This window comes from Amaranthus tricolor, chromosome 11 (assembly GCF_026212465.1).
Source record: "Amaranthus tricolor cultivar Red isolate AtriRed21 chromosome 11, ASM2621246v1, whole genome shotgun sequence".
Taxonomy (NCBI): Eukaryota; Viridiplantae; Streptophyta; class Magnoliopsida; order Caryophyllales; family Amaranthaceae; genus Amaranthus; species Amaranthus tricolor.
This window is the reverse complement of record NC_080057.1, coordinates 23,225,167-23,485,929: the sequence shown is the minus strand read 5'-3', so window position 1 is coordinate 23,485,929 and position 260,763 is coordinate 23,225,167. Positions and strand designations below refer to the sequence as shown.

General features: G+C 31.9%; 27 protein-coding genes, 1 non-coding gene and 1 pseudogene across 32 annotated transcripts; 18 read left to right on the top strand and 11 right to left on the bottom strand.

Moving 5' to 3' along the window:
- Window positions 1–12,726: 12,726 nt before the first annotated feature.
- Window positions 12,727–15,367, top strand: LOC130827284 (probable galacturonosyltransferase-like 7). The gene has a single exon (XM_057692950.1). The coding sequence runs from the start codon at window positions 13,463–13,465 to the stop codon at window positions 14,540–14,542; it is 1,080 nt and encodes a 359-aa protein (XP_057548933.1). The 5' UTR covers window positions 12,727–13,462; the 3' UTR covers window positions 14,543–15,367.
- A 13,838-nt stretch (window positions 15,368–29,205) lies between these two features.
- Window positions 29,206–29,277, bottom strand: TRNAH-GUG (transfer RNA histidin (anticodon GUG)). Its single transcript has one exon. It is a non-coding gene; the product is annotated as a tRNA-His (tRNA).
- Window positions 29,278–30,938: 1,661 nt separating this feature from the next.
- LOC130827163 (coiled-coil domain-containing protein SCD2-like) lies at window positions 30,939–41,475 on the top strand. Its single transcript, XM_057692811.1, has 17 exons — window positions 30,939–31,370; window positions 32,679–33,214; window positions 33,858–33,945; window positions 34,433–34,474; window positions 34,988–35,050; window positions 35,224–35,273; window positions 35,359–35,386; window positions 35,889–35,960; window positions 36,052–36,141; window positions 36,230–36,290; window positions 36,378–36,491; window positions 37,097–37,206; window positions 37,290–37,356; window positions 37,981–38,022; window positions 39,320–39,360; window positions 40,170–40,296; window positions 40,915–41,475. The coding sequence occupies exons 1-17, from the start codon at window positions 31,098–31,100 to the stop codon at window positions 41,025–41,027; spliced, it is 1,917 nt and encodes a 638-aa protein (XP_057548794.1). The 5' UTR covers window positions 30,939–31,097; the 3' UTR covers window positions 41,028–41,475.
- Window positions 41,476–46,550: 5,075 nt separating this feature from the next.
- LOC130827124 (carbamoyl-phosphate synthase small chain, chloroplastic) lies at window positions 46,551–51,320 on the top strand. 2 transcript variants are annotated; one of them, XM_057692746.1, is made up of 12 exons: window positions 46,579–46,806; window positions 47,412–47,498; window positions 47,682–47,808; window positions 48,580–48,712; window positions 48,800–48,888; window positions 48,976–49,036; window positions 49,151–49,218; window positions 49,317–49,442; window positions 49,519–49,628; window positions 49,711–50,058; window positions 50,568–50,733; window positions 50,924–51,320. In XM_057692746.1, exons 3-12 carry the CDS (start codon window positions 47,682–47,684, stop codon window positions 50,971–50,973), a joined length of 1,278 nt encoding a protein of 425 aa, XP_057548729.1. In that variant the 5' UTR covers window positions 46,579–46,806; window positions 47,412–47,498; the 3' UTR covers window positions 50,974–51,320. The 2 variants fall into 2 exon arrangements, with proteins under 2 accessions (XP_057548730.1, XP_057548729.1); XM_057692747.1 differs by lacking the exon at window positions 47,412–47,498 and having other exon boundaries at window positions 46,551–46,806.
- A 1,312-nt stretch (window positions 51,321–52,632) lies between these two features.
- Window positions 52,633–55,001, bottom strand: LOC130827125 (uncharacterized). 3 transcript variants are annotated; one of them, XM_057692748.1, is made up of 5 exons: window positions 54,825–55,001; window positions 54,671–54,692; window positions 54,464–54,569; window positions 53,353–53,460; window positions 52,633–53,232 (listed from the first exon to the last, which is right to left on the bottom strand). In XM_057692748.1, exons 1-5 carry the CDS (start codon window positions 54,883–54,885, stop codon window positions 53,095–53,097), a joined length of 435 nt encoding a protein of 144 aa, XP_057548731.1. In that variant the 5' UTR covers window positions 54,886–55,001; the 3' UTR covers window positions 52,633–53,094. The 3 variants fall into 3 exon arrangements, with proteins under 3 accessions (XP_057548731.1, XP_057548733.1, XP_057548732.1); XM_057692750.1 differs by having other exon boundaries at window positions 52,633–53,209; XM_057692749.1 differs by having other exon boundaries at window positions 52,633–53,066.
- A 1,205-nt stretch (window positions 55,002–56,206) lies between these two features.
- LOC130826677 (COBRA-like protein 7) lies at window positions 56,207–59,735 on the top strand (annotated as a pseudogene).
- Window positions 59,736–60,370: 635 nt separating this feature from the next.
- LOC130827186 (syntaxin-42-like) lies at window positions 60,371–69,542 on the bottom strand. The gene is made up of 8 exons (XM_057692840.1): window positions 69,112–69,542; window positions 66,152–66,425; window positions 63,681–63,770; window positions 63,527–63,601; window positions 62,765–62,842; window positions 62,590–62,655; window positions 62,432–62,512; window positions 60,371–60,896 (listed from the first exon to the last, which is right to left on the bottom strand). The coding sequence occupies exons 1-8, from the start codon at window positions 69,312–69,314 to the stop codon at window positions 60,789–60,791; spliced, it is 975 nt and encodes a 324-aa protein (XP_057548823.1). The 5' UTR covers window positions 69,315–69,542; the 3' UTR covers window positions 60,371–60,788.
- Window positions 69,543–71,821: 2,279 nt separating this feature from the next.
- On the top strand, window positions 71,822–79,951 carry LOC130826676 (kinesin-like protein KIN-14I). Its single transcript, XM_057692244.1, has 19 exons — window positions 71,822–72,428; window positions 72,764–72,930; window positions 73,046–73,189; window positions 73,859–74,095; window positions 74,192–74,263; window positions 74,828–74,896; window positions 74,994–75,110; window positions 75,420–75,551; window positions 75,637–75,718; window positions 75,810–75,905; window positions 76,016–76,189; window positions 76,278–76,384; window positions 76,467–76,647; window positions 76,775–76,934; window positions 77,007–77,260; window positions 77,685–77,848; window positions 77,930–78,079; window positions 78,376–78,866; window positions 79,270–79,951. The coding sequence occupies exons 1-19, from the start codon at window positions 72,311–72,313 to the stop codon at window positions 79,391–79,393; spliced, it is 3,039 nt and encodes a 1,012-aa protein (XP_057548227.1). The 5' UTR covers window positions 71,822–72,310; the 3' UTR covers window positions 79,394–79,951.
- Window positions 79,952–82,859: 2,908 nt separating this feature from the next.
- Window positions 82,860–84,944, top strand: LOC130827567 (pathogenesis-related protein STH-21-like). Its single transcript, XM_057693325.1, has 2 exons — window positions 82,860–83,129; window positions 84,396–84,944. The coding sequence occupies exons 1-2, from the start codon at window positions 82,940–82,942 to the stop codon at window positions 84,689–84,691; spliced, it is 486 nt and encodes a 161-aa protein (XP_057549308.1). The 5' UTR covers window positions 82,860–82,939; the 3' UTR covers window positions 84,692–84,944.
- A 1,605-nt stretch (window positions 84,945–86,549) lies between these two features.
- LOC130827499 (major allergen Pru ar 1-like) lies at window positions 86,550–88,692 on the top strand. Its single transcript, XM_057693230.1, has 2 exons — window positions 86,550–87,267; window positions 87,880–88,692. The coding sequence occupies exons 1-2, from the start codon at window positions 87,078–87,080 to the stop codon at window positions 88,173–88,175; spliced, it is 486 nt and encodes a 161-aa protein (XP_057549213.1). The 5' UTR covers window positions 86,550–87,077; the 3' UTR covers window positions 88,176–88,692.
- Window positions 87,939–93,770, bottom strand: LOC130827498 (putative pentatricopeptide repeat-containing protein At3g25970). 2 transcript variants are annotated; one of them, XM_057693229.1, is made up of 4 exons: window positions 91,356–93,770; window positions 88,972–89,071; window positions 88,723–88,816; window positions 87,939–88,033 (listed from the first exon to the last, which is right to left on the bottom strand). In XM_057693229.1, the coding sequence occupies exon 1, from the start codon at window positions 93,555–93,557 to the stop codon at window positions 91,479–91,481; it is 2,079 nt and encodes a 692-aa protein (XP_057549212.1). In that variant the 5' UTR covers window positions 93,558–93,770; the 3' UTR covers window positions 87,939–88,033; window positions 88,723–88,816; window positions 88,972–89,071; window positions 91,356–91,478. The 2 variants fall into 2 exon arrangements, with proteins under 2 accessions (XP_057549212.1, XP_057549211.1); XM_057693228.1 differs by having other exon boundaries at window positions 87,959–88,098.
- A 1,537-nt stretch (window positions 93,771–95,307) lies between these two features.
- On the top strand, window positions 95,308–113,123 carry LOC130827497 (putative GTP diphosphokinase RSH1, chloroplastic). The gene is made up of 24 exons (XM_057693227.1): window positions 95,308–95,586; window positions 95,703–95,881; window positions 99,059–99,238; window positions 101,306–101,371; window positions 101,457–101,549; window positions 101,631–101,762; window positions 101,844–101,945; window positions 102,046–102,123; window positions 102,197–102,268; window positions 102,677–102,784; window positions 103,975–104,072; window positions 105,220–105,280; window positions 105,389–105,451; window positions 105,543–105,599; window positions 105,769–105,870; window positions 106,163–106,315; window positions 106,435–106,566; window positions 106,666–106,752; window positions 106,826–106,897; window positions 109,606–109,692; window positions 109,771–110,212; window positions 111,855–111,916; window positions 112,015–112,083; window positions 112,561–113,123. The coding sequence occupies exons 1-24, from the start codon at window positions 95,562–95,564 to the stop codon at window positions 112,645–112,647; spliced, it is 2,607 nt and encodes an 868-aa protein (XP_057549210.1). The 5' UTR covers window positions 95,308–95,561; the 3' UTR covers window positions 112,648–113,123.
- Window positions 113,124–119,418: 6,295 nt separating this feature from the next.
- LOC130827495 (uncharacterized) lies at window positions 119,419–131,098 on the top strand. The gene is made up of 14 exons (XM_057693226.1): window positions 119,419–119,734; window positions 120,641–120,802; window positions 120,993–121,058; window positions 121,208–121,351; window positions 121,424–121,537; window positions 123,025–123,126; window positions 123,215–123,400; window positions 125,086–125,175; window positions 125,249–125,383; window positions 126,037–126,159; window positions 127,295–127,380; window positions 127,459–128,071; window positions 128,254–128,331; window positions 128,998–131,098. Exons 1-14 carry the CDS (start codon window positions 119,480–119,482, stop codon window positions 130,015–130,017), a joined length of 3,174 nt encoding a protein of 1,057 aa, XP_057549209.1. The 5' UTR covers window positions 119,419–119,479; the 3' UTR covers window positions 130,018–131,098.
- Window positions 131,019–133,354, bottom strand: LOC130826675 (uncharacterized). The gene is made up of 3 exons (XM_057692242.1): window positions 132,518–133,354; window positions 131,899–132,041; window positions 131,019–131,619 (listed from the first exon to the last, which is right to left on the bottom strand). Exons 1-3 carry the CDS (start codon window positions 133,308–133,310, stop codon window positions 131,269–131,271), a joined length of 1,287 nt encoding a protein of 428 aa, XP_057548225.1. The 5' UTR covers window positions 133,311–133,354; the 3' UTR covers window positions 131,019–131,268.
- Window positions 133,355–136,786: 3,432 nt separating this feature from the next.
- Window positions 136,787–139,094, top strand: LOC130827494 (ethylene-responsive transcription factor ERF113-like). Its single transcript, XM_057693225.1, has 2 exons — window positions 136,787–137,084; window positions 138,147–139,094. The coding sequence occupies exons 1-2, from the start codon at window positions 136,931–136,933 to the stop codon at window positions 138,821–138,823; spliced, it is 831 nt and encodes a 276-aa protein (XP_057549208.1). The 5' UTR covers window positions 136,787–136,930; the 3' UTR covers window positions 138,824–139,094.
- Window positions 139,095–145,464: 6,370 nt separating this feature from the next.
- Window positions 145,465–147,721, top strand: LOC130827493 (60S ribosomal protein L19-1). Its single transcript, XM_057693224.1, has 5 exons — window positions 145,465–145,742; window positions 146,364–146,486; window positions 146,907–147,220; window positions 147,329–147,396; window positions 147,485–147,721. The coding sequence occupies exons 1-5, from the start codon at window positions 145,631–145,633 to the stop codon at window positions 147,507–147,509; spliced, it is 642 nt and encodes a 213-aa protein (XP_057549207.1). The 5' UTR covers window positions 145,465–145,630; the 3' UTR covers window positions 147,510–147,721.
- A 1,764-nt stretch (window positions 147,722–149,485) lies between these two features.
- On the top strand, window positions 149,486–154,022 carry LOC130827492 (exopolygalacturonase-like). Its single transcript, XM_057693223.1, has 5 exons — window positions 149,486–149,908; window positions 150,815–151,117; window positions 152,092–152,387; window positions 153,105–153,324; window positions 153,656–154,022. Exons 1-5 carry the CDS (start codon window positions 149,726–149,728, stop codon window positions 153,899–153,901), a joined length of 1,248 nt encoding a protein of 415 aa, XP_057549206.1. The 5' UTR covers window positions 149,486–149,725; the 3' UTR covers window positions 153,902–154,022.
- Window positions 154,023–156,823: 2,801 nt separating this feature from the next.
- LOC130827491 (exopolygalacturonase clone GBGE184-like) lies at window positions 156,824–162,360 on the bottom strand. Its single transcript, XM_057693222.1, has 5 exons — window positions 162,133–162,360; window positions 160,376–160,684; window positions 158,726–159,015; window positions 158,028–158,247; window positions 156,824–157,160 (listed from the first exon to the last, which is right to left on the bottom strand). Exons 1-5 carry the CDS (start codon window positions 162,328–162,330, stop codon window positions 156,906–156,908), a joined length of 1,272 nt encoding a protein of 423 aa, XP_057549205.1. The 5' UTR covers window positions 162,331–162,360; the 3' UTR covers window positions 156,824–156,905.
- Window positions 162,361–170,884: 8,524 nt separating this feature from the next.
- On the top strand, window positions 170,885–180,680 carry LOC130827490 (sucrose synthase). The gene is made up of 15 exons (XM_057693221.1): window positions 170,885–171,213; window positions 171,468–171,600; window positions 173,673–173,824; window positions 173,904–174,096; window positions 174,172–174,290; window positions 174,725–174,941; window positions 175,042–175,137; window positions 175,279–175,452; window positions 176,475–176,591; window positions 176,712–176,878; window positions 177,314–177,538; window positions 178,082–178,403; window positions 178,870–179,114; window positions 179,192–179,330; window positions 180,323–180,680. Exons 1-15 carry the CDS (start codon window positions 171,119–171,121, stop codon window positions 180,395–180,397), a joined length of 2,469 nt encoding a protein of 822 aa, XP_057549204.1. The 5' UTR covers window positions 170,885–171,118; the 3' UTR covers window positions 180,398–180,680.
- A 2,056-nt stretch (window positions 180,681–182,736) lies between these two features.
- Window positions 182,737–188,785, bottom strand: LOC130827489 (endoglucanase 17). The gene is made up of 8 exons (XM_057693220.1): window positions 188,279–188,785; window positions 186,970–187,176; window positions 186,106–186,306; window positions 185,314–185,406; window positions 185,039–185,200; window positions 184,519–184,630; window positions 184,243–184,406; window positions 182,737–183,548 (listed from the first exon to the last, which is right to left on the bottom strand). The coding sequence occupies exons 1-8, from the start codon at window positions 188,534–188,536 to the stop codon at window positions 183,216–183,218; spliced, it is 1,530 nt and encodes a 509-aa protein (XP_057549203.1). The 5' UTR covers window positions 188,537–188,785; the 3' UTR covers window positions 182,737–183,215.
- Window positions 188,786–197,640: 8,855 nt separating this feature from the next.
- Window positions 197,641–198,336, bottom strand: LOC130827488 (probable pectinesterase/pectinesterase inhibitor 61). Its single transcript, XM_057693219.1, has one exon. The coding sequence runs from the start codon at window positions 198,293–198,295 to the stop codon at window positions 197,699–197,701; it is 597 nt and encodes a 198-aa protein (XP_057549202.1). The 5' UTR covers window positions 198,296–198,336; the 3' UTR covers window positions 197,641–197,698.
- Window positions 198,337–201,349: 3,013 nt separating this feature from the next.
- Window positions 201,350–203,045, bottom strand: LOC130827487 (uncharacterized). The gene is made up of 2 exons (XM_057693218.1): window positions 202,745–203,045; window positions 201,350–201,997 (listed from the first exon to the last, which is right to left on the bottom strand). The coding sequence occupies exons 1-2, from the start codon at window positions 202,937–202,939 to the stop codon at window positions 201,584–201,586; spliced, it is 609 nt and encodes a 202-aa protein (XP_057549201.1). The 5' UTR covers window positions 202,940–203,045; the 3' UTR covers window positions 201,350–201,583.
- A 681-nt stretch (window positions 203,046–203,726) lies between these two features.
- On the bottom strand, window positions 203,727–207,031 carry LOC130827485 (60S ribosomal protein L18-2-like). The gene is made up of 5 exons (XM_057693217.1): window positions 206,907–207,031; window positions 206,737–206,826; window positions 206,532–206,660; window positions 206,261–206,443; window positions 203,727–204,125 (listed from the first exon to the last, which is right to left on the bottom strand). The coding sequence occupies exons 1-5, from the start codon at window positions 206,907–206,909 to the stop codon at window positions 203,967–203,969; spliced, it is 564 nt and encodes a 187-aa protein (XP_057549200.1). The 5' UTR covers window positions 206,910–207,031; the 3' UTR covers window positions 203,727–203,966.
- Window positions 207,032–209,102: 2,071 nt separating this feature from the next.
- Window positions 209,103–212,419, top strand: LOC130827484 (uncharacterized). Its single transcript, XM_057693216.1, has 3 exons — window positions 209,103–209,181; window positions 211,194–211,457; window positions 212,189–212,419. The coding sequence occupies exons 1-3, from the start codon at window positions 209,176–209,178 to the stop codon at window positions 212,225–212,227; spliced, it is 309 nt and encodes a 102-aa protein (XP_057549199.1). The 5' UTR covers window positions 209,103–209,175; the 3' UTR covers window positions 212,228–212,419.
- A 1,381-nt stretch (window positions 212,420–213,800) lies between these two features.
- LOC130827483 (exocyst complex component SEC15B) lies at window positions 213,801–216,668 on the top strand. Its single transcript, XM_057693215.1, has one exon. The coding sequence runs from the start codon at window positions 214,001–214,003 to the stop codon at window positions 216,401–216,403; it is 2,403 nt and encodes an 800-aa protein (XP_057549198.1). The 5' UTR covers window positions 213,801–214,000; the 3' UTR covers window positions 216,404–216,668.
- Window positions 216,669–222,604: 5,936 nt separating this feature from the next.
- On the top strand, window positions 222,605–223,422 carry LOC130827482 (uncharacterized). Its single transcript, XM_057693214.1, has one exon. It carries the CDS (start codon window positions 222,791–222,793, stop codon window positions 223,268–223,270), a length of 480 nt encoding a protein of 159 aa, XP_057549197.1. The 5' UTR covers window positions 222,605–222,790; the 3' UTR covers window positions 223,271–223,422.
- A 380-nt stretch (window positions 223,423–223,802) lies between these two features.
- Window positions 223,803–227,117, top strand: LOC130827480 (uncharacterized). The gene has a single exon (XM_057693212.1). It carries the CDS (start codon window positions 224,605–224,607, stop codon window positions 225,106–225,108), a length of 504 nt encoding a protein of 167 aa, XP_057549195.1. The 5' UTR covers window positions 223,803–224,604; the 3' UTR covers window positions 225,109–227,117.
- A 138-nt stretch (window positions 227,118–227,255) lies between these two features.
- Window positions 227,256–228,271, bottom strand: LOC130827481 (late embryogenis abundant protein 41-like). The gene is made up of 2 exons (XM_057693213.1): window positions 227,978–228,271; window positions 227,256–227,768 (listed from the first exon to the last, which is right to left on the bottom strand). The coding sequence occupies exons 1-2, from the start codon at window positions 228,049–228,051 to the stop codon at window positions 227,558–227,560; spliced, it is 285 nt and encodes a 94-aa protein (XP_057549196.1). The 5' UTR covers window positions 228,052–228,271; the 3' UTR covers window positions 227,256–227,557.
- Window positions 228,272–235,847: 7,576 nt separating this feature from the next.
- On the top strand, window positions 235,848–246,497 carry LOC130827479 (U1 small nuclear ribonucleoprotein A-like). Its single transcript, XM_057693211.1, has 5 exons — window positions 235,848–236,008; window positions 236,076–236,248; window positions 239,838–239,931; window positions 244,388–244,473; window positions 245,963–246,497. Exons 1-5 carry the CDS (start codon window positions 235,921–235,923, stop codon window positions 246,251–246,253), a joined length of 732 nt encoding a protein of 243 aa, XP_057549194.1. The 5' UTR covers window positions 235,848–235,920; the 3' UTR covers window positions 246,254–246,497.
- Window positions 246,498–260,763: the final 14,266 nt, after the last annotated feature.

Sequence of the window (260,763 nt, the reverse complement as noted above, 5' to 3'; positions counted from 1 at the left end):
CCGCATAATTCTGAGAAAGAATAAAACTCATCAAATATGTATATAACTATGTAATATATTCAACACCCATTATCCGTGGATTTATGGCACGACTCCACGGATGTCTTGTAAAAAAGTCCAAACGAATAAATGATTTACAGGGTCTGAATGAGGAAAGGTGATGAACAATTCATAAGTTATTTCCTTGAGAAAGAGAATCAAATGAAAATGATCAATCTTAACCCAAAATGTGAGAATCTCACAAACAATTTTTAGAAAAAAAAAAAAAAACATAATTATGTGTGAACAATTAGTACACAGTACGATAAGAGTTAAAGTTTTTTGGTTGCAACTTGCAATATTTCAAAAGTTATAAAACACAATTAGAATTATTTGTACGAAAATTTTGATTGAGCACAGTAGCATAGGGTACTAATACAGCGGTAATGGAAGGCAGGCTGTGTGGTCAGTACTGTGTACGGATTAGTAGGAGAATATAACTCTTACAATTTAGAAAATGAGTATGGGTAACTCAAATAAGAATAATATAGAACCTACATTCAAACTTACACACCAAATAGAAAGGCAAAATGCTATAAAATATTTTTGTCGCTTATTTTGTCCCAAAAGGTATTAGGCGACAAATTTGTCGGCTAAATCCTTGTCGCATAAATGTTTTTTTGTCGCTTATTATGTCGCTGCTGAGCTATGCAACAAAATAATAAAATTGTCGCCTATTATGTCGCATAGCTTAATCTGAAGTTTTATAAATAATATATATATACAAAATAAGGAATAAAAATTATATTTACTTTAATATATAACAAAATTATAATACAATAAAAATTATTTACATTATTATTATACAATAAAAAATGTATAAATTATAATACAAAATTTAATAAATAAATATATATATATTTAAAATAAATGTAAAAATACAAAGATTAAAAATAACCACCACGACTAGAGCGACTACCACCACCGCGGCTATTATGCGATCCCCGAGAACCACCCGATCCACCTGGGCTACTACCCATATCACCACTCCAACCTTGACGACTACCTACTCCAAGAACCACGACCTGCATTACTGCTTTCCCCATATAATCCATTCCGTAGTTGGCTGTAAGTTTCTTCGAGGGCTTGTAAGCGCGCCCACATTTCTCTTATATCTTCTCAACTAGGGTTGTTCTCGTCGAGTTGAGCTTGCATGAATACGCGAAATTCATGCATATGACGCTGAATCTCGGAGAGAAGCACTTTCATTTCATCTTGAGTAGCGCGCTCCTCTCGAGGGGTGAAACAGTTCTCAAACAGATTAGGATAGTAGTATTCATTGGCGGACCACAAACCATACTACGCGGGAAAAAAAGACGATTTTTTATTTTTATTTACCTACATGATCGCCTCTACATAAAATTTAGAGGGGTGAAACGGTTCTCAAACAAATTAGGATAGTAGTATTCTTATTGCTTCTGCTTCTAATTTGCGGTAGTGCTCCTAAAAGAGAAATGAAAAATAGATTAGATACAAATCAAAAATAAACAACACAAAAAAATAAATTTGAACTTACTTCAATTTTTTTTGTCGTATTTGGTGATTAGGACACGCTAGCCATTCGAGTCGCATACTCCTTTGTTTCGTAACAGCAACCTATAAGGAGTAGGCTCTACGTTGCCAGATTCCTCGGCCTTCAAGAATTAGAAATATTAGTTAATAAACAATTATAAATGTAAAAACTTTAAGTAATTATTAATGAAATATCAACTTACCATATTTTTGCGCAATTGTGCGGCAGAATAAGGGCCACCAGGATAGGTAGGCAAAGCTGGCGCACTGGAGTCCCCTTTGCGCTTGTTACTCTTCCCACGAGAGCTTTTGGCCTTAAACTCCTGCATATCAGAGTAACTCTTCAAGGCGTTCTAGAACTCCGATGGGGTGAAGTCAAGGCAAAAGGGTCCTGTTCCTCTATCTCTAAGCCCTGACTCTCCCTCTCGGCCCGCTCCCTCTCTCATTGGGACGAAAGCTCTCTCTTTGGTTCTAAGTTGGTTCATTGTATCCCGGTACCGAATAGAGTATCGAGCGTTCCATGCTTTGCTTTTTCAGTCAACTTTTCAGTGTGTTGTCTTTTCAATTCAGTACTTGCTATTGTACGGGTGCTTTAGGCGACAAAATATGCGACAATTTTTTTGTCGTATAAGTGTATTTACTGTGCTGATGATGTGTCTTAACCCTATCTGTGTATTTTGTAAGTAAGTGGTATATTATTATTATTATTATTATTATTATTATTATTATTATTATTATTATTATTATTAGTATTATTATTATTATTATTATTCGTGTTGTTACGCATGGTTATTATTATTATTTGAAATAATTGTAAAAGAAAGAAATTATTATTTGAGAGTCATATAGGAATTTGAAATAATAATGAATAAAGAAAAGAACATCATCATCATCATCCAACCCAGTATATCCCGTTTATAGAAAAAACTATGGACAGGGCATGGGGAGGGAAGGACGGCGGCAATTCATACCCATAGAGAAGAGTGCGACCAAAGGAGTCCCTCGGCTCGAGTAAGATTAATAAAAAACGAAAAAACAACAAAATTACTTAGAGTCAAATACAATAAAATGAAACAGTACATTAATTTATACTAATAATAGTTTATATCTTGTTCACCCTCATCAAAAAAATATTCAACATCATCGTTTTGCTCATCACCGGACAATATTAGATCAACATCAGCATCTTCTTCGAGAATTGTTGTCGACGGTTCTGGTTCATCATCGCACTCAATAAAATGTCCAGAAGGATCGCGGAGCGATGTCTCAACATTGTGTTCATAAGAGACTTGAAATTGTATGCGTTGTTCCTCTTGGAATGCGCTATCATCTACGTCATTGGGTATAGCAACACTAACTTGATATTTCTTTGACCTGACTTTGCACACAGCTCGCCAATCTTGTAAATCTCGTCTTAAACTTGGAAATGGCATGTAGTAAACTTGAGTAGCTTGACTAGAAATCACAAATGGGTCATACTTTCCATACGACCGATTGATGTGGATGTCTATTATCTGATAGCGTTCGTGAACATGTGTGCCGCTTCCACGTCCATGACGAGTCGGGTCATACTAGTGGCATTTGAATAAGGTAACTCTCTTGATTGGCATTGCCATTTATTCAAGCTCTATAATTTCTTCAAGCCGACCGTAGAAGTCATCTCCGTCTTGATTGTCATCGGTTGCTTTAACACATACACCGCTATTGTCTGCAGCTTTTCTCGTAGCATGTTTGTTAGTGTGAAACTTATAACAGATTTTATAAGTTTTTGCATATTTCAAAGGTCCTTGTGCCATGTTTTTCAGTATTTGACCGTTCGGAGCATAATCGAGATGAACGACAAAAGCCTGACAAAAAAATTGCGTTAGAGTAAATAATCAACAATGTCACTAGAAAAACAATATAAACTGACGTATTGTTTGAAGAATATTGGAAATTACTCTTCGAGTAAAGCATCAAACAGGTGATGTGGCATGAAAGCAGGCACAGCAGAATGTAGCTGACTTGTGAACCTTCTCAGATAGGGTTCAACCTCAAGACAATTCATTAGAACATACCAATGTGCAATTTCAAGATCATTGGGATCAAACAATTTAGTTTTACCCCTATCATGGAATCTGACAAGGTGAGTGAAAATTGAAAGAACACCTGATCTATCATTATTTTCATCGCCGTCATCGTGCATAGGAAGGTCTCTATATCTACATTGTACCTCTAACTCGAAGTAATGAGATACAAATTGTGAAGCTTCTTCAATAAGATATTGATTACACATTGACACTTCAACATGGACTTTGTTTTCAACATTGAGTTTCAGATGCCGTAAGTACCTACATGTAAATATTAATTAGACAAGACATATCAAATAAATGAAAAAATATTAATATTAATTGGATGATGTGCACATACCTTTCGAATGGGTACATCCACCTATATTGAACGGGTCCAGCTATTCTTGCCTCGTATGGTAAGTGGACGGGTAAATACTCCATGCAATCAAAGAATGATGGAGGGGAAGATCTTCTAAAATTTGCATAGTATAACTGGTATTTAAGACTCTAATTTCATCATGTCTGACGTTTTGCGTGTTTGAGAAGTTATCATTTTGAAAAACAAGCTTAACTCAATTAGAGCCACCCAAACGGGTAAAGGGAGCGGCTCACAAAAAGCAATTGGAACTAAGCGTTGCATGAAATCGTGACAATCGTGGCTTTTCATCCCGAATATGGAATGTTTGGTCATGTCAATGTTCCTAGCCAAGTCGGACACATAACCATCTGGAAACCTTAACGTCTTCAGCCACTCAAGCAGAGCATAAATCCGTCTATCATCCAAAGTATACGATGCCATTGGATTTCGTTCCTCACTGGATGCATCGCACTTGTAATGTCGAGGTCTTGCAAGTCTTTACGTGCACAAATATGATCCTTGGTTCCCTTTTCAACACGCATCACTGTATTAAATATATTATCGAAAAAGTTCTTAATGTGCATCACATCAAGACAGTGTCTGATTATATTAGTTTCTCAGTACGGTGAGTCCTAAAACACACTTCTCTTTTTCCACCCCCCCATTCCACGGACCATAGGTGTCGATATATTCGCTTGCACCATCCTCATATACTTTCTTCATCCCATACATGTTAAGCTCTGCAAGTAACTCAACACCGGTGCGTATATGTGGGGCATGACCCTCCTCTTGAACCCTTGCCATGAAATTAACCCTGTCCCTTCTGAATGGATGATGTTCAGGAAAAAACGTACGATGACTGTCAAACCAACACATCTTCCTACTGTGTCTCAGATAAAAAGCCTTTGAATCAGACATGCATTTTTATCGTGAGTACTCCATCCAGATAACTTTGTAACACCCTCAGAATAGGTCAGACTTTTGAAAACACCTTTAATGAAAAACATGAGCCAAAACCTACTCAAGGGAGTGTTACCGCCACATCTATTTCTAATAAAATAAATGTAAGGCTTAACGACTAAGAAATAATTCAATAACTTTAATCCAACAAAGGGTCTTATAACATAAGAGAAGACTGAAACGCAATCTATGTCCATATAAAATTTAAACAACTTAAGGTAAAATTTAAACTGAAATACGAATCTAACAAAAGCTATATTTCTAAGTGATCCTCACTCCACGATTCTCACGCAATCAATAACCTGCAACATAAGAATGCAAGAAAACAAGGGAAAAACTCCCAAAATCAGAAATTTGAGTAATTCCAACTTCACCCCGTAAAACGATTAAGTTTGAAAAGGGGTTAAGAAAATAAAATATAATCAAAATGGGAAATAATTTAAAAAAAATAATATATATAGCCAAGTTTAAAAGAAAAACAATTTTAAAAAAAAACAATATATAATATCACATAAAAACTTATTAATTTGGTATTTAATAATGACAAACACATAATCAATTTTTAATTTGAGGGAACGAGAACGCCAGTAGGCCGAGGCTTTACCCCTATACCTAATTCATCAAGAGGTCGTCACCCCAAATAATTCAAGGCCAGCATAGTAGTCTCAGGGAACTCTAGTGTGCACACCCCTTCTACTTGGATCACAACAAATAGAAGGAAGACCAAACATCGTATCAAGTATCAGAAATAATAATAATTCCTGTCGGCAGCTATACTAACCAAACAGGACAACCTGTTCATCACCCTTATACTTGGATCACAACAAATATAAGAGCTTCATTTCCCTCGTGTTACACTTTACGTGATTTAATATATTTTAATAATTAGTCGCGTACACACAAACATGTAATCAAACATACATTATACATTTTATTTTATGATCATAGGTTTTCCCAAGAAAAATATATCTCAAGAATATTCAATTGCAATATTAATATCATAATATTTTTCTTCCAAATTCAATCGCATTTAAAATCATTATTAACATAATAATATAACTTTCATCAAAATAATGATATTATAAGTATTTCTCTTTCAAATTAAACCGTATCTAATTTCGTTATCAAAATAATAGTATAAATTTTATCAAAATAGTAATTATAAATTCAAGTTTAACAAAAATAATAGTAAATATAATTTGAGAATATATAAAATATAAAATCATGCATCCTATTTAAACATATTAATTATCACGTAGCACATAATACTAACAAGATAGTCCTAATTAGATGGACATTGAGAATTACCTTGTCACGCGATCCTAGACAACGTACGCTCTTAATAATCTTTGTCTACGAATTCGCTGTCTTTAATATCAAAATCTTGCCTTTTCTTGATTAAATTTTAAGCAATTGGAAGATGGAGGAAGTAGTTTGTAGGAGAAAAATGAAGTGTGAGTAATAATGTGAATGAAATTAAGGGTAATTGGTTTAATTTATAATAGTTATGTGACGTTGGTTATAAGATTTAGAGGGAGAAGTGGGAAGTTATTTGTTAATGGAGAGTTTTTTTTTTTTTCTGAATTTTTTTTTCCTGAAATTTATTTATTTATTTTATTATTATTATTATTATTATTATTATTATTATTATTATTATTATTTAAAAAAAACGGTTGTTACGACATTTAATATGCCGGAAAGTCACTAATTGACATCAATGCCGCTCTAAGACAAAATTTTTGACTCGTGTACATATCATAGGTCAAGATGCCGTTTTTCCAAAACATCTTAAGCTCCTTAATCAACGGTTGCAGGTAAATACCGATGTTCTGCTTAGAATTATTAGGCCCTGGCGCAATGACTGTCAAGAACATGTATGGTGTATTCATGCACATCCACGGAGGGAGATTTTAAGGTGTCAGAATCACTGGCCACGATGAATACTGCCTTCCTGAGCTTCCAAAAGGGTTGAATCCGTCTGTACACAAACCAAGCCTAACATTTCTAATCTCAGCAACAAATTATAGATGTGTGGCGTTAAAATGTTGTCAAGCCTCTGAGTCTGATAGGTGACACATTTCCCCCTCTTCGATGTGGTGCTCAGCGTGCCATCTCATTTCATCGGCCGTAACTCTAGACGCATACAATCGTTGTAAGCATGGACCTATCAGAAGATATATAAATTTTTTCCTTGGAATTCGTCTATTTCAAACATCGTCTCTGACCCACCTTGTTGTTGAACACATACGACAACGTCTTGCATTAGCAATACGACCCCAGTAGATCATACATCCATTAATGCAACAATCAATCCTCTCTGATGGCAACCCAAGCCCTGCTATTTGCTTCTTTGTGTCTTAAAAACTAGATGTCATCGAGTTCGGTTGAGGTAAAGCCTCCCGCATCAAAGTGCAGATATCGTCATACATCCTCTCTGAAAAATTATGTTCTGTATAATCGACATCTGAGAGTAATTTTCGCATCCATCATACAGTGGATTGTTTGCGGCACTTAACATTTTGAAAAAAAATTTTGCCTCCGGATTCGGCTCTTCGGGTATTACATCATCAGGTGACTGTTCCTCCACGTAACCATAGTCATTTTGCGGAAAGAAGTTTCGGTACGTGTTCGGAAATCTACTCGCAGCAGCATTATTAAACATACGAACATAATTATTTTCCTCCGAATTCGGGTCATCGGGTATTACATCATCAGACGATTGTTCCCAAACAAACGCATTATTGCCGCTGCTACCTTCACCGGCGGCAATATCGTAATGATACCTCAAATCGTAATAATCTTCCACAAATCCTTTCCTTAACAAATGATCCCTCACATCATTTGGTTTTTTAAAGACAACATTTTTGCATTTTGCACAAGGACATCTAATTTTAGATGAACAAGTTTTTGAAACTGCAAATTTTATAAATTCTTCTAATCCTCTAATAAACTCTATATTAAATGACCCGTCATCAAATTCTCTTTCGTACATCAAATTTCTATTGTACAAATAATAACTACTATCATCCGTCATTTCGTAAACCTATATTAAATTTTTAAACACAATCAAATATAAATAAACTACTTGTTATAATAAACAAACATAACACATATTAAAACCCAAATTGTAACATAAAATAATCATACATGAATAAAACAAAAATTAAAATTAATCTAATAACATTTACATTTTATAATAATCATAAAAATATTATATATATATATATATATATATATATATATATATATATATATATGTATATATATATATATATGTATATATATATATATATACATATATATATATATATATATATATATATATATATATATATACATATATATATATATATATATATACATATATATATATATATACATATATATATATATATATACATATATATATATATATATATATATATATATATATATATATATATATATACATATATATATATATATATATATATATATATATATATATATATATATATATATATATTTATCTATATATATATATATATATATATATATATACATATATATATATACATATATATATATATATACATATATATATATATATATATATATATATATATATATATATATATATATATATACATATATATATATATTTATATACATATATATATATATATAATATAATATAAAAACATTACATATAATAATTACACACGAATAAAACTAATAATAAACATACAAATATTACATAATATACATAACATATACATATAATAACCACAAAAAATTAATTTTAATACATACATTTATATAATAATAATCATACATGTATAAATTAAATAAATAAAACAACAAAAACATTAGAAATATACCTTTTCACGTAATCAGCTTTTTTCCGTTCACAAGTAAATACTTCTACTACACTTTTAGAAAATATGTTGTGTTTGACTACGAACGACTAACACATTTATCTGTATATATAAGCAAACGACAATCCTTAAGCGACAAAATAGGCAACATTATTCTGTTTTTGAAATTAGATTGTTATTTTTTCTCGCCAATGTTCGTATGCGACAAAATTTGATCAGGCGACAAACTATGCGACACTGGATTTTTGTCGCAGGCCTGCGATAAAGAGTTTTGTCGCCTATTTTGTCGTATAACTTCTCACCTCAGATTTTCAACTTGTCACCAAATGGATATGTTTTTGTATTGTTACTTCTAAAATTAATTGGTAATAGTATTATACTTTTAGTATAATAGTTACTCTTCAAATTTATGAAGTTGAATATATTCTTTTTTTTCCTCTGATTTAGAACAAGTCACGTATAAGTAATAATAAGCCCTATAACAATAACATCGACACCGGACTAGTCCTAAAATGCCAAAAATGAAAGCTGTAACGTGTATTCATTGGTTTGTTCATTATCATTTTTATTATAGTTTTTATTTTTAAAAAAATTAAAAAAATTATCATGATTATTATACCCAATGTATCTCGCTTATAGGAAAATTATGATCAGAGTTTGGAAGGAAAGGAAGACAACAACTCATACCCATAAAGGAGAATGCGATCAACGAGTCTTTTGATTCAACAAAAATCTTCAAAATGAGTGAAAAATCTACAACTACCCGAAAAACCTGCAACTTACAGACACAATATATAACCATTAAGGCATTAACAAAAAAAATAAAAATAAAAGACATAAACATAAATAAAAATAACAATAAAAATAAGAAGATAGAAATATGAAAACAAGTAAAAGAGCTATATGTAAAAGGCGAGGAACAATGACAGCGGATCAGAGTCAAATCTCTAAGACGTGAATAAGTAAATAATGCTCTCTCTTATTCACCACAATTGTCTCATTTGCTTTATACACTCTATCCAATGCACTTATTCAATTCTTAATATCTCTTGACTATATTTTAATTTATAGATTAATAATACAATACAAATTAAGAATAAGAGATGAATAGTGCCCAAAAAATAAATGGGACACTTGTAGAAAATAAAAAGGAGTATTATACAACTTTAAATATATAAAATAAGCTAAAATAATTTAATAAGTTATTTTGCCAAATATGGAGGGTCCACCCACAGAGTCTATAATTATGTAGAGTACTAGAAATACATGACCGTACACATAGAAAGTTAATGGTGGCAATGTTAGTGAGCTCCACGGGCTCACCATCATCAACTCAATGCATGGCTTCAGGAATCTCGACTGGCCAAACTTATTCAATCTGTCTACGTCTTCCTGATCATATTTAAGCTTTTAATTTGCATTCACTATTTTGGGTCCATTTTCAGTATTGACTCATTTACTCATTGAATACATCCATTAGATTTTTACCTCAAAACTTTTCCATTTTCATTCATTTTCCTACTACACTAGTGAGACTAATTAAGATAATGTTTCAGGTTTCAAGATATGTCATATCCTCTAATACACCTTCTCAAACATCTTTTGCGTTAGAAATGTAGATGTAGCACATATTTTCTTCATATCTGGCGCTAAATATTCGATTTTAAAGAAGGGCAATTGAGATTCGAATCTGCCACTTATCAAGTTGACTTCTAATACCATGTCAAAGAACCAACTTAACTAAAAGTTTAAGTTAATGGTTGGGGTTGCAAAATGTTCTATGTACTCTAACAAATAGGTTAAAATAGTAGGTATTTAGAAATATGAACAAGTATAAAGAGTAAAAGAGGTAAATTAATATATAAAAATAAATTGAGATAAATTTATTAGGACGATTTAAAATAATAGTGGTGTAAATTGAGTAGAATATAAGATTATATTTTGATTTTAATGTTTAATTTTTGATTTTTAACTTTTTAATTATTTCGGTATACTCCAACAATTTATAAGTGTCCTTTAAATTACTTGAAAAGTTAACTTTTAAAGGAAAAAAAAAATTATCATAAGCAAACAACTATTATAGCTTCATTTGTATCATACATTTGACTAAATTGAGAATTCAAGAAAGCCTTGGTATTCATTTTGTTGAGATAAACATAAACATACCCTTGAGGAACAAAGATCATTCACCACTATGCCTAAGAAGTAGCTTAATGGTTGTAGATCCTTCATGTGAAATTTGAGATCATCATAAACATATCGGACACATTTGCCAATGCACTAGCTAATTTTATTATTAATATACAAATTTTTGTAAGAGACACTCTCTTTGAGAAATCTTTAATTGGACCGGCCCGTTATATATTTTAAGTAGACAATATAAATAATAATGTAAGTAGATATTTAAGATATTGAAGACATTAAGGATACAGAAAGTAAGCATGAACAATAACGTAAGTAGGCATTAAGAACACGGTAAGTAGACATTAATCTTTAATGGGTTGGGCTTGAGATACGCCTCTCAAAAAGACGGTCTCTCAAGAGACTAACTGTTATTAATATCTTTTGCACATAATTAAAAAGTATAATAAGTTGATATTAATAATCTTTGTATTAAGACGAATCAAACAAAATTTCATGACTATGTTATAACTTTGTTGTGTAGATGGCGGAAGCAATTATCCGAAAAAATAAAGATTCAACAAGCAAGAAAGAAATGTTACCAAGAATTTATATGTTTCACTACCAATGTAATGTGATAGCTGCGTCCATGGATATTGAGAAACAAAATTTCACTATAAAAACAGAAGATTACAAGATGAAATAAAGGCAAATTTCTTTGGTTGGCTCATTTTCTCTCTCTTGTGTTTCTATGTACCTTAAACCTAATTTGAGAGGCATTTATATACTATATCTCCCTAGAAAAAAAAAATAGATTACAAAGAATCGAAAGACTGGCCTAGAAAACGATTACCATCCACGCACGCACATAAAGTCGATTCGCCGTTCTCCAAAGACCAAGAAGCGTCGACTCGTTTGCTTCTAGAAACTGATGCCAAGAATAGCACACAAATTCGATTCCACTTTTTCCCAAATCCCAAAAAAGACGACTAGACTTTGTCTTCTAAAAAATCCTCCTCAGTCCAGAACCTCACGTCGACTCGTCTTCCACTCTAATCCACGAAATGTTGTCTCAATGTTGGTCCATGGAACACACCCCCTTTGGTTCATTTTCTTCCATTGTCTAAGACTCTTGTTCGAGTCACCCAAACATAATACTTGTAGATTAAAAATATAATACAACTTAAAAGTAATTAATGAATAATCTCATAAATCAAATGAAAACTTATCTGAATTAGATGTTGTAACTTTTACGTTGCTTCCAACAACAATCATACCACCAACATAAACTTGTACAAAAATAATAGCTTGAGTAAGCATTTTTACAAACAATATGTAAGCATCTTTAGATTAAGCTAAGCAAAATACTCCTAGTTATTTTTAATCCAATACCCAAAATCCTAGTTATTTTGCAAAAGGTAAATGATTGAAGCCTAGTTTCCTCCCCTTTGATTTAACATGTATAAGACTTGCTTTCTTGGTTTAACAAAATAGAGAGATGGGGGGTTTAGAAGTAAACCATAGATAATTTTTGTTACGAATATAATTTCTTCTAAAGTAAAAAAAATTGAATAGACAATACATATTTTGCTTCTTTTTCTCTTCCTTTTTTTCTCTTCTGAACTAACAAAGTACACACTCTCTTCTTACACGACTTTTCCTTGTCATCTCTATATTTTTTTTTCCTGATTTAATATCTAAACATAATTATAAAATACTACCGATTATAATATTTTTTTTCATAATATACCGAATATTAGTAGCAATCTCAACCAAAAATATAAATCTCCAATGTGCTCGTTCTAGATGTGCATTTCTATGGTGGAGGAAGACATTTCTTTAGCCTACCTGGATTTTCCAATTTTTTATTTTCCATTTTTTAATTTTTCATTTTCCAATTTATACTTTCACCTCTTTCTCTCTCTTATTTTTTCTTCCCACAAATCTTTCCTTACTTCACACACAGTCTCTCTCTCTCTCTCCCTCTCTTTCATCTCCACAGCTTCACCTCCACCCTCACCCTCACCCTCTTTGCTAACTTGTAAAAAATTCCATCTGCCCTCTTTTTTTTTTCTCCATAAATTCCAAAAAAAAAAAAAAAAATCACAAGATATTTTTCTAAAAATTAAAAAAAAATAAAATTGGGTTGGTGGGGGACTTCAGAGCACCACCACCTCCATAGCCATGGATTCTCTCTCTTCCACTTTCTCTCTCCTCTCATTCCATTTCTGAATTTACTCACAAGGATGAGAGAGAATTCTTACCTTACCAAACATTCATATTTTCCCCCAAATCGGTGAATAAATTAGAGAATAAATGGGTTTTTCAATTTGATTTGATTCTCGTATTGGCAGGTATTTCATCATCTCTTCGTTGCAATTTGGTACTGTAATTGTAATTTTTTTTTTTATTTTTGATAATAAATTTCTCCAATTCTGGCTCACATTCGAGGAGGAAGAACCCTAGATTTTTTTTGCTCAAATTCCCCCAAATTTGCCGATTTCTTTGATTCCAATTCGAATTTTAAACCTAGAATCAAAAATAAATTCATAATCCTTAAAAAAATGCAGTGGCTTCTTCGATTTTCCGGCTTCTTCTCTGCCGCATTAATCATGATTATTCTTTCTCCTTCCCTTCAATCCTTCCCACCTGCTGAAGCAATTCGATCGTCATCTCTTGCATCTTTTTCAGATCACAGATTCTCTTTCAGAAGGTCTCCTGTGTTCCGCAACACACACGATTATTGCCCTTCTGTAATCACTCGTTCTCGCCCTATTGTTTGTGACCCTTCATTGGTTCACGTCGCCATAACTCTTGATGTTGATTACCTTCGAGGTTCAATCGCTGCCGTTCATTCTGTTCTTCAACATTCTCTTTGTCCAGAAAATATTTTCTTCCATTTTCTCACCTCTGTTGAAACTCAGAATCTTGAAACTCTCGTGAAATCCACGTTTCCTCATCTGAAATTCAAGCTATATCCGTTTGATGATCGAATTGTTCGTCCCTTAATTTCTACATCTGTTCGTCAAGCCCTTGAACAACCCTTGAATTACGCACGAAATTACCTCGCTTCACTTCTTGAACCTTGTATTCGAAGGGTAATCTACTTAGACTCGGATCTAATCCTCGTCGATGACATTGCTAAACTCTGGAACACAAGTTTAGGATCCAAAACAATCGGAGCTCCGGAATACTGCCATGCCAATTTCACAAAATACTTCACCCCAGCATTCTGGTCAGAAAAACGTTTTTCCGGGACATTCAGAAACAGAAAACCATGCTACTTCAACACAGGGGTAATGGTGATTGATCTAGTAAAATGGAGAGCTCAAGGATACACAAAAAGAATCGAAAGATGGATGGAAATACAGAGAAAAGAAAGGATCTATGAATTGGGTTCATTGCCGCCATTTTTACTAGTATTTGCAGGCCATGTAGCTCCAATCGAACATAGATGGAATCAACATGGATTAGGAGGAGATAATGTTCGAGGAAGTTGCAGAGATTTACATCCAGGACCAGTTTCATTACTTCATTGGAGTGGTTCAGGGAAGCCATGGGTAAGACTTGATTCTAGAAATGCTTGTCCTTTGGATTCCCTTTGGGCTCCTTATGACTTGTACGTGCACTATACGCGCCGGTAAACTTCCATTGAATCAATCTTTTTCTTAATGGGTTCTTTTAATTTTTCATTTTTTTAATTACTTCCTCCTCCCCTTGTGATTTTTAATATATGTTATTTAATTTTAATGGGGATTTATCAATTTTTTTGGGTTTGAATGGATGAATGTGGGTATTAACTTTTGATATCAAATTATTATATGGGTGGATGGAAGATGATCAAGATGATGATGATGTTGATAATGGATTATATCTCCTAGAGTTTATGAATTTGCAGTGTGTATTTCTTGTATTGTTTGTTGCTAATTACTACTCTTACTCCCATTGTTACTATTGTTAATTGTTATTACCCTCAACAAATAAAAAAAAAAAATTGAAAATTTTTATTATCATTTCTGTCATTTTGTTATGTTGTATACTTGTAAGTTGTACATCTTGTATAGTGTATAGTGAATTGTTGTGTGTTCTTTTTTTGGTTCTACACCTATATTACGTTAGATTGATTAAATAAAATAATATAATAAGAAAGTGTAGCCGTTGATATGTGATGTAGAATTATCAACGGTAATATAATTGACTTTTTATGGTCTTGTGTTGTTTATTTATAGAAATTAGTTAATACTCTAATCTACCGTCATGCTCGTATTTAGAGTTAATATTAGGTGATTTAATATCTTGCTAAGCACGGGTTATTTAATATTTTATCATATTTAACATATTTTTACGTAAATAAATTAAAAATATCAAAAACAGATGAATAAAAAAAATAATATTCATACGCAATTTGAAATATACGTTTGTGTACCATAATATACATTACGACGGAAAATAAAGTTAAACGATATATAAACCTAGTGAAATGGATACATTTATAACAACTTTTATTAACTATAAATATTGAACCACTTTTTTGTATAGGATATTGTATGTTAAAGTATAAATATTATCATAATCGTCACATATTAAAATCTTTAGTTTTTGCTTACTTTTGACCCATGAAACAACTATATATGATTGATCATTCATTAAAACATATTGGTAAAAATTTAAAATTTGTTAGGTAATAATCAAATGATCGAATTCTAATTTTATATCTTGTTCATTATTTTCCTATCAGGAAAATAAAATTTTAGATTTTAGTATTAGGAAACAATATCACAATTATTATTGTCAATTCTTCTCAAGTTTAATTATTTCTCTGTAGATTTCATCCATCTCTTAACACGATTTACTTCCCCTCAATTTGGATAAAAAAATTAAGATTTGCTAAATTAGAAAAAAAGAGATTTAGGTTTGATCAATCAAAATAATAATTAAAATTTAAATTTATAAATAAATCATTCACATGCATAGAAAAAATATGTTATCAAAAATCAATAAATAAAATGTTTAAGAAAATAAAAGATAAAAATAGACTAATGCAGGAGATATGGCCCATTCATCGAGATTGATTATATGCTTTGCTTCTCTTTTTGGTTCGAATTAGCTAAATCCCAAAAATCTATGGAGAGAGACAATTAAAAATAAAAAGTCTAATTTTTTAGATATGAGAATAGAAGAAAGATAAGGAATTTTTATGAGAAAAAGATAGAAGTAAATAGTAATCTTCCATCACAAGTTGCAATGATCTTAAAAAATGTGATAATTAGTTTAATGAGACATAGAAAGTCAGTAATGCTGCAGTAATTAATTCCTCGATTGTATGGATTATTATAGTAGATAATCTAGATATTAAAGGCTATTTGAGGTTATAGCGTATTCAGTACTCTAGTTTTTAGGCGGGAATTAAATTCATCAGAATATGACGCGTGTCCTTAGGCGGTCTCTATTTTAGCATTAGATATAGATTTATATGAAAAATATAAGTCAAATTGAAAAATTAAGGTTATTGTAGTAGAAAATTAAGACAATATTATTGTTGTCAAAAGTAAAAAGTAACTATAAAATAATGTGATTATGTCTTAATCTTTTATCTCTTCTTTGAAATTTATTTTTGTTTACATTTATTTCTATATTTTGACTTCTAAATTAGATTTTTTAAAAAAATTTCAAGCCAAAAGTAAAGGTTATTGTACATTTTCAGTAGCTTTTGGATTTTAAGCCGTATGTAATAATTAAATGACTTGTACATTTATTTTTCATTGGCCTTTTAACTTTTGGCTCAATTTTTTAATAAACAATCAACTATTAATTTTGTCTAATACTTTCACAATAAATAGATTTACAATTTGGCTTATATGGCTAATTAAAAGTTAACTCATGTGGTAAATCAAACTAATTATATTAATTAGCTGATCATACCGGTCAACATTCAATATGTAATTGTTAACCAACCCTATATATTTTGCTCATAGAGCTTTTGAGTTGTATCAAACTATTTCAAATATGAAATGTGTAGTTTTTTAATATGACAACCTTTTTATTGTGTTGTACAGATAGATACAATAACTTGCTAGTAAACCTTTCTCATTATTAGGTTTTTATACATGTATCGAATTATTTCAAATATAAAATGTGTAGTTTTTTTGAGATAGGGTAAGTTGACAGATAAAAAGTACAATGAATAGATAAGAGTCTTATCAATCATACCTATAGAGTATCAATTAATAGTTCATACTATGTGTTATTGAGAAAGTTAAAAGAGATTAGTCTTAGTTATTAATTCATTATTCCGTTTAAAAACAAAGTGTTGAATAGGAGAAGATAACAGAAAATTAATAATCGTATCCTCTCTTTGGTCTAGAGAGATATGACCAATAATATCTCAAGTAGTAAAAGTTCCGCACAGAGAAAAATGTAAGTGATATGCACAGAAGATAATATGAGTGATATCGTTGTGTCAAGAGCAAAACTATCTGTAAATAAGAGCATTAGCCAAAATTAATATATAATTTAGCATTGAAACATTTGAATAAATACGTGCAAATAACAGTTAAAGAGCAAGTACATGACAATAGTACATGTGATTTATCATCTATATCAGGAATTGATGGAATAGCATAGTAGTTTTGACTAGATTCTTCTTGCTATTAATAGTGAAGATGCTACACCTGAATTTCTTTCAATTCAATTGCAGGTTTTCATATTTAATTACACCTATTTTAGGTAATTATATTAACAAAGAATATATAATATGGATATTTGTTTGAAAACCTTTCTCTGCAGCGGAGAGACTTTTCGACCGCACTTTTCTCTATGGTATAAGCTGTCGTCATTCTTTCTTTTCCAAACCCTAATAATAGTTTTTATGAGCGAGATACACTGGGTATGTTGATGATGACGACTTGTTTTGGGTTTTCCCTTTGATGTTTGAGTGGTATGGATTTCCGAGATTACGTAGAGGTGTTCAAAACAGACTCGAATATTTGATATTCATTTCCCTTTTAAAAAAATACTAATACTTTAATAGAGCAAGTTGTTGATATAAAAGAAGCAAGGTTTTAATCTAGTGCTTTGAGTTGTCAGTCATGTTATTGATTTTTTCTTGTGTTCCCCTTTTCCCTAAAAGTTCCCTTGGCTTTATGTAGTTATTTACTCTTACTAATAATAAATCTTAAAAAGGCAGAAAGAGGTTGGGTTGATGCATGAAATAAATTGCCTTAGGTTACGCAAATCTAAATCTATTGTAACAGATGTACTATCAATTTTTACGACAAGCTTGAGTTGAATGTATGTCATATTCACATACTAAGTATATATAGTCAAATATTAAAAAAAAATTAAAGAAAATAGAGTTTTATAAAAATAAGAAAAATATATTAATAGGATATAAAGATCAATTAAATGCGTAAATAAAGATTAAAGAAAGGGTACAAATCATGAATAAAAATAAAAATGTAACAAAAATATTATTTGATGAACAAAATGAAAAAATACAGCAAAACTCGTAAAACGGAGAAAGTATTAGATTAATATATGGGCATGTTCTATAAAAATCAATTCTTTTGTAAAAATGAAAATCAAGCAATATTATCACATTAAATTTGAAAGCACATATTGGATGTGTAAGAGAGTATGCCTGTCTTTTTAATTCATAGTTTTTAAATTATTTTAGATACTACAAATGAATATATGTACCGCATAGACTAATTATATACTCCCAATTTAAAAGTTACAGTTATTTACCAAAATGTCAAAAATATATGTACTCCAAAAATTGAATATGTATCCTTATTTTTTATTTTCACCACTTTAAGTAATAATTTTCATATATATATATATATATATATATATATATATATATATATATATATATATGCTTTCTTTGTTTAATTATTCTTGTAATTGATATTGACTTGACGTAATATGTAACTATTTTTATTATTTTTTAATTTTGTTTTGTATTGATGTAACTATTAGATTTGAGTATATTAAGACATAGGTAATATAAGTTTAGCATTACAAATTTCTAATGACAAAAATTATTGACAAACTTTACCGACTACCTGTTATGTTTACCAGTTGGCATGGTGATAGAGAAAGCGGAACCATTGATTACTTATTATCCAATCTTATCTTCTATTTCATAAAAGTGAAAGATCATCTCCATTCTCCTCTACTCTACATTTGGCTTTAGAGTTTAGATGACACATCTAAGCCAACCGTTCATTATCTTTCTATTACCACTTTGCCAAATCTCCTAACTTTTTTACTTAATTACAAAATACTCTTTCTATGTTATAATATTTGTTATATAATTTTAGTTTGTTTTACTATGCTTGCTATATTATTATAGGTTTGTTTGGTATATGGCTATTAGTTGAAGCTATTTGTTGAAAGCAGTTTAAATCAACTGTGAAAGAGATGTTTAAAAAGTATTTGTTGTTTACTGGCTATTTATAGGAGAAAAATAGGCCAAAAGCTAAAAGTTAAAAGTCAACGAAAAAACTACCATGAATAGCTTTTTGGTTTTAACTAAAAAGTTAGCTTAAAAGCTATTTATCAAAAATCTTTTTTAGTATTTAACCAACTACAAAGTCAAAAATAAAAAATCAACCAAAAATGCTAATAAAAAAATGATTGCCAAACACTCCTTTTAAAGGTGAATGTCATAAAGTAATTTATTTTATGCTATTTATCCCTAGTTTATTTTTTACAATATACTTCATCCATTCCAATTTAATTACGTTTGCTTTTCTACGCAATCCCATGCATTAATTTAATTCATTATATCTCTAATTAAGTATAATAAAAAAATATAAAAATTTGATATTAATAATTTTTGCAATGAGATGAATCAAACAAGATCTCACTTGACTATGTTTTAACCTATAGATTAAAAACTAATCACAAATTAAAAGTGATGAATAAATAGTATTATTTTTCTTAATGTTGCAATTAATTTAAAACGAAAAAAGTATCTCATAAACTCTTACATTTTTATTGGACAACAATAATATTTTTCTTTCAATCAATTATTGTCTTAAAATATATGTCAAGCCGAAATGATATACTTCCCTGTTCTGTATTTCTTGCTATAATTACATGGGCACACATATTAAGAAAAATGATTGATCTACAATGTAGCTGATTGTTTACTTTATAAAATATAGTATTTTATTATTGTTAATTGAAAAAGAAAAAGGAAAAATAGGTTGTTGGGAATAGATAACGATTAAATAATAGTAGGTAGAACTTTAAATGATTGTTTTATTATTGAAAACGGAAATATAGCAAGTAATATAAAATTGCCAAAAATAAAAAATATAGCGGGTATTATGAAACATAAATATTAATAGACATAATACTGTTGGTAAAATTCTGATACGAAAGAGCTAGAGACATATTACTAGACTACTAGTACTATCAACTTATCCAACGTGATCTCAACTCAAACAACAGCGGACTAGAACTAGAGAGGAATAATTATATTATTATTACTATTTTAAAACTTTTTTCTGCTTAATACTTTTATTATTTTTGCCTATTAGCTAACTTTACTCACAAAAAAAATTTACGCTCTGTTTTCTTTATCCCCTTGACTTTTTACACGTTTCAAATAAAACAAATTTTAAACTTTTTTTTGAAATTTTAAACGTTTTAAATAAAATAAATTTTAAACTTTAATATTTTTAAATACGTATTATAAAAACTTTTAAGAAATTATTTGATAAAAATTTTTACATTAAGATAAATCTAATAAAATTTCATATGAATATATTTTATCTTCAATATATCGTCTAAAATCTTTATTGAAATTTTTTCTCCTTAAACGAAAAAATTTATAATAGACAAAAAAACTAAGAGAATATTATAAATTTAATGTTTGAGATGTCTTATTCTCTTATACTTATATTAAATCCTTCTACAAATGTAATATTGTCACAGTACAGTGAAGGAATAAATGATTCATAGTTTATTTTCTTTCTAGCAAATTTTGCAACAATTACATAATTATTTTGTAATTAATTACTAGAAATATTTATAAAGACTTAAGGGGACCGATACCTTGACCACGTGGCTACTTGCTTGCATGTAACATTATTCGCTTTTCGCCTTTACGCCTTTGCTCACATCATAAGCCATTCTTGGCTCAATCATTGTAATTTTTTAACCATACATATCAAGTCATACAGGCTGTCTTATGTCAAATCGTATTATGTTAAATAATATCATGAATAATGTGTGTTTAATGTAAAATCGTATTATGCTAAGTAATATCCTGAACAATAGCTTGTTGTGCGTGAATTGTTTGAAATATTTTAGATGTGAAAAAAATTTATCACCGTTGAAATATTGAATTGTAGACTTGCATATAATATTTGGTGAGTAATCCTCCTAATACTATATAGTTTTGAAAAGAGTGAAACTCATCATGTGTTGTATGCAAGTCAACCTTATGACCCGTGGGTTTGTGGGCCTGAGCTCACGGGTGCCTTGTGATTGTGTCTAAACTAGTGAGCCCACGAGGTGATTATATAAAACAAATTGTCACAGCTTAACAGCTTGGCGGCCCATTATGAGGTTTAACCAATAAAATTATTTCGTTCCTCGTCACCCATATATTGATCTTATCATACCTCATGTAAAATCGTATTGTGTTAAGTTGCGCCTATCCGCCCAACCCATTGTTCTATCATGAAATTTATAGTAGTTTGTTTTACTAAAATAATTAAATTTTACTAAAATAATTAAATTTTCTACCATATGAAAAGTTATAGAAAAAAAAACTATATTAAGTTCACTTTCTTTTTTGATTTTGGCTTATACGGTTATACCTATGAATATGAGCTGGTTTTAGTGTTTTATTTTGAAATGATTGACTCGGCAACCGACATCTTCTAGTCCAAATTTCACAGTTTTTTTTTTTTTTTTTTTTTTTTTTTTTTTTTTCATTTGTTTTGGTTGATTTTGACAACTTTGTTGTCTTCGATATTCCAATCAGTTCTCAATTAGTGCCTTTGTCATATAGGATTACAAGTAGAGCTTTTTATTGGTGGGCTTGGACGGGTAGTGAACTGCGTTAATGCTTTAAAAATTTACTTATTGGATTCAAATATTTAAAAGTATGCCCGCATCTGTGGGTATATTTGTTTATCACTACCCGTCTATTTTCTTAGCGGGCGGGATCCGTGGGTAAGCGGGTATTTCTTATATAAAAATTAAAATACAATACAAATTATAACATTAAGTCTTAATAAAAATTAAAATAATACAATACATTGTCCAAAAAATACTCTAAATACAAAAAATCTCAAAATACTCAAATTACATAAATATAAAAGTAGGGGATTGAAAAATGGAAATTAGATGGCGGGAATTGAAAGATGTAGAGAATATATGAGAATTGAAAAATAGGAATTATTGGAAAATTGGAGTATTAAAGTAAGTTGTATATTATGTATAATGTAGAGCTAACATAAAAAATAATATAATCAATATTTAATAATTAATATATTAAACTAAGCAGGCGGGCGGATATACTTGCGGGTATTACCCGTCCAAATTTTATTTTTTTTCAAATATGTTGTCGGTACTCGCCCGTTTTTCAAGTCAGGTGGGTCGAGCCTGGCGGGTAGCCCGCCCATGAACAGCTCTAATTACAAGTAACACCTCATACAGTCATACTCATTTGTTTTGGTTTATCATCATACCTAGTGCATTCTACTCATAAGAATTATAATTAGGGTCTGAAGAGGGAAGAGAGACGACAACTCATATCCATAAAGGAGAGACTCATTTGTTTTGGTTGATTTTTGTAATTTTGGTATGTATAAGTCTATATATAAATAATTGGACGAATATATTAAACTGTGAAAAAAATATTTGGGTGCAAGTATATAAAACGAAGAAATTAAGTATGTTATTATGTACTACTATTTGCAAATTAATATAACACTTCCTCCAATTCAAAACAAATATTACATTTGGAATTTATAAAAGGTGTCTATATCTACAAATTAAGAGTGAACCAGAATAGAAAGGCTACCACATGTGTAAATCAAGGAGAAGACCATCACACAAAGGTGTCCACATGCAAGTACAAATTAAGGAGATAATCACAATAACAAAAAGGTATTTATATGTGTCTAAAATCATTAATTAAAATAAAAATAAAATGATTAGAGTGAACTCACCTAAAAAATGAGACATTTGGCTTCAATCGGAAGAAGAATTTGTTATACTCTCCAGGTAATACTTGTTATTAATCTAGATATAAGTTCTTTCTATAATATTTGATCTCAAAAGTTCGATCTTTTAGGACATGCTATTTAAATTTATAATCTTTTATCGTGTTGAATTTTCTCATATTATTTTAAAAAATCAAGTCAAACTTAAATTATGTTAATATTGATTTATACTGAAAATAGTATATATTTTTTACTCTATCATTAATAGTATCTTTTGAGATCTTATAACCCCTAGATCGTCAATAACTTAATATTGAAGATGTAGTCATTTTTATTCTTAATTCAACCATAAGATCGTCAATAGACAAGCACTCAAATGCGAAGTAAGTTACAAGTAGGCAAAAATGCAAGAAAAATGGATACACATTTCAATTCACCGAAAATGGGACATTTGCTTTTAACCAATATCCAATGCACTTATTCAATATTTAATATCTCTTATTATACATAACAAAATATTATGAAAACTGAATATTAATAATCTTTGCATTGAGATGAATCAAACAATATTTCACTTGACTATGTTTTAATTTATAAATTAAAATAAAATATAAATTAAAAATAATACTCCCTCCTATTCACCTTAAGAGTCCCATTTGACTTTTCACGAATTTTAAGGAGAGTCAGAAGTGGGACCCTAAGGGTAGGAAAGAGAGTGGTATTATGAGTTTTTAATGTAAGGGAGGAAAATTAGTATGGGTAATGGAGCGTATAATTGAAAATAGGATAAAGCTACTAAGGGCATAAAAGTCAAAAACCCATACCAAAAATAGAAATGGGACAATTAAGGTGACTTGATCATAAAAGAAAATGGGACATGTAAGCTGAATAAGAGGGAGTAAGTGAATAGTGTTAAAAAGTAAATGGGAAATTTTCATATTTGAGGGAGTATATCACAAATGAAAATGTACCCCTCAAAAGGGGCCAATATATGTAGTCTTGGAACAATATGAAGTGGAAGGGACCTTTACAACTAAAATACAATTGGCATGCCTTCTTACATTTTCAATGAATAAATAAGGTCCTAGTGTCCTACACCCCAAAGGCCCCAACATGAAATTTGTTCTCTAGAGAATAAGATCAATAGCATATCCAACCTTAAGTGCTCCTAGTTTTGCGGCCAAACTTACTACTAGACAATATGTAATAACTCTCTATTATATTGTTGCTTTCATATGTTGTAAACTTCTTATTTTTCCTCTTTTTTAATTACTAGGTTCCTCATTGTTAAAATAGCAAGGCAAAGAAACAAGTAGAGAAGACAAATTTATTTATTTATTTTGTTTAATAACTTGCAAATTCTTTGTGATATTTTTAGGTGATTGCTTAGAAGATTCAATGAGTATTATGATTCATGTGCACAAATGGTGGTGGCGGCTATTATTTTTTCAATTTTCATCACAAGTTAAAGACAAATTACCTCAAGTGAATAAAAACACGACAAATTATGGGTATAGAAAATATATTTTACAAAATTATAATATTTAAACGATCGAAGTTTTTTCATTAAGATTAACAGTGGGTAGCGGTATAAAAAAAGACATACATACAAGTATGCTTGCTCGCCCATTAATGTCTAATAAAAGTATAATTTGAAAATTTAAGATGTTGAAAAATCTCAAACAAAAAATTTTCTATGGTTAATCGTCTTGCTATTTTTATCTTTTATTTTCATTTGCAGGTCTTTTTTGAGTTCTCTTTGACCGCAACCTCCTTATCCCCTACGATAAGAGTATGATATATTGTTCTTCATCCCTTTTCAGGCCATGATAATAGTTTTTACAACTATAAGCAGAATATATTAGATGTAAGAGATAATAACGATAAATCAAAGCATATTTATTTAAAATTGGTGATTAATTTTTTTTAGTAATAATCGTCTAAACCCGCCCATGAACAGATATTAGGCATGATAAGTTGGAATAACAAGCGGCATACTTTTTGCCGGAACTTACCTCCATTCATACTTTTCGTTTGGTTTAGCGGTGAACATTGGCTTGGCCTCATGGGGTGAGAATATTGTCAACTATTTTTTCATTTTAATGCATTGGACAAAAAAGATAGTGACACTTTACCAAAATTACATAAAATTCATACAAGTTACATACTTCGTTTTATAATATTTTCTATAATTTCCTTGTTTAATAATTTTTTATTACTTAAATATATTTTTTTGGTTTAAAAATCATTTTCATGTACTTAATTATCCCCATCCAACCTTCTTTTACCTACTTTAAATGGATCCTAAACACTTGCTCTTAATGGCTTTACTAATGTGGACAATGTCAAAATATCATCATCTACTATGTACACCAGCTAGTTTCTTGAGATACCGTTTTTTTAAGACGTATTTGAAGTCCAGTCTATTAAAAATTAATGCCTACTTATTGTATTTTTAATACCTATTTACATTAGCCTTAATGCGTACTTATTGTATCCTTAATTAATGCCTACTTTCAATATCTTAAATGTCTACTTACATCATTCTTAATGACTACTTACAATATTTTAAAAACTATATATAATGAGCCGGCCCAATTAGAGACGATCTCTTTCTACTTACAATATTTCTAAATATATATATAATGGGCCGGCCCAATTAGAGACGATCTTTTTCTACTTACAATATTTTAAAAAACATATAATGAACCGGCCCAATTAGAGACGGTCTCTCACATGAATTTGTGTTATGTACACCCTCCGTTATTATACTTGCTATATTTGACTCTTTAAGCATTAAATGCGTTATATTGATAATTTATATATTGCATTATGTATAACTAAAAATTATAAAAAATTAATATTATAAAAGTATGAAAATAGACGAGATTAAATAAGATTTTATTTTTACTATTTTTTTATGCATTAGCCATAATATAAAATAAACTTAAATGATAAATAGTAGAACGATATTTGAGAACATAGAAATTACTATATAAAGTTATGTGCAAGAAGAGTAGGATACCAGAATAAAAGCTCAGCAAACAAACTCTTAGTCTTATACATAAAAGTAACGTTAAAACAATATATAATTCTGTCACACTCATTTTACTATATACTACCTCCTATTCAGCTGAATTGTCCCATTTTTTTTTGGCACTATTCACTTATCACTCTTAATTTGTATTTTACTCTTAATCTATAAGTTAAAATATAGTCATATGGGATCTTGTTTGATTTGTCTCAATACAAGGATTATTAATATCAACTTTTTATAATTTTTAATTAAGCATAATTTGAGATATTAAGAGTTAAAATGTTGCTTCGGCAAGTGTGAAAAGTCAAATGGGACAGTTCAGCTGAATAGGAGGGAGTATTTGTTTTACCGAAAGCAATGCAAGTTCCAAAATTCAAGTCTTATATGGCAACATTTTGCCTCAAGTAAGTTGAGTGATCATCCATTCCATTGTATTGCATGGGACCTTAAATTAAACAGTCTCAAATATTTATTTATACTTTCGCTCATAAGTGTAATTATTTGCGCTTTGTGTTGTTTTTTATATATCTTTTTTTATTATATAGATTTATGTTGAGAATATGTATTTTTATGTTTTGGTGATAATAAATACTTCTATAATAATTGGACCATTATATGATTCTTAGTATAGATTGACTTCGTGGAATAATCAAGTAATGAACCAAGGAAAAAGAGGAAGGAATTAGCCCAAAAGTGTATTGAAGAAAAGAAGATGAGAATAAAAAGCACAAAAGCTCTGTCATTTATGAAATGGTACATAGATCATTTCAATAAAGATAGCTTCACCATAAGACCATCTCATTTAAAAATTTATGAAAATACAAAGGAATCAAAATTCTACAATTATCATCATTAGCGTTCCAAATGTGTCACATTCATAAAATTTACGTTTAATAGCTCAAGCTCTAGAAAGAAATGCAAGACGACAACTTATACCCATAAAGAAAAATGCAGTCAAAGAATCTCTCAACTCCTGGTGGACGTCCAAATAATAAGATTCCTACGAGAAATATTAAAGAGAAACTGAAAAAAAAGAAAAAAAAAGAAAAAGAAAAACCGAATTCACCTAGCATTACACACGGGAAAAAAAACATAAGAAATTAATTTTTATTTTCTAATTCTTCTCTTAGATAGTTTAAATTAGTATTAAAACTTAGTTTTTAGTTAGTTATGAGAAAGAAATAAGGACACTCACTTTTATTATTTTTTACGGTCATTTTAGTATTTTGCTTTTAATTTTTTTCCTAAAAATTACTTAGTTATCGACGATTATGAGTTTTTAAGACATCAACTTTATTGTAGTTTTGAATTTTGATCATCAATTCGATTAATCATTCAAGTAAGTTGTCTTTAATTATTTTTGCCTTTATTTATTCATTTTTTCATGTTTCTCGAGTTATGTGCAAACATGTCCCTCATTAGTCATTCCGTACGCCTTCAAACTCCATCATGTGTTTTGGTTTTTAATGACCTATCTTGCTAGTATAAGTATATACCCTATGGCCTATATCTACCCTATCTTCATATTCTATAAGAAATACTCTCTTATTCATACAGAATAAGACATTTGAGTTTTGTACAAAAACAAGAAGGAATAGGAGACTATTTAGAAGTAGGTGGAAAACTCTTTTTTTTCATAAAAAGCATTGATATTTATGTGTTATTGTGTAGTTGTAGTAAGGGTAAAAGGGTAAAAAAAATAACAAAAATAAAAATGAGACATTTTCAGTGAATTGGCCCAATAAAAAATTCACTTAATATCCAGCTAATAAGCCTTAGTTTTGTAGGGTTCTTTTCCTTGCCTTATCAAAAATCCAGCTAATTTTGTTATTCTAAGGCTCTAATCTTTACCAAAAGTTTTCTCTTGGTTTGCTTAAAACTTTCAATTATAGGTTTCATCACTCTACTAGCCATTTTTTTAATCTAAATTTTTTATATGAATTTATTTAAGACAGTTTATTTTTGTATTTAAAATATTTAAAATTAACATTAAAATTGTTAAAATACTTATTTTTTTTAATCTAAACTTTTTATATGAACTCTCATCATCCGTTGCACTTATCTCAAAAATTTTCATTAATCTCAAGCAAGGAATAAGTGGACATGTGACTTAGTATTGATTCACCCTCATCATTAGATTCCCATTAGTTTTTTTATAATATTGGTGGATTATTTATAATTTGTATTTTTATACTTCATAATTTAAAGCAATTGTTAGATAATTTTTTTTATGAAAATTTTATTAACACTAATATTTTATAATTTGTAATAAAACATAAATTTAGATATTTACTTCCTCCATTTTTTTATTCACTATATAAGCGTTTTGCAGAAAAATTAAGAAATTAATATTTTATATTAAAAGATGATAATAATTTTAAAAGATAGTGTAAAATAAACGAGGTATAGATAAAGAAAAAAGTTAGGGTAAAATAGACATTTATAAAGTCATATTTTTGCAAAAACTAGTGATGAAAATGTAACAAGTAGAACGGAGGAAGTATGGTTGCATATATATTGACAAACATGCAAAATTAAATAGGACAATAATAATGAATACGAGGGGTATTTTGTTATTGAGATTTTGATCAAAATCTAGAAAGGAATAGAAAAAGACAAATAATAAGTTATGAGAAGAGATAAAAAGGTTCCGGCTTTCCCAGACAATATATAAAAAAATTGATTAATTAGTTTTATAGAATATCAAAAAATTATTGTTTTAAAGGATAGTGGGTTTAATTTGTTGCTCTTGGAGATTAAGACTTATCATACTTGGCATTTGCATTGATTTAAGTAATTTTTTTTTTATTAAAATTTGATAAAAAGCACAATTTAAGTGCTAATACTCGTTAGCTACCTCATACAATAAAGCCTTGCAATGAATCCCAAAAAAAAAAAAACAACAACATTGACCTGAATTTGTAAAGAGTAAGATTAATCTACTCGAGGGATTATATGTGTTTTGATTGTAAGTTACGGTCAAAAAAAATAAATTTTTATGAACATAATTTAGAGAGGGAAGGAAAATGACAAGTCGATAACTTATATCCATAAAAGAAAATAAGTCCAAAAAACTGAATGTGGCTGCTGGGATTCGAGCCCAGGTCACCACGGCCACAACGTGGAATTCTCACCACTAAACTACAGCCACTATTATGTTCCATTGCTTTTAATAAGTTGACTATATATCAGTTTTAATGAGAATTGGGCATAGGGGGAGCGAGGGTGGTTAGGGTAGGCCATGACCCAGGTGTTTATTGGGACGGGTCACTTTTATATGCGTCATTAAATATGGGTCGGTTGATAACGGGTCCAATCATTATTAGATTTTGATGTAAAGGGTTGGATTAGTTCATTATACTATTGGGCTTCGTTTCCGTAAAAGTATTTTTCATGTTCTTTTTAAATTTTTTATGCTTTTGACATTATTATATACTCCTAAATTTTAATATATGGGCGAGTTGATCTAATGGGTTACAAAATCGCACTAAAAGATTATCAGATACTCTCCTGTGAGACGGCCTTAGCCATGTAACTAGCTCAGGTCCAATAATTTTTAAAAAATATTCTGACATATTATTTTTAAGACTTAAAAGGACAATTTTAAGACTTAAAAATTCAATTTTAAGACTTAAAAGGTCAATTTCAAAGTTTTTAATTTCAACTTTAATATTTGAGTCATTCTACTTTTAAAATTTAAATGAGAATTTTAAGTCTTGCAATTGGTCTTTTAAGTCTTAAAATTGATTTTTTAAGTATTGAATTTGACCTTTTAAGTCTTAAGACAGTCAAATTTCATGACTTAAAATGTCAATTTTAAATCCTTAAAATTGATCTTTAAATTCTTGAAATTGACAATTTAATTTGTGAAACTGATAAAAAAAAAAACAATTGGGCCAGCCCAATAAGACGTGTTTCACAAGTGACAAGTTTCACCCAATTTTTTGTGAAAGATAATTAAATAAACCTTTTAAAATGGGTAAGGATGGGTCAACTCCAAACGGGCCTTTGACCCACCTCGTTTCATTTAAGATTTCATCTTGCTTTGCCTTGACCTGTCCTGTTAATATTTTGACCCGACCTGACTCATGTACATTTGGTGTTAAAATGATTATTTATATTTTAAAGTGATCAACTAGAGAAATAAGCTGATTATATGGATTTATCTCATGGTGAAACGATCTCATACAAAACGAATTATAATTTGAAAAACATATACTACTCCTGGCATCCTATGGAAATAAATATAATTTGCTTTTTGATATGTCTTGCTCTATTAAATATGATCCATCTATTATTTTCAAAATAATTGATATTTTTCATCAAATTCTTATGCACATATTAAAAATATTTTGTACAAGTATTTTGTTATTTCACCTAAACATAACTAGATGCATAACCGCATAAAGTAATGCATAATTTTAACTGAAAAAAATGACAGTTAGACCTTGTTTAGTCCACCTCTAAAAAAAATAAATAATGGACAAAAATTAATTTTATTTTAATCAATAAAAAACAGTTTTAATCAATATAACTTAGCTATAATTTAAAAATTAAAAATCAGTTACAATCGATAAAATTAATTATCACTATTAAAAATCAGTTATAATCTTTCAATTAGTAAAAGTCAGTTAAATTATTAAAAATAGGATGAATTAAACAGAATAATCCATACTAATCTTAATCTTAAAAAAATAAAAAACTTGTATTCCGCATACAAGTATGCAACTTTCTATTTTTGTTACACGTACCAAAATAATCCTATATACTGCTGAAGCTACGTACTCTAATTACTCTAATATCCTATGTCAGATCAAATGTAATGCATACCAACTGTTTGCTTAAATATCTCAAATGGATCCAATATTATTTCATTGTATTCTAATGGTTGATGAATGAATGGTTTGATAATTTTTGTTGTTTTTCGTGAGTTCCTTTGGTTGGGTGTTGCAGATTTTGTTTTGCTCAGATATGGATCGGTTCAGATCAAGATTTGATAAGCAACAAATTGTTGAAAGCCCAACAGGATCACCAATGGGTGTATCACCGGTGCACCGGCATGCTCGTTCTTCGTCCTCTGGACTTTCTAATATGAAGAAGCCGGCGACTAAGGCCGCCGCTCAAAGGCTAGCACAAGTCATGGCTTCCGCTGGCGATGATGAAGATGATCTTCTTGTTGATTATCAACCTGTTGGTGCCCTTGGTGGCCTTGGAAGACCTGCAAGAGCAACCCCATCTCCTAGGGTAAGTAATTGATGGGTTTTATTTTTATAGGTTTCTTATGAAGATATAATAAGTTGGATAGAAGTTGTTTTTATTATATGCATAGTTTTGTAAGTATTTGTATTTTTTAAATGGTTTGAGCATTGATATTACTGTTTCATTCTATTACCCTGAGGGGTCGTTTGTAGTTGTTATTAAATGGTTGAAATGGTAGTGAAAATTTTATATAATTTTGGTGTTAAAATCTTTTAGTACTTTTAATGATCATGCTTGTTGTACTTTGATGATCTCATTTTCTTCATAAAATGCATTTTAATTCATTACTATTTTAAAGGGTGGTATTAGCTAATAATAAAAAGTTACAAACAAAAAACTTTTTTTATTATCAACTTTTCATTATCCATGAAAATGACATAGTAAATTCATGAAAATTTACAGTTTGAAATCATTTTAATTATCTCTATTTAATACCAACAATCAAACTGGCCGTATAGCCATTTAGTGATTCCTTACATGCTCCCAATAGGACCGGGTTTGGAGGGATCCTTGTACGTTACCTTATCCTTGTAAAAACTAATGCTTTTCTCCACTTAACCTATGATGGAATATTATCATCTCTAATGATTCATTTCACTATTATAGTTGATCTAAAACTATAAAACTATAAGTCTTTTGCTTTGTCAAGAATGAACATATAAGTAACATAATCATTGTAGACATAATTGGTAGAGTTGTTTGTAGAATCTACATATATCTTTCTTCAAGTGAATATTTGACTCTTAGTTTCCATAAAGAAATTAACGGCCTGTTTGGTAGGTGGTATTAAATTGTGGTAATGAGAATTAAAATTAGTGTAATTTTAGTTGAAAAATCTCTTGGCTACCTTGATATCCATGCTTGTACAACTTCAATTATCTCATTTTCTTCATTAACTTTATTTCAATACAACACCATTAGGAGAGATGGTATTAGTGGTAATGGAAATTTGTAAACAAAAAAACTTTTTTGTGATCAAAGTTTCATTACAATGGGAATGATATGGAATTTTTGATGAAATTTTACACTATAAATTATTCCCATTACCACTATTTAATACCACTTACCAAACAGACCGTAAAAGTACTAGAATATAGGAAACATGGGTGTTGGGATGTGTAAATTAAGATTCAGTTTAGCTGTTCTTGTTAGCATGTATTTATCCAAAAGTTTTCTTCATTTTATGTTCTTTCTTGAGTTATCAAATGTATTAATGGCCATCGTGATGTGATATTCTTTGATATACCAGTCAATGTACATGTATCTGCATACTAATATTGTGTTACTCAATAGCCAGTACGTCCATCTGCAACAGATCAACCCAAATCATTGCGAAATCCGATGAGTGCTCAACCATCTTTCTCCGTCAAGACGAATGAACAACCGATACTAAAACCATCTTCTGGTGGTAGACTATCTCAGCCTTCCATCAACACTCCAGAGCCAAGTCCGTCATCAACTCATTTAGCATCAAGTGTGAGATCACCAAGGTTTTTCCATAACTTGATAGATTTGGAGGAGGATGAAAGTGCATTGAGTGGAAGGTCATCTCTATCAGTCAAAACAAATGTAGAACATTCTGGTCGAACAAGCTCTACTTTTCGAACATCTTCGTCTGCATCTAATATAGAACAACTATCAGTTCATTCTGCGTCAGCAGAGCGATCCTCTATGTCTTTGAACACTGAAGATCTGAACCCATCTACTCGTTCTACGCCAGCAGGTAAACCAGTGATCAAAACAGTACCTTTAGTGCCCCCTGCTGTTACACTATCTCTGAAGCAACAAACTCCATCAAGTCCTGCAGCTGGAAGTATCAGTAATAGAAGGTAACACAGACCATGACATAGCAATGCTTTATTGTGGTGAGATGTTTAGTGTTATGTATACATATGGGATGGAAGGGGAAATAGCATAGAGCTTAGGTTATCCTGTATGTTACTCTCGCTGACTATACCCATCACTCGCGGTGCACATATTGAAATATCCAGTTTTACATGATGTTTCCTTAGAGGATCCCGTTCTCAATGAAAGTCTATCCAGTGCTGTTCCTGACAATTTTTGAGCCCTAGGCAGAAAATAAAAAAGGCCCTTGTATAAGTAAAGTTTTGGTTATTTTTTCCAACCAAATTCTTATTTGATGATGCAATTCCAACGCAAATCAGTTATGAATAGTATTTATCTAAAGATATTATGTTTATACAAATTTCTATGTAGTTTAGTGGTCATGTGCTTAACTAAGAAACTAACGCTACAAGTTTGATTCATGCCAAAAGCTACTTATGCACAAACTAATTTTATTAATAAGGATTAACTCAATTTGGGCCCCTTCATGAGCTGGATCCTAAGTGGTTGCATCTCAAAACTATCCACAGGAACGACCCTCAGTCTATCAGCTTGTTGCTTAAATGTTGATAAGCTTTGTATTACTATTATTTCTACTATCCCTTATCAATGTTTGTTGTTTGATAGGATGAAAGTAGAATTTGGAAGTAGTATGATATCAAGACAGCCCAAAGAACACAATGAGCAGCTTTCCTCGTCAGCCTTACAAGACGAGGTAAACATTTGGTTTTTAGGCAATACTTTGAGTTGTTCGATTCTTGCTTGAATTTATGTAATAAAGGTGGTCTATGTAGAGAACTAGTATGTGATAGTTAATAAAGTTGCTTGATGAAAATGCTTGTATACTCTGAATATCTCTCTTTTTCCCCTCTTAAATTTCCATTACACTATTAGAGACGATGCTGAGTTTTAATGAAAAGGATGAAAATCACATTTTTAGGACAATGTTAGACCATTACCATGGATGTGTTTGTGACATTTTTCTTGCAAAGTTCGATTTCCCAAACGACTTGTCTTTGAACATAACATTCTTCTTTCTTAGTGTTTTGACATATATTGACATACTACCTCGAAACTCTGAGAATTAACCCGATTTTTAGTCTTTAATCCCCATTGTCATAATTTGTGTCCCTTTTCACTTTGCTCTTTTCTGTTATAGTTTCGCTCATATCTAATTCATTAAATTACGATTTTTTGTGCAGCTTGATATGCTACATGAGGAACATGACAATCTTCTTGATAAGGTGCAATAAGTTGCTGAATCCTCTTGCGTTTTTGGGTGATGCTTTGGTGCAGTTTGAATTTTGATTTGATATTGAATCTTTTTTGAAGTTCTAAGTCAATTTCTAAGCATTCAACATGAGCTAGACAACATTTATGTGGAGTAAAATGTAGATACTTATGATTTTTGTCCAATTAATCTTGAAAATTTTCGGTTAGAGATTGGAAGTGTTTTTGCCAACGAATCAACTCAACTAAAAGCTTAAGTTGATGGTTGAGGCCCCATGATATGTTATATATTCTAACAAGCCCCCTCACATGGAGCCCTTTGGGCTAAAAGTATAGATATAGTACAAACTGTCCTCATACCTGCCTTGAAAGTTTCTTAGTTAGATAGTATTTTTAGTCCCCAACTCAAATTGTGGCTGAAGCTTAAATTGTTTTTTTTTTTTGCATAAACATATGAAGAGCCTAAGAGTTGGGCTTCTTGAGAAGGCATCCTTTCTTACTTTCTCTTTTCATGTATGTCTCCTCAGCTCCGACTAGCAGAAGAACGGTTGCATGAATCTGAAGCAAGAGCTAAGCAACTTGAAAAACAGGTATACTCTAATGTTGGAAAGGCTATCAAAGTGTAGATGGTATTCTTAGGATATGTTCTTTTGTTTTGTGCTCATAACAGTTTGCTATCTTAGTCTTATTGTCAAATGTCAATCATACAACTTCAAATCGTTTTATCTTCTAACAGTCATGGGCTTATATTTTTATTTTTTAGGTTGCTAATCTTGGAGAAGGTGTGTCTATGGAAGCTCGACTTTTAAGCAGGCGAGTATCTTTTCTGTGCACTTCTGTGTATATGTTCCTGATGATTTATATGCACTTAACGACCGATTTCTTTTTCCTTTGTCAGAAAAGAGGCAGCTTTGCAGCAAAGGGAGGTACGTTATGCACTTATGCTAACTGTACCAGTGTTACATAATTTGCTAGTTAATTAGCTTTTTGAATTTGCGATTCACTCAAAATGGCTCATAAATAGCCCAAGATCTATCTTAATTCGCTTTTTGTGAATCGCGATTCGTGAGAAGATTAGCGAATTATGTGACGTTGAACTGTACTATTATAGAAGTATCAAGTTTTTGGCTGCTTATAAACCGAGTAAAATTTCATGATAAGTGTTTTCCGGTTTGAGCATATTTGTTTTTATTCTGTATTAGCCCATTAAATTCCATATAGTGATGTTATTATCTCTTCGTAATTGAAACGTATGCATGTAGATTGTAGACCGTGTACATTTATGATACAACTTACAACTTACATCAAACTTGATGTGTTTGGAATGTCGTCTCATCAAGATAGGCTTGATTAGCCGAGCATATAAAAACTTGATTCAATTTTATTTTCTGAAATCATTTTTACATTGGTTTATATATTTATCTGCAGAATGCTTTGAGAGCTGCTTCACAAAAATTTGGCAAGACAGGAGATATAACAGCACTTATGCTGAAAGCAGAGGTTTCCATCTTTGTGCTTATTTTCAGTGGCTGATTTCATTATCATGCATTTTGATATATAAGTGACACTGCCCATTCGTGATTGTAATTAGAGCGCTAAGGATGAACTCCTGGTGTCTGAATCAGAATTAAGGAATCTTCGGTCTACAGTTCAACGACTAAAGTTAACTCAGGAGGAGATGGTCCAATGTCAACTCAATTTTTTTGTTAATGTTCTATAACTTTACTTCTTTTTCGGTTTCTACTAATTCGGTTCACAATTCTGTACAGGAAGAGGTGGTTCTCAAGAGATGCTGGCTCGCTCGGTATTGGGGTTTATGCGTTGAGTATGGTAATTGAATGACTTGTTTTAAGTAAAAGAACATGTTAATACTGAAAGCTGATACTTGGGTTTTCTGTTTTACTATTCTTGTTAAAGGTATTTACTCAGATATTGCTGGAGCTAAACTTGATTATTGGTCATCTCTTGCCCCACTACCTTTCGAAATTGTTGTTGCTGCTGGGCAAAAGGCTAAGGAAGACAGGCTCTCAGGTGATTGATCATTACTTCAATTGGATTGCTTCCGATAGCGTCTAAATACAACTGTATTGTAAACGTTTTTGAACTTACTATGACTGAAATATAAGTCGAGCCATCTATATTGACCGCCATTGATATTTCACGATCGTTATCGACTCACCCTGACTAGGGTTGCATTTTTACTCTGTGGCTGAAATATAAGTTGCACCATCTGCGTTGACTGCCAAAGATGTTTCATGCTCGTTATTGACTCATCCGACTAGAATTCAATTTTACTCTATGGCTGAAACATAAGTCGCGCCTCTGCATTGACTGCAAAAGATGTTTCATTATTGTTACCATGACTAGAACCGCATTTTTGCTCTATGGCTGAAGTATTAGCCGCGTCTATGTTACTTGGACTCGGATACTGGTACGTGTTTAAGTGCCGGATATGTACAAATATTCTATTTTACGCTAAAAATGAAGTGTCTAAGTGCCATGCTAATGTCCGAGTATGAAGGATCGGACACAAGTACGTGAAGCAAAATGAAGAGTCCGAGTAACATTGAGCCGTGCCATCTGCATTGACCGCAAGATAGAAAGAAAACTGATCAGTAGTGCCTACTTATGTGCAGCTAATTATGATGACGAAAGTGAACAGACTAGCAGTGAACTTTCGGTAGAGGGCAGTGCAGAGAGCATGCTTATCGTAGAGAGAGGTCTGAGAGAACTAGCAGCGCTTAAGGTACTTTGCAATTTATGTTACGCCATGAGTACATCTCTTAGACTTATGCTGGTGATAAATCGGATTCTCTTATTGTTTTGAAGGTAGAAGACGCCATAAGGGTCGCTATGGTTCAACAAAGGAGGAATATGCAGAAACCTGCTTTAACAGGTTTGCATAATGTTGCTGTTTCTTAGCTTAGCTTCTCATACATTCAGTAAGCCTGTTACTAGTTTGCTTGGTTTGGGATCCACTCAACTTGGTTTGTCTTGTTGTTCCTTTTTTGTAGATTTAGTCCTGCGCCCTTTGTTACTCAGACTCTTCATTTTGGTTCACATACCCGTGTCTGATCCTTGATGCTCGGACATTGATATGACACTTAGAACCTTCATTTTAGGCGTAATTGAATATTTAGACTTATTTGACACTTGGACACATACCAGTATCCGACATCAGTACCCAAGTCCAAGTAACATGGCTTGCACCTATGCAATATGGGCAATCTTCATGATACAATCCAAAAAATGCATCATGCACACATGCTTTTTCATGAAACAATCTCAAAGTCTGTTAATGAAACAATCTTCATTAGGATGAATCTTGTGTTAAATTGTATTTGGATCCAAGTGACCCTATATTGTTAGGATTATGGTTTGGTATTATTTCTGCTTGAATTTGTAAATATGTTTCAGATATTCTTGTGAGAAACCGTCTCTGGGTGAGACGACCTCCAAACAATGAGTCTAAATCTCAATCCAAACACAACCTAAAGGCTATTTCAACTTTTTGGTGCAGATGGCTTGAGATCTCCAAGTCAGAAATTTGGTGGATCTTTTGGTGAGTTTTTTCTTTTCAGTAGTTTTCACGAACTGAATTCTCCTATATATATATATTAGACTCCAATATTGGAAAACATATTTCCATTGAAGACAAATTTGGACAAATATTGTGAAGGTAGGAAGGACAAATTTTTAGTTCACATATCATCTTTGCAGTATTATGATTCTGTGAATAATTTCAGGGGCGAATTTAGATCAAAATTAAATAATGTTTGATAATATTTGTAAAAACTATGCTTTATTAAGGTTCGAACTTGAGTCAATACTACCACATAGCAAAGCTTCTACCAACTTTACTAGCACATGTGTTAAGGAAATTTAGGTATGTAGTTTTATACATAAATTTAATGTTGTCATCCGCCCCTGAATAACTTGGTGAAAGAGAATAGCTCGGATCCAAAAATGGTAGAATTATGGTTAGAAGATGAGTGAAAACAGAGAATAAACATGAGAAAAACAAACAATCAACACAATGTGATTTTGAGGTATGTATGGATACCTCCCCCTCAAAAGATAATTACTTTCATTAATCTATTCAACAATACATAAATGACTAAGCAAACACACTTGAAAGCAAGCTCTCAAGATAGTAATTCCATTTAATAATGGATATCACTCATAAACTAACACAATAAAGAAGAAAACTCTTGTAGTTTCTAACCCTAGCTTTCTCTCTTGTGTAGCCTCACTCTCTTATCTTCTAATGATGTTTTAAGCCCTCATATACCCTTGACGCCCAAGGAAATTTTGGAACAAAACACAACACGCGTCAAAATCTGCCCCTGTACTCCGCTCGACCGAGCCATGACCACTTGACCGGTCGAGCGGGTCTTTAGTACCCTCTACTTGTTGCTGCTGTTTCATCTCTCAATCGAGCACACCTTCATTTGAGTCTTGCCTCGTTCAAGGCACAATCCAAGGCTCCTTTGGTGCATCACACTCATGTTCTTCGTTGCACCATCACCATGACCCATCGAAGAGCCTCTTGTGTTGCTCACAACTCCTTCACATTTGATAGCACTTGCTCTAACACTTGGTATTTAATTTATAACATGGTATTTGACATAATTAATTAAGTCTTTAAACAGGAGAAAATGAGACTTCAAATTTACTGAGTCTAAAAAGCCTTGTTGATACTATATTGTATATTAATTATAGAAAATAAAACTAGGAATTAGTAGCATTATTGATAACTGTAAATTTAACATGTTCCCTTAAAAGAGTTAATTGTTTATTGGAACCTTTGCTCTTTGTAAAATTAACACTAGGTTGTTTATTCAATTTTTTATTGATAGAATTGAGCAAAGAGGAGTCTGAAGAAGTGCAATTTAAGCAGGTAGCATATTACTTTTATTAACATTTTCTTGAAAATATACTCATTTTCTTGATAGATATGAATTTAATACGTTCCCCTAAAAGAGTTGTTTTGTTTTACTTAAATGTTTTCAAATCATAATAGACTTAAGTAAATTGACTCCCTAAATCATGTGCACTTCTTATATATGTAAAGTTGCAGATGACATTTGTAATCAATGGTCAATCAGAAATAAACCTTTTGTTTATACAAAGATGCATGAACTCGACCATCCTTCCAAATTCGCCTTCTAATGGCATTGGGATAACAAAATAATTATTCTTTCAGTTATACTCTCTTTGTCTCTTTAAATTTGCACCCTAAGACTCAAAAAACTCTCATATATTTTAGATTTAAGGTGCAAACTCAAAGAAACATAGAGAGTAAATATGTCAATAATTTGTCATGAAGGGCTGGAAAGGGGTATTATAGGAATTAAGTAATAAATAATACTTAGTGATTAGTTAAGTAGGGGAATAGAATATAGAGATAATTAGTATAAATACAGGAGAAGGGGAAGTGAATTAGTCATTTTTCATTGGGTAATAGTTTTAAGGGGAGTTTAATATTCATTAGGAGAGAATAAGCCTCTCGAATGCTTGTATACTATCCATTGTAATTGTTCTGTGGTCACATTTACTTTCATCATACATTTACATTTTACATTTCATTTGATACATTCATATACATTTTTTGTTCTGTCTTAGTAATTTCATCTTACAGCCAAACTAGTCCATGACATAATCCCTCTACTTCAATTCTTTCCTTATGCAATGATTTTGTGTATTTAGGCTTGGCTGATGTATTTCTGGAGAAGAGCTTGCAACCATGCTGTGGAATCAGATATTGCAGAGGAGCGCTTGCACTTTTGGATTGACCATAGTGCACAAGCAAGTACCTCACATGATGCTGTTGATGGTAACTAATATCTCCATTTGACACATTGAAAAAATCTTATCTATGGATAATATGCATCAATGAATTTCATCATTTGATCTAACATATCTTGAACAAACCTCAAAAGAGAACTAAAAATCAAATTAAATTGGTGCATTCAACTTTTAGTCCGCTAGTAAGATAATTTCTTCCGCTTGTAAAGGTGTTTTAGTTTTTAGTAATTGGAATTACTTGTTATCACGTTCTTTATACATAGTATATTCCGCTCATAAAACCTAATTTTACATAAGAGTATCCAACTCTTTTTGTCTAGAGTGAGCAAATTGTCAAGGAATCAACTCAACCAAAAATTTAAGCTGGTAGTTGAGGCCCCATGATATATGAGAGTCTATTGGGTTAGAAGTGTGATGCAACACTTTAAATGAGGATAGTTGAATTCGAACCCGTGATCTCTGATACCATGTCAAAAAACAAACTCAACCAAAAGCTTAAACTGATAGTTAAGGCCTCAGGATATGTTATATACTCAAACTTCACCGTGAAATGTCATATTTGGTAAATCTAATATGTGTATTATCATGTTTGGGTGTTAGATGTATAGCTTATAATTTATAAGATTGTAATTCCCTGGTTTTGCAGTTGAAAGAGGGCTATTGGAGCTTAGGAAGTTAGGATTGGAAAACCAGTTGTGGGAAGAAAGCAGAAAATGGACGGAACAAGACTCCCATTCAAGAAAGCAAATGGACTTTTGACTTATAATACTTTCTTTCAATATTACATCAACTTATACACATTGTTCCGCGCCAACAATGATGAGTACCCAACTCATATGTGAAGAGCAAAATTCAAAACAAAGTAGAGTCGTTTATAGGCGGGTTATCACTTAGCTCGATTATCGAGTGGGCTAAAAATTAATTTTGAAAAAAAATTAATATTTTGAATGGTAATACCCGCCATTAAGTTAAATGGGTGGATAACAATACAAAAATAATAGATAAAATTCGATTTTTTTTTTATTTTTAAAATTATATAGGAAAATACAATACTCCAAGAGGTCAAATTCTAAGTCTATAGTCTATTTACTTGATAGTTGAGTAGTGTGGACATTTTGACTTTAAAGTTTCAATTTTACTGCCTTATGCCTCATGCATCGTCAAGTGCATTGTCTTTTGAGATTATTTTGGTATTTGTAGTTTTTTAGACTGCGTTGTATTATTTTTAAAATTGTATTTTAGATTTTTTGTATTTTTTGTCATGTTCATTTATCCATGGGCGAATATCACACTTATGTTATTTAAACACTCATTTTCGTACTTAAAATACTCGGTTTAGATTATTTAATGTTTAACATGTAATTTTGGATGTTCAAATCAGTTTTTTGAATATTAAATCTTTTTGTTTTGAATTTGAATTCCTTATATATGCGTTTGGAAACAAATATTTCATTTTAAATTGTAAATTTCAAATATGGAATCATAATGAAGAATTTGAGATGACAAGGTTTAGAAAATCATTCTCAAATCCTCATCTTTAACCGCTTTTATAACAATGGTGGATTTCACTCAAATCCAAATTTAAATTTTTGTTATTTGCCAAACACTAAATTTGATTCAAATTTATATTTGTAAATGAAATCATCATTTCCAAACATAACATATATGAATTTGTCTTAAAGTGAGACAATCTCATACAAGAGTTGTTCTATTCTTTTACTAGTATATGTCCCGTGTAATGCACAAATATGTTAGTTTATTAAGTTATGTAAAAAAGTTTATTGAATATAATTGTTTATTTTTAAAAACAAACTATTATATTGATCATAACCATATATTACTAACTAAAATGATTATAAGTAAAATAATTCTATTTCACTAATTAAAATAATATTTACTAATAAAAATAATTTTTACTAATGATAAATTTTCTTTCCTAAATGGATCGATTAATCTGATATATATTAAATTTAAGGTTTACTAAACAAAGGCTAAATTATTTGCAAAAATTATATCAAACTTCCTTCTATGAAATGATTATACGGTATACTCATATACAAACATTTTATTGATGGCATGCTCAAAATATATACTTCTATAATTTTCTTTATCATAATTATCATTGTAAAATTATTCTAAATAAGATTTTAGTTATTATTTTGTAAATATTGAAGTTAGCTGGATAATTAACTTGAAAATTTTTTTAACATTAGATAATTTAAGAGTTTTTAGTTATAAGGTTATTTCTAGTTAACAACTATTTTATATTCTAATTATTTTTGTATCGTAAATAAGGTATAATTAATAGTTTAGTCATTTAATTTACTAAAATCAAAGTTACCCAAAATATTTTTTTTCTAAAAAAAGTGTATTTCAAAAATTATAGGTTTTAGAATTGACTTTCTTCTTACTATAATTATTCATTAAGAAATAAAGTTTGATTAAAGCTCAAAGTTTCTATGTTTAATTACTTAAAATTTAGGAGGGAAAAAATGATGTATAAAAGTGACATGTGTCATGTTTTTTTTATTGTTTGAGTTGAATGTATGATATAAAACTAGATAATGCCCGTGCAATGCACGATTTTATTAAATTTTATGACATATTTGTATAAATAAAAAATTAAAAATTTACTGTTTTATGTTTTAGCCTTCTCAAAATATCATATACTCATTTAATAAATAACATTATAAAGATTTTATAATTAATTGAAAAAAAAATAAAATGAGTATTTTAATACATTAAATAATGTGACTTAAAAAATAAAAATTCAATCACTATAGATAATATTATAGTCATAATTAGAAAGTAGTAAAGTCAAAGATATAAACATTACTTATAATAACAATGACATCATCATTAAGTTTTAGAGGGAAGATTTTTATTGAGAAGGTAACACGTAAGCAATTTTAGGATGTGATGACATCAGCAGTGTTTTGTTTTAGTAATAGTTATAGAATATTGTTGGAGTTTTGGTGTGACTTTGAGTGCACCAATGGAGTATGATGATGTGTGATGGTGTATGGGTGTGTGGGTATGTGTATGATGATGTCGAGAGGTGTTTAGGAGCTGCTCGACTGGTATACACTTCTGCTCGATCGAGTGAACAAGCTTATACGGGAATGTTTAGGACCCCATTTTGCTCGACCAGTCGAGCGAGGCCTAGCAACACACTCTGTTTCTTGCGTGTTAACCTTATACGGAATGTTTTATTTTGGGCCTTCTCACAATCATCTGTAAATGACTTCTAGTATAAATAGGAATCCCTATACTCACTCCATGTGTGATTAAAAACCCTAGCTAAACATAAACCCTCTCTTTCTCTTTTCTTCTTCTCCAAGTGTATTACTCCATTGTAAGAGTTCTTGAGAACTCCATTGATTCTTCACATAATACAATCAAGCTAACCACCACCGAGGACGTAGCCCATATTGGGGTGAACCTCGTAAATCTTGTGTCTTTGTTTATTGCTTTCTTTCTTATTGTTCTTCATTGCTAGTTATTGAAGTGTTTGTTTGTTTGTTTGCATAGAACACCCCTACCAAAAGTCTTGGGTGTTTTGAGGGATAAAATTAGAATTTTAGGCCCTAGTGTGCACATTATATCAAATATAGATTTGATACAGTAGGGTTTAAAATGACTTACTAGCAAGAAAATTACACTGAACACTTTTATGCACATTCTTTTAATTGTTTTGCCTCATCACTTTTCTTATTAAACTATGGACCTTGAACCGCAACATATTGATGGTGTTGGTCATGGTTCAGTGTTTTGTTCTCACCCACACTCGGCTAACTCTTGTAATGTTTGTTTGGGAGTCTATGTTGGAAATATTTTACATGTGAGAAAGATTTTACATCGTAAAAATTGTGCATAGTAGACTTGTATATAATACTTGATGGGTAATCCTCCTAATACCATATGAGTTTAGGAAAAGAGTAAAACTCTATCATGTGTTGTATGCAAGTCAACGTTCATTACGTGGATTTGTGGGCCCAAGCCCACGAATTTCACGTAGATACATCTACACAAGTAGGCCCATAGGGTAATCATGTGACGAATTATCATAGCCTAACAATCTTTAGATTCTTCAGTTCACAAACCTCACTTACAATGTTAAAGTCTGTAGAGAGATGCACAAGAACTAGAGATGTTGGCAGTGTTAGGAGGAAGTGAGACCGGAAAATTAACCCTAATTGATGCGAACGTGTGCATGTTTTGTAGCAAATATCTGATTTTATTTTGAATCTACAAATTATTTAGCAATTATAACTACTCCATTGTTTTATCAATATTGATTTCATTTAGATTTGTTTGGTTGTAGAATTTTGTATCGAACTTTCTTTTGGCTCCAAGCAAAGTGGGCTTTGGGAGATCTCCCTTGAATGTAGGAATAAAACGTTTTTGTATTTGAAGGCATCACAATGGCAAGTAATAATTGGCTAGGTTTGCATTTAAAGGATAAGCAATTAAAGGTTGCCAATTGCCATCTCCAACAAAGATGGTTTGGTATGTTCATTGTTCTCTAGAGTAAACATTAATTCAATTGAAGTCGGAATCAGCCTTTTGAAACTTAAATTATAATGCCTAATTTCCGTGACATTTAAAGTAGCCTTTTGAAACTTGAATCATAATGCCTAGTTTCCGTGAGATTTAAAGTAAATTCGAATCTTATTTATATCATGTTATAATTTGAAATTAGGTCCATCCTCATACTTCAATTGAAGATTTGGATGAGCTTTTGTTATTTCTCTGTTTTGAATTTATAATTTGTGGATAAGAACTTTTATTTTACTTCTCTTAAATATTTCCCTATAAATATTTCTAGTCATTTACAATTAATCCAGCAGCTACTACTTCACATCCTCTATTAATTGTGCCAGCAATTAAAGGCACTTGTAGTAGTGTCCAAAGCTCATCCAACTCTTTAATTAAAGTATGAGGATGGACCTAATTTAAAATTATAACATGATATATATAAGATTCGAGTCTGCTTTAAATCTCACGGAAATTAGTCATTATGATTCAAGTTTCAAAAGGCTGATTCCGACTTCAATTGAATTATAGTCTCAAAATGTTTTGAGGATATCCACTTTATTCTTGAAAGTGTGTTTTTTGAACTCTAATTTTCTAAATTTTCATCTTTAAGGCTCCATTCCCTCCTATTTTAGGGTTAAAAATGGAAAAATGAAGTAAGAAGGAAGAAGATGATGGCAAAAATATATGAAGGAAGAGGAAAAGGTTGCAAACGGTTATTTGATCTATTGTAGCCAGTCAGTTTCTGATCGGGGGTGCTGTGAGCAACAAAGGTCAAAAGGTTGGATTATTTATGAATAATGAATAGTATGGGTTATTCACAGCAAAATGTCAAAAGATGGGATTATTCTCAACAATTTTTATTAACTTAACAATTAGATCTTGAGTTCATTTCTCGCTACCCTTCGCTAGCCCTATCTTCTCGAGATCGACCCTGTACCGAAAAAATAATTTAGGTCATAGAATTATACCTTATTTTAATTATTACTATTACTTTCATATTGCTTTAATATATAAAATTATATCTTACAAAATTAAAAGAATATTTATTAAAAAAATTATCTTCGTGTTCGAGCGTAAGGTCAAGGCTTTTTCGCTATAAGGAAAAAAAATTACCACGACTTTTGTTCGCTATTACTAAGAGCAAACAAAAAAGCGAACAAATGAAAGTCAATGCATATTCTTTGGAAGGACAAAAAAAATAGTAAAGCAATTGTTTGTTCCCATTCATGACATTGAATTTTTGTTGTCCTTCCAAATGTTATAACATTGTTTTCTTTTGTTCGTTGTTAGTAACAACGAATAAAGGATTTTGACTTTTTTGATCAGTTTTTTTGTTCGTCATTAGTAACAATGAATTAATATTTGATCTTAGCTTTGACATAAAAACACTTATTTTTATAATTAAAAATTCTCAGGACTTATTCAAAATTTTTTATAAAATATAAGCTTATTTTTTTCAATTTTATAGAACCAAAGAAAAGACAAAAATGAATTGGCCATAAAAATTAGGACGAGAGAAAAAAACCAAGCAGCTAGTCTCTTGAGAGACAGTTTATTTGAAAGTCCAACTCATTAAAGATTAATGTCTATTTAAAAATATCTAATTACATTATTTTTAATGCCTACTTATAATATTTTTAAAAACATGTAATAAATCAACCCATTTAAAAATAATTTCTTAAAATGACCGTCTTTTACAAGATCTAACAATAAGCAAGGCGGATAAACCTAAATCCAAAAACTGAAGTTTTTTTTTCTTTACCCTCTTTTTTTTTTTTTTTTTTTCCTGCCAATTATCATCCTCTAGCAATAAACAGGTGCGGATAAAACCCTAAAAGCTAAACCCTAAAACTTACCCAGCCAGCAGCCACCTCAGCCGCCCCCTGCCACCTGGCCCCAGCCACTTCCGTCGCCTGTCGCCTCCCTCTTGGCCCCAGCCACTGCCGCGACTATCCGTCTGTCTTCTGAAATCAGTTTTTTTTTTTTTTTTTGTTTTAAGGTATTTTTTACTCAATAAAATGTTCTTTAATCTTTAATCTTAATCTTAATTTTTATGTTCTAATTTTTAATCTTAATCTTGATGTTTTAATATTTTAATCTTAATCTTCATTTTTATATTCTTGAATTTTATTATAATGTTATTTTTTGACATTTTATGTTTATCTTCTTTGAATAATTGAATATTTGTTAATGTTAATGTGTTTGTTAATGTTAGTGTGTTTATTTAATATTTATCATTAAATTTAGACATTTTGAAATCTCCAATTTTAGATATGATTTATCCCAAAATATTAGTGTTTCTTGATTTGAGAAATTCAATTTTATAGGATGTTTTTATTGATTTATTGCTTATTCATCTTTAATTTTATTATCTTTTGATTTATTTTTGAGTGTAGAATGTTGATTGAATATAAATTTTAATTGTATTTAATTTATCTTTTTTGATCTTTATCATTGATTTCTTATATTAGGCACATGAATGTAGTTTGAGAGTTTATCAATAGACAAAGTACTGCTGCACTTTCCTTTTTTTTTTTCTTTTTTTTTTCTTACTTTCCATTGTTCTTTCATAATCTGTAAATGGAACTTTTTTTTGATCTTTAGCTTCTTGTGGTAACATTGACAAAAAGTTAGTGGCAATCAATTCTAGAAGTTTTTTCTTAGCTACAGCCTTTGAGCTGAATCTCTTTGGTTAGTTCTTTGTTTCCGTTTGTATATTATAATGTTAGTATATTGTTGTCTTGTTTTTTTTTAAAACGAGTTCAGGAAGATGGTAGAGCTCTTGAAATGTGGATTGATTTTGCTATGGCTAAATATGTGTTTTTTGTTTTTGTTGGTTCCCATGGGACTCTGAAACCCTGGATCCTCCTAAAGATGGCAATGGCATGTAGAGCAATTAATTTGGTTGTGGCTATGTCGATTCCAGTATCTAATAAACCACAACACAGCTTATTCAGCGTCAAATGTTCTGTATCTCTCTCAGAGAATGCTTCTGTTCCAGGTTTGTGTAGTATTATTGTAAATTAAGTTCTAATTAGAACAAGTTGTATTGTTTTTTTAATAATTGTTTGATGAATTAATTTGAAGAGAGATTAGAACTGATGTATTAGGTTAATGGAAGTGGTTGTGGTTGATGTTTATCCCTTTTGTATATGGAAAAGTGATTTTTGTGGAATGGACGTCGTTGCTTGATTTGTTCTCGAATCAATTTCAGATCATTTTTTTGTGTGGAAGTGGAATGGAGGTTAGCTGTTAATTCATGGAGTGATTAGCAATATGTGGAGAAATGGAGGGTGGTAGAATGGAATAGAAGTGGTGGATATGGTGGAAGTGAATAAGAACTCATTATTATTTTGTGGAAGTGAAAAACTTGACTTATTTTTGTATCTCTATACAAGACTGCTATATGTGACCGACTAAATAACTTTATTAGTAAAATAGGTTCAGTTGTAGGTGGTACGTATGACAAATGACAAATGATTATTGCTTGTATTGAAACTTTTAAAGGAAGGGGAAGGGTACACAATAACTATCATGTCCACCAATGAAACCCATGAATGATTATACTTGTGGACACATGGATATCCTCACTCATATAGTTGTTTGTATTTTCTTTCTAGGTGGTAAATTGATTGCTGTCTCCATAATGTGTATTACTTAATTATGCCTAGTTTTCAGCTCAAATCATTTTTCCTTTAGTACTGAGATTTCCACTGCCCCTCCTCCTTTCTATATATGGTTAAACTATATCTGCAACTACATTAAAATGTAGGGTTGGGAGGGAGGCCATGGAAGGTATCAGATGCTAGACTTGTGCTCGAGGATGGTTCCATTTGGAAGGCTAAATCATTTGGTGCTTCTGGAACACAAGTTGGTGAAGTGGTTTTCAATACTTCACTGACAGGGTGAGCGGAAAATCAACTGTTGTCTGGCCATCAATGCTCCCACCTTCAGCTTAACTAACAGTCTTAAACCACTGTTTTATGTTTCAGATATCAGGAAATTTTAACTGACCCGAGTTATGCTGGGCAATTTGTATTGATGACAAATCCTCATATAGGGAATACTGGTGTCAATTTTGGTGAGTACATTTTAACTTTTCTGCTGCCAATTTAATTCTAATATGTATCAAGGATGTGTAACCAAAGTGGAGACAAATTCATTTCAGAGGATGAAGAGTCAACACAATGCTTTCTTGGTGGTCTAGTAATCAAAAGTTTAAGCATTAGGTTGGTTCGCTTCCATTTACTATCTTGTGAAGATTGAAGATGCTATTTTTCTCAAGATAATACTTTTTCTGAAATTTGACATTTTGAGTGGTCATATATTACTTGTTCTTGCAGCACATCGAACTGGAGATGTGCTGAGACACTTGGAGATTATTTAGCCAAAAGGAACATTATGGGTATATGTAAGTCATTAGCTAAAACCATGGAAGCTTAGATTCTGCAATTTGTTTTCATTTGCCACATATGACTTTTGTGTCTAACTTTTTGGTTTGTGGATTAGATGATGTTGACACTCGTGCTATCACTCGTAGATTGAGAGAAGATGGGAGCCTTATTGGTGTATTGAGCACAGAATCAAAATCAGACCAAGAACTTTTGGAAATGGCTCGTTCTTGGGACATTGTTGGTAATCTTCTGTTCCTATTCTGAACAGAAAAGGCTTTCTAAAAACTGCTAGCTTTAATTCCAGCTACATTTGGCAGGTGTCGATTTAATAAGTGGTGTTTCTTGTCAAGCTCCTTATGAGTGGGTTAACAAAACCAATGATGAATGGGAATTCAATACAGATGGGAAACCTGCAGAAAGTCTTAGGGTACATAAGTTGTATTGACTCTGTTAACTAGTTTGGATGACCTTTTTATTGTTACTGATTTTGGCTGTGTATAAAAATGAAGGTGATTGCCTATGATTTTGGCATCAAACATAACATTCTGAGGCGCCTGGCCTCATATGGATGCAAGATTACTGTCGTTCCTTCAACATGGCCAGCATCAGAGACACTGAAAATGCAACCAGATGGCGTTCTTTTCAGTAATGGTCCAGGTGATCCTTCGGCAGTACCATATGCTGTTGATACAGTGAAGGAGTTGATTGGACAGGTTCCCATTTTCGGAATCTGCATGGGCCATCAGTTGTTAGGCCAGGGATTGGGTGGTAAAACTTTCAAAATGAAGTTTGGTCATCATGGAGGAAATCACCCTGTTCATAATATGAGAAATGGACAAGTTGAAATTAGTGCACAGGTATTGATCTCCAAGTGATTCGTTGTTGTCATATTGTTTCATATATGTTTATCTCCTTTGTCTGGTTGTTTCCTTCACCTTTTCCCTTGCATAACCTCCCCGCAGTCTACTTATTCACTTTGTTATTCGGACCACAGACTGCTGTCTGCAAAAGGCCTTTATACCAAAAAATGCTGCCAACACTTTGTTTCATACATTAGTGATGTTGAATAGCCTTGCCAGCTGCATAATGCAGAACATGAAAAACTTCATAGTAGCATATTAGAGTTACGATTCTTTTCAAGATTCACTTTCTGTTCATATTTTTGTAGATATTTTTGGGGTATATGAACTGTTATTGCCTATTTATGAAGATTTTGCGTTTATATTATCATATTAGACAATAATTCAATGTATGCAGTAGGTCTGAGAATTTATTTGACAGTAATTCTAGATATATCTGGGGTACATGAAGTTGTTTTTGTCTCTGTTGAGCATTTTAACAGCTTACTTTTTTTATTGCGTGACAGAATCATAACTACGCAGTAGACCCTGCCTCACTTCCCGAGGGAGTTGAAGTGACGCACGTCAATCTTAATGACGGGAGCTGTGCAGGTCTTGCCTTTCCATCGAAGAATCTCATGTCTCTCCAGTATCATCCAGAGGCATCTCCAGGACCCCATGACTCAGACCTTGGTATTTGCATCCTCCTGAAATCGGAGTTTATATTTTACTTCAAATTTGGTGAAAATATATTGTTCACTCACCTGAATGTACCCTTTCATCATCATATTTACTCTTTTATGCATCAAATTTTATTTCAAGTGCTGTTGTGTCAACTGGTGCTTTTGTTCTACTGGATTGTAATTTGCTCCTTTTGTTGCAGTTTTTGGAGAATTCGTTGATATGATGAGGAGAGTAAAAGCAAATGCGTGACGCTCGATGATTGCAAATGATGGAGATTGTTAGAATCAACTTATTTTGTAATTAGATTATGTTCCATCCAAAGAAAATCCTTTAGCAATGTTAGTAGGTATGATAGTTCATTTTGTGTTATTTTTTTATGTGGCAAGCCTTCATCCGTGTAACCTGGGAACCTATTATCCCCGACTCTAAACACTAGACTTGCATGCTTCATAATCCGGCTGTGCCTGTTATAGCTCTCTCATTTTCCACAAGGCCCAAGATGGCTAGAAAGTTAAGCTTGTTGGCTTTCTGTGAAGTAAGTTGTTTGAATTCTTCATAAATGTATGATATTATCTACGGGTACTTTTTTTACATCATTTTCATGCAATGTAGCTTGGCAATTTTTGGCTATTATGAAATCAAGTCTCAAGAGTATTAGGCTATTATCTTTACATATTTTGTAATTACGTCACTTGATTTCGATTTTTCATATATAAAAATTGTTGCTATGGAGTAGCCAAATAAGACATAATCGATCTCATATGACAACTGATTTTATTACCACGGAGTCAAATTGAATAATTGCTCCCTTCGGCTCATTTTCCTTCTAGTGTGTGACATGAAGTTTGCCCAATTATTTTTTCTCTATTATGTGCAAGTTATTTTTTTACTAATTTAAATCACTTTCTTTAATTTTTATCTCATCCGTACACAGAATAGTACTTGACACGATTCTAAATGTTTTTGTCAACGTCTTCAGAAAATTTATGCGAGTTTGTTGTTAACCATAGCAATTGCATCTTTATTTTGCCAAGAAAAGGATGATCGTAAAAATGTAATGATTTGATAAAAAAAACTTAATCTTGTTTATAATAGTTATGTGACTCAATGCTTTAATAATTTGGATAAGTAAAGGTAATTAGATATATGTCCTGTGTAATGGACGGATGTGTAAATGTGTAGTTACATATAAATAAAATACAATAGATATAAACTAATGATAACAATTTAAAAGTGAAGATATTACAAAATTTACAATTATTTAAATCAATCGGAAACAATTAGAACATATTACTTTAAATATTTAGCTACATATATATAGAAGTTAATGGATGGTCAATGTTTTGATTTTTTTTAAAAAAAATATTTCGAGTAAATAGGAAACTAAATTACGTAAATATATTTATTACAACAAAATTATTAGATTATCATACCTTCTTTAAATACATGCTATTGCAATTTATATCATTTTGCTATGTAATAAAAAGCAAATTTATATTTTATTGAATTAACTCCATATAAACATAGCTAATTAGACATTTGATTTTTTTTTATTTTAATTGGTAGAAAATGACATGGTGTAAAAATAACTTACCAAATAATCAAAATTAGCAAATCACATAAATCTATGTGGTAAAACTCTCAATGTGTGGCATTTGAAAATTTTCAATTTTTTAATAGATAAATAATTGCATTTTTGATGTAATCGGAAAATTATAAGGCCTTATTGGATATTCATGCCCCTTGGTTTGTCAAATGTTCAAATAACATCAATAGTTGTTTGTCCAATCTCAAAAACTACATCTTATCACAAATTCCCGATTTCAACATTTCATTACTTCAATCATATCATTTAACGAATCTCATGTAGGCGGGATTTAGAGAGATCAGATTTATGAAACTTTATCATTGTCAATTGTTGATACCAAATCGTTTATAACTTCATAAAAATGAAAGGTACACATAATTTAAAAGCTATTTCACTATTAACATTCGCAATCAAAGAACTATAAATGTTACTAGCAAGGATATAAATTACGATAATGATTCATCTTCATGCATAAAACCGAAATATTCGAAACTAGACAAGACTTCTGAAATTCTTATCAGCTATCTAATGCTCAAGGTTCAGCAAGATTACTATCTAATGCTTAAGGTTTATAGCAAGATCACCTGAATTAGCTTAAGAAGCAGCTACTCCAGTCTCAAATCACTGATAGAAGAATAAAAAAGCAGTGCAGTCACAGCTTTGAGAGCAACATAGCAATCTCTTCATCAGGAAGCTTGACTTCTATACATACTCCTAAACATGAAGCAAGTCTCGCCGCCAACTGGTGCTTACACTAACAACACAATCACAAACTGTTATTTCTAGGACTCGTACACATCCAAGTGGCTCCCAACTAATCGGGGTTTTGGGGGGTCAGGGATATGCGCAACCTCACCCTTGTTAGAGATGACAAAAAGAGGTTGTTTTCCATTTATCCTGGTTTTAAACATCATCAGCAACTTCACACAAATAAAACGTGCACGTGATTTAATGATCTATTTTAGTATAGTTCACTGCACTTCAAAACCGAAGAACTGAAATATAAAATAAACATGAATAAGTTTACAACTTCAACTTACACAAAGTTGTTCCCCTCTGTTCACAATGTCATAAAAAAATGAGTAGCACCCACAGTAATTCTCTGCAAAGCATAAATATTCTTCTTTCTTCCGAGATTCTCCAACAACCTAATTCAACAAAGAAAAAAGAGTACTATTTAGCAATGATTTTTCACGTTGATTCATCTAACCAGTGCTACCAGTTGGTTTTATTAGATCAAGTGTTTATTATCATTCCTAAATTAAGGCAGATACCCACCAAGAGCACAGATGGGGCACAACGGAGATGCAGGCTCGGTTCCTTTCTTTACAAGATTCCGATAAAGGAGATCCTATACTATCTTATAGGAAATATTCAAACGCAAATAGTAAATACCATCTTTATGATCACCTAGTGTTAAATTAGACTGGACTTATTGAGAATGCCAGCATATTATCGGGAAAACTCAAAGTGCATACACTTCATAAGCCACATAGATACCATCACAAAATCATATGACAATAAGAGGAAAGACTCTAATGACTTATAAAGTGTGTACATCTTTAATTCATATATGTGGGATGGAACCATCCCAACACCTAGTCTGATAAGTGCCGGCAACTTGCTGCTTCGACGAGAAACTTTTCATTGTTCGTGAAGAAGGATTCTACCCGCTCCAGACCTACTACCCTAACCATTGAAGTTTTCGCTTCAACCTTATGACAAGGCTCGATTCTCACACCTAGATCAATGATCAACTTCCTCCTTCCTTTGTAGGGATTTCTAGCCTACCCCGAATTAAAAAAAAATAATATAAAAAATGATTTGCTAATTATAGTCTCAAAAATTTGGCACTTTTTTAAATCCATCAAAGTATCAAAGTCTATTGCTTTAGGCCAAATCACAGTCATAATTTTAGATTAAATAGTCGGAATTCCGAAATTTGGCCGAACAACGTAGACTTGAATACTTTGTAATTCACAGAAAATAAACACCAATTCACAAAAAGTTATAAACGACTATAATTCACATATTATTCTAAAATAATTTAGAGTAGATTATACAACCTTACAACTTCACCGCAACGAAAACAAATTAACATTGTAAAATCAAGAAATTGACAAAAAAAATAAAAAGAATTAAGAGAAGAACCTGAAAAATGGTTCGACCACTGGGTACTCCATAGAGTCTCTTAACACCACGTTGATCCACAATCCTTGTAGCTCGCTCAAAGTTTCTCCCAAACAAAAAGTGCAATCTGGACTTACATAGCAAAGATAAATTAACATTACCAAGCTAAGCTTGATACAATTGAAAATCAATGTGAGATCAAATCGAAGATATGAGGAATATACTAACACTCCCAGTTGATCATCAGTCACTGTCTTAAATCAACTTCTTCCATTGTCAATTTTCTCGAGTTGATTGTCAAATACATTATGAAGTTGAGAAAACAAAATGAAAGAAGCAGATGAAATGGATTTGAAATTAGGGCAATTGTACGTAGAAAAACCTGAACGAGTTGACTCAATTCCTTTCCAAATTGCTTCCGCCACCATTGTACTTGCTCTCATTTTCGTGGATCGATTTTCTTCCTCTGAGCAGAAAATTGCCTGGATTCAACGGGCGGGGTTTTTGATTCCCTTGGAACTATAAATAGGGTGAGTGACAGAATGGAAAAGAAAATCGAACCGGAACAAGTGATAGTTTGCCAAAGACCGAAACAAACAAGCAATTTTTTTAAAAAAAGAAAAAAATAGCTTCAACTAAATTAATTCTAAAAATATGCATCTCATGGTCGAGTCTAATGTCAGATATGTTCGCAATTACTAACAGCAAATAAAAAAATTGGTCAAAAACGATAAATTGTTTGTGCGCAATTAATAACTGCGAACAAAAAAGAGATAATTTCATAACTTTAGAAAATACAAAAAATTGAAAATTATGTTTGTTCGCAGTTAACAAGAACAAACAATTTTTTTTTGTTTTTTGTCCCTTCTAAACATATAACATTATCTCCCTTTTGTTCGCAGTTATTAACTGCGAACAAACAATTTTGATTTTTTTTTACCAACTTTTTGTTTGTTGTTAATAACTGTGAACATACCTGATCTTAGATTCGGGTATGGAGACACTTATTTTTGGAATTAAGATTACCTAAAGCTCATTTTTTTTATTTTTTTTGTTAAAATACTTATTTGTTTCAAATTTTTGATGTTTGCTTCAATTAATATAAGACTCGATTTTCAACACCGGTAAATTGTTACTCCCTCCAACCCAAGAAAATACGTCAGCATTTTATATACGGAAAATTTTGCAACCATATCTTCATAGAAACAAAAATTGTTTTCTTATCGATCCTTAATATTAAACATTATAATTTATTTGCAAGATCTTCAAAATAAAACCCATGTAATCTAATAAATACTTTTTATATATAAACAATTGTAATTCAAAACCCAAAAGATAGCTATCAATCTTGAAATCTTTTGAGCATAAATTCACCAATCATCAAATGTATATTAGTGTAAAATTATATACTTAGTCAAAAGACTAATTCAACACAATAGACCAATTCTTAATCCTTACATCACTATATCCCTTTCATTTATGCAAGTATGCAACTCTTATAAATTCTAATATTTTTTTCTTACAAGCAATATGTCTTCATCTACACTAATTAATCATTCTAATTATATTAAACTCTCTCAAACTTATGTGTTCATCTACACTAATTAATCATTCTAACTATACTTAAACTCTCTCAAACTTCCATTCCAACTCAAACATGGAGATCAAACTCTCCATAAGCTATGGTTTAGGACTCAACCTGTTTAAAGCCCATATAGTTAAAGGTTGGATTCAGACTTCCAATAAACCCCTAACTTGCTATACATGTCTAGTCATAACTTTATTTCTCTTGTTCTCTTCTTTTCCAATATCAATATCCCAAAATCAAACCCAACTCCAACCCAACATCTGTCCACATGCAATAATATATTTTTACAATACACGTACACACGAGGCCAACAACTTCCTCCGAACCTAATCGACTCAAACCCAAAGCATCAACCATACAAGTTCCAATCCACAATTTACATTCAAAATAATGGTTTAAAAGAGTTAAACTCATGGAGAGTTTTTGTAGGGTTTCAAAATGGAGAACTATTAGTGTCAACTTCTAATGCTATACTATTAGATGGTTCTCCTTTGCCTGCTAATGTTTCTAATGGCACTATTTTTACTGGATATCCTGTGGCTAATTTAAAGACTGCTATCGAGACAGCCGGCGATTTAACTCGAATGAGTGTTTAAGTTCAATTGGTGGGTACTGAGTTTGGTATTCCACCGGAAAATGTTTCTTTGCCCACTAATATTACCCTTGTTAATGATGGGTTTATATGCCCTAATCCCACCATGCAAGGTAACCTTTGTTTATTTTTCTCAATTTTTTTTGTGTTGTATAATTCGACGGTAGGCTGGTGAATCCCTATAGGCCGAGGAGAAAGAGTTAAAGAATTAAATCAAACTTTTATTACATGGGTGAGAGAGAATCACTAAAACGTATACTATTTTGTACCTTGTGAATTGTGATTAGCATCAAAGAAACAAATAGTGTTTTTGAAGAAAAAGTAAATACTTGTTAACAAAAGAAAAGATAAATTGAATTGTGTAAATGAAATTAAAAAAGGAGTAAAAATGTGTGGATAAAATTTTAAAAAAGTGGTAGACTCATTTTCAACACCCAACAATGAAAAATGACGCAAATAGATAGGGATGAGGGAGTAATACTCCCAAGACCTTAAAGTAAGGATGTATTACAATCAGTGGTAGACACAAAATTTTAATTACGTGAGTCCTCCAAATAAATTATAATGATTAAATAAGAATAAAATTGAAGGAACTATAACATTTTAAACCTAATATATTTAACATTTTTTCTAATTTTTCTTGAGAAATTTGATACAAATCATAATGTACAACGAAATTTGTACACTCCTATGCCTCTATATTGATCCGACCATGGCACCATGCATATAATTAATACTTAGTTTAATTATGGTAGTACTAATAATTAAAAAGATAAATTTTTAATCCAAAATTCAAAGATACTTGGGGGTGTATGGTAATGATTTTAATTTTTGGGGGTGTTTGGTAGTTGTCTTTTACATTGGCTTTTTTGTTGGCTTTTGATTTTGGTTTGTTGGTTGATCAAATTGACAAAAAAATATTTAATAAAGAACTTTTAAGTCCGCTGAAAAGATGACTTTTAAGCTAAAATAAAAAAACTACTCCTTATTTGTTAACTTTTGGCTTATTGATAATTTACCTAAAAAATACTCCCATCCCCAATTATACTTTTGCATCTCATCACTCATCACTATGCTTTTCTTATCAATTATATGAATCATCAATCATCAATTTTTAATTATCAATTATCAACTATCAATGGCATTAGGCATACATTTTTAATAAACAGGCAAAACAACCAACAACCAATACCTAAATTTACCAAATATCTTCATAAGCAGGTGGCTTTTTCAGCTAGCTTAAAAGCATACAAACACGACCAACATTTTTCAGCTGGTCAAACAACTAACTAAAAGGCCAATAACCAACAACTAACAACCAATTGCCAAACGCCTTTGCATGTTTTATTTTAAGCTATCAATGTAACAAAACTGATTAATTACCATAAAATTATGGTAATTTTTGGCCCTTAATATGAAAATTTGATCCCGTCTCACTTAGATCTTGATTTCGCCTGTATTATCGGTTGTTCTTATTCAGGGTCTGCCCTATAAGAAGGCAAGAGGGGTCTGTATCCCGAACTCATCCAAAAAATTAAAAAAACAACGCTTTAATATTTAATAATTAGGTTCTTATAAATATATATTTAGTATTTAAGGACCCATAATTTATATTTTACCATCTTTCAAATCTCAGAATCAGCCAAGTAATTAAAAAAACAATTTTTGATGGTTTAATTGCAGGGAAAACTAGTATGTTTACATGTTGTAGACAAGATCCTAATGCTAGATCAAGATTGAAAACAACATAGCAATACCAACCTATGCAAAATGGTGATTTAAGCATAGTGTACGACATAATATCAGCATATGATACAAATTATTGGGCACAAGTTACAATTATCAACCAAAATCAAATAGGGCGTTTAGACAATTGGAAACTTAGTTGGCATTGGCTTAGAAATGAGTTTATTTATACTATGAAAGGTGCTACACCTCACAAAATAGACACTTCCAAATGCATATTTGGTGATCAAGCCAAGTTCTATCAAAGCCTTGATCTCTCCAAAGCCTTAAGTTGCGAACCCGAGCAAACTATCATAGACATGCCATCGAATTTGGCTAATGATCCAACCTTAGGTTCGGTCCCTTATTGTTGTAGAAACGGTACAATTTTGCCTTCGATTATGGACCCGAGTAAGTCAATTTCCATTTTTCAGATGCAGGTTTATAAGATGCCTCCTGACCTGAATGTGACGATATTTAATCCTCCGCAAAGATGGGTAATCAACGGTACATTCAATCAGAACTATCAATGCAGAAATCCAATTAGAGTTAGTCCGAGCCACTTGCCAAGCACAAACGGCCTCCCAGTTGAATCAGAGGCCATTGCTAGTTGGCAAGTGGTGTGTAACAAGACCAAAACTAGCCAAAAGCCTCCAAAATGTTGTGTATCATTTTCTTCATTTTTTAACGACTCAGTTGCTCCTTGCAAGACTTGTGCCTGCGGGTGCCCTAACCCTGGACAAACACGAGCTTGCAATGCAACCGCGGATGCTATCCCTTTACCATCTTACGCACTTTTGATCCCTTATGAGAATCGGACTAGTATCACCACCAAATATGCTACATTGAAACATATACCCATAACCAACAACCTATTACCTTGTGGTGATAATTGCGGAGTCTCCATAAATTGGCATTTGTTATCAGATTATCGGAGTGGATGGACATCTAGGATCACTCTTTTCAATTGGGGAGACACCAATTTCTCCGATTGGTTTGTAGCCGCGGAGCTAGACAAGGCAGGAACAGGGCTCGAATGAGTATATACCTTCAATGGGAGTTCTTTGCAAGGGGATAGTAGCACAATTTTTATGCAAGGTTTTCCTGGTGGAAACAATTATCTTCCAGGACAAGCAAATGGGTCTAACCCTGAAAAGGATCCTAAACAGCCAGGTACATTGCAATCGGTGATATTGTTTGAGAAGATGAAAACACCAGGGATCAATGTGGCTCGCGGGGATGGTTTTCCGACCAAGATTATCTTCAATGGTGAAGAGTGTTCTCTTCCTACAGATTTGCCCATAAGCCCAGCTACTATGATCAATTTAGCTACTACTAGTATGCAAAGTTTGCCTCTAGTGGTACTATTTGTTTTCATATTGATGTGAGTTTTTTTAGTACGGGGACGGGTTGAAGAGGAGATCGAGAATCGAACTTAGGACCTTATCTAAAGGAAGTGATTTATGCTTCAAATGTATTAAGATCTAATCTTCTTGAGTAGATTTTTGGTGTATATTATTAGAGATTATTTTTACGTTATGTTTTTATCAATATTTTTGATATTTTATTCAATTTGTGAAGAATAAAAAGACAGGGGAAGAACTTGTATATAATTAAAATTTGGATTGATTGGGTTGAAGTGTCAATGACAATTGATGAAATTTTGTGATCTATCATGTCCGTCACAACTTTAGTGTTTACTGCTTGAATAATACTTTTTAATCTTGTAGAAACTGAAAAATACAAGGCATTTGAAGTATACTAATTAAGTAGGTTTTTTTTAAAAAAATACTAATTAAGTAGGTTAATACAACTAACTCAAACAAAATTAATTAATTTTGTGATCTAGCTTGCCCATGCATTGTAACTTTTGACTAGGTCAAGCTACACCTACAACGCTCGACCGAGTGCCTTCACTTGGCTGCGTATATTATTTTATTATTATTATTATTATTATGGATATAAAAAACTTATCTTAATACTCTAAATTATCCAACAAATACAACATGAATTTACTCGAATAGACCCTCAAACTGAATTTTATAAAAAAAAAAGATTCATGAGAAGTTAAATATTAAAGTGAACAAAAAATTTGCACTTGTATAGTACACTCAGAGTCACAGTTTCTGACATAAAAACAATGACTCTTCAAATAAAGCAATTTACTCCCAGTAACTCATGTCAGATCAATATTCAATATCATAAACAATGGGGAGTTGGTTCCCAGTTTGATATAGTACAAAATTTTCACAACTAGAGCAATTAATCACGGATAACAAACGATAATGAGGGGAGCACCGGGACACAGAAAATAAGCATTTGTTCACGTGGCTCAAGTCCCGAATTCCAGAAGTACTTGCAACATATATATTTCTCGATTTCATTCGACCTGAATATCAGTTTGGTCGCCATATTATAAGTGTGGGAAAAGTGCATATTTGCTAGAATAGTATCTCCTTGAGGATGAGAAGCACCAACATAACAAAGCACATCACGATGAGAATTGTTGCACACCGTACCATGCCTCCTTGCCTTTGCGATCTCTCAGCCTGGAATGTGAAAATGAAGATGGGACTATTAAGTATTAACAATAGATTTGGTAGGAAATAGGAAATAGAAACAACGCCGAAACTTTGATCTCTACATTAATGGCATCGTCAACATGAAACAAAACAAAACAATGAGGGAAATCATTTATAATAAAGATTTTACTTTATTATGGTCCATCAAGTACTCCGTTTGTCCCTTTGAATTTGCTGAATCATAAAATCAAGTGGGCGTGTTTTTGAATGTGTTGTACCATTAACAGAGGAAGTACTAATCTACAACTAAAAAAAATTGATTTCAATTAGAATCTATATACATTCTTCTCCATTCATTTCAATCTATTTTCATATGCTCTTGCAAATCCCTAATTTTCGTGTCAATCTTCGCCTTTGTTACCCATGCTCATCTTTTTTAACCTACCTCTTCCTCTTCTAATATCCTCAACATTCCAACTCTTCACTCTTCTAACTGCTAAGGTTTAGATAACAAATGTGAGCCGTAAAGACAGCTACAAAGATGAAAAAGCACATAGTGGAGATATGTGGGTAGTCCAAAGTTCAGGAAGCTTTTTCATGCTATGTGATTCCTCAGAATATAAAATGCTCCAATAGAATTCGCTGTCATGTGTACTTAATTTAGAATTGTCACCCTTCTTAGAACAGTAAAGGCAAGTGATCTCAGTTTTTTAATACAGCACTGCTTAAGGTGAAAGGGACCATGTAAACCCCTAGAAACAAAAGGCACTGTGAACTCAGTCTTAGGACTCCTAAAGCTATGATAGACTCCTATGATACTTGATCCATCACTCCAAAGACAACCTTAACATTGGTATGCACGTTTTCACGCACATGAACTTTGCAGCTGAGATACTTCTCTAGAGGTGATATGCAGATTGTTTAAGATATCCAAAATCTTCAAAGAACCTCTATTCAAAAAACAAAAGTTGCAGAGTAATATGGTTCTAAACTGTGCATTAGGATCTTTTCCTATCCCATAATGGGTTACATGCTTGTCTTCGGGTCTTTCCAATACTTTTCTCAGGTTCCTAATTCTTCAGTATGGGGCACATCTAAGCGAGATTTTCTCCTTTTTCTCCTTTTTCCTGTCACCGTATTTGGATAACTTCCACTCGCCAGTCCTTTTCTTTTTCCTCCAGGAGATGGACTGCATACAGAATTGGTGATGCCCTGCACTTTCACTCACATCAACACTGAAACAAGTTCTCTCTTGATGTATAAAGACAAATCGGTGATAGGAAGAACAATCCATGAAGACAGAATCCACTATCTAGAGAACATCAGCAATCAAAAGAAGAGGCTCCTCAATTATTTTTTGTTCCCACTACATAATTCTATTGAAACTGAGAAAACATGACTAATATGAAACTTCTTCTGCAACATGAAACAAAACCCAGAAGAGAGAACACAGTCACACTCAGGGAATAACATGACAAAAAGACAATGGTTTCTAAAAATGCACAAAGCTTAAAAAAATTGTGAGAAAGGAGAAGATGAAAAGGTGAGACGAAAGTGAATACTTTCTGAAGCTGTTTAAAGCCCTCTTCAACTGATGCAGCAACGTTCTGGATGTTGTAGTCTATCCGATCAACTATGGTGCCCTGCAAGCAATGCCAACTTCAATCACCACACCACAAATGGGTTTATGTGAACCAATACATATGAGAAAGGAAGTAACCTGGTCAATCACAAGAACTGATAGATCTTTCATGATCTGAGCAAGTTCATTCACAGACTGCACAACCTATGTAGCAAACAAGGGTTATCAGCAAATACAGCCAGCAGATATCAGACATATTAAGCAAATGCATAGTTTGATGCTTGATCTTATAACAGAGGGGGTAAGTAGTAACCTGGTTAATCTCTCTCTCTCTTTCTGCTGTTAAATGTTCACTTTTCTTGAACTCAGCCACTTGATAATTGTCAAAACCCTGTACAAGAAGAGCTTGTGTCAGCCAAGACAGACAAACATAGTACAAAAACTACTACAAGAACACTTGAACATTTAATCCATAAAGAATTACTCGGGCCCAAAACTACAGTTAATCACGGGCAGATCTATCACAACATGTCGTTGTTCCATGCAATAGCAAGAATAGATTGCTTCAACAACGCATTATCCCAATGCCACTAAGGGGCTCACACCTTGGCAGGATTAGATGCTTGTAATACATAAAACCTTTTGGTGTAGAATGGGAAAAACAAGTTCATGCAATTAGTTTATAGCCAGCTTGATAATAGGTTGCATTGCTTTGAACTTAATTTGATTTCGCAGGCCCGCAATACTCATGTTTTGTAAAAATTGCTTGCATAACGTGAACAAAAAATAATCCAAATAAATCACAACTTATACGCCACATTGTATAAAATTTCTAAATACACATCAAAAATACATGTTAAATATCTGTTGAAGTGTGACAGATTAGCAAAGCTAGAAGAGCTGAACACCTACACTTGCTTCATTCCTATCACAATAGCTTTTGTATTATCACATAAAACAGGTATTCAAGGTTTGGTCATAAATAATTATACAAGTTCTTACAAAAAAATTACACAAACAATCACAGAGAAATATAGATGCTGTAATTCCAATATCAAGAAACAGAGAATGGTACCACGTCGCTATATTCGTTCTCAACTTTTGACATGCTTCCATTTAAATTCATTTCCACGTCAATGTCATCAGACCCCTGTACCAAGAATGAAGAAGCAAACATCTCAAATTTCTGCAGTCAAGTCAGAAATGGAACACTTAAAAACACACATTACCTCCTTCTGTTGCCTAAGCCGTTTTAGATATGTTGACTGTTTCTTACGAAGTTCTACAGAAAGGTTCTGAAGATCTGTAGCAAGGGAACGCTGTCACAAAGATATTCAGAAGTAAATCATTTCATCTGACATCTGATTTTTTTTAGAGATATAGAGAAACCTTTAACAAAAAGAACGAAATATACAATATTAAGAGAACCAGTTATGCTAAAAGAAAATTACTGGGAAATTAAAAGCATGTCAATGTTGTCTTAGTATCACTTAAACTAAACCCAGAAACATTATCCATAGTAAAATACCACTCATTCTGAAAATCTGCTCAAGGAAATTCAGTCATGAACTCATTACGCTCAACCCAAAGCAACCAAGGTTCAGTCATGCAAGAAGGCAGCATTCTGCATTCCCCAATGTTTGCCTCCCCTAAAGGCTCTGAGAATTATTAATTTTTAATAATGAACCTGCCAATGGTTCCTTCAATGAGCATGTACAGCTGATTGCAATTATGCAAACAGCCTAATCCATAACAGAGACACCAGCCCAAATTCAAGAAAACATGATTCTCAAGCTTCTCACTGAAAGATATTGGACACATAATCTTCGCATATAAGAACTAGTTGGGTGTTCGTTCCCGCAGAGTATCAATAGTTGAGCCTAACTAAAAGAACAATCCACTCAAACGCCTTAACTAAGTGATCTAGGCTTTCCAAATACAAACGAAAGAGTTAAAACAGAGTAACAAATCACATGGGCATCAGGAGTTAGTAAACAGAGCTATATGAAACAACAGAAGAAATTCCCACCAAGATCAGACCTAGTGATATAGAAAGAAACACCTCCTGGGTCCTAGCACCCCGAATAATATTCTGAGCTCAACTAGAGCACTGAATCTTGTGGCTTTAGCAAAACACCGAACGTGAAGCATTCCATGAAATGCTTAGACCCTCACCAATTGACGAATTAGAGATAAGAGTATGCTACAAACAAAAGTTGTCAAAGAGACAAAGGAATAAAATGGAAAAAAGAAAAAATCTCACTTGCCATAAAATCCTCCCAATTCCCAATCACATGAGATATATTTAACAATAAAAGTGACAGTCGAAAATATAAATAAGACACCTCAGCATAAATTTTGAGATAAATTGTTAAGGACATGTACAGGAAGCATGTAAATGTTTACCAGCAAGGAAATCCACTATTCTGAAGTCCAAACCTACTTCAGATGACTAAGTAGGAAACAGAATCACTCTCAGAAAGAATCACCATTACCATTTATCATTTCACTCTAACTTTTCACCTAAATCATATCTCAATAAGGTGACCATTTAACTACCACCTGGGATCATTTATTCTTATAGCTATTTTGAAGTTTAACACAGTTTTGGAAGTAATCTTCCATTTCAGTTGAAAAATGTAGTCACATAATTGAGACAGTACAAACGAACAAGGGGTAGTAAGTGGTAATTCATCACCAAGGAAAAACTTGCACAAGGTTCCATTACTATTAATGGGTGCCTCCATGAAAACTTACCGGCACACAGACATCTCAGGAAAGTCAGTCTTAATTTCATTATCTGCATGGTCTCTTTTTCCAAGGTTCTTTTTCTAAGGATATCAATATTGATAGACTTATTCCTCAACAAAATGTGTTGATTCACCTCCGGAAAGGTGAACTGTGATTAGGCCATAAGCAATGTGACCTGAGCTTCTTTCACTTATGTTTCAGAAAATGGGGGCACACAATTGTTTACGTCGCCATCACTGTTCACCAATAGAAGGCCACCAATGATTGATATTTGAGCAAGTAGAGTTGCTATGAAAGTTTTAGGACTCCTCACGAGAATGGGAAAAATTTAGTATGGCAACAAAGCTAAAGACTGCAACAGGAAGAGTAATGATTACTCATGGAAGCTTAATCATCCTGTAAAGGGGAAGAACAGCACGCACCAACATCCAAGTATAGAGCACCACTGTCTTAACTGTTCACTCAACAGAGTTCAAACCAAGTGGGTAACATGTTCATTGGCCATCCTATTATGTCTATTCCTGAAGTCAAAGCATACTACCATCCACATTGAAGGCAAGGTGGAACTTTGGGCGACCAGTAACATCATAATTCAAGATGCTATCTAGTTAGAGCAAAACTTGGAGATGAGTTGGAAAACAATTATACATAGGGGGGAAGAGTTAGAGAAGGCATCAAATTCTGTGTGTTTTTTATATAGTTTCTAACTCATTGAAGAGAACAAGCTTTTCAAAACCTTGAAACTATCTTTAAATTTTTTTTGCATTTTTATATTTAATCAATTTTATCATCCTCTTCCTTAGGTTATCAATAGCTGCCATCATATTTGATTGCACCAACTAAGATGGAATGAAATACCACAAACATATAACTTCAAATTTCAAAAGAAGAAACCAAATAAAATGGCATATCTTGCAATGGAGTATGTATACTGTTATCAAAAGCCCACCTGTACATTTTTACGAACACCAGAATCCTCTGAAGGACCACGTAGTGACAGATCTTTCAACCTTTTCTCTGATCTCCTCAATATATCAGTAATCTCTAGGGTAAGACCCTCAATCCGACGCTGATCATCTCTCCCATCCCCAAAGGATGGCATTAAAGCCTTTGAATGAGCCTTCACCAGCTCTGCCATTTTGATTCGAGCACGCTGTATATTTGCTGTTATTTCTTCTGCAATGTCCACCCATGCTGGTGGTAGGCCATCTGTCAATGCATCCCTGCAAAGAAGATATTTGACAATCAAATTGTTATTCGTGTATGTAGGCATATTTTTTTTTACCCAAGCTCATTACGTAAACCTACAAATGCCGCTTGAACTATAACACCGCACCATAGCCTAAGCCCATGAACACAGTCTTTAGAATTTCAAAAATTCTGATATATGAAATACTTATTAGGAACTTGATTCCAAAATTCATATAAACTTGATCCAGGTATTCAAGTAAACTAAAAAAATCAATACATAGAAAGAATTGTCACATTGTCCTTTTTCTTAGCTTATTTAGATACATCAAACATTTACATAGAGACTTTAAGACTGTTACCGCTTATCAGCACTAAAACGATAGCTAATTTGACCAAAAAAAGAAAACTTAAAACCCACCTTTAGGTGGTCTGATTTTAAAATTCAACCTTCATTTGTTTCTTTAAAATCTCACTCTAATACCCCTTCTTTTTTCAAAGGTCTAAATGACCGTTAATTTGTTCAACAAGTTACCAAAAATATATTGTTCAATCAAATGAAACCCAATCATTCTCACCGTCTTTAGCACTCATCCACCACCACCATTGTCACGTCTAACCATTCAAAAGCACCCCATGGTTGACCGGATAGCATAAGTCAAAGCACAACAAATACTAAAGCATGATACTGCATATCTTTCCACCAACAGAAAACAAGTACAACCATAAAAAAACCTTGTGTTCCTCGCTAAGTGTTCATAATTGCATATGCTCTCATTCTCCCCCTTTTCACCTCATCCTCATCATCCCATTCCCTAATTTGATCCTCCCCAAGGACCCCAAACATCCAATTTGCTTAAGAATCATATTCTAATATCATCTTGCTAATGAACTGGAAAGCATATCAAGAAAAACCTGATAGGACATGAACTAAGTCTCAACTCAGTTCAAATAAAGATAGTTGATTTGCAAATTGAAACCAATACACAAGAATAGTAAACTGCAAATAGCTTTAGTGTTTCATGGACATTGTGTATCTTAACAACAACTTGCATATCAATATATTGACTTGGACTTTTCCTACAACATACACTCTCAAATTCGAAATAATCAACCAATGCGCTAGCAAATCGGCATCTTCTCAACTTGAATACATTCTAAACATCAAAAAACTACCCTGTTGCAAATCAAAGTCTACCAATATTTCAAAATTGGGAGAAAATTTTATTCATGGCTTGTTTTATCCAAAGACATCAACAACATCATACAAGGGCAGCTTTTGTGCGGATTATATCAAGCCATCACTCAATCTTATTTGCAATTGTTGGCGCCACACCCTCATGTAACAAGCACTCATTTAATCCACCTTTCAAAGATCATTTGTAGTCAAGCATTGTTTCTTTCAAATCTGAATTTTAATGTTTAGTTTCTAGTTTGTGTTTTATTTTATGATTATTAGGGTCGGTCCATTTATGTTTTAGTGTTTTAATTAAAATAAAACAAAACAAAAAAATAGGTCATGTATTTTAAGTATTTTAAAATCGTAAGCAAGTATGGAATAAGCTACTATGGAAGTACAAGCCAGGAAGAAATCAAAGACGGAAATCAAGTCAAAGCACGGAAGTTATTGAAGTCAAAAAATCAAAGACGGATATCAAGTCAAAGCACGAAAGTTAATTTCAGCAAAAAAACGATGCCAATCTAGGCGTGTGGAAGATCATCTCTGTGAAGTCATTTTAGTCCAAGTAGCTAGGTAGTTATTTCCATGTACTGAAATCAAAAAGAATCAGAAAGTAGGTAGTTGTTAGGAGTTATTTTCAGAAATATTAGGTAGTTATTTTTTGGATTTTAAGTGGTTAATTTCTGAATTATTAGGTGGTGAAGAGTCGGTTTTGTAATAAGCAATAATGGGACGGAGGCTACGTGAGAAGTTACTCACAAAATGGACGGTTACCAAGAGTGATAACCGGCCACATTGTATAACTCCCACACGTCACTCCAGCTGGTTATGCACGGTTGTGGGAGTCGGTTTTCGAGTTAGTTTCTTTCGTTTTGTTGTCTTTTTATATATAACTTAGCATGTAATGTAATTTTTAGAAGAGTTGATTAATGATAAAGAAAACCCGAAACGTTTGTTTCAAATCCCCGTTGTTTGTATGATTCTTCGATTAGAGTCTTATTTGCAAAAGTTCTTATGTTTGGTGTATTTGGCGCATGCACCTGTGCCTTTAAGAGCGTCGTTACTTGCTACGTGGATTCATATTGAGTTTCGATTTTAGCCATCACTATCATTTACTTGGTGTTTCGAAAATCAACAAAAAGAAAACACAAAAAAAATTCAGTCAATTTCATTCGCCCTTCACCACTTTTCATTCCCTTCATCGTTCTTTCTTTCGATCCGAGATTAAAGCTTGTAAGAACCCCAAGGATTAGGCGATCTTACAACATACCCCAACGAGAAAAAATCCATTATAAAACACTCATCAACAAACAATGCAAATCACAAATTCAAAAAAAACACACTTAGACAAATTCTCATCAACCCTTACCCAAACTTCAAACGAAATTCTCTCACTTGCAAAAACAAGTCGATTCGTTGATACAAAATTAAAATAAACCTCAGCATTAATAGCCACAAACATTTAAAATTAGCAAAAATGATCATCAGCATTTAAGAGTAACAGCAGCTAACAACAAAATTAACAAAAAGGGAAATCTAACCTGGATGTAGAGGGATCGTTGGTGCTGAGAGGAGTATAGGAAGAAGAAGATGCGTTAGAATTAAGGAGTGAAGTCATTTCAATGACGGGACCGCCAACTCCACCTCTGTGTCCACCAGTCATTAACGATGAATCTGGAGTTCGAACTGCTTTGATTGCATCTCTATGCTTTCGGAACAGTATTGTACGATTTCTAGTCGCCATTTCAATCAAATACAATTAGATTGAGAAATTTTGAGAATTTTCGTAAGTGAGAAAATGAAAAAATTGATTCAGAAATTTGGGAATTTAGGGTTGAAAGATCAAAAGGAAAGAGAAACGAATTCAATGATGCTGAATTGGAGAAGATGATCGACTCCTTCCCGGTGTTGGAGAAAATAGATTTTTGAAATAAAGGCTTTTTTAATTCACTAATTCTTTATTTGGGTGACACCATTTTAATTGAATCAGTCGAAACCATTATAACAAACTATCTCTTTGTATAAATATGAATTTAGATTTTATTGTTTTTTCACAAATTATGTGAAAGAAGGTTTCGTCGGGAGATGCATAAGATATATGAGCTAAATAGCCTAAATAATACAATTTAAAGAGAAAATAAAAATATGGGTTTCTTATTTTAAGGTCGTCTCCTTGAGAAATGATCTCTCACAATAATAGTTGTTTTTAAAATATTTTATTTTATTAATGTGGTGCTTGTATGAGTCTATTTCACGGTGAGACAGTCTTATACAAGTAATAAATAATTCGACCTCTCACAAAAATAACTTTTTTTAATGTTTTATTTTATTAATGTGGTGCTTGTATGAGTCACATTGAGACGGTCTTATACAAGAATAATAATTATTCCTTTTGATTAAGATAATCGAATTAAAAATTAAATATTGTCTTAGTTAGAAAGCAACCTCTGAAGAACTAAGCTTTATTGTAGGGTGAAGATTCTCATTTATTAAATCAAATTTAGAAATGCATTTGCTTTTCCACGAATTTCACATAAAACTGTCTTATGATGTCTATTGAGCTGACTTAATATGTATTTATTTATAACCTTAAAATGATCACTTACAATTTTAAAGTAGTCACTTTTAATAGTCTAAAAATACTACATCATTTACAGTGTTAAAATGATCACGTAGAGAAATATGCTAATTATATACTCTACGGTCTCATACGAGATGAATTTACATGAGACCAATTTTTATGCCAATGCGTGAAAATGTTATGTAATATGTATGGTGTTCAAACAGGCCTGACAGTTAAATATTCACCCGACCTTATTATCAAACCTAATTTGACCTGACAGTTAAATATTCACCCGACCTTATTATCAAACCTAATTTGACCTGACTTAAAAATGAATTTACAATTATGTAAAAATCAATTTGAACAGAAGATTTGAATTTAAACCGAACCGAAATACCTGACCTGAAATCGATCCAATTACTGAAATGAACACATACAATATGCCATAGTTTGCACTTAGTCGTACATGGCTAGCTGGTAAGTGTAATGAATGACTAAGCTAGATATTTGAGGGGTGCCGAATGAAGGAACATTAGTGTGATTGATACTTAATCTAGGTTTCACTCTTGGTATATTAAAATCTTTAGACTAAGAATCGCCTAGAACCGACTGTGATTCCCGTAAGGCCAAATCGACCCGAATTGGGCCTTGGCCTTGTCTAACCTATGTATACTATAAATACTAATCATTGTAATAAGTGTAGATAAAACACAACTTTTGAGTCCAATGCGAAAAATCAAATCGCACATGTGCGTCATGATGATGCCACTAATGACACTTATGTCAACTTAGCAAGCACACTCCATAAGCTAAAGTTTAGTAAACCGTCTTTTTGCTTGGACACTAAATAATAATAATCACATTGTAGCTTGAAACTATTAAGAGCGGTTCTATCATTAATGTAAAGAATTGCTAAGAACCTCAATAATTTTATGTCTGAATAAAAATTATCAAGGTATTTACCAGTTCTATTATATAGAACCGTTGAGAAACTCATTGATTTTCAACAGAATGCAAAAATATCAACTAGAGACTCAAGTCTCTACGTAAACATATGAAGATATGAACCATACTCAACGGTTTTTTGGGGCAATTATCTTAAGAAAATTTTCTCAAATATAAAATAATTGAATAGCGAGCAATTTAGAGGTAAGATTCTAAACCAAATTTGTTGTAAAGTCTAAATTTGTATGCTCATTAGAGCTGTTTAGAATTGACCAAATTAACCAAAAATGAGTATGATCCAAACCGATTCAAAATTTTCATATATAAAAATAAAAATTAGATCTTCAGGATATTTACCTATACCCAAAAATCAAAATTAATCCAACCCGAGAAATTATATCCGAAACTCGCTCAAACACCTCTAATATTCACTATACCATAAAATTTCATACAATTTTCTACAACTAGTTACTCCACAAATTTTGCTACATTTTTCATTCTGATCCATTTTAATTTTTATTCACATATTTAATTAGCTTTTTTCATATCTTCTACACATTTCTTCTACTTTCCCATCATCACTTTTTCTTTTTTTTTTAAAAAAAATTATTTTCCCATGGTGTGCGTTCAACTCACGTAATGTACCTTGTGACTTGTGAGTGTGACTTCCCATCATACACATTACACACTGCATGCAGTTAAAATGCCGTTAGTTTCCCAAAATTCAAAAAAAAGAAAATTCCACAATTGACCTTTACAGTTTACAGTTTACACCTCGCTCTCATACTCATCCCCTACAACTAAAAAGCAGCTTTCATGTAAATAATGAGCAATTTTAAAAGCCTTTAATGGTGAAAGAAGAACAACTTAGATTGTAGTAGTCTCAACGCAAAAGATAATCATCTATCTACATCATCTAACTGCTAAAGATTTCGACATTTTCTTTTAAAGCCTTTTATTCTCAATCATTCAATCAGATACCTCTTGTACAGCAAGATATATTACACACAATTTATATTTTTTCTGAGATTTTTTGGAGTATAATTAGGAGTTAGGTTGTCCCAATTACTTACCAGTTTTGTCTCGTTTTTGGGTTGGATTTGTTAAGATTTGATTTGATTTTGATTCTTTCATTTTTTTCCGGGCAATAAACTTCATATTGTTAGTGGGCATATAATTTCTTTTCGGATTTTATTGTTTCTGGAAAGTGAATTTTTGTGGGGTGGTTTTGAATGGCTGCGACTGAAGCTGTGTCGTTTAGTGTAGCGTCTGTTGTGGAGGATGTTCTTCAACAACATGGAAATCGCCAAAGAGGGCTCGATTTAGAATCCAGAAGAGCTGAGGAAGCTGGTATTCTATTCTTTTTACAAATTTTTTTCTATGTATGTAGCTCATTTTTCATATTTGATTTGAATTTAGGTTTTGGCTGATCTTTTTTAATGATTTTGGTTTTTAATTGATGGGTGAATTTGGGTTATAGACGATTTTTAATTTTCGTGTGACTAATTATGAACGTTTATCATAAATTGCAATAATATTGGAGTAAATTGATCAAGTACCCAGCAGATGAAATCATACTGTTCTTGTTTTTCTGGGTTTGATTTTTATGTTTGTACTATCTAGATGCCGTGTAGAAACTCTACTGGTGATACTAAATGGGGTTTGGATGATGAATTTTGTTTTAGCTGTAAGAAGATATGAAGCAAGCAGTTGGCTAAGAAAAATGGTGGGAATTGTGGCTGCCAAAGATCTTCCAGCTGAGCCGTTGGAAGAAGAGTTTAGACTTGGATTGAGGAGTGGTTTAATCCTTTGTAATGTGCTTAATAAGGTTGAAGCTGGATCTGTGCCAAAGGTAGCTGTTTTTGCTCGTGTTCGAGCTATTTTTATCAACTTATCCTCTTGTGGGTGAATGTGATTGCTCTTGATCTTGATCTTGTCTGAGCTAAATGGTGCAATTTCATTTTCAGGTGGTTGAGAGCCCTGCCGATTCGGCTGTTCTTCCTGATGGAGCAGCTTTATCAGTTTACCAGTACTTCGAAAATGTGAGGAACTTTCTTGTTGCAGCAGAAGGAATGGGACTTCCTACCTTTGAGGCATCTGATCTTGAGCAAGTATGATTTTCCAATGTTTTTGTCTGTTCTAGATTATTTTTTAGTGGGATGCCATTGCCAGTAAGCTCTAGCCCCTAGCAAATACCAATGAAGTCTCTAGTGGATGGTGCCATGGAGTAGGGGCGGGGCAAAATTAGCAAATATTTTTAAGACCATGTCAAAGCGTAAAAATGCGGTAACGATCATGATTGCGGTAACGATTATGCGTAACAAGAATGATGTGCTTATCGTAACGCCTAAATATCATCCGAAACCATAATATATCCCTTAATACGGTCCAAAACGCGTTTTTTTACACCTTTACAACGCGAGAAATATCAGTACGTTTATTTAGAAAGCCTTTACAACGCGGTTGCTGCGATGTGACCTTGTTTTTACATTATGGACCATATGGACTTTAATATTTGAGGCACCTATTGTTTTATATCAAAACTCTCTACCGCCTTGCTCTATCATACTATTACGTATCATTTAATATTTAAGGCCTCATACTTACGGAGGCCCTATGTGATTGGGCACTAGACTTGAGATCAAGTTTTCGGTCTCCACTAATAGTAGAATTTTTTTAAACTCTTCTGCTTAGAAAGAAAGATATGACGCTGGTAATAATAGATAGCGAGTATCTGGGATGTCTGCTGTTATACTTAATGTATAATTTTGCATTTGTAGGGAGGGAGTTTCGCAAGAGTTGTAAATTCAGTCTTAGCTCTCAAATCTTACCATGAATGGAAGCAGAGCGGGGGAACTGGAGTATGGAAATTTGGTGGAAATGTAAAACCTACTACATCTGTGAAACAATATGTCCGCACAAAATATGAACCTTTCACTAATTCCCTAATCAAGAACGCATCAGTGACCGAGAAATCCTTGAATGCTCTTCCTCAAGATATTGACACCAACAAAATGGTTAGTGTGATTTTATCATTGCAACCTTTTGCATCTCTTTTTGTGGATGTTAATCTTGCCCAATGCAGTAAGTTAAACTATTCCACCATTTTGCAGCCATGCTCCCGGCCATTGAGTGCCCTTGTAAAAGCTATTCTATCAGATAAGAAACCAGAAGAAGTTCCACAGGTTAGTTTCTTGCCGAAATCATGAATTACTTATTGAGACTTATCCGTTATATTTACTAGCAGCAGATACAAGACGAAAACAGAAGTCTATAGCATTCAAAGTGTGTCTCGGGTATTTGGTTTGATGGAATATATTTTTTACGAAAATAGCTTTTCTCGAAAACAATTTTTCAATGTAAAATACAAATGATAATTTTTTCTTTTGTTTCGGTTCATGGAAAATTATTATGCTAAGGGAGAAATGAAGAGTGAGGAATGAGAGAGTGTTGGAAAATTGGTTTCCTTCCAATTTTTGACAATTAGACAAAAATCTCTTTTCCACCTTAAGTTTTCCATTTAAAATCCTTTTGTCAAAATAAAGGATGAAAGGAGGGGAGGATTTTCCGAAAAATTATTTGCCTCCGAACCATAACACCCCCTTATTTATACATGGTTGCGGCATAATCGATTAAATTGGGAAGTTTTATTCGTTCTTTCAGTCATGTCTCTTAAAGATAGGTATCAAATATCTTCTAGTAATCTACTCATAGGGTGGTTCCTTAATTAGCGCATTTGTTCAATGCAGTTAGTGGAGTCGCTTCTTAGCAAGGTTGTCGAGGAGTTTGAGCAACACATTGGCTCCCAAAATAACATGGTATGTACTTATAGTTTGTGATGGAACAGTGAACAATACTTATAGTTTCCATATTGTTTAGCTTAATGATTAATCTTCAATAAGAGTATTACTCTAGGCTAATGAACCAAGGCAAGCAAAAGAAATATCTGCATCACATGGAACAAACTCTTTTGCAAAGATGTCTTCTGCTAATTCTAAGGCAAGTGAACATATCTCCTTAATAACTTTATATGTGTAATTCTAAAGCAACACCAACTTTAAGTGAGAAAGGGCTCGGACTTGACCTTGAGACAATTACGGCTTCATGTAGGAGAGGTTTTGAGCATGTTCAACATGTTCGACCGTACAGGTCCCCAATTTTTTTGGGTGTCTCAATATTAAATTACGTAGTATATATTAAGCGTTTAAAGATACAAAGTTGTTAGAAAAATATCATCATTTTTGAAATTGCACAGGGCTTTAAAAAATTGTCAATTTTTGCTTTTCCATGTATCACTAATTTAATTTCCCCGTTATGACATTTTTAAACATCACACTGAAGGTAGAAGATAGAACGTACTCGTTGAGCAAGATGCCAAAAAGCATTTGTGACGACCAAATTAGTCCTGAACAGCTAAAATGTCAAATGATGAAGCAACACGAGATCTTTGATCGGCAAGGAAGAGATCTCCAGGTTAGAAGCTAGTGAAGTAACTCTAGGTAGCATGAAACTCTATTCAATTCTGAAGGGTGCTTATGGGTGCTAGATGACTTTGTAGGAGCTGAAGCATACTCTACGTACAGCTAAAGCTGGCATGCAGTTTATACAAACAAAATTTCTAGAGGATCTCCAAAATCTGGGTACGAATTTACGAAATATCATAGTAGTTATGTTTGTCACTGCCTCATTGACATTTGTGATTCACAAGATCTGATGAGGTTGTTTTGTCAGGTTCACACGTTTATGGCCTAGCGCAAGCTGCCAGTGGATATCACAAGGTTCTTGAAGAAAATCGCGAGTTGTACAATGAAGTACAAGATCTTAAGGGTAAATTAAATGCTTTGAATCCCCTATGTGCTTATTTCTATAGTCTTGATGGTGTAATCATAAAAGACAATATTAAGCCATCTTTCTTGTTGTCTTCCCATTCCTATTAGGGAGTATTAGGGTTTATTGTCGAGTGAGGCCCTTCTTAAGTGGGCATTCAAGCTATTTAAGTACTGTTGAGCATTTTGAGGAAGGAAATATTACCATTAGGGCACCATCTAAGCATGGAAAAGGTCTCAAATCCTTCAGCTTTAACAAAGTTTTTGGTCCAACAGCAACACAGGGTTAGTCATCATAAAATACTTCATTTACGCACAATTTTATGTGCTGCGAGGGAGGTTTTAAACCCAGTTCTTTCAATATGTGCTACAGCTGAAGTCTTTACGGATATGGAGCCACTAATTCGTTCAGTTCTTGATGGTTACAATGTTTGTATCTTTGCATATGGCCAGACCGGTTCCGGGAAAACTTACACCATGGTATCTACCGTTTTCTCTACCTTTATGTTCATTCAAAGTTCTTGATGGTTTAAACTTTTATACCTCCTTTTTTCGTGTTCAGTCGGGACCAAAAGACCTCACAGAGCAGAGTCAAGGTGTAAACTACAGGTCTTTGGGTGACTTGTTTTATCTCGCGGAGCAGAGGAAAGATACTTTTTGCTACGATGTTGCAGTCCAGATGATAGAGATCTACAACGAGCAAGTCAGGGATCTTCTTGTCAGTGATGGACTCAATAAGAGATATCCTTTCTTGAATGTGGGTCATTCTTTAATTCATAATATTCTTTTCGATAATTTTTTTGATTTCCTTCGTTTACTAGAATGGCTTCAATATTCTGTTTGCAGCTTTTTCTTGACACATTTTTACATTAGAAATCCGTAATAGTTCTCAGAATGGACTCAATGTCCCAGATGCAAGCCTTGTACCAGTATCATCAACATCGGATGTCATTCATCTGATGAATGTTGGACATCGCAACAGGGTGGTGGGTGCCACAGCTCTAAATGACCGTAGTAGTCGTTCTCACAGGTATGTGTACAGCTCAATATGTGTTGGTTTCTCTTTTTAGTAGCTATGAACTCGTACATCATTGATTCGCAGTTGTTTGACTGTTCATGTTCAAGGGCGAGACTTGACAACTGGTAACGTACTGCGGGGTTGTATGCATCTGGTAGACTTGGCAGGTAGTGAACGGGTTGACAAATCCGAAGTGACAGGAGATAGGTTAAAAGAGGCACAACACATAAATAAATCTCTCTCAGCTTTAGGAGATGTGATTGCTTCACTTGCACATAAGAACTCACACGTCCCATACAGGAATAGCAAATTAACGCAATTGCTTCAAGATTCACTAGGTCAAGTCACCGAATCTATTATTCAACCTTAACGGTCCATTTGGTAGGTGGTATTAAATGATGGTAATGAGAATGAAAACTAGTGTAATTTTGGTTGAAAAATTCTTGGCTACCTTAATGGCTATGCCTGTCTAACTTCAATCATTTCATTTTCTTCATAAAGTTCATTCCAATGCATTACTATAGGAAAATGTGGTATTAGGTGGTAATGAAAATTTGTAAACAAAAGCTTTTTTGCGACTAGAGTTTCATCATCATGGGAATGACATAGAATTTTTGATGAAATTTTACACTATAAATCATTCCCATTACCATCATTTAGTACCACTTACCAAAGGGGTCATAAGAGCCTATTCCTCTTCACTTATCTTTCAAGTTCTATGACTCGAGTATTTTATGACTGACAAGATGTACGTCATTGCAGGAGGGCAGGCTAAGACCCTAATGTTTGTTCACATAAGTCCAGAACCTGAAGTTACCGGAGAAACTTTAAGTACACTTAAATTTGCAGAGAGGGTTGCCACTGTTGAACTTGGGTCTGCGCGTGTAAACAAAGACAGTAACGATGTAAAAGAGCTCAAAGAACAGGTTGAATAGCTTTCGGTACTTGCTTCCTCAGTGCCTTCATTTTTACACATCTCATGTTTTATGCTTGCACATTTGTTTCAGATAGCCAATCTTAAGGCAGTTTTGTTGAGGAAGGATGCCGAATCTGTTCGTTCACACCAATCAGGATCCAGCAGCCCTGAAAGAAACAGAGGGAAAGCTGATGGCCCTTCTCTCCTTTGTTCGAACCAAGGAGATATCGCGAACATAGAGGTAAAAAATCTTCACTTTGCAATTTGTACGTCTGTTTTCCTATTATTTTAGCGTAAATTGAAAATTATTGCACCCTGAAGTCAGAAAAAATGATAATTCGGAAGGGCTTAGATTTATTTGCGCGATTTTTACACAAATACTGGAATTGTGGGATTTCAGATGGATTGTTTCTTTATGAGTGACTTTCCAAATTATTTGTAGGCTTTGATTCTACTGTTGAAGACAATTTGACAAAAGTTTTGATCTTTGCTTCATCTCAAGACATTTATTGATATATCAAATCTATTGTTTTTTAGATCTTAAACAAGTCTAAACCAAGACAAAAAAGACAGAGTTTTGATCTCGATAAAATGTTGAAGAATACTCCTTCGTGGCCCCATGTAAATAGTGTGGGGCTTAATCACATATGTGATGAGAAGGATCTAGATTCTGGTGAATGGATAGATAAGATCATGGTCAACAAGCAAGATTCAGTTCCAAAAACAGGGGACAATTTAAGTTGGGAAACATCAGAAAATGGACATATGACTGATGCTTTCCACCCGAAAAATTTCCCAGACGGCTCCCAACTGTACTCCAATCAATCATACAATATGTTCAGCGAAAGTAATCGATTCGAAGTGACTGATGTAGTTGACTTGGATGAGCTTGATGCTGCCACCAGTGACTCATCTGAGCCAGATTTGCTATGGCGATTCGATAATAGTAAACTTCCAACACTCTCCAATGGAAGTATGTTAAAGTCCAAGAAACTTGATGGCAAGCGTATAAGGATTCCAGAATTGAGGTAAGAAACAACCAGCCTTTGTCTTTGTGATCGATTCATGTTTTTCCATATAAATAAACTTCATTGATTAATTTAGCTTCTACCACTAGACCAACTCAACCGAAAACTTAAACTGTTAGTTGTAATTATATGTTATATATTATATCACTTCACCCTCGGCCCTTCCACAGAAGAGTCGGTTGTGCTAGAAATGTGTCTGGAGCACATGTTGTCCTCATATATGGCGCTAAATAATGAGGGGTGGATAAGATTCAAACTCATAACCTTTCCATTGTGTTGGCTCCAATTCCATGTCATACACAAAGTTAATTGAAAGCTTAAACTTTTGATTAAATTAGTTCCTTCACAGCTTCAAGACCATCGCAATTTCATGCATGCTAAAATAACTTACGTGCAATGACAGCAAGTCCATGATTCCTACACTATGTTCAACCCCATCAAGAAAGCTACCAAATGGAAAACAAAAGAATGGACAGCATCAGTTACATTCAGCAGAAGCTAAACGAAGAGCGGGAAGTAGAACGTGAATAGTCGACAAGGTCATTGTTTTCTGAAAGGTCCCCAATTTTTTTTTTTGGCGGAATGTTTGGTGGTTGTTCTGTATTTGAGGGTGAGCAGTAGAGAGAAATATGAGTGACATACGATATGATTTTTTAGTTCTTTTGTAATTTGAGCGACCTATACAGTTGAGCAATAATTCCAGTTGCTTGAATTTGTATACAAACTAAGAAAGCTATAAAGAAAAAAGCTCCACTTGTGCTCACATGTGTATGCAGTTTGCACTTTCAGAATTCAGAATTAGATGTACTTCTATGATGCTGTTAACAAGTTTCCTGTGCTAATTTATGTGGAATGAGGCATGAAGCTTTTGAAAGTGTGTGACCATAGAGTAAAAATGCGGTAAGGGGAGTGATGCGGTTATTGTAACGCCTAAATTTCGGTCGGAATCATATGGATATCCCTTGATACGGCTCAAAATGTGGTTCTTTTACACCTTAAAACGCGGGAAATATCGGTTCGTTGTTATTGAAAACCTTTACAATTCAGCAGACACGATGTAATGCAGCCTTGTTTTTACACTATGAGTGTGACGAAAGTTTAGACGATGAACCATGCTCTTGAATAAGTTCACATATTGCGACTATCATAGTCAATGGATTCAAATTTCAAAGAAGTGAGGAGTTTGCTGGTTGTGTTAGAGTCGGATCATTTGTTTGTTTATAAGAATTTGTTGGAAAAAGAATTTGGTGTCCCTAAGGCTTACTCGAGTCCTGATCCTATGCACTAGATGAGGTCGACCATGAGCTACTATCAACTCCGAGCACATGACAAGGAACAAGATTACGTACCTATTTCAAGGTACTAGTCCTATGAGCATCTTTTGTGTCTACTTTCTAGCACGACCCCTATACATGGTGAACTCCTCTCATGTGGGTCACACCCAACGTGAGATATAGATAGATGGTGAACTCCTCTCATGTGGGTCACGCCCAACGTGAGATATAGATAGATGAGTTTGACTGATTTTGTGAGAATTTATATATGAGGATTAAAATTTCCAAAATATGAAAAAGGTGGCTATAATATGAAAAAAATGATTAGAAATCAGAAGTGAAAAAAAAAATCGTCAATAAGAATTAGCTTTTTACTCATTATTAATAAACATGCTCTTGCATAGAGGATTTTCTTAGGAACATACAAAACAGTTCTTCGGGTTCTAATAGAACAAAAATTCATCTAGTTATCTATGTAACAAAAGAGTCACTTGTGCTCATTTCTTATCTCTACTTGGATATATAGCATAATATGATTTAATTCAAAAAATTAAATTTGATGTATTAATTTCAATTACTTATTGTGATTCATCCAATATAACTCTTTAAATTTATTTTTAGTATTTTTCCTTAACAATAATTATTAGATATAAAACATTGTTTTAAAAATGTAGTTTATAATCAAAGAATTAAATATAAAACTAGTTAAGTATATACATTGGATACCTAGTCATATGTCCACACTAAAAGTACCTACCACTATAAATATTATAGTAAGTATTTTATTTCAAAGGAACCTACTTATATTTTCCCAAAAGGATGAGCAATTATGGTGGGTTATCTTAGTGGTTAAAAGTTTTTTCTGTTAATTATTGATGTATGATTTTCATTTATAGTAAGGATTAATTTCCTTTCTTCGTTATCGATTGAGATTCTCTAACCTACCCAATTTCCGAATAAAAAAATAAATTCTTTGATTATTAAAATTAAATATCGGTTGAGTGGAAATTCTTTTTGATAAATTAATTTAGCTTCACTATCTCTTTTGAGTCGAACTATTTTGACTTGTCCACCATTTCACACTTTTGTTAATCACCTACCCTTGCCTCATTCACCGTCTTTTCAATGCCAATTGCCAAGCTTTTATACAAAGTTTATCACCAACTTAGTTTTTTTTTCTTTTTAGGATTAGGTGTAAGATTATGGTTATTAGTACCTCTCACACTTGTAAACATGACGAGTTTTCTTAGTAGATTATTGTTAGTTGTCGGTTTTTTTAGTTGGCTTTTTTAATTAGATAAAAATATTGACTGTTTTTATTGACTTTTAAGCTAGTTGGTTAAATTAATTGTTTAAGAAGATTTTTGGTGAATTATATATTAATTATTGTCTGTTTATCAGAGAAAAAGTGGATTAACAAGTCAAAAGCCACCGAAAAATGCTAAGAAAGTTAGCCTTTTTGTTTTGACTTTTAGCTGACTAAAAAATTCAAAAGTCAATCAAAAATTTCAACCCAAAAACCATTTACCAAACACCATAATATCAAACTAATATATTAAATTCCTAATTAGACAAAAAGTAATATACACTTTTAATAGACAAATATTGATCAACTTGAGTCGTGTTTTTGGACTAGTTAGGGATATATAAAGGCATAATTTCTGAAAATAAATAGAGAATATCATTAATAAGAAAAAGGCTAATCAAGAAATCAATCAAGAACATGATTACATGAACATGAACACAAAACTATGAAGAAATAAAAGAGACAATTAAGAAATACTTTTAAGACGGAAAAGTCGATTAAATAATAAATTTGGATTAAACTTAAATTGAATAATTATAATTATAAATACTAATGGAAGAGATTAATTTTTTTAACCGAGTAGATTAAAAGGACAGAACTAGGAAAAGAAATTAACTACCAACTAATTTAGGCTTTTTATAGAGGATGGAGATGGATAGTTAAGGATACTAATTAAATTAAACTACTCTCCTTTCTTGAAGACGTGAATGCTAAGAAAAGACCTAATCAGACCTATCGATGAATCGCCAAGCCATGGTCGACAAGTCGACAACTCTTCGACAAATGAGTGGACGTAGGGACCGACGACTTGTCTATGGAAACGAGTTGTCGTTGGTTCTTCCTTGAATTTCTAATAAGTTTAGTGAATTTAAAGCGGTCATGATTTCTTGCTCAAGTGTTGAATTTGAATATATAAGATTGTCATTTCTAATACTCTCACTTCGATGACTACGTGCACGAGTGGAGAGCATTACACAAACCATCAACACAACTACATTACATTTTCATTTACATCATTTAATACTGACAATCAAATGAGACAACATTAATAAATTTGAGAGTATATTTTAACAATTATTCTCTTGAGAGACCGACTTTTTAAGAGACGTATCACAAGCCCAGCCCATCAAAGATTAATGCTTATTTATTGTATTCTTAATGCCTACTTACATTATCCTTAATGCTTACTTACCGTATTCTTAATGTCTACTTATAATATTTTAAAAATTACATAATAGATCAGCCCAATTAAAAATGATCACTAAAAAAAATTTGTGATATTTTAATGGTGAATTTGACACGAGTGATGAAGCAATTCAACAAGGGATGGTCCACCATAGACCTAATAAAAATAAAGATCGACTTGAAAAGGGACAACATGCTTTATTCCTTACTATAAATACCAACACAAATAACCTTTCTTAGCATATCTACCTCTACTTGTCTCATAATACAAATAAATCTTCACAAGAAGCCAATCTTATTCCTAAACCATGGGTGTAATTACATGCACATTGGCTGATATTACTAGCCCAGTTGCCCCTGGACGATTGTTCCAAGCTCTTGCCATAGACAACCACAACTTCATGCCTAAGGCTACACCCGACTACGTTAAATCGGTCGAGTTTGTTGAAGGTGATTCCACCACTGTTGGTTGCATTAAAAAGATGAACTTTCCTGATGGTTAGTTTTTCTTTCAACTCCTACTCATTATTTTACGGTCTGTTTTGTTGTTAGTACATAATTCTTTCTGATAATGTTAATCGGGTTTCAGTGTTAATCTTTCTAAAGAAAAATTGCTTAAAATTAGAGATCAGTTATAATAAACTTTATGACTAAGTGATTTTTTTCAATAGCTATTTCCACAATTTAATAATAACTAAAGTAGTGGGTACTGGGTACGTAACTTTATAGTAATTATGTTTCAAATTAGCCAGCCTACCACTACAACAGTACAATCTCAAGCATTTATCGCCTACTAAGAAATCCGAACCACTACTTGCTCTTATTAATTAAAAGGTAATTAAAAATTAAATAAATAAATATTATATATATATATATATATATATATATATATATATATATATATATATATATATATGGTCAAGTTCTAGTGAGAACCAAGCTTATATAAGAACCATGAGAATCAATCTATATGATAAAAAAAACTGTTACTTTTTACAGAAAATGTGTTACTTTTGGGGAAAAAAATATTACTGTCATAAAAATTTTCAAAAATCAAATTATACAATGTAACACGTTTTTTCCGAAAAATAACATTTTTTTATGTAAAAAGTAACACCTTTTTGTGAATTTTGTTCGGATTTTTTTTTGAAAATAACACTTTTTTGTCGAAAAGTGTCATCTTTTTTTAACAAAAAAGGTAACACCTTTGTAATAGAAAAGTAAAATTTTTTTGTCAGATAGATTAATTTTCATGGTTCTCATGTAAAGATGATTCTCACTGAAACTTCTTCATATATATATATATATATATATATATATATATATATATATATATATATATATATATATTCAAATTGCAAAATTTTTTTAAAGTATAGTGGCAATTTTATAAATAATTAGACATTTACTAAATGTGTAAATACATGCTTAAAAGGTATTACATAATTGAGTGGCTTTTCTGTAAATAACTCAATCTTTTACCTTCACAAAATATATACACACTTTAAGACAATATGTATATCTTTTGCCAGATCGATAATATATATAACTAGTCTAGTTTTCAATTTTCACCATTTTAGTTGTTTTTACCTTATTTTTGTCCTTATGTGTGTATATATATCTCATTATAACTACCAATAATCTCAAACTTTAGATTAAAGTTTTAAACTTATTATAGTGATAGGAGCTTAGAAAGCCAACAACTATAAAATTACCCGAGTCGATCATATGCTAATATTGTCTCATATAAAAAATTATGAACAGCTGCACCATTCAAGTACGTGAAGAATAGAGTGGATGAGATAGATGAAGCAAATTACTTCCTGAAATATACAACCATAGAAGGAGACATGTTCCCAGACACAGTAGAATGTGCAGTGTATGACAACAAATTTGAGGCATCTGCTGATGGGAGTCGCTGCACAATGGTGGCACATTATCACATGAAAGGAGATAATGTACTGAGTGAAGCTGATCTTGAAAATGCCAAACAAGGAATTCAAAAAATGTTTAAGTCTGCTGAGGATTATCTGATTGCTAATCCTCAACTTTATGCTTAAACTTTTGTTTAAGTATTACTACTTTTTTGTGACGAAAGTTAAGAGATTGTCTGCTGTTTGTGAGCTTTTTTTTTTTTGAGAAAATAATAATGTGCGAGTAGTTCTTACTGAGATGTGTAAGATTAAGATATGTTAAGTTATTTATGATCAACCTTTTTTCGAGTTTCTTTTATGATTTGTTTTGTTGAGTATAAATGTATTATCATACTCCTCCTTTGATGGAGAATCCTTTATAAATGATTAATATATTTGAAAATATGTGATAAATGAGTAGCATATATATATTAGTATTTCTATATATATGTTTTTTCACATAATTTGAATGATGTTAAAATTTGAATAAAAGAAGTATTTCTTCTAAAAATATTTCGAAACTAAGCATTGGAAAAACATATTTCTCAAAATAAGCACATTCAGCCAAGCCGATTCCTAATATATGGAGTTTGTTTGCTGTTAATAACAGCGGAATATTACTAAAACCGAGTTAAAAAAGTCAGCCAAGCAATCGCTTGCTCTATAACAGAGGGCAATTGGGTTGACTTTTTTGACTGTTGTTGACTTTTACATGTGTAACGGTCAGCTATTACTTACAACAGGCAATTGTGTTGCCATATAAAACCTTAATTAAATTTTTCGCTCACATATAATACGTTGTTAGTAATAGCGGGCTATTACTTAAAGTGAGTTAAAAAGTCAACCCAGATTTCGTCCGGTATTAGTAACAACGAACAGCCTTCTAACCTAGGTTTGGAGATTTACGTGCTTATTTTGGGAATTAAGTTTCCCCATACTTATTTTGGGATTTTTAATGCATTTTTGCATATTTTGTTCAAATTTTCGTCAATTGACATCATTGGCTGGACATACATTTACTCCTGTTCTCCTTCTCAATGAATTTGCATGGTTAAGTGGCACGAAGATTAAGAAGTTGGTATAATGGGGTAAAATAGTAGGGTATTCAGAAATAAAAGAAAATATAGAATAAAGTAATAGAGTCATATTCAAAAATAAAAATGAGTCAAATTCATTAGAACGGAGAAAAGTGGAAAATTGGGAAAATTCATCGAGACCAAAAAGTATTATCAATTGAGACCAATAAGTATGGTCTGTCCACTACCTTCATCTCCCTGGACTCTAACCTGTGCAGTGTAGTGGGGTTGATAGTTTAAGTATGACTATGACTTAAATAACCCTGATCACAACCTCGAAAATCAATTTTCGGATCTCCAAATAACCCATCAACAAGAATCATAATGTTGATCAAATAACTACTCTTCCTGCTCAATTCAATGACCACCTTACTATAACTAGCTTGCTTTTCATGATGCTCTAAATAAGAAATATGAATTATTATGTACAAAATCTCTTTATTAAACTGATGGAAAACTGTGAAATGATAATGCTAAAGAATTTAGCATTAAACTGGTATAAATTGGTGTAATATTTCTGAGCTAAAATGGCTTATCTAAAGTTATTCCCAAATCCCAACAGCTAGAAATGCATTAACACACCCTTTCATAAACACCCCAATAATCATAATATGAAACACTCTAATTAAAACCAGAATAAACATAGGGATTATGAGCCATCAAATCCACCTAATGATGAAGGATATTAGGACGAGTAATTAGCAATCAAAACATGTTGAAAGCGCCAACGGACAGAAGTTCCCAAAAACTTTATTATGTCCATTTTCTTTCTGTTATGATGTTTCAATGACGGGGCACCGGAGAACCAATAAGGAAAATAAAAAGTTAAAACTTCAAAGATTTAATACAATGGCGAGGAAGATCAAAGAAACCAGGGAAGTTTGAGCGGAAAATGATACAAAAATTTAGATTAAAGAGGTCGAGATGGTAGAAAACCGACATGAATAGAGAAAGAGAATACATATGGACGACTATTGAAACCGATATAATACTGTATTTTATGTCTCTCTACAAAGTAGTGGGATGAACGAAAATAAAAAATATCATATAATACGAAAAGGAAGGAGCATTAAAAAGAATAGTCAAAGACTCTTCTTAAGGATGAGAAACGTGCAACATATTTGTTTTAGAGTATAGCTGCCCAAAAAGAAAAGTATTGGCACAATTTTCCTTCGCTCCACTTCACCTACCCTTTCAACATAGACCATATAGAATTTCATGCTCACTTGTTCAGCAAGGGCTGCTCTAAACTCTAAAGACTTGCCATACCAAAAAGGAATACTCCCACATTGAAGAGGCAACTTCTTTGTTCCTACGTTCGACCAATATTTCACATTAAATACCCACCCGAATTCTCATTCTTTGCATATTCCCTTCTTTCATCATCCTCATATAGTTATTGTCGCATTTGCTAGCTCGTCTCAGTCGATATTCCTAAAGAAAATTCATTAACCATTATGGGGGTAAGCACATACACATTGGCCGATTTCACCAGCCCCGTTGGTGCAGCTCGGTTGTTCCATGCTCTGTCCATTGACAGCCATAACTTCTTGCCCAAGGTTGTCCCTCATTTTGTTAAATCTGTTGAGTTTGTTGAAGGTGATTCCACTGTTGTTGGATGTGTCAAAATCATCAACTTCCCTGATGGTTAGTTACTTCTCCCTTTGCTTTTAAAAAGCTAGATTTAACATTGTGGCCTTGTGGGTACACGTGTCAAAACGTTTGAGCGGTGAATTTAGGGTCGAGTAAATTTTGATTGGGACATTTTCGGGATGGGTCAGTTTTTGATTGTGTTGTGATTTGGGTGGAACCAACAAATCATGGATTTTAAAAACTTTTACTTGTCATTAATTTTTTTTTCCAAAAATTATAGATGTTATGATATTTCCTTTGCGTAGAAAACATATTAGCATAAAATAAAGACCAATATATCAATTTAAAAGCTACAACAAAGAAATGTCAACCAAGGTACAAAAATTGACTAAAATATAGTGACAACCGACTAAAAATGATGATGTGAAACTGAAAAAGTCGACAAATTAATAAAACGTCTCAAAACAATATGGTTTGGGTTATAGTCGGGTTTGACCTGATTTTTTCGGGTTACAAGTTAAATTTCTGAGCTACTACTAATTTTCGATCAGATTTTGGGTCAATTTTGGGTCGAGTTAAAATTTTAGAGGTCTCATACTTGGTACACATTTGTACACAGATTTAGATATTTTGAGTTTTTTCTAAAGATGGATTCTAATTTTGCAGAGGCTCCATACAATTATGTGAAAAACAGAGTAGATAAGATTGATTCAAGTAAATTTTACCTCAAGTATACCAGCATTGAAGGAGATATCTTTCCTGATACATTGGAGAGTGCTGTGTTTGAGAACATATACGATTCGTCTGGCACCGGAACTCACTACAAGTTGGTGGCACACTATCACATGAAGGGAGATAACTCGATGGATGAAGATGAAATTACAACTGCCAAACAAGGAATACAGCTCATGTTCAAAGCTGTTGAAGAGTATCTCATTGCTAACCCCCAACTCTATGCTTGAGCTACTTTCACTCCATGAAAATCCATCCGAGTTAATATTGATTATTTATTCAAGTCTTTTATGCAACCAAAAATGATTCTATTATTTCCTATGTAGTGTGTATTTTTTTCATTTTATTGGTGAATTGGAAAAAACAATAATGTGTGAGAATCACATAGTTGTCTTGTATTAAATGAAATGTAAGATTTATGTTTGCCTTGATATACGAGCCGCGTTATTTTTGAAGCACATGGCCTAAGATTTATAGTTCTTTGGTTTTAGATTATGATGGACTACAGTAAAATGACTCATTAAATCATGTGCACTATATATTTATGTGAAGTTGCACATGATGTAATCACGAACAAGGATAAGGTTGCATACATTCGACCCCAAACCCCGCCCTAGATGGAGTCAGTCAATGACATTGAAATAATGATTAATGAAAAAGAAAGGTTATTCTTAAAGCACATATTGAATTCAGATCATCAAACAAAAATTCAAAGAAGTTTTATCTGGAATGGGAACAGAATAGTAGACTAATTAGAAAAGAGATAATGGTACTTACTATCAGTCTTCAGCTTAGGATTGTCACAGGCAGGATGAACCTAGAACACTTTCCTGCACCATTTCTTTCTTTGTCCGGATCCAGAATCAATAACCTGGTATTCAGAAAATGAAACACTCTTAAAAGAGCACAATACAGAGCATCCTTGAATCCTTGATATTGGACTAAATGTCAAATAACTATTAATATATTCCATATGGGTAAAGGAAGCACCATTAATAACAGACTTCTGCTTATACATCATCTTACCAGTATCAGTGATCGTGGCGACCCTTGAACATATAGTAGCAAACTTCAATGATGGCATTTATGTCCAGTTTTATCTCAATAGTGGAAATCTTATCTTGTGCTTCACAACAATGCGAGAACGAGTCAATATTGATGAGTATAACGAAAGCACCAAAACGCAATTGGACACTAGCTAATGCAACTCCAATTAAGCATCGCTTTATTCATTACAGCTAAAGATCAGCAGGTACAAAAAATGTTGATTGCAAGAACATGTATTACATACTTCTATGATATTAACATCAATGTGCATTGAAATTGGGATACAATATGTTATGAGAACGAGATCAGAAAATAATGCAAATTGAAATCGGAAAGGGCGAGACAATGGTGCAAACATAACAACCAAGCATGATAGTGGATGGAACAGTTTAACGGGCAGACCTAAGTCACATCACATGTACAAACTGAAAAATAGAACTTTTGTAAAGGAACCAACTCAATCAAAAACTCTAATGATGTAACCCAAGATATGTAATATACTCTATCACGCCCCCTCATACGAGAGCCTTTTGAGATAGAAACGTAGATGCATCACATGTTCTCCTCTAACATGGCGCTTGATATACCAATTGAAGGGGTGGATGAGCTTGTAACCCATGAACTTCTATCACGTTGGCTTTGATGCCATGTCAAGATATTTAATCAAAAGCTTAAGTTAATGGTTGTGCCCCAGGATATGTTATATCAACTTCTAATTGAACAATAAAATTTAAGGGGAAGTAAAACTACCTTTGCAACCATATTTTTTTGTTATTTTGGCTATTAGTAGAATGACAGAGACATACTACTTACATGGAACTCGCACCAACTTGGGTATTAGAGAAATCAATCATAAGTGTCTAACTTCAAAATATTAAATCAATAACCAATTCTAGACTGCACTATACAAGTAATAAAAATATTAAGAGTTTTGCTAACAAAATCACACCAAAACAAGTATGACTTGAAACTCGGAAAGGCATTCTCTGGAGTATTGCTTGGTATGGTGCAAAATCTCGAACGTGGTCTTTGGACTCTTGGTTGCGGTAATTGTCGCGAAACGATTTCCACAGACTTTTTATACACTTACAATCGCAGTAAACTAAAAAACCTATACAAAGTGATCATTAATGCAGCCGATATTCTGCAGTATGCTCATGACCTTGGTCTAGCTTGCTACTAACCTTGGTTGTGTAGGTCCAAAAACATCAAACCAAGTCCTTAGACTCCTCAAAAATCATCCTAAACCATTGCCTGAAAAACCCAGCTAACCCAAAATACCCTTATGTAAAACTGTTACACATTTGGACTTGTCTTCTACATTATAATTGCCTACCAAATACTCATCAAACCTTAAAAAGCATCAAGTAATTTTTTCTTTTTACCAGATGTCTAAAATCTAGAATTAGGTGTTGTATGTCATACTAATTAGTTAAACACAACCTGTAGGTTACATATATGCCTACTGCCCTTAAGTGGTGACAGTCACAAAATCAGTATCGCAGATGGTTTTATCATGACCTATATTTCAGTCACAATAACATCAAAACTTTTACATTACCGTAGCACTGTGGTGATGCGACCAATATTTCGCACTATAATGTACACAAAGTGAGACCATCTACTTTTCATAAAATTAACCCAGTAGTGTACTATACTCAGTTCCCACATATTAATTCATTGGTTGTGTACAAATCACAGAGGAGGACTCCATCTAGCTCCAATGAAAGAGGCATGCGGCCCACGGATGCCAAATAGAGCTATCACTAGAGAGAGAACCATGCACTTGCCATACATATGTTAACTTGCTTGTATATCAAAGCAAAAATCTATTTAACTTGTATTATTCACTGAAAATATGCATGACATCAACTATATAGGATATAAGAATAGGCATATATTAGCAAGTAAAAAATTGAAAATACCAAAGTACACCCATGATCATGCCTACACAAAACATATAACTATTAATCTATTATACAAAACCATAATCACAATCACTCATTAAATTTGCAAGCATAGTACGATTTTGACTCTTGAGTAGACAATTTTTGTTTACAAAACATGTGTTTTCATGAAAATGTGTACTGCAAGAAGAGAAACAAATTATTGTGACACTACTAGTATGCAAATCTAATCAAGACTAGTTAGTATACATAATTCAAGTAACAGATGCATAATTCTAGACATATTATCCGAGATATATGATCTAACTTTTATTTGAAGTTGTTAATGGTGTTTTTTATCAATGGTTAATCAAAAACATTCACATTGTTTTACAAAGGTTAGGCTAACCCACCGAACCCTGTAGGCTGTGGGAGTCACTTTATAGTGTTCGGGTAATGGAATATGATCAAACTTACTTTATTATATGCCCATCTTCCACACAATCCACTGCACGTATATCACATTTTAAATTTTAGACTTGGCAAATGTAAGTGAGCCGCAGGCAATCATTCACAGAATTCATCAGCAAGAGACCGCTGCTAGACGAAAACCTCAGGAATAGAGGCAAGTTTTAGCATCCCGATTTCCTCCATAAGTTTTTCCAAAGTATCATAAATCTCCAAAGAATTAGGGTGAGAACTACTCTCGGCATTAAAAGCATGAGATTCGTTGTTTATCTCGATCCAACTCCAGCCTGGGACCTTCTTTACCCCTCTCTCCCTCATCAACCTTGTCAGCTGAGCTTTCTCTTCCCACCTCTTAAGGCGCCCATAAATATCAGACATGATGACATAAGTACAATGCTCTTCAGGAGCACTTTCAAGCAGATGACTTGTTACCTCATATGCATATTCAACATCCCCACACATTTTACATGCAGCTAGGATAGTTTTCCAGACCATTGCATCTGGCTCGAATGGCATCGATTTTACCAAGGCCTTCACCTCATCTAACATCCCTGCTCTGCCAAACAAATCAATGGCACAACAATAATGTTCCATTCTTAGTGGAATCCCATACGTAGACTCCATTGTTTCAATAATATGTCGACCTTCTTCCACCCATCCCATGTGACTACAAGCTGTCAAGACAGCAACGAAGGTTACATGGTCGAGTTTCACCCTACTTTTTGTCATTTGATAAAAAAGATCAAGGGCAAGTTTGCCTTGTCCATGTTGAGCATACCCAAATATGATAAAGTTCCAAGTAATTGGGCTGTCTTTGGGGGTATCTTCAAAGGACCTTCTAGCATCATCAAGTAACCCACATTTAGAATACATGAATATTAATGCACCAGCCACATGCTCATTTGATTCTAATCCAGTTCTAAGAACTAGAACATGAACTTGTCGACCTAAATGTAGGGAAGCTAAAACAGCACATGATCTCAGGACTGAAGAAAAAGAATAGTGGTCAATCCCAACATCATGTGACCGCATCTTCCCGAAGAACTTTATGGCATTTTCACTCAGGCCATACTGTGAGAACCCAGTCAAAACAGAATTCCAAGAGACAGAATCTTTATGGTCTATTGATTCAAACAACCTCATTGCATCGGCCATAGCTTTTCCACTCGACTTGAGATACATAGCTATCAGAGTGTTGGCTATGGCAGTGAAACTATCTAGCCCCTTCTTTATAACCAAGCAATGGAAACAATTTCCATAAGCTTGTGTTCCACTATCAAAACAAGCACTAATGATACTTGTATACGTATAAATATCAGGTTCGAAACCAAATTCTTGCATATCATAGAAGACTTTAATCGCAAGCCTTTCCTTTTTATGTACAATATAAGCCCCCAACATAGAATTCCATGATACTAAATCATGAAAATCAAAACCACCATGGAACAACTTCTCAGCGTGTTCCAACGAACCGCACTCTGAATATGCGGTAAGAAGAGCATTGCATACAATATTATTGTAACTCAACCCATGTTTGATAATCTTCGAATGAAGCTGAATAGTTAACCGGTAATAGCCAGGGTCGTTAAGCAAAGTCAATAAAGGGGCAATTGTCCCATCATGAATCTGTATACCCTCTTTTTCCATACAATCAAAAAGCTCAAATGCAGTTTGAAAATCACGTTTTTCCACAAACCCAGCAATCATAGCATTCCATGTTACAGAACTGCGAAATGGCATCATGTTAAACACAACATATGCATCCCCAACTCTCCTAGATTTGACATACATATCTAAAAGTGAACTTGCAGTATATACATCGGATTGGTACCCGAGTTTAATGACCATAGAATGCAATTGCTCCCCACAAATAAGCTTACCATTAGAAGCAGCCCCTTTGAGAAGACTAGCAAAAGTGTACTCATCAACCCGAAACCTAAGCCATCTCATTTCATTGAAGATATTCCAAGAACGATTGAAGCATACAGAATTTATATACCCAGCAATAATGGTGTTCCAAGAAACTGTATCTCTTTGAAACATTTCATCGAACAGTTGGTGTGCGATTCCCACATGACCGCATTTGGCGTAGCCATTAATGATGTTGTTTGCAATGTACGTAATTTGTATGTCTCCCAACTTAATTGATCGGCAATGAGTTAAAGAAACTTCATTGATGTAGCTTTTCACGACTGATTTCAAAGTCCTCATTCAGCTTGTAAATGGTTGTAGTTGTACGTAACTTAGAAATGTATTAATGTCAAATGCAAGGTTTTTTTATTTGTTCAATCTCAGATTTTTATCAAACAAAAAATATAACAAAAAAGTGGTGGCATTCAAACCTTTGCCACAATGGTGTAAGAGATCGTCCACAACAACTAATTTATTCCATAACCTTAATAAAATAGAAGTATTAAGTAACAATATTTAGGGGAAAATTCTCAAAATAAGACAAATATAATTATCATTTTAAAATTGTAAGCGAGTACTTTAATATATTATGTGATCACTTTAATTAGAATTGACCATTTTAACTAAAATGACCATTTTAAGATTATAATTAATTATTTTAAGATTAATTGGCCAGTTCAATAATAATGGTCTTACTGTGAGACTGTTTCATTTGAGAATTTGTGTTAGACAAAAATTATGATTTCTGAGTTATGAACACTCATAGAAATTGCAATAAAAATACTTACACAAAAATTAAGGATAAATGAGATCATTTATATTGTGTGGATAAATTGAAAGAGAATGAAAACGTGTAGATGAAAATTAAAGAAAATGATGGAGACATGTTCATTAAAAAAAGTTGTGACAAAGTGAAAGCGAAAAAGTACGATAATTTCAAAGGCACAAATAGATTATAATCTAAATGATAGTTTAGAAATCTCTTTTACATTTATTTCATTCTCCAAGACTCATACGTAATAATCTTTCATTCTATAGATTTTGTCATATTTTTAATTTTTAACATTAATTTCACTTATACGCATTTTATTATTTTTGGTACTATCTACACATCACTATGTTTAAGTTTTTCAAAATTTCCACTCTAAGGTAACTTTTAAAATTTTCTCAAAGTGTATTTCTTTTATTATAATTAAACTTATATTTTAAATATCACAATCACTCTAAAAATTATTCTATAAATCAATATTATTTAAGTTTAATACTCCTATATATTTTGAGGTGCTTATGTGAGAACCCCTCTTTCGGGGAGACGAGTTCTTTTGAGCTCATATTCTAATAACTTATAGTATTAAATATTAATTAAACTATTTAACTAATGTATGAAATGTGTCTCACAGTGAAACCGTCTCAAACAAAAGTTTGTGATACTTTTATTTATTATTTTGCTAACATGATATTCATATGAAGTATTTATTAACCAAATGCGTCCCACGGTGAAATCGTCTCACACAAAAATTTATAATATATTTATAGGAGTATTTTTTATTTTGCTAACATGATATTCATATGAAGTATTCATTAACCATTTTTTAAGTTTGATATATTCCATAAAGTTTGGAAAATTTGAATAAAATAAGATGTTTTAACAACTTAATTCTAAAAATAAGCTTTGTGAAAACTTAATTTCCAAAATAAGCGTCCGTACATACAAGCTTAGCCTCGGGATCATTCGCTGTTACTAACAGCGACTTAAAAAAAATTATTTTTTTTTAAGTTGCTGTTAGTAACAACGACTTAATGCGTTTTAAGTTTTCAGTTCTCAGTTACTTCCTTATTCCAGCCGATGAGATTAAGGAGTTACCAATTAACCTTAAGGTCGCTGTTATCCCATTTTTTTTCAATGTTTCGCTGTTAGTAACAGCGAATGTTCCTGAAACTAGGCTTGAATGTACGGACGCTTATTTTGAAAAATAAGTTTTTACGAAATTTATTTTTAAATTTAAGTTATTAAATAATCTTATTTTATTCGAATTTTCTAAAGTTTGCTCCACAATATTGTCATTCGTGTGGCCTTGACCACGCTCTCCAAGTCTAGTTTGTTTAGTCCACTTTCTCCTTTTCCATTATCGCCTTAATTTGGTTTTTCTCCTTCTCTCTCTATCTTCAACCAAACACTTACCTTATCAATTCAAAATATACCAAACAATCTCACCACACTAACACTCCTTCCAATTCTCCATTTTCCGCCATCATCATCCTCCTTCGATGCCTTCTTCACTTTCCGATGCTTCGCGGTAAACAATGGCGTCTGCTCCATCTTTGTCAGGTTTTCATTCTCTTTCTATTCTTCATTTCCTTTGCTTATCTTTTGTGTAATTCTTGTACGAATTTCAGTTCAATTTTGTGTTTTTTTTTGCTGATTGAATTGTGATTTTCTTGCAGTTTCAGTGGAATGTGTTAGTGTATGTAAGCTAAAGATATCGAGAGGAGAAGGGAGGTATGATTGTAGTGTTTTTTCTTGTGCTTGGAAAGCTCCGCGGACTCTTACTGGTTCGTTAGCTAGTACTACTCAGAGTTCTTCGTCTTGTTATTCTTTTAGAAGATTCAACCGGCGCGTATATGTGAGTCGATTTTCCTATCTTCATTGCCAGTTTATTGCGTTGATTGGGAATATTTTGGATCTTTTAATTTAATGCTATTGTTTTTGTGCTCGCTTGTTGTTGAAGCTAACTTAAATGACTTTGAATTTAAAACCTAACTCGGTAGTTTTGCATAAGAGTGAAATTAGGAATGTTGATCATTATGTTTAAGTGAAATTGGGGTGCTATATCGAGTAATCATATAAATATTGGTAGTTTTTAGCGATGAAAAGTCATCTTCATGCGGAATACCTACTTAATTGGGAAATTTGGATTTTTTTTTTTCATTTAATGCAATTGTCTTGTGTTTCCTTGTCATGTGAATATTTTGGATTCAATTGTTTTGTTTGGTAAAAGGAGTGGATATTAGGGGCTCAAGTACATGATCATTTTAAATTGTATATTTCTCTACAGGTAATAGTTGCCAGTTTTCATTTGAATGGTAGATTGGTAAGAAAATAAGTGTATATACCAAAATAATCGGGTGTGAAGCGAATGGGAAGGATTTGCAATACGACTTTTAGTTGTGTTGATTCCACCGATTTTTCTCAAATGCAAATGATTTGATATTGTCATTAATCCGAAATTATTGATCTTTATCTAACACAATAGTAGGATATGATTTTTTTAAATTGTTTTTCTGTATATTCTCATAATTTAAGGGAACATTATGTGTTTGCGTGCCCAATTCATTGACATTGGATACTCGATGTAAATGTTAAGTGAATTGCATGTATACTGTATAAAGTAAGTGGAGACATGGAGTAATGACTAATGAGCTCATAAAACCACTAGATTTGGCTCGAGAAAGGTCCTATAGTTTTTCTCTTTGTTAAAGTGTGTATTAGTTGTGGTGTAAAAATGTGATTTTGGTCACAATTGTGGTAATGATCACAATGATGCAATAATGGGGTGATGAGGTTATTGTATGCTAAATATAGGCCAAGTCCATGAAATATTCCTTGAACCAACTTTATTTGTGGACTATACAATGTGATATGGTAGGATGTATTCTTTTTTTTTTTTCACTATGGTTTTAACACATTGGATTTCTAAATTTTGGTGAAAATGACTGTGATTTCCTTAGTTGGAGGGGTTTTCTTCTCATTAATAAGTTGCAAGTCTTAAAAGAGAAGGTGAAAGTGTGTGAACAAGAGATTTTGGGCTATGTTATTCAGATTTTCATCTTACCTCAAATACCTCTCTCAAATTCTGAACATTTAGACACTTCATTTTTGACCTAAAATATGGAACTTTTTTCTTAATTTAGCTGTGTGTGATACAAAGACACATACATTTGTCATTATATGTTTATTGAATTAGAGTCACATATCTTTGAGGTGGTTTTAGGTTTGGAATTCAATTAGCAATATTAGTTGGAATAACATTTGGTCTTTCGGTTTTTATGAGAGTTTGTTGCTTTTGTTGGTGCTAAGTTGATAGCTCGCCCTTCGTTGACCTGATGCCTTGGTCCTCATGCAACTGCTTTTTGGGATCCAATAGAAGTTCAAGAGTGGAAGTTGTTCTTTCCTTCGAGGGAGAATAGGGTGACTTGTTTTTTTAGTTTCCCTCTTCAGTTTTTGAAGTTTAGATCTCTGTCAGCTGTGGTGAATAAGATCAAGTGGCTAATGTGGGATTTTAATTTTTTTTTGTCTTCCTGTTTATTTTAAAGGGATGACTTAACTTATTAAGGTGTAAGTTGAAAGTATGGAATAGGGAAGTGTGTGGGGACTTGGTTGAAAAAAAGAAAAATCTACAGGGAAAAATTAATGAAGTGAATTGTAAAGAGAGAGAGAACTATGTGTCACAGGAGGAGATTGCGGAGAAGGAAGAATGGAAAAATGAATTGGATCACTTGAACCTACTAAGGCAACAAAAAATGAAATTGAGATAGGCAAAGGATGGTGACGCAAACTCTCTGCTTTTCTTTAAGGTTGTGATGACAGGAGGAAGAAAAACTTCATTGGCGAATTGGAGGGCGAAGATGGTCAGATTTTGAGGGACGATGAATATATTGGGAGTGAGATTTCAAGATTCTATAAGGATCTATTCACACTAGACCGTAATGAGAGACCTTTTGTAGAGGGACTGCATTGGTGCCCTATTGATCATGACCAATTTAATTGACTAGAATGGTCTTTTGAGTTAGATCAATTTTATAAAGCTGTTTTTGAAATGGAAGGATTGGCTATGCAAAATAAAGGGTCAGCCATCACATATTCTTTGTGCCTTGTAACTTTCTCTGAACCTTACCGGAGTGCAAACTTGTATCTATTTTCAGGGACTATTATTTTTTACGACTTAGTTAATGTCAATTTTTTAGGATTGGCTATACAAAATAAAGGTAATTTGATGTTTATTAGCTAGATTGTTTTGATATAGGTTCCAAACAACCATATTCATAGAACCACTAAATTGCCCTTAATGTAATTCTAACATCGGAATTTTTCATTCAGTTGGGCCTCCAGATTTAGGTGGATAGAATAGTAACTTACGTGGGTGTTGCATGTGCTTAGTATGAGCTGTTCATGGGGTTTCTCTTTCGTATCTTAATGGTGGGGAATGTAACAGCTGCAAAAACCTGGCACATGACATGAGAGTTTTTGAAGTGCTAAAAAGTAAGATTTCTTTTTGAGAAGATGATTGTAGTACACAGAAGAAATCATTTTTGGAGAAAATTGTTTGGCCTAGGAAATCTTGTGAAGATTATTTGAAATGGAACTCAAGCCAGTGTTAGAGTGCGTAATTATCTAGCAAATGCAAAAGGAAGAGCTTGTGTTAAATCAGTTTTTTTTTCTCTTTTTATTGCATCTTTATGTTTTTTATTTTTATTTCCTTGGTCCAAAAAAATTCTTGCTGTCTCTAATTCTTGGCCTCTCTTAAATGGATATATTCCATCTTATTGAATATTTTTATAAGATAAATAAATGATATTTATACTCTTCCTATCAGTAAGTGTTATGTAAGAAAATGTAGAAAATATTGGAAAAGTTAATCATAAACCAATGTTGTATATTGTATAGGGATATAAGATACGTTTTACTTGATATTTAAAATAGTATGTTTGTCTTTGATCTTTAGGTGAAAGCAGCATTTTGTTGCCCAGTTTTTATACTTCATTTTCCTTATTTTTCTCATTGTGATTTTATGTTTGTACAGAGATGTGGGGCCTCTGATATTAGAGGCAATCACTGGCCGGAGAATTCATGCTTTACAGATGCTGGATGGTTCTTCAGGGAAATTAGACAACACCCAGATTCTGAAAGATGGAAGTTGCACTGTATTTCATCTTCCAATTCCAATTTATTTGATCACGTTTCTGCTGAAAGTTTGTGGGAGGTAGGCATGGAACATTAAAGTCATGAATAAGCGCTAAACAACTCCTGGCTTTAGTGAATTTTAATATGATTATGTACTTATCAATTTTGTGTATACATGTGTGTATGTATCAATTCGGGGCACAACAGCATAGTGTAAAAAAAATGTTGGTAACAGTCGCGATTGGAGTAACGGAATAGTGATGTGATAACGGGAGTGATGTGATTATCGCAATGCCTAAATATCGGTAGAAACAATAAGATATCCCTTAATACGGCCCAAAATGCGGTTGTTTTACACCTTTACAACATGGGAAATATTGGTTCATTGTTTTCAAAGACCTTTACAACACGAACAATGCAATGCTGCCCTTAGTTTTTGGGGAAACAGTTAAAGAGTAGTGAGTGGTGTGGCATGGTAATTCACTTACCCGTCTCCTGTACCCAATATGCCCTTGTACGGAGGATAGATGCTTCACTTAAATTCACCATATTCCAATTTTCCGATTTTCTAGTTCAGTAGCCAAGTTGATGCCACCTAGGTAGCGAGTGTGATTTTATTATATTGTAATCAAAATGATTATCTTTGGATTAAAACCGAGATAATATCTATGTTGACTTTATTTACTATATGAAATCGAGCTGAAAAGTGAAGGGAAACTTTGACGCTTTAGTTAGTTGAACACTTAAAATAGCTGATATTCTATTGCAATGGATGTTTGAACATAATGAGAAACTTTGACGCTTTAGTTAGAAAAACCAGGTTTGACTAATAAAAAACAGAGATGAATTCTTATAAAGAGTATCTGAAAATGTTATCCCCTAGATAAATTTTGCATACTTGTACCTGATTTTGGCTTGTTCTCTTGGGCTAAAAACTGTTGAACATAAGTGAACTAATTGAGTCGAGTTGAATTGAAATGTTGTAAATCAAATTGAGTAGTTAGTAAAATATGACAGTTAAAATTACTGATTGAATTCAACTTAATAGATTTAAAACAACTAACTGGATTGAACAAAACTCAATTGAACTGAAAATAAGTTTTAAGGAACATGGCCTTAGGCTTGATGCCACTAAAAGGACTTTGTTAAGCATCTAGAAACATTTTGCTTTTCATGTTATTGGATGAAACTAGAGATGTTCAGACAAACATTAGAATTAAAAGGTTGAATTTGTGGAGACAAACATTAGTCAAAAGATTGAATTTAAGTTGGAGAAAGAAAAGCATATGAAATGTTGATTTGGCATGGATGATCACAACAAAGATATTGTTAAGTTAGGTATTTCCGAGTGAGTGTTTTCTAGTACCCTAGATTACATATATTGATCAAGATATAAGAATAGGATTCATTGTGGTCGACTCAAATGGACAAACCCTAAAGGGTAGAATTAAAATGAAAACTTTATACTAAAGACAAAATACGAGAAACAATTTACGTTGATTTTGTCAAGTGCATAGAAGATTGAAAAATGCACTAGCTAGTAATGTAAAAGGTTAGACTTTGATGAGGTTGGGAGAGGAAGAGGTAAATTGAAAATGTTTTGGGTAAGATGAGCGAATAATGGATCGAAGAATTAGGATTTGCACTTGTAGGAGTGGGACATATGATAATAAATAGGAATTAAAGGAGGTGGAGGATATATATGGATGGTTTTTGGAAATAATTTTATTAGCTGCAAACTAGTATTAGATAGGGACGAATATAGTACCAATGATCTCTCACATTGATTTATTTTGGTTATTGTAGCTTGCCCCATATGTATTATGTCTTTGGCATAGTTGTTAATGCAGTGTCTCTGGATGACTGTTATTTGTGCTAACCTGTCAGCCTGTAAAAATATGAATCCTGGTTTACCTTAAAATTTACTTAAAATATTTAGCTTGGTTTACAAACCTTTACCAGGCTAGCCCATAATATATAGTTGAAGGAAAGTGTAGGATCTTCTGCAACTTCTAATTGTAGTCATGCAAAATATTTGATCTATGTTATTTGATATTGTTCAACAATACATTTATGAACCTCCATAATGTAAGATCTCCGTTACTGACCATGCGGCGTTTTTATTGATTTTACTTGCTTCACTCAGGATCTTAAACCTAGCATCTCATACCTACCTCCTGGTGAACTTGAGCTGGTTCAGAAAGCCCTGAAGGTATTACTCGTTAATTATGTTTTCTTCATTGGTGAATTATGTTCTTTTTGTTAGTGGTTTTATGTCAATTAGCTTGTTGGCACAGCTTGCCTTTGATGCTCATGATGGTCAAAAAAGGCGCAGTGGAGAGCCCTTCATAATCCACCCAGTTGAAGTTGCACGTATTTTGGGAGAACTTGTAAGTTATGTAAATTATGTACCTTTTTTTATAAACTATTGGGTGTAATTTATACATTGTGATTTGTGGTCAATATTTTAGGAATTGGATTGGGAGTCCATAGCAGCTGGGCTATTACATGATACTGTCGAGGATACAAATGTTGTAACTTTCGAGCAAATTGAAAAGGAGTTCGGTTCTGCTGTTCGCCACATTGTAGAGGGGGAAACAAAGGTGCTACTTCTAACAGATACAGGTCATTTGCTATCATAGTTCATTGTTATGAATCAGAATTTTGCGTCTTCTTTTCTTCAGGTATCAAAATTGGGGAAACTAAAGTATAAAAATGAGAACAGTTGTGTGCAAGATGTAAAAGCAGATGATTTACGGCAGATGTTTTTGGCAATGACAGAAGAGGTTTTTTTTTTTTTTTTTTATAGTCTTGCCTATAGAACACCCCTCCCCTAATTTTATTTTCACTGGATTTCTCTAGTTTATGGTTAATCTTGTGTTGCAGGTCCGTGTTATCATTGTCAAATTAGCTGATAGATTGCACAATATGCGTACTCTATCGCACATGCCTTCTCATAAGCAGGTAATGTTGTATTTTGTTCAATGCTTTGCTGTCACCTACTTATTTGAAGCTGTTTGCCTTTTTCTGCTTTCAGACAAGTATAGCGCTGGAGACCCAGCAGGTGTTTGCCCCTCTGGCAAAGCTGCTAGGAATGTACAAAATTAAGGTATTTTGTTTACTCTTTACCAAGTCTTCTTTTATGTTACATTCTTCTTGCAAGCGGTATTGTAGTCTTAATTGTATATCTCGTTTTCTCTGCTTCAAGAATTGGAGTAACATACATCCTTCCTTTGTTGGTTGTTTTTGGTTTAATAGCTGAATTTCTGACTTGTTATGACGCAAACTGTGGACTTTTTGATTTCCAAAAAAATTTGGACGTTGGTGCGGGGAAACATCATTTAAAATATATAGATAGTCTAAATTTTACTGGAGTACTATAAATTTGTTTACATAAAATTAGAATATTATGGTTTTATATTCTTGCTAGTTGTAGGTGTTTATCAAATGCTTGAGTTCATTCTTTTTACTTACTATTCAATTGTATGCATCTTGAAAATTAATTTTTGTGTTGCAGTCTGAACTTGAGAACCTATCCTTCATGTACACGAACACCCATGAGTATGAGAAAATTAACAAAAGAGTAGGTGAGCTTTATGAAGATCATGAGAAAGAGCTCAATGAGGTAATGTTTTCAGTGTCCAATTTGTAGACTTAATGGTATTATAAGGGTTTTATATTAGGTAAGGCAAAGTATATATTTTACTTATGTGGGAAAACCAAATGTAATTGCTGGCAATGTAGTGACAATGAGAAATAATCTTTGTTATTTCAATGATAAAGTTGCATACATCCAACCCCTCCATAATAGGCATATTGCAATTACAATGTCTCATCATATGTTTGGGTGGAGTTGTAAATTTATATCTACCAAACCAACTATCTGCATCCTAAGGTGTAAAAAATCGTGTTCTAGTTCTTTAAAGGATATATCGTGTCTCGGCCAAAATTTGGTGACGTGAAAATTGCATCATTCCCATTGCTCATTGTGCAAAAATATAATTTTGGTCACGATTGTTATCATGGTCACAGTGTACGGTAATAGGGGTACGATTGTCATACTGCTAAATTTTGGTCGAGACCATGAAATATCTCTTGTATCGGTCTAAAGCTTAGTTTTTTTCACACTTTTTCGATGTCAGTAGCATGATTTCATAGATTTGAAAGCCTTCACAATTCGGCCAATATAATACGATGCAACCTTGTTTTGCACTATTTCCTTATCGCTTCATTGTGACCCTTATCGCAATTGAGACCAAAACCACATTTTGTACAATGCTCCTATGTGGGATTCAGTTAGTATTGTGGTGATAACATGTTTCCTGCTTCTAAAAAGATCTACTAAAGTTGCTTTACAAGGTGAGAGCACATTAGTGTTTTTCAGCAATGAAATCAAGTAGTCAATAAACTTTACGAATGTGTTTTGTGTAAATTTTTCACTTAGAAATTGAAATAAAGTTGTTTTTGTCAAATATTGTTTCTTTCTTCTCCCCAATAATTTGATACATAAGGTTTTTGACTCACATTTGTGGTTTTAGGGTTAGGATGAGGAGACCTAATGGTGTAAATGCTTTTGATTATTGGTTATATTTAAATAATATTGTGAATGTCTTAAGAGTATGGTTGAATAGAGTAAATTAGGTTAATTTTCTAAGGTGGACTAGTCGAAATCTGGCATGAAAGGAATTAGTGCAACTAATTGAGACAACCCAAACAACAATATGTAGCGACTAAATTGGGACGAAAGGAGTAATATAGATAGCCTTCTATAAATAATTTTGAACATAAATAACCATTGGCTTTTATACCTACCAGGCAAACAAAATTTTGGTCAAAAGGCTTGAGGATGATCAGTTTTTGGAACTTGTGACTGTCAAAACTGAAGTGCATGCTGTACTTAAAGAGCCTTACAGGTCTGGCAGTTCTTGGTCTCTTCCATATTTGTGTGTGAAATTTTTCTGGCCTGCAAAATGTGTCAATTTCCGAATTGGGTTGGCACTATCTATGTGAAACTGTTGTTATGGTACCTGTTACCAAAAGATACTTGCACTTGAATATGGGCATGGACTTGTTCCTGTGTTCATGATTCTGATGTATTAGATTCATATTAATCTTGTAGTTGTGGTAGAATTACGTTGTTGGTTGTAACGTGCAAGTACTAATGGTTAAGTTAAAGTTGCAGAAATAGCATCTGGCTCATGATCACTGTCATTTGCTTGAAGTTTTTCTTGACTATCCTTATCTTTCTGTTGTGCTAGTTTGCATCATGGACTTTTTTTTTAGGAGAGTTTGCATTACAGACTTGATCATTGTTAAATCTTTGTTGTGATTTAAGTCTGGATAATGTCTTTTATATAACTTTTGAAAATAACTATTTAGAGATAAATGGGAGGGTCTGAATATCTGCTAGAGTAGTTAAGTAAAAAAAATTTTGATTGGAGTTATATCTTTTCAATCTCTGACGTAATATGATATTGCGAGTCCGTGACAGCCAGAATACAACTTAACTGAGGAAACACGAACTCAACATAACTTGAGATGGATCGGATACAAGTGCGTTTAAGTTATCTCACTTTGTCAAGTAATGATTGTATCTTACATTTTATGCATTGTATGGTATATAATAAGAATAACACAAAATTGACCACCTGTTTACCCAAATCGACAGGTTAAGAACTGTAGCAGCATCTTAAGGTAATACTATTTAAGGGATTATCTCTCAATCAAAAACAGATACTTAGTGTGTTGTAAATATATAGTAGGGTCTAAATTGTCGTGATACGTTTTTAATTTAGTGACTTCTGGTTAATGAAACCTTTCTCCTCATGATGATGCATCCTCTGACAATTTATATAGAGATTGAGAGGTACTGATGCAACTTGAGTTTTGCTTTTTAATTTGGTGGAGGGATTGAAACTTTATACATATATTGCCAACAATTGTAATTCATGTATATAGTGTACTGTTTGTTCAATGAATACTTATTTTTGGTTGTGCTTGTTGGACTATTCTGATTTGAAAATATTACTTGACAAAAGCTTGCTTTAAACGAATTTGCAGTATCTATAAAGCAGTTACCAAAGCAAATGTTTCTATCAATGAAGTCAACCAAATTGCTCAGGTGCTTTACCTTTCTTTTTCAATTGATAATCTAATACTATTTTGTTTGGACAAGCTACTCTTCACCTTGCGTTTTGATTATACCTCTGTGGTTGGTGGTTGTATTCAGCTTCGTGTAGTAGTAACGCCTAAACCTTGCACTGGAATTGGACCTCTCTGTACTGCTGAGCAGGTGAAAGTATAATTTCGTTTAAATTTTTCTCAAACAGTTCATACTTTTTTGGTAAAATTATTAAGAGATTGTGCTTCTCTGTACCATGCAGATTTGCTATCATGTGCTTGGGCTTGTACATGGCATATGGACTCCAATTCCTAGATCTGTAAGCAATTTGTTTTCTTATATTAGGGTGCAATAATGCCATATCAGTGGAGTTCCTCTCTTGTATTCCTATTTCCCTTCTTATTTTTTCATATATTTAACGTATGACAGCAAGATGTAGTGAATCTTCAAACAAACTATTCTTATGATCTCATTTCTTCTATTAACAGGTGAAGGATTTCATTGCTACACCTAAGCCTAATGGATATCAAAGTTTGCATACAACTGTTATTCCATTCCTTTATGAGAGCATGTTCCGGCTGGAAGTTCAGGTTGCTATCGGAAGTGTTCCTTTCCCTTGAGATCTTTTCTCTTTTGTGCCTCATTCTATTGTGTCCTCTATAGTTATTACAGGGATTTGATTTCTTCACGAGTCTACGCCTTCCATAGAGATCTTCCATTTTTTTTTTGTGTCTTTCCGAGTAATAAGCTATCCACATGTGTATTTTAGAACTAACAGAAAACCTTTGGTTCAAATAGTATTTTTACTTGCTTTTGGCTTGTAACCTGTAGATTCTTTGTGTGCCCTTTTGAGTTTTTTCTCCTGGGAAATTATGATTTCAGATTAGAACAGAGGAGATGGACCTAATAGCTCAAAGAGGGATTGCTGCTCACTATTGTGGGAGAGTGTTTGCTGATGGGTTAAATGGTCAAGTAATACCCAGAAACTCAAGAGGGAAGCCGGCCTGTCTTAATAATAGCAATGCTGCATTGAGGGTAACTTGGTGTTTTTTTTTTAATTAAAAAACTATCTCCTTTTTAAATTTATTATCTTTCCCAATCCACCCTTGCAAAATTTGCTACTTTATAGATGAAGCCCTTTTGTTTTCTTCCAGATTGGCTGGCTCAATGCAATTAGAGAATGGCAAGAAGAATTTGTTGGTAATATGACCTCCAGAGAGTTTGTTGATGTCATCACGAGGGATCTGTTAGGCAGCCGTGTCTTTGTATTTACTCCACGTGGGGAGGTAAAGGGAGATAAATACATATACCAGTCTGTGGATGTGTACAAATCCAAAAGTATGATTGCTCAAGTCTCTATTTAATTGCTTCTTGTTCTGGAACAGATAAAAAATTTGCCAAAGGGAGCTACGGTTGTTGACTATGCATATATGATTCACACAGAGATTGGAAACAAGATGGTGGCTGCGAAGGTATTCTCTATAATGTCAAATCAACTTTCTTGTTTTGTCGAATTTTTTTATTCAGATGGCAACTTTATGTCAGGTGAATGGTAACCTTGTTTCTCCAACACATGTACTCGCCAATGCTGAAGTTGTGGAGATTATAACCTATAATGTAAGCTGATGTTTGTTCTCATTCTTTGTATATTTCACTATATTGATGTTATCTGACTTGTAATTTAGAGTATTGATATCTGATATCTTGCTATACTGTACCTTTATTTCTTCTTTAGACCTGGAAATCCTAAATAGCTGCTGTCAGAAAGGGACACATGTTCTACTGTAATAAATAACCATATTATAAGTTGTGTTTGCCGATTCACCTATAGATTTATTCACCTCCATAGAATTTGTGGGTGATTTATACATTATGTACCCAGGGCAGAATTAAATATTATGCAATTAGCTACCAGCAAGTTTTTGCTGGTTGGTTGCAAGATTTAAAATATTAAGTCTTAAGGCTAAGGATATAAGCAGAATTTTGTATAGCTTAAGCTGCAGTAACATTCATAATTTCACGTCTTTGTCTTATTGTTTTTTCTGCAAATGTACTTGGTGGGATGATAATATTGAGCGCTGCAACCTATGTGATGCTTCATATGTGAATTGAGATAGGGTGAGTGTATATAAGTAGACGGCCAGGCACACCATATCCCAACAAAATTAACTCTTTCATATATTATGTCCTATAAAGAGTCGCTTGCCATGAAAAATCCGTAATAGTTGCCAATCGCCCCATTTTAAAAGTGTTCGAAATTTTTATAAGTGCATGTCATGAAACACCCTATCTAGCGTCATTAATTGAAGAATCACTGTCAAAGGAAAAGAGGACATTTTGGCAATAGCCAAAGAATTCTCTAGAATGAATATTTAGTTTTGTCTTTTAGATTAATAATTAGTTTGTTATTTCTTGCCAAGGAAGACATCCCATTTTATGTATATGTAAGTAAGGGGAAGGGTAGAATAAGATTATGCTTGTGTATAGAAAAGTAGTGTTTATACACTTTGGGAGCTTGAGTATGCTCATAATAGTCACTTGCCATTTTTGACCTGATACCAAAACACTACAATCTTCATCACTATTCATTGTTGTGTTGTTTAAATTTTAGTTGATTTGAATGTTAATAATTTGGATCTAGGTTAGGATTGTATACAAATAGCCAATTGTACTTTGATGGAGAGGGGAAGGGGAAGGGGAAGGGGAATAAAAAAGTTAAAGATTTGGTAAAGAAAGAAGAAAAGGCAAAATATGGGCAAGGAGAGGGAAAAGGACGAAACACTAAAGAAGCTTTCTTTAGAAAGGGGTTTTTAAGGAGAAATTGCCACGCGTGTGCTTTCCACTTGGTTTCTGCTTTCCAATTATAATATTGTTTTGTGATGTTTCATCTTTGGAATTGGGAACTATCACCTCTACAACATTTACAACATTACCCCAACGCCATAAAGTAGCTCCCACCTAGGTGCGGTTTTGGAAGGTCAGATGTACGCTAACGCAACCTTATCCTTGGGGACTAGTATCTTTATTTTTAAAATTTCATTTATTGACTCTTCGTATTTCTTTGGTGGAAAGGAACATTCGCAAATGTACTCTCTGTTGGGTAAGTTTCATAGATTCATATGGTTTCGGGGAGTCTTGATTGTAAGGTTTGGGATTCTTGTTCTTCAGACACCTTCTACTTCTCTTTCTAGAAACACCTACATAAGAAACCATAATTTATTTAGTTTTATTTCATTTGAAAGACTGAAGGTTTTGGTGAGTCCTTTGTGTGGATATCATTTTTTCGGAACTATAAACACTTGTTAAAAAATTGTTGGTGTAATAAAAGTCATCATTGTGATTATGCAAGTGGATTGTGGGATAGACTCTTTCACATCATAGAGGAATCTTAGACTACTCGTCCGCTCCACAATGTATTTGGGATTTTTTGGGCATGAAATTTATGGCTTCGAGCTTGGGTATATCCTTCGTAAGCCTTGGAATGCAAGTTCTTGGCTACGATTTGGTCCATTTGGTTAAAACAAAATCATCATATAGTGACCAATTTTTGCGTGTACAAATTTTGGGGGAGAAAATTATTTTCTTTAGCATATTCATTATAGATAAAAGTTTTTGGATTTTGAATGATGTTTCTTTGGGAAATCTTTTTCAAAGTGAAATGAGGGTTATTTGTAACTAGTTTCATGGATGGGACATCGTTTCCTTAAGTCTACCTTCTTTTTTTAATAATATATATACATTCTCTTTCAAAAACAAAATTTGTTGGTGCAATAGCCAACTAAGCTCTGCACTTGAATGTTTGTAAGTTTGTGTTCCACAGTTGCCAAGTCTGGCATTTATCTTTCCTTCATTGTGAGGTGGCTCATGTAACATTCCCTTGGTTTGAAAAAGGGGGTGTTGGCTGTGTTATTTGACTTGATAGGGCCTTCTAGTGAGAGTTCGATTAGATCTGGGAGGAGAGGGCAATTAAAAGTGCTTCGAGGGTGATTCTTAGGCCAGGGGACTGAATGCGTTGGTTAAAGTGTGTTGGCCTTATCTCTTGTAGCCGTGCTAATAGGGTGGCAGTGCTGTCAGATCATGTACTTTGAGCTTCTTTTTGTATGTGACGTACTGACGTCCAGTGTCATGTTGTTGTGCTTGCTTCTGGATGCCGAGTGTGATTGCATGCATATATTTGTAATGGAAAGATACCTTAACTTCTGGTTTGTTTCTTGATTTTCTGTCCAAGTTCTATCAGCTAAAACCTTTTTTTGTAATAATGGGAATATTAACTGCACAATAATGTCTGAATTCACAATTATTTTTTCTGATATTGCATTGCCCAGGCTCTCTCTAGTAAATCTGCTTTCCAAAAGCACAAGCAGTGGTTACAACATGCTAAAACACGCAGTGCTCGTCATAAGATTATGAAAGTGAGTTTGCACCATATCTTAGCTACATAATTGGTTGGTTTGGCTTATAACTTTGTTAATTTCATATTCTTTGCTTAGTTTTTGAGGGAGCAAGCTGCATTATCTGCTGAAGAAATCACTATGAATTCAATATACGACTTTATTGCTGATTCTGAAAAAGAAGATGTGCAAGAGAAACTTTTGGACTTTTCCACAGTGAGCAGGCCAATGTCAGATATGATTTTTGAGACATTGTCACCTCCTAAAACTCCTAAAGAACTTAAGCTGTCAAATGGTGCTCTTGCTGCTCCAAAGGTCAATGGGAAGCACAATAAGACTGTCCAGCATTCAAATTCGACAAGTAAAGGGAAAATATTGTCACGAAATAATGATATTACTAAGTTGATAATTGCTAACACTGCGAGGCCTAGAGATGTCCTTCCTGGTTTGGAAAGTTGGCAAACCAGCAAAATTGCCGCTTGGCACAGCATTGAAGGGAGCTCTATCCAATGGCTCTGTGTAGTTTGCATTGATCGTCGGGGTAAAGTTTTTGTTCTATTTGCTATTTCCATTTTAGGACTTTTAAATTCTGTATTACTTATTATAATATGACTCATCACAATGTCTCTGCTTTATATTTTTTGAAAATTTTCAAGAAGCTATCTTATATATGAAATTCTGCTCTTAAAATACCTTAAATTTTTTTCAAAATAGAGCCTTTTAAAAAAATGTCTTTCAAAATATTACTAATTTGTAGTTACACTTAAACTTTGACTGTTCATTTTGCTATTGATTTGCTCATAGTAGTCACATGACACTTTTGAATACTTTTTGGAGCTATAATTGGAAGGGTGTATCCAATGAACTCACAAACCAACTATTGAAAAGTCTTGATAGTGGCATCACAAATGACGGGGAGAATGTTGAAGGTCACGTGATTAACACGTGCAAGTCAATGGTGGAATTTGCAATAAAAAATTAATAAGTGTCATTGGGTAGTATAGTGGAAGAGATATATAGTTAAAGATAGTTATTCGGAAAAAAACAAAATTGCAGCGTTTTAACAAAAGTTTTGTATAAATTATAAGGTAGTTCTAGAAACTTTTTCCTTATGGGAAGGAGCAGATTATTCTTGAATGCAAATCAAGGGCAAGGCCTCCTCGGAAGCCTTTAGGATAGACTGATAGTGTTGATATTTTGATGTTGTGATACTCCGACGCTCCTACTCACCCAAGAAAAAGAAACATAGGCTCAAATTACATATAATTATGTGTCATATCCTTTGGTCCCTATTTGTTTCCAACATGACACATACGAGTTGGAGTTACACAGATTTGATTATCATAATTGTCAATTATATTTAAAATTAGCTTAAGTTATTTATTGTGGAGGGTTTTTTGTGTTTAAAGTTCAAACAAAGAAAAAAGCTATACAGCCTCCTCAGAGCTAACTATTTTAGGGTAAATATCCAAAATAATTCTATTTTAAGAAATATATTTAATATAGAAAAACCATTCAATAAATGGTTTTAATTTAAACAATTTTAACCCAATGAGCTAATCCAGAAATCCCAATCGACAATCCTTACCCTGAATTTGAACAGTAGATGTATGGCTTGGCTCAAACACCAATCTTGCTCTTCAATTTACCATCGTGCATTTCCATATACTAAAATTCCACATATTTGGGAATGGGGGAATTTACAGAGTGTTTACTGAAGCTATTTTATGTCAAGGATATTTAATCTGTTCGGAATAAAGCCTCTTCGTGCAATAGTTTTCACGAGGGATTGTGCCTGAACCTACTAAGAGAGCGTGTTGAGTCCTCAGAAAAATTGGGTGGCCTATATAAGGCAACATTACTAAATTGGTTCTGTTGCCTTGTACTCCCATCTTCATGGTGGATTATGAAAAATTATTTTGCCTTCTCAGTTTGGCATACTCATCTCAACGATTTGTCATATTGGATTTTCCTATCAAAAATTATAGAGTGCTCATTTCTGGGCTAGTTCTGTATGAAAAATTTATTACCAGATTCTGAGAATTTGTCAGTAGAGAATGTGGTGACAGTACAACACGAGGGAATGACTAATAGTATCTTTATTGTTTTAACTTGTTAATTTGTACACTGAATCATGTTTCATGCTCTGATTTCTGAAGTTTTCTATACCATGAAATTTTCAGGTATAATGAGTGAAGTGACAACAGTACTGTCTGCTTTAGGCTTCTCAGTTTGTTCCTGTGTGGTGAGCTGAAGCTATCAACAGTCTTTTACTCTTATAGCATGAATTTATTGCAGAAGTGTGATTCTGACTTATCTTCTGTTTAAATATTACCAAATCAGGCCGAACTTGACAGAGGGAAGGGTATGGGAGTCGTGCTATTTCACATTGAAGGGAATTCAGATAATTTGGTATGTTATCATTGCTCATCTTTATACTACTCTATCAGAAATATTAGTCATATACTCCTTTGTTCCGGTAATGAGACATTTTTTATGTGAAATTTGAGAATTTGGTATCAAATGAAGAGAGATCAAAGTATGTGGATGGTATTAAAAGAGAGTTGAATTATATGGAAGATTTAAAAAAAATGGTAGGGTTCATTTCCAAATAAGGAATTGAGGTAAAATGAGTAATATGGCCCAAAATAGAAAAATAGACAAATTAGGAGGGGGGGAAGAGGGAGTACATTATTGTGAGGGTTGTCACATTTTCTGAATGTTAATGGCATGGCAGAATACAGATATAGAATGTGGATAGAACTATTATAATTTTATAAACAATAATTTACTGTAATTTTAATACGACTACTAATTTTGGGGGTGTGTGTTCATTTAAATTGTTTCAAATTTCTGTCTTAATATAAGTATCGAATTTGTGCTTTCCAGATTGATGCTTGTTCCCGGATTGATGCAATATTCGGTGTTCTGGGATGGTCCACTGGTTGCAGTTGGCTGAACGCCATCGAAACCTAGACATCTACTGTTCTTCAACACAACCACTATCTCGTTTTCTAAGCAATTCCTGCCCTGCAGGACTGCGAGTGAAAGATGTCGGGAGATAGGTGCTTTTTGATGATATATTTCGTTAAATCAGAATCCTAAATTCTTTTTGGTAGAACAAAGCGAAGTAGATAGCAAGGGCCATATGTAGCTCGTATACTAAAGTCCGGGCACACTGTATATACTGAGAGTTATAGTTAGGACTAAAGGTGTAAAGGGTTTATACAAAAGCTTCATCCATGGGGAAAGAGGAAAGGAGAAGCTAACATATTCATGAGTTAATGTTACAAAGTTCTTTCAATATGTTTACTTGTACATTTCTTATCTTTTGAATCTATCCATCGTAATGATGTATATCAGTTATGTTGCATTCTTCGTGTATAATCAAGCCAGGATTCGGGATTGATTAACTAGTGGATTCAAGATGTGTTCATTCGGATTATTGGGTCGATTTCGAGTTAGATGTTTCGGATAGTTCAAAACCGAACATTGTATCCATGCTGGTTTTTATATAATGGTTAATTGATTTTTAATGTCAGGTTAAATTAGGTTTAGTTACAAGGTTGGTTAAATATGAATCATCAGATCTGTTTTGAATAACTGTATTGGATTGGAATTTGAGATTTGTGTTGGCTTTGGGAAAATTTGAACAAAATAAGCAAAATTATACAAAAAAAATCTCAAAATAAGCATTGAGAAAACTTATTTCTCAAAATAAGCACTTTTAGTCTAATGTTAAGGTATGGAGTTTGTTTGCTGTTAGTAATAAATGACGACTTTTAGGCTGACTTTTTAATTCAGTTTAAGTAATTGATTGATGCTAGTAACGGCGGGCCATATACGATTAAAAAAAGTTGGTCAAGGTATATGGGAAAACAATTGCCCGCTGTTAATAACAACGGATCATTACACATCCAAAGTTAACGAAAGTAAAAAAAAATCAACTTAATTGCCCACTGTTAGTAAGAGCGGACGAATACTTGGCCGACTTTTTTTGACTTAATTTTAGCAATTGTCCATTAATACTAACAATGAACAAACTCCAAACCTTAACATTGAGCTAAAAGTGCTTATTTTGAAAAATAAGTTTTATTTACTTCAAATTTAAGCACTACCTAAACTTTTTCTTAAAGATGTGATTCATAAACGAGAATTCCACCCGAAGAGTTACTTATTAATTATTTTCAAACACATGCGTTGAGCTGAACTGGATTAGGCCAGATTTGAATCTTTATGAAATATATTTCCTCTTTTCTTTTATGTTTCATTTAATTTGACACGCATGTCAAATTACCAATGCACTTATTGAAAATTTAATAGTATTTCTAATTAATACAATTAAAAATTATAAATAATTAATATTAATATATAATCTTATAAATTAAAAAGAATAATACTCTCTCAAAACCAATTTAGATGTCTTATTTGCTTGGGCACGGTTATTAATGAGGGTGTAGGATCCATTAAAAAGGGTAAGTAGTAAAGGATAAGTAATGAAGGGTAGTTGGGTAAGTAAGGTATATGAGGGTATATTCGTAATTACTTGTATGAACTAAGGATATTTAGATAAAAAAAGATTGACAAAAATAGAAATGGGACAACTAAAAAGACTTTGCCAAATAAAAAAATGGGACAACTAAATTGATTCGGAGGGAGTAATAATTAAAAATGATCGATGAATATGATAAAAAATATGGGACACATAAGTTAAAATGAAGGAGTAAAATGACTAAAATCATTAAACTTTTGGACTAATTTTGCCCTAAAAGTTATTTTAATTTATATTATGGGTTGAATAAACGATTAACTATCATTTGAGATAGTGATTCACTCAAATAAACTGCTATTTGGAATACTAGTTAGCCAGCATAATAAAAAACTGAAAAATATTTTTTTTTTTCCTTCGAAAAAGTTTAAATTTAATTTGATTGATTGAGTGTTAAGTCAGATATATAGTAAGTTTTAAAGAAAAATTAGTATATTTTAGGAAAAGATAAAAGTATTTCTAGAAATTATGGTTATTGGGACACTATTTTAGAAAAGATTATTACTACTCCTATCAATGTTTAGTAGCAAAATAAATTATTTTAGAAAAAGATTACTGTATGTTTAGTAGGAGAATAATTATTTTAAAGAAAATTATTGTATGTTTAGTTGCAGAATAATTATTTTAGAAAAAAGTTATTGTATGTTTAATTAGTAGCAAAATAAATTATTACTTTTTATTACAAGGTAGACTCACAAAATAGAAGGATTACGTGCTAATTAAACTTTAAATTTTTAATTTAGAAAAGCAATACTTGCTTCAATAAATACTGTTTCGGTGATGAAACGAGGAAGTGCAAAAGACACTTAAAATACCTGGAGATAGGTGTAATCGGGTACAACCATCAATATGCTGAAAATGTTTATGATCCTTCCGCTGATGAGACCTCAAATCCTGCAATACAACGTTAGCCTTGTCCGGGGGGTGATTTTCCGGAAAACCCCTCCGACGCTCAAGTCAGATCGGGAGACAGAAAGTAATGAATATATGATAATGAATGAATACAAGATTAACGGATTGTAGGATGAGTTCAGATCAATTGAAGGAGTATTTGGTTCAGAATATAGATTGTAAGTAGGAGGGTAGTGTCATTTTTGTGGAGTAATGGTACGAATATATAAACTTTCTTTCTAATTAAATGATTGAAGGAAGTATTTTTGGTAAAATAAATTGAATGTAGAAGAGTAGAATTGTCTCCCATTTTATGTAGTTTCATGACATATTTATAGCAATTTCTTATAAGGACTCTAAATGTGGTTACTTGATCATGGGATGATCATGAACATAATATTTGTAGATGTGGGAATAATGGGGAGTTATTTTAGGAAGTGACTAAGAGTAGTGATAGTAGTGGACAAAGGGGGTAGTTAGGGTTTGACTAAATGTGTTATTATTGACCCCATAACAAATACAATTCCAGAATAAATAATGTTTAGTAAAAAACCTAATTTTCTATTTATCTATCTATACTAAAGCAATTAATCTCAATAACACTTGTAGTAACTTTGTTTTTTTCCACAAAAAATCATGATGGTAAATAGACAAATATCAAACCAATGAACTTATATTTTCATAATATTAAGCAACATATTCATAATGGTAAATATTAAAAATATTAATGTAGGTTAAAAATATCAATTTAATTTATTTATGAAATAAACTAATAATAATTATAAAAAATTAAAATATTTGTATTACACTTTAACAAATTTTTATACTAGAACTAGGTGATTGCACGTGTTTAGCACGGGTTATTTAATATTTTTATATAAATAAATAAATAAATGAGAAATTCCACATGGTAGCATCTAGTTTTCATGAAACTCTAATGGTAGCACTTTTGTAAGATTTTTCCACATGATAGCATTCAGTTTATTTAGTATCAAATTGCCGTAGCATATTCCGTTAAATTCTTGTTAATTTCTATTTAATTCATCTTTTTGTAAGATTTTTCCACATGGTAACATCCAACTTTTGCTCTCAAATGTTTAATTCACCATTTTAACGTTTTAATTTACCAATTAATTTATCAAAGCCCTTAAATGTTGTAACAATATAATTTTCATTCAAATTATTGGCATTATAAAGTTCAAAAGGTGCATTACAAACACTAATAAATAATTCAAAAAGCCCATTTTATAAGCTCAAAAGATGCATTCCAAGCACTATTACATATCCACTTAATTGTTACAACATTTAAGGGTGTTGATAAATTAATCGGTGAATTAAACGTTAAAATAGTGAATTAAACATTTGAGAGCAAAAACTGGATGCTACCATGTAGAAAAATCTTATAAAATGATGAATTAAACGGAAATTAATAAGAATTTAACGGAAAATACTACGACAATTAGACAGTGCATAAAATAGATACTACCATGTGGAAATATCTTACAAAGTGCTACCACTGGCATTTCATGAAAACTAGATACCAGCATGTGGAATTTCCCTAAAAAAATATCAAAAGACATGAATAAGACAAAAAAATTAATATTGATACGCAATTTGAAATATAAGTTCGTGTACCATAATATACATCACGACAAAAAATAAAGTTAAACGATATATAAACTTAATGAAATGGATACATTTATAAGAACTTTTATCAACTATAAATATTGAACCACTTTTTTGTATAAATCTTTAGTTTTTGCCTACCTTTGACCCATAAAACAACTACATATGATCTATTACGCATTAATACGTATTAGATATCAGCCATCTCTATGCACGACTTATTTCGCCTCAATTTAAATAAAGAAATTAATTTTACCAGCTAAATAAACCATCATTAATAAAAAAATATATACATCAATCAAAACCTCCAATAAATCAAATCCTAGAATATCATATCGATAATTTAAATTTAATTATTTAATTAACAGTTAATAAAATTTAAACTTAGTATAAAACCCGTACAAAAATATCAATTAAACATATTTGGTGTTGTTACTTGAAATTTAGTGTCTAAAATATCCGTCATTCATTGTTAATTAACTTGTATTGGAAAAAATTCACTTTTAAGAAAATGCATTAATTTAAGATTTTTATTAAAATATGTGATATTTAATATTTGTAAAGAATATAACATATGTGATACTTTATGTTTCCTTACATGCATATATTATTATTCGATGTCAATAAAATAATAATATATTTATTATACAATATATGTATAAATTTAATAAAATAATGGTAAAAGTTTTAAAAATTTGCCACAACAATCAATTTCCCAAAAGATTTAATATGAGAAAATTATAATCAACAAAGACACTTCTTTTATATCAATACATCTGCATCCAGTGTCGGTCTTAAAAAGGCGCATGAGGGGCCTGTGCCCCGGGCCCATAAAAAATTAGGAAAATGATGCTTTTAATATTTAATAGTTAGGGGCCTATAGTAGAATTTTTAGTAATTAGGGGCCCATAACAAATCTCAAGGCGAATCCTAGTTACATTCACAAAACTTGTGCTTAAAACACAAAAGCTTGTATTAAGTTTATATATTGTAAAAAAAATTGTTTGAAATATATTGTTTTTTGTAGCTAAATTATTTTGCTGCATATGTCTATGGTATCACCTAGCTTTTGCTCTAAGTTTTATTTTGGGAGATGACTAACCTATATTAATCTAATTAACTTTATTATCAGGTTTCACTTAGACTTTCTGTCTTATTATTATCCACTTATTTGAAAATAAAAAAAATAGAAAAACCATTACAAATGTAATGCAATTATACCAATTTGTAAGAAAATAAAAATATTTGAGATGGTGCAATTAAATAAATAATGACAATGATAGTAACGGTATGAAGACATTTTGAAGTTTCAATAATAAGAAGAAATGCATTCTAATGACAGTGGAAGTAACATTTAGAAAACATAACACAATTAGATCAATTGTATGTCTTTTCTCACTGCAACCAATACTGATATTAGATAAGCCTACCAAATATTCTGTAGAAAATTTCAAAAAATTGAACTCTATATTAAAAGAGCACACTCATAAACCCTAAGATAAATTAGAAAAAAAATATAAGATTTAAAAATATATCAAAAAGACTCCATGTTAATGAAAAAGGGTTCTAAACTTTTTTTAAGACTTATTAAATATCTCACATCTCCCACAAGTAGTAGTGTCTTCCTTCTTTACTTCTTGTAATTAACTTAAACAAATATGCTAAATTAGAAAAAGAAAGAGATTCATGTTTGATCAATCAAAATAATAACAATAAAAAGCAATAAATATCTAAATTTCTAAATTAATCATTCACATGCATAGAAAGAAATATATGATATTAAAAATCAATAAATAAAAAAATTTAAGAAAATAAAAGAGATAAAAATGTACTAATGTAGGAGATATAGCCTATTCATCGAGATTGGTTACATGCTTTATTTCTCTTTTTTATTCGAATTAACTAAACCAAAAAAATCTACAGAGAGAGATATAATTAAGAATTACAAAACTCAATTTTTAGATATCAAAATAGAAGAAAGATAGAAAAACTTTATTAGAAAAAGATATAAATAATCTTCCACTACAAGCAATAATGATCTTCACAAAATGTGAGAATTGATTTAATGAGATAGAGAAAGTCAATAATGCTAGAGTAATTAATGCCTTAAATGTAGGGATTATTAAAGTAGACAAACTAGTATTAAGTGTACTCAGTACTCTAGTTATTAAACGGGAATTAACGTGATGAGAAAAATGACATGTGTCTTTATATGGTCTCTGTTATTAGATTCAAGGCCCATTTTTTGAAAATTATTTGAATATTCGCATTACTCTTTTGTTATTTTCTTAAAGAGAGCAGAGTATGATTTATTGACTATTTTTCTCTCTTAGACTCCAACATGTACGAAATACTAGATTGATGGAAGGAAGTCTTAGTAAAAAACGGTAATTTGTGAAATTAAAAAATCACCCTTATGTAGTAGAATTTGATAGGGTGAGAGTTTTGTGATTTTAATTTATCTTTTTTGATTCTTTTTATCTTAGTATTATTTTTTTATCTTTTTAAAATTATTTACAAATTACGGTAATTAATTAGGAATATGGAATTGGAGATCGATGACATCCAACCTACCAAATCAAAAGAAGTTGTTATACTCTTAACAAAATGGAATGTTTGTAGGTCCCACAAAAGGCGTCTCCCGTCATAAAGCAACTTAACCTATAAAAAGTACGCTCCATAATCATTCTTACCTAACTGTGATTACTACTATTAATCTATTACCATTTCAATTCCCAAAATATGAGATTCTTTCGAGGCAAAGATGCCGTCGACTCATCTCCATCGCCGTCAACTGCCATTCCGATACCATCTTCTTTGCCGGCAATGTCGATCACCGGACCACCGCGTCCGGTAAGGTTTGTATACTGCGATGATCATGGCCAATTCAGGATTGATCCACAAGCTTTGGCTGTTCTTCAACTTGTTAAAGAGCCAATTGGAGTTGTTGCTGTTTGTGGTCGTGCTCGTCAAGGCAAGAGCTTTATCCTTAATCAGGTTCTTCTCTTTCTTTATCTTAGCGCGATTTTAGACTTTTTGGTTGTTCAAGTCTTGGGAAGATTGCAGGGTTTACGATTTTTTTGGGAATGGTTTTGATTTTTGAATTTTGAGAATTTGCTTTTTTGAGTGTTAGGAGGAAATTTGTGTAATGGGATGATGCAATTCCGACATTATGATGGTAACATTAAAATTAACTCTAAGAAAGTCAAAAATTGATAGTTGAATTCTTTCTACCTCCCCTTTTGTGGTAGTTGTTTAGTGAATTTGAGTATCATGTAGTTGATTATAACAGCAGTATTTTCAGTATTTCATATAGTGTCGTGGACTAGATACTTATTTGTTGATCGGCCAATTAAACCACCAATGTCCAATCTGTGAGTTGTGTTCATTATTGTCTATTGAGTCAGTAATTTGTGAATTAAATGGTTGTATTAGTGTTAGGATGAATGCAATCAAAGCATTCTTTTGCATTCTATCCTATTGTTTGATCATGTAAGGAGTAAGGACTAGAATTGTGGAATAGAATCCTTATCTCCTGCATTCTTTCTGTTTTTCGATTTCCTTGTGTAATGCTCTTTTTCAAATCAATTGTTTGATCATGTAAGGAGTAAGGACTTCTTTGAAGTTGTAATTTACTTGTAAGAAGTATACTACAAAGGTGTTTTAAATGGTTTCTCTTTCTCACCTTCAGCAACTATGGGAAGCGAAAAAAAATTTAATTGCTCTTTTTAGGGAACCTTTGTGTTTCTTCCCTCTTTGTAACATGATCTATCTTGCGTACTAACTTTTTTCTTTTGTATATGTATGATGCTGCTTTTTTAATACTACCTGAAATGGTTTGCTCTGCTGCATTGTTCTGCATTTGTATGTTTGCTCATGTACATTTTTATTGAAATTTGTTAGCTTCTTGGGAGGACCAGTGGATTTCAAGTCGAATCAACTCATCGGCCATGTACAAAAGGGCTTTGGTTGTGGAGCTCACCCATGAAGAGGACTGCTCTTGATGGAACAGAATATAATCTTATACTGTTGGATAGTGAAGGAATTGATGCTTATGATCAGACAGTGAGTATTTTCTTTGTTCATAGATGACACACCATTTCAATTTACCTTATTCATTACTTAATGGCTATCCTTGCTTCCTGCTTGCTCCTCAAGTTACAGTGAGACTAGTCATAATGGTTGGTAGTCGATTGGATTATTGTGTTTTGCTAAATGACTTCCTTGCATTTGATTATGCCAAATATATTTACAGGGAACATACAGCACACAAATTTTTTCCTTGGCTGTTCTCTTATCCAGCTTGTTCATCTATAACCAGGTAAAAAATTATCTAAGGTTGCATAGCTTGATCGCATGTATTTGAAATTTTAAAGTATTTTTCTTGCTGATTTACTTAAATGCACACATATAATATCAGTTAGATGCTTGATACCATAGCTAATGAATGACCATTTCTTCTAACCACAGATGGGTGGTATTGATGAGGCTGCATTGGATCGACTTTCACTTGTGACCGAAATGACTAAACATATACGTGTCAGGGCCTCTGGTGGAAGAACCACAGCTTCTGAACTTGGGCAATTTTCACCAATATTTGTTTGGCTTCTTAGGGTAAGCTGTGTAACATCACTTGACATAAGTTTCCGGTTTGTTTGATTAACATGTGCCCATTGTATTATTCAGGATTTTTATCTGGATTTGGTTGAAGATAATCAAAAGATAACGCCCCGTGATTATTTGGAGCTTGCCCTGAGGCCAATTCAAGGCAATGGGGATGATATAGCAACAAAAAACGAGGTATAAATTGTAGCATTCGTTCTTGTTGGTGTTAATATTATTTTAGCAACTGAACATCAGGGATGACATGAGAAAGGCAAGTAGTAGCTCAAACCAATATTGAAAATTGAACCTCTTTTGATACTTTCTTTTACTTGTAAGGAGAGAGGCTTTGTTTTTTACTTTTTGTTCATACTTATTGATTATTGGAGATAATTGAACTTGTAGTTGTGCACTAATGTTTTACTCATGCGGTTCACTTTTTCTTAATATGGCTGTCCCTTATTTTGCCTTGTTTCTATATCAAATACGTATTATATGTATATAAGTTGGTGATTGGAGCTAAACGATGCATATTGTTTGAGTTCTTTTTACAGAGTGATGTGTGTGTGGAGTCCAGGATGGAAGGAATTCCTTATAAATAATTCTTATAAATTAAATTGGTAATGAAGGGTCCAAATTTTAAATTAGTTAAAAAAAAATAGGCCCCGAAATCTTTGCTCCCCCTGGACATTGGTTCCCTTTAGTGCTTCCCTTTTCATACATGGCCATTACCTAGCTCTGGTTCCGTTCTTTGGAAATAACTTTTGTCCTTTTGATCTTGGTAACTTTAGTACTTTGTGTACCCGTCCTTTTGTTTCTCCACATATTTTTGGGAAAGTGGTAGCCATGTTGCTTTCTTAATGACTTTCTTAGTGTTTTGCATGCCCTCTTTTTACTTTGTATCACAATCTGCTACTTTTCTGTGCATAAAATATCGTTCAACATAGATACTTATTAAATAATGCTTAATGGGAAGGTTTGACACTAACTCTTTAAATCTAACATGGAGAGTGAGATAGTTGTGGATTGAATGTTTTGATAATCCATTCTCCACCCTCTTTTCTACTCACCAAAAAAGTAGGTCACTAGGTATATTGTAAGAATGTGGATGCTTTATTTCACTAGTTATCATTTATTTTAAATGGTCTAATTCTATGTTTCCCTATTGGTTCATAATTGACTCAATCCATAGTTCAAAATATCGCCAGTATCACCATATCGTGATTGACTGATCGTATTGTTAAGGTTTTTTTTTTATTACCGTGAAACCATTCGTATTGACCGCGAAAGTTGTTTCTCAACTGCCACAATGACCTTGACTATAAATTCTGCAGTCTTGCGCTATGACCTATGACCCTGTCCAAAGTGGCTTGAACATCAAAAGGAAATATCATGCTAGAGCTTGAAACAAAACCAAAAGTGGTTCCAAACATCATCACTCTGAAACTCAAGTAGATACGTCTAGCTACAATAGGCTAATGGAGATCAAGCAAATGATCCTCTTTGTATGGGTGTGAAGGAGAGTGTCAATGTGAAAATATGGGGGACCTTTGCACTGTTTCTTATTTGTTGTTTGATGACATAGTAAATAATATATGAATAATCATGAATTGATTTTGGTTACCAATGATGCAATTCATACAAGTCTTTTCCAAAGAACTGATTGATTAAGTTTTGGCTTTTAGATTCGTGAATCAATCCGTGCTCTTTTCCCTGCCCGTGAGTGCTTCACACTTGTCCGTCCGTTGAATAGTGAGACTGAACTGCAGCATCTTGACCAGACACCAGTAAGCATCTCTATTCCTCAACGCACCTTTAAGGTCTATTCTTGCTTTTTCTTGCACTTAATTAATCTATTGTGTGCATGAACTGCAGCTGGACAAGTTTAGACCAGAATTTAGATCTGGTCTGGATGCATTGACTAGTTTTGTATTTGAGAGAACTAGGCCCAAGCAACTTGGAGCGATGGTGATGAACGGACCTATGCTTGCTGGTTTAACCCAATCGTATCTTGATGCATTAAATAATGGTGCTGTCCCTACTATAATTTCCTCTTGGCAGGTTAGTCTTGACTCATATCCTCTTTTCTCTGCTTATGTTTGTAGTTCTGGTGCTTGTTAAATCTATGATGTTTGATCACAAATATAGAAAAATGACCCCCAATACAATAAAATAAAATAAAAATTAAGTCATTCTTTAAAGGCTCTAATATATAGACTTATTAAAGCCTTTCATCTTGAATTGCTATATGAAACAGACTAACAATTGCTACTTTCAAGTACTTTAAGTTACAAGTAATGTTGCTTTTTTTGTGGAATGACATACTCCCTCTATCCCCTGAGTTATCAAGATATAACTTTTGAGGTGATCCATATAATACATTCTCTTTTAAGTAAGCTTTTCACTTTGCTTTTTGTCTAAATTGAAGGCCACACTTACCATCTCTGAAAGTAGATGTTAACAATTTATTTTCATGGCCGAAGGGAGTATTATGGATTGAGAAAACTTATCAATGAATCTATGCTATTTTGGTCCTTCATTTTACCTATCAGGTATCCATGTCCTGTCTTTGATGCTTGGACATGGGTGAGACACTTTTAACACTTCATTTAAGGCCAAAACTATGGATTTGTTTCATATAAGGATCCAATTTTACTCTAGGGCAAGTATCGGTGTCGAACAGAAGATCTTACACTTGGGCACGTATTAGGGGCCAAATAGAACTTTAACTGTGTTATGAATTATGATTGATAAACTATGATAATTTTTCAGTAAATAGCAGATGGAGCTAAATACATATATATTTTACATTCTTCTATAAGTGTTTGGAAGGAGTTGATTTGTGAGTGTAGTTCATAGCAGAATTTCTCTAAATCGTGGTCTAAAAGCTTGATATTCACCCTATCATAGTCCTCATTTTGTTTGCTCTTTTGCTTGGTGGGGCACAATGAGAAGTTTTAGAAACAAACCGAAAAGAAATATCCAGGATAGAGGCTTTATTTCTCAAGAGATATAATATGAACAGTAGAACAAGCCCCTTCATTACAGTGAGGTATACGTGATCAGGTCCTATACACTTGGTTTGATTTCTAATATCCATGTACTAATTTAAGTATGTTTAAAGAACACCATGTTATTGCTACCAGTAGCAGCCTTGTAGGAAAATTTGGGAAAGAATAGAGCCTATCTTTTGCGAGGGAGGAATGTCGGCCTGTACAAAAGGTACTGTATCAGAATTGCAATTCATATTTCATAGACTCTTTATAACACATGGAGTAATGACTAATGACTCCTTAGACATTTGGTAAGATCACCAAGACTATCATGTAAAGTAAAACAGAAAGTTAATCCAATGTAAGTAATCATATCAGAAAAGCAATGTTTATTTCTTATAATCACTTCACAAATCTGAAATCACAACGCATGGAGGAATGACTCATTTAATTAAGTCACTGTTGCTAAAGTTAAAATTGAAAAATTACCTGATGCAAGCTTATCTGGATAAAGGTAAATGATTTATATATGTCTTTGTGAAGGGAATAGGCTTCAAGGACTTGAAGCTTCTTTTGCTTTTTGCAAATTGTAAAGATTAAAAGTAGGAATGTTTAAAATGTTTTGCTGCTGAAGCCCGTCTTTGAGTTGCTTGGTTCATATACACTTTTATACTTGTAAATTGTAATCCAAAATTTTAACTGAAAGTTCGTTTTGTACCTTCTGTTTCGTTTAGAATTTATTTTATCTTGTAGAGTGTTGAAGAAACTGAGTGCAGGAGGTCTTATGATAAAGCTGCTGAAGTATATATGTCCTCCTTGGAGAAGTCAAAGGCACCTGAGGAAGTTAGTATCTTTCCTATATGTTACTTTCCTTATATGGTTTTATGTTCGTTTATTCTTATACCATCTTTTTTAGGCAGCACTTAGCGAGGCTCATGAAGAAGCAGTTCTAAATGCCTCGAGAGAATTTAATTCACATGCTGTAGGAGCTGGCTCTGCGAAGCAAAAATATGAGATGCTTTTGCAGAACTTTTTCAGGAAGGAATTGGAGGTGATTAAATTTTGCTTGGAATCCGTAAAAATATTTAATTAGATTTAAATTACTATTAGACTATTATATATGCTCCTTTTGTTCTTTATATTTGTCAACTATACGATAATCACACATTAATAAAAACCAAAGCTTTAGAGTAATTGTACTATTATTATATTGAATAAATGTAAAGTGATAATGGTAGTATTGAAATATGTATAAAAAGGGATTGTTTATGAAAGATCATACAATTAACAATTAAAATAATCATTTTACACAAAAATAATAGAAAACTTAAAAATAATTTAACTATTATAATCAATTAAAAGAAAAATACCCAAATGATATAATATTTTTACTATTATCTATGAAAGGATATTACAAAAGGGTTCCAAAAACAGTAATCAATTCTTCTACATAATGTGTTGAATATAGTCACCTAAGTAATAGATTATCTATGAAAATATTACTTCAATAATATTTTCTTGTTTTAATTCATTACAATAATATATTTCCCGATAATTTGTGAATGATACGTTAATGAAATTATTTTTTTATGCCTAAAATATTAAAGTGTTATTGATTGCTTTTTCATTAGTATATTGTATAGATAGATTGTTCTACGTTCTATTGAATGGTTATATCAGTATCTTTCTAATTTTCTAATGTAGGAGTATAAAAAAAGCGTTTTCATGGAGGCCGATTTACAATGTTCGATTGCAATTCAGAAGATGGAAAAGGAGCTAAGAACGGCGTGTCATGATTCTAATGTGGAACTAGTTCAAGTTATCAAGGTTAGAGAACTTTTGCCTAAACTTCCTTTTCACTGCAAGGCTTACATATTCTAGATGTTATAGCATATGTTGTTCTATAGCATATGTGCGAGTGTGCATGTGTGACAGGCATATGTGCAAAAACATTGAGTTAATCTTTGAAAAAGGAGTGCAGGAATAGAGTGCAAGGTATCCAAAACAAAAGTTAATTACAGATTAATTTAACTACTTTATTTCAAGTCATTTTAATTGTAAAGGGTATATAGTTCCTTGTCGTAGATTAACTCATAGTTTAAGGAGCTTGAGAAAAGCCATGATGAATTCAATTCTAATCACACAGATTAGATAATCTGCATAAATGTGCTCTGCAACTATAGCTTCTTCGGTTTAGTTGTTCTTTCTATCCCGATCATACAAAATTTTTGAGGCCTTTAGACTAACCAAAGGCTTTATAGATAACCTAAATGGTAACTTTCTAACTGGTAATGAAGAAAACTGTGATTCTCAAATTAGATATATAGGTTGGTGACCTATATTTGATCTAAAAATATCCAATCCAAAATTCTATTTTGGATCGGAATTTTGAATAATCATATTGAATTTGAATTGGATTTTCGGATAGCTTTGTTGAACTCTTAATTCCAAACACAAGAGCCATACTTTGAGATACCACTTTCACAAAGCCAAAGATCCCTTCATTCTTTATACTTCGTGTCACTAATTTTCAATTCCGCGAGATGATTTTTTCTCGCATTATTATATGACTCATAGTGTTTGGAGCACTTTTGGTCAACTTTTCAGGAGCAGAGAAAATGAACATTGTATGTCTCATAGTGTCTAGTATAGCTCAATTGGGGAGGAGCAATATGATAATAATCTATTGAAACGTAACTACAGAATAAAAGGGTAAAACTCTATAGGGGTGTCTTTATTGAAATGTAATTCACGCCCAACACGGATGATTTCAGGAATCACTACTGTACACAATTAGTGTTAGTTATTGGGGCAGTTTACTTGAGCTCCCAAGGCTAAACTTTTCTTGAATATCTTTGTTTTATCATTTACAAGTTCCCTGTACTGCATGCATAATGGTCAAATCAGTTAATGGGGCAGTTTATTTGCGCTGAACTACTAAAGCATGCTTTTGTTCTGGCAGCTGCTCGATGAACTTCTCTCTGAGTATGAAGCATCATGTCATGGCCCTGGGAAGGAAAAAAAGAAGGCTAATTTCCTACAGCAAAGGTTTGTTATAAAATTTGGTAGATGATAACTGTACTTTTTTCTCTAGTGGTCATTATTCATCTAAGTGAATTTTTCCAGTTTGGAAGGTCCAATTTATGATGTTGCTAAAAAGCAACTTGATCAGCTTGGCTTGGAGCAAAGTGCCCTTACCTTGAAGTGCCGGTCGCTCGAAGATAAGTTGGCTTTGCTTACCAAGAAGCTAGAAGCTAGTGAGAAGCAAAAATTCGAGTATTTGAAGCGCTCTGAAGATGCTATCAGTGACAAGAGGAATATTGCAGATGATTATATGAACCGAGTTTCTGACTTACAAATTAGATATAGCTCTGCAGAAGAGAGGAGTTCTTGTCTATTAAAAACCCTGGATTCTGTCAAGAAGGAATCTTTGGATTGGAAAAAGAAATATGAAGAGGCTATATTGAAGCAGAAAGCTAAAGAAGACGAAACATATGCAGAATTAGCTATGCTCAAGTCTAGGAGCTGTGCTGCCGAAGCAAGTCTGTCCGCTCTTCGAGAACAGGCTCAGTCTGCAAAAGAAGAAGCGGAGGAGTGGAAACGGAAATATGATATGGCTTTTAAGGAGGCAAAATCAGCTGTGGGGAAGGCAACTATTGTCCAAGAATGTACAAATAAGAGTATTCAGTTAAGAGAAGATCTGCTTCGAGCAGATTTTGCCAAGATGTTGACGCAAAAGGTCTGCTTTATTATTATTTTTTAAAATTCTATTTCTTGGCCTCCTTTCTATATGCTTTGTAATCTGATAACAGTTGCATTTTGTGATGTCTTTCCTCACAAAATCATGAATTTTTTCGCATGAAGATAAATTATAAAGGAGTCTCTTTATTGTTGGTTATCTTTTACTCATTGTACTTGCAGGAAGAGGAGCTCAAAGACAAGGTGGCAAAGATGGACGAGGTTGAGCAGCAGTTGACAACTTTGAAGCTAGGTTTGAAGGTGAGTATCTATGTAATAATTAGTCTCCGAAGCTGGTTACTGAGTGATCTTAGAAAAATCTGTGCAGTGACGTAAGTTGGCATTCGGTAAAAACAAGGTTTAAGAGAGCATAATGACAGATCAATTATAACCCATGACATAAATCCAACTTTGAAGCTTGATTTTTTGTTCTTTTGTGTTTTCATATTAGTATAAAATTAGTGAGTGGAGAAATATTTTTAATTTTCTACCGCATATCAGGGTCTCAAGTTCAAACACTATTGAAGAGAAGTTTAGCTGTTCAGTATATGTCAAAGACCATCTCTACTCTGTTGTCGACTTAGATTTTCCTCAAATGTGAATGATATAGCTCCGTAAATTAGATGTTATGAATGAGTGTGTAATTAGAAGATCTAGGAATCACTTATTTGACTACCCCTTTTTAAAGTTCAACACAGTTTTGCCTAACTCAAAGAAGTAATTCTTCTGATTTTAAAATAGTTAATCACAAGTAGCTTGTGATTAGTAAGGCTCATTTCATTCTGTGGCAACATGTTAATGAAGTTTAAGGAAAGAATGAAGCTCTGTTTGAATCAACCAGAATAAACAGGAGTAGTCATGGCATACAATTATGCATTTTAGCACTATGCAATATATGATCGATTTAAATTCTGCTTTCAATCATAGGATGCTCAGTCAAAGATTGTCAATTATGATTCGGAAGCAGTGGACTTAAAATGCAAGATTAAGGAGCTGGAAGAGAAGTTGGAAGAAGCAAATGTGAGGGCTCAATCGTACGAGAGACAGTCCAAAATACTTGAACAGGAAAAAGTCCATCTGGAGGAGAGGTATCAATCTGAATTCATGATGTTTGATGAGTTACAAGAAAGATTTAGAGCTGCGGAAACAGAATGCAAGAGAGCTGTTGAGATAGCAGATAAAGCACGAGTAGAAGCAGAAAATGCTCTGAAAGAAAAAACTGATATTCAAAAAATATCTATGGAAAGGTGGGCCCAAATTGAGAAGGCAGAGAGACAGATCGAAAATTTAGAGAGGCAGAAGATGGACCTAGCTGATGAACTTAAGAGAATCCAAGTATCTGAGATGGATGCAAAATCTAAAGTAATTTTGTTGGAGGGTAGACTAGAAGAAAGAGAGAAAGAAATCGAATCTCAAATGAAATTAAATAACTCCGAAAGAGCTAGCACAGTTCAAGTCCTTAACGATTTACTTGAGACTGAACGCAATGCTCGAGCGGAAGCTAATTGTAGAGCTGAAGCTCTTTCTGTTCAGCTGCAGGCCACACAGGGTAAGCTTGATCTAGTCCAACAAGAGTTGGCTTCTGTGCGTTTTAATGAATCAGCCTTGGAAGCAAAGCTGAAGGCTAATACTTCCAATGAGAAACGCCCAAGAATAGATGCCCTTCCAATGACGATTGATTCTCCCGAGGATGACAGACTTATCACTCGAGTCAAGAAAAGGCTGAAGAACATTGGCAGCCCTTTTCGGCAAGCAGCACCACCAGAAGATGAGAGTGGCAAAGATAACAGCCAGATTAACTCGGAAGATTATACCAAATTCACCGTTCAGAAACTTAAGCAAGAACTTGTAAAACATAATTTTGGTGCCGAGTTGATGAAACTAGCAAATCCTAGCAGGAAGCAAGTCCTTACCTTATATGAACACTGTGTCCTGCAAAAATGTTGATCTGCATATGGCATTTGGTAGACAAATACTTTAAGCATCTGATTGTTTTGTGTAGACCTTTAAGCAAAAGTGCAGCTGCTCAGATAGAACGGATTCGCACATCGACCAGCATTTGATTGGTATTCAACTATTCGTTGACATGAAGTCCGCTGGCATGCTGGTGAGCTTTTCTGACATGCACATACTCCTTCCATGAATCCTCAACTATCTTTCTGTGAATATGAATTCGATAGCCTCGAAGCATTTTTTGCAACTTTTTGTGTGAATTTGTTCCTAATTGATAATTGCATAGGTCTAATGCTACTTAGAACCTCTCAAACATGATAATGGATTAGTGAGAGTGATAATATTTTGCAAAGTGTATACATGTTCTTGCAAGGGTGAGAATCTTTTTAATTTGTGGTGTGTTTATAACATTGGTTATTTGTATGTGATTTTAGTTAACAGGGTTTGAAAGAATTTGCGCTAATTTGACTAAATTTTTATATAAAATATCAATGTTGCTCTTTGCTGGTGCATAATTCTTTTTATACAGTAAATTTTCTTTTCTAGTTTCGTCGATACTTGTAATTCATTTCTCTAGTTAAAAAGACAATGCGTTTTGGAATCTAGGATATACGCTCATTTCTGCTTTTGGGGACATATTTACAATGCTTCAACTCAAAGTAATGCTCAAGCATATCAAATTTTAATTCACACTCTACGGTCCAGAATTGGAATTCAAAGGGAAAATACAATAGATTGAACCGCTGACATTGTTTAAAAGAATTTGTTATGGTCATGGTCAACACCCGGTGTCCTGCACAAAGTTGGGATTTGAAAAGGAGATTAACAGACAGATTATAGTGACTCACGATTGTGACAGTTTTGACTCAAAATCAATATTATAAACTTTTTTGATTCAGTGTAGGCTAAGGGACCAAAAATACCAAGCAAAATGTACTTGATCACAATCACAACCATTGGGTTGGAAAATTTCCAATCACAATTACAATCCCAAAATAAAATAGTACAATAATACAACACTCAATACAAATATAATTTTTTTTTTTTTGAACAATGTAGGCTAGAGAATATATACCTACGGGTTAGGAGAGATAAAATTAGTTTTTTTGTAAGTGGTGAGAATTGAAATCTTGTCATAAGGGTGAAAGAGACACCCCTGAATCACTTAACTAACCCGACTCTCAACATCATATCATATAAATAAAAAGGCTAGTAAGAATATTAATGAAGGATGAAATGTTATTATTAGTATGAGGAAGGAATGTAAACAAAAGGTCCAACAGAGTAAAGCATGGAGTTATCAGAAAGGCTCCTTGGTTTGGAGGGAATGGCACCAGTGATTCCATTGCCTGTATCAGTAGGTCTATTGCAGTAGTCACCAGGTGCAGCTTCTTCAAGGAAAACCTTACAGTTGGTAAATGTGTAGCCTGGTTTAACTGTGTACTTCCCTAAGTTTATAAGGAAGTAACCGTTTGCGTCTGTTGGCTGTGTTTCTACTGAGAATGGTGTTGTATCATATCCATTCTCGTCTTTCACCTCGCATGTCACCTTTGCGGTTGCCCCGGCAATTACGAGGGAATAATCATAGTCAAGAAATCATCTCAATCAAAAGTTTATGCTGATAAGTGTCACCAGTCACCACAATATAAGTTATAAGGTTCGGGTTGGGTCCACGGGTCTAGGTCCAATCCAAATTCGGCCCGGAGCCGATGGATCTCAAAGAATATGACCCAAACTCCTAAAAAAGAAGCGGGTCATACAAGGTCCTGGACCGACGAACATCTCTAGTTTGGAGTGTTGATAGGGAATAGACAAACATATGCTCGAGGTTAAACATTTCAGTTGAGATGAGAGGTACATAGATCAGATTTGAACATCATTATTATTATCATCATACTCGGTACTCGGTGTATCCCGCTCATAGGAAACTATCATCAAGGTTTGGGAAGGGAAGAAAGGAGGCAACTTATACCAATAAAAGAGAATGCGGCCAAAGAGTCTATCGATTGAAAAAAGATCTACAAAGAAATCCTTAGAAAAAACCACAGATAAAATGAGAGGTACGCAGATCAGATTTGAACGTTGATTTATTTTTAATGTTATTTCTATTTAATGTTATTTCTATGGAATATCTTAATAAAAACTTAAATTGATAAATGAATTTCAATCATCTACACCAAACTATATAACATCCCCTATACCATTTAGTAAGAAAATTTGACACGGAGTAAGGATATAAGAAAACTAAATTTGAAAACTAACTATTTCACTTACATATTAATTAGATTCTGAATGAGTATAGAAGATGTTACATAATTACTAATTAGGAGTAGAGAATTCGAGCTCGGTTCAAATTAGTTCATGTTACAATTGCATAATAATTACAAATTTAAATAATAATAGAATAGCATGAAAATAATAAGTGTAAAAATTAATTCAAACTAGAGGAAGTGAAGTATATTTTATTAATTATGACTAGAATAATAAGTATTACTAAAAGAATTAGAAATTATGGGAATAAAATTACCGTGCATTTTAGTTTTTTGGCCGTTCTTGTTGCAGTATATTAGACCTTGAATCTTGGTAGCACCAGTATTATCATGGCTTTTGTATGAATTGGTGGTTGGAATATACTTCTGATCTTTTGGATTGTATGACTTATCATGGGGTTTGTATGGCTTTAGGCTACGACCAGCCCTATAAGCGTCGTGCTTATCCTCATAAGGTTGGTAGTATGGCTTTCGGCTACGACCAGCCCTATAAGCATCATGCTCGTCATCATAGGGTTGGTAGTATGGCTTTAGGTTACGACCAGCTCTATAAGCATCGTGCTCATCATCATAGCGTTGGTAGTATGGCTTTAGGCTACGACCAGCCCTATAACTTTTGTAATTAGGTTGGTAAGGCCTACGATTAGCCTTATAGCCTTTGTTGTTATGTTGATATGGCTTTAGGCTACGACCAGCCCTATAATAATATTCATGATGTTCGGGTTGGTAGTATGGCTTTAAGCTACGACCAATCCTATAATCATATTCTTCATCATCATCATCATATTCTTCATCATCTGGTTGGTAATAATACAGATTTGGACTATGACGAGTCCTATAATCATATTCGTTGTAGTTGGGTTGGTAATATGGCTTTAGGCTACGACCAACCTTATATTTGTCATTGTTTTGATAAGGTTTAAGGCTATGACCAGCGTGATAATCTGCGGAAGCAATGCCAACAAGTAAAACAACAACAATTAAGGCAAACAATAAAGGGGAAACAACCATTGACATAATTCTATACTAACCAAGGAATTTTGGGGATTTTTTCTTTCTTTTGGTATTTTTGGTTTTACGTCCAATTATATTCTTGGTTTTTATAATAAACTTAAAAGCCTTGTCTTCTAGAAATTGAATTTTATTGATTGATATTTTGAAAAGGTTTGCCGTCTTTAATTGGCGACGTGCGATATATAGTTGAGCTCACGTTTACTACCTTTGCTACATATTGACTTGCTTATGCATTGATCCCACTATGCATATATTGATGTAAACCAATTAACAAAAATAAAATTTAATTCAAAATTATGGACCTTTTCACATCGTCGTGAGGTAAACTGAACTATCATTAAGGGTTCTAAATTTTTTAGGGTTTAAAAATATTTTCCATATATAAGATCGACATTAACTTGAATTAAATTTAGATATAATTTATATTTATTGCTATGTAATATGAGTTATTAGGCTTTTCCATAAATAGTTAAAATATCAAAAATATGAAATAAAATTATTATTATATTATTTATTGCGCCTTAAATTTTTAGAGACCCTTTTTAACTTTCAATTTAGGGCCCAATAAATAAATAAGACGTTCCTCCTTTTCATTATTGGAGAAATCACTATGTGTATATTGATAAATAGCGTCAATAACCATCTTATTATTTTGTTTCTATAACTCAAAACTAAACTAATTACAATAATAAACTAGATTTTTATATGAAGTTATAACTTCTCTAATAATTTCCCTAGAAATTTGTAAAGTTGTTGGACAAAAGTATTACATGCTTCCATAACACAATGGTGATGTATTCATGTGTTAGTTGTAAGTATATGTATTCAAAATAAATTTGACGATTTAATATTTATTTAATTTTATAACTGAATTTGACTATCATCAAACTTTAAAATAAATTTAAAATTATGTAAGAAAATATAGACACAAAACCTAATTTAAACTAAATTGAAATTAACCTAATGATCCGAATGAATATCTTTAGTTGTACAAACTTGTGTACATGCATTAACTATGTGACTTGTTGACTTTGAGACTTTATTAATGAACTGACATCATATACTTTAAAAGATTGTATACTCTTGGTTTTTCTATTATTTACATGATATTCATTTTCTGAGGTCTATACTCTACTGCCTCCTACTTATCGAACTACAACATATTGTATGAGAATTGTGTTTTTCAATATATATATATATATATATATATATATATATATATATATATATATATATATATATATATATAATTCATATAAAAAATCCCACTTCTTTTTTCTTCCTTTTTCCAATTGTTTCTATCTAAATAAAGCATTAGTTTTTTAGGGACAAATACATCAATCAACTATTCTAAATGCAAGCAAGGGGGTTTGGTGAAATACCTTTGCTAATTGGAATTTGTTTTTGCTTTCTACAAATTACCTATGTACATCTACTTTTTGTGCAAGTTGTAGTGATTTTTCATTTTTTATATTTATTTAAAACTTTTTATGTTATGAGAATCGTCTGTTAGTCTCATATAATAAGTAAATGTCACTTTTCAAAAAATATTAATTTAATTTTTAAGTAGTCTTTTTTTCCTGATAAATATCTTTTCTCATAATGAGAAAAAAAAATAGATAGCAATAATATGAGCATACTAAGAATTAATTATTTAAAGTTTACAGCTAATTAAATGATGAAGATTTGTAACGAATGACATAGTCCATTGATTCGGACTACGAATTGACTTAGCCTGATTTGAGTAAACCAGTTAGGTAACGAATTACACTCTCATATTTTATATTATATTTTATGTTATTTTGACCACTTTAAGTACATTTATTTTCAACTCCAATTATAGTTATATAAAAAAAACAAAACCTTTAAAGTCTTATTTTCAACTCCAATTATAGTTATATAAAAAAAACAAAACCTTTAAAGTCAAACAAAATATAAAGAGTTCATAAAAAATTAACTTATTTTAATACAAATAAATGATTGAGCAGTTAAACCATTTAATTTTAGTGTTTGGTAAATTAGTTAGTTGAAACAGTTTATTATTATGAATAAGTTAATTTTGAACAAACTACTCTTAGCAACATATTCAAAATGAACTGGTCAAACCGGCTTATAAAATCAGATGGTCGAATCAATTACACTAATCAGCTCTACAAGTTATTAGGTATTAGCTATTAGTTTTGTCAAACATCTCTAAATTTTTTTTTTAATATAACTTAGCCTAATAGTTAAACACTTTTTTTCACTCTTATATTAAGAATTTGATTCTGATCTCACCACCTAGAAAAAAGATTAATTTTATTTTCCTCTTTGAGAATTAGCCAATTAGGTTACAACTTAGTTGAAAAATATTATTTTTTCAAAAAGTATCATAAATTCAATTCTGACCAAACTTTCTCTTTTTCTCATCTTAATAAATAAATTCCTAATATTTGCCAATTATGGTCTTGACTCTTTGGAGACATGCACCCATACAATTTGTATATGAATCGAACAGGGTCAAATCAATCCTTAATGAAAAAAATTTAAGGAAAAACTTAAAAATCTTTTATCTTTTAACTATATATTAATATCAATAGTTGTGTTAGAGAATTATTGAGTTAATCTAGTAATTAAACATTTTTTTTTACCATCTAAAAAAACTGTGGAAATTTTTTATCATACTTAAAGGTATTCAAAACAGAACCAATAACCTGATATTTATCCAATCTGGTAATCGAATTCAATTTAACTCGTCTTCGAAATGAAGTTAAAATTATATAAAAAAAATCAATATAAACATAAAACCTATTTTTAAACTGATTTAAAATACTTCATTCGAAATCAACTCAATGTCCCGACTGAACACCTGAATCAATAAAAAATTAATGCTTATCCTTGTTGGGATGAAACGTTTCAAAACAAAAGCAAATACAAGACTTGGCCGCCACGACACCATTAAAGATGATGATAAAAATTTAAGTGTAGAGAAGCAGTTGCGTCATACACCGAAACCTCCCTACTAAAAGGCTGTCCCCCACCTTCATCAATCTCGATACTACTCGTCTAGTGAAATATTTTTTTAAAAAAATATAAATATTTCTAATTATACACAAAAATAATAAAAAGTTTAAGAATGAAATACGAATCAAAATCTAAATGGGGCTAAAATTATGAGACAAAGGCACTAACAAATTAGAAGAAAGAAAAAATAAAGAAAAAAATTGTGTAGGGATATTGTCCAACAATAAAAAAATATTTTGAATGAGTAAAACAAATCAAGATAACAACAGTTACTTTTGTGAGAAGAAATAGATGACCTCAAAATAAGAAGTTCATATTCTTATTTTTTACTTTAATTTTAATTTATATTAATTGAGTTATTTAGTCCATATATCTGATGCATCTTTTGAAAAGACAATCTGATAACAATTTATTTAATAAAAAGTAATTTTAAATGAGCAGTACAGAGTAAATAGCAGTATAAATACTCTTCTTATCCTCATTTCATCATCATACTTTTCATTTCACCAAACAAAGTTGACAACTACTCTCTTATTACCTAATCTTACAAAAAAAACACCCAAAAAACCTTAAAGTAATCACAAATATTAGCATCAATATTGAGCCTTAATTAGTGAAGAATGTGTGGAGGTGCAATATTAGCAGATATAATACCTGGCAATAAAGGCAGAACTATCTCTGGTTTTGATTTTTGGCCTGATGCTTTCTTCTCTACTTCTGATAATTCTACCAAACAACCAAACCGTCCTCCCAAATCCCCACTTTCCATTTCAGGTAACTAATCCTTTTCCTCACTCCTTTTTTAGATTTTCCTCTTCAGTTTTCACCATGTGTTAGGTGTCCAATCGCATTGTTACAATAGTTTCTCTGATATCATTGGACTAAAAATAGTTTGCATATTTTATACTTCCCCTACCAAAATTATTTCTCCGCTTTCTTATTTTATATTTTACGGCTAGTAAACGAAAAACACATAGTTATTTAGAATTTTGTTTTATTTGTTCGACGCATATTTTTGTAATATTAAATTTTTATAATTTTTAATTATATATAATTCGAGATTTAATTAATTTAAAAAAGCGTAAAAAAATGTTTGAATGCAAAAGTAAAAAAACGGAGGAAGTAAGTGATTAGAGTCCTTCATTTTATTGTCGTACGGTTTTGGTTCTGAAATGATGTGCACCTTGTGTTCTTCTATGCACTCATTTAAGTGAATACTAATAAATAATACTCCATTCTATTCTTTTAGGTATTTCATTTGATTTTTTATTATTTTTTAGGTGCTCAAATAGAATCATATATGTAAGAGAAAATCGTAAAGTTTTTAAATTTTTATAGGTGTAAAGTGAGGTTAGTAAGCGTAAAGGTTTAAAAAAATTAAGTTTAGTAAGGATAAATTAATAAAGTTAACATATCCCAAATAAAAATAAGACATTTAAAATGACTTAACCTAATAAGAAATGAGATACTTAGAGGGAATAGGAAGGAGTATAATTAATATTCTTAATTATTTCATTTAATAACCCTAACTATAACCCATTATTTTTTAATTTAATTCAAGTTAAATCAAAATGCTTTTTGATCCTTAAAATATTCTAGACTTGTGTGGAGGAATTCATGCATTTGATCCGATTTTGGGTTAACTATTTTAGATAGTTTAAAATTGAGTGTTATGTGAATATTAAATTTTACATAATTGTAAATTTGTTTTTAAGTTTAGTTAAATTAAATTCAATTATAAAGTCGGTAAATATTATATTGGATATATTTTAAACACCGCTGCTCTTATATAACACTTGACTCTATCCTTGTTAATCGGCGGCCTTGATTTTACAGGTAATGGGCAAGAAGAGAAACGCCCGAAAAAACAGAGGAAGACCCAATACAGGGGAATCAGACAACGACCATGGGGTAAATGGGCAGCTGAGATCCGTGACCCGAGAAAAGGCGTTCGGGTCTGGTTAGGCACTTTCAACACTCCTGAACAAGCTGCTCGAGCTTACGACAAAGAAGCTCGTAAAATCCGTGGTAAAAAAGCCAAAGTTAATTTCCCAAACGAAGAACAACAACAACAATCCACTAATTATCAACCAAATTACTCAGCTTCTTCATATCATCATCTTCAACAAACCCAGAATTTCAATTACCCAACAAATTTCAACCAAATTAATCCGTATGGGTCATCATTAAATGATGAAAAATTAAGTGGGTATAACTCAGAATCTGTTTATAGTACCCCAAATTTGATGGGTATTAGTATTACCCAACAGATTAAAGGAGAAAATTGTGAAGAAGAAGAGAAAAAAAGGATTGTTGTTGAAGAAGAAGAGGAAAATGAAGTGCAGAAATTGTCTGAAGAACTTATGGCTTATGAAAATTACATGAAGTTTTATGAAATTCCATATATGGAAGGTCAATCTTGTATTATAGCTCCTCCAATGGCGTCTTCTCAAGAAGGTAATCCAATTATGGAGCTTTGGAACTTTGATGATCTTCCTTCAAGTGCTGCTTGAATGAATATTGGGATTGAGGGTTATTTTGCCTTTGTATAAATTTTGATTATTGTTTTTTTATTTTTTATTGAAATTTTTATTAATGCATTTTATTTTTAGTGAGAAAAATTTAAACTTAATTTTTCTCATGTGTTTTAGCTTTTAATGCATGTATTAAAGTCAGATTAACTACTTTAATTGATGAATGTACTTTGTTCTTGATTTTTTCTTATTTATTTTGTACAGTTTTCAAAGTAAAATTTAAGTTTTAATATTTTTAAATATATATTAAAAAAATTATATTTTCTCTATTTCTTTCAAATGTTTCATTTGCTTATGGATTGTTAATCATCAGTCACTCTTAATTTGTATATTATTATTAATCTAAGTATTAAAATATAGTTAAATGAGATATTATTTGTTTCACCTTAACATAAGCTTTATTAATATCTGGTTTTTAAAATTTTTAATTGTATACAATTATCGCTACTAAGTATTTAATTAGTATATTGATAAATGTGTAAAAAGCAAATCGGACATTTAAAATGAAATAAAGATAGTATAAAATGTATAATGTAGTAAAAATTATACATCAAGATAAATTTAATCTTATATATGTATTAAAAACCTTAATTAAATTGTTCTCTACTTAGGAATATTATAAACGGCGAACAATATAATTGAGGGGATATTAGTTTGTAGTTTTTTTGCAGTTCATGGATGTGAATAGTAAAGTTAGTATTTTTTCTGTCATTTATTTTTAAATTTAAAATAATATTTAGTTTAGTTTCAATTAGATTATTTATAACGCCCCAATCAATGCCACTAAGGAAACTTTGTAAAATTAAAGACACATGGAGGCAATGGATGTTCAAAGATTCCTATTCAATCCAAAAAGTGTATATGGCTACCTTTCAGCTACAACCAAAGACGAACTGGAGTGTATTGGTCTGGAACAGAGTAGCTATCCCACGAGCCTGTTTTTGTTGTTAGCTCATGGCCTTGGAGAAACTGAAAAGCAAGTACATACTCCATTGTATAGGTGTCACTCCAAATGATTTATGCCCTCTGTGTGCCGAAACAAAGGAAAGCAACCAACACATGCATTTTGAATGCCCCTTTAGTCAGAGATGTCTAGATGAAATCGAGAAGTGGAGGGGCGTTAGGTTCAAACATATAGTAAGTATGAACTTTCGGAAGTACAAACTTAAAAAAGTGCAGCAGCAAATTATGAGCGCCATATACACATTCGTTGTTTATGCAATCTGGAAGAGTAGGACATTGCTGTTCGGGAAAATCACGTTCAAATCCCCCATTCTGTCGTACTACTGGTTAAAGAAGAAGTTGATCTGCGTCTCAAGATGCTACAGGTTCAAACCTATAGTTACTGTTATCTTGACTAGTCTTTTGTCTACTAGTTTTGTATAGGCCTTGATGTATAGTTTCTTTATGCCATATTATGGCTTTTTGATATAGCGTTTTATCCGACTTCAATGCACGTGAAGAGTGAGACTGGAAAACCCTTCATAGAAGGTGGGCTTAGTTTCCATACTGATGCAACTAAATAGGATAATGCTACATAGTTTGGGTTGTATAAACCTTTACTCAGGTGAATGGAAATGAAAATTCGCTAGAAAATTAGATTATTTATCACTATTCACTTTCTCTTTTTTAAAAATATTGATTTGGTTTTCAATTAACCATTTCTTCCATTATCTTGCAATTCTAAAAAAAGGTATCATAAAAAATTAATAAAACAATTATACTAAAATTCTACTTCATAGTTCATACACAAGAATCTAACAAATCTTTATATAACTATTTTTTTAAGGTAGTGTCTGGAAATATAGAATTCATTTGAAAATAAGGAATTTTAATTTGGTATTTAAATTTAAGAATTGTAAATGACACCTATATATATGAAATTTGTAAATTTTGATACTTGACTCATTTTATATTATTGTTGGAATTCTATGGAATTGACCCAATTCTAACATTTTTAAATTAAAAATTTGCCAAACATAATATTTAAGCCAATTTAATATTTGAAAATAAATTTTAAATTGCCAAATATACCATTATATATTTTCTTGTAAAGTAAAATAAATTAGTGGAAAAAAAAGGAGCCGTAATAACAAGGTGCGCTCATAGTTTTTGGTTCAAGGCATTTCTAATATGCCTTACAAATCTCAGCCTTATCCGCGCACACAGGTTTAAAGCGTGTGGTTTTCGTCATACACGTTAACCTTCGCGGTTTGTCATTTTTATCTGTCATGTTCTAGAAATCACTAGACGCAAATTATTGGGACTAATACTAAATTATTACCACATCCAAAATATTCGCCTATGGAATTAAATAATACATACTTAAAATATACTTAATGCTCATTGAAAAAAGTATTTAAAATATCTACTTATAATATTTTTAATGTCTAACGAGAAACTTAGTCTACTTACCATATCTTTAATGCCTACTTGTAATATTTTTAATATCTACTTACAATATACTTAATTTCCATCAAGTAAATACTTAAGTACTTACAATATTCTAAATGTCTATTTACAATATTCTTAACACTAATTATTAAATGAGATGGTCTCACAGTGAGACCATTTCTATTGGGCTGACCCAGTACACACATATTATAATTTTAAAATAACCACTTTTTAGTTATAAAGTGATTATTTATAACTTTAAAACGATCACTTACGATCTTAAAGTAATCAATTAAAGAAATGGGCTAATATATGGGCTCACCTCATGGTGAGACAGTCTCATACAAGACGAGTTGTATTCTTAATGCATACCGAAAACTTACTCTTTATTTTCCTTTTAGGGCCAATCCAATCAGCCCAATTAGAGATGGTCTCTCAAATAGACTGTCCCTTATAAGAATTTGTGTTAGAATATTACACTTTTAATTTTTTGATTCTATTCAAAATTGGTTTGAAGATTAATTGAACATTGATGGATTATAATTCGTAAATTTCTTATTTGTAAACATAAAGTTGAAAATAATTTCATACTTTGACAATTTTGAAACTCAAACGTTTTGACTTGTCTTTACAATATTTATCAATTTTTTCAATTTCACATTATTATTTTTATCGAAATTTTCTAATTATGAGGTCAATTAAATCATGTCGCCCATGCTGACAATTTGGGGGTCACTTTTTGTGTGGCTCGTACAAGCAGTTGAGAGTGTCACATGTATGCAATGCCCAAAACTCTTAAATTCTGCTTTTTATTGCAGAAGATTAGGTTAATAAAAGTCAATAAAATAAACATCAAAATCTAGCGTAGCCAAGTGACGCCCCAAGCAGCTCTTGTACTTCCAAGAACCAAAATTTATGGGCATTATTAAAATTCACAATTCTTTTTATTTTGTCGACACTCTGTATATATTTAATTTTCAAGATTGTTTCTGATTACTTTTCAAACCTTCAATTTCTAATATCTCTCTAAAAACTCTTTCCGAATACTCATTGAACTAAAACAAGCTAAAACTAAAAATCGAATTACTGTGGCAAATGAAAATAATTACCAAAATGATAAGTTAAGTATCAATAACAATCGTTAATTTAAAAAAAATGCTTGTGTTGAAATTTGATACATGTTCACTTTTTAGGCTATAACTTTTAATAGAAAAATCACATAATTGCAATGTATGCGGCATTAGAACCTAGATTTCAAGATCTTTCCCATGATATATTATATTCCCGATTCCGATAACTAAGCGAGAAATGACAATCATTTAAAGTTTGTTTGTGCTGATATTTGATACATGTTCAATCTTGTGGGCATAACTTTTTGAAGAATATTGTATTAATGCAAGGTTCGCGTCATTAGAAACTAGACTTCGAGAGCTTTCCATCGACATATATACCCAATTTCGACAATCGAGCGAGAAATGACGATCATTTAAAGTTTGCATAGATTTTAAAAATCTAGTCGCGCGCGACCAGACCGCAGCATGGTCGCGTAAAACGCGCGACCGAACCACGGTATGGTCGCGTAAAACGCGCGACTCCACCGCAGTCCGGTTGCGCGCGACTGATGTTAAAAATCACTGCAAACTTTAAACGGTTGTCATTTCTCGCTCGACTGTCAGAATTGGGCATATAATATGTCGTTGGAAAGCTCTTGAAATCTAGATTCTAGTGCCGCAAACCTTGCATTAATACAATTTTTTATAAGAAGTTATGCCCAAAAGATTGAACATATATCAAATTTCAACACATGCAAATTTTAAACGATCATCAGTTCTCGCTCAGTTATCAGAATTGGGTATATAATATATCATTGGAAAGATCTTGATGTCTAGGATCTGATGCTGCAAACATTGCAATAATGTGATTTTCCTATCAAAAGTTTTGGCCAAAAGAGTAATCATGTATCAAATTTCAACACAAAACGTGTGATTAGATTTATTTTCCGATTAAATTTTTTTTTCTTTTTTTCAAATTAATATTTTTTATTTTAATTTAATTATTATTAAAAAATTTATTTTAATAACTATAATGGTTGATTTTATATTTAAAAATAGATTTAAAGACATTTTAGTAATTTCAATAAAAAAGTAGTGGCGACACAATAAAAAAGGTGACGAACTTTAAGTATCAGGAGATTTTACCACGCAATTTATTTTGGGTCCCAAATGTCTTGGATCACCTTAAAACCTTTTATTTTAAAGATTCAAATATAAAATACACAAAAATATACTTAAAACTTAAAAAACATCATACTTATATATTAAAAAGATTATCTTGTGTTTGGACGTAAAAAGTTGCATGTCCTACATCATACCCTATTAAATACTAATGCAATGTTGTCAGAGCGCTCAGGTTCCCTGACGCATGTGTGGAAGGCATATATACTACTCGTATGTTTGACAAAGTCAAAGCTCATTTTTCGAAGTGCGTATTGTACCAATATGGACTTATGTAGGGCATCCCCCATTGTATGACACAAATACTTCATTAACATTCAAAAAGTGTTTCAAGCTACAACATTCATTTATAACATAAAAACTACTACAAAACTTTTTATTCGTCAATAAATCAAATAGACTACACGATATTACTTTTTTAAATTTACTTTATGATCCTCCCTGTTTTTTCGCTTTTTTACATGGTAAAAAATTTCATCTAAGTGCTTTTGCAAGCCATCTTTGCTTTAAAGCTTTTCATTCTCTTCATCGAATTTCATAATGATATCTTTTTGCCATTTTGTGCTCTCTATATCAATGCACCAAACACAACTACAAGCAATTGCTTCATCACAAATCTACGGACATGCAACATAGCAATAAAACGGATCAAAATTGCTCCATTCCTGTCACAGTCAACATCATAATTACAATCACATTGAAACTCCTCTAATCACATTGAAACTCCTCTTCAACAATATCAATATTCGGCATCTAACCACAAAAATCAATTAATTAAATTAAAAACTATATCAAACCACTAAATCAAAGATCATCAAATAATTACATTAAAATATAAATATTTTATAAACAAATTTTTGAGAAATAAAGGAATCAGAGATATACTTCTATATTTCAATTAAACTTGTAATCACCATTTGTTTTAAGATAATACTTTTGAATATATTGAGACTTTGGGGCGGATCGGTTATTATAGAAATCGGTATGCAGTTCGCAACAACGAACTAAGTAACGACTTGTTAGAGCAGTCACAACGATAAAAAATGTCAAAGAGCTTTTTGTTCGTTGTTAGTAACATCGAATAAAGGACCTTTTACGATCAAGCCTTTGTTCGCTGTTAGTAATAACTAATAACAAATAGAGGTTTGACCATATTTGACTAACAACTTCTTTGGTTCGCTAACAACAAACAAAAGACTCCATGACATTTTTGACTTTTGCAAACGACCATATGTTTGTTCACTGTTAATGACAGCAAACAAAACCAAACCACAAGCTTCGATGTGTAGACACTTATTTTAAATATTCTTATTCGAATTGCTAATTTTGAAATTTTTTTTCCAGCTCGTCTTGTATGAGATCGTCTCATGCATCATGAAACAAATCTATATCATTAGCCCATTATTCTAAGCGATCACTTTAAATTTATAAGTGATTACTTTAAAACATTAAATTAATATTGAACCAATCCAATAAAGATAATTTTATCACCACAATGTCTCAAATGAGAATTTGTGCTTTTTTTTTTATTTTTTTTATTTTTTATAAATGGCCTAATTTTTTTTTTATAAATAGCTTAGATGACTAAATCCGTCCCTCTTAGCCACTGTTTGTTATTGTTTAATGTCTTTACTTATCGCTCTTTACCTCCTTCTTTACTTTTATCTTTACTTTTATTATTTGTATGTATTTTATTTATTGTATATTTTTAGTTATTTGATTACTATTCATGGTTAACATAGGTTGTAAGTTGTAGGTTTCTGGGTAGTTGCAAGATTCTCTTTCTTTGAAGACCCTTTTGAAGCCAAAGGATTATTTGACCGCACTCTTCTCTATGGGTATGAGCTTCCGTTTTTCTTCCCTTTTCCAGACCCTAACCATAGTTTTTTATAAGCGAGATATACTGAGTATAATGATGATGATGAGAAGTTATGTTATATATGTACCCAACGAAATGTTCTAGCTTTGGGCCCAAGGAAAAGATAAAGTACAACATTGACTAAACCCAGCCCAGCCGAATAACCTAACTAAAAATAGCACCTGTACCCCAAACCCTAATTCTGTAAACCTATCGTATAAAAGCTTTTCTTTCAGATTTCTCCTTTTTCTAGCAGCTCCGTCACACACAGAGGGAGAGGAGAAAGAAAACCCGGCAAAAATGGTGAGTTTGAAGCTTCAGAAACGGCTCGCCGCCGATATTCTCAAGTGTGGTCGTGGCAAGGTCTGGCTTGATCCTAATGAAGGCAGTGAGATCTCCATGGCTAACTCTCGTACGTTTTCGCTCTATCAATATTCATAACATTTTACTTTCATTTCAATCTATTTTATGTTCTTGATATTCTCAAGTATTTTGGATTGTAGACGCTTAGATGTAGCTATTTCTTTCATTTTTCTGATTATAATTGGAGTTCAAAATTTTGAGTTTGTAATGCTATGTTTTACTGGAAGAATGGTTGCTTAAGTGAGATCTTTTGATCAATATCGGCGATTTTATTCCGCGATGGAGCTGCAAAGTTTTTGTTGTAATATATTATGTTTGGTCCATTCGGCTAGTTTTTCTGATATTTTGGGTTTATTCTAAAATTCTAATGGTGAAATTAGGATTACGTTCTTTGAAAATGGCAGGTTGCTTGCACTATTCTGTTTAATGGCCTATTTTCGTAGACGATTGTGTTTTATGAGGAATTATAATTGGCCTATCCTTAGTTATTTAGCTCTTCTATTTTCAAGATTGACATTCATTTATGTTGCTCGTTGTTGTGATTCCACTATAAGATTGTGAATAGTTACTTTTGATTTTAATTAGTGAAAAATGATGTTTGTCTTTATTTTTCTTGTTCAACGAAAAGATTTTGGTACAAATTAGCTGATTCTCGGAGAATAATGTACAGGTCAAAACATTAGGAAGCTGGTTAAGGATGGATTCATTATCAGGAAGCCTACCAAGATTCACTCTAGGTCTCGTGCTCGCCGCATGAAAGAGGCCAAGAGGAAGGGTCGTCACTCTGGATATGGTATATTGCTGCTTATTAATATTTATTTGTTAATGCATTTGGAATTTGGTTCAAAACCTGCATTGATTGTTCAATGTTTTATTGTGTGCAATCCTGTTGTAAAATTGATCAGATCATTGGCAGTTTGAATGATAAACTTGTAACTTATTCATCAAGTTGGGTAGATCATAGGCAATTTTGTAATCTATTCATCAAGTTTGGTAGATCATAGACCATGCAAATGACGAGATGCAGTCATTTGACATTCCTTGTAGCTATATTTTCTGTAACTTATTTGCATACTTGATAAATAGCATTGAGTTGCTAGCATTTCTTCCGTTCCCTCTTTGGTTTATCATGTTTAGGGATATATTGTCACGAGATAGCTGATGAGTTGTGACTATGTTATACTACTTAAAAATTCAATTTGATTGCTTATAGGTAAGCGTAAGGGTACTAGAGAGGCAAGGTTGCCGACCAAGGTATTATGGATGAGAAGAATGAGAGTTCTTAGAAGGTTGCTCCGCAAGTACAGGGAGTCGAAGAAAATTGACAAGCACATGTATCACGACATGTACATGAAGGTCAAGGGTAATGTGTTTAAGAACAAGCGAGTACTTATGGAGAGCATCCATAAAACTAAGGCTGAGAAGGCTAGAGACAAGACTTTGTCCGACCAATTTGAGGCCAAGCGCGCCAAGAACAAGGCTAGCAGGGAGAGGAAAATGGCTAGGCGAGAAGAGCGTCTGGCAAAGGTAATTTTGTTGTATGAATTATATCTACTGGTGTAATCTAAAATTTTTGTTCTATATTTGCAATTTCTTGTGACACTTGTTAATTAAACTATTTTCATTGTTGTTCAGGGACCGGGTGGTGAGAGTGCACCCGCACAACCTGTAGCTGCTGCACCTGCCGCTGCACCCAAGCCACAGTAAGTTGATTACGGCTGAGCTTTTTCAATAATCGCACCCATAATCCGTATTCAAGATTGTATGTAATATGGTTCTTGTGATTTACAGAGCCCCCAAGAAAGCAAAGAAGTGAAGGGACAGAGATCAAAACTGACAAGGAAGTTTTAGGGTTAGTCTACGACTTTACGTAGACCTTGTTATTTTGTCAACATAGTACTATTTTTGCAGCTGATATGTTTTGTGGATCTTTTTATCTTGTGACTGAGATAGAGGTACTTGATAAAACCTTAGTACTTGGTAATGTATTACTTTCTTTACATGTTAAAATCGTTTTTATTATAACCATATTCATATGTGCATATATGATATGTCCGGACATGATTCCTTCGAATTGTGAATTTGGTTAATCATGGTTTTGTTTTTTTTTATTCTTTTGGTAGAGAGGATCAATTCTAGTGATTGAAAAGGATATGAAGTGAGCAAGTGAAATGATTAGACTCTGTAGATGAGATGAGGAAATATGATAAATATGCAAGTAGAAATTAACCTAAGAGTAGGCTAAGATGCAAGTTTTAGGAATACAATAAAATGGCTAGATATAAATATAATAAATGATGCATGTAGGAAATTTATCAGATTTATTCGAATGGAGGAAGTAAATTGTGCACGATTACTTTTTTCGAATTGAGATTGGTTGTATTTAAGATTGAGTGGGTCGATTAAAACCTTATCATTTATGAAGCAAGTCTAACTTGGTTGAAGATTAAGTATTTAAGATTGAGTTGGGTTTTGTGTTTGCATTTGTGTTTAAATGACGTTACATATTTTGATATATGACGTGCTTGCCCAGGTTTGGAAACGAATTTGGCTGATAGAGATTATGTTGAATGAGCAGTTGTATATAACTAACACTAAAAAATAAATATATTGACATTATTTACTTTAAAATTGCATACTGATGATGCTATTAACTGCATTTTAGTTATATTTTCCAATCAAATAAAAATACGAAAGCTAAATGTTCTTATTCCATGTTTCCTATAAAATTTCTTATTAGACTACATGAAGTTAAATTTTTTTTTTTTTGAGGGGACATGGAATTATAATTTCTTTCCTCTTTCCTCTCTTGATGAAGAATTCAATGTGTGTCACTTGTCCGTTCAACAAATATGGATGAATGATTATCAAATTGTTTTTCTTAGTTGTATATTAGTAGATCACAAATTCTTACGAGAGTCTTTCTTGAGAGATTATCTCTAATTGGATTAGACTATTATATATTTTTTTAAAATATTATAAGTAGGCATTTAGAATGATGTAAGTAGACATTTAAGTTATTGAAGTAGACATCAAAGATACGGTAAGTAAGTATAAAGGATAATGTAAGTAGACATTAATCTATAATGGGGGTTTGAAATACATTTCTCCGAAAGACGGTCTCTCAAAACGCTAGCTGTATAGCCGATTTCATTTTCGATTAAAATTTGGATATTATTGTTACTTCAAATTAAATTTGAGATTTCATATTGGATTAAAATTTTGATATCATTGTTGCTTCAAACTAAAATTTTGATAAAGGTTGTTCATTCGAGTAAGACCCATACTTATCCGAGCAGAGATCAAAATAATTAGTTGAAGAGTACACTGCCTTACTAGAATAAAAATAAAAACACATGTGAACATTATTTGACCAAATACAAAAATTTGTGTACAAAAATATGGCAACAAGTAACATCATAACATAATTGTTTAATTAAATCAAAATAATTAGTATATGTCAATTTTTATTCAACTTTTTATTCTCCATTGCACTTTAATTCCATCATCATCATCCAACATTGTTCACAACTTAATACTTCTATTAATTTTGACCTTTTATGATATTTAGGATTAAACTACTTGATAATTAGGTTTTTTTTCTCAAATTTACTTTCTTCCCAAAATTCCAATTTCATGTATCCCATTAATTTCAAATCTTGTATAACGCCAAGTGGGATAGCCTAAAAATTATAGGTATTTTTTTTTTTACTAAAATTGTAATACTTTCTTGATTAAGAAAATAGGAAAACTTAATGCCCTTACCTTTTCTAAGGGAATCTATTTAAAGCTTTTATATTGTCAAAATATAGAAATCAAATTTCCTAAAAATCCTCTCAACATTCAAATTCATGGTTGTAATTACAAAGAAAAGGGCATACAAAAATAATCAATATTAACGGAGTAGAAAATCAATATTTATTAGTTGGCTATCTTAATTATACATCTCAAAATTAGTAAATATTTGGCTTCTTATTTCTATTTGTTTTTATCTTTTTGTTATTTGGTGATAAGAAAAAACAAAAAAAAAAAATGGGCTCCAGTAATAATTTAACAAGAAAAAAATTATTTTTTGTTTTTGGGTTGGTTTTCTTTATACATGATCTTCAAACTGCCAAAGGTGCTGAACAACCTATTTTTGATGTCACAAAATTTGATGCCAAGGGAAATGGAAAGCCTGTATACACTGAAGATGGTGAAAATGCCAATTCATTTGTAAAGTTCTCTCTTGTCCTTTCTTCCTTTGTTAATTATTGTTAAGAATCCTCTACATATAGAAAGAAAATGGAAATTATTTTTTTTTTATAGATTGTAAGAATTGAAACTCTTTATTATAAAGGGGAAGGGGATGATTTTTAATTAACCATTAGGCCAATCTATAATTCTTGCGTATTGCTCTTAGTAATGTGTCGATGTTTTCTTTATAATTTGGTCCAAATAAAGGAGTAAATCTTGAGTAATTATGGAAATTAGGTTATGTCATGTTCTTTGTTTGTTTCAATTTCTTTATCATGATTTTAAATTATAAAATTTGGGAAAATTTAATATAATTAAACCTCAATAATCCTCATTTACTTAAATTATACTCAACAATTAATCGATTAACTTAATAGAAAGTCAAATATTAAGATTATATTATAATCGGTTTAAAAGTTATTCAATTGTTCAATAGCTTTGTTAACATTTGCCGGAATAGGATCACATGATCGATTTTCACCTAGTTTTTCCGTTCTTTTAGCCCGTCTTGTAATAAAAAAACTTATTTTTCATGAAATAACCTATATTTGCCAGAATAGGGTCATATAATCGATTTTCACTTAGATTTCCCCTTCGCTCAGCTGACAATGTCATGAATAAAAACTTGTTTTTCATGATAAACTATATTTGCCGGAATAGGGTCATGTGATCGATTTTCACCTAGTTTTCCCTGCTTTCAGCCTGCCTTGTAATAAAAAAAACTTATTTTCATAAAGTAACCAATATTTGTCGGAATAGGGTCATGTGATTGATTTTCAATTAGATTTCTCCTTCGCTCAACCGACAATGTAATTATAAAAAATTATATTTTTCATAAACTAAGCTATATTTATTTGTGAATATTTGATTGATACAAAAATGTAGGCATTTATTCAAGCATGGCAAAAGGCTTGCAATAGCATAGGACCATCAAAGGTAGTAATTCCCACGGGAACATTTGTGGTAGCACAAGTGTTATTTTCTGGGCCATGTCAATCAGAAGTAACTGTTGAACTTGAAGGAAAGATTACAGCTGATCCTGATCCAAGTGTTTTTCCTAATCAAGAATTAATTGTTTTCCAACTTGTTGAGGGTGCCAAATTAACAGGTACTGGCCTTATTGATGTTAACCAGCCCCTACAACCATCTGATCCTAATAAGGATTTTGTCTTTATGGAAGTTATGCCTGTAAGTCACTTCATTTCTTTTTTTTTTTTTTTAAACTTTTTCTTTAAGACTTGCAGTTGATTTTGGCTATCAAATTATGATTCTGTTTGGCAAATGGTTGTTATTTCGAGTTTTTGGCTGAAGCTGTTAGGTGGTTTGACTAGTCAAAAATATTGACTGATAAGTCAAATATTTACGCCGGTTGTAATTAAGTTGGCTGTTATGGAGACGTTTAGTAAATAATATTTGTTGAATGTTGGCTGTTTATGAGAGAAAATATGGGTCAAAAAGTCAAAAATAGATGAAAAACCTACTCATGGCCTATGTTTCTTGGACTCGGGTACTAATGGTGGATATTAGTATATGTTCAAGTATTGGATACGTCTAAATATTCAATTTTACGCCTAAAATGAAGTGTCTAAGTGCTATACCATTGTTCGAACATAAAGAATCAAACACGGGTACATGAAGTAAGATAAAGAGTACGAATAACAGAGCTCAAAAACTCGGTAGCTTTTTGATTTTCGCAAAAGTCCGTTTATCAAGCAATAAATCATTTATCACACACACTACTTTATCTCAACATCATAAATGTCTTCCATCTAAGACTTTGGCTTAGACGAAATCGGATAATCAAATGTATACAACCTTTTTTTCGTATGCAAATGTAATGTTATTTCTGATTGATCTTAATAGCAAATATCATATCTAACTTCATATTATAAATATATAAGTAGTACACGTGATCAAACAAACCAATTTACTGTAATATACAGTGTCACATGAGTTGCTAATCTACTAGCGATTTGCGAATCAAAAAATGTGAATTATGATCGGTTTTGAGCTATTTGTGGGCAAATTTGAGCGAATCGTGAGTTCAAAAACTGAATCAGCTAGCGAATTATGTTACACTCATACATTGTAATTTGAAATCAAATAACTATAAATCTATGACTATATCGAGATTTTGGCTGATTGATGGTGTTTGAGTGCAGAGTATTAAGTTTAGCAATGCTACAAATTGTGTGGTGGATGGGATACATTCATTGAATCCATCAGCATTCCATGTGCTTGTTGAGAATAGCCATAACATATCTATTGTCAACAGCAATTTTGATTCTACAACTATTAAGCCTGATACTCATTCAAATGCAATTTATGTAAGTGGTTCAAGTTTGGTGGCAATCACCAATACCCAAATCAAATCTGGTGATGATTGCATAACAGTTTCTGGTGGTTCAGCTGATGTTTCTATTTCTGGCATTACTTGTGTTGCTGGAAAAGGAATCAGGTATAGTCATTTATTTCCTTTTTTGATACAGGATAGGCCTAGGAAAAGCGAAAATCAAATTCTTGTCTTTTTTGGAAAAGTAATACATGTTAGGTCGTGACAATTCTTTACATAATTATCCCATGGGCCCACTTATGCGGACACACTTATAGGACACCTGCGGGCTCGGGCTCACAAACCCATGGGTAATGAGCGTTTACTTACACACACTTGATGTGATCCACTCTTAATTCCTCAAAAGTGAAGGGTCATTCCTGACCATATGCAACGGCCCAGAGTCACCTAATATCTGAAAATCATAGTTAATGAAAGACACTTAAAAATTTGCAATTTATGATTAGTTTTTTTATCAATTAAAAAGTATATAACACATCCACATTTATGATGATAATTACAATATACAGGGTCCATCTCTGTTATTTTTAACAAACACCTGTATAAGTTCAGAATCGACCTTCATAGAGGGTCCATTTCTTTCAGTTTGTCTAGGCCCATAAAATGCGAGGAATGACACTATAAAATATATGGTATTAGGAAGATTGCTCACAAAAATATGCAGGTCAACAACTCACTAAGTTAGTGACGTGAGATTTTTCTCACATGTAAAGTATTTCTAACAATGCACGCTCCAACTGAAATAAAACCCGATTCTCACAATTATTTCGAGCTTACCATGATGGACTCTAACTACTGAACTTGTTTGATCTTTGAATATAGTGTGGGATCCCAACTAGATGGTTTTCGGCCGGACTATAATGTGAAAGGGGTGATCGTAAAGAATTGTACTTTTAAAGGGGCAGCATATGGTGCAAGAATCAATGCTAGACAAACTGATAAACCTAGTGAAATATCCAACATTGTTTTTGAAGATTTAGTGATGGATCAAACCCTTAATCCAATTTCCATCAAACAAGATTATCTCCCCATACCAGATAAGGTACATCTTCATTTTTGTCATGTATATTATCTCCATAAATTCGTCGAATGTATAAGGGTCGGTTTAGTAATTGACTCTTGATCGAAGTTATTGGTTGGTTTAATCTGCTCTGATAAGTTTATTGTTATGAAAGTGTTTGTTAAACTTAATTGTTAGTCGTTGGTTGTAAAAAGGTAGATAAAAGGTTAAAAGCTAATGAAAAAAATCTACTCTTAACAACTTTTTGATTTTGGCTTAAAGTCAGTTTTTTAGCTAGCTTAAAAGCATTTACAAGTCACTTTTTGTACTGTTTGACCAAAAAAAGTAACCGTTCGTTTTTCAATTGATGCAGCCAAATTACGCAAAGATTACAAATATAAAGTTCAAAAATATAAAGGGTACCACAACAACAAATGCAGTTGTAGCTTTTGCTTGTAGCAAAGTGACTCCTTGTGATGGAGTTGAAGTATCGGATATTAATTTTAGCTTTACAGGAAAACCATCTATCATTGGAAAGTTACCTAATCTTCTTTCAGCTAATTGTGCAAATGCAAAAGTCACATTTAGTGGGGCCCATCAGGGCTTAAACTGTGCTTAAAAATTTATTTTAATCCACTAAATTATGTTATATTATAGCTACTTAATTTTGTTGAGATGTACAAGTGAAAAAAGAAGTTGAGGTAAAAAAAAAAAAAAACACTATTTGGTATTATACATACTCAAGCAAATCTTATGATTAATATATATATATATATATATATATATATATATATATATATATATATATATATATATATATATATATTAAAAATTTTGAGTAGGAATCGACTCTTGTACATGTTCTCTTATAAAAATATTTGTATACAAAAGTGATCTCGAACCTAAATAACACCTAAATCGTTTACTAGTTTTAATTTAATTTATAACCATATTTCAGATTTTATTTAAACATTACATATTTATTATTAATTTAAAATATTTTTGTTTTTTTAAATTTCTATACTTATATTTTTTTCTTTTTATATTGAAGCTTAACTGAAAAGTGTTGGTATAAAAAAGGAATAATGATAAATATATTTTGCTAATAATAAGGAAGGTAAAGGGTTGATTAGACACAAATTCAAGGAAGACATACAATAGGACTAAAGCTCAACACTAAGGTGTTTGGCTAAATATAATACATTCCACAATTTTAGCTTATTTTGATATAAATAAAGAATTGAATGGTTAAATTAGTCAATGCTAATGTTTGGTAAACTTGCTGGTTGAAAAGCTTGAAACAACTTATATTTATGAATAAATTTTTTTGAACAAGCTGTTTATAGCAACTTGTTTAAAATCAGCTGGTCAAACCAGTTAATAGATCAGCCACTGTAATCCACTATCAACTACTAGCTACCAGCTATTTACCAAACACTCCTATATAGCAATCAACAATTACATTAAATTTAATTTATAATCTAATTGTATTATGATTGCATCACTTGATAAGAGAATAGAATTTCGTCGCAATCGGAGCAAATATCACTTTTCTCATATAAGGTCCTAGGTTGCCAAAATAACTTAACAAAATAAAATATAACATAGCTTGCAAGTACAAAAGTCAACATTATCATTGTATACATTTAATTAGTACTCATTGTCTCATTGAAATTACAACATTACACAAATCTAATCAAGAGCTTTTAAGAGTAACTTTTGCAATTCTAATTCTAATGGGATGGAGAGAGTATATAATTATATGATAATTTAAAAGAAAATAACATTTAAAATTTCTTTTTCACAAAGATGCTTACTTTACATTTGGATTAATTTCTAAGTTGAAAATATGATTATTACTCCCTCCTATTCATCTTAAGTGTCCCATTTACTTTATGCACTCTATCCAATGCACTTATTCAATTCGTAATATATTGAGTTATGTATAATTAAAAATTATAAAAAGTTGATATTAATAATCTTTACATCAAAACGAATCAAATAAGATCCCACATGACTATGTTTTAACTTATAGATTAATAATAAAATGTAATTTAAGAGTGATAAATGAATAGTGTCTCAAAAGTAAATGGGACACCTAAGGTGAATAGAAGGGAGTATGATTTATTGGAATCTCAAAAAAAAAAAAAAAGTTGATATAACTGTTGGATATTTAGTGTATCTAAGAACTAATTTGAAAGTATAATAAATAAATTTTGTATGTCAAAATTTTCATTTATGAACAGATATAAACAAAGGTGCGACCATATACATGAGGTGCGATGAACTACTGTTTTGCAATTTCTTACTTAGTATTGCTGAAAAATGTTTATGAATGGTTGTTATCAATATTAGACAGTTAATTGCTAAGGAAAAACACTTTTTTTATGTTGTTATTTAGAGCGTATAATGGTCATCGAAAATTATAATTAATTAAATTAAATAATTAATTTAAATAAATTAATTTGAAAATATCCCAAGGTCGCAAAGTTTCTGTTTTCAGCAAAAAGTAGTGTTCACGGATTGTGAAACAACTCGTGGATCGCGAGAAAGGAAGGAAAAAACTACTGTTTTGTGGGACAGCAGGTCACGGATCGCGACCTAACTAGCAGCCCGCGAGTTTCGCACTGTTTTGTGGATTCTTCTTTGCAAAGGTAGTTTATCCGTTTTGTTAGTTTTAATGTAACTACCAACGGTTAAATATGGTTATATTAATCAGATATATTGGGATGGGTTGATTGAAAGACGACATTAGTTCGTGAGTCGATCTTGTGGTTCATGGAGTAACATTTTGCTTCGTGAAATGGTGTGAGCTATTCTATAAATATAGAAAGCTTGTGTGGTTATTTTCTACATGCAATTTCTGATTTCTTTTCTTCTTTAGCACTTTACATAGAGAACTTGCAATCTTCGATTGTAATTTTTTCTTCCATTTAAGTTTCTCTTACATCATTCTAGATTCCGTGTGCTAGGAATTTAGTGTAATTCTTTAGATCTCAGAACATATTTCCGGTTTATTCCCAAGCACCGTAGTAGGGAGGAAATGATGTTTTAGGAAAGAGCATCTCGCCTAGAATTAATATCAGGTTCGAACAAAACTTCTTGTTACTTGGTTCAGGATTGAAGATCAGTTTTTCGGAGTTCTCGGTGGTGTACATAAGCATAGTTCTTGATTGTCATATGTAATTGTTTTCTACTACAAACTTATAACTTTATTTTATTGTTTATCTTATAAATTAAAGTAACATTTAACAACAATCTAAAACATCGGTTTTCTTTGAATTACTATATGGCAAGTCTCAAGGATTTGACTACCAACTTTGTCAAACTTGACAAGTTTGTAGGCAATGAGTTTAGGAGATGGCAAAAGATTGTAGTTTTGTTAATTTTGAATTATATTTGGTTGAAGTTGTTACGTACTTGCTAATTTTTATATCTAATATAGATGTTGTATGATTATTTAATAATAAATCACGCATTAATAAAAAAAACCTTTACTTTTAATTTTTAAGATTGTGTTGTTTTTTATAAAAACGTAGTATCTCCATTATGGGTATTAATTGTCCATCATTATAATCAAAAGAAAACATAAAAAGGTAATTTTGTACAAAAATTTATATTTACTAACAATTAATTCCATCATGTTTTCCTTTGAAAACAACTTTGGCATTTAAGCAATTAACTACACTACCAATAGCCTTAGTAAGAGGAAGCTTTTTATGAATGGCTGCTTTACCATCAAAAGTAAGGCTAACATCAGCAACCTCAATGTCTGTACAAGGCAACAATGGGCTGCAATCAAAAGTCGCCAATTCTGTTGTAGCTGAGGTTCCTCTTATATTTCTGAAGTGCACATCACTTATCTTCACATGAGATGCCTACAACATCAATTTTTTACATTTTTAAATTAGACAAATATGCGTGATTATCATTATGCTCGGTAAATCCCACTTATATAGTCAGGATCTAGGGTAAATAACCATGCATCATCATCATACCCAGTATATCCCGTTCATAGAAAATTATGTTTTGGGTTTGGGGAGGGAAGAAAGACGGTAACTCATACCCATAGAGGAGAGAGCGATCAAAGAGTCCCTCGGCTCAAGAATAAAAATGCATACATATTGTATATCAATTACGACTGAATTTGTCCAAGTGGCGGATTCATGATTTTAACTGTAGGGATTAGAGGTGTTTATTCGAATTATTAGATGAACATCACTATAACCTTTAAATGAGATGTTTATTTTGCCCATGTTTTTTTTAACCTCATAGTAGTACATTATTAACTTCTATACCTATCTTTTTAAGGGTTATAATGGTCTTTTTAACGTAATGATTTCTATTTCTAATTCTTGTGCAAAGCTCTTGTGTAGCGAGTAAAACACAATGGATGAAGTATTAATTTGTAAATAAATGAAAGTGTTTGGTAAAATAGCTTATTGGACAATAATTACCTTATTGGGCATCAATTTTAGCTTATTTTGACACAAATAAATGGTTGAGTGATCAAATCATCTATATTAGCATTCAATAAATTAGCAGGTAGAAACAACTTGTTATAAATAAGCTGTTTCTAGCAGCAGTTTAAAAGTCAATTGGTCAAATCAGTTTGTAGAATTAACTAGTTAAAACAACCACTTTAATCAGTTATCAGCTATCATTATCTATTTACCGATTTCAAAATCAAATGATCAAACCAAATCATAACAAAAAAAAAAAGGAAGTATGTGAGTAGTTGTTACCTCAGAGCTTGCTTTTTTTCCATATTGTTGATCAATAATGATAGGATTCTTAACATGATCCATTATTATATCTTCAAATGTGATTGCTGAAGCTTTATTAGGCTTATTCCCTGGCCATGACTTTATTCTTGCACCATTTGTTGTTCCACTAAGGGTGCAATTCTTAACTAGCACCCCTACTACTTCTAACTCATCTTTGTACTTCCCAAGGCTCCCCACACTATTAAACACACATACAATAACTTATTGATCAATAAATAAAATTATTCATTTAAGTTTAAAACAACATTATTTATTGAATTAATTAAATAATTTAGGACATTGAGCTTCTTAAATATTCAAATTCTAGGAAATTTTTGGTAGAAATTTAGGATATATTAGTTGATGTGAATACAATTTTCAAAATTCATATAGGATATTTTTTTCGAATGCTTTTTAACCGACTAATTATAAGATCAACAAGATCTCAGTGATGATTTTTTTGAGATACGAAGAAGTCGGTTTCACAAATTAATGATTAAAGTTGATTTTAAGAACAACTAATTAATCATACAATTCAATTCAAAACCCCTTAAAATTGTCGATCTTCAATGATTTTTCAGTATATTCGTATCTCTTGACAATAAAAACACAATCATAACAAATATAAATAAAAAATATAAATACATATTACGAAAGAAAAAAAAGGAAAAAATTACCTGATACCATGTCCGGGGCCACAAGTGACACCAAGAACATTAATATTTTTAGAACCATGACCAATAGAGACACAATCATCTCCGGTGCCAATTATGGTGTTAGCAACGGTAATAAATTCTGAGCTACCGATGTGTATTCCATCAGTATTAGGACTGTTAAATGGAGCTTCTAACTTCACCCCACGTATCGTCACATTTTGGCAGTTGCTTACAAACATATGGAAAAACATTGGATTTATTGATTTCACTCCTTCCACCAAAGTGTTGTTCGTCCTGTGAAATTTTATGGACTATTCAAGCCCATATGGTTTTTATTAAAAACCTTAAAGTATGATAGCAAGGTGGATCAATATATGTACAACTAGTATCATAACTTCAAACAAGGCGTAATAGTCTTATAAGATACTATAACCTTTGTCAGTTACAATATGTAAATTTTACGGAAATTTTTCTTAAAGTAATATCCAAAAAAATCATAAAATTTATGACTTTAGGGTCATTTTAGTTATAATTCTCACTCTGTAGTCTGTGTAGGATATATATTTAATGGGAAAACGCAGCAGACTACTGTCATTATTAACAGTTTATATAAAATTGCTATTTATGTTAGCAGCTGTACTTTTATATACATATACATATATATATATATATATATATATATATATATATATATATATATATATATATATATATATATATATATATTTGGCCCATATTTGGCCCATTGAAAGCAATGGAACCGTTGAAAATGTCATGGGTTCTCATCAATATAATCATTGTACTCAATATTTTTCGTTCATAGAAACTATGGTGTTAGAGATTATGTTTGCTTTAAAAGGGTGAGAATAAAGTTTCTCTATAATGGTTAGATTCATTGACAATATTAACAGTTTTAGGCTTGGACAAAATACCAAAAAGGAACCCACTAATGACTAATCCAATTCTATACGAACATTATCGTAGGTAACAAAAATTTAGTTGCCCTGGGCAACTAGGTTTATTTGAGCATTACTCTGTGTAAATATTATCACTTTATCGATAGGACCTAAATTTCTATTTTTTTTTCGTGTAAAGCAAGAAACATATCGAGTTGTCACCATGTACAAGTTACCTTACATGATTATTATAGTATGTAACATACCCTGGAGCCTTAAACCATCAGCTTAAGCTTTTTGGTTGAATTGGTTTCTTGACATGGTATTAGAAGCCAGCGTGACATGGTATTATAGTATGTAACATACCCGTTTGGTAGATGGTATTAAATAGTGGTCATGACAATGAAAACTAGTGTAATTTTGTTTGGAAAATCTCTTGCTACTTTGATGGTCATGCTTGTCAAACTTTAATCATCTCATTTTCTTCATAAATTCCATTCAAATGCAAAAAAAAACATTTTTGTGATAAGTGTTTCATTACTATGGAAATGACATGAAACTTTTGATTAAATTTTACATTATAAATCATTTTCATTGTCACCATTCGGAACCACTAACCAAAAAGGCAATTAAAGTATGTGCTGCATCCACACTTTTAGCCTAAAGGCCTCTCGCGTAAGGGAGCTTGTTAGAGTATATAACATATTTTAAGGTATCAATCATCAGTTTAAACTTTTGATTGAGTTTGATGGTGGAAAATCAATTAAATTCTTACAGTAGGAAGAGGAGCACAATCATTATTGCCAGAACAATCATTATTCCCCCAATGTTTAGCCCCTTGGCCATCAACAATACCAGTACCAGTAAGTGTAACATCATTCACATTCTCAAACATGATCACAAATGGTTCAGGATAAAGACTTATATCAGTGTTAGCCAATACAGTTCCTTGAATCTCTACTGTAACCTTTGATTTGCATGGCCCACTAAATAGAACTGGACCAATTACAAAATTCCCTTTAGGGATTATTACTCTTGTTACTCCACTACTATCACATGCTGCCCTCCATGCTTGAATAAATCCCTGCAATTCATAGTTTTTGTTAATAAATGTATTTGTTAAGTTGGTTAAAATATTAGGGTGTAATATATATTGTCTTACTCACAGTCAAGGGCGGATCCCGCCCAATTTAATGTTGTCAATAGACAGTATTTAACAAGTTATATATCTAACTATACTAATAAGTGTATTGATTAAGTTGCTTAAAATATTAGTATGTAATATTATCCGAGTATCTAGTCTTACTATCAACAATTTTTTTTTAAAAATACATTATTTGATTTTATTCTGGATTCGCCCCTAGTTACAGCCTTACTAAATATTTTTTTCTAAATAATGCTTAATACATTGATACTAATTAGTTACATAATGTAATTTTATAACAAGGTACTCCCCCTATTGCGAAGAAATACTTTTCTGTTTATTTGAATTTATTTTTCTTTTATAAAAAATGACGTTTTATTTTGTGAGGAGAAACGTTATTTTGAATAGCAAATTCAAAGGGATGAGTAGCTCTAATTATATTTAGATAGGATGAAAACCAAGAAAAATGAATAAAAGTGATAAACATGTTTATTTTATTCCTTGTGTTTCATATAGTCACTACAAATAACTTGTAAGATAGCGATGGCAAAAAGGCGACGACAACACGCTTATCGCCAATGGTGACGAATTGGCGATGAGACATCTATTGCCATTTGCATTCTGGAAGCTGGCGACAGACGGACGACGTATCTCTTCCGTCGCCAAAAATGAATAGCATTCGGGCGACAGCTAAGAGTTATAGCCAATTCGTCGCCATTTTAACAATCAAATCAATTAAATCGCGATTAATAATTGTGCGGTCGCCATTTTGTTATTTATTTATTGTTAATTTTATAATTAGAAGGGATAGTCTTGTTCTCACTTCTATTTTCTAGACTTAGTGGTTTCTCTTAAGTTTAATTTATTGTCCATCATAAATAGTTATGTTCCCTGTTATCTTTTTTTTCGATACTAATAGGAATTCTTGTCTTTTTGTATTTGGTTTTGTTCATTAGCTTTGATTGCATATTTATTGTTTTTATTTGTGACTATTAGATCGTATAATAATTCCAATATTCTATATTCCATATTCTTAAAAAAAAATGTTCAATATTCAGTTTCTCTTGTGTAAAGAAATTTAAATTTGATTTTTAAATTATATATTTAAGACAAAATATATTCATGTGAGATCTTGTTAAATTCGTTTTGATACAAATAATTTTAATATATAATTTTTACAATTTTTTATTATGCATGAGATATCGAGGTTCAAAATTTGCGTTGAAATACGTTAAAAAGTAAAGTGGACAAACAAAAAGAAATGAAAGGAGTACATTATATTCAAAGAGACAAAATCTAAAGTTATCCAAAATTAACTCGATCAATTAAAACGAGTCTAACTCGACTCAACTCAAATTAACCGGAAAGAAAATGTGCAAAAATTGTACCATAGCATTGGCAGATTCCCCTTCTTCGGTATCATCAAAACCATCGCCAACAGCATGGTATTTGGTAACATCATAAACACCCCCAATAGGCAAGGGAGCTACATTTGCAAGGCCAACTTTTTCTTTATTATTTCTGCCTTCAATAATGTATGTTGATGAAGTTATTAGGCATAATACAAGAACAATTATTGTCATCATAACTTTGCAACAATTTGTTCAAGGATTATGGATTTCTAATGGAAGGCAAAAAAATATTTTTCCAAAAACAAAATAAAATCTATGGAAAATTTAAGTGGATGAAATTGTTTTAGATATAATTGGTGTAAATATAGTGTTATATCATTAGTTTTTTCTATTATTATGTTTTGTTTAGCAACCATTAGTTTAAGTTTAACATTTTGATAATCTACACAAAAAGAGAGAATTTAGTCATGTTTTAAATTTTCAGGAAAAATTACCTTAGATAATTCAACATTTTTATGATTTTTTTTACAATAATTCTTCCTATTAATTAACCATGAATAATCTCAACTTTAAGATTATTTTTCTAGAGTAAACTCGAGTACCGGATGATCTGCTATAGCATGTTTTCATATTTAAAAAAATTTTAAAATAAAATGTCAAAAAAAAATGTAAAAAAACGTTAAAATTTTTTCTGATTTCTTTTATTATTCAGAATTTGTTATATGTAAATTTTCAAAATTTTCCTCTAATTATACATTAATTTTGAGTTTACCTCTTTTGCAAATTAACTACAATAGCAGGTCATCTGGTTACCCAATATTACTTTAGGAAAATACCAATAAAGTTGAGATTATTCATAGTTAATCAATAGGTAGAATTATTGTAGAAAAGTAATAAAAAGATTAGATTATTCTTGGTATTTTTTGGTTTCTCTCAATAAAATGATTTAAAATTTTCAAATTAGAAAAAATGCTTGAAATAATAAAAAGTGTAAGTTTGATTATACATGATTAATTTTTTTTTATAAAGGCCATTAATTCGAATTGTACCAAAAATATATTTAAAGATTGAGATATTAAACACTTTTGGAATAGTTCCCAGAGAATGTTGAAATACTGTGACTTGAACACTACTCCGTGGGGCGTGGAGATCTCCGCGGGGCGCGGAGCTTGGTCAGATTGTGCTTCGCGGGGCGCGGAGTTGCTTCTGATCTCACTCTGCGGCTCGCGTAATGGCGGTTTCTTGGCACGTTTTTGGTCGGTTACTCTTAGTATTTGACGGTTTTTTGTATTTTCTTAACCTAATTCCTTTTTATTATGAGGTATACTATATAAAGGTCTTATGTAATTAGAATTAAAAGGAGATGCAACGCAAAACACAAAGTGAGGAAAACTAAGAGAGAAAAGGCTTGGAGAGCCATTGTTTTGGTTTCTCATGTTCATCTTGTAATCTCACTGTTTATAGTGAAAAGTTTATTCTCAGTGCCGGTGGATGTAGCTATCACGTTGATAGTGAACCACGTTAATTTCTCGGTGTGATTTTCTTTATTGTTTTTTTGAATCTTTATTGTTTCATTATTGTTTTTCGATCTTCGCTTCCGCTGTCGCACAACAATTGGCATCAAGAGCTCAGGTTTAATCCTAGGAAGAGTTTTTGAAGGAAACAATGGTAGGAGATTCTACAATAAGGATTGAGAAATTTAATGGGAAGAATAGCTTTGGGCTATGGCAGATTAAGATGAAGGCGTTATTAAAGCAGTTGCAGATTTGGTGTCCGTTGATCCCAAAGAGTGCGGCCTCTACGTCGGGATCTGAAAACGGATGGACTGATGAACAATTAGTAGTGATGGAAGAGAAGGCTCATTCTACCATCTTACTAAGTCTTGATGATCATATCATCACGGAGGTTGCTGATCAGGAGACGGCCGCAGAATTATGGTTAAAATTGGAGTCACTATACATGACAAAATCTTTAACCAACAAATTACTACTGAAACAGCGGTTGTTTAGCCTCAGGATGCAGTCAGGTACGCCATTAAGGGATCATCTAGAAAATCTTAATTCTATTTTACTAGATTTGCGTAATTTAGAAGTTAAGATAGATGATGAGGATGCAGCGTTAATATTGCTTGTTTCTCTACCGAATAGTTATGAGAACTTTGTGGAGTCTTTTGTGGTTGGCAAAGACTCGTTGACCCTAGAAGAAGTGAAGGCAGCACTTTATACTAGGGAGTTGCGTCAAAAGGCGACAGGTGATAATGAGAATTATGGCAGTGGGTTAGTTGTTAGGTCGGGTAGAAATTCTAGAAAGAATAAGGGATCTAACAATAGTAACGGTGCTAGGTCGGATACTTGTAATAGTAGAGATGGGTCTAGCAACACTAAGACCATAATATGTTATCATTGTCAGGAACCAGGACATTTTAAGTCTAAATGTCCAGAATTAAAGAATAAATCTCAGGCCACAGTAGTCAAAAGTAAACAGAATAAGAGCTATGATTCGGAGGAAGATTTAGCATTGATTAGTTGTGTTGAGTCTAGTGATTTGGTTGATAGCTGGATTCTTGATTCTGGTAGTTCGTTCCATACGAGTCCTCGTCGGGATTGGTTTGATACTTATGAGTCTTGTTTTGGGGCTTCAGTTACGATTGCTAACGGTACTCCATGTGAAGTAGTAGGTATTGGTTCCATGAGACTTCGGACTAGTGATGGGAGAAGGGTTACTTTGACTAAGGTGAGGTATGTTCCTGCATTGGAGAAGAACTTGATATCGCTTGGGACCTTAGATGATTTGGGCCTCAAGGGTGAGTTTAGCAATGGGGAAGTGAGTGTCTTTAAGGGTTCGGATTTGATACTTAAGGGTGTCAAGGTGAAATCCCTGTATGTCTTTCAGGGTATTACGCTGCCTAGTTCTGCAGTTATTTTTTCTACTTGTCACCAGGAGATGACGATTTGTGATAGGCATGGTCATATGGGTGAAAGTAGAGGGCTGGAATTGTCCATTGAGAATCGTCTTACATGTGTCAAGGATGCCTACCTTGAAGAAGACAAGCATTGTGTGTTTGGGTTTAAACACGGGTTTGAGCTTAGCATTGAAGCTCATGATCACTTGTATGGTAAGATGGTTAGTTGGCTACATTTGGATAGTTCGTTTTGTGGATTTGTTATGTTCTGTGTTTTAGGTATTTTGTGGCATCATACCTATGGGATAACACCATTGCAGAACGGTGTTACAGGAATAGCAAATTGGACCTTGTTAGGGGGAGTCTTATGTATGCTCTCTGATACTTGGTTGTTGAGTAGATACTGGATTAGTTTGTTCGATCGGGGTTTACACACGGGATTAGAGGTGCCCAGTATGTGTGTGGTGTGGCTCAGTAGGGTATCGTGCTATCTCATATTTGGAGTCTTGTTAGGGCTTTGGTGTGTTGTTGTGTATTTTGCAGCAGCTAGTTATGGTGATAGTGGTACCGAGTTTGAGGTGGAGTATGAGGTTAACTCCTCATCCATCTCTGTTCGACCCCAAATTGATGAGGTTGATGCTACCCCAGGTATCTCTCTGACTGTGATTTCTGGTGCTATCTTTATCTCTGTGGATAGTTTAAAGAAGTCAGTACAGGGAACATTTCGCCGATCTAAATGGTTTCAAGAAAAGCCTATATGTGTTATCGAGAAGTCTAATAGGTTGGCTGTAGGGAGTGTTGTTTTGGTTGCTATAAGTGTGGAAGGTTATGCATTGAACCTTGTGGGATTTGCAAGGTTGGTAGCCATTTTTGTGGAGTCACTTGGACCTCCAACTTATGAGCACATTGTAGAGTATAGTGAGCGGGCGCAGTGGCTTGCTATGACTTTACGTATGAGCAGAGTGTGGGAACTTTTGTATGGACTGGTAGTGTTACTTAGCTCAATTACATCACCTCATTTTGAGACTAAGTCGGTCTACATGTCTAGAGTAATGGTTCGGTGTTTGATGTATGCTGTGATGTGTACTTGTTTTGTGCATGCCAGAAGTGTCATTTGCAGGTTTGTGACTCAACCTGGGTGGGGGCACTGGCAGGTAGAGATTTGTTCTCTCTATGGTTTGCTTGGATCAGCTGTTGTGTTTCTTATGTACGGGAATGATATTAAGTGCTTTGTTACATCGGTTGAAGCTTGGGTTGTGTTCGCTGAGTTTGATTAAGTCTTGATCTCGGTGATGGTTCTTTGTGATCAACCTTGTCTGGCTTTTGTGTACTACGATTGTGTGTTTAGTGATCAGGTACTTGATGTTCGGGAAAAGCACAGTGTGGTCAGATTTCATTCGGAATGCACGTACATGAAGATAGAGGTAAAGAAGGTAGGATGGTCTGACAGTCCTAGTAGATTCTTTACTATGCTGGATTCATTAGCATAGGCCCTTAGGGGCGGTGTGAGGGAGCTCACAGGTGGAGGTGTGCACAACCTCAAGGTGGAGCTTGCCTCGTGTACTCGTGATGCAGGTGGAGCATTATGAGTGAACTTGTGATGCTAGTTGAGCGTTATGAGTTGTTATACTTGGAAACGAGTATGTGATGGGTCTTAGTTGAAGATTTATCGGGATGGGTCTTGGTTGGAGACTTGTCGGAATGTATGGCTTATGCTTGAGCTTTGCATCGGGTTTGGCTTGAGAATAGTTTTGTTTCACTATGGTTTGATGAGGTAGTGGTTGGCTACGTGTTCTCGTCAAGGTGGAGATTGTTGAAATACTGTGACTTGAACACTACTCCGCGGGGCGTGGAGATCTCCGCGGGGCGCGGAGCTTGGTCAGATTGTGCTTCGCGGGGCGCGTAATTCTCTGCGGGGCACGGAGTTGCTTCTGATCTCACTCTGCGGCTCGCGTAATGGCAGTTTCTTGGCAAGTTTTTGGCCGGTTACTCTTAGTATTTGACGGTTTTTTGTATTTTCTTAACCTAATTCCTTTTTATTATGAGGTATACTATATAAAGGCCTCATGTAATTAGAATTAAAAGGAGATGCAACGCAAAACACAAAGTGAGGAAAACTAAGAGAAAAAAAGCTTGGAGAGCCATTGTTTTGGTTTCTCATGTTCATCTTGTAATCTTCTTGTTTATAGTGAAAATTTTATTCTCGGTGCCGGTGGATGTAGCTATCACGTTGATAGTGAACCACGTTAATTTCTCGATGTGATTTTCTTTATTGTTTGCTTGAATCTTTATTGTTTCATTATTGTTTTTCGATCTTCGCTTCCGCTGTCGCACAACAGAGAACGTAAAGTGTCATTTATATCTTTTCTACCCAAAACGCATCTTTTTTTTTATTTGTTAGATCATGGTGAATTTATTTGTTCCTTAACTCTGCTTAACCATTATATTAAGGATTACATAAGAGAACGCTTTTTCCAATAGATCATGGGTGGCTATTCATAGACAAGCCATTTTGACTCGTAAACTTCTCGAATTCTCCATATTTTTTACTATCTAAAAAGTCCTACATTATCTAGAACATTATACAATATTCGAGAGTCATCCTCTCTAAGATGTTCTAAAGAATCCTACATTATACTCAAGTATATGAAAGATTTTACTAGTAGTCCTAGGACCTTCTTAACATTCTCTACTTATTTTGTATATATATGATATTTGTGGAGTGTTCTAATCACTACTAGAACATTTTAGAGATTTCCACAATCTTCTACAATGTATTAGTATATTCTAGAACATTCTATACATTTATATACATTTTTGAAGTATTCTAGTCTCTTCTAGAGTATTTCAGACCAATCTTCCCGATATTTAGGATTTAAAAGGTTCACTTATAACATTGCGCTCTAGTACAAAGACTTTGACTTCATCTAGGCTCGGTTTTGTGCTCATACGAGGCGTGTGCTTGCTTAGCCAACAAATGTTGAATCCAATTTTAATGAGCCTCCTATTATACTAACTTGATCATTGATTAATCTTCTTTCGAATCATAGCTTCATTTGTTGATATCTTTTTTTGTTGGGATTATGTTCATAAGTCCTTTAATTTGTTAATTTGAGCCTCCTATTATACTACCTTCATTTATTGATTCATAGCTTTATCTGTTGACTACAAAATAATTTTTCCTAATAATAACTTTTTTTATTACAGAGTTTTTAATACTGATGTGTGGGTCAATTGTTTCATTTACCTTTATTAAATCAATAATAAAACTCAATATTTATCTTTTAAAAAAGTCTTTTTATTATGCCAAATTTGATCTACGAATAAGGAGCACCAAATATGATTTGATTATAGATTAAACTTGTCACAATCTTGTATTTTCTTTCACTATTCCAACCTCCACTTGCAACATCATCTTTATCCTAATAAAACAATATTCAGTGTGTCTTGAGCACATAGATTACCCTCTAACTTATTAGTTGCACCACTTTTTAGTTTTCTAAGAATAAGATAAGAATATGGGATAAAGAAAAATATATCATATAGGTGAATGAAAATACCATAAAAGTGTGTACATTTAGAAAAAATGTGTTTAGTGGGATGGATTAAAATTATAAATATTATATTTTTCACCTTTAGTTTAGGTTTTTCAGTTAATTTTGTTGGCATATTTAGCACTAGAATTTTTCAGAGTAAGCCACTAATAATTTAAAGTTTTATTTATTTTCTCACAATACTCCCAACCAATTTAGTAAAAATATGCATATTTCGAGTTATTAAAAGAATATACTCTAATATTATAAATTAATTTGAGTCACTAAGTCATAATACTCAATCATCATCACCATCATCATCATCATATCCAATATATCCCGCTGATAAAAATTAGAATAAAATATGGGAAAAAAAAACTATAACCCATACTTTTAAAAGAAAATGCGGTTAAATAGTCTATTAACTTAAAAACAGTCATTAGAAAGAGATTCATGATGCTCTTCAAATGTGTAATTAAGAGGATCCAAGAAAGCTTTAAAGCCAAAACACAACCAATCAAATAGATTCCTAAAATAGCCAGTAGAAGCACAGCGGTGGAGCGGATGGACAAAACTCACAAACAGTGTTTTTTTTATTTTATTTTTTTTTTTTTTTGAAAATAAGAGATTTTACTTTATCCTCAATTTAAAACTCACAAAATGTTACTTTATCCTCAATACTTATAAAATTTATCAAAAAGGTCTAACGCTATATCTAAGAATGATAATTTTATTAGAAATTTAAAATTCAATCTAAGTTAAAGTTGAGAATTTAATAAAGACTTTTAAAATTTTGTCATTTTCATATTTCATTCTCAACATTTCCCTTTATGATATCATAATGAAAATTTACAATTTAAAATGAATTACTTTTTTCCAATTACAAATTAATTACTTTTTAAATTATAAAATAATCACCTTAAATTTATAAAAAATTACCTTAAGACGTAAATTTGTATTAATATATTCCAATAAAAATAAGGAAAATTTGCTCAAAATAATCTCAATTATCACTCATTAGCCAAAAATAATTCCAACTATTACAATTTATTCATAACATACTCAACTCCTTTATTACCGGCCGCAACCGGTTACAATTGTGCTGTTAAAACCCTTTCCTCCATCTATTTAAATCCTTCTTCTTCTTCTTCCCCATTACTCTTCTCTCAATTGATGAACTCTAAACCCCAAAATAATTAAAATAAAAATTAAAAATTATTAAAATTTTATATCCTCAAAATCTTCCCAATTTCTCCAAATCTTAATAATCTTCCCCCAAAACTAATGAATTATGCTTGTTCTTCTAAGTTTTCAAACCCCAAATCTAAGGGTCCACTTTATGGAGAAACCTTGACTTGCTACCATGATCTTCCTGTGTAATTGCAGATTGCCAAACGAGGTACTAGGCCTGGAAAAAAATTCTATATATGGTTGTGCTAATTGGCCCGTTAGTGCGCAAAACTCTGAAAATTTTTCAATTTGATTTTTTTCCAAATATAATTCTTACCTGATTTCTTGTGTAACTATTGAAGGATTTCAACTGTAAGTTTTTAAAGTGGGAAGATGATGTTGAAAAATTGGGAAACGAGATTGACAAGCATGAACACTTAGAGGTTGAAATTGAAGTTTTACCGGATAAAATTCAAAAAATGAAGCAAAGGAAGAAGACTATGAAGCAACATTTTGATTGTGTTCTCATGGTTCATCTTGTTTGTGATTGTATTTCTTCTTAGTTAGGATTGTAGAAGTTTGTTTGATGTAATTGCAATCAATGTACTACAATGCATTATTAATATTGATGTAATTGCCATAAGGCTTGGACCAACATTTCATTTGATTTCAATCAACATTTCATTACTGCAAATATTCCATTAATATTACACGGAAGATCGAAAGATTTGATTTTTAGGGTTACAAATTTAATTTGGGGAGGAAGAAATTTGGGAAGGAATTAGGTATGAAATTTTGGAGGGAATTAATGGAGAAATAGTTGAGCATTGAATTGAAAAGGAAGACTGAATTCAATAGTAAGTAAAAAAAAAAAAAGAAAAATCATATGGGAGAGGGGTATGAAATTCATTTTACCTGTTGTAACCGGTAACATGGGGGAGGGTCACGCAATGAATAAACTATAGTCATAGTTGAGATTATTAAAAAATAATTAATAATTGAGATTATTTTTGACTAATAAGTGATAATTAAGATTATTTTGAACAAATTTTCTTAAAAATATATCCATTCAAACATTTATCGTAAATAAAATATACAAGAGCCTTTTTAAGTGGTAAACTCAAAGACATAGAAACAACAAAAAAAAAAAAAAAAAAAAAAAAATCACAATCATAATCCCAAAATGTCACACGACACTGGACAGTTCCCCAGTAAGTTCATTGTTTTCCCGAAGATACCCTTATTCCGCCACTTGTTCCTCTTACAAACCACCGTCTTTCTCTTTTTCCTTCATTTTCTCTGCAAATTTCCTCCATTTCTCTCTCTCCTCTTCTCCTCCATTGATCACATTTCTCTCTCTAAAAAACTTTACTGTTTTTCCGGATTCTCCACAAAATAATAGTAATCCATTTCATCAATGGCGCCTAAACTTACAAAAAGTCCCAGTATGAGGGAAAGAGTTGAAGATACTCTTTCTGTTCATCGAAACGAACTCGTTTCTCTTCTTTCCAGGTTTCATTCTTCGTACTTTTTTTGTTTTTTTTTTTCTAGGTTTTTGTTTAAAGTCTGGTGCGTGAAGCGCCTCCGTATGGTTAAGATTCTCGGAGAGGTTCGGACATATTGGATTGCACAGGGCAAAAAAATTGAGACTAATACTAATATTAAATTACCTAGTATAAAAACTGTTAATTTTTGAAATTGAATAGGTGCTTCAAAGAATTTGTTAATTTTTGTTTGGACAGTGTAAATTGAGATGATGTATATAGGTATGTGGCACAAGGGAAATGTTTATTACAACCGCATCATCTGATTGATGGACTTGAAAATGTAATCGGTGAAGATAAAGGCAAAAAAATTCTTAGTGATGGTCCTTTTAGTGAAGTTCTTCGCTCTGCCCAGGTTTTTTTCTTTCATTTTTTTGTTTGTTTTAGCTTTGAATCTGCTCATACTCTGTTTTTATGATTTAGGCTAAAAGTTTTGTTTGATTTTGGCAACATAACCTCATTTGACGTAGGGGTATGGCAAGACGGGCGTTCACCAAATGCGTCTCATGGCGAGACCGTTTTAGTAAGATTGTTCTATAAAGAAAATTAAGATTAAAAAATCTCATTTTATATTTTGGGATAATAAAAATACTACCTTTTGAATAATATAGAACAATTCAATTTTATATCCTATATCCATTTAAAATACTTTTTAAGTTTAGATTGCACAACGTATTTGCACCAATAGAAAGACCAGGAAAACCATATTTATGGGTAAAAAAAATAATAAAGTAAAAAGTATTTTAGATAAATAAATTATACTAACGGGTAATTTATAAATTAATGTGAAGGTGAGATTTTTTATTATTAAAAATTTTCCTTTAATAAATAGAAAAGAACAAGTTTTATATGGTGATGTATGCTCTATTCTATGAATTTTGCGTCTGAAATGCCAATTTCTATTAAAAAGTAATCATATAAAATTTGATATACTTAAAGCTTCGTATTTATGAGATTGCCAAACTATTTTTTGCTACTTAATGACATTAGGATTAGGATAATAATATGTTATAATTGTGTATGAAAATCCATATGTTATAATTGTATAATTGTATCTTCCAATTATGAATTACACCATCTGTTTGTATGAAAAGGGAAAATAACTTTTAAATGGTGGATAACCATGAAGTTATGGAGGGTTTTTCATTTTGGCACTAATGTGTAATGAGACAGGTTTGACCTTTTTAACATGGACATAAAACCATGGATCATTAGCAATTGTGGGGTTTAATGGGTTGTGACACTGATGTACGGAAAGTGAGATATAAAAAATGGACAAACTTGGGTTGTTCTAGATTGAGCTAGTGTGGTTTATGGGAATTGGGCCCCACATATTTACTTAAGATTATCCTTTGTAAGAACTAAAGGGATTGCAACTTGCAAGTTGTAGTTCCTAGAAATCATTAACTTGTCTTTGAGCAAATGAATTAGGAAGTGTATGTCAATAAAAATGATGTCTTTGATGTTGCGGAGGAATCATTGTCTTTAGGTCAATTTCAATTTGAGCCAAAAAAAGGTGTGGTTGTGCATGCTAATGGTGTTGAAAGTGATAAGGGATTACATGATATGCTTGTATTTCATGGTTGAATTTAGTAAGCAAACTTTTGTAATATCAACTTGTTCTTGATTCATGACTATTTTAGCAAAACATTTGTTTTTGCTTTTGGGAATTCTTGTAATACAAATAATAATATACTAGTTTATGATCTTAGACTTCATTTTATGACGAACTATAGGGAATAATTGTTTGATTAATGGGTGATTTTGAGCTTCAAGAAAGCTATTTGGCAAATATGTATTGATCTAAAATTCAGGGCCGTCTTGGATGTTTTTGGGGCCTTGAGCGAAAGGATACAATGAGTTCTTAAACTACGAATGTTATGCCTTTTTTATGTGACAAAAACTACTAATTTTATCAATTAGACAAAACACTAATATGCTAACTTATTAACCTAAAAAAATACAATAAATTTAAATTTTCATTACTTAGTTATAAAAACACAATGATTATCGATGAAAAAATCAAATTATATCCATCAACCAATAACCCAAAAACAAATAACTAATCATTAGCAAGGTCACAAATGACCATTAATTATAGAAGATCATTATCATTCGAAGGATTATATTATCATTTATTCATCTACGTAAAAGTATATAATTAAAAATTAAATATATCGAAAAATTTAGGCTCCTCAAAATAACGGGCCCGCAAGCCGTCGCCCATGGTGCTCTTGTTAAAGAGTCAGACTTGCTGAAATTTATAATATACTTCCTTTGTTTCCATGAGTCCATGACAAGTTAAGTTTATACAAGAAGCCTGATAGAAATGGCTAGTGGATTTTGAAAATGGGTCTTTGGTTATTTTTCCATATTCTTACACTTTCCATTTTATTCTTAAATGTAGTTTGTTTTGTTTTGTGGTAGGAAGCTATAGTTGTTCCACCCTTTGTTGCTATAGCAATTCGTCCAAGGCCTGGAGTTTGGGAATATGTTCGCGTTAATGTCTATGAACTTAATGTGGAGCAGTTAACTGTATCTGAATACCTCTGCTTCAAGGAACAACTTGTTAATGGAAAGTAAGCATATATTTTTGTAATTTTATGAATCTGATCTTATTTTCAAGTCTTTATATTTCTCGTGTTTTTATTGGTGCAGGACTGACGATCACTATGTGCTTGAGCTTGATTTTGAGCCTTTTACTGAATCAGTTCCACGTCCCACACGCTCTTCATCGATTGGCAATGGAGTTCAGTTCCTCAACAGACACTTATCATCAATCATGTTTCGCAACAAAGATTGTTTGGAGCCGTTGCTCAATTTCCTTCGAATGCACAAACATAAAGGACTGGTTAGTTACGCTATTACTCTTCAATGATGGAAACATAGAAGATATGCTCTAATTAACTTACCAGTAATCGTGCAGGTCATGATGTTGAATGATCGTATACAATCTATATCCCGTCTTCAGTCTGCCTTGTCAAAGGCTGAGGATCATCTATCCAAGCTCCCACCAGATACTCCATGCTCAGAATTTGAATTTGTGTAATGCTTTTATTTTGGGGAAAATTACCGCGAATAATACAACCTTTCGTTAATTTCCGTACAATAATGTCAACTTTTGATTAACCATGTATATCACCAAGGGTTTTTTCCTAGAATAATACCAAATTTAGTTAATTAGCTAATTTACCAATTCTTTTGCCATATAATCTCCTATAGTTTGATCCTTAACATGTTAAGGATATTCTAGGGAAACACCCCATAAGTTGGTATCATTCATGGTTAATTTAAAAGTTGGTATTATTGTAGTGAAATAACAAAATGTCGTATTATTGTTTGTAATTTTTTCTATATTTTGAATACATGTATTCTCGACCTTTATCTGTTATTGAGTCAATGTTCGCAATGTCCCACATTTTAAAATTTGGTTGTTGATGGGAATATAAAATCTCTTGCTATATGTCATGAATTTGCAGACTACAAGGCATGGGTTTTGAAAGAGGTTGGGGTGATACTGCAGCCAGAGTTCTAGACATGATGCATCTTCTAATGGACATACTTCAGGCTCCTGATCCCTCTACATTAGAGACCTTCCTTGGAAGACTTCCCATGGTGTTTAATGTGGTTATTCTATCCGTACATGGATACTTCGGCCAGGCTCATGTGCTTGGCTTGCCTGATACTGGCGGACAGGTATAAGCCTACTTTCAACATTCAAGAGTTCGTATGTTCTTATGAATATTTGTTTTTGCTCCATAATTCATCTAACATCTATTCTCATTTCCTTTTGTAGATTGTTTATATACTTGATCAAGTGAGAGCTTTGGAACATGAAATGGTTGAACGAATTAAGAAGCAAGGACTGGATGTAACTCCAAGAATTCTTATCGTAAGATTCTGTCTGGGGCGGATAGTACTTTCTATGATAACCTAATTTCTAATGTCCATATTTTTTATGTTTTTGATAGAGGGCACCGGGCCTGGATTGCTGGTTGTAGTTAATATTCTGATGTGCTAGTTTTTCATTTAGGTGAGTCGGTTGATTCCCGATGCTAAAGGAACCACATGCAACCAGCGGTTGGAAAGAGTTAGTGGAACTGAACATGCCAGTATCTTGCGAGTTCCATTCCGATCTGATAAAGGAATCCTTCATAAATGGATATCCAGATTTGATGTGTGGCCATATCTAGAAAGGTTTACAGAGGTAATTGCTTAGGGTCCATGAAAACCTGTTTTTGATACTATTCATGATTGGCATATTGGTATACTGCTTTTGATGTTGGTTACAGAAATGTTATCTTGATACAAAATATGTATAAGGTTTCCTAGATGAACTAAAGCAAATTAACGTGATAAGTTCTGATTTTAGATAATGTTCCAATTCAAGATTAGTTTTTATGGGTTCCTTCTTTAAGCGTGGATATGTTATTTGTCTATCTCAGTTGTGTTTGAGACATGTTGGGTTGGGGTAGTGCCCCAAATATTCAACAGATGAGAAGGTGCTAATGTGTGAATATACATAGAAAATGAAGTAGGTATGGTCGTATGGAAATGACCTTGAAAGTGGGAGGAAGATGGAACGGTGCTAGCTAGTAGTAGGCTTTGACAATGAAGAGCTTATATTTATGGCTAATTGTTTTGGGAGTTCTCTATACTATATTTTCAACTTCGACTTTCCTCCACTAGCATTGAGATGAGCTTTTGAATTGGCTTTATATAGTCGCACTTTGATTGCAGTTTCATTCTTCTTTTAGTCTGGTGGTTCATTCCAGTGTCACGTGATTCGCTAATCTCTCCTCAAATCGCGAATCGAAAAAAGCGAATTATGATCAGTTTTGGGCTACTCTTGGGAAATTTTGAGCGAATCACAAATTCAAAAAGCAGATTAGCTAGCGAATTATGTTACACTGGTTCAATATGTTACTTTTGAGGTGTAAAGGCTGCTTTTGAGTAACTACTCAAAGTTCAAACTGTTCGAATTGGCATTAAATTCAAGTCGGAGATGGAGCATCTTTGAGGCATAGGTTATTCTATGACCTTCCATAATATTAGATTGTTAGACCTTATGCACATCGATATTCATGACTCGCCTAAGTTCACAGGATTATGAGTTGAATAATTTGCAGCATGTCTGATAGCAAGTTTTGAACTTTTTCTTGTATAGACTAATAGAATTCATTTTTATATATGCCAATAGAAGTGAACTGTGTGATTTGCTTTTCTCAGGACGCGGCCAGTGAAATTATTGGCGAGTTGCAAGGTCGTCCGGACCTGATAATTGGAAACTACAGCGATGGAAATATTGTTGCTTCTTTATTATCTCACAAAATGGGAGTCACCCAGGTTAATCCTTTTCCCTTGAGGTCATATTAAGGAGTACATATAATAGTTTCTTTATAGCATCAATAATTTTATCGTCTATATTTTTTCTCCATATTTATTGCTTTATGTAATGTATTTCAGTGCAACATAGCCCACGCATTGGAGAAGACCAAGTACCCTGATTCTGATATATACTGGAAAAACCTCGAGGATAAATACCATTTCTCTTGTCAGTTTTCAGCTGACTTAATGGCAATGAATCACGCTGATTTTATCATTACGAGTACTTACCAAGAGATAGCTGGAACGTAAGTGCAAATGACCTTGCTCCTTATGTCTTCAAATAGTTGGTTTACCTTGCACGTGAAGGAATCTATGCCCGGGCCTAGGCCATGGCCTGGGTCATTTGAACATGAACTCTATTAATAGTGAATTGTGCAACGTATAACACAGAAAACTGGCGGCTAAGTTGGTTCTATATACATGTATAAATTTGTGTTTGGTCCATATTATACTGATTTTTTTTATTCGCCCCTGGTTTGCTCCTCTAACTTCTGTTAAGGGTTAAACTTTTGTGCGTACAAAGTATGAAGTTGATTAGGCTATAATGTATCCTATAATTCCGTCTTTTGTTAGTTTTTTGGTGTTTATGTAGTGCTCTCAAGTTTTACTATATGAATCAGTTTGTTCGATCTATCCAACTTGATAAAGTTCCTGGATGACAACAACTTTCTTTTTCGCAGGAAAAATACTGTTGGCCAATATGAGAACCATACGGCTTTCACTTTGCCAGGGCTTTACCGGGTGGTTCATGGGATTGATGTCTTCGATCCCAAGTTCAATATAGTCTCACCAGGAGCAGACATGACGATCTATTTTCCATTTTCAGAGAAGGAGAAACGGCTCACTGCATTTCACAGCTTCATAGAAGAGCTCTTATTCGATCCTGAACAGAACGATGAACACATGTAATCTCCTACTCTATCAATTTAAAACTAATAGCATGGATCCTATACTTATAAGCATAGGATACTTAAATGAGTAGGATACTATGGAAGTTTATAGTGATCAAATCCGTTTAAATCAGTGTCACGTGATTAGCTAATCTCCTCGCGAATCAAGAATTGAAAAAGTGAATTATGGTGGGTTTTGGGTCATTTAAGCGAATTGCGAATTCAAAAAAAGAATTACCTGGTGAATTATGTAACACAGGTTTACATCTTAGCATAAACGTGCAGGTTTTTATGTAATGTTTCAAAATGTTAATAATTCAAGATATAGAAATTATGGTTAGTTCACTGTCACATGATTCAATAATCTCTTTATGAACCTCATATCAAAAAAAGTGAAGGGCTATTTTAGGGTCATTTGAGCGAATCGCAAATTCTAAAAGCGAAATAACTGACGAATTATGTTACACTGGGTTACCTTAGCCTATGAAATTTACTCTCCTTTTTATATATGATGAATTAAGTGTGTTCTTTCCTTAACTAGCAATTTCATCTCTGCAGTGGCATACTGGACGATCCCTCAAAGCCTATTATATTTTCCATGGCAAGGCTAGACCGTGTGAAGAACATAACTGGACTGGTGGAGTGCTATGGCAAAAATGCTAAACTCCGGGAACAGGCCAACCTTGTTGTGGTTGCGGGTTACAATGATGTAAAAAAGTCGAATGACAGAGAAGAAATTGCTGAAATCGAAAAGATGCATAACCTTATTAACGAGTACAATTTAAAAGGACAATTCCGGTGGATATCTTCTCAAACAAATAGAGTAAGAAATGGTGAACTATACCGCTACATTTGTGACAAACGAGGAATTTTTGTTCAGGTATGCCCTACTTTATCCTAATCACTTACGTCTTACATGTTGAGTTTAGTTAATGCTTTCCTAACGATGAAATGAAATCACCATACTGTAAAGGTCTAATAAAATTTCATCGTGTTTTTTGCATTATGCGTTGCCTTCGTGTTTCAAATTATTTTTCCTCAACATTCAAGTTGTGCCTTTTCTAACTTACTAGCAACTAAAACTCTATCCCCATCACCAAAACTCCAAAACAAATTCTTTGTTAAGACCGTCTCACGGTGAGACGGTCTGTATTGGGCTGCGCAAATTATAATTATTTTTTGAAAAAAAGGATAAACAAAAAAAAAGATTTAAAACGGTTTTAGGATATTAATTTAAATTAGCTAACAAATTTTCTTTTTTTAGTAGGCCGTGTTTTGAGCCCGTCTTGATGAGACGGTCTCATACAAGACAAACTGAAACTCAAGACATATTTTCTTTTTTGCAGCCTGCATTTTACGAAGCCTTTGGGCTTACAGTTGTTGAAGCAATGACTTGTGGTCTCCCTACATTTGCTACATGTCACGGTGGTCCTGCAGAGATTATAGAAGATGGTGTCTCTGGATTTCATATCGATCCATATCATGCTGATCAAGCTACGGAAAAGATGTCTGATTTCTTTGAAAAGTGCAGAGAGGATCCTAGCTACTGGTATAAAATTTCCGAGGGAGGGTTGCAAAGGATTATGGAAAGGTTAGCCGGACCAAATCTTTGCAAATGCATTAGTAACGCTGTGAGTGTGCTTACTTGGTTTGTGTTGTAATTTGCAGGTATACCTGGCAAAAGTATTCCGAAAGGTTAATGACATTGGCGGGGGTGTACGGTTTTTGGAAATATGTCTCTAAACTCGAGAGAAGAGAGACTCGACGTTATCTCGAGATGTTCTACATTCTCATGTTCCGTGATCTGGTTAGTTCTTTCTTTAACGTCCAAACTGTCTTTTTCGTTTTACCCTCTGCTCTCCGAACGCAATTTGTAATAGCCTATCTGCACCTTCTTTTGATCCCAATTCGAAAAATTAGGGGGAGTTTAACCAACTGGGATACTTCAGTTACTATCAATTGATTTTAGAATGGAAACTCACCAAGCTTATATGTGGTCTTATTCTTCTGTAGTCTGGGCCTAATATGTAAGCCCCGCAACAAATTTAACACTCTCCATGCAAGTCATTGCTATTCGCTCTATAACATATAAAGTACTCTTATATATTGTAGCTAACCTCGCGAAGTTTATCTACTACCATGGCTTTTAACTTATATAGAAAACCGTATCTGGATACATGCTTTGGTCGCGGCTTGGATGCTGTTTTGTATTGTGTTAATATGCAACTCAAGGTTTTTTGAGAATGAAGGCAGCTGAACCTATAGCTTGAAGCTGCCTTTAAGGATGGTTTGCTTCTTTGGTATGGGCAATGGGCAATGGGTTTGTTGATGTGTCATGACTCATAGAGGCGTGAAACGTGAAACGTGAAACTAAACCCCTCGAACCGTTCATATATTGTAAAAAAACATGGGTCTTTTTTTCTTTTACTATTATGGTTAAATTATGTTCTTTTTTCATCACAAATTCTCAGATGAGATGCTCCCATCTCTCTATTGGGCTGACTGATGTAAATTTAGTGTGTTAAAGTGATCGGCTACAATTTTAAAGTGATCAATTAGAGAAATGGGCTAATTATACTCGTCTTAAGGTGAGACAATCTCATACAAGATGAGTTGTTTTTTGACACGACATTTGCTTTACAATTAATGTTATGGTTATTTCCTACTTATCATCAATGTACTTGGACGACGTCATGGCCTTATCTTAGCTTTATTAAATCAAAATGTGTTTCATAAGTTTTCGGAACATAAAATTAAAATTAATATTTCTCGTTTTGTTTCTCGCATTTTTTATTTCAGGCGAAGTCGGTACCTCTGGCATCAGATGACGAGGCTACTACGACGGATGCAATTGCCACATTTCGTGGACCATGAACAATGTTGCGTTGTATCGTGTTGTACGTTTAAGATGTGTCTGTTTTCACTAATTAGTGTGTGTATGTGTGCTTGGTTTTCCTGCTTTTGTTTTGTGTAGTGTGAATAAAGTCATAAAGTAGTTGTCTTTAATTGCTTCTTTATGATGTATGAATGCGAATGAGATATGATGCTAACTAATGTAAATAGAAGACCAGGTGTTCTTTTGATGTACCATGTAAATATATAAATAAATTCTCATTTCAAAATGGTCTAACTATGAGACGGTCTTATATTACGCTAAATTAGTCTAATTAAATTAGTTAAAACTTCTTATTTTAAACTTGTTTTTTAAAATTAGAACCAGTTTTTATCAGAATAGAAGTATGACCCAATAAGATGCGCAAAATTCTGAGTTGTTTTTGTGGGAAATCATATCCCGGTGAGATAATTTAAAAAAAAAATTTATGTTCTGATAATAAGTATGAGATTGATAATTTAACAAAATACATATTAATGCAAAATTGTTAATAGTGGAAGGGTCTGACTGTCTGAGTATGGTGAGTGGTGAGCTGTGAATACTAGTTGTATTCGGTAGAAGTATTATGACACAACTTCCCCAAATCGTCAATTGATGCAGCTTTTTTGTGACCTATCATCTAAATCACATGCCTCTTCTTTTTCATGCTAGGATTATACAGATTCGTGACCCACCAACTCATGCGTCAACTTTCTTTTTAAAAAAAAAAACATTTATATAAGTAGGCTAGAGAATAAAAAAGTACTTCTTATTCACTCAATGTGTTTCATTTGATTTTTTATCATTTTTTAAATAGTTAAATAGGACCATATGTGAAAGAAAAAGTCTAGTGCTTTTAAATTTTGATATGGTAAAGTGGGGTTAGTAGGTGTAAAGGTGTGAAAAAGTTAAGTTTAATAAGGGTAAATTGATAAATTTAACATATCCAAAATAGAAATGAGACTTATAGGGTGACTTGATCAAATAGGAAGATAAGACACTTAGCGTAATTAGGAGGGAGTAACTTTTAATCCACGTTATCATGTATTAAAATATAGTCAAATGAGATTTTGTAAAATTCTTCTCTACATAAGGTTTATTAGCATCTAGTTTTTATAATTTTTAATTATACACATTTATCGTTGTTAAGTATTAAATTAGTACATTGATAAACGTGCAACAAGCAAATGAGACATTTGAAATGAAATAAATGAGTATTAATGGAAGAATGAGAGAAATGTGCAGATAAGATTAAAGATACGTTAAATATATAAATGAAAATTAAAAAAAAAATATATCTAAAAATTATTATTAGAGTAAAATCCATAACACCAACTAAAAAGAAAAATGATTAAACGGGTAAGATTAAGGGAGTCTTTTTTACACATAATTCCAATCAAGAGTGAAAAATATGTTTAAAATTGTGTGAATCTTCTCCTCAATCACAAACTTATCTGAGCAAGCAATATCCTAATTAGTCAATATCTGTTCCAAACATGAGATACGCCTAAAGGATAATTGTACAACCTATCAACAACAATGCAACCACAAAACTTTCCAAGGATTGGTGAAATTATCTACTTCTAAAGAACAAGACATGTTAGTAGAAACAATAGTTCCACTTCCACATGTCACATTCTAAGATACTCACTCTGTCTTATGGGTTTTGTTACGTCTTCCAATTTAAATTGTCTCGTGAGATTTTCTACATTTTTATTTTTGTTGATTTTCTATACCTTTTTTTTAATTTTCATTCATACATTTTATTTGTTTTTTATCTCATCACACATTTCACTTGTTTTTCCATAAAATATCTTTTTTTCTCTTTATTTTTCACTTCTCATTTAAGACATACAAACAGTTAATTAGAGTTATGCAAAACTAAATCTGAACTAAAGTAAGGCGTATATAATAATAAATATTAGATTTACAATATATTTACAAATATGTACTCTTATCTTGTACTCAAGAGTTTTAGCAATTGTAGTGAGATTGATTAATAATACTATCATTGGTATGTTGATTTTCTTAACAATATCCATATCTATTGATGAGATTGATGTAATGAGCTAATGATATTCAATTATACTCCTATAGGAGTAAGTATTGAATATTGATAACTCAAAGAGACATTTAGTTATATAGATCAAACATAAAAGTATTACAAATTAAAAAACTATAAGGCATAAGCTAACTAAACTTTCAAAATTATGTATCTTCCCACATAAAATATAATATAAGCATGTAATGTTTTTTTTTCATGCTAAATTGAGATATTAAAATCTCAATATAGATAAATTAGAGGGATAAATTAATAAAGAAAATCATGATGTGATTACAATAGTTTTTTAATAAAATATAAGTTCATTATCCCATAATAATATAGAATTTTACAATAACCAACTCGAAATTTGTGGCACTAAATCAACAATATATTGCCTTACAATCAAGAGATAAAGGTAATCTAAATCAATAAACATTACTCCTCAAAGCTTAAACTATAATAGTAGTACTAAAACAAGAACAATACTAATATTAATTTAAGATTAAATCCTAAAATACCAAAAAAAAAAAAAAAAGAACCACTCTTGTTAATTGTTGCCACCTATTTTTTAGGCATGATCTCCCAAGGGGTTCCAACTTTAAACCTCAATTCCATCCCATTAGTTACACTTGATTAATAATTAAAATATTTCTTCATCCAGATCCTGCTTTCGAGCATAATATAAATTGGTTTGATGAGGATGATAATATAAATTGGTTTGATGAGGATGATATTAAAAAAAAAAAAAAAGCAAACCCAAGTGTTAAAGGGTAGCTTTAGAGTTGGCCAAAGGAGTGAGCCAAGTAAGCAAGGGTACCCACAAGAGGAGCATTGATATAAGTGGACGGTTCAGATTGCTCATAATCAGACCTTTCATCTGGGAACATATCATGTTGGTCGGGCCCACCAACTATTGCACCTACATGTACATTTGGATTTGGTGCTTCCGTGTTCATGAAATCAAACCCTGGTGAACATTCTATTTTTTGTGGGTGTTTTGCAATGGAGGGTAGTGATGCTCCTCTATGATGGATTCTTTGTGGGTATCTTGGCCCGTACCCAACCATGTATGACATCTTTTTTGGGTTCGAACCCAATAAATAATCCACCTAATATTCATCGTTTTCATTAAACAAATTAATCTTTTTTCTAATCACGTTATCATATGTACTACGTACACTTTTCATCTTATAAGTTTGCAACATTTGTTTTCAAAGACACACATATTTCATCTAGGGATAGGGAATGAACTAAAACCCTATTCAGACCCTTTGGACCCTACCTTATTTTAAGGTTTAGGGTTAATTTTTTTGACTTTATTACGACCTTTTGGTAATCGGTATTAAATGGTAGGATTATTAATAAAAATTTAGTGTGATTTTGGTAGGAATTTATGTTGACAAGTTTAATATTTATACTTACTCTCCTTCAATAATCTCATTTTCTTTACAAAATTCATTCCACTGCTTTACTATTTGAAAACATGATATTAGATGGTAATGAAAAGCTGTGAGCAAAAAAATCTTTTTATAATCAAAAGTTTCATTACCATAGGAATGATATGATACATATTTTGAAAATTTACACTCATTCTCATTAAACCTTTTTATAAATAGAGGTTTAAAATTAAATCATGTCTACTCATCTAGACCCTTAAAATTAAGGTTCGGATTCAAACCTAAAGCTAAAATTAGGGTGTGGAATGTGTCAATTTCTAACTTTATCAAAATGTTGCAAAACTCATGAGAACAAAGCGAATAAAAAATAATAATATAATATTAGCAGTGTAAAAAAAAGAGGCACCTGTTTTTTAGCAAGGGAACGAAGGGTCTTAGGAGTGATAATAGTGGCACCACAAGAGACAGTCATATGAGAAGACTTTAGGTATTTGGCATATGTTAAGAGAAGAAATGATGTGGATGTCACATATTGCATATTGCTATCACTCATCCTATATAGAAGTCCTCCTGCATTAATTACAAATATTCATTTTTTATGCCCATTTATTTTTACATTTTATCCCATTTTATTTAATAAACTATAATAAATAAAAAATGAATAAAAAGAGAAGGGTCCCACCTGGAGTGTACTGAGCAGTAAAGGAAGGTGCACCAGGAATAAGTGAACATATGAAATTATCTGAGTGACTTTTGTATTCATGGAGAGCTTGCATTCCTTGAACCAGGAAAGACTATAATAAAGAACGAAGTCAAATAAAATGGACAATGATGGTTGGCTGTGGGGCTGAGCAAATCTTCGCTTTAATAGGCTAAGGTTCGGCTCCTCCTTAAACTCTTTTTTAATTGATTAAAAATTTTACATATTCCCCACATATATTTTTTTTATTTGGTTATAAATCAAATAAAATTTTGTTTGAATTGTTTAATTGCATATTTTCATAATATAAACTTTTTATAATTTTTAATTATACATAATTTAATATATAAATTATTAAAATAACATATTAAATTACGTAAAATGTCAAATATGTAAGAAAGTATAGATTTATTATTAATTTTGTGGATAGATAAAATAATTTATTAGGTGGAAAATAAAAAGAAATTAGTGCCAAAAAAAAGTTGAGAGAGAGAAGTAATACCTTAGAGAGAAGAATTCTAGCACCAGCATGTTTGTTATCCCAACCAAAGGTGAAATCTTCCTCACTTGCACCGAGCACTTGCCCATTTCTTTCAATGTATTTTAAGTACATTGGGTTTCTTGTTGCTCTATGAAGCCATGCTGCCCCCCACAATAGCTCATCCTTATTTTATTAAATTAAATTAAATTAAATTAAATTAAATTAAAATTATTTATCAAAAAAATTCATAAAAAAAATTGCCTCAAAATTGATGTAATTAATTATTAATGTAATACCTGATAACCAGAGAAAGAACAATAGTAGGGACAAACATAGCTCTTGAGTCCATCACTATAAGATCCTCTGTGCTTATCAGCAAATTCAAACACCTTCACTCAAAAAATTCATAAAATATTAAAATAAATATCGTCCCGTTCAAATTAGTTGCAACACTTGGTGGTTTTATACATCAATTACGACTCCCTTGTATTCAACTTGGTGGTTTTATTTTGTTTTTTCACACTTGCCGAAACAACACTTATATCTCTGATTTTGCTTAATTAAAAATTATGAAAAGTTAATAATAATATTTCAATGTATTGAGACGAATCAAACAAGATATCTGATAACTATGTATTAATTTATAGATTAAGAATAACATGCAAACTAAGAGTGATAAATAAACAGTAAATTAGACTACTATAAAGAATAGAAGGGAATATAATTTTCGTTTTTTCTAAAAAAATGCATGCATATTTTTAGAATATTTTTCATCATAAAAATATAAATTAAAGATCAAAATAGTGTCTTAAAATAGTACTATTGATTTTAGATTACAATAATAAACTATATTAAAATAGCTTATTAAATCACATGCACTTTATATATATATATATATATATATATATAAAATCACACGTCACTTTTATATCAAGGGTTAATCAGTAAGAACCTCATTGTTAGTGTTACCATATTGTGTACATACGATCCCAAATCACTCCAAGTGAGAGTGTCCAATGACATAGATAACTAATGTGAAAATAATATATTGAATAACGTGAAAATAAATGGAAAAGTGAAAAAATTACCCTAATAGCACGGTTAATGAGAACCCTAGAATAAGCTTTGTCACTCCTTCTGAAGACCATAGAAGCAGCAGCAAGAGCAGCAGCAGTTTCAGCAGCAACTTCTGTTCCTGGGTTGTTTCTGTCAATCTTAAACACACTTCTTGGTGTATCCATGTCTTCTGGTCTTTCCCAACAACCATGATCTTTTTTTGCATCTCCTACCTTCAAATAACCGATAATTTTTTAAACCTTGTTTGATTTAATAAATTAAATTTAAATTTTTTAACGGTCGAACACCTTACAGATGTCAAGAATCATTACTAGTTTTTACAATTGAAGAAAAAAAAGCTCAAAAAAACAAATTTATTATTTTTGCTTTTTACCAACGGTGATTTTAAGACATATCTTTGTAACCCGATGCAAAATTAATATTCGCACATTCCACCCCTACGCCAAACAAGATCGAAAAGAATGTCGTTCCTGATGCCGTGATAATTCGTCAATAATCACTCTGTGGGCCTATTTGTGTGGACCCACCCACGGAGCACCCATAGGTTTAGGCCTACAAACCTACGATTAATTAATGAGCGTGGACTTATATACATTTAATGATGTTCACTCTTTTCCAAAACCCACCAATTATTATATGTAACTTTACAACTCATTATATTACTGACGTGAAATCTCATATGTGAGTATTTTCAACATTTCTCCGTGAGTCGCTTCATATTCAAGAAGCATCTTCAGCTTTAACATCATATAAGGCCGTGAGGTTGAGATAATTCGTCCCATAATCAGCCGTGGGTCCACTTATATGGATACATCCACTTAAGTGGGATCAGCATTGAGGTAATGATACATTATTGATAGGGTGTTATTTTATACCTGAACATAGATGGTGTCAGGATGAGCAGTAGCTTTAAGGAGATAATCAGTAGCCCAACGAACGGCTTGTTTGGCATGTTGGAGTTCTTGCTTCATAAGCCCACCAAATTCAATCACACTCCATGAAAGCATTGTTGTGGTAAAAGCCATTGGAAATCCAAACTTCACATTATCCCCTGCATCATAATATCCTCCCACTAAATCCACCTGCATTTCATTTTTCATCCCAAAAACCAATTTCATACAATTTCTCCAAAAAGTTGCTAGATTGTGTAAAAATTATACACAAATTATCAAATCAGACTGTCACATGGTAAGATTATTTGCATTGAACTGACTCAGTCTACACTAATTGTCTTAAAGTGATGAATTAAAAAATAGACTAATTATATAACATCGTGTTATAGTGAAACGGTCTCATATAAAACTTGCTGAATTATTTAATAAAACTGAAAAAATTCAAAATAGTAAAATAGCGTGAGTCAATCACTTATATTTATATCATTTTTCTATTTTATACTTTATATAATTTAATAATCCATTAACTATGATTGAAACTAAAGGGTATCCATATCAGCCACGATCCCCTCAACTTTTGAATTTTTCCTACGAGAAATTTTTATAAATTTTAATCCCTCGAATAACTAAATCCGGTCTTTTGATCATTTTCATTAAGAGTGCTAGCTAAGTACTTTCTAAGTTGTTAATTGCTTGCACCTCTGTATTGTGGCACAAGGGTTAAAAAAAGTCACTTTAGGTGCATTTTTATGTATTTTACCCTCATGGTGGGTGAAAAGGTAATTTTATTATCCTAAGCAAAAAATTAAAAAAGTCTTTATATAAGTAAATTTCGGTTATTTTTTCTTTAATTATGTAGTTTAGTAATCAAGCGCTTAACTAAAAAACCTAATGCTTTAAATTCGATCCATGTTAAAAGCTACTTATGCAAATACTAACTTTAAATTATAAGGATTAACTCAATTTTAACCCTTTATAAAAGGATCCTAGACGATTGCACCTCAAAACTACCCTCAAAAACAACCCTGAACATAATGACGTAACAAGTGTAAAACATAATGACGTAACAAGTGTAAATAAAATAGGAATAAATGAGGATTATTGAGTTCTTTTTGACAAAGATGGAAACAATGCTAGCATTGTGAAACAACCAAAAGAAATAATAAGTGCAAGTATTATAATTGATCGACTCAATTAGAGATGTTCTCACGTAGAAATTTGTGAATTGCTTTTAACCAAATAACAAAAAGATTTAATTAACACTATTATAGAAGAAATGTAGTAAACATACATGTAAATCAGAGCCATCAGAAAGTCCAGAATCCTTCCTCCAAGAAATTCTTTGGTTAGGAGGGAGTTTACCAGATCTTTGACCTTCAAAAAAGAGGATAGATTTAGTCAAAGCATCCCTGTAATTGTGGGGTGCTAACCGAGAATGCCCATGAACGCCTTTGTGTGGGTGGCTACGGCGAAATGTGTTACCATTACAGAGGAGAAATAAGGTACAGAAATAGAGGATAACAAAAACAGAGGATCTTGAATCTGCCATTGATTCTTGAGGAGATAAAATGTGAGTTTTTTACTTGGTTTTGTTAGGTAATAACTAACTAACTATTAACTAATAACTGTTCTTTCCCTCTCTGTGTACTGAGAGAGTAGAGCTCAGAAAATGATGAAAGAGGAAAAGAGTGCAGAGGAAATAGAGAAGCTTGCTTCTGTATTTATAATGGCCTGGGAAAGAGGTTTTCTGCCTCTTGTGGTGTTTTCCATTTAGTTATAGTGAAAAAGTATATTTGGGGGTGACCGGGTGAGAGAATTTTACTCTTTGCTGCATTATGATTATTTATAATATTTATCGTTTAAGTTTATTTTAGGCTAATGTATAAGAAAAGTATAATCTAATAGAATCTTATTTAAATCATTTAATCGTATAATTTCATAAAATGAAATTGCTTAATCGTTTAATCATTGAATTGTTTAATCAAAATAACGCATTGAAATACGTTAAAAGTCAAATATATTAAGTGTACTGAAAAGGAGGAAGTATAATATTTTTGTAGTTTGTAATTTGCCCCATTTTTTCACTATGGTTCATATTTTTTCTTTAATTTCTTTTACATCTTATGTACATATTTTTCTCGTTACTCTACAATATTTTTTTTCTCATTTTTGTGGTTTCCTTACCAAATGCCTTTGAAGCAAATTTGGTGGGACAGATAAACTAATACTACTTTTAGACGGATAAATTATTTAATGAATTTGTTTGGAAAATGATTGTTAGTTGAAGCTGTTGGTTGAAACTATTAGCTGGTTTGACCAATTGAAAGTATTGATTGATAAGTCAACTGTTTAAGTTAGTTCTTATGGAGATGTTTGGTGAATATTATTTGTTGGTTGTTGGATGTTTATTAGTGAAAAAGCATGTCAAACGTTATAAGCCGATGAAAAAATTTGTTATAAGTAGCGTTTTGGTTTTGGCTTAGAAACAATTTACCAAATATTTTTTGACTATCTGACCACTTAAAAAGTCAAAATTCAATAAAAAAAAATTCTTTTATCAACTATTATTTGTGTTTATTAGGCAAATGATTGTTGATTGAAACTAATGATTGAAGTTGTTGGCTAGTTTGATCAATTAATTATATTGGATGAGACACTAGTTGTTTAAGCCATCTATTACAAAGATATTTGATAAAATTTATTGTAAAACGTTTTTATTAAAGAAAAAATGTGTAAAAGCCAAAAACTAACATTTTACTTTGGACCTGAATATTATTTACCAAACATTTTTCAATTGTTTAATTAATCATAAAATAAAAAATCTGAGCTAAAAAAAGTCAATAAAAAACTAGTTATTAAACACCCCTTTGTCGACAAACAACGATAATTTTTAGAGAAATTATCAATGGTAGTTCTAAGTTTTTTCACTTTATCAACGGTACCCATGAGTTTTTTCGATTATCAATGGTACCCTCGCGTTATTGAATGTTTTACAACCGTAACCTTTTTTAATTTTTTCCGTCCAAAATCATCCAAAACCGTTAACTTTTTTCTTTTTCTTTTATTTTTCAATTTAAAATAATAAAAAAATAAAAGAAAAAGAAAAAAGTTAACGGTTTTGGACGATTTTGAACGGAAAAAATTAAAAAATGTTACAATTGTAAGACGCTCAATAACACAAGGGTACCATTGAAAAAACTCAGAGGTATTAATAAAGTGCAAAAAATTAAGGAGTGAAATTGATAATTTCCATAATTTTTAAAAAGTTGGATTGAATATGGAAGTACTACCTATAAATATATATTGCAGTTTAAGAATTTTTGTTGAAGTTGTAGGTCAGTAATTCATACTCTTTGGATGTGTTATGTCAATTCATGACACGGTGCACTTCGTTTTTTATTTGGATAATGTTACTAATGTCGTTTATGTATGCTAAATTTAACCAATAATATTACCTAAATAGAAGTTGTTTTTCCTAGATTATTGTATAATTTAGTTATTATAACTGTTTTTATCGAGTAAAAGTAATTTATAGATATAAAATTAATTTTTATTGATTACTTATTTTTTAAAATGAATCAAACAACACTTTTGTCTATTTTGAGCTATTTTTATTTAATTTTAAAAAGAAATTTTAATTTAAAAAATAAATAATCTAGCCAATTATGTCATATACTAATACCATAGATGAATATCATAATTAAAAAATAATTGCAAAATTATGGTAAAAATATATATATTATAGCACTAAGCATGAAAAAGGTTATTGTGTGATTTTGGAGTTGCTTTCCAAAAATAAAAGGTAATTGAGAAAGGCGACATTAAAGGTGATGGAAAAGGTATCAACAAGAATGATCTCGTGACTATATGAGTAGCAATTAAGTACAAGGGGGTATCACTATTTACTAGTAACGTTCTAAAACGGTCACCAAATTTGTCATGGTTAATATACACCAATAATAGGGACTAACTCTATTCGGTTTCGACACCCAATTCAAATTCAATTCGCTTTTAATTTTTGGTTAATGATGATTTTGATTTGTGGACACACTAAAAAAGATATATTTATCTGCTGAAACTAGATTGAAAAGTCTGAATAAGTGTAAAGAAAGACATGTGATAGGTAGAGCACAAATAATTTGATCATAACTATACGGGCATACCCTTCTAAAAAAATAGGAGGAATATGGTCTAAGAGACTTCTAAAAAAAATAAGACCTTGTAATATAAGTGGTGGATCGTATGAATTATAAAGCGAGGGTAAAAGAAAACTAACTACAACGTACTTGTTAAATATAGCTACAAAATTTAAATGTACAACCATCAAAATAAATCATAACAAAATAAGCTTAGTTTGCCGCATTTTAAATTTAAATAATTTGTGAATTAGAAAACTAAAAGTTTGAAATTTTGCGAATTATATTTAGAATTTTTTTTTTTTTTTTGCAAATTACAGTCACTAAAACATCAATATCTATGACATTCAGGCCATATTACAAGATTTCGACAATATAACCTGAAATTCTGACCACTAAAATAGTCAGAATCTTATAATTTAGCCTGATTGTTGTAGACATCAATACTTGATGGTTGTAATCCACAAGAAAAAAACATTAAAGTTGTAATTCGCAAATGGCCTAAATATTAAGACTATAATTCACAAATAATTTTTAAAATTTGCTGAAACTTAATGTTACAAAATGAGCGGTCAATATCATATTATACCCAATATATTTCGTTCATAGAAAATTATGATGAAAGTTTGAAAAAGAAAGAAAGGCGATGTATATATGGTATGGAGAATCAGGTAAGCACATGGGAAGTTGGGTTCTATATGCATCGCGAATCGGATAAAGGAGAAGTTCCCCATGGCTGGAAGTCGAGGTTCAATGAGTAGACCACATAAGGTCAAGAAAAGGCCCATGCTTGATCCTTCTCTATGGTGTAACTGGTAATATAGCACATGCAATCTCAGTTTTGAACTCAGAAAGAACAACCAGTCAATTCAACATTACATTCAGATTTCCCATATCTATTTTGAGTATGGTGCAGATGTGGAACCCCATCTACTTATTCACCTGGCCAAATATGGTTGTTTCTTGGTATGATATCAGAGCTAAAGTAATAAGAAGTTATGGGTTTAAATCTTAACTACCCATCAAATTTAATTGATCAAATCTTTTCCGTTGTGTATGAAGAGGATATATGTTATATTCACACGTATAGCCCAAATGGTTCTCATATAAGAAGACATGTTAGAATATACTACTATATTATAACTTGGAGCCTCATTGAATAGATTAGCTTAAATTTTTAGTTGAGTTAATTCTTTGATATAGGGCAAAAGTTTACAATATAAATTTGAGATAAAAATATGAAATAAGTTTTGAACATGTGACCTCTTTGTTATTATACTTCTTCCGTTCCATAATACTTGTTACATTTGACTTTTTACGCAAACAAATGTATTATTTTAATCATTTATATATTAAATTATACACATTTAATAAATATAAATATTTAATATTATGAAAGTATGTGATTAGACGATTCAAAAAGATCCCACTTGACTATATTTTTTTTTACATAGTAGCCATAATATATAAAATAAACTTAATTATAACAATAATAATAATAATAACGAATATTACATATTAGAGTAAGTATTATATTGCCAAAAATAATTCGACAGGTGATGCATCTTCGGGCGTACCTAAGTTTCGCCAATGTACTTATTTCTTGGCTTTATCCATATAAACTTTCTTTAACCATTCTTAACAATAAAATAGTTCGTTTGATCCACAATAATGCATAATGTACTTAGTTAAACAAGGCTGAGAAAATTTTTTGGACTAAAACACTTTTATATTTAGAATTAAGGGAATAAAAAACATGTTATTTTGTTGGTTTTAACTACTTAAATTATCTCATTTTCATGATAAAATTCATTCCAATATATTATCATTTTTATTATTAATATTTAGTACCAAATAAACAGAGTAGTAAATAAGGCATTTGTGACTAAAATTCTTACTAACTTCAAATAAGCTTAGTAAGTCATGATCTTCTAAATTTCATAACTAATTATACAAAACTATAATTATAACAAAGACAATTATCGAAAACCATAAAAATGAAAGAATCAAAGAACCACAAGCACTTACTCACTCCATCCCATGGATTTTTGTTATATTTTTTATAATATTCCGCATAATGTGATTTGCTTTATTTTTATTTCTGATAATAATCGATATTCTTTTTTTAATTCTTATCAACACAATTAACTCTACTAACTACACATTTCTATAATTTACACATAAATCACACTTTTTTATACACTTTTCTCCATTCTTGGTTTACATAAAATAAAACTTGTGGAAATCGCCACATAATGACATAACAAAGAGAGTAACAAATCATGACTTTTTTATTTTCCTTTTGCCGTTTGATAGAGATATACACTCTGTCCAATTGAGAAGTCAAATTATTTATTAAAACCGTCTCATCGTAAGATATTTTAATATGAGTTGGCCCAATTGTTAAATTCTTAAAACTTGTTGGATTGAGAATGCAACATATTTCTTAACAACTCTCATGTTAGAATCTTAAATGCTGCGTTTTTAGAGCATTCTCAATGGTGAGAAAATACTCAACATGTGGAAGATTTTTTCTCAAAATTCAATTCCATAAGTGAGAAAAATTATAAAAATTCACAAATGGGATAAAAGCACAACATTATTGATTACTCCTCCGTTCTCTAAATGTGCTTCCCATTTGAAATATTTCACTTTAAGGAGAGAGAAATTTAAATTATGTTTTTGACACATATTTAAAAGATAAAATATATCCATGTGAGATCTCGTTAAAATCGTCTTAATGTATGCTTTTCTTATTATCTATTTTTTATAATTTTATAATGTGTAATTTATTATGGAGTATATTGATGATTTTTTCATTCGAGGAATAAATGTAGTACACTACTATAATACTTGTAAAAGGGATGACACAAGACAACCCACGAAGAGGGGAACTGGAAAGGTTAGACCAGCAGAGCATAACATGGCGTAGTACGGTTGTCGGACATTTATACCCTATTATTATAGGACATTATTAGAAATAACTTTATTGTTCTTGCTTTATTGGATTATCTTCAAAAATATACTAAATAATAAAAAAAATAATCAATAATGAGCATATTAATAAATCATAATCAACTCACTCCTATAGGAACAAACTTAATGTGGTCTAAAATGGTTAAACACATTTTTGGGATGGAGTGAATAGTAATTATCAATCGAAATAAAATTAACAAATAAAAATATAATGCTTACATTTAAAATAATAAGACTAACTCAAAACTCAAAAGCAATATGTTCGTATAGATTCCTTGAACAAAATACTTAAGGATTAATTTGTTGTTTTCAAGTTATTAATTAGCAATATATATATATATATATATATATATATATATATATATATATATATATATATATATATATATATATATATATAACGAAAATTACATACTTTAAATAAATAAATGATAAAAAAAGATGTGGGATTTCATTTGTTAATTAAATATAAGATTTTTATTACTAGAAGAAATAAAGGTGATATTTTTATATATTAAGAACAAATGTTAAAATTGACATCAAAAATTATGCTTTATTTTTAATAGAGTATTTGAACCGTTAAATTAAGGCTCTTACAAACGCTAATATGATACAATATTTTTGTGAATAAACAGCTAATTTACCAAATGCTAGAAAAATTTTGAACCATTTAAAAAGATAAAATATAATCAAAATAATTAATAGGTATTATTGCCCAACTTATTCTTGACAAACATATAGCATATATAGGGGTTTTTGGGAAAATGACTTTTTTCTTGGTTTTTAATTATTTACTTTTGGGCTGATTAAAGACCTAAATAAAGTATTTAGTAAGCAATTTTTAAGTTGAATAAAGAACTACCAATAGTAGTTTTTCTTTGGCCTTTGACTTATTAATCTAAACGATATATTAAGTAATTCTAGATTTTCATAACATATAACTCATTTAACATAAATAATTAACTTATCATCTAATATTTTTAGTTAGTTAAACTAGCCAACAACTTTAATTAATAGTTATTTTTTAAACAGACTCCTTAACGATCTGATTAAAGTATAAAGAGCTATTTAGAAAAAGAGAAAATATTATGGATAAGGTCCACCCACAAAAAAAAACATGTAATGGACCTAATACATTTTATGTATTAGTAGTATTTGGCGAGGTGGCACATATGCAAAGAAGTGTATGATATGATCATGTGAAATAACCTTTAATCTTCACATGCAGCTTTAATCTAAAAACAAAGACATTGTTGTCGCATAATACTAGTCTAGTAATTTTGCCTTATTCGCGAAAAATAAAAAATTAATATAGTAAATTAAAGTAGTGAATTATTCATATATGAAAGAGATTATACAAAGAGTAAAAATAGCAAAATGATATCCAAAAATAAAATTTAGATAATAAATTTATTATAACAGAATAAAATGAAAAATAAGATAAATTACAGATATATCATTAAGCATGAGCATATTCCCATTGGATGTGGGGATATGAGTTGTGTCATTTGGATACATGTGTTTTTCCCATGTGAGAATATTTCACCTCTTCTTGTTTGACCTCCTCGAGTCGAGGAAAGATTATTCATCCATCTTGGATAGGACATAGGAGTATCTCTCTATTCTCTACACTAATTATGGGCCTCCCATATCAACAACAAATTGGGTGGGACTCTAGGGGTGGAACGCCTCCATGTGTAGAAATTGACATATTAAATAGAAGTACATGTTATTGGTGAATTGGATACCATTTTATATATCTATTTATCGATAGTAATTTATTCAGTGGATAGATACAGTTAAGTTCCCTTCAGATTACCATTTTGACATGTTTAATAGATATCTCCATAAGTGAAAAGAAGTTGAATTTCATTCTTTTTTTTTTATCATTTTGGTCACTTTATTTTTCATTCTTTTCTCTAGTGGGTACTTTATGTTTTAGAAAAATTTACTTTTAAAATTTTTACCTTTTGGTGGTGCTCTTTAAAAATTTCATCTTTTGAGTATTTTTGAAAAATCTGATTTTGCCTCAATTTTCTTTTTACTATTTCATAATATGTATAGACTATTTAACCTATGTATGAGGCACTTTCATCTCATATCACAATTTTTGATAAGTTTTTTATTTGACTAATGGGCCAATGTGTTGGGCTACATTGGAAGACCTTGTGTACATGGATGTATATGTGCAACTACTCTTGTGAGTCAAAACTCAAAAGAGATCGTCTCTTTTTGAGATATATTTGGACGACCATTTCTAAGCAATGTCGCACATTACAGTACATATTAGCAACAATTTCAATTATGTACATGGTCAATTTTGAGCGTCATTTTACATTCTTTGATGCCCAAATTTGATTTTAAGCACTTGTATTTTTGTCCCCTTATCATGCTTAGTGTCAAAAATCAAAATTTCTTGTCGCCTAAAACATACTCCTATTTTGTTGTAGTGAATCATTGTCATAACTCACAATTCTAAGGCAAGAAAGATTAAAGCATGCATTTATTATTGGAAATATAATGCAAATACAAATAAACAAACCGATTTGTATTTTCCTTGTGTGGATGGCAATGGAACTTCTTGCTTTGTAAATCACCAAATGAACACCCAGAAGATAAGGTTGCAACAATCAGAGAAGTCACTCGGAAACTTGATATGAGTAGAAGGCGTTCATGTACTTTCCTATTGTGATATTTCTCCCACAAAAGGTGCTTGGGATGATAAAATGAATTTCACAATGAGATACAATCTACACAACAAAATCCTACCACAAGGAAATTGCAATAGTAAATACAAGTGTTGTAGTGAATTATAAACTTTGATGATATTAAGAGTTAATTACTCTCTCAAATTATCTCATGGAAGAAAGAACAAGAATGAGAATATTTTTAAGAGAGAAATCATAAATGATATGAAATTGGGATGGAATGTCCCTTGGCATACAACCTCTATTTATAGAGCTATGCATCAAACAATACCTCATTTTGAAACAAAAGTGTTTCACCAAGCAAAGCTTATGAATCAAAGTAATGATTCATCAAACAAAACTTATTAATCAAAGTAATGATTCATCAAATTCTTTGAGGCACTTAATTGGATTTATAATATATTTATTTAGTCCCGGTACTATACTAAGTATATAGTATATACAAATCAAGGTCTATATACTCTAAATGTTCAACATTTATTACAACCACATAACATTCAAAGCTCTCTCATCTTCATCATTTTTTACTTGAAAATCTCACAAGTATTTCGGATATAATTTCCTAACAGCTACATATTTTTGTCTTATTGACTAATTTAACTTTATCACTTATAGAAAGGTTACTAAAACTTATACTTTATTCCTTTTAAATTCAATATTATCTCTCGGAAAAATAATTTAACACATCAAGCAAGCATAATAAATCAAATATATTGATATTGACAAAAGAAACATGACTAACCACTATATTAGCCAACTAATATCAATAAAAAAAATAAATAAAACCAAAAAAGTTGAAAATACATTTGTGTATCATTTGATCCAATCAAATAATATACATAAAAAAAAAACATAAAATCCAAATAAAAAATCCAACTAATCAATCCTTAATTAGTTCTTAGTTTGAGCCAAGACATGAACAACAGCCAAAGCATTAGTACAATATTGAGCAAACACCTTATTCTTATCACCCAAAACTTTAGTAGCATTCCCTTTTTTAACATAATCTTCACAAGTCTCAGCATTTTTAATAGCCGTTGTAATAAAAGTATTAACATCTTTAAATGCATTAGCAAAAAATGCTACTAATGAATTATCCGTTTGAACATTTGCATCATCATATTGATCATCACATTCACTTAATGCTTGTTCAATTCCGGGGCCCATCGAATTGCCATTTTCGATCATACTATTGATTATATCACTAACTTTGTTTCCATAAGTTTTGGTTTTATTTAAAGCCATAAATGCTAAGCTTTTTAAGTCAGCTGTTTCGCTACCTGGGTGCGATTTTAGGGTTTCCATGCATAATTCTTTGTATTTTGCATTATTGCATGCTTTTTCTATTAGGGTATTTGTACTATTTTTTTCTTCTTTGTTATCGTTTGGTGTTGGAATTGCTCTTACATTTAGGCACATAATTGGATTAGGGTTCATGAGAATGAAGATTGTAAAGGGTAATAAAATTGTTGAGAAAATTCCCTCCATTTTTTTTTTAATTTGATGTTTATAATTTTATTTTTGTTTGAATGTTTTGAAGCTTTTAATGGAGATTTTGGCTTGGTGTAATGATATAAGGCTAATGCATTGTATGGGTAGGTTGTTTCTTAGCTGGTAGATTTATTTTAAGAAAATTATTTCTTGTAAAATTGGACATCAATTAAGGATTGGTTTGGAGAAATTTAAGGATATCCATGTAGGTTATGCCATTATATGAATGGGTTTTATTAGATATATATATATATATTCTTTGCTTATTATTTGGCCAAATCAATAAGTTTTTTTTACAAAATTCTATTTTTGGAGGATGAGTTTTTTTTTTGTGTGTGATAGGTTGGAAATTGACAAATAGTGACTTTGAAATTGCAATAAGTGTATGAAAAAGATAAAAAAAAATATAAGGTCTTTGTGGAATGTGGATGATATATATTAAAAGAAAAAGAAAAAGAAATGGATGAGAGTTAAAGACATTAAGTGCTACAAATATTTTCACAAAAGAAAACTATGGCCAAGTAAAAAAAATAGACTAAAATAAAAAGTATAACAATTATAGATATAGCAAAAAATACTTTTTTTTCCAAATACTAATTGTGGTAAATAGTTAAATACTATAACTTTATGCATGACATATTTTAGCTTTGATTTTAGAGACTAATGAATGAAAATTAAAATGTATGGGGAAGTAGATTTAATAAAGAGGATAGTAAAGATCATATCTTTATTAGTTTATATAGTTGATCTCAATCTTTTAAGGTTAATGCTCTGTTATTGTTATCATTATTGTAGTCCATTGCAACTCTATAGATCAAAGAACTTAATGTTGGGGAAACAAGCACGTATAAGCATATGATAATAAGAGCAAATAATTTAATAAATAAATAACAAAATATGATCATGGTTATCAGCCTAGTGTCCCCACAAAAGGCAGAAAAAACATGAAATGCAATAAATTTAAATCCCAGATAGAGAGAGTGCCGCAAAATGAGAACTATGAAATTATTATCTTTAGTACACCTTCATTGATTACTCCAAAAGAAGTATCCAAGAAATAAAAGCAATAATAAACAACTTGATGTAGCAGAAGAACCCATGAAAAATTTAAAATTGAAAAAGTGATACACCTTTGTAGGAAGCCCTAAAATATTTTCTTTAGTATATTTCTTGCACTTGGTGCTTGAGATGTTTGTGAAATAATGGAGAATGGCGTAAAAAAGAGAAATACTTTTGCCTTAGCGGCTAATACTAGGAAGAGAAAAATGTAGAGCTAATAATGGAGAAATACTTTTGCCTTATCAATTTCTCTTTTGAGAATATGTGTAAAATCTGAGATATGTTTTGTCGGTGTAAGTTATAATGTCCTATAAATATTTTTTGAACAAGTCGCATGCTCGACGATCTGTCGAGCTTGATTAATTGATAATGGGAGTATTCCATCAAGCTTATATATTAATCAATTTTTTTTGAATTTTTCAATGTAGAATCACATGTAAGTTATTTTTCAAACAGATTGCATGCTCAAAAGAGTTATGGAGCCTAACCTTGATGTTGATGATGAGCGAGCATTTAGGTAAGCTCCGATCAGGTTTCATTTTTGATTTTGTGCACACCTCGACGACTAGTTAATAAGTACCTCATCGAGCACTCTTTTTTAGTAGTCTTGCTAAATTATATTTATCTTTGCTCTTTGATGAAACAACTTTCATACACTCACATCCCCATCAGTACGGCTATTGTCATTTTAGGGGCTTTAGGCAAATTAAAAGAAATGGCCCCTCTCTATAGAGGATCAATTCTGGTCTTTAATGGGTATTCGGCAAAATAACAACAAACTCTATATATTCTAGTTATAATTATAAATATAGATGTGTCTTATACATCTTAATTGTTATAAGAATTAACCAAAAATTTACAATTTTTTAAGTGTCTACTCTATTAACCAGAACTTTTCAGATAATGAGGTTCAATCTAACTCTGGCCTTAGGTAAATGCCTACTTTGCCTAGGATCAGGAACGGCCTTGATCCACATTCATTTCATTCCTTCATACCTTAGAAATTCGATCGTTCTGAAATACATGCTATATTACGGTTATGTGCACTATTCATCGCTCAAGCTTATTTTATAAATTTTGCTAATGTGCAAGAACAAATATAGTTAACTGCGATCTTATTTGAATCGTTTATTCGCATACTTTCATAGTATTAACTTTTTATAATTTTTAGCTGTGTATAGTTCAATATATAAATAATCAAAATCACACCTTAAATTGTGTAAAAAGTTAATAGCAAGTATAATGAAACGGACTAGAAATTGACCTTTGGATGACAAAACATAATGACGCCCAATTGCTGAAGTTTGTGCAGAATGGGAGCCGTAGTAGACATTTGTGCCACATAAGAAATAAAGCCCAAATACATAGCTTTAGAACCATAACCAAAGTGACGCCCAAGGGTACATGTGGACGACAAAGTCGCTAAAAGGTAATTATGGGGGACAAAAAACAAAGTGACACCCAAGCATAAGTAACAAAACCATACCTATTGTGTCAATTTTATTTGCTATCACCCAACGTACATGCTGACACTTTTCTATATTATTAACGACATAAATAGAAACAAAACGGTTTTTGATATAAACTAGACATATTTTGTCTTTCATCATGCAATATAAAACAATTTTTGGTTACGCTAAAAAAGAAAAAGCTAACGAGAATTAAACACATACTCCTTTTAAAATAAGTAATACATGTTTCAACTAAGACAACATAGTTACTTATTATAAAACATTTTAAGTAGATACAATTCATATCTTTTCATAAACCAATAAGTTCATATACAATAATCAAAACATTTTAATTCATTAATTAATGGTATGCTACATAGAAGTATAATTATAATAATATATTTAAAAGAAAGTATGTATTACTAATACAACATAGTTTCTCATTATAAAACATTTTAAGTAGATACAATTCATATCTTTTCATAAACCAAAAAGTTCTTATACAATAATCAAAGCATTTTAATTCATTAATTAATGGTATACTACATAGAAGTATAATAATAATAATATTGTGTATAATTTAGTAACAAAAAGAAGCTGTAATTACACACTAAAAACATAAATTAAATTTTATGCATAATAATGATTAATGACCTCTTACAGTATAATTTCTCTGTCCCAATGAGAAATCACTATATATCTCATAAATTTGAGAGTTTTTTTTAAGTTATATAGTGCACATTCAGAAAGATGTAGACAGTAATCATTAATCCGCTTAGTTTTTCTGAAATGGTGGCTTTTGCATAGAGTGAGCTGAAACATAATGAGTAACAGCCACCACAATGCTACCAAGATCTTCAAGATCCTTATATTTTTCATATAACCCAAGTTTATTACCATTTGTACCTGCCTTAACTAACCCATGTTCACATGACCTTGGGTAAAATTTAGCCATGCTACTAAACTTTTCAGCAGTTGAACCATAATTGCTAGACTTAAGTCCTGTACAATAAAGACCCCTAAGCTCATTGTTCATGTCCAAGTACAACTTCACACAATGAGATAGAGCTCTTTTCACATCACTTTTGGCCCCATCTTCTCTCATTTCTTTCCTTGCCTTTATTGATGTGTGTCCAAATTCGCTTTGCGCGTGCTTAACCACTTTGTCTGAAAATTTGCTCGATTTTACCTACGATGGTGGATTCAGAAAAAAGTCGGTAGAAAAACAAATTACGGATAAGTACGTACAAAAGTTGGATCTAAAATTACATGTACAAATACAAAAATGTTATAAGTACCGGAGGGCACTTGGGTCTGCCCCTATAATTGCCTACCTAAAGTGGCAGATTCAAAAAAAATAAAAGCTCATATTATAAGTTCAATAACAAAATTATCATAAATATATCAAAAGTTATAATGTTTTTTGAGTTTAGCGCCCTAATGTATGATTGCTAGAGGGCACCTGCCACCTAGGTCAATTCATGTCAAGTGGCGAAAAAGTCAATGGAAGCACAAATTAGAAAAAGTTCAATCCAATGCATTTAGAAAACTATCATAAATATCTATCTAAAGTTATAACCATTTTTGAATTGGTGCCCTCACATGCAAGCGTCAGTGGGCACCCAGGTCCATCTTTGTAATTACTACTTAAAGTGACAGATTAAAAAAATTAATAGAAAAGAAAATTATCAAAAATGAACTAAAAGTTTTCACGTTTTTTGAGTTTAGTATCCTAATATGAAGGCACCTGCCAGGCTGCCACCAAGGTCAACCCATGTCAAGCGGCAAATTAGGAAAAAGTCAATGGAGATACAAACTAGAAAATTTCAATCCAAATATGAATTCACAAAACTATCGTATCAAAAATTATAACGGTTTTTAAATCGTTGCCCTCACGTGCATGCGCCGGAAAACACCTGGTTTCGCTCATCTTTACCTTCTCATTGTTACCACCGAGCGACTTGAGAATCGACGCGCATTTTACGGCGTCGTTGCTAGCTTTGCAAACTTCTTGGATGTCGAAAGGTCCGCTTTTGTTATTGTTCCCTTGGGTTTCATTTTTTTCATCCTTAGCTATACATAGGGTGAAGGATAAGGCTAGGAAAACAAATGAAAGAGCTATAATCTTCATTTTGTTATTTTTATTGTGTTAGATAATTAACTTTTTAACAAGATTTGCCCATGAATTATGATTTAATTCTTTTTATTGACAAAAGTTAATTAGTTATCTAATTAATTAATGGAGAAGAAAATATAGGAATTGTGCTAAGAAGTCTAAGGCTTGCCATCAACTACTTACCATTGTTAGGGTTGTAATATCATTACCATTGGTGACAAGGAAGAATTTATGAAAGATAAGAATAGAATCATTTAAAGTAATTTTAACCAATAATGTTAAACTTGTAATTAGGCCACAAATTTATGGTCAAATGAAGTTAGAAAAATTTATAAATTAGATTAATTGTTATTATATATTAATCAGACACATAACCTTAAAACTAGAAGCTCGTATGCTAATAATTATTAACTAGACTATTTAACTATTTCATAACCGAAAACTTACCATCGTCAAAAACTAACAATTTTTAGAATATCAATCAAATATTACAACCCAACTTTAATATATCTCCAAACCCCCAATTGAAGAGATTAACATGTAAAATGACAAGATGAAGATTCTAGTTTTTGACAAAGAACATTTGAAATTTATAAAATATAAAATAAATAATAATGGTCATAGCTAACTTAACATTCTTGCTAGAGGTGTTATAATAGACCTAATTGCCTGAAATTTACCCGACAGTTTAACCAATCCGATTTCACCCGACTTCAAAAAAGATTTACAATAATACAAAAAACAATATGGACACAACCCGATTTAAAACCAACCCAAAACACCTAACCCGAAATAAATCTGATGACCCAAATGAAAACCTCTATGTTTTGCAATTACAGAAGGCAATGTTATAGTAACAAAATTTACCTCCATCACTTAATTACCAAAATAATAGTCAGGTAAAAATCTGCTATAACTAACATTCTGTTTGGCAAACTCAAGATATTAAAGTAAAACACAACACAAACACAATAGCATCACATGATCGCTTGGCACAAGTCTGCAATGAACGAGACCAAAACTCTTTTCTTTGAAATTCGACTTAAACCCTGTAGCCACGGCTGTTGCGTCTACCTCTGGCCCTCTCGAATTTCCTTCCATTGGATCGAACGTAAGGTTTGGTGTGGCTGTGAGGAACACCAGGAGCTTTGCCGAAGTGCTTGACTGCCTCCCTAGCGTTCTTAGGGCCTCTTAACAATACCTGAGGAATTTGGAAGAAATCGATTAATTAGACAATCACAACAAAAGTTCAGATACAGATGAATCTCATGTTTAGAAACCATAATCTTTAACCCTATTGAATAAGAATCAATGAACATCAACATAGGTAACAAGTCAAACATTAGCGGGATTAGAAGCTTTTTCGTCAAGCATGAAGCAACATTAAAAGAAGTTAAACACCAAGTATTTTAACAGCAATACAACATTCAATACCAAATGTAATTCAAGTGCATCTTACTAAACCTTATCCTTGTAAAAACAAAGTGGTTTCGGATAAACCCCAAGTAGTCTTACAAGTACAAATTTATTCTGACCGTCCGACACCAAGTATTTAGAGTTTTTGACATTAAGTTTTTCCCACCTTAGCCCGCTTTGAGACTCAAATCTATATTACCATTTACCTCCATTCTGAAATATTTACAACAGGTAGTGATGTCATATGTGGAAAAATGTCACAATAAGTTGCAAGTATGATGTTATAGAGGAAGTATAACCTTATTTTTGTAAAAACAAAGTTGAATTCAGTTGACCCTTGATAGAAAACATTGTATAGATTCACATAAACAAAAGTGCGTGTGATTTAAAGAGTCACTTCATTATAATCCATTATAAAAAGAATCGAAGAACTATAAATCTTTCACTTCGTTAAGAATAGACACTTTATGACAGCTTATCAGAAGACATTATCATTTCACACTAGAGTTCTTATACATCATATCATTTAAGGAAAACAAAAAGAATGATAATTATGGATAAGAAAAGAATGAGTGCAAAGACCAAGATAAAGGGTACACTTATTTCCTGTCAAGGGCCACACCATGATGGATACAAGTAAACCTAGCACCCGAACATTATGGTAAAACTAAAGAGGTGAAAAAGTTGGAATGAACAAAATGAAAAAGTTGTGTTGAACACATCAACTAATAATTATCCTACCCTTTCTAATAACCTGTAGAATGTTCACTTTATACATCAAAAAAAGAACTCAATTCAGTTAAATCAGCTTAAATCCTTAATATGATATTCTAACGACCCATTTGGTTGCTGGTATGAAAAGACGGTAATGAGAATGACTTGTAGTGTAAATTTTCATGAAATGTACCAGGTTATTCTCATAGATGGAACTTTGATCATAAAAAAGTTTATTTGTTCACAATATTAGATGGTAATGTATTGAAATAAATTTTGTGAAAAAAAGAGATAATTAAAGCAAACAAGCATGGCCATTAAAATTGTCAATATAATTTTCAACTAAAACTACACTAACTTTTCATTAACATTCCAACTATTTAATACCGACTACCAAACAGGTCATAAGGTCCATCCCACCAAGGCAACTACCCATCTCACACCATAGTAAATCAAATACCCCCATCACATGACTAAACCCATTAAAAAGAAGGCCATCAACATTCATTTGGTGTTTCATTATTGGTATTTAAAAGGTGGCAACGGAAACAAGCTATAGTTTAAATTTGAATAAAATGTATTGTGTCGTTCCCATGGTAGTAGAGCTCTCACCATCAAACATGTGCTCGTCATCATGATTTTTCATCATGTTATACCAACTTTTTAAGTGGTAAAATTTTGTAAGAAAGAATAATCAGAGTAAAACAAGCTTGATTAAACCTTAATTTGTACTTTTCTAGCTAAATTAGCTTAGATTTTCATCAACATTCCTACCATTTATTTCATTTACCAAACCAGCAGTAACCGAACAAGGAAGAACTTCTTTTTCAATGGAAAATGCTGTTAGTGATATTTAACTCATACACATAGAACTTCATACTCCACCAAATGCAAAATCAACAACACCACGGTATACATTAGACCACCAACGATCCAATAACATCTTTCTTCATCACCAACACTAAATACACAACATAATACACCATACGCAAACCTAGCTGATGATCAAATAAGCCTTCTTTAATCACCTACTAAAGGTGAAAATACAGTCTAGAATACAACACACACAAACTCAAATCAACTAGGTACCTTAGCTATTTTCATCCAACTAAAATTCAAAACATCAAATCAAAGCAATCTTCCATGGAATTAAATAAACACCATCAAACAATCAGTAATATAACAAAGAATAGATAGAAATATTACAGTGTTCTGTCCAAGAGGAGCTCTCAAAGCCAACTGATCAAAAGTGAGACATTCACCACCAGCCTTTTCAATCCTAGCTCTTGCAGTTTCAGTAAACTTAAGAGCACAAACCTTAAGTGAAGGCACTTCATATACCCTCACATCATCCGTCACAGTTCCCACCAAAACTGCAACTTTCCCATCCTGAAACCCAAAACCCAACAAATAAAAACCCATTTTATCAAATCAAATCAATAAATTATTCCAATAAAAAAAAAATTGAAAGCCATACCTTGCCCTCCATATACTTGATAAGCCTAGAAAGAGAAAGGGGAGCCTTGTTAATCTTGCTCATAAAAAGCCTCTTCAAAATCACAGCATTGAATTTGCTACCAGTTCTTCTAACAAGGAATCGGTAGAGCTGAAACACACCATCTAAATCAACATTTTTAACCAAAAAGTGAAATTAAAATTGGAATTTAAAGAAAATATATTACCTTGACAAGCAATTTAAGGTAAACATCATTAGATTTTGGCGCAGTACGCTTGGTTTTCTTGCTTTTGCCTCCTGCTTTCAAGTCGATACCCTGTAACAAATATACTACAAATCGTAAGAAAAAAGCTAATACAAGGTCTAGAAATGGCGATAAATTGAGATTGAGATTACCATTGTTGTGCAGCGGGGAGATGATGAACGATCTGCTGGGGTATCGGCTGAAACCCTATACTCTCGAAGAGGAATATAAGAGCTAGGGTTTTGACCATTTTATATTCGTGGGCGGCCTACATTCTTTCTCGTTATTGTAGGTTGGAGATTGACATTGGGCTGGAGGTCCATTTGTATTCATGTTGGGCTTCGATACAACATTACATTTACACAAACACTAATTCTTAAATGAGATCGAAACAATCTCATGATAAAGTCATGTCTATCGAACTAATACATATATATAAGTATGCTATGCGATCAATTTAAAATAGGATATTTCACATGGTAGGCGTGAACCTTTGCTAAAGGTCAGTGGTAGCAAATTTCACAAAAAATTCCACAAAATAGCATAACCTAACATTTTTTGGGTATTAGTGTTACGATAGCTTAAATTCCAAAAGTACGATGTTATTTTGTGAAACTTTTAAGGAAAGAATGTTATTGTATTTTAATGAAAAAGACAAGGGTAAAAACAAAATTTCTACGGAACCAAAACCGCAAAGGACGGGAGGATATTCAGGCATTACAATTAAAGTGATCACTTACTATCTTAAATTGTACGCTTACAGTTTTAAAGTGATAACTCTTTATAATATTAAAATGATCACTTATAACCTTAAAGTAATCACTCACAACTTTAAATAATCACCTATTAGAAAACTAGACTAATCATATAAGTCCGTTTCATAAAAAGATAATCTCATACAAAATTTGTTTTCTTCTTTAAGTCTCCCTTTTTTGAAACAATTTGTGATTTTCATTTAATTTTTCCATAAATTTTAGCAGTAACATGCTTTTACAAATTACCATACTACTAAAGTCAAACAAAATGTGAGATTTTTTAAAGCATAACGTCTAAATATAAAACTTTTTAAATCAAATCTTCCAAAAATTAATGTGTTTTCTAATTGTGTTATTTGACAAACACAAATTCTTGTAAGAGACGTTTTTTAATTGGCCTGACCTAAAAAGGAAAATATAGAATAAGTTTCTTAGTAAGTATTAAGAATATTATAAGTACTTAAGTACTTATTCAGTGAACATTAAGTATATTGTAAGTAGGCATTAAATATATTGCAAATAGGTATTAAAAATATGGTAAGTAGGCTAGTAAGTTAAGTTTCTCGACAGACATTAAGAATATTGTAATTTGTAAGTAGGCATTTTAAGTACTTTTTCGATGGACATTAAGTATATTGTAAGTAGGAATTAAGGATACAGTAAGTTTACATTAAAGTTTAATAGACTGGACCTGAAAGACGCTCAGGAGATAAACTGTTTGACAAAAGGGGAAGAATACGATGGAAATGATTAAAATATGGGCTATTTTACGTTAATTGTATTATTAATTAACAAAAATTGATATTAATAAACTCAATTATTTATCATCTCTCAAAATACACTTAACTATCAATTAAATAAATATTAGGATTGTATTATAAAAATAAACCACAATTAAATGTCTTTGTTAAAAGGTAGTTTAAGATGTATCACCTAATCACATGTCCGCTAATGTAACTATGTTTCATATTTATCATTATCCTTTATCAACTACTCCAAAAATGTTTTTTACCATTTGCCCAAAAAATATTCTAACTTTTCCAATCATAATTTCTATAAGCGAAATATGTATGATGATGATGCTATTTTGAGCTTTAAAAAAATTGCATTAACAAAAGGGTTAAGCGGATGTTATTATATTTTCACAAATTAATATATAAGACGGTCTTACCGAGAGACGCATCTTATATATGAAATAAGTTGTTAATCTCATATATATTATGGGAATATAGCTTCTTATTTTAGTTCGTCTCATTAAAACATGATTTTTGACAATAATAGCTCTTATTTAGTCATATATATTATGGGAATATAGGCTTCTTATTTGAGTTCATCTCATTAAAACATAATTTCTGAAAATAGTATTTCTTATTTAGTTATAGAACTATAAACAAATCATAAAAAAGGTTATATATAAACTAATTTTGCATCCCATTCATTAAATTAGAAAAGAAATAGTTTGAGTGGAAGCTATACCATCTATTAGCTGTATTTTCTCTAACAACTCATTCTTTCTGTGTACTTTCCTCCCTACTAAAAATCAATTATTTTTTAAATTTTATATTTTCCATTATTTAAAATTTTCTTTTTTTTCTTCTCTAATTTGGCTCAAATTTTTTTTTTCTTCCTCTTGCTTTATTGCTAATAATTCCTGCGATCATCTTAGATGTCGGTACGTTATGAAATTTTAATTATTAAAATTATAAATTAAAATATTCACTAGAAATATTATTGAAAAGATCACAATCATATTGTACGTCGATAATTCAATCGTTTATTTCACTTGATTATCAAGTATTCATGTCCTTGCATATTTGTAATGCTACATTTTCTTATTTTAAATTTGGTGAACTTGTTATACTTTTATTTTGAGAATTGGGGTCGATCCACCTAGGAAAATAAAAAATCTTATTGCGATTCCTAATTTCCCATTATTATAACGATATTACAGTCTTAATCTTAAAAGATTGGATTGAGTGTATGAATTAATATATCAGTTGTTCACATGGATTCTCTTTCTCCATTAATATCAATTTTCTAACCATCTCGATCTCTTAATTTAAATTTTTAAACCATTTTCCACTTTCAAGTCATCTTCGGTCTTTCTCATCCAGCTCATTTTAAATCTCTCAAGTTTTAAATTTTTATTTTCCTTAATGATTGTGGGATACTATCTTAGTTATTACAGATGCCTAAATCATCTTAGGTGGATCCTTTTGATATTATATCCTTAAAAGTTGCGACAGCTAAATATTTTTTTATGTCTTTATTTCTAATAATATCCTTTAAAGTATTTCTATTTATTTTTCTTAGCATTTACATTTTTGCTATTATTATTTTTTACGATTCTTTTCTAAAAGCTCAACCAACTAATTCATATTGTAATGTTGGACTTATTGATATCCAATAACCCCTTTGGATTAAAAGTATACCTCGATCGCATATAAATCCTATAGTCAACTCCCCATTTTCGACACATGCATGCACTTGGTCCTATGCTTGTATCATGTATTGGTAACCCACTGCTCTTAAATTTGGACCCAACGCAGGTCCTGAAATTTCAAGAGTCCGGGGTAAAAATTAATTTGTAGGTCCTAAATATATAAAAAATAAACTACTGAATACAAAATTTATAATATCAAAAAAATGTTACAGATCAATAATATAGCTCGATATTATTCTCTTTTTGTTTGATAATTGTACATTTATAATTCAATAATTAGTAAACAAGATAATGATTATCATTAATAGCACTTTAGCTTGGTGGTTAAATATACAAATTGATTACACAAAATTTCAAGTTTGATGTATATGAAGGTAAAATCTATCTAATTTTTTTGTGGGCCCTAGACACATATCCTTTTTGCCCTTGCTTAATGCCCACCCAGTATTAACCTAAGGTTTTTAAACCATCCACTTAAAACATTAATTTCTCTTCTAATTTTATGGAGCAGTATCTTTTGTTATCTAAAATGATTTGTTTCATTTCAAATTTTGAATATGTGGCATAATTGACTTGCTTTTGAACTACTATCCCCTATCACGCTTTTAATATTGGTATAACACTTATCAACTTTCAACTTTCATTGTAAAAATATTGATATAAATATAAATATAAAATTATATATGAAAAGTGGATAATTTGATATTATGAAATTGAAGAGTTTATTTAACTATATTTTTTTATGCATTATTAATTATTTAAAGTCAAACATTATTTATGAATTAGTAGTATAATATAAAAATTATAATATAAGTCAATATTTCACGTATTTCTTTACAAATACAATATATTATTAAAGTAAGAACGTGTCTTTTAAGACTGTCTTGTCATATGACATGCTTATTTAATCAACTCATTAATCTGATTGATCACTTTAATACTAATTTGCGAATTACATAACCTTTATAATATTTAGGCCTTTTGCGAAATACATCCACAATGTTTTCTTACGAATTACAAACATCAACGTATCAATATATATAGCATTTAGGTCAAATGACACAATTCTGACTACTAAAATGATCGAAATCCCGTAATTTGACTTGAACATTGTAAACATTGTTGGCTGTAATTCGAAAATTATTTTATCGTTAAGTTAATGGATTGAAGCTATGAATATATGCAACATTAATTAGCCAATATAATATATAGTAATGACGAATTAAAAATATGTAAAACAGCAAGGCGTGAATGCAAGAGGTCGACCATTGCCTAAGTTTGGAGAATGGGAAGCAAACAATCCTTCATCAGATCAAGGTTTTACAATGATCTTTAATAAAGCAAGAGATCAAAAGAAGACCAATGGAACTGTTGTTGGTAGTGTGGGATTAGGAGTTCCACTTAACATTAATCAAAATCATGATTATCTTGTTAACAACCATCATAATCATGATCAAAATCCCAAGCAAGAACATAAACAACCTCATCATGAACAAAGGGGATCGGTAATTAACCTTTTCTAATAATCTTTTTCTTTTATCCTGGTAAATACGTTTTTTTTATTTTGCTACATTATTATTTTGATCGTTTCTTTATTTGAATTTTTTTTAATAATACCTAATTTATTATTAAAGAGTCATACGACATCTACATCAAAAATAAAAATTAGCAAATACATAATAACTTTAACCAAATATAATTTAAAATTAACAAAACTACGATCGTTGTGTATGAGATCTGATAATTATGAATATCCTTTTTATTTAAAGTTAGTATGTGAATGAGATGTAAAGAAAGATTGAATTTACTGATTAGATTAGGGCTTTTGTTGGTAATTAATTATGGTTGTTTGATGAGTTTGTTAATTAATTTTGACTTTTTGATTTGTTAAATAATAAAAACTATAAGTTTTTGATAAATAACTTTTAAGTTAAATGAATTAAAAATCTACTTTAGGTATTAAGTGCTTTCAGAATGTTGGTCTATTTGTTTCTAACAAAATCAACAATTTATAAATTAACAAATAAATATTATATATCAACTGAATCAATTAATAATTAATTGTCAAACACTTTTTAATCTAAAAAACATTAATTCATATCCATAAATAAATACGGTTAAATTAGTGAGGCAATATAAATAAATATTATATAGCTAATTAAAAGGATTTATTTCATCACTATTAAGTATTTAATTTTCTAAAAAATTAACTTGGAATTATTTTTGTTAAATGCAGAGAAAGTGGCTAGGTTGTTTCTATCCTACCGGAAGTTAAAGCAACTTTATTCTCAGTGATCGTTTTGAGGTTTTGATGTGTCTATGGAGATGACAATTGTAATTTGTAAACTAGTAAATCATTATACATTAACTCTTGTGTGGTATTAGAGATTTTCTTTTGATAAGACGAACTTAAAACAATAAGTTATATGTAATTAATTTGTATTATTAGATTATTTAACCCATATATAAGGCGCATCTCACCGTGAGATTATCTCATATAAAAATTTGTGTATCTTAATTCTTGTGGGTATTACTTTATCTGTTATTAATATTTGTATTGGTTATGTAATACTTCTCTATATAGTGGGGCAAAGGGTTGAGAGGTAAATAATATGTTGTCTCTCATTTCTTATTAGTCGCTTCACTTGTAATTTTTTTATATAAGAGCTTTTTAAAAGAAATATTTAAATATAGTTATTAAAAAGAAGCCTATAGCTAATAATAAGTTAAGTATGTAGATTAAAATAAAGCTGGTATATGTTAGACAAAAAAGATTTTAATAGAGACAAATAAAATGAATTGAATTAGAAAAAAATAATGATAAACAAAAAGGAGTACATGAACTATATGTTGTCATCTAAAAGAAAAATTGTTAAAATCAAAAGGTGAAAATACTTGTCTATTTTTTATAATTATCATTTAATTATATATTGGAGAATAATTTGAAAATAATACAACGAAGATGATTGTTATTAGAGTTGCTACTAGAGTGAATGAGAATATGACAAGAACTCTTGTAGTATAGTTTATGTAAGGAAAAAATGCATCTTATAGTGACCACCAAGATTATGCTTCACCAACACTATATTTCTTGACATATGAAGCATATTTTAATAATTTAGTTCATTTAAATTTCCATTGAAATAAGCATGTCAAAAGGAGTAAAATGTCTTATAATTTCATCACTTATTTTTGTCAATTATAATTAAACTATTAACCATTATAAAGTTGTAGTAATGTATCATAGTTAAAGCAAGTTAATAAAGGCTCGTTTAAGGCATATATAAAGCTCGTATGCAAACCAATTCATTTATGTAAATAAATTATAAATAGCATGTTTAAGTCCCGATTTATTCAAGATCTGACACGTTTAAAAAACCTGCATATTTAAGGATTAGATACAGACCCCCAAAGATAGCTGACCCATTGCGGTCTACTCACTGCTCCATTAACCCAAGTTTTTTACTCTCTACTCGACTAATCCACTAGCATGTCATGATTGAACACTATTAAGTCTACAACTAGAGATTCTTAATTGCCGATTTAAATTGATGGAAGCCATTAAAAAAATAATTTCATACAATGATCTGAGTTTTTAGATTTTTCATGTGGTAGACAATTGTTTTTTATTTGTATGGTGATCTAAGCTTGTAATTTTTAGGTTTTTATTAATTTTATTTACACAAAATCTATCCGATAATCTGAATGAACACCTCTGCATGCAACTCGACAAGATCACATTGACTAAACGGTTGATCCTTAACGTCAACGCTCCCTCCAATAACTCCATCATCATTCATATCCGTCCACACCGCAAAGCTTATAATTTCTAGTTGTCAAAATTATCAAACCATCAACTGCTCCTTTTTCTACAAAATTTAATAATATAATATCTCTTCAAATTCCCACTTTACCCTTACTTAATCCCCAAAAATTACTTTCTCAGACATTCCTCTTTCCAAATCATTCCTTCCTCACTCCTACATCTCCGCCATCTCCCCCTCTCTCTTCTCCCACCACTTTCTCTCTCTACCTTCCTCACTCCCTCATGCAGTCCACCAAAAGTCGCCGGAGAATCTCTCCGGCGGGGGACTCCGACATTTTTTCTGGTGGTGATAAGCAAGATCACCTCCTCTCCTCCGCCGTCTGTAATGGCGAAGACCTTTCTCCCTTTGTTCGGAAAGCTTTCGCTGCTGGAAAACCTGAAACTCTTCTTCAAAATCTCAAAGCTTTTACTCGTTCTAAAGAATCTGAGATCGAAGAAGTATGTAAAGCGCATTATCAAGATTTTATTCTTGCTGTTGATGATCTTCGTTCGTTGCTTTCTGATGTTGATGACTTGAAGTCTTCACTTTCACTATCTAATGCTCATCTTCAATCAGTTGCTCAACCTCTGCTTTCTTCTCTTGATGCGTTTATTGAAACTCGGAATATTAACAATAATCTTTTGGTTTGTTTGAGTTCAGTTAAGATCTGTGTTCAGATCGTTGAGCTTTGTGCTCGAACGAACAATCATTTGAAGAATGATCAATTGTATTTAGCTTTAAGATGTGTTGATAATATTGAGAGAAGTTTGTTGAAGATTACGCCATCTTCAACTTTGAAGAAGATGTTGGAGAAACATATTCCTGAAATTAGGGTTTATGTTGAGAAGAAAGCGAATAAAGAGTTTGGTGATTGGTTAGTTGAGATTCGAACTGTTAGTAGGAATTTAGGTCAATTTGCTATTGGACAAGCTTCTTCTGCTAGACAAAGAGAGGAAGAATTGAGGATGAAGCAAAGACAAGCTGAGGAACAATCCAGATTAAGTCTTAGGGATTGTGTTTATGCGTTAGAAGAAGAAGATGACGGTTTAGATCTGGGAGTTTCTTCTGGAACTATTGATAGAGAAAGTGGGGGGAATTTCGGGTTTGATTTAACCCCATTATATAGGGCTTTTCATATTCATCAAAGTTTAGGGCTTGAAGATCGGTTTAAACAGTATTATTTTGAGAATAGAAAGCTTCAATTAACTTCCGATTTTCAGGTATCTTCTATGACTCCGTTTTTAGAGTCTCATCAAACATTTTTCGCGCAAATTGCTGGCTTTTTCATAGTTGAGGATAGAATTTTGAGGAGAGGTGGAAGGTTGATTTCTAAATGGGAGGTTGAAAATTTATGGGAAATGGCGATTAGTAAAATGTGTTCTGTTTTAGAGGATCAATTTTCGCGAATGCAGACTGCTAATCATTTGCTACTTATTAAGGATTATGTTAGTTTGCTTGGTGTTTCATTACGGAGATTTGGGTACCCAGTTGATGCTTTGCTTGATGTGTTGAGTAAACACAGGGATAAGTATCATGAATTGTTGTTATCGGATTGTCGTAAGCAAATTACTGACGCACTTTCAGCTGATAAATTTGAGCAAATGTTGATGAAGAAAGAGTATGAGTACTCCATGAATGTGTTGGCTTTCCAATTGCAAACTTCGGATATAATTCCAGCTTTCCCTTATATTGCTCCTTTTTCGACCACTGTACCTGATTGTTGTCGGATCGTGAGGTCGTTTATTGAGGATTCTGTTAGCTTTATGTCATATGGTGGGCAGTTGGATTCTTATGATGTGGTTAAGAAGTATTTGGATAGATTGTTGAGTGAAGTCCTTGATGAGGCTTTATTTAAGCTGATTAAAACTTCTGTGTTTGGTGTCTCTCAAGCTATGCAAGTTGCTGCAAATATGGCTGTGTTTGAACGAGCCTGTGATTTCTTCTTTAAGCATGCTGCTCAACTCTCGGGCATACCTTTGAGAATGGCAGACAGAGGAAAGAGGCAGTTCCCGTTAAAAAAGGCTCGTGATGCAGCAGAAGAAATGCTTGCTGGGATGATCAAGACTAAGATTGATAGTTTTATGTCATTGATTGAGAATGTCAATTGGATGGGTGATGAGCCTCTTCAAGGTGGTAATGAATATGTGAATGAGGTTATAATCTTCTTGGAGACTCTGGTTTCTACAGCTCAGCAGATATTGCCGCCACAAGTTCTAAAGAGGGTGTTGCTAGATGTTATGTCCCATATATCTGAAAAGATTGTGAATGCTTTGCAGGGAGATATAGTAAAGAAATTCAATGTAAATGCAGTCATGGGACTTGACATTGATGTTCAATTATTAGAGTCGTTTGCAGATAGTCAGAAATCTATTCTCTCTGAAGAAGATGCAAGTGAGCTGAAATCAGGCCTAGCTGAATCACGGCAGTTAATTAATTTGCTTTTAAGCAATAATCCGGAGAACTACTTAAATCCTGTTATTAGAGAGAAGACTTACAATGCTTTGGATTACAGGAAAGTGGTGACAATTTCTGAGAAACTAAGGGACCCTTCGGATAGGAGCTTTTTTGCTACGAGGGGAGCTAAACCGAATCCCAGAAGGAAGTCTTTAGATGCATTGATTAGAAGGCTAAGGGAAGTTAGCTGATTTGACATAGAGCTGTAAGTAGCCAATTTGCCTTATTTTGAGGGTGTTCTTGGTTCAGGTTTATTGCTAGTTGTCCATTGCTAACTAAATATGCATATTCAATAAGCAGTGTATTGTTCAAGGTTGTTTTTGTATAATCTTATGTATTTGATATCTTATTCTGTATGTAGTTTTTCATATATATTACATTCATTAATTTTAAGGTTGTTTTTGTACAATAGGAAGTATTTGATATCTTTCTAGAGTTGTTTGTTTTGGTGCTTTATTGCAGTTCTTTGTTTGCACATTTATATAAACATTCCATTTTGTTGAATTTGAACGATTATTCTAAACTACCCTCATCTTTTATCTGTTATATTCTCTGTATGTAACCCTATTCTGTTACCCATTGATGTGATGTGTTGTCATCCAGGGGCTGTTTGGTTTATAGTAATGGAATGGAATATGATTATTCTGTTTGTTGAGAAAAGAATGCATATTTCTAATTCAGATTTCTTTTGTTTGGTTGTAAAAAGAAAGAAAGAGAGTTCTTCTCCCTATACTTCAACTACTGTTAGTGAGCCTGCCTCATAGGTAGCATTAATCACAGCCTTATAATCACTACAATAACCTTTACATTGTCAGCAATATTGCTTGTCTGGGTTTATGTACGAGTTTTTCTGGGGTTCCATACATAGGAACTTATAGGTCCAAGTTCAAGTGTTCAGTTGTTTTTTACTTTTAAGATTGCCAGTGTTCTTTGTCATATATAGTAACTTTTTGTCTAAATTCTAGTGTTTGCCGGGGTCGAAAATGTAATTTGCTGTGATTTCCTTTGCGGCTGCCATTGTTCTTTAATATATGATGGACAAATTAGTTGTCATTAAGAATACTTCTCCGCCCCCTTTGGTTTGCATTAAAAGGAAAATTGGCGAAAAAGGTGGATAATGATAATAAATAAAGAGAGATAATAAGTGTTATAGATGAAATTATAAGAGAGCTAAAATGTGAATGAAAAGAAAGTGGTGGGTCATTGTTCAGAAATAATGCAAATTAAGTGGAATAGACCAAAATGACAAATACTAAAAATACAGTGGGGGACGGAGGAAGTACATTCTTGCAGACTCTGAAGACTTACTGCATTACCTAATGCGTAGTTTGTTAGGAGCCGCCGTGCAAGCATGGCTGTATATGAGGCCCCAACTTGGTTCCCTCTTCTTGGTGTTGCTGTGGAACAATATGACATTTTTGATTTATTATTTCCACTTAATTTCCAAACTTGTTTTAAAATCCATGGTGTGAATTACCAGGGCCCATAATTTGGTGAGAAGAAACTTTCACAACTCGTTTTGGAAATGCTTTTGTTACTGTTGTGAAAAATCATTACTCATTTGGTTGAATGATTTCCCAATAATAGGCCTACGAAAGTGAGGTGGTGAGTGGTGACTGGTGAGTGGTGACAGATGAGTGATGCATTGTTGGAGTCTGCTCGGTTTGGTAAGGATGAACCTATGGCTACTGGCAGTCTGGCACAAATATGTTTTAAGGGGAAGGGAACAAGAGATGGACTTGGACGGGAAGCCGAAAGTTGATAATTTGCTAGCTACTTGCAGAACACACAATTCATCTACTGGCCAAAACTGAGATTGATGGTGAACTACTTCAACCACAGAGATGACAGACCATGCAGTTCTGGGCGTAAGTTGGTGATCGGTTTCTTAGTCGATTACTTTATTAGTATTCGCGAGTAAATCATTGCAAAACCTTAGTAGGTTCACAACAATGCTAAAGTCTTAATCCCAAAAACTTGGGATTAATCTAAATAATCGATCTCAGTTGGTTCGTTGCTGGACTTGCTTTGGTGGGTGGTGTATCTTTCTGGCTTGTTTTTTGTTGTTTCATTAGCCTGAAACGGATATAGTGATTAATTGATATTTATGTCTTATACCCTCATTTACGCGAGTAGTTGGATTGCTGGTGCCCTGGTCATACTTGCATTGTTGAAAATTGGGATGTTTGATAATTGACTTTTAGATTAGTTTTGAATTTCGACTGGTTGGTAAAATGGGCGAAAAATGAGTTTGGCTGAAAAACTAACTTTTAAGTCAAATTGAAAAGCTAATTTTGTTGGTGTTTTCTTGTTGAATTTTTTTTAAACAACCAACAATACATTTACCAACTATATCTTTATATGGTTGGCCTATCCAACTAACTTAAAAGACAATAAAAAAATTAACATCTCTATGTGACAACCAAGCTAAAACAACCAATAACTATTTGCCAATCACATGAAATGCAAATTAACTTTTGATATTAATTTAGAGTTTTTGTTGGTTAGTTAATTATTTTTTTGTTGGATTGTACTAAAAAATAATTATTAATCTATACTAAAATGTAATTTTCTTAAGATTTTAACAAGATTTTCACATATATTAAGCTTGCAATTTTATCTAAAAAAAATGCTTGCAATTTCATCATGAAAAATGGCAATGATAGACCAAATGCTCCATAATAAGTCGAATCGTTATTTACTTCCAAACATCAAGCAAGATAATAAGATTTTAACAAGATTTCACATTTAAATAAATACGGATATTTCATGATATATCACTGAGTTTCTTCGAAATTCACCATATACCACACGAAATTTTCTAATTCACCATATACCATTGAGTTTTCATCCGTTAGCACAGAATACCATCAATGACAACTGCCGTTAGTGTGCCGTTTGTGGTAAATTAATAATTCACCATATACCATTTACTTTTTTTATTTGCATCAAATACCATTTTTTTTTAAAAATATACCCGTTGGAATTATGATAAACAAAAGAAGTGTCATACAAACCAAGTAGTTAACATTTTGTTCAAAAACAACTTGAAAATAAACAATGTTCACCAAAAAAATGACACTGTTTAATGCTAAGTAGCAGTCTTTCTCTTCCCCCTAGTGTTGCCTTGCTGTGAAGAGGAAGCTGCATGTGTTGTCTTCTTTGATGATGCCTTTTTTGCCTTGCATGTCACTGCATTGTGGCCTAGTTCTTTGCATAGGCTGCATTTGTTATTCTTATGCCTCTTTCCTTTTTTTGCCTCATGAGCAGCTCTTCTCCTTTGCTTAGGTGGTCTGCCAGCATTTCTTTTCCCTTGGGGTGGTGCAATTTTTGGCACATCTAGTGAAGGCCAGTGAGTTGGATCAGCCATGGGGTGGATGTGGTCTCCATAAGTGAGTTTGTAAGCAGCCCCCTTGTAGAAAGGTGAGACAAAGTCCCTAGGATCAAGTCTCTGGTTGTAAATGACCCTTAGCCCATGCTTGCAAGGGATCCCTGATCCTTGCCATTTCCCACACCCACAAGTCATATTTCCAAGGGTGATAGGGAACTTGACATGGCCATCCCTCACCTCAAACTCTCCACCACCAGCTGTAGTGACATGGCAGAACCTAGAATCATCAGTCCTAGTCGCCAGCACCCCCTTTGTATGTTCTGTTAAATCATTAGGTTCCATGCTTACTGCTTTATCGAACCTGGAACCCATCCTTTTCATGAACCAATTCCTGACATCTTAATTATTCAAAAAACCAAAAAAAAATAAAATCACAGTAAGCAACAACAATTTTTTTGCACTTAAATAAGCAAAACAAGGACACAAATTTACCTTCCAGCACTGTCAACACAGGCATTTTCCTGTTGGCCTTTGTTATTAAATTGAATGACTCCACGAAGTTTGTTGTGTTATGATCACAACAAACTGTCCTGTCAAACATGTGCACACTCCACTGCTCTTCTACATTTTTGAGATAGTTATATGCTGCTGCATCAAAAGCTTTTTTCTTCTTGGAGGGTTACTTGGTTGAGATGGTTGACGTTGTGAGGATTGAGGTTGTAAGGGTTGAGGTTGTGAAGATTGAGGTTGTAAATCTCCTGGATAAACCTCATCTGCTGCTGGGGTAGCAAACACTCTTACATATTCAATACCATCATCATCAACATTCAAAACAGGGACCTCTACAGCCACAGTATATGCCTGCTGGGTCAAAAGCTGCTCCTAAGCTTCTGCTTCCTCTGCCATCCTTCTATTCTCTTCCTCCATTAGCCTAATATTTTCAGCCCTGTTCTTCAAAGTTTTTGCCCAACTAGCTTCTGCAGACTAAAACACAAGGGATGGTGTTTCTGTCTCTTCTATAAACACTTCAATTTCACTATTCCCTTCATTCCACTCCCACATTTTTAACATTGCCCCATCATCAACTAACTCTAACTTACGATTTGTTCTAGGTATAGTGACAAACAGGGTGAAGTATTTAGGAAGATATACATTCTGTTTCACTGAATCCTCAAACATATACTCAATTAACTCCATCAAATTGGTCTTATCAGTGTCATCCACCCTCACATCAAAAGTACCCCCTGGAGCACGTACTAACAACCACAATGTACTCATCCTAACAACAACATTTACCAACAAAACATTACATCACAATCCAAATTATAAATTGCATAAAAAACAAAAACACATCACTTTAGCATAATTCAAATTCGCATGCAACTTATCACACTTAACCCTAACCCTAACTCAATTTTGCAAAAAAAATACAAAATCAGAACTCGAAATGCAAATGGATAAGGATAGGTACCTTGCGTATGCTTAATCCACCGAATTAGCGAACTTTGTGCGAATTTCAGTCACGACCACCTGTGTTTGGGTTCTAAATCATTTCACAAACTTGCAATTCACTTTACACCAAATCGATTTTAAGGATTTTAAGGACTTTTGATGGATTTTAAGGGTTTTAGATCAATGTAGACGAATACAAAGTTTCTTGAATGGAGAAGAAGAAAGATGGAGGATCAATTTTTTGAAGAAATACGTTGTATTTGGGGAAGTCAAGCCTAACAATGGCGCCTGTTGAATGCGTAAGGGCATACTGGTAATTTACCACAAACGGCACACTGACGACAGTTGTCATTAATGGTATTTTGTGCTAACGGACGTAAACTCAATGATATATGGTGAATTTCGAAGAAACTCAGTGGTATATCATGAAATATCCGAAATAAATATATATATATATATATATATATATATATATATATATATATATATATATAAATATAAATATATAAATATATATATATATAAATATATATATATATATATATATATATATATATATATAAATATAAATATATAAATATATATATATATATATATATATATATATATATATATATATATATATATATATATATATATATATATATATATATGTATTCATTCATTCATTGGTAAAGTCATACTTAAGTTTAATGTCCTTGAAAAAATATATATAGACAACATTAGAGATGAATCAAATATAAATTTTTCGTAATAAATTTAACTTTTTTTCATTTATTATTTTTCAATATTATTGTCCATTTTTAATTTATGGACATAATTTCATCACTTTACATTTTCTCTTATTTTAAAAGGGGTGTTTGGTAAAGAGTTTATTGGAGAAATTTTAGCTGATTGGGTGAAAGAGAGGATTAAATGGGTCAAACAAGCTAAAAAAAGTGTTTGGTAAAAGAACTTATTCATAGAGGTTTTTAGCATGAACAAGCTTATTTAGCACACGCTCATAATAGCAGTGTTTTCTCTTATTTTAGCTGGTTCATCTAATTAAGTGATTAAATTACTCCTAATTTCCCCTGAAGACGCTGCATGCCTGCAACTCATTTGGGTATGTGTTTCTTCACTTTTTTTTCTATTTGTTATTTGATTTTTATGAGTAATTTTTTGAGTATTTAATTTATTGTTATTTTGGCTTTTTTTTGTAACTGAATGAATACCAGTAATTTTAGAGTATCATACACTACTAATTATCATAAATAATCATAATATAATTTTATAATTTTAACTAAGAATATACTTTACGATTTTACTAACATCTTATTGATGTTTTGTAAGTGATTACTTATGAGTTTGGTATAAATAAATGTAAACTTAACAAAAAATTTGTTACGTTCTAATATGTCTTTTCACTCTAATCAACTTTCAGTTATCAGTTAAATTTTACCAAAATACTATTTAAAAATCAGCTAATAAATTCAGTTGGTCAAATCAATTTATAAAATCAGCTGATCAAATAAATTTTTGCAATTAAATATTAGCTATTAATTATTTACTAAACACCCTAAAATATACAACACCACTTTAATTCCTATGCTAAACATTTTAACTTCCGTGTCAAAGGAGGCTAAGAGGAGTAATCATCTAAAGATCATTCACCACTATTGCATCAACGATCAAAAACCATTTAGAAATTAGAAACAAGCATCAAAATCATCCTCTATCAAAGATTCCTATTTTTCCTTACAAAATCTCCAAATTTCCGATTCAACTCACCAAAACTCTAAAAAATCAACCTACAATGTCTTCCCCAACAACCACTACACTCTCTCTCTTCCTCCTCATTTCACTTTCTCTCTCATCTTCAACTCCAACAGTCTACGACGCCATCACGAATTACGGTCTACCAGTCGGAATACTCCCTAAAGGAATTACAGATTACCAACTCAACAAACAAACCGGAGAATTCAAACTTTTCTTTCCAAGAACATGTAAATTCAGCATAGATGGGTACGATTTGGAGTATAAATCTACAATTAGTGGCGTCATTTCTCAGAATCGGATTACAAAACTAAAAGGTGTAAGTGTTAGGATCTTTATTATTTGGCTTACAATCAATGAAGTTTATAAATTGAATGATCAACTACAATTTGTTGTTGGGATTGTTTCTACTAATTTTCCTCTTGATGGATTTTTTGAATCGCCTACTTGTGGATGTGGGTTTGATTGTGATGATGATAATCATGTTTTAGGGTTAAATGAATCGGTTTCTTTTTCTTGATGTTGAATCAGTTGAATTTTATTAGTTTTTTGTTTTAATTTTAGCTGCAATTTTAGCTAGGGTAATCAGAGATGTATTTTATCAGATTGTTTAACGTAATTTCCAATTGTATTATTCGTTCCGAAATAATTGCTACCCGATTATTATCACTATTATCATTTAAATTCATTTTAGGAAGTACATTGCGGATAATATTCAAGCAAAAAATATGGAAACTTGTATGAAATGATTAATCATGTACTTTTAAAATATTGGATTCTTATAATTTTGAGTTATTTATAATTTAATATATAAATAATAAAAATAACGTATTAAATTATGTAAATGATAGTATAATAAAATAAAAAAATTATTTAATTATTAATATGATTACATCGCTTTGTATATGCAACTATTGCACAATCTTTATAGTCTCAATATTATCTATATATATGTTGCTTAAAAATTTATATTAAAATTTTATATATTTAGACGAATTTTATTTTTAATACGGTCTTTTTATTTTTAATTCGGTCTTTTTAATTATGTTTAAGTTTCACTTTTCTTTATGAAATACAAAACAAAACAAAATGTTGTATTTGTTAGGTTTAATTGGTGAATAATTTTATTTATTTTAGCTCGTCTTACATCTCTACCATCATCATTATTTTCATCATACTTGCTCATAAAGACTAAAATCAAGGTCTACAAAGAATAGAAAGATGACAAACTATGTACTTTCTCTATTTCGAAATATTCGCTATATTATTGGTATAAATACTATTTATTGTTCAAACTTATTTTATATGTTGCGCTAATGTGTAAGAAAAAATATAATCAAGTGAAATCTTGTTTGATTGGTTTAATCGCATGCTTTCCTAATATAATAACTTTTTATAATTTTTAAATGTGTATAGTTCAATATATAAATAATTAAAATAACATATTGAATTCGTATAAAGTCAAGAAAATATAATAAGTATAGTTAAACGGAGAAAATATTTATAAAAAATTACATTTTTATTAAAGAAGGTTACAATCAATAAAACAATCGGGTGCTAGATTATGTATCACTACGACACTACCTACTATTCCTAAATTAGTTGTTGCTACAATCGCTAATGATAGATCTGAAGTAAACACCTACTCGAAGTCAAGAAACTTCCCACCAAAATATGAGCCCTACATATAAGCAATTAAGCATCTCCTGTCATCCCAAATTAGCCATGTTGCATCAGAAATCTGAATTTATTGTATAAAACAAAGTCACAAACCAGGACAAGAATCACCGACCCTTTCAAACTCATCAAAAGCATTCCAAACCAGACTAATCTTTGATCATCACTACTACACCAATGGCTTCCTCATCAATCCTTCTACTTCTCTTTTTCTTATGTCTTTCCTCCATAGCCACTGCTAATGAGAAGCTTTCAGCCTATGATGCCTTAAAAACCTTCAATTTTCCAATGGGTATTCTTCCTAAAGGCGCTTTGGGTTATGATTTAAACGAAAAGACTGGAAATTTCAAAGCTTTTCTTAATGGGAGCTGTAGTTTTTCATTAGAAGGGTCTTATCAACTCAATTACAAGTCAACAATTAATGGGTTTATTTCCAAGAATAAGCTCACTAATCTTAGTGGGGTTAGTGTGAAGGTTTTCTTCATGTGGTTGAATATTGTTGAAGTGAGAAGAATTGGTGATGAACTTGAGTTTTCTGTCGGTATTACTTCTGCTAACTTTCCTGTTGATAATTTTAATGAATGCCCACAATGTGGTTGTGGATTAAAATGCAAGAATGATGTCAATAATCACCTACTCAAGGAGATTGATGAGGTTAGATCTTCTATTTCTCCAATTTGAGAGATTTTAGGGTTTGTTGATTGGTGGGTTGTTTTGTTTTTGGGTTAATTTTAATGGGTTTTATTTGATTTTGTTAATAGTTGGATATTGTGGTTTAATGTTGATAAAGTTTACCCATTTATATGTAATCAAGATCTTGCAATTATGTTTTTCTTTGTTGATATCCAGTATACAATGTTTGGTTTACTTTGTTTGAATGTGTAGATTGATTGTTATTTTGGGGCACAAATTTACGTATGATACGGTCTCACCCAAAAACGCCTCATACATATATTAAATAGCTCATCTGATACCTAATATGTCGGGTTTTTTATCTAATGTTGTCTTACCGTCCAACGAGAGATAGTCTTTCATGGTTCTATTTTGGGTGTATTGCTAGCATTTTTGATCTGCTACAAATAGACCTTTTGTAGATGGAGAATCTGATTGATATGACTAAAACTTTCATGAGAGGATTGGATTGTCTTTTACTGTTCCCGTACATTGTTTTGAGGTGATTTTAATTGGATCAGCACAAAATATTTTTTAAAAAAGTAACTGTATCCTGTATAAGTGGGAGTCCAATTTTCTTTTTTTTTTATTTGGTCTCATATAAAATGAGCTTTTTTTGGCGAGAAGTAGTGGTCGGAAGTAGTGGTACAGTAGAACAGTAAGCTGCTTATCCCTCCCAATGGAGGAAGTTGCTAACCTGGTGTTTCTTGCTAAGTAATTATTTTAAATCTGGAGAAGGAAATAATTGACTATCATTAGAACTGATATATTGGTTCATGTAGTCGACTTCAATCTTTGTTTATTAAGACTCTAGCATTGTTTGAAGAAAATAATCTCCATTACGTTTGTTTCTAATATTAGCACAACTTGACTGCACGATATGTGGTAACTAAAGGTTCAAGAAGAAACATATCCTAGGAGAAACTGTCAGTCGCATTCGAGAACAAACGACTTAAGCTTTTTCATTTTTTCTTGGAGTTGATAAGGAAATGTTCAAGAATGGTAGTAAGAATGGAAGATGTGTTTTAAAAGTCTTAGTAGGCTTCACATCTTCATCCTCCAACTCTCGTCCTCTTAGTAGGTGGTTGTATAGCTTCTCGTAGGCGTTCTTGCTTGATGGTGTTTGCCGTTTTTGGGAGTAGCATGTTTCCCTGTTTAGTTTTGTGGGTGCAAAGAGACTTGTCTATAACTGTTGAAACACATGTCGTAATATAGGTGACTCCGAAGAGAAAATTCGTAGAAGTTGAGGAGTAGGACAGTTGAGACACAAAACTCGAAACTCATCATGTTTCAAATTTTAAGTAGATAGTTATAGATATGTTCGAAACATTGGTTATTGTTCATGTTCTATACTCAATTGCTAACAAATTTCCGTTAGGTTTGGTTGCGTTTTAGGGCTATTTCTTTTAACCTCGTGTTGTTTAAGATCGGTAGTTATAGGTCTATCTATCCCGTCATGGCGTCAACAGTAGTTTCCCTAAATGGGTTTATACTTGCTGTACCGGACTTGGTTATGAATGCAGATTGCTTTCTTTAGAGTTATCTCTTGATCAGTTGATATTTCAGCACATTCAACCATGTGCAAGAAAGAATAAAGAAAAGAGCAGATTATAGCACATAAGAGCCAACCAGATGTGGATGCTCAACTGATAATCAAGTGCAGCATAAGATATGTCTACCCGTTAGCGATGCTCGACTATGAGATTATCTATTTGTTTACGAGTACATCTTCGCCTTCTGATGTAACAAGTGCTCATGTCAGGAATTCAAATTTTGGGCGATGGCGTCCAAGGACAACTTTAGTTTGATTATTTATCTCAACTCTACTCCCTGTTACAATAAGGTCATAAAAAATTTAGGGGTGTTCATAATCGGAAATTTGACATTTTGGGTACACGGTTGATCAGGTTGTTGTTTGAACAACTTATGTCTTGACCGAGCTTTTGGCATATCAAAGCTTAAGTGAACACAAGCGGAACATTAGAACATTTACGCTTTGTTGGGATTGAAGGAATTGAAATGTAGGTAAAGGGAGAGTCGGAGAGATTTATTGAGAAACAATTTCTTTTGTTTGGATAACATATTTGGAGGAGATGAATTTGAAAGGAAAGGATTGAAAGAGATTAGTTCCCTTCATTTTGTAGCAAATCAAAAAGTAACAACCAATGACCAATATTTATTTGCCAAACATCTCTATCTTACACAGTTTATCCCATATTCCCATTAATATCATTATTAGATGAAATCCCATAACATGGCATGGGTAAGGATAAGGTACTAAAATGAGTTACAATATCATCAATCATCAATCATATCATCGTATAAATAATAAAAGCACTCTATCATCTTCTTATATAATCAACCCAACAATCTCACCGACGGTCAATTGTCAAAACCGTAAACGGCATCATCGATCATCATCTTCTTTCGGTTCTCAAATTTTTTTTTAAAAACAAATTTACTGTGATCTAATCTTCTGCTTCAGGAGAATTTCACGAAGCTCAGCAACATCAATCTCAGCCGCACGATTTGCTGGTCGATAGTAACCAGTAACCGGATCCGGGATCCATGACTTCTCTACTGACCTTTCGATGTCTTCTTTGGTTGATTTCCCCATTTTTCTACTTCCGAATCCTGCAACTCCTTGTGAGACTGCAGCGAATCCCCGCCTATTCATATACAAATTCAAAATTTGAAATTAAATTACTATTGTTCATTTCATTTTCAGCAATAAACAATATTATTGGCAATATACAAATCCAAAATCAATTCAATTGCACATATTATTGAAAATAATAGAACTCAAAAGAGGTGAAAACAATAGATTGGCAGCAATAAACAACAGCAGAAAATCACGAGGAGTCTAATAGTAGCCTACCATTGGGGGGCAACGCAGATGTTGTCAGCCGCAAGGGAGAAGAAAAGTTTAGCGTTAGAGAGAGAACCAGCCATTGATTAGATTTGTGCTAAAACGCCGTCGTAAAAGGGAGTCAGAGTCAGAGTCGAAAGAGGATAGAAAGCTTCGACGACGACGAGAGGAGACACCGTTGCAGACGCCTGGATAAGTAGATGGGTTTGCTTAGTGGAACAAAGGGACTATATATAGACTTGTAGTCACCGCTCCCGTCCCTCCAATTTGCACAAATATTAAGACAAGAAGGGACCACAATAGAAAATTATTTACATTTACAAATTATGCGAAGACCACAATTAAAAGGTATTTATGTGTACAAATTAAAGAATGGACTAAAAGAAAAGGTGTCTTTATGTACAAATTAAGGAGAGGGCCACGATAAAATTATTCATATGAAAGTACAAAAAATTATTACTTCAAATAGAATCGAGACAATTTTAATGAACTCGCTAAAAAGAAAATAATACATATGTTCTAAATTGTAGATAGTTTTTTAGTTCTTCTCAATTATCTTTGTATGATATGATTCCCTGAGAAATAATCTCATATAGAATTTGACTCATTTTAATTCGTCTTAATAAACTTGTTTATTTTTAGTTTAAGATATTATTGGACCCTTTAACTGTGAATGATCCGCTTTGATTTAATATTGTCTGTTTTGAGCCGAGCCTACGAATTTGTTTTTGAGTATCATTCCTAAAGGTCTCATAATAATTTAATTGAATCATGTATATATTTGTCAATAATTTCTTATTTTTACAATATAGAATTTGAAATGTACACTTAACATATATAATCTCATAATTTTTATTCTCTATATTTTCTCATATTTCTAAATATTTACTATTTTAGTCATAAGAATTTTTAAATCTCCGTCCTAAATCTAGATGAGGTTAAATTGCCAAGTAGTGTCCACTTGCTTTATGAGCGTGTGAAAAAAGAAACGTCCCGTGAGAATGGCGAGTGGGCATTAGGGCAGGAAAGGACGGCGTACCTCATCAAAGGTAGCTTGCCTCTTAGAGCAAGTCACATGCGTCATTATTTTGGGCTTCTAGGATTATCATAGGGTCATTTTATTTGTGGGGTAGTATACTACTACATCCTCTATTTGCCCCATATATTCTTGTCCCTCTCACCATCATAAAGTGTTTTTTTAATCCTAAGTTAAAAGTTAAATATACTTTTAGTTATCCCGGTGAGAGACCGTTTTTTAAAAAGACGACATCAAAATAAAAAGTTTATATTTTTATTTTCTCTTTCTATGATATTAATTGGGCTATTTAGCCCATATATCTCATGCGTCTCTCGAAAAGACCGTCTCTCACAACAATTTGTGATATACTTTTACTCATTTATTTGGTTGGATAATTAATTTTGTGTAGAACTTATTTGATGATGATGCATGAAGATGGATTGTTCGTGTAAAACCCTTAGAATAGGCCGAACTTTTGAAAACACCTTTAATGAAAAATATGAACCAAAACCTACTCATGGGAGTGTTACCACCACATCTATTTCTAATAAAATACCCTCGGACCGCTAGTGACTACTCATGGAGACTGTAGACTGGCCCCACAAACCAACACAAGTTTTTCCAGCGCACTTTGGCCTCACTCGTGCGCACCCGAAAACACTTCTTAGGAGGTCACCTATCCTAAGATTGCTTCCCACCAAGCACGCTTAACTGTAGAGTTCTTAGCAAATGGGCTCCTTAGAAAAGAAGATACACCTTGTTGATATGAGTAGTCTATCAATCCTTTTTCAAGCTAAATTTGGGGTATTACAGTTCTACATTTAAATGGAGTTGTAACTTGGAAGTGTAGGAAATACTATGTTGAGTTTATATTATGTAAGGAAACGGAGTGGAATCGATCTCTTATACTTTATTGATTATTTTGGCTTAGCTTATATTAGCTAATTATAATACGGGTATGTTAGTGTGTAAACCGATTTTTCTTTCTGATGAATATTATTTTAGCTACAATTTTTTCTCCAGACTCTTCTTAGCTAGATTTTTCTTTTTCATTCTTATCTAGATATTTCAATGATTATTTTTAAAAAAGTCTTAGATTTTTCTATATTAGATTTTTAATAGTAAGCATGGGCATGGGGGATGAAGAAAGATGCTTTGACCTTGTCTTAAACTATAATTCACTTTGGATTCCTTTTGTAGTCTATTGGATACCTATAAGCTTGTAAATCAAGCCAAGCTATTGCTTCACAACTTGAGCTTTATTATTCTCTCAAGTTTTTCATTCATCGTACTTTTATTGAGTTAGTTGCTCTATATCTTTAAAAACATAGCCAAATTATGAACTTTGTAAATTTACAACCCGTTTGATTGATGGTAATGAAGTAATGAAAATGAAATGTTATAATGGCAATAGTAATGAAGGAATAGATATGAGAATTGGTAATGAAAATTCTTTTGTTTGGTGTGCATGACTAAAGAATGGTAATGGAAGATAATATTCCACTGATTGCATTTGATTGTTAGTAATAAAAAATGGTAATACTACATAATAATAATAATAATAATATTCTATCTAAATTATTCTTTATCTTAGTTTCATAATATTCTATCTAAAAAATGGTAATACTACATAATGATAATAATAAAAATGGTAATGACTCTTAGTTTCATTATTGTATATTTGTATCTAAAAGCATTATTGTATCTAAATTATTCTATCTAATGATTTTTTTTTAATAATAATATTTTTTTAGATAATTACATACATTATCTTTTTTTTCTTCATTATTTTTTTCTTCAGCTCGAAACAACATTACCTTATTTTATTACCACAGTAATACTTCATTACCATCACAGCCTAATACCAGATTGTTTGATGGTAATAAAAATGACCCTTTTTGGTAATTTTATTATCTTATTTTATTACCATGCATTACCATTGAAGGCATCCAAACAACCAAATTTTTCATTACTTAATTTTATTACCATTACCGCCCTCTAATACCATGTACCAAACGGGCCGTTGGTGTTTTTGTTAGTTAGTTGATTTGGTCATCATCTTATTACTTGCATTAATTGTAAAGTTTATTAGTACACTTTTAAATCATAATATTCAATTCGATTTAGTTTTGTTTATCAAATCTACTCCTCATCTCTAATGATAACACTTTTTAAAAAAAAAATTTCTCAATGCTTTCTTTTAATAATATGTTTTGGATGAAATTTATTTGAAACTTGTTTAAATGAAGGAAGGATAATAAATACAAGAGATAGATTGAAAATGTTTGGTTCTCTATTTTCATGCACAAATGTTTTAAGCAATCAAGTTTTCCAATGTTGAATCAATTATTGAAAACAGATAAAGAAAATATTTAAATATTCCTACAAAACAAATTAGGGTTGTTACTTACTCGAAGGTGATATTAAAGAAAACCTCTTCAATACTCAAGTCGGCTATAAAATTTGAATTTTAAGAAAAATTTTAAATATGCATGTTAGAAAGAAAAAGTATGTAATATTTTGATATTGCTTATCATATTTAAGGTTCTTAAGAGTATTTGTACATGTTTGTCATTGTAGGATTTTTGAAGATTTGAATCTTTTATATGAACCAACAAAACTGATAATTGATTGGACTTGGGCTCTTTAGACTATCTTTCACTCATAATTGAGCATAGTTAAGATTTAGACCTTATGTCCAAAACAAAATATTAACCCTAAATACCACATATATTTAGTTATCACGGTTAAGGTTAATTTATGTTTTTTATTCAATAAAATATATATTTTTATTATAGGGTAGATTGAGCCTGGAGGAATAAGGCTAAGTGAAAATCAAACACAATACTTTTTTTAGAACATAAATTCTCTCATGAAATGGTCTTGGGGTGAGATCATCTTTATTTAGCTAATCCAATTTATATTTGATGTCTTAAAATGATAATTTATAACCTTAAAATGACCATTTTTACAATCATAGAGTGATTACTTATAATTATCACTAATAATTTTAAAGTTATTACTTTGAGAAATGGACTAATTATATGAGTTTGTTTTATAGTGAGATGATTTCATATAAAACTTATTGTTCTTAAAAACTAATTCATATTTACTCTCCAACAAGCACAATCGATGAAAAGTTGAAAAAAAGCTTATAACCAAAAAATTTTCCAAAATAAGCTTCGAGAAATTTTAATTTTTGAAATAAGTGTCTCCATATCAAAGTTGAGGTGCAGAGAACAAAACTTTTTTTTATCTTTTTTTGTCCCTTCTAACGCTATGATATTGTCTCTCTTTTATTCGCTATTTTGTTTGTTATTAGTAACTGCGAACGAAGAATTTTGACTTTTTTTAACTAATTTCTCTGTTCCCTGTTAATAACAAAAAACATATACAACCTCAGCTTTGGCATGAAAATACTTATTTTAGGAATTAAAATTTACTTAACCTTATTTTGAATTTTTTTTTTATTATAAGCCTATTTTTTTCAAAAGCCCAAAAATAAGAGATAGCCAACAACAAAAAAGCCCAGTAGTCTCGGTTTTGTTTGCGATTCAGGGAAAATTTGAAAAAAATAAGATAATTTAACAACTTTATTCCAAAAATAAGCTCGGTGAAAACTTTATTCCCAAAATAAGCGTCCGTACATCCAAACCTAGGTTTGGTTTAAGTCGCTGTTAGTAACAGCGAAAACCAAAAAAAAAAAAAAGAAAGAAAAAGATCAGTCGCTGTTACTAACAGCGACTGAAGCCTTATATTTTTTTCCAGTTTCCTTCTTCCTCATTTCAGTTCACGCCTTTTGTTTTCCCTTTGCCACACTTACGAGTTCTCTTCTTCTTTCCTCCATTAAAATCACATTCAATCCTTCAACTAAACTCATCAAATTCCAAGTTTGTACCACTAATTAGTTCTGTCATCTTCCTACATTGCCTTAAGGTACCTTTTTTTTGTGTTTTTTCTATTTTCGAAAAATTAGGGTTTACAAACTTTTAACCGACTTTCCCATAAATGTAGGTTCATAAACTTCCAATTTACTACTTCTTGTTGATCTACAGCTTATTGAGGTAGTTATAAGTTTTTTTATTTGTTGTTGATTTGAAAATGTATGTCATATATAGTGATCTTCATAATGAGGTTGTTTGTTCATGAATTTGTTGTTGATTTTAAAATGTATGTCATCTATAGTGGTAATATATTTATGAACGTGATGGTGATGTTGATTTTGTATGTATTGTTGTAGAAATGGATTCATTTCGTGTGACTGTTGTATGCTTTTGGAATGATTCAATTCGATCAACTAGTAACAATGTTAAGTATGGTGGGGGAAGACGTAAATTGTTTGCATGCAACTCATACATGGATTTGAACGAATTTAAACATTTTATATGCTCTAAGATTGACATTGACACTACAAGAAGTACTGTTAATTTAAGTTTTAAGTACAATATGAGTGGAGATTTGTTAGTTTTTCCGGTTGAGGATGAGGAGGCTATAGATGCAATGTGGGAGTATTCAAGGTCTAACCCTACTCCTTCTTTAGAGTGATATGTAGAAGAGGTACCCCCTAGGGAATGAAGATATTAATGTTGTGGAAACAAATGCATTCATGAATATAACTTCTTCTGCTCCTTCTCATACGCCCTTCCCTACCTAAGAAACCCAAAATCCCCTTATGCCATCTTCCTCTTATCCTTCTAAAGAACCCAATCAACTTCAATTTCAAGTCACAAATGATGATACTTTTAACTTAGAAGATACAAATGAGCCGTGGGGTGATGTTAATAGCGAGAGTAATGAATTCGTAGAAGCCCCTTCTGAGGACGATGTGGGTGTTGACGAGGAGGCTCTAGCTAATGACATAAGCTTAGGCAACATTCCAACAATCATTGCTCCTACACCCTATGCAATGATTCCCCCTTTAGATGAACACATTGAGGACAACTCTTGGAGGTCTTGGGATTGTGATACAACCTACACCGATGAAGGAGAGTTTCAAAAGGGTATGATGTTCGATAACAAGGATGCCTTGTTGGACGCTGTTAGATTGTATCATATTCGTAGGAACGTTGAGTACCGAACTGAGACTTCAAATCAAACCGTGCCCAAAAACTGGCTGGAGATCAACGTGCGCCATGTCGCTCGTTGGGAGTACAGGCTAGAGCTTCTGGCCCAAGGTGCGCCGATCGAGGCTGTAGGCGCACCTACTTCTGCGGATTACATGCCGTGGTTCCTCTGCATCACGCGTCGATGGATGACACCACGAGGTATCATGGCGACAGCCGAGTACGCTCCTGCAGCACCGACGATGACACACTTTGTAAGTATTCTTCAACGTTGATTATTATCCATAGAACTTACACGTTACACATTTCATTAACACTTACGTCTTACTGCAGGCACAGGGCATTGCTTCAGTCATCAGCTCCTCCCAAGAGGAGCCCGTACGGGAGATTGCCCAAGGCATACTCCGAGGGACGCAGTTTCAACACTTCATTCCGGAAGTGACTGCACCCCACACCACTATGTACGAGTACGGGTCATCTCCTCATCATGCCGACATTCATCCTGAGGAGGTTGACTTAACGAGCCCGGACTACGATGCCGGGTCGTCACAGGGTGCCACATCAACAACGTATCAATCAACTCCCCTACCTGAGCGTCATGCGACGACCTCTTACTATCGTAGGAGGCGTCGTAAACTGTCACAGTTAGACAGGGTACAGGAGGAGGATTAGCATTAGAATACTGTTTGTATATTTTGAACATTTGTACATACTCAATATTTGTAACATTTGTTTTTTTGTGTATAAATTGTAACATATATGTAGATGTATATATTTTTATGGTAGTATCACACGTTTATTATGAATGAAATAATGTTAAGTACTTAGACTTTTCGGCGATGACTCATTCCACCAAAAATGCAGTATGAATTTAATCAAAAACAAACAGACAATTATATTCAAATAGGGAAAATGCTCTCGAAAATTCAACACAATATCATTCATGTTCAACGAATCCATATCAAATTACATAGTACATTCGTTAAGTTAAACTACCTTCGCTAACTAAGATTGCTTCTTAAACTTTCTCATAATCCTTTCAGTCTCTTCCTTCCTATGTGCCATATTATCTATTTGTCTCTTTAGATTAAATATCTCATCTTTAAGCTCTTGTTTTTCCTTTTCAAACCGTATTATTAAGTCTCTCTGCCATTTGGTACCCTCCGGAGCAATCCATCTAAAGTATGTGCATCCTAATCTTTCAACCAAGTAGAAAGGGCAAGCAACAAAATCACGCCCTGGATCGAAGTCGCTCCAATCTGTATTAATCTCAACTTCATAACCACAATCACAAAACTCTTCAATACAATGCTCCTTTGACATCTATGAAACATATATAATATAGTAACGTAAGTAAACTTTCAAAAATAATATTAACATTTATAAATTGAGAGTAAGACTAACATAATACCTTATGTTACCTTTAAAAATTGATTCAATACAACAAGATTGATGTAGATTGGATATAATGAAGTAGGGAAATGATGAAGTTATTTATAGAACATCATTACAACGGCTATTTTCAAGTTCGTAACGACTATTTTTCTAATTAACAACGGCTAGTTTAATTTGTACCAAAAAAAAAATTAAGACAGATGAGTCACTGTTACTAACAGCGACTTTAGCCTTTTATTTATTTATTTTTTTTTCTTCTTTCGCTGTTACTAACAGCGACTTATACCAAACCAGTGATTTGAATGTACGGACACTTATTTTGAAAATTAAGTTTTCACGGAGCTCATTTTGAAAAAAAAGTTGTTCAATTGTCTTATATTCAAATTCTCTGATTCGGGCAGGAGAAAGCATAGTACTTGAAAAATATTCCTTTCGATTCGAAAGCGTGAGCACTGAGCAGAGCTAAGCAAGCGGCCATGGCAGAAATTGCTAATCCAGGAAGTGATGTTCCTCCTAACCAGACTATTTATATCAACAATATCAACGAAAAGATTAAGCTCGATGGTAATTTTGCCCTAATTTCTTCAATTACTCTTGTTTTATTTTCCTTTTTAATTTTTGCTTATAACAGAGCTGAAGAAGTCGCTAAATGCGGTGTTTTCTCAATTCGGGAAGATATTAGAGGTATTGGCATTCAAGACATTGAAACATAAAGGTCAAGCTTGGGTTGTTTTCGAAGAGGTTTCTTCTGCTACTAATGCGCTTCGTCAAATGCAAGGTTTTCCTTTCTACGACAAACCTATGGTATTTTCTTCTGTTGTATAATTTCCTTGTTTATTTGTCTATAATTTTTAGGGTTTTGTTTGTTGATTGACGAGTCAAATCTTGCAGCACAATATTTATGGACTTTCTTTTTGTATGTTGTCTTTGGAATTGTGATTTATGATTAAGATATAGTTGTAGTTAGGTTTTAGTTGTAATTAGTTTTGAATTGGTACAAATGAATGAAGGATGGTACACATATAGTTCAACCTTACCCTACTCTCGATGAAGTTTATGCTTTGACCACTGAATCCATGTTTTCTGCGATCCGGGGATCTTTCTGATTAGTTAGATTACTGTTTTCCTTTGATGGTAAAAAAAATGATTGCCACCTGTGAGGAGGATTTTTGTTGGAAATACTTAACATGTGAGGAATATCCTACATCGATAGAAAATTGGGTTGTGGACTTGCATATAATGCTTGGTGAGTAATCATCTTAACCATATGGTTTTGAGAAAGAGTAAAACTCATCATGTGTTGTATGCAAGGCAACACTCATTACTCGTGGGTTGTGATATGTCCACACAGGTGATTATGTGACGAATTGTCATGACCTAACAATTTTCACATCCAAAGGATAGATTCCAACTCAAGAGGAAAGGGTTGAACGACCACTGAGTGTACAAACCGAGTGATATAGAGTAGGAGTAGGATGAGAGGCAAGGGAAATTTGAAGTTAGGCGTTTTAGAGGGGAAAGTGGAACCCTGTTGATGATTTGAGGTTAAGTATGGATAGAGGAAGGGAAATAGACGATTAAACTTGAAAGGTTTTATTTATGAGGAACATGTGGATATGTGCATAAAGGAGTTTCAATTTGTAAAAAGTGGGCTTAGAATCCAATGTGGGAAGGATCAACAAATATTAAGTGGATTTGGACTTGGTGTGGGATATTTTAGGACCGGGATCGACAAATGGGTGAGGGAATTTTAGGGATGGCCAAACCAACAAATAACTAGATAATTAAAATACGGTATATGCTCGTTGAGATTTTCTTTTGTGTAAGCATATTGAAGCATGCTTTTTCTGTTTTCCAATTTACATTAAAATCTCACAATCAATCTTAAATTGATATTTTTTGTTTGAAATGAAATTAGAACTTTTTTAGTTATTACTCACCGAGTCCTTAAATTTGTTACGCTTGCATTTGTGGGGTTATTTAGGGTTTGGTTGTTGGTAGTAAGATAGAAAGACGAAAAACAAGCGTACATGGTCATAGTGCAAAAAAAAGATTTTATCGTATCGTAAAGGTTTTCAAATTTATCAAATCGGTAACATTTGCAACATAAAGATGTAAAAAATGCGTTTTATACCATTTCAAGTGATATTTCAAGGTTCAGACCGATATTTGGCGATACGACAACTGCATCACCCATGTCCATCACCGCAACTGCAACCGTTAGCACATTGCACTATGGACAGGGTGGACCGGTGGAGCTACCTAGTTTCGTGGGGTTGCATATGCAACCCTATCTTAAAAAAATGAAGATAGTGCAAGGTGCCAAGATCGAAACTGTGACCTTTAGAGGAGCTGTTTCACTCACAAACCATAGAACTATTACATATTCTTTCACGTCATTTATGTTATTATGTATCATACTTAATAAAGATACTTACATTGTTTTGTACGTAACTTAATAACCTTCTTCTTTGACTTATTTCTTCAATCTCGTTGAATTGAGCATTTGCGCCACCAATTATGTGATCATCTACTATTAGTTATTCCTAAATAACCTTCCTTCCTTAGTTTTTAAAAGCACGAGGTGCACTAAGGTGCTAAAGGCCCTTAAAGCATAGGCGCAAAGCGCAGGGCGAAGGCGTGAGCTTTTTGTATGCGAACCGCACTTTTTTGCTAAAGCTTAAAAAATAAGTTTTAAAACATATATAATACTTCAAACATGACATTCATATTTTCGTATTAACAAGCTTGAAAACATTTATTATTCTTGAGGTAAACATCACTTTAGCACAAAACTATTAATGAGAATACGAAGCATTCCAAATGTTATTTTCTTCTTCGAATGCTTTTTGTTTTTCTTAAAGTAGCAATGGTTTTTCGAACTTCATATTCAAGTAAATTTGAGTTTTACTTCTTTTCGAACAAGCAAGCATAAGTTAATTACCGAACATAACAAGGAAGCGCACCGAGCGCACAAGTCGCAAAGCGAGGCACGGTTTTTTAAATCTAGGCTTCCTTATATGAACTTCCTTATCTAAACTCGGCTAACTTGGCTTAGCTTCATTGTGGATGCATCATCCTTCAATTAGGATAATGACTAATTTTTTAGTTGATGCTTAAAATGCTTAGCTTAAGCCAATGAGTGATTGTTTAAAGTATTAAATATATTTTGTAGGTTTACTATTTGCTTTAATTGTGAAATTTTCAAATTTGTAATTGATCTTTAATTGGATTGCTGAAGTAAATTTTGTCATTAGAATTATTGAATATGGTATTTGTTGGGACACGACTAATGGGTAAATTACAATTTAAAGTATGCTTATGAAATACTGTCTTCTAAAGAAAATAGTTCAGCAATGATGGGAAGATACTCTTCTTTCTTAAAAAGATTTTAACTTTGCTGATCTTGGTTTTGTTAGTACGTAAATTTGGTGATATGGTTTTATGTGTGTTTCTGTCCCTGTTTGTTATTGTGTTTGTGTCTCGAATTAAATTGTGCAACACCATCTTTCAAATCTTGGATCCCCCAAAGCGGATAAAGTAGATGTTCAAATAAAATGAAAGAGAATGATTTTGTAGATGAAATTAAAAGAGAAAATGTGGACACATTGTCAATTTTAGAAGTGTAGCAAAACAAAAGGAAATTTTAATAATTGTAAGGGGAAAGATGGAATGTGAAATACAAACAAAAGGAAAGCCCACGATTTGTCTTAGGGTCCAATTTTAATTACATTGCCTCCCCATTTTGCTTTCAATTCAAGCTCTATCATTCTCAAATAGCTCACTGATTGAATAGTAACAATGTATCCCGTAAAATATTAGACAATGAAAACAATGCTTTATCCTAACTGAGAGTTTCTTTGGTGTAATTAAACAGTTATTATATATTTTGTATCTCATGCCTCTTCAAGTTTTCTGGCTGTTATAAATTAGCTATTAGCATCATCTTCACTTGTTATAGAATGCCATCATAAGGAAGTCAAAGTTTTACTGCCGGACGCCAGCAGCATTTTGCTAACTTCACTGCCTCTCTTCATTACTGTACATGCTTTATTTAAGTATGAAATAGCTTAGCAATGAAATAGGTACAACGTCACTCACAAAATTGTAGAATTATCAAAATTGAAATTTAAATATCATGGAGTGAATGTGTTGGCAATGCTTCTGCATCAGACAAACCATTAAGTACCCGCAACATGTCGATACAAATCACTATTCTCATATTCTTCTAGTATAGAGTTTTAATATCTGGGGAGTGGACCTGACCAGAGTTTTGTTAACTGGAAACATTTTTGTTTATATGTAGTTGATTGCCGTGTGCCCATGTCTATTCATTCATTCATCTGATTAGGGAGTAAATATGATACTTTTATATATTACTTGATTACTGCAGAGAATACAGTATGCGAAGACCAAGTCAGATGTAATTGCAAAAGCAGATGGTACTTTTGTTCCTCGAGAAAAAAGGAAAAGGCAAGAAGAGAAAGGTAGGAACCTTCATTCTATTTGCTATCGACTAATAATTCTTATCAGCATATACCTTTACAACAACCTTGCTCGGTGGTATGATGTTATCCATACTAGCAAATTAAAACTTTATTTGACTGCTTACAATATAATGAAGCATGAAATGGAAGAAACATGACTTTAGTGGCAAGCTTTCTAGTTATGAATACTTGGTAGAAGAACAAATCAAATGCATAATTTTGTTTCTCAATGAACAACATTTCTTGAATTTATAGAAAATTAGTGTATTTATATTTGGCCCTAAAAAAGGACTTCGTTTAAATTTTGGTCTTTTTATCAAAGAAATGTAGTTATTATAACATTACAATATCTAACAATGTAAACTTGTACAACCATGGGAGTCCTTTCAGTGAAAGAAAGAGAAAATGAATGTTGATTGTTTTATTAGTATTTTGGTTGATTAGAACCTAGAAGGAAAACAATTACTTGGAAAAGGGATTTTCCCCATTTTCCTTTGTTTGGTTTGCAAAGGATGTAAAATAGTTTCACCATGGATGGTAAATAGTTTAACCTAAAGATTTGAAACATTTTTCTTCTGCAATAGAGGGACATTTTCTCTCTTCCCCCCTGCTTTCTCTCCTCCTTTCCATTTCCCCTTTCACTTATACTTTCCCAACAAAGAAAACTAATCTGCAATAATTTTTCTATAGAAAAATGTTCTCCATAAATATTCTTGTTTTATTGAGAATATTTTTTCTGTCAAATCCTAGGCTCTGTATGCTGGTAATGAACTTGCGATTTTTGAGCTGTTGATGTGCAAATTTTATTTAACAGCAAGCGCACAGTGTATATGTAGCTATACGGGTAGAACGCAGGGAAGCGAGTTAATAGATTCATTTAGTTTATGACCACAAGATACGGACAAACAATATAATTGGGTTGATATCTAACACTACTATGAGCAATAATCTAAAATGATGCAACTAAAACAAGTAAATAAAGCAAGGGCAATAATTAATATGAAGATAACGATGGGAAGACAAATCTAGGATGTCGGGAATCGCCTACTTCTGACATGGAAATCAATTACTCTCATGATTGTGAATCTTTGACATGATTAAACGTGATCTAATAATCTCAAGCTTCCACTTTATTGATCAATATCGGTTTAAGACCTTACTAATATTAATCCTTAAACTTCCGTTTTATTGGTAGTATGAGTTTAACTTAAATATATCTCAATCCTAAATATATCTTATCTTAATCTCAAACTTCCGTTTTATTGAAAAGGTTAATAAAAATATTTAAACTAAGGTTCATTAAGCATAAGTTTAATTATAGACTCAAATTTCACACAATTTATCAATTAAAAATTTTTCCATGCTTCAAATTAGGGTCAATCCTTAATCCTAGAAGAGAAATCTACTCACTAGATATGTTAATCAACATGAAATTGACAATGAATAAAAACCTAATTAAAATGCTAAACATAATGATAATGAGTAATTAAAGACAAGAAAATGAAATACTTACTAATGGAAACATGCACAAACTATAAATAATGGAGAAAGCATAAAATTGAGTTTTTCATCTAAGAAACCCTAAAAACTAAGAGAATTCTTAAAATTAAGAGCTAAAGGGAGATAAAAAGCTAAAAAGTAACTACCACCCTTTTATACTAAGGGCTAATTTTGGGTTAAAATCCCTAAAAATAACTGAAAAGTCTATAATAAAAATAAAATTAAAAATAAAATAAAACATTAAAGTAGCAGTTGGAACTGTCGGACGAACTTCCATAGGAAACAACCAACTCGGCGGCTATGCACTTCACCAGAAAGCTGAGTCGGCTTTGAAGACTGCTCAGAATTCAAATTACCAGAATGAAACGCCAACTCGACGGTTGCTTTGGGTATGTGAAAGTCGAGTCGGCTTTTAAGTCTGCCAAAATCATGTAATTTCCAGAACATAACGCCGACTCGACGTTGCTTGAACACTCTATGAAGCCGAGTCAGCTTTGAACACTGACAATGATGCATATTTCCAGATGTTAACATAGACTCGACTTGGCTTGGGTACTTGATAAAGCCAAGTAGGCTCTTCTTCAAATTACGAAAATTTGTACTTAGGATCATTTGTGACTTCTTTCTTCATTCTTCAACTCATGAGCATCATTCTTCTTCTCAAAATGTCTTGCAATTGTATAAGCCACAATCCTTGCACAAACACACTCAATAATCATCGCAATTAATCCATTTACTCTCAAATAATCAAATCATCATAAACTAGACTACTAGAGTAAATGAACTAAAAACAATCCTAAATCATCACTAATCTTCAAGAAAGGAGCATAAAAATAGGCACAATAAGTGCAAATAATTGCACTTATCACATTTATTACTGTTATGAGATAAACATGATGTTTACTTTTCTCTTCAAAATGAATTAGGCATATTATAATCCAGTCGACCTTTTGATGGCAATAATTTTTACATGTTTTCTTAATTACTATGTTGGAATTCATACTTTATTCATCAATATTTTAGATTGTATGTCCCAATCCTCGATGCTTGCAAAAATGTCATTTTCTCCCTTTTTTTTCCTCTAATTCACTTTTAGGCATGGATGAATTGACCAGCTATTTTATAGTTGTTGATCTAAGTTTGTGTGTCTGGATATATGGACGTTCATCACAGTTTGTTCCTTTTGGGTATATCTTGTCCTCACTTTGTGGTCGTTTAAATTGTACAATACATCCGGCCAAGGTCATCTTCTAGTATGATAAGGCTCCAAAACCTCTGGGATCTCTGTAAGATTCATGTAAAACAGAGCTAGTATGATAATATTTCAAAAAATAACAAGTTCATAATGTATAATGGGACAGCCTTAACCAACACCTTGGCCTTTCTTAGATTTCCCTTTCCTTCTATACAATGAGAATAATCAGGAAGCTAGCTTAAACCATTCATATAATTGTTACACAATCTGTAACTGGATTAAGGCAATGTTGAATCTACAGAAGCTGGAAAATAGTTGCTGAGAAGCAAAAGTGTATTTTTAATTTATTTTGGGTGAAACATAATTTGAAATTACCTCAAAGATTAATTGTTTTGGTGAAGTTAATGATTTAGAAATGAAAGATCAATTTTTTTCATTTCTGTTTCCTTTGATGAAATTCACTCTTTGGATCTTATATCTATTAAAGCACGCAGCTTTTTAACTTCACCTTTTCAGCTGTCTTCCACTGCTTCTAAAGAATGTGCATGTGTACTAGATTATAATGATGAAATTGCTTGGCTATTCACATCAAAATCCTACTATCTGTCAGTGAACTAAAGCAACTCTACAGTTAGAGAAACTGGAAAATAGCAGTAGAGAAGCCAAGTCATCTTAGTTTAGATGTGGCCTGTGGGTGAAGATTCAAAACAACCTATAAAGTTGGGTGAAGAATAAAATTGACATATCCCTGTTCCCAGGCTGGTGGATGATTTGTCTGATGAAATTTACTCTTTTGATAGTAATCTTGTCCTTCGGATGAGTTTTCCACTTCGGATTAAGAGGATATTACTTTGCCCCCTCATTACAAGAGATACTTGGTATATGATGATCATAAATTTGAGTAGATGCCTGTGAATGTTGTGGGAATGACTTCTCCAATGTAATTTCTGTGAATGTTGACTACTTGCCTTCTCTTAGGAAATTCAAATTGATTTGGCATAGGTGTTTTATTAACTCTGCAGTCCAAATCTTCTCTTAGAGATATGTTATCTGCTGAAGAGATTGTGTAGACACTAGAGTACAAGATACAACTGAACACAGATACCACCTCGTAGATGAAGACCAAAAGCTTTGAACCCAATCACGGGTTGCTAACATCGAAATGGATGTATGTCTGATGATCAGCTAACAAGAGGACAGCACAACCCCTTGACTTCTTTTTTTTCTTTTCATATTGAGATCAATTTGTAATATTAAAGTCAAAACCGTATTACCAACATATGGGTTTGGCAACATGGACCAAAACATAGCATCATGAGAGATCGTTGGTGACAAAAATTTTAAAATTAACAATGTCAAAACCTTAATCCCAACATATGGGTTCAGCAGTATGGACCAAAAATAGCATCATGAGAGATCATCGGTGACAAAGATTTAAAGATTATACTTCATTAAACTATCTGTTACTATTCTACAACTAAAAAATCAAGTCCAGTGAGCATACACTAATTTTTAGAGTGCTGAGAGAAATTAAACTGAATGAAATCATCAGGAGCAATAAGATAGTACCAGTTAAGGAAAGGGTAATTTTGCGTGAAGAACCAGAAGAAATGCTCAACTCCCTTGACTTATGATCTTTTAATTCTAGTATGATCTCAGTTGGGATTTTCTAGCAAAGGTGTTTCATAGGCACCGCTGCTACAATATTCTTGATGCTCATGTCAATTATTAAGCTAATGCAGTTTAACTTTTTTTTGGCAGGTAATAAGAAGCGGAAAGAACAACTTGATGCTAATCAAACAGCTGGTGGTGTGAATTATGCTGGAGCTTATGGCGTAGCGCCTCCAGTAAGTTTTTCTTTTACTTGTTTGTTATTCCCATCTCCATGTGATATAGCAACCATTCACTAGCTTTTGCTGATTAGGAATTAAAATCTCTGATTGCTGATACACATGATATAAATAGTAATGGAAAAGAACATTGTGTGTAGAGGAAAAGTACCTTGTTAACATGCTTATTGACCCAATGAACATTCAAGTTTAGGCTACAAGTATTAGAAGTTTTTTATTATTGAAATTCTGATTAGTTTGTTGTCTATTCTCTATATTAACAGAATGTTAAATACATGGTGTTAAAAGTGATAATGTTACTTAAATTTCAATGTAATTTGCTAGGAAAATCACATGTAAAAGGTTCATACTCCTGCTTTTCCATCTGTAAAGATTTTTTCCCTTCACAAAATTTAATCTCAACCATTATCACTTAAAGGAGAGGTATTAGGTGGTGATTAAAATTTGTAAAAGAATACATATGTTTGAGGTTGGAGTTCCATTCCCATAAAAATTACATGCTCATTTTCATGTAAATTTGCATTAGATTTTCTTACTATAACCATTATTTATGACTTGTTATTAAACGGGCCGCCAAAGTAAGGATAAAATCATATGAAACAAGAAGGGACTTTACTAGGCATTGACAAACTGTTTATTCTTTTTCTATAAAGTAATAATACTAAGGAAAATATCCTTTTGTGTACATTTAAATTTGATCCTGTGATATGCCGGGTGTAATTATTTCCATTTTCAGAGAACTAGGTTATGTTTCATTATCTTTTTCTTTGTGAAAGATATATTTGATTGCCTCATGTTTCGCCATCAAGAAGTTCTGGCATTTTGGTTATTGGACACTAAGTATTTGGGGAGACTTCAATGGAGAACTTCATAGACAAATGAAACCTTTTACTTACCGTTCGGTTATTAGGATTAAATGGTGAGAATGGTCATTGAAAGTTATTGTAATTTGTAATAATATTGATAGGAAAATTTGTTGATAAGTTTGATGGTCATGTTTGTGTTACAATTATCTCATTAACTTAACAAAATCAATCCGATGTTTTATCTTTTGGAGAGGTGGTATTAGGTGATAAGGGAAAATTATGAACAAAAAAATATTTTTGTTATAAAAGTTTCATCATTATGGGAATGGCATGGTGCATTTCACACTTGAAAATTCTCATTACCTCCATTTAGTACAACCAAATAGGTTGTAGTGGTGTTTAGACTACAAGGGTGGGAATGATGTTTAGCTTAAATGAACCAAGGAGAGGAGGTTATGACGAAGCAAATTAGGTTGAAGTACTAAGGAAGGCAGGATATGACTTATGACTTGCGAGGAATAAGCAAGGTAGCAAGACATTTGAGTGCATATCAGCTGTGAACTTGTGTAAAATGCTCGGCTTTTTTCTTGTTTGAAAGACGCTGTTTTTGATCACCATAGAAATTATGGAAATACTTGTACAAGCCTTGTCTAATTCAATATTTTTGCTGTATATTGTAGCTTTCACAGATCCCATATATGGGTGTGAAACCAGTTGTCCCAGAAGCCCCGGCTGCACCAAATAACATACTTTTTGTTCAAAATCTTCCACATGAGGCAACTACCTTGATGCTATCCCTGCTGTTTAGACAATACCCTGGCTTCAAGGAGGTGCGTATGGTGGAAGCAAAACCGGGCATTGCATTTGTGGAGTACGAAAATGAAATGCATTCAACGGTTGCAATGAACGCTCTCCAGAATTTCAAAATGGTTGGAGATAATGCAATGTTAATCACATATGCAAAGAAATAGATGACATCTTTGTTAAAACGTAGCGTATGTAGAGGATGATTCCGGTCTAGGAACTTTAGTCGTCTTGTTGTTTTCGAGTTGCCGTTTATCTTTCGTGCTTGCACCGAGTATTGTTATATAGTACAGGATGTAAACTTTTAGCTGGATATGTCTTTGAAACTTCAATTATGTGCCCATTCAACATACCGAGCATATTAAAAGTAAAGGATTTTACCCTTGATCAATTTGAATCTCCATACTAGAATTTCTATATTCCACCAACAGTCATGATTTTGCGTTTATTTTGAAATATTTAATTTAATATTGTAATCATTTAGCATAAGTAGTAGAAAACTACTATTTATAAGAAAATTTTAATGTATAGTCAAACTCAACAATTTAAAAGTCTACTAAAAAATATGGAAATGTTAAAAATGATTCTAAAACTTATTATATAATTGGAATTTGTCTTGTAGCTCAACTGCATGAAAGGTTCTCAACATCTCATCAAATTCAACCTAATTTTTACCACAATTCTTTCGTATTGAACAAGTAAAAAAAATAATTAATTAAACTAGGAAACATAGTTGAAAACAATCTAATTTTCACTCATCCGTTGCAATAATCTCACCTTTGGATTATTTTCTAATAAATCAATTTTTTGTTTGTTTTTTCTCCTGACATACCCGATGACCTAAACCATCACAACCCCACCCCTCCATTCACTCACAGAGTATGCTGGGAGCAAATACATATTAAAGATGATATGATTAAAAAAGAATCAATAGATAGTATTACTCACAGCAGATAAGTGAAAGGTTTAAATACTCTTGACAATTTTTCCACTAAACTAAACAAAAAACTAAACTTTGAATTTTGGTAACATTGAGTCATATACAATTTAAAATTTTCACGTGTGACTTTAACCGCTTTTGATACTTTGTCTCATGCAGGAAAGGCTCTAAGCACAACTTATAAGGACAAACACTCTTATGATAAGCATTACAAACGCTATTATATATTTCAATTAGTATCCATCAATCCAATCCCATTATCAACCCAAGCTATAGCTTCTGTAAATGAACCTTTAATTTACATGCATTAAAGAACCTTTACATGGATCAGGTTGGATCAGGTTGGCAAGGAATAAATACTAGTATTTGAAATAATTTGACAAGATCGATATGATGCTAAGAACTTAGATGAACGATACAAACAACAAAGAATAAAACAACGTTTGATAATGTAAACTTGCAAAGAGACACAAAGATATAAGGAGGTTCACCCAAAGATGGCTACGTCCTCCGTCGTGTGTAGTTTCTGTTTATATTATATCAATGGAGTATAAAATACTCTTACAAATGAAGTATTACAATTGTGTAAGAGATAAAACAAAAGGCTATGTGTTTGGCTTAGGGGTTGTGTTTGATGTGTGTTTGAGTGAGTATGAGAGCTCTATTTATAGTACTAAGTACATTCAATGACAATTGCTCACTTAATACATGATTAATATTGAATAATGAATGATATGAAACAACCCTCAAGAACTTAAAAGGTCGAAAACCAGCATTCTAGACAAGTCAGAGCAATCGCTCGACCAAATCAGAGAGTTCGCTCGGTCGAGCGAGCTACAGACAGCTACTTGATGTATTCTGTCTAACCGCTCGACCAACCCAAAGAGCTCGCTCGGTCGAGCGACCATCAGACTTTATCTGTCAGATTCTGCTCAAGCAAAGTATCTTCCAAGACCCTTTGCAATTCTTCATTAATCATCATTAACACCAATAATTCCCATAAATACTTCACCACAATAAATCACACTTAAACATTACAATCATTAAGTTAACAACTTAATCATCCAAATTATTGAATTTCAAACCCAAAAGTCACATATGAATGCACACATCAATTGTGCACTCAAGTCACACCATTCATAATATCATTCATAACATTATTGTATTGATTTTTGTGTAATACATTTGTACTGTTTATATTATCTGTACGTAAATATGTATTCTGATAAGGATTGCATGTCTGCATCTCAAGCTGCTCCTGTGTTGAATACTGATAGGAGTATTATATTTATATACTTCCTCCTTCCACTATAATTACTACATTTTACATTTTATGAAATTTTATGCGTTATTTTGATTATTTATATGAAAAAAATTAATTAGAAGACATCTTAATATTAATTCTATTTTTTTCAATAATGGGTTGAAATCGTTGTTTCAGACAATGGTTTTCTAAAATTAATATGAAAGCGCATATATATATATATATATATATATATATATATATATATATATATATATATATATATATATAATAGGGTCATAAAATTTTCTTGTTGTTTAGTATTTACCTCATGGAATTGTACTATCGATTAGCATGTCCCCTTTAGATATTTCCACCACTTAAACAAAAAATAGATGTAATAACATATAGCAATTCAAAAATAAAGAGAAAATGTTTTTATTCTTTAATTACAAAGTAAGTTGCAGGAAAAGAAGGATTAGATGAGTTTCAAATTTAAAATTTTATCTCTATAATGTGATATTTGCTTGTGAGATCTGAACTAATATAAGAACTTTACTTGGAGAATGTCGTACTAACTCCAACTGAGTAGGGTGGTTTTGGGCATGTGTAAGGTGTCCAATCGTATAAGCTCTATAAATAAATTAAGGGGCTTCAAATATTATTCCACGTTAGGCGTTAGCTTATTCTAAGTTTGGCTTTGTCTAATTATTTATTTTTAGGCCCCAAAATTATATAAAGAAAAATAAAAGAAACAGGACCACTAAAATTAGTGCAAGGAGATGTTTTAGGGGCTCTTTTTCTTATTGTCATATGGTTATGACTATGAGATGATTTCTCCTTGACTTATGAAGTGTGTGCATAAGTCCAGACCAATTTATAAATAATTAAGATCCTAATTTATTTTTTTATTAACTATAGGATAGGCTAAATGTCCATTTTGATATTCAAAAGATTTATAATTTTTTGGTTTTAGATTATAATGAATTAAAGTTAAATGGCTCATTAAGTCATGAGCATTTCTCATTTATGCATGTGAAGTTGCACATGACTTTTACTACCACGAGTTTTGTTAATTTCATCATTAACAATTGTAAGTTTACGTATATTCGATCCTTCCAAACTCCATCTTAGGTGTAAGACACTTTACAACATTGTTTGTACACTTGTACTAGGTAAGCTAAAAGAAGAGCACTATATATGTTAGAATTGAACAAGGGACGGAGAGAAAATTGTTAAATTCTTTGAAGACTCCATGCAATTTTAAAAGTTATGTTCTTTTTCTAATAACTTTGTATCTTTAAACATTTAACCTATACTCAAATTTTTTCGGGCACTGTGCGGTCGAGTATGTTGAACATGTTCAAAACCTCAACCGAAATCAAACCCACGAAAATGCAATATTTGTTCGACAATTGAGACAAAACCCGATTCTAATTAAGATCATAATTAAATAAGTACTTCATTGAATTAGTAAAACAAAGAAGAAAGGAGATGAGAGATGAGTGTACCAGTGAAGTAGAAGAAAGAGGAAGAAGGTGAGGAGACCATTGGTGGAGAAGGGGAGCACGTGCAAGTGAAATATAGAGTAAACATTTGCACGTGCCCTGCTTCTCCAACAAAGAGCTACTCACCCATAAAACATAATAATACTTGCTTACTTCTATTATGAATACTAGCTACTTGTGTTTTTTTGGTAGCAGAAGAAGATGTAGATATGCTCTCTATTTATAGTGCAAAAACATTACTATGCTTAATGGAAAATACTCTACTAGTAGAGTTAATGCATCATGCATGGGAAGGGAACAATTCAATGATTTCACCTTATGTTATGTCATGCCATGCCATGCCATGCATTATGCCCTCGTATGCATTAATAAGTACTTGTTCTCTATTGAAAGTGCATTTTTTCTCATAGTATGTCACTTTTTCTGGTAAAAGTGTTATATATATAAGCTTGATTCATACTATTTTAGTGTGCACCAACTTAATAATAACAAGTACTTCCTCTGTTTTCATTTGTTTTTTTCGTTTACTTTTTACGCAGATTCTAATGCAAACTTAGAATTCAAATAATTTTAATTGTAGGTTTTTAAAAATTCCAAAAAGTATAAATTGAGACGAATCTATTAAGATCCCACATGCATAAATATGTTTTTTCATATAAATCGATGAGAAATTAAAGTCAAAGTTTAACACTAAAATATTTAAATTCTACTTAAGAAGAACATATGAAAATAAAAGAAATACTTCCTAATAATTATATTATAAACTAAAAATACTAATTATTTTTATATCTTTTAAGATTAGTACCCGTTAAAAGTAGAGTTCAAAAAGGATATAGGTGAACATGATTCAAAGTAGAGGAAGAAATTAAGGAATACAAAAAGTGAGAAGACAGAGAGAGAGAGAGAGATAAAGAAAAATAGTAGTAGGAGTTGGAGATTTCTTATCAAAGGAAGCAAAGCTTGTCCTTCTGACATTTACTAATTTCACCAGCTCTTTTCAAATTTATTTAATATTGTGAAATTTGCTCTACTTTCATTAGTCTCTTCTGGATTCTAGTATTAAATTTGTTTCAATTTTATTGTTAATTATGATTTATATTTTTTCAATTTGTATTCATACATTTAATTTATTATTTCATTTTATTAGCATATTTTTCTTCACTTTTTTATAAGATTCTTTGGGAGACTGGAGTATGACTCGTTGATTCATATTTTTTTTATCCTTTTAAATTCATATTGTATAATAACTTTAAAAATTCAAATATATTTAAGTTATATGTTAAAAATTCAAAAGAGTAAAAGTGCAACTAATATTAGAAAGAATAAAGCGCTAAAAAACATTTATAATGGCTCTCTTTACTTGATCTTGTTTCAATTTGTGTTCATTATGATATTTGATATGGTGCAAGGGTCTTGAAGGATGATGTAGGTATGATAATTCTTCTATTGTTGATTAGTCATACTACTACATATATGAGTCTTCAACCATCTTCTTTTGTTTGAAGAGATTTCATGAAATATTCTCACTCCTTTATTTTATGATTTTGAGTTTGTATTATGGTTATGGGCCAAGTCGGGTTGGATCCTATTAGACTCAGATTCAAATTCATTAGTTTTTTGTGGACACATACTCGAATATGAACTCACCAGCCGAAGCTGATTGATGTAGGATTTTAAACGGACCCTGAATAGGTTATTTATTTAATTATTCAAATCTAAACTTTATTACATTTTAAAGCTTTCAACATTATATTAAAAGAATTTTTAAATTGTGTATAAGTAATAATATAATTAATATTTTGCCTCGAGCCTGACAAATCTGAGAATGAGTCTTAGTGTTTGACGTAGTTAAGGTATAGCACGAATGTTTGCGTGTAAGAGTGTGAAGTGTACGTGGAGTGTTGGATGATAAATCATGATTCCTGGGATGGAGTAATGAAATTGAGGAGCAAGAAAAAAGCTTTACTACATATTATCATATGATTCCCTATGTTTTTCGTAGGTTTCAGCTTTTCCCCCACACGTCATGGGGTTTTTACATTTCAAACACACACAATACAAGAATTTCAACTTCACTGATTGCTGTGCAATTATTTGTGCACTGCCTTGCCTTGCTTTGCGGATTTCAAATTGATTGCGCCTATTTTTCCTGCACACTTTTTAAGGAGTATAAGTATAATTTTTTCGCTAATCTTCTCTAAAATTTAACTTTGTATAGGATGTTAGGTAAATAACTATAACCATGACCATGATAATACTTATAAATTTCTTTTGCACTAGCTTTTGGAAGATTTGTTGCTAACTCAATGTGATAGAGAGAGTACTGGCTCTGTAATGATTGATTGTGTGTATTTAAATTGATTGCGCGTATTTTCCTGCCCTCTTTTTTAATGGGTATAAGTATAATATTTTCGCTAATCTTCTCCAAAATTTAACTTTGTACGAAATGTTAGGCTGATGACCATGACCATGACCATAATAACACTTATAAATTTCTTATGCAATAGCTTTTGGAAGATTTGTTGTTAACTCAATGTGACAAAGAGAGTACTGGCTCTATAATAATTATTAATGATTCCTGAGAATACATCTTTTGTCATAATTGAATTAAAGAGTAAATAAACAATAAGGGAAGGGGTATCGATTCCATGTCTTATGGGTGGACGGGAAAAGCTTTAACCATTAAATTAAGACCTAAAAATTTAAATTGTGTGGATAGTATTAGAAGAGTGAAGAAATATACAAACGGAATCAATCAAAGAACTTTTTAAAAAAAAATTGGTTTTTTGTACACTCACACAACACTCATTGAATACTAAATACAACTTTTATGAACAACTATGCCAAAGATAGGAAAATATGTGGCATTTTTCCGTGGAAAATAATCAAAATTAGCAATGAACCATAAAAATTAACATAATGAAAAATAAATCTAAAAGATAAAAACATTACGGTTAGTCTTTTGAGAGACCATTTCTTTGAGAGACGTCTCTCATGTCCAACCCATTAAAACTTAATGCCTATTTACATTATCCTTAATGCCTAATTATATCATTCTTAATGTCTACTTATTATATCTTTAATACCTACTCACAATATCTTAAATGCTTACTTACATAATTTTTAATGCATACTTACAATATTTCAAAAAATATATATTAGGCCGCTCTAATTAAAAATGGTCTCTAAAAAAGACCGATAAGAATTTGCGAAAACATTAGCTAAGGGTTTGTTTTGAAGGATTAATATTTTTCAATTTTATTTAGTTTTGTGTAATTAATTTCAGTATAGCAATGAACCACTAGGTAATGTGGTCAATTTATATTAATATGGAGTACACCCTTAGTTGCTTAAAATTTACCTCATTTAATCATAAAAACTCTTACATAAAATAGTTTGAATGAACAAATTTAAAAAAACGGATCAATATTTTAAATTTGAAAACACCATTTATTGCCACTCTTTCTACAACAAAAATAAAAAATAACAAAAATTAACATTTTGAATTATGTTAAATTGCTTAAAAATTACCGCTATTATTATAATTTGGTTGGCGAGTCTAGCTATTGTTATGGGATGCGCTTGATCTTATTACTGATTAACAAACAATCTTTTGTCCATCAATAAATCGCCTCTAAATCGTCCCATACATGTGACCACTTATATTTAAAAGTCTAGTTGACGGCCTGATAAAAATAATTTCAAAAATAATTTATTTTTTTATAGTTGTCATTTTAATATTTGTTATGGACATTTTAGACCTTAAATAAAACACTTTAAATGTTAGAATTATAACTTTTGATTTTTAAATTAAACATTTTGAATCTTAGAGCGGTCATTTTAACTATTAGTGAAAGAAAAATAAGACTTAAAGTAGGAACTTTAAACTTTAAAGTAAAAATTTTATTCTTGTAATAAATATTTTAGTAGTTAGAGTAGGTAGGTAAAAATAAAGTTAATAAAGTTAAGCTTTGGACAATCAAGAATGGAAGTTATAACTGATCATTTAATATTATAATCAATCACTTAATAATTAATAATTATAAGTATTATTCTAAAACTAAAAATATAAATTGAATCAGCCAACAGTAGCGGATGTACATTGGAGCTCACGGGATCACATGCCTCTAGGCGTTTTTTTTTAAAAAAATTCAAAGTAGACTTTTCTATTGGTAAAAGTAAAAATATTAAATTAATACTGAAGCCTTTTGATGATAAATACTTTCTTATTTTAGTTATTTTGTTTTATTTATTTATTTTGTCTCATTTTTTTTATTAGATTAGTTGATTTATTTTGTTCCATTTCCTTTTTTGATATGTTGTATTTAAAATTTTAACAAGTAAAGATAAAATAGTTGTTAATTTTATAAACAAAATTACCGAAATTTCGTCCATTAGTTACTATCCCTGAGACTATAAACCCTAAATTCGCCACTATCAGCCAAATAAAATTTATGTCACGGTAATATTGTTTCAAAATTTTGTGGAAGAAAAAGATGGCCCGCTAAGAAGTCAATGTTGAGAAAGTCAGGAATATGTAAGATAATAATAATTGCTCGTTTAGGTTTCTGAAATTGACAAGTAAAAAATTCAACCAACAGAAAAGTAGTCAGGAACTCTGCATATTAATACACTCGTATTCTGGAAATTTTAGTTTGATTTTTAATTGCAATGTATACTAAGAAAATAAAAGGAAATAATCTAATCTAAAAAATGGTAATATTTATTTTCTAATTGATCAAATTAGAGTCGATTTTCAAGTATTTAATTAATATTTAAAAATTATGTTCAATTAAGAATCAATGATGAATTTAATGATTTAAATAATTAATGTTTATTTAATATTGAAAAATTTTACTTTACTTTTCTATAATGCCTTTGGAGCTATGAATGTTATTTTTAACTATATTTTAAATTATAATTTTCTTTGAAGGTATGAATATTAGTTTCATATATGTATTTGATTAATATTGAAAATTTTTTGTATCTGTATTAAGGATTTTTATTTATCGTTTTTCTTTGGTAATATTATAATTTTCTTTATTTTCCAAAAAAAAAAATCATGTGTTATAATCCTCCCTATTTTTACTTTTCAGATGAACATATAAAGGTAAAGGTAAAAAACACTCTTAATATCCCACACAAGGCAGGATTCGAATGGAGTTTTTTTCCCGAAAGATGCAGACAAACCATACTTATTCTGCTTAAGTAAGGAGTAAAGAGGATGTGCGCAGTTAAGAAACCCTCAACTAATACCTGTGCCTAACAGAGCTTCAAACCTTGTGCTCAATATGCAGATGCTCTATCCATTATGCCACAAGCACTTTTAGTTTTGGAATGAACATATATATAATACAAACTTTTTTAAACAATTAAATACTTTTTTTTAATTGCACCGAAAGTCCCAAACTAATGTTTACATTGTCATCACTTTATGGTATATTTTACCAATTGCAGCTATTATACGAGAAAAAAATATAATCATGTGCTATTATATTATATTTGTTCATCACATACTTTCATAATATCAAATAGATACTTCCCTTTTTTTAATTGTACCCAAACAAATAAACGATTTAAAAAACATATTAAACTGCGTAAAAAAAGTCTCATCTTATTAAAAAAAATTCTCAATGATTAGTTCACCTAAAACAATTAATATTTAATATTGTAATAAGATAAATTCGATTCACAAAGAAAAGTTAATTTCTGTTTAAATAAGTTAAAAAGAACAAACTCTTAAAATTATAATTTTAGATGCGTGCCTATTTAAGAACTACTTACAAGTTAAAATATAGAAGATGATTTAATATAATCCTCATATATATATATATATATATATATATATATATATATATATATATATATATATATATATATATATATAATATGAATGTTTGAGTGATAAAGCAAAAATTAAACAATGATTAGAATAACCAAATCTTGTCTTTTTTTTTTTCCCTATTTTCTATTGCAGTGATTTACTCTTAATTGAACTTATATTCATCAAATCAAAATATGATTTTGTTAATTTGAATTTTTTTTCTAGTAAATATTACGCCTATTATGTTAAAATGTACCCAATATGGAGAATCGTGTCTTATTTCGTAGCAAGTATCACTTTCATTAAATAAGGTCTTAAGTTCGATCATCATCCGATCTTTCCTTTCCCTTCTACTATATAATTAATCAACTAAAAAGTGTATACAATATTATCCAAATCACTTTGTATATTTAATGTTTGATATTTTGCACATTAAAATATTCTCACAAAATAATTTCCTAAAAGTAATTTGCTTTATAAAGATGTAGCACGCCATATATACATACATCATCTCGAAGGCAGATTAAAAATTCAAAATAAATTAATATAATATTCAAAGTTTTTAAATTTATAGAATATTTACAGTCGAACATCTTGCATACGCTTAGAATTACATCTGTCATCATAATTAATACTCCCTCTTGTTCGCTTTACTTGTCTCATTTGATTTTTGAACACTATTCATCAACTACTTTTATTATGTGATTTGTTCTTAATCTATAAGTTATAACATAGTCATGTGGGATCTTGTTTAATTCATCTTATTGTAAATTTTATTAATATCAACTTTTTATAATTTTTACACAAGTATAATTTAAGATATTTAAGATTGAAAACGTGCATTAACAAATATGTCAAAACCAAATGGTACAAGTAAAGAGAATATAAGAGACATAAGCTATAGCAAATGTGTTGAGGAGGGGAGGAAGGGCATAGATTGTGAATGACGTCAAAGGCAAATCTAAGGACATAATAGTACTGAAAATAATGAAACCGTGCGTTAGTCTATTTCTTCCTTTGAGTTGTAGAATTAAATGCTTTTTGTGCTCACATACTCATATTCCTTCACTTTTTAGTTTTTGGATACAAAATTCTACCACTACTTGATGCATACTTTGACTTTCTTCTTACATAAAAGCCCAAGGAACAGCAACAAAACAAAACAATATCATCATCATCACCACACTCGGGTATTTCTCGCTCATAGAACTATGATCAGAGTCTGAGGAGGAAAGAAATACGACAATTGTACCCATAAAAAGGATATGGTCTAAGAGTCCGCTGCTTGAGAAAGATGTTTAGAAAACAAAACAAAACCAAACCAAATCTTATGTATTCGTTTTTGCAGATATCATTATCGCTAATTCTTTCGTTTCACTTTATTTGTTAAACTTTACTATAACTGTGTATGAGGGTTTTTGGGTGTCAAAGTTGTTAACGTACACGTCTTCCATTCTTAAATACTTGTTGCTACATTATGGTTATTGACTCTATTTATTGTTCAACCTTATTTCACATATTGCGGCTAATGTACAAGAACCAATATAGTCACGTGAGATTTTGTTTAAATCTTCTAACGAATACTTTCATAATATATATTAACTTTTTCTAATTTTTAGATGTGCATAGTTCAATATATAAATGATCAAAATAACAAATTAAATTGCATAAAAAGTCAAATATAGCAAGTATAGTGGAACAGAGGAAGTATATAACATATTATATGGCTTCGACAACCATCATCATGTCAATAGATCAACTCAACACGCCACACGCCCCCTCACATGCATCATGCAACACATGTCTTCACCGAACTTGGTGTAAAATATTTCACTTTGAATAAAAGGTGCGTGACTGAGTAAGACTTGAATCCATTATCTCTTTTCACGTTGGCTTGTGGTATCAACTCAACCAAAAAATTTTACGCTTGTGGTTAAGTTTGGGTCCACCTATGATACACTAGCACAAGTGTTACAAATATGTAGTAAAATTGCCTGGGGAACCTAAATCGTCAAACTGATCTGATCTGCCTTTGTTTATTTGATTAAATACTTCCTCTGTTCCAATATAGTTGTAACATTGAAAATATAAGCACTATTTACTTATTTAACTTAATTTGTGATTAATTTGTAATCTATAAGTCAACATATAGTCAAGTGGGATCTTGTTTGATTCGTCTCAATGCAAAGATTATTAATATAAAATTTTTTAAAATTTTTATTGTACATAATTATAAATATTAAGAATTAAATTAGTATATTAGACTACGTAAGAAAGCAAACGTTTCAAGTATTTTAAAACAGATAAAGTAACTGACTTCATATATTAGAGAATACTCCAATTTTTTCTTAAAAATGCCAACCAGATGCAGTAGAGATATACTTATTTTAACCCAACCGCAAAATCCAATTAGCTCGTCTTTTGTAAAATCGTCTCATTATGAGATGAGTTTATATTTACTTTAAGATTGTAAGCAATCGTTTTAAAGTTATAAGTAATTATTATAAAATTATAAAAAGTAATTATATTAAAATTATAAGTGATCACTTTAAAGTTATAAGAGATCCTTTTAACAAAAAATTGTATATTGAGCCAGACCAATAGACCAATAAAATTGATCTCACCGTGAGACCGTCTCATTTAAGAATTAGTGAAACCCGATTAGAACTGAGGCAGTCCTACCCATTTACTTATTTTATTATTTTCGTTATTATATATTTTTTTGAGGCGGTATTAAACAATTATGTCTTAAAAAATTTCTTTTTGGCTTAATAAGAAATACTAATTTTAAAATTTACGGAACCAATTATATTATACTTTTTTGTTATTTAATAGAAATAATGATAAAATAATAATAAATTTAGGACTTGTTGGGTCAAGCCCGACTAAGTGATTTGACAAGTTTGTTTAGAATTAACAGTCATTGAACACTCTTCTCGATAACTTCATTGATTCGAACTGCTTTACTAGTTTTACTACTCTCCATGTTCCTTTTTGATGTTCCAATTTTCCATTTCAGGCAATTCTATTTGTTGATTTATTGATATTTTTTGATATAATTAACGTTGATTAGTCTAATTTTAATATTTTTAAATGATTACGTTCTTCAATATTTTTTAATACTTTATTTTAATATTATTATAATGCTTATAGTCCTCATATGTTTTTCACTTACTACTTTATTTTAATATTTTTTAATGTTTATCATCTTCTTATTTTTTATTAATATTATTTTAATATTTTTTAATATTTATAGTCCCACTTTTTCTTCATTAATTTTATTATTTAATAAAATATCTTTACGATTTTAATGATTAATTTTTTATTTTACATAAATATTCTTTATGGTAATATCAAATAGGAACATAATAATTATTAGGGCTCGCTTGAATTGAGTGTAAATATTTAAGGGCTAAGTAAAAGTCAGAGTAGAAAACTAAAGTTAATCAAATAGAAGTTTAAAGAAATTTGATTGTTAGAAAGGTGAAAGAATTGATTAGAAGGTAGTGAAAATGAATAAAACAACAATTATTTCTCTCATATTGGGGGTATAGATTTACTCTAGGGGAGGGTGGGGGAATTTTTTCCTCCAAATGAGGGAAATCATGATCCTTTTTTATTCATCTTTTTTAGTTTATTCTCATTCTACATCTTTCACAAGTATTTCAATTATTTCATTTGCTCCTTCACTTATCTTTATTTTACTAATTTAATTTTTTTATCCCCTTAATATTTATACTCAATTCGACTCTTAGTAGTACTCATTTGACATGTTTCAAAAGGTTAGATGTGTCAAAGGTTTGGATTGGGCCAGACTCAAATGAAAAATATGGTTGGCCAATTTAGGAAGGAAAAAAGCAGGCTCAATTTGTTTAGTTTTGGTTTTCCAAACAGTCGGTCTTATATGAAATCGTCTCACTATGAGACGAGTCCATATAAGTAAGCCTAATTCTCTAAGTAATCACTTTAAAATTGTAATGGATCACTTTAAGGTTATAAGTGATAACTTTAAGACTATAAAAAGTCATCACTTTAAGAATAAATGTAAATTGGGCCAACCCAATTAAAATGGTCTCACCGTGAGACCGTGTCATATGAGAATTTGTGCTTCACAAATTGTTGTATGAGATAGTCTTTTTTTGAAACGCATCTTATATATAGATTAAATTGTTCAACTAATGTAAAGTATGAGTATATGTGCCTTTCATTTTGAGGTCTTCTTATCGTGAGATGGTCTCTTATAAGAATAGCTTACTTAATCCTAAGATCGAGCATTGCTACCAACAAATTCAACTAGAAAAAAAATTGAACATGGTAGCTAATGAGTTAGAATAAGCACAAATTCAACTAGGAAAATAAATTACAATCAACTCTAAGTAGGAAAATCAAGACAGAAAAACTAAAAGTTTTCATTTTTTTTTCCATAGCTAAAACAAAAATCTTAATAGGAAAGAGGTCAAAGCTAATTTTCCTATAGTCCATAACTAGAGATGTATATTCAGGTACTTAGTAGATCTTCTATCAGACTGTAGTATATATGCAACCAATCCAACCCGATAAATTTTTTGTACATATGAACTTGAAGCCTTAAAACATTCTTTTTAAGGCTTAAAAATATCCATTTAAGACTTAAAACCCATACTGTCTTAACCTTCATCCTCCAAAGACTTATCTTTACTTCTAACTAACTATTTCAATTGTTAAAATATTCATTCGAATACTTAGAGTTCCTACGTCAAGGTTTAAAGTCCCTACTCCAAGATTGAACATTTTTACCAAGGGTTAAACTGACTACTTTAAAACTTAAAATGTGTACTCCAAAAGTTTAAAATTGTCCATTTTAAAATATTAAATCTATATACCAAAATATAAAATTTGCATTTAGCATTTCCAACATTAAATGCCAAGTAAAAATAACATTTTTTAGAAAAAAAATCTAATAAATTTTCATAATTTTTAAAAAATGGGTAGGAATTTGTTTATTGGGTTGGGGCTAAACTAGACTGGGGAGGTCGCTTGGATGCGTCAATCACATTCAAAAACTGGTGATATAAATAAATTACTTCAATTCGACAAACGCTTTATCCATTTCTTTATACTTGTTATATTTGACTTTTATCGCAATTCAATGTATTATTTTGATCATTTATGTGTTGAAGTAT

Coding starts and splice junctions, on each gene's coding strand:
- LOC130827481 (XM_057693213.1), bottom strand. CDS start 228,051: ATGGCTGGTTCTCTCTCTAACGCTAAACTTTTCTTCTCCCTTGCGGCT. Junction 227,769..227,977: donor ATCTGCGTTGCCCCCCAATG/GTAGGCTACTAT, acceptor GTATATGAATAG/GCGGGGATTCGCTGCAGTCT.
- LOC130827491 (XM_057693222.1), bottom strand. CDS start 162,330: ATGATGACAATAATTGTTCTTGTATTATGCCTAATAACTTCATCAACA. Junction 160,685..162,132: donor GGGAATCTGCCAATGCTATG/GTACAATTTTTG, acceptor TATGAATTGCAG/GGATTTATTCAAGCATGGAG. Junction 157,161..158,027: donor GAAAAAAAGCAAGCTCTGAG/GTAACAACTACT, acceptor TTGATGTTGTAG/GCATCTCATGTGAAGATAAG.
- LOC130827493 (XM_057693224.1), top strand. CDS start 145,631: ATGGTGAGTTTGAAGCTTCAGAAACGGCTCGCCGCCGATATTCTCAAG. Junction 145,743..146,363: donor GATCTCCATGGCTAACTCTC/GTACGTTTTCGC, acceptor AATAATGTACAG/GTCAAAACATTAGGAAGCTG. Junction 147,221..147,328: donor GAGAAGAGCGTCTGGCAAAG/GTAATTTTGTTG, acceptor ATTGTTGTTCAG/GGACCGGGTGGTGAGAGTGC.
- LOC130827483 (XM_057693215.1), top strand. CDS start 214,001: ATGCAGTCCACCAAAAGTCGCCGGAGAATCTCTCCGGCGGGGGACTCC.
- LOC130827498 (XM_057693229.1), bottom strand. CDS start 93,557: ATGAGGACTTTGAAATCAGTCGTGAAAAGCTACATCAATGAAGTTTCT.
- LOC130827163 (XM_057692811.1), top strand. CDS start 31,098: ATGGATCGGTTCAGATCAAGATTTGATAAGCAACAAATTGTTGAAAGC. Junction 36,142..36,229: donor AGTTAACTCAGGAGGAGATG/GTCCAATGTCAA, acceptor AATTCTGTACAG/GAAGAGGTGGTTCTCAAGAG. Junction 36,492..37,096: donor TAAGGAAGACAGGCTCTCAG/GTGATTGATCAT, acceptor ACTTATGTGCAG/CTAATTATGATGACGAAAGT.
- LOC130827484 (XM_057693216.1), top strand. Junction 211,458..212,188: donor ATCATGAACAAAGGGGATCG/GTAATTAACCTT, acceptor TGTTAAATGCAG/AGAAAGTGGCTAGGTTGTTT.
- LOC130827479 (XM_057693211.1), top strand. CDS start 235,921: ATGGCAGAAATTGCTAATCCAGGAAGTGATGTTCCTCCTAACCAGACT. Junction 236,009..236,075: donor CGAAAAGATTAAGCTCGATG/GTAATTTTGCCC, acceptor TGCTTATAACAG/AGCTGAAGAAGTCGCTAAAT. Junction 236,249..239,837: donor CTTTCTACGACAAACCTATG/GTATTTTCTTCT, acceptor TGATTACTGCAG/AGAATACAGTATGCGAAGAC.
- LOC130826675 (XM_057692242.1), bottom strand. CDS start 133,310: ATGTCAATGGTTGTTTCCCCTTTATTGTTTGCCTTAATTGTTGTTGTT. Junction 132,042..132,517: donor CATAATTTCTAATTCTTTTA/GTAATACTTATT, acceptor ATTTCTTTGTAG/ATCTTTTTTCAATCGATAGA. Junction 131,620..131,898: donor ATGATGATAATAATAATGAT/GTTCAAATCTGA, acceptor TGATTGAGATGA/TTTCTTGACTATGATTATTC.
- LOC130827497 (XM_057693227.1), top strand. CDS start 95,562: ATGGCGTCTGCTCCATCTTTGTCAG. Junction 104,073..105,219: donor GTACTTAAAGAGCCTTACAG/GTCTGGCAGTTC, acceptor ACGAATTTGCAG/TATCTATAAAGCAGTTACCA. Junction 105,600..105,768: donor GGACTCCAATTCCTAGATCT/GTAAGCAATTTG, acceptor TTCTATTAACAG/GTGAAGGATTTCATTGCTAC.
- LOC130827488 (XM_057693219.1), bottom strand. CDS start 198,295: ATGGAGGGAATTTTCTCAACAATTTTATTACCCTTTACAATCTTCATT.
- LOC130827480 (XM_057693212.1), top strand. CDS start 224,605: ATGGCTTCCTCATCAATCCTTCTACTTCTCTTTTTCTTATGTCTTTCC.
- LOC130827494 (XM_057693225.1), top strand. CDS start 136,931: ATGTGTGGAGGTGCAATATTAGCAGATATAATACCTGGCAATAAAGGC. Junction 137,085..138,146: donor ATCCCCACTTTCCATTTCAG/GTAACTAATCCT, acceptor TTGATTTTACAG/GTAATGGGCAAGAAGAGAAA.
- LOC130826676 (XM_057692244.1), top strand. CDS start 72,311: ATGGCTGCGACTGAAGCTGTGTCGTTTAGTGTAGCGTCTGTTGTGGAG. Junction 76,648..76,774: donor TGATGGACTCAATAAGAGAT/ATCCTTTCTTGA, acceptor ACATTTTTACAT/TAGAAATCCGTAATAGTTCT. Junction 76,935..77,006: donor CGTAGTAGTCGTTCTCACAG/GTATGTGTACAG, acceptor ATTGATTCGCAG/TTGTTTGACTGTTCATGTTC.
- LOC130827482 (XM_057693214.1), top strand. CDS start 222,791: ATGTCTTCCCCAACAACCACTACACTCTCTCTCTTCCTCCTCATTTCA.
- LOC130827485 (XM_057693217.1), bottom strand. Junction 206,661..206,736: donor ACCTTAAATTGCTTGTCAAG/GTAATATATTTT, acceptor GGTGTGTTTCAG/CTCTACCGATTCCTTGTTAG. Junction 206,444..206,531: donor TCAAGTATATGGAGGGCAAG/GTATGGCTTTCA, acceptor TTTGGGTTTCAG/GATGGGAAAGTTGCAGTTTT.
- LOC130827284 (XM_057692950.1), top strand. CDS start 13,463: ATGCAGTGGCTTCTTCGATTTTCCGGCTTCTTCTCTGCCGCATTAATC.
- LOC130827186 (XM_057692840.1), bottom strand. CDS start 69,314: ATGGCGACTAGAAATCGTACAATACTGTTCCGAAAGCATAGAGATGCA. Junction 66,426..69,111: donor AACGATCCCTCTACATCCAG/GTTAGATTTCCC, acceptor TCTTCTTTGCAG/GGATGCATTGACAGATGGCC. Junction 60,897..62,431: donor GCTTTAAACAGCTTCAGAAA/GTATTCACTTTC, acceptor TTCACATTCCAG/GCTGAGAGATCGCAAAGGCA.
- LOC130827125 (XM_057692748.1), bottom strand. CDS start 54,885: ATGAGAGCAAGTACAATGGTGGCGGAAGCAATTTGGAAAGGAATTGAG. Junction 54,570..54,670: donor ACTGATGATCAACTGGGAGT/GTTAGTATATTC, acceptor ATGTAAGTCCAG/ATTGCACTTTTTGTTTGGGA. Junction 53,461..54,463: donor GTGGTCGAACCATTTTTCAG/GTTCTTCTCTTA, acceptor TTGTTGAATTAG/GTTGTTGGAGAATCTCGGAA.
- LOC130827490 (XM_057693221.1), top strand. CDS start 171,119: ATGGCGCCTAAACTTACAAAAAGTCCCAGTATGAGGGAAAGAGTTGAA. Junction 174,291..174,724: donor TGCTCAGAATTTGAATTTGT/GTAATGCTTTTA, acceptor ATGAATTTGCAG/ACTACAAGGCATGGGTTTTG. Junction 179,331..180,322: donor TTCTCATGTTCCGTGATCTG/GTTAGTTCTTTC, acceptor TTTTTATTTCAG/GCGAAGTCGGTACCTCTGGC.
- LOC130827499 (XM_057693230.1), top strand. CDS start 87,078: ATGGGGGTAAGCACATACACATTGGCCGATTTCACCAGCCCCGTTGGT. Junction 87,268..87,879: donor AATCATCAACTTCCCTGATG/GTTAGTTACTTC, acceptor CTAATTTTGCAG/AGGCTCCATACAATTATGTG.
- LOC130827567 (XM_057693325.1), top strand. CDS start 82,940: ATGGGTGTAATTACATGCACATTGGCTGATATTACTAGCCCAGTTGCC. Junction 83,130..84,395: donor AAAGATGAACTTTCCTGATG/GTTAGTTTTTCT, acceptor AATTATGAACAG/CTGCACCATTCAAGTACGTG.
- LOC130827124 (XM_057692747.1), top strand. CDS start 47,682: ATGGCAATGGCATGTAGAGCAATTAATTTGGTTGTGGCTATGTCGATT. Junction 48,889..48,975: donor GAATACTGGTGTCAATTTTG/GTGAGTACATTT, acceptor AATTCATTTCAG/AGGATGAAGAGTCAACACAA. Junction 50,734..50,923: donor ACCCCATGACTCAGACCTTG/GTATTTGCATCC, acceptor CTTTTGTTGCAG/TTTTTGGAGAATTCGTTGAT.
- LOC130827495 (XM_057693226.1), top strand. CDS start 119,480: ATGAGATTCTTTCGAGGCAAAGATGCCGTCGACTCATCTCCATCGCCG. Junction 120,803..120,992: donor TTGATGCTTATGATCAGACA/GTGAGTATTTTC, acceptor ATATATTTACAG/GGAACATACAGCACACAAAT. Junction 127,381..127,458: donor GCTAATTTCCTACAGCAAAG/GTTTGTTATAAA, acceptor GAATTTTTCCAG/TTTGGAAGGTCCAATTTATG.
- LOC130827492 (XM_057693223.1), top strand. CDS start 149,726: ATGGGCTCCAGTAATAATTTAACAAGAAAAAAATTATTTTTTGTTTTT. Junction 151,118..152,091: donor TCTTTATGGAAGTTATGCCT/GTAAGTCACTTC, acceptor GTTTGAGTGCAG/AGTATTAAGTTTAGCAATGC. Junction 153,325..153,655: donor ATCTCCCCATACCAGATAAG/GTACATCTTCAT, acceptor CAATTGATGCAG/CCAAATTACGCAAAGATTAC.
- LOC130827489 (XM_057693220.1), bottom strand. CDS start 188,536: ATGGCAGATTCAAGATCCTCTGTTTTTGTTATCCTCTATTTCTGTACC. Junction 187,177..188,278: donor CTGATGGCTCTGATTTACAT/GTATGTTTACTA, acceptor AATGAAATGCAG/GTGGATTTAGTGGGAGGATA. Junction 186,307..186,969: donor CTGACACCATCTATGTTCAG/GTATAAAATAAC, acceptor GGTTATTTGAAG/GTAGGAGATGCAAAAAAAGA.
- LOC130827487 (XM_057693218.1), bottom strand. CDS start 202,939: ATGAAGATTATAGCTCTTTCATTTGTTTTCCTAGCCTTATCCTTCACC. Junction 201,998..202,744: donor TCGGTGGTAACAATGAGAAG/GTAAAGATGAGC, acceptor CCACCATCGTAG/GTAAAATCGAGCAAATTTTC.